Raw genomic sequence first — 288,358 nt, 5'->3', positions numbered from 1 at the left:
GACTCAATAATTACTAAAATAAGTTGTCAAGTAAACTGGATTTATTAAAATTGTGGGATAAATTTCCTTCTTATTTTGGTCGTCTATTAATAGTAATTTAGCCAGAATGAAATCAAACATTAAATGTCAAAGTAATACTTATCCATATGTGAAAAGGTTTTGATTTTTTTCTAAGATTTGTTATTGCTTTTTAGAGAGAAAGTAAGGGAGAAGGAGAGAGATAGCAAAAGAAACATCAATCTCCTTCATGACCCCTGCAACCTGGGCATGTAGCCTGACTGGGAATCGAACCAGCAACCTTTTGGTGCATGGGATAGCCCCCAAGCAACTGAGCTACAACGGCCAGGGCTGTGAAAACCTTTTGTGCATCTGGGGAGGCTTGGAGGCATTATGTTGGTCTTCTAATAGATGACATATGATTCCAAAATAAAGAAATAATCTAAATGAAAATGTAATTTTAAAGCAAGAATAACATTTTGAGATATGTTAAGAGTAATGAGAAAAGTGTTTAAACCATTATTTTTGTCATTGTTCCTTGCATAATTTTTGTTAAATACTGAACATTTTAAATGATAGAGTATGGCAACTCTGGAAATCAGATTCTCCCTCACCCCAAGAGGTTTATTTGTTTGTTTGTTTAGTGATTTTCCTGGACCAATTCTTTAAATTCTGTATTCATCATGTGTGTCCACTTAAGTCTCAGACTGGATAGCTGAGTAGTCAGCCAGGTAATAGTTGAAAAGTTAAATGCTTTGAACCAATAACTCTCCCACCTTTGCAGACATGCTCTGTGCATGTGTTGAGGCACACCTTCACTACTCAAGAAAGCAGTTTAAAGGTTGTGCCTTAGCCTTCACTTCCTGCTTGTATAGAGCTTGAAGGTCACATAAGTAAGAGCTTTGTACCTTCTTACATCTGTTTTTAGCAGTGATGGGTTAGCAATTCTGTAACTACTTTCAGAGTTTTATAGAATTAAGCAAATATACTGAGAATAATGGGAGCCAGATTTCTCACTGCAGGAGAAGGGAGTTCAAACATGGAAAAAAGTAGAATGAACTTATGGGGTTGGCTTGGAATTGGAGGTATCAGTACAAACTCAGTTTTAACAGACAGAGAAGAAATAAGTATATATTTCTAATTTTGTCCCCTGAGGAGGCCTAGAAACAATGTAACCCAGTAGCAATGACTGTATCTAGTGCACTGATCTTGTTTGGATATAATTTTCCACTAAATGGAAGTAGGGCTTCTTTAAGGAATGACTACTTCCAAGGTTGGGACGGGGCGGGGGGGGGGGGGGGGGGGGTAGGCAGGGGGAGGTGGGGAGGGAGGAGTGAGATGAACCTGAAATGTCTTACTATGCCAAAAGGTGAGGAAATGCTCAAAAAATTATGGAAATATGTCAAAAAAGATTCAAGAAGCAGTTTGAAAGGGCTCCCAAGGGTCAAATCTGAGGTAATTTAACCTCAAAATAAATAATGAACAATAAATTATAACCCTTTCAGTAAAACAGGAATTCTGAATCCATACTGATATAAATGAGAAAGAAGATAAAATTCTTCTTTACACAGTAAAGTGTCAAAAAATAAATGTGAAAAAGATGGAGTTAGAAAATCACCATTTGATAAACATCACAGTAAAACTAATTAAAGCCTCATCAAGGGAGGTTAAACTAGTGAGAGTTTGATGAAGAACATAATACATACTTATTCTTAGAGTAACTCCTCTAAAATAAATTTTTAAAAATAGTAACTACATTAAATAAAAATGGAAGACACCACTTTAAGTTAACATCATCAATTACAGGATAAATGACATCCTGTGCTTTTTATGTCATGCTTTGAGAAGCATACATCACTTCTATAGTATTCCTGCCAAAATATATTCTAATCATGAGAAAATATACACAAACCCAAAATTGAGACATAGTCTACAAAATAAATAGCCTGTACTCTTCAAAAAGTCAAGGTTGCAAAACACAAAGAAAGACTAAAGAGCTGTTCCAAATGAAAGGAATCTAAAGAGGCATGATGTACTACCAGATTGGCCTCTGGACCAAAAAAAATTTTTAAAAAGATCACTGAGGTAATTATCAATATTTTCAAAAAGATCTATAAATTAGATAATAGTATTTTATGAAAGTTTTGTATTTTGATAATTGTATTCTGGCTATAAAAAAGAATGTCTTGTTCTCTGAAAATTTACAGTGAAGTATTTAGGGGTAAAGGAGCATCATGCCTTAAACATACTCTCTAATTTCTTAATAAAAATAATAAATGTATAGGGATAAAAAATGGTATAGCAAATGTGATAAAGTATTAACTGCAGCATCTGAGTGAATGGCATATGAGAATTCTTTGTATTAATCTTGTAACTTTTCTATCAGTCTAATACTATTTCAAAATATAAATTATTTTTAAAAAAGAAATTAACTAGAAACAATGAATGAACTAAATCTAATACATATATATGGTTAAACCTAGAAAATATAACATTAAGTGAAAAAGCCACCTATATACCAGATGATATCATTTACTTATATGTTTTAAACCATATAAGTTATTCATGCATATAATAAAGATTTAGTGTTTACTTTCACAAAAGGAGAAGAATGAAGAGAGGGAAATTGGGTAGGTAAATAATTTTAATAATATATTTATTTTAAAATATATCTAATTCAAATGTGACAAAATTTTATGTTTTATGTGTTATGAAGTGTACATGGTATCTGTTATTGTTTGTACTATTAAATGTGTAATTATGTAAATTACATTAAAATATTTTAAGGCCGAAACCGGTTTGGCTCAGTGGATGGAGCGCCGCCTGCGAACTGAAGGGTCCCAGGTTCGATTCCGGTCAAGGGCGTGTACCTTGGTTACGGGCACATCCCCAGTGGGGGTTGTGCAGGAGGCAGCTGATCGATGTTTCTCTATCATCGATGTTTCTAACTCTCTATCCCTCTCTCTTCCTCTCTGTAAAAAATCAATAAAATATATTTTAAAAATAATAATAATAAAAAATAAAATAAAATAAAGTATTTTAAGAAAAAATTTTTAATAATTCAAAGAATCTAAGACCCAAAAATGCCTTAGTATACCTATTATCACAAATCAAATGGTTTCTGAAGGTGCTTGAGCCTAAGCCTAAAGTTGGAGACATAAACAAACAAAAAACTATTGGGGAAACGCCATACGGTTCTCCACAGTGGCTGCACCAGTCTGCATTCCCACCAGCAGTGAAGAAGGGTTCCTTTTTCTCTGCATCCTCGCCAGCTTGTCATTTGTTGATTTGTTGATGATCGCCATTATGACAGGTGTAAGAGGGTACCTCATTGTTGTTTTGATTTGCATCTCTTGGATGATTAGTGACTTTGAACATGTTTTCATATGTCTCTTGCCTTTCTGAATGTCCTCTTTCAAAAAGTGTCTATGTAGGTCCTTTGCCCATTTTTTGATTGGATTGTTTATCTTCCTTTTGTTAAGTTGTATAAGTTCCTTGTAAATGTTGGAGATAAAACCCTTATCGAAGATGACATTGGCAAATATGTTCTCCCATGCAGTGGGCTTTCTTGTTGTTTTGTTAATGGTTTCTTTTGCTGTGCAAGAAGCTTTTTATTTTGATGTAGTCCCATTTGCTTATTTTCTCTTTAGTTTCCATTGCCCTAGGAGCTGTATCGGTAAAGATATTGATAAGACAAATGTCTGCTATTTTGTTGCCTATGGCTTCTTCTAAGATTTTTATGGTTTCCCACCTTACGTTTAAGTCCTTAATCCATTTTGAGTTTCTTTTTGTGTATGGTGTAAGTTGCTGGTCTAGTTTCATTTTTTTGCAAGTATCTGTCCAGTTTTCCCAACACTATTTATTGAAGAGACTGTCTTGACTCCATTGTATGCTCTTGCCTCCTTTGTCAAATGTTAATTGAGCACAGTGGTTTGTGTCGATCTCTGGGTTCTCTGTTCTGTTCCACTGGTCTATATGTCTGTTCTTGTGCCAGTACCAGGCAGTTTTGAGAACAGTGGCTTTGTAATACAGCTTGAAATCTGGTATTGAGATCCTCCCTACTTTGTTCTTCTTTCTCAGGATAGCTGTGGCTATTCGGGGTCTTTTTTTATTCCAAATGAATTTTTGGAGAGTTGTTTCTAGGTGTGTGAAATATGCCGTTGGCATTTTAATGGGGATTGCATTGAATTTATAGATTGCCTACAAAATCTTTCCACTAGCAGTCCTCCATCCTCTTTTCCCTTCTGTTAGCTGGATGCAGAATACAACAAGGTCTCAGGAGATGACAGTAACACAAATGGAATAAACCTGTGTCTCTGAATCTCTACCTGGAGGAAAATCTCTTAACAAAGATTGACCTTATTATAGAGGGGGGAAAAGGGTTTCTGATGTATTAAGTCACTAGGGTTTGGGAATCTATTTGTGACTGCAATTAGTATTACATTAACTAGACATGCATAATTATAAGTAATTTCCCAATTGTCAATATTAAATGCTTTATACTTACAAATTGAGGTTTATAGTATGCTGGACCTAGTGTGATATCACTAGCAGGTGGAAGATGTTTTTTAATACTGCCATCCTCATTAATATGATAACCATTTGACCGTCCATAGGAAGGAATTGAAGGAACAATCATTCTGAAAACTGAAGGTAACCTTGAAATTTTCTGTAAAAAAAAAAATTATATTATTTACTCAAAGGCAAGAGGAGAAGAAAAGAAGGAATGAAGAATCAAATATTAGAATTTACTAAAAGGCAACTATTAAATATTGATTTAATAAATTTCATAATATAAACCAAAAATGTTGGTTCTATAAAAGTAACTTCAGCCAAAACCGGTTTGGCTCAGTGGATAGAGCGTCGGCCTGCGGACTAAAAGGTCCCAGGTTCGATTCCAGTCAAGGGCATGTACCTTGGTTGCGGGCACATCCCCAGTAGGGGTTGTGCAAGAGGCAGCTGATCGATGTTTCTCTCTCATCGATGTTTCTAACTCTCTATCCCTCTCTCTTCCTCTCTGTAAAAAATCAATAAAATATATTTTTTTTAAAAAAAAGTAACTTCAGGGGGTGAATTCAAGTCTCACTTCATCATATAAACCAAGATGATATATACCATTACTACTAAAACCACCTTCAGAGACAAGGTGTCTCTTTCTCACTTAGCTCATTTATCTTGCTTAGTAAAGCAAGTAATAAAAACAGGCATTCGTTCCTATAGTCACATCAACAATCAGCATTACTTGTGCCATGCTATCATAGAATCTGCTATGCAAAAACAAACAATATTTTCTGTAACATTTCCTGATTTCATTCCTTCCCAGCTCCTGACTTAGCTCCATATTATTGGTACCCTTTATTAATATCCTAATTGTGCAGATTGTGTAGTAAGAAAAATGTTTATGACATAATGCTAAAAGGCAATAAAAATATAAAATATGAAATTGAATCTGACTACAGCTATGTAAATTATGTGAAATTATATATGTGTATAAAGTGATATACGTACATTATTTAATACTGAAAGAAACTATGCAAAATTTAACAATACTAATATTAGAGTCAGGAGTTTTAGGATAATTTTGCTTCTTCCAAATGTTTCTTTAATAAAAAAATATCTTACATGCCCTGGCTGGTTTGGCTCAGTAGATAGAGCGTTGACCCATGGACTGAAGGGTCCTGGGTTAGATTTTGGTCAAGAGAACGTCCCTCAGTTGCAAGCTTGATCCCCAGCCCTGGTCAGGATGCATGCAGGAGGCAACCAATCGATGCATCCCTGATATTAATGGTTCTCTCTCTGTGTCTCTCCCTCTTCCTTCCACTCTCTCTAAAATCAGTGGAAAAATATCCTCAGAAGAGGACTAACAAGAAAAAAAAAGGAGAAATAAAAAAATACTACTATAAAATATATCAAAATACAGGCATTTAAGTCATTTAGCTATCTGGAAAATTCCTTATTAAGAATATATTAATCCTCTATAACAGTGGTCGGCAAACTGCGGCTTGCGAGACACATGCGGCTCTTTGGCCCCTTGAGTGTGGCTCTTTCACAAAATACCACAGCCTGGGCTAGTCTATTTTGAAGAAGTAGCGTTAGATGACGTTTAAGTTTCAAAAATTTGGCTCTCAAAAGAAATTTCAATCGTTGTACTGTTGATATTTGGCTCTGTTGACTAATGAGTTTGCTGACCACTGCTCTATAATAAATAAATAAAGTTATTAAGTTAATTAATTAATTAATTTTTATAGTTTGTGCGCACATGCCCAATATATAATTATGTTATAAAAATACTGTCACTGGCTGAATTTTTTTTTTATCATTAGAGACAACTATTAAGTATGCTGGACCTAGTATGATATCACTAGCAGGTGGAAGATGTTTTACTTAATGAGACTAATTACCAAATTAAAACAGGAAAGTACTAAATAGCTTCCTCTCTACTCACTACTTTCAAAACTTATTTGCATAATGTTAAGACTTTCCAAAATACAGCCCCTACCTCCTCCCCAGCTTCTACTCCTGCTACTCTCCTTTAGGTCCTGTACACCAAGTATTCCAAAGAACTTTGCTCTTCTCGGAACATAACATGTCATTAAATACCATAATGTCTTCTTTATTCATGTGTTTTTTCTCTGCCAGAGTGGGGTTTTTTTGCAATTCTTTTTAAATACTTAGTGAATTCTTCAAGATGCACTTCAACTGTGATATCCCTAATCCCTCCAAAACCTCTCTTCTTTGGGCTACTACTAAACATTTTATTATACTGGAGGCCCAGTGCACAAAATTTGTGCACAGGTAGGGTCCCTAGGCCTGGCCAGTGATCAGGGCCAATCAGGGCCTTCCAACTGCCAGCCAGGGCCTTCCTTCGATCTGGGCTGCCCTCTGGTGGTCAGCGCATGTCATAGCAAGAGAATTCCTAGTCTACCAAACTCCCGTGGGGATACTTTGCATATAAGCCTTTTATATATCCTACGAGAGGCCCAGTGCACGAAATTCATGGACGGGGGGGGGGGGGGGAGGGGGTGTCCCTCAGCCCAGCCTGCACTCTCTCCAATATGGGACCCCTCAATGGATGTTTAAACGGGCAGTCAGATATCCCTCTCACAATCCAGGATTGCTGGCTCCCAACTGCTCACTTGCCTGCCTGCCTGATTGCCCCTAACTGCTTCTGCCTGCCAGCCTGATCACCCCTAACCACTCCCCTGCCAGCCTAATCAATGCCTAACTGCTCCCCTGCCAGCCCAGTTGTCCCTAACTGCCCTCCCCTGCCTGCCTGGTCACCCCTAACTGCCCTCCCCAGCCAGCCTGGTCCCTCCAAACTGTTCTCCCCTGCAGGCCTGGTCGCTCCCAACTGCCCTCCTCTGCCAGCCCGGTCACCCCTAACTGCCTTTCCCTGCAGGCCTGATCACCCCTAACTGCCCTCCCTTGTAGGCCTGGTCCCTCCCAACTGCCCTCCCCTGCTGGCCTGATCACCCACAACTGCCCTCCCCTGCTGGCCATCTTGCAGCAACTATCTTGTGTCCACATGGGGGCAGCCATCTTTGACCACATGGGGGCAGCCATCTTGTGTGTTGGAGTGGCAGTCAATTTGCATATTACTCTTTTATTAGATAGGATTGTTAGATAGGACTAGAGGCCTGGTGCACAAAATTCATGCAAGAGTAGGACTTCACAGCCCCAGCTGCCTCAGCCCTCGCAGCCAGCCCTGGCTGCCTTGGCCCTTGTAGCCCCAACTTCATCTGGAAGGTTGTCTGGAAGGTCATCCGGACAGTTGTTCTGCTATTTGGCTGTTTAGTTGATTTGCATATTATGCTTTTATTATTATCCTATCTAATAAAAGAGTAATATGCAAATTGACCATACCTCCACTACACCCACAAGTCACACCCACCAGCCAATCAGGAGCAAGTATGCAAATTAACCCAACCAAGATGGCTGCAGCCATGGAGCGAGCAGGAGGCTTGGGTTTCCCCTGTAATGGAGGAAGCCAAGTTTTCAACATACCCTGGCCATCCTAGGCCTCCACTCAAAGCTACAAAGTTTCAATTACAGAAGATAAATAAATCCCAACAAAAATGGTGGCAGCCATGGAACTGAAGAGAGCAGGAGGCTTGAGTTGCCCCCGGAGATGGAGGAAGCCAAGCTTTCTGCACACCCTGGTCGGCCTAGGCCTCTACTCAATGCTACAAAGTTTCAATTATAGAAGATAAATAAATCCCAACAAAAATGGCTGTGACCACAGAGCAAGCAGGAGGCTTGGCTCCGCTCAAGGCTACAAAGTTGCAATTGTAGAAGATAAATAAATCCAAGATACCAGGGCCTCTGCTTGGGTTGCCGGGGGGGGAGGGGGGGAGGCGTAGCCAGCCTGCAAACCACCACAGGCCCCTCACCCAGGCCGCCCCATGCCCCAAGGGAATCCCCACTCTGATCCGGGACACCCTTAAGGGCAAACCAGCCAGCCCCCACCTGTGCACCAGGCCTCTATCCTATCTAATAAAAGAGTAATATGCAGATTGATCATCACTCCAACACACAAGATGGCTGCCCCCATGTGGTCAAAGATGGCTGCCCCCATGTGGACACAAGATGGCCATCACAAGATGGCCAGCAGGGGAGGGCAGTTGGGAGAAACCAGGCCTGCAAGGGAGGGCAGTTAGGGGTGACCAGGCCGGCAGAGGAGGGAAGTTGGGGCGACCAGACTTGCAGGGAAGTGCAGTTGGTGGGGACCCAGGCCTGCAGGAGAGGGCAGTTAGGGGCAAACCGGCTGGCAGGGGAGCAGTTAGGCACCAATCAGGCTGGCAGGGGATTGGTTAGAGGGTGATCAGGCTGGCAGGCAGAAGCAGTTAGGGGCAATCAGGAAGGCAGGCAGGTGAGCAGCTGGGAGCCAGCAGTCCTGGATTGTGAGAGGGATGTCCGACTGCCCGTTTAGGCCCGATCCTACCGGGATTGGGCCTAAATGGGCAGTCGGACATCCCTCTTGGGGTCCCAGATTGGAGAGGGTGTAGGCTGGGCTGAGGGACACACACACCCCGTGCACGAATTTCGTGCACCGGGCCTCTAGTAAATATAATAAAAGGCTAATATGCAAATCGACCAAATGGAAGAATGACCAGTCAGTATGACACACACTGACCACCAGGGGGCAGATGCTCAACGCAGGAGCTGCCTGCTGGTGGTCAATGTGCTTCCACAGGGGGAGTACCGCTCAGCCAGAAGCCAGACTCACAACTGGCTGGCAAGCGCAGCGGCGGTGGTGGGAGCATCTCCTACCTTCACAGTAGTGCTAAGGATGTCCGACTGCCAACTTATGCCTGGCCGGCAGTGGGACATCCCCCGAGGGCTACCGGACTGTGAGAGGGCACAGGCCAGGTTGAGGGATCCCCGAACGCACAAATTTCATACACTGGGCCTCTAGTATAGATATGTTTATTAAAATATCATTTCATCAACTTTTTTGTACTGAATTTCTTTCATTACTTTCATGTTAAAATTATAGATCCCAGGGAGCAGTGATTTGTATTCTATATATTATCAGTGCCCGGCTTTATGTCTGATACTCATAGTCACTCAAAAAATGTCTGGTAAATCCTTGCATGAGTAAGTAAACATTTACGTGTCTCCACACATGAAATAGAGGATATTTAAATCCTACGTAATAAAAGACTAATATGCAAATCAACTGAACAGCGGAACGACCAGTTGCTATGATGCGCACTGACCACCAGAGGGCAGACGCCAATTCAGGAGCTGCCTCCTGGTGGTCAGGGCACTCCCACAAGGGGAGCGCCACTCAGCCAGAAGCCGGGCTCATGGCTGGTAAGCATAGCAGCGGTGGCGGGAGCCTCTCCCACCTCCGCGGCAGTGCTAAGGATGTCCAACTGAGTTGGACATCCCCCAAGGGCTCCCGGACTGCGAGAGGGCACAGGCTGGGCTGAGGGCCCACCCCCCTGCCCGGAGTGCACAAATTTCATGCACCGGGCCTCTAGTATACTGTCATTGTCACTGCACTGACAGTATTCAACTGAGTACTGAACCCTAAAATATATTCTCCTAAACAAACAGGAAACTAATTCAAATTTAATTAATATGAGTTATGTGAAGAAGTTATGGCAAGAGAAGACAGAACCACTCAAAAGAAACCATGACCAAAATCTGAAAGATTATATTATTTATTTCAAAAAGGTAGGCCTTTGGTGTAAAAATTATTCATTTACATAACACCAACATACCTTTTCAAACATATTACCTGCTAGTCCCCTACACAAATTCCTCATTCTAGTCAAATAATCTTTTCATTATCTTCCGTAAGATCCCATTTCTCTATTTTCGCTCACTTAGCTCTCCATGCCTAAATGCATATTATTCAAAGCCAAACTCCTCTATAAATCCTCTATAAACTATACTTCCCCAAAATACAGTAGTCCTCCTTTAAATTCCTATGGCATTTAATTACACCGTCATTCACTTAGCACCTGTGCACATTTCACCTTGCATTAATAGCTCCCTATATATATCTTTACCATTTAAATGTTAAGATTTTTATTTCAGGAATCATGTTTTAAATTTCACTGATTTTATTAACCACTTGAACAGAGTTTCATATATAAACACATATACAGGTAAACCATTGAGATGGTTTCTAAAAAAAATCTTCCTTACCTTCTGTTCACCATGGATATAGAAGTGACAATAGATTTATTCAAAGCAAAAAAGAAGTCAGATGGCAATACAATTAAAAACTTAAGTATACAAAATCAAAGTGTTCATATAACTATAATGTGGATACTAATAAGCCTGCTAATTTTTGTAGTACTGATTTTTAAATGCACTTAATATCACAGAAAACACTGAACCTTTTCTACTTTAACTAAAAGAAATGTCATTAGAAGCATACTTTAAAATTGCAACCTACTGATTGAAGATGCTCTTTAGCCTCCAATACTTTTCTCTTCATGGTATCTAAGGTTCCAGGACAAGACTGACCATAGCTTGCCGGTCCTGGACTATGGGAAATAAACTTCTTAAAACGTTTCTCCCGGTTTTGTAGACTATGACCTCCTTTTATATTACACTAAATTGAAGAGAAAAAATGAAATAATTAAAAGAAGCACTTTATAATTAATACCTATTTGATAAGTACATGTTTATATGAACAAATAGTTTTTAAACCCAACCTGAGAAAGTTAAGGCCCTTGATTGAAGATATAGTCCTAGAAAAAGAGGATGAGAAATTGACAATGATAGCTGTCAGTTTTAACTCTAAACTCAAACTAAAATTTACTCAGAGCACTCTAAGAGTATGCAAAACTCAGTTTTAGAATAGGAATCAGAGACACAGGTGTCTCCAAAGCTGTGGAGTAAAAATAAAGAGTGTATAGCCAAGCCAATGTGGCTCAATGGTTGAGCATAAACTTATGAACTAGGAGGTCACAGTTGGATTCTGGGTCAGGGCACATACTAGGGTTTCGGGCTCAATTCCCAGTGTGGGGTTGTGCAGGAGGCAGCCGATCAACAATTCTCTCTCATCACTGATGTTTCTACCCCTCTCTTCCTCTCCCTTCCTTTCTGAAATCAATAAAAATATTTATTTTAAAAAGAGTGTATGCTTACAGGTTCATGGAGAATTTATACCTCTGAAATGAGCTAAAAAATTCTGTTCTTTATACTGCAAGGAAAAAGTAAATCTTCTAAGCTTGCTAGGATTATTTATTTTTGTGAATAACATTTTGGTCATCTCCAATGATATTTATTTAGCTGTACTGGCACCTGCTAGATTTTATGCTCAGATTAATTTTAAACTTTTTTTTTTTATTGCAGAGAAGGCACTAGGAAATGTCTTCCATGCCTAATATCTGTGTTCTCCAGAATCAGAATTATCAACTGGCTAATTCCAGTTTATTCAGATAAAATTCTATCGTACTAGTTTCTATAAACAGTTATAGTGCAGTCACTCCAAAGATGATTCATAATAGTGGTTGGCATTTGACTAATCAGATACGATTTTTTTTTAAGTCACTGATTTCCCAACAGATCTTTTCACATGGTATGTACATGTTAGTTGTTCACAATCACTATTAACTGAGCTTATCTCTAGTTTGCATATTATTTGCCTTATTTGGCTTTTAAGAAATACACAATAGAGGTCTTCTTTTAAAAAATGAACCAATTATATTCTTAAATAGCCAATTCACTATTAGATTATTGTTTTAATAAGGTCAGAATTCCTATGTTTAAAGAGACTAGATCTATAATAAACTTTAATGATTTTGCAAAAAACATTACAAGTTATATAAAAAGTTAAACCACACTAAAAAAGAAGGCCTCCTCAAATTTTGATTATTTGAAAGCCATTACTATGGTCTCCGTGATCTTAAAGCTCAAACTGCAATTTAAATTTACATTGAATACTTTTACATACAATTTAAAAAATGATCTAGAGTGGTTTTTTTAACTATGATACAAATTAGCCAGAATATTTTCAGGTTATTCTTATTTCATAATTACAATTCTACTGATTTTATAAGAGGTTACAAAAGGAACTGCCATAAGTCAGATAAATGACCCAAAAATATATTACCGATTATGCATTTTATATGAAAACCTCTGAGAAAATGGTCTTACTACTTTTTGAGTACTGACTTTTGTCTAAATACTATAGTTATTTGATGAATTGTTATATTGTCAGCAACTCCCCAACACTATAGGGGCAATTCTCATCTGAAGGATGAGAGCATGTACTGTATCATATGTGATATCCTATCACTCACTCTAGTGAGAGATATCTCTCAGATCAAAAATCAAACCTAATTTGACCATCTATTCCGAGGCCTACATAATAAAAATTATGAAAGAAACTATTTGTCTAGACCCAGAAAAGAGATCCCACATCTAGAACCATTCTCATGTAGAAAAAACAAGATGGTACCTATCAAGCAGAGATAGGTCAGAAACTGGAAAAGACCAGGACCAGAAAACGTAAGTGAAATTTGTACTGACACTTTGAAGTAAGAATCCTAGGAAACAGGATATGAACAGAACAAGGCAGGTAACTTAATGAGCTAATTATCTATTAAAGGATCAAAAGCCTGCACTTTGTAAACTTGATTCTTCTCTTTTTATTTTAATTCCTTTATTTTCTTTTCTACTAAACAAACTTCCTTTCAAAAAACTCAGCATGCTTCATTATATTCCACAAATGAGTAAGATCATGTGATATTTATCTTTCTCTGACTGGCTTATTTCACTTAGCATAATACTCTCCAGGGGTGGGGGGTGGAGGTAAGAGATGAACCAAAGGACTTGTATGCATGCATATAAGCATAACCAATGGACACAGACACTAGGGGGGTGAGGGCATGTGCTAGGGGATGGGGTGGCTGGGGGGAGGTCAATGGGGGAGAAAGAAGACATATATAATACTATATGTAATACTTTAAGCAATAAAATAAAACTTAAAAAAAAACTTAGCATGCTTTAGATATGCTAAAGGAAAAGTATTTTGCCATGACTGGGCAAGAGTTATAAAGGCAAAGGTATACCCAACCTCCCTCCACCACCACCCCCCCCCCGACTTTGGAATAGTGATGATAACCATAATCAAAGTGAAATAACTTTAAAGAGATACAGATAACCACAGAAGACCAAATTATGGCACACAGTTTCAACACCTAAATGTTCTACTTAATAAAGCTTGAGGTATTTTGTATTTTACACTGCAGGTAGGCCCTCACAACCACAACCCATATTTTAGGTTTTTCAAAATGTCATTTGAAGTCCCTAAATAATATTTACTAAGTATTACTGATAGAAAGCAACATTTCAACCTATGCTTCCAAAAGAAAAGTTTTAAAAAAAAGAAGTTAAATACCTGCATTAATTTCCAATAGTATTATCCCTTTAATTATGTTCCCTATACAGAATAATTATGTAAACTATGTCACATTACAATCATGTTTCCTAATTTATCCATTTAAAATGAAATAAACTTTATTTTTTAAACAGTGTGATAAATGCACACTTCTTAAACTTCTAAAAGTTCTGCAAGTATTTTGCCTAAAACTACCCCTCCCCCCAAAATCAACAGCAATAAGTAAATAAATTAGAAGTAATTTTACAAACCAAGGAAATGAATCTTCTTCTGGCATTTGTTTAAAATTTTAAGAAGAAAAATAGAGACTACTAGAACTTTTTTCTTGATCACTCATATAAAAAAAGGGAGAATTCCCAATTCCTTATTCTTTAAATCCAAGAAATTTACCCAATTTGAAATACAGTAAATTTTAATCTAGATTGTACTTTATATTATCTCACATGGAATTGACTAAAATCAGTATTAACATAAAATAATATTCCAACATCCTGACACGGCATTTTTAACAAGTTTAAAATCTACCTATTGTGTATTTTACTACATTTCCTTCTTAGAATACTGGGGTTATGTATCAGTTTTAATAAGGGAACTGTTAGTAGAACTAGAAAGCCCATACATCCATTAATATGCTAGTCTGTGGGCCATGGCATGGAAGTAGGAATGACACTTCTAATGATTACATTTAATGACCCACTATCGAATGTTTTGCTTTTTGTCCTCTAAGCTCTAGCATTCTCAAAGTTTTAAGACAGAGAGAAGCAACATATGTTCCACTGAATTGGAAGCTGAGACCACCAACTGACCATTCCAGGCTCTTTATGCTATAAAGCAAAAAGCAAAATAAGGACCTAGCCAGTTTGGCTAAGTGTTTAGAGCATTGCCCCAAGGACTGAAGGGCCCAGCATGTGATTCCAGTCAAGGGCATGTAGTTCAGTTGCAGGCTCAATCCCCAGGACTGGTTGGGGTGTGTATGAGAGACAACCAATTGATGTGTCTCTCACATCAATGTTTCTCTTTCTCTGTCTCTCCCTCTCCCTCTACTCTCTCTAAAAATCTATGGGGAAAAAATATCCTCTGGTGAGGATTAACAAAAAAAAAAAAGAAAAGAAAGAAAGAAAGAAAGAAGAGAAGAGAAGAGAAGAGAAGAGAAGAGAAGAGAAGAGAAGAGAAGAGAAGAGAAGAGAAGAGAAGAGAAGAGAAGGGAAGAAAAGAAAAGAAAAGAAAAGAAAAGAAAAGAAAAGAAAAGAAAAGAAAAGAAAAGAAAAGAAAAGGAAAGGAAAGGAAAGGAAAGGAAAGGAAAGGAAAGGAAAGGAAAGGAAAGAAAAGAAAAGAAAAGAAAAGAAAAGAAAAGAAAAGAAAAGAAAAGAAAAGAAAAGAAAAGAAAAGAAAAGAAAAATAAGAAGGTTAGTCCATTGACTAAGGTGTTAATCTGACCAGGTCTGAAAAATAAGACTAATGAAAGCCAAGGTGAGATGGAACACCAGGGACACCCTGCAGAGATTCCTCACAGTGTAATACAATGAAAATGCTAAAAACAAGTTTATTTAAAGGTGAAACAAGCCTGAGAATCAAGAGCTCAGGGTCGCCCAAACTGGTGTGGCTCAGTGGATAGAGCGTTGGCCTTTGGACTGAAGGGTCCCAGATTCGATTCTGGTCAAGGGCATGTACCTTGGTTGCAGGCACATTCCCAGTGGGGGGTGTGCAAGAGGCAGCTGATCGATGTTTGTTTCTGACTCTCTGTCCCTCTCCCTTCCTCTCTGTAAAAAATCAATAAAATATATATTTTTTTAAAAAGAGCTCAGGGTCCTTAGAACTGAAGATTCTGATCACCCCACCAAGCTAAAAACTCTACCAGATAAAGTGCTTATTGAAAAGATGGGGAAAGTGGAATGAGTAATGGAAAAATCTTTAACTACCTATAGCCTCATGATCAGTTACAGAAACAAAATAAGTTCCTACCAATATTTCCTTACTTCTTCCATCACTTTCCATCTTTCTTTCTTTCCCCCATCTATCATAAAATGGCAACACTAATAATGTTGAAGTGTATTGAATGCCAACTATAATCAGGCACTGTTCTAAATGCTTCCTGACATTTAGTCCTTAGAAAAAGCCTACAAAGTTGTTACTCCTATTTAAAGATGAGGAGGCCCAAAGAGCTTAAAGGTTAAGATTAAGTCTCACAGCTTAATCAGTAAGTGGCAGAGACAGATTTTGAATCTATGTAGTCTACCTCTAGAGCCTACAGTCCAAACCACTTCTTTATAATATCTCATGTTATACTTCCTATTTAATCTATAGGTTGCCGAATAATGAAATAGAAATGTGAAAGAACAAGAGAACTAATGGCTTTGATCTATAAATCCAGGATTCATTTAGCAGTGACACTGTAATATCATCTTTACATGCAGTAGCTGCTAGATAGTAATTTGGCTACTCCTGGGAAGATATACTTGAAAATTATATGTAAAATAATTGCTTTTTATAAATTACATATATATGGGAAGAATAACTCAGTGTGTGTGTATGAGTGTGTGTGTGTGTATGTGTGTTGTGTGTTGTATACATGAGAGAGAAGAGAACTGGGCAGTGAAGGGGTGAAATGTAATGGAAATCAATTGTTTTAATCTATCCAGCATCTCTTCTATTATCTACTCAACTAGAGGCCCAGTGCATGAATTTGTGCATGGGTGGGGTCCCTTGGTGTGGCCTGCGGAGATTGGGCCAAAACCAGCAGGCCAATGCTGCCTGCTGCTCCTGCCTGCCGCTCCCACTCATCCCGGCCCGCTGTGGGCTCATGCCCAATCAGTCCTGATCAGGAGAGGCTTGCGACAGCCCATCCCGAAGGGGATGGGGGGTGGGGGGGTCAGGACGCAATCGGTCCTCTGGGTGGGCAGTGGGACACCCCTGTCGGCCCAGGATCCAGATCCATTTTGCTAACATTCACGCTAGTTGTTGGGAACCACCTAGCGGCCACTTTTATATCATTTCTTCCTTGTGGAGTGTCTAGGGAGAGGAAGCGGCTGCGGTGCCTGAGGCTAATTTCCAGGAGGCCAGTGGTGCTGTTGGGATCATGCCAGCAGTGCCAGTCCATTGGTACCTGGCCCGTTCTCCAGAGATTGGACCTGTAGGACTACTGAGGGAGTGAGTGGCTGCTGCCGGGCTGGTGGGCCACCAGGATGGGTCAGTCAGCTGAGCAGCACTCTTGCTGTGGGAGCGCACTGACCACCAGGGGGCAGCTCCTACATTAAGCGTCTGCCCCCTGGTGATCAGTGCGCATCATAGCGACCAGTCTAACGATTGGTTGTTCGGTCATTCGGTCGCTTAGGCTTTTATATATATAGATAACAGCATATTCATTAGCCTTGAGATAATCAAATCCCACCCCCTTCCATAGTTTTGTGGGGGGGGTTAAATTTTTTTTAATTTTTTAATTTTATTGAATTTATTGGGGTGACATCCTAATAAAAGGGTAGTATGCAAATTAACCATCACTTTGTCACAAAGATGGCAACGCCCAGTCCCCTCAGCCCCGCCAGAGTCCCCCAGTCCTGGGGGGGATGGCCGCTGAGAGCGGGCAGCATGAGCGGCCTGGCAGAAAGCTTGCTTCATCGACACGGTGATAAAGCAAGCGTTCCGCCTCGGCCATGAAGGGCCTCTGGGCAGTGGTCGCGGAGCATCCAGGGTGGGACACGGAGGGCCTCTGGGTCACGGAGAGCCTATGGGCAGCAGGCATGGAGCAGCCAGGCCCCGCAGAGAGCAGAGAACCACGGGGAGTGGGCCTAAGACGTCAGGGCTCCCAGATTGGAGAGAGCTCCCCTGAGGGCTCCCAGACTGGAGAGAGTGCAGGTCGGGCTGAGGGACCCACCCACCGTGCATGAATTTCGTGCACCAGGCCCACGAAATTGGTTAATAAAATTCTATAGGTTTCAGGTGTACAATTCCATAATACATTATCTGCATATCATATTGTGTGTTCACCACCCAAAGCCAAGTCCCTTTCTGTCACCATTTATCCCCCCTTTATCCTCTTCTACCTCCCACCATCCCCCTTCCCCTTTGGTAATCACCACACTGTTATCTGTGTCTATGAATTTTGGGGGTTTTCTGGCTTAATCCTTTCAAATTTTTCACCCAGCCCAATAACCCCTCTTCCCTCTGATAGCTAAAATACTTTGTGGTTTTAAAGTAGCTTACAAACACGGGATCTCCTATCCCTGAAACCACAGGTGTTGTTCCATAATGAAACTGGACCAATCAGATTCTCCCTACTGAGAATTTTAATTTTCAGTGGAGCCACACATAAAAAAATGAAAGGAAGCAAAAAAAAATTTAAAAAAACACACAGAAGTAGTAGAAGGAGGAGAGAAGGAGGAGGAGGAGAAGGAAAAGGAGATGAAGATGAAGAAGAAGAAAGGTGGGGGGAAAGAGGAGGAGATTAGAAGAAGGAGGGGGAGGAAAAAAAGAAGGTGGAGAAGAAGGAGAAGGAGAAAGTAAAGAAGAAATGTAAGTATATCTAATGGCAGTTTCCTATTAAAAGGTGCAGAAGTTTCTACTACTGAAATACCTAGAATTATCTTAGTCCTATCCTGCCTTAAGACTTAACTATTCAATCTTCCTTTAAGTGTATGAGCTACTCAAGTTCCTTTCCTATAAATCTTTCATGGTAAACCTAGTATCTATCTTTAAAATCTATTTTATTGCTTGTAACCAAAGTCTACTAACTAACAGAATGGTTGCTATTATCAACTCAGGGAGACTAATGCAAAAGTTAAGGCCTCAGTGACTGCATCTGGGCCTCCAACAAGGGAGATAAGGTCTGGTGGGGTCAGCTAGGAGTCATTATTTATGAAGGCAAAGTGTGTGGAAAGAGTAGAAGGTGAAGTTCGTGAATATGAAGATACTAGTAGCCCTGCGCACGAATCCATGCACCAGTAGCTCTCTGCCCACTGCCCCACCCTCCTGTAGCTCCTCCCCCCCACATAGCTTGCTGCCCTGCCCCCTCCTGTAGCTCTCCGCCTCCTGCAGCTCTCCGCCACCCACTTGTAGTTTGCTGCCCCACCCTCCTGCAGATCCGTGATCCGGTCATTACACGGTCGGTCATTATGCCTCACGGCATAATGGATAATTAGCATATTCCTCTCTTATTATGTAGGATTGGAGTTACAGCTACTGTTTTTTAACATGAATGGAATATCAAAAATATTCTTGTCACACACTCTTGAGACTATATAAAATTAGGAGACATATGATTCAGTTTCAATAGCTCTGGCTTTACAGTATGTGTTCAACCAGCATTGAAACACATTTACTTTCTCTTATTCTAACTACAATATATAGATTGAAAGGAGAAATAAGATAATATGAAGGGGAAAAAATCAATTGACATGATAGTCTATTAAAGAAAGCAAGCATAATTTTAATTAACTTATATAATTATAATAATTATTATAAACTTACCTGTTTTTCAGAAACATTATAGTATGCTGGACCTGGAATAGCTTCCTCAATGTTAGGGGCAACAGTGTTTCTGGCAACCAAAGAAAGGAATGGTGCATAGCCACCTATAAAAGTAAAATCATATCAGCGGCAGATAATATTCCAATGATTTCAGAGAAAAAGCACTCAAAATGTATAAAAATCACTTATTAACTTCAACTGTTGATACTATACTATCAGAACTAACAGCTAGCTACAGAAATTGTTGCACTTTAAAGATTCTAATGTAAAAGCAGAATTTGTGTTAATATATATATTAAATATAAGAACCTGGATTTGCTAAACAACAGAAAAAATACCTAAAGAAAATAAAAAACCGAAGTCTGTTTCCTTCTAAGCATATTTGGTTGGGATAAAAATGGCAGTTATATTTAGCTGATAAAGTATTTTCATCCTCCAAAGACCACTGTTTTGTATTTTGGAACAGCATCTATTATTTGAAGAGAATAACATATATAAATTTATAGAGACAGCCTAAGTAGAAATAACTTAAAGTGAGTTTATAACAAGTAATTAATAATGGTCCTTGCTTTGATCTATAGTTGGATTGCCTCACCCCAAAGTTTTATAAATAAAAGTTACAAATTTCACTGTAAAAGCAATCATAAACTTAGACAAACTTAGTAGATAGACAGTAGACAGACTTAGCCTGCTAAAAGACTGATAAAATATTTCAAGAAAATTAGTATAGTTCAAGCAACATAGATATTAAAGAAGAGATGGGAGCCCTAGCCAGTTTGGCTCAGTGGATAGAGCATCAGGCCATAGACTGAAGGGTCCCAGGTTGGATTCCGATCAGGAGCACTTCCCTCAGCTGTGGGCTCAATCCCTGGTCCCGGACACATGTGGGAGGCAACCAAGCAATGTGTTTATCTCATGTGGATGTTGCTCTCTTTCTGTCTCTAAAAAAGGAAAAATATTGCCTCCCACTCTCTCTCTAAAAAGAAAAAAGGAAAAATATTGTTTGGTGAGGATTAACCAGAGAGAAGAGGGGAGGGAAGGGGAGGGGGGGACGGGAGGGGAGGGGACCTTACCCTTAAAAAGCAATAGTCTATCAAAGATCAAGAAAAGAACTAAAATGAGGGGAGGGAAGGAAAGGGAAGGGAAGGGGTGGGGAGGGGAGGGGAGGGGGGGGAGGGAAGGGGAGGGGAAAGGAAAGAGCAGCTATAGTCAACAGGTAATAAAAGAATGAAAGTGAGGACTCAAAATTGGTAAGAATCTTGTACACTAACAGAAATTGAAGGATAGTATGAAATTTTTTATGGTGATAATTAGAATAGTTTAAAATCTCACTAACTCAGACTAATAATAAAAGGTACTCATTTTAAAACTAGAAATAATGTTTCTTTTCAGGCCCATGTGTATTAAAATGTGACTGAAATAAAATATTATTTATTTGTGTTAGGTATTACAACATAAAAGGAGTAAAATATAGACCTTACCCTTAAAAAGCAATAGTCTATCAAAGATTAAGAAAAGAACTAAAATAATTTTAAATAAAGAAAAATATATCAAGTGCCAAAATGCTTAGAAGCTCAAAAGAGGGGAACTTTTCAACCATGCTTAGATGATTAGGAAAAGCTTCATGGATGATGTTAAAACTTTGATGGTTTGAATTGACTGTCCCAAAGCAAAGAGAAAAAAACACTTGGATAGTAACAAAGACCACAAGAACAGAAATCCTTATAAGGAAGCCAATGTTCATTTTGAAAAGGCAAGGGTTGTTCAGTAGAGCTGAGAAACAGAGGACATCAGAGAAATATTCCAACTCAGGGTAAGAAACTAGAGAACAATACACAGGTTTCATTCAAGACACACAGATAGCACACATAAATTAAGCTATAGATTATATAAAGTCAATAGTGCAAACTACCCAAAAAGTCTTCTTTCAAGTGGGAGGAAAATAAGTCATATAAACAGGAAAAGAGTCAATGAAAAGAAACAGATCTAGAAATGAGAAGATGGAGTTAGCACATACATTAAAGCAGTGGTTCTCAACCTTTTTAATGCTGCAACCCTTTAATACAGTTCCTCATGTTGTGGTGACCCCCAACCATAAAATTATTTTCGTTGCTACATCATAACTGAAATTTTGCTACTGTTAATGAATCATAATGTAAATATCTGTGTTTTCCGATGGTCTTAGCCGACTCTGCTAGCGGTTCTCAACCTGTGAGTCGCGATTGGACTGCCCCAATAGGTGCCAATAGGGCAGGGCCAGTGCGGGGAGGGGCCACGGGAGGTTGGCCAGCCCCCCGATCTGGTTGGTTGGCAAGCCGCAGTGCACATCATGGTGACCAGTCGTTCCAGTTGTTCTGGCCGGTTGGCTTTTATATATATAGACTAGAGGCCTGATGCATGAAATTTGTGCACGGTGGGGTCCCCTCAGCCCAGCCTGCACCCTCTCCAATCCAGGAAACCTCAGGGGATGTCTGACTGCCGGTTTAGGCCGACCCCCGCCGGCCTGGTCGCCCCTTACTGCCACCCCTGCCAGCCTAGTCACCCCCAACTGCCCCCCCCTCTGCCAGCCTTGTCACCCCTAACTGCCCCCCCTTCCAGCCTGGTCACCCCCAACTGCCCCCTACCAGCCTGGTTGCCCCCAACTGCACCCCCTGCCGGCCTGGTCGCCCCACGCAGCCTATGTTCGGTCATCCATCCATTTGTTTCGGTCATAACAGCCCCTGACTTTTTATATATGTGGATTATACCTAATGCTTACAGTTAGGGTGACACACTGTCCTAGTTTACCCAGGAAACAGGACTTTTAGGGCTAAAACCAGGACATGTCTAGATAAACCAAGATGATTGGTCATCCTATCATAGAGCCCTGCATATTAAACAATAAATATTGAATTAATAGGTGCTATTCTAAATTACACCTTTAATCATTTATTCAACAATACTGAATACTTTATTATATGTCAAAGAGAGGCAGTGAGAGTACAATAATGAATAAGCTAAAACCCTGGCCTCAAATAGTGGGAAAGCCAGACAAATAAGTAAATAATTACACTATAAATAGTGCTGCTAATAATTATGGTATAAAATTTAGGAGATGAGAGTTCTGGGGAATTAGTTGGTGAAGGGTAAGACAAGTTTTATTTGGGGCATATGGATCTATTGGCATGTAAAGTGCAAACTACAAATGATAAACTGTCAGGTAGGAAGAAATTAAGAATATAGAAGAGGAAAAGATTTCAAAAGAAATAAATTTAGTTTGGGATATATTGAGTTTGAGGTGCCAACAGCAGGAGATAAATCAAACTGGCATGAAGCAATAAAATCAGTCCATTCTGAGAAAGAAGGTGGGCAGCATGTGATTAAAAGTTCCATCCCCACAACTATAACCACAAAACAAAAACAAAGAGTATTCTCAACATAAAAGTAGACCTTTAAGTATAAAGAGCAGCAATTTTCAACCTTTTTCATCTCATGGCAACATGAAGTAATTACTAAAATTATGCAGCACGCCAAGAAATATATGTATATATTTTTGCAGATCTGACAAAAATAGGTATAATTTTGATTCATTCACTGGATGGCTATTGTGTTGGCTGCTGTCATTTTTTTATTTGACAATCTAAAGGAGAAGAGGTCAGTGCCCCTGACTAAATAGTCAGAAATAGCATGTTTTAAAAATTCTTGCAGCACAGGTTGAAAATCACTGATATTGAGCAATCACATTAATATTGTTTATTTAAACTTAATAAAGATAGACTGTACTTCCTGAGATGATCTCCCTAAATTCTGATTGACTAATAAAATAAAATCATTATTGTTGGCATAAGCACATGGGCATAAGTACAAGACCACAGACAGCTCATGCTTCTGTGGCAAATAAAGCTAACTGCTCTCCAATCAAAGAAAAAAAATGGGAAAGAATATATTTAGGGGCTGATGTCACCCAGTTTAGATAACTAATATAGAACCAATACAGATAAGTAATATACAGCTAATGTGAGGTGCCATTTATTATGTAAATCAAGCTCAAAAACCAATGAAATACTCCTTAGCACAATAATACCAGGAGCAGTCAGATTATTAAAGGGATTATGTTTTTAGCATATTTTACCAGCCCGGTTGTCTCTTGGGAAATTTTGCTTTGATGAGATAAGATAAGCTTGCTTCTCAGATAATTGTAAGAAAATCATAAATAGCTCTCATTACTCTGGAATTGGAATATCCATTATCTCTCCTACTCCTGAAATCAGAACAGCTAAATCCTCTCCCTTTCAGGCTGCAAATCTAGAAAAGTCTCCCTGACCAAATGGCCAAAAGCCAAGGCAATGAAGTTTGAAAATTAGGGTGGAAAGAATTTTCTGAGGAAAATCTTACAATACATTGCAGGATTGACAGCCACAGTAAAAAGAGAGCGGTAATTAGGAAAGAGAAATGCTAAAAACAAAGAGTATTTGCTTCTTTCTTTTGAAGATCTAAGACTCTAAAGCAGCAATTTTTAGCCTTTTTCAGCTCATGGCACATATAAACTAATTACTAAAATTCTACACACACCAAAAAATATATTTTTGCCAATCTGACAAGAAAAAGCGTATAATTATAATTTCAAGTCACTCAAACAGGGCAGCTATTGTGGTGATGGCACTTGTCACGTTTTTTACCTTGACAATCTAAGGGAGAAGAAGTCAGTGCCCATGACTAAATAGTAAGGTATTGCATGTTTTAAAAATTCTTGTGGCACACCGGTTGAAAATCACGGCTCTAAGGTCTTCTCCTCTTGTGTAATTCAAAGTAACAAGTTATATAAAGTCCCCACATCTGCTCTTCATACATCACACTCTATAAAATCTACCTGTCCCTTTATTAAATTATAGTTTACATTTAATATTATTTTTTACTAGAAGCCTGGTGCATGAATTCGTGGGGTCCCTCAACCTGGCTGGTGATCAGGGCCAATTGGGAAGGGGAGGAACTGCCGTGGGGAGGGACTGTGGGAGGTCGGCCCCAGCAGCAAGCTAACCAATGGCTGATTCTGTGAGGAATCGGGCTCCCACCTCCCTCCTGTCAGGGTCCGGGGTGCAGGTAAACCAGATTCTGGGCTGTCAGGGCACAGGCAGCAAGGTTTGGGTCAGTGCACTTCATAGTTACCAGCTGGTTGACTGGTGGTTCTGGTTGTTCAACTGTTCAGTTGCTAGGCTTTTATTATATAAGATTAGTTTAAGGTGTACAGTATAATGGTTAGATACTCATATACTTTACAAAGTGTTCCCCCTGATATTTCCTGTACTACCTGGCACCATATATAGTTATTACAATACTAGTGTCCTGGTGCATGGATTCATGCACATTGAAAGGAAATTAATTAGAAGAAATATTTTAATATTGCTATTCGCCCTTTCTCTATAATAGAAGTGTCAACCAAATTCACAATTGACAATGACAGATCAAAACACACATGTGCGATTTGCGCCAGCGAGAGCTTTATATGTAATGTGCATGCGCCAGTCAACTTAGCCTTTTAAAAATATAGAATAAACTTGCTTAATTAGACCTGTTTTCTGATTTAGCTAAACTTTTTCCAGCCCAGTGAAGCACCCCAACTTCTCTTTCAGCTAATTGTCAGCAACACAGCAGTAAACAGCAACACGAAGCAGATTATTATTGTAGATCATGCAAGGAGGAAAAAAGGGTAAAATATTTAACTGTAGCAGTGTTTGACTATATTCTGTGCAGTGAGAAAAACTAAAGTCATTTCAAGTGCCGACATTTCTTACTTCTTTTCAGTCGGGTCTAGTTTCTAAACTTTTTAAATCTCCGTTTTCCAGCTAATGAAAAGAAAACAGGATTCTACTGAGTCTCCTATCAACCTACTCCAGGACTTCTGTGAGGATCAAATGAGATGAGGCATGGGAAAATGCTTCACAGACATTTGGTTAAAGTATAAAATGTTTCCACCTGCTATAAAGCAAGTTGTGTTCCTGGGCTGAAGAAACTCCAAGGAGGCTAGTCGCTAGGGAGAGGAAGCTGGGCATTGCTATGTGACGTCATTATCCAGCACCCACAGTGACCATTTCTGGGCTGGGCTGGACTGTGGGCTGCATTTTGCGCCATGGGGTCTTAGCAGCATTGGCTGCGGTTTGGTGGGGTGTCGCTCTAGGGTGGTGGAGAGGCCTGTATCTCACTTGGGGGAAGCCAAGTGTTAGTTTGTCAGCACCAGGTCCGTGATGCCATTTATTTTAAAACTAGAGGCCCAGTGCACAAAATCTCATGCACTGGGGGGAGTCCCTCAGCCCAGCCTGCACCCTCTCACAGTCTGGGACCCCTCACTCCTTACCGCCCTCCTGCAGCAGAGGCAGGAGAGGCTCCCGCCACCACCACTGCACTTGCCAGCTGTGAGCCGAGCTTCTGGCTGAGCAGTGCTCCCCCTGTGAGAGTGCACTGACTACCAGGAGGCAGCTCGTGCATTGAGTTTCTGCCCCCTGGAGGTCAGTGCATGTCAGAGCAACAGATCAGACAGACACTTACCCTTTTAAATATATATACTAGAGGCCCGATGCACAAAATTCCTTCCCCCAGCTGCCAGCACCAGCTTCCCTTGCAGCTGTGGCAGCTTGCCTCAGCCCTCGCAGTCCCGGCTTCACCCGGAAGGTCATCCAAAAGGACGTCCAGTCTAATTAGCATATTACGCTTTTATTATTATAGAAGATTGCTGACTATATACTACCTGACCTTTAATTGAAATATCTGTATATGCCACTACATAGCCCAATGTATTACTGATGTTAAAGAAGGGTAAAGCAAAATATACCTAGGAAAGAAATTATAGTTCTTTTAAATTATCTTGCCAGGGACTTAAGTATAGAAATGACCAGAGACACCTGTACCTCCTATCAATTATCAGCATGTCATCAGTAAGTATTTCTGAACAGGATGTATAGAATGCAGCTGCTAAAAGTTGTCAAGCATGGAATTCTCTAGTTTCCTTCATATATCAACAAGGTGCAATTCTATAAAACAGTATAAGAAGGGCCTTGCAACATCCTATTTACTGCTCTCTACATAGAGTTCACGAAGGTCATATTATATGAGTTTTTATACTGCTATGTCACTCACTAATTTTTTTTATTTTATTTCAAGAATTACTGTAGGGTTTGTTGATTAAAGCACTTGTTTTGAGCTAAAATCTGAGAATAACAGAGTAAAAATCCTGGTATTGCCCTCAAGAAACTGACATTTTTGTGCAGAAGCCAGATTAACAGATACTTGCAAGATAGTATCAAAGTGCTATCAAAGGTCAATAAGGAGTCAAAGAAGAAAGACTTAAGAAAGAGTAGAGGCAGAGAATAACCTCACTTTACCTGAGTCTCAAAGAATAAGTAGGAATTAGCCAGGTGAGGAAGGAAGAGAGAGCATACCAGGCAAAGGTATCAGGAGGTACAAAATCATGGAGGTGATTAAGCATGAACTTCTAGAAAATGCAAAGTTGGAACTGCTGATATGTAGGTTAAGTCTTGGTGGAGGTGTGCCTGGAAAAATCAGTAAAGCAGGAGAGCAGATCAGGGATCATATCATGAAGACTCTTATGTACCATATTAAGGAATTCAGATTTTAATCTTAGTTTTAAAAACAAATAACATAACTATTATGATCATGTGAGCCATAAGACAGAAGTTGGATTGGAGACTAAAATAGAGAGAAACCAGTAATGTCTTATGGGTTTATTTCAGAAAAGAAATAATGATACCTGAACTAAAACAAGGATAGTTAAATGAAGAAAGGGGACTAACTTGAGAGATAATAAGAAGATAGAGTCAATAGGTCTTTAAGATCAATGGAATGGTCAGTCAGAGAAGAAGAAGGAGTCTAGAATAATTCTAAAGCTTCTATACTAATAAAAGGGTAATATGCTAATTAGACTGGGTTGATCGGCCATCTTCCAGACATCTGACTTTCTTCCAGACAAATCCATGTGGTGGGGGCCAAGGCAGAGGCAGTTAGGGGTGATCAGGCTGGCAGGGGAGAGCAGTTAGGGGCGAGATCAGGCTGGCACGGGGTTAGGGGTGATCAGGACGGCAGGAGAGGGCAGTTGGGGGTGACCAGGCCAGCAGAGGAGTGCCATTGGGGGCATTAGGCAGGTGAGTGGTTAGGAGCCAGTGGTCCTGGATTGCAAGAGAGATGTCTAAACAGGCAGTCGGACATCCCCCGAGGGGTCCTGGATTGGAGAGGGTGCAGGCCAGGCTGAGGGACAACTCCCCTCCCCAGTGCACGAATTCATGCACCAGGCCTCTAGTAAATTTTATAAATGACTGGTAGGTAATTTTTTTTTTTAAGGAGTCAGTAATGGTAGGGAAAATGATGAGTTCAGACACTTGGAATTTCAGAGGCCAGAAACCACCCAGGTGGAGATGTCCAAAACAGAAATTGGCAATGTGGAGAACTTAAGATAGGGAGAAAGCTCATCTTAGAGATATAAATCACCTATATCTCTAAAGACTTTCTTTTGGGAAGAATCAGAATGTGGATAGTGGTTGAAGCTATGGGTTTGAATGGGAAAGTACACATGAGAAAAGCAACAAGCAAATATTAGAAAGTACAGTATATAAACATTTAAAAGGTGTTTAGGAAAATGTAAACTTTTAAAGAAGACTATGAAGGGTTGGTTAGAAATAGAAAATGATTCCCTGACTCAGAACGTGTTAGGCACTGTTCCTAACTGGTGTGGCTCAGTGGTTGAGTGTCAACCATGAATCAAGAAGTCACCGGTTTGACTCCCTGTCAGGGCACATGCCTGAGTAGTGGGCTCAATCCCCAGTAAGGGGCATGCAAGGGGCAGCGAATGATGTTTCTATCTCTCCCTCTCCCTTCCTCCCTCTCTAAAAATCCATTTTAAAATATCCTACCTAATAATAGACAAATATGCAATTGACCGCACCTTCGCTATGCCAAAGCCACGCCCACCAGCCAAGCCACGCCCACCAACCAATCAAGATGAGTACGCAAATTACCCCAACCAAGATGGCGGTTAATTTGCATATCAAGACAGCGTAGAAAGAAGCCAAAAGCTGTAGAAGGGAGCAAAGCTGCGGAGAAGCAAGCAAGCCGGGGGAGGAGAAGGGAGGAGCGGAGGGGGTCCGGGGGAGAAGGAAGGAGAGCAGGCGGGCTGGCAGAGAAGGGAGAAAAGCAGGCAGGCTGGTGGAGAAGGCGGGGCAGGGGAGAAGGGAGGAGAGCAGGCGGGGTGGGGTAGAGTGCAGCAGGAAACCCTATTGCAGGATTCTTCCTGCAATGGGAATGCTAGTTTAAAATAAAAACAGAGTGGTCAGTTATGCCAAAATAAAACCATAAGTGTAATCATTGGTAGGTAGTAAATTGTTAGGGAGTCATTGTTTTAAACAACTCAACTGCATTAAAGACAGACATGGTAAGCTCCAAGGATATTGATATCAGATGCTGAAAACTACTAAAACTCAATATTAAAGCAAGGACAATTGACAAATCTGTACTCCACCCAGAGAAACCTAAATTAACCTCATATACTAATCTGATCAGTCATATCGACTGAGTCATGGATTCTGGCATTTGTTTAAAAATACAAACATAAAAAAATACATAGTGTAGGAATAGGGAAAATGCAGGTTAACAAGGAAAAAAAACTTTAATTTGAATGGTATTAAACTCCACAAAATCAGCAGATTAGGAAAAGCAGAAAGCAAATTGAAAGTATTTAATTTAATAAAAATCCCTCCTAAACTCACTAACTGCAAACAAATGAGGAGAGTGAATAATTACTTAAATTACCCATCCCCACTTCATCTCTCAAGAGTATAGCTTTGCTTTGCACAGAATGGGGGAGTAAAGGGACTCTCACTAAGGATGCTCAAAGAGAACATGGGTGTGTTCACACCAGAGGCATCAATCTGAAGAAATACATGGAACCATCTTCAAATGATATTGCAAAACAGAAATGCAAACGTTACATTTTAGTAAATAAATGTCTCTCTAGCTAATGGGAGGGCAGGCGTGTGAAGCAGACAGGGTCACAAGGGGAGAAGGCGGCAGGCGGTCAGCACAGTCTCACACCTCCCCGGCACGCCTGAAAGAATGACGTAGGCAGCATCGCGGAGTCAGAAGGCCTGGCCACGTGCCTGCGGGCCTTGTGACATGGGACAGACGATTTTACCAGTTACCGCCTGTAAAATAAGGCTGGTATTCCCCGCCTGCTTCGTGTTTTGTGACACGTGGGAAGGGGTAGGGTTACGTTGACCGCCCGGGCACACCCGGGCACACCCAGGCACACCCAGGCACACCAGGAGGCTTGCTTCTCCTCACGTCTTACCTGCGGCCTGCTGCTTCAGGAAAGGCACCTGGTAGGACCCGGGCCCCACATGGTCCTCAGTGCTGCCGCCGTCAGCATATCTGAGCACGCGGGGAGCCCGATCGTACATAGTGGCGGGAGGGCTTGGCAGGGGGCGGCCGGAAGGGGATAAAAACCAGGCGGCTAGAGGAGGTGCGGAGCGGAAGGAAGCCCTCACAGTCTGAGGAGCGGGCGGCACCTCCGGCAGAGGCTGTCTCCCCACCTGCTCAGGGTTCAGACGGGCCCGAGGAGATTCTAGCCCCGAGGTAACGTGGAAGGGAGCTGAACGGACTTAAGCCATCTCACACAATCACTTGTTCACCAGGTAAAAGCTGTGGCTCGCCTCCCCGGCAGGAGATTAAAGGACCGGTCTCCAGGCCTGTGCTTCCGGCGCTGGCTCCGCCCCGGAAGTTCCTGGAGAAAGGCTGAAGGCTCTTCCCCAGTGAAGTCCAGGGAGCATGCGCACAGCGCTGAGCCCGCCCACTTGCCCCACCCTGAGCTCTCTCTGTCAACTGCTGTGGGTCCCGGGTTCTCAGAAAAGCTCTGGGAAACGAGGCAGTAGTAGAGGAGTTAGGGCTAACTTGACTGATGCATTTTCCCAATAAATGAATTAGGGCGACATGGAAGGGACTAGCAAAAACTGTGAATGGAAAGCTAAGCCTTAGCGCAAAGCAGAGCCTGGGTTCTGCCAAGCTCACCGCCCAACCCCTACTAGACAGCCCCGCCCTCACAGAGAAGCACCAGGGACTTGATCCCATCGGTAATAGAAGCTGTGCTAGAGAGGAAATAAGCCAGTCAGAGGAAGATAAATATCACATGACCTCACTCATTTGTGGAATATAATGAACAACATAAACTGATGAGCAAATATAGAACCAGAGACAGAGAAGCATCAAACAGACTGTCCAACCTATGAGGGAAGGGGGGGAGGTTAGGGGTGAGGGGGTAAGAGATCAACCAAAGGACTTGTATGCATGCATATGAGCATAACCAATGGTTGGGGGTGGGGGCGGCATGGCCGGGGAGGTTAATAGGGGGGAAAGGAGACTTATGTAATACTTGAAACAATAAAGAATTTAAATTTTAAGAAAGAAGAAAGAAAGAAAGAAAGAAAGAAAGAAAGAAAGAAAGAAAGAAAGAAAGAAAGAAACTGTGCTAGAGAAACCCAGGGTGTCTGGTGACAAGAAACGGAGCGGGAAAAAAGAGAAGCTCAAACTCAAGTAATGCAAGTGCAGGTAACTGGACGCTGCTTCTGTTGTTAGATGCCAGGCAAAAGCAACATTGATTCATCGCTGTTTACAAAGCAAAACAAAGGCATTGAGAAAGCGCAGTCCACTCTCCTAAACCAGTAGGTCTCTTAACCTTATGCAAAAGGAACTTTAAAGGTCGTAAGAAGTCTATGTCAGAATCCACCTCAAAGTTGTCTCAAGTCGTTTTTTCAGCAAGAATCATCCAGATTCTACTCATCCTTTTAAGGATTTAAACAAATCCTGTCTTGACCATGCCTTGCCCAAAATGAGCTATAGTACTTTAATTTGTTCCTACTACAAATTTTTATAGTATTTATACTCTAGAACACGGTTTGATACTCAAGTCTGTGAGTCACTTATTGTGGCTTATTTCATATATATCAGAATATTCTCCATACAAGGCTATATGCTTCTCAAGAATATATTTGTAATATCTTTTACCCTTACTCAATAGGCAGCTGAACAATTATTTATTCACTTAAAAAACCTTATTGGCATATGCAATAGGGTCAGTACCCTGCTAGGTTGTGGGGATACAAAGATACAAGAAAGTCCCCCATCCTCAGGTGTTCTGTGTCTAATGAAGAGACATGTATAATCCAATACCAGAGGTGACAAGAGAGATGTATAAAATGATGAGAAAAGAAATAGTGCAGGACTTTGGAAACCTCCTTCTACTGAAACAGGAATTTTAGGGGAACATAGGCAGACTTAGGGAATTTTTAGAATTGGGGTCCATGGAAAAACACACACAGGGCTACAGACTGGGAGAATATACATTTCCATAACACAAGGAAGCCAGGTGCAGTTACATTTCCATAAGACAAGGGAGCAGCAACAGGTATATTTCCATAGGACAAGGGAACTGGAAATAGCCAAAAAGGTCTATATTTAAAAAATAAAAAAGGAGGAAGAAAGCCCAGAGAGAATAGGAGGACAATGAGGGAGGAGGGCTTCAGCAGTTACTATAGTAACCAATTCGAAAGGGAATATTGACCAATCAGAGGGATATCAGGGCACAGGAACTGCAGCCTTTATAAACCATGGAAACAGGAAGTCGGTGGGACTCTTTCCCCCTCCCCACGTGGGAGTCTGTACTTGTTCTTCAATAAATCTCCACCTTTGCTATACTACCCTCTGTCCACGGATTCATTATTTGACTCTGGCGGACAAAGAATCTGGGTTCCAGTCCAAAAATTCCGTTTCACTCCCAGGAAACTAGATATTGATCAGTGATCCTTTCTCACTGGCTTCAATCTTTGCGTTCTTGCAGAAACCCTTGTAGTTCTCTCGCGGTTATTTAAGCTTTATTTTCTCAAGCTGCTGTAGACACCCACCTTCACAAATTTTTAAATATAAAATTATGACAAAATACTAAGTATTTTATGTAGAAGTTCCCTCACTAAAAGAGGAGAATATTTTCTTAAATGTTGAGCTGTACAAGGTGAGTTTGTATCAAAGAGGAGGAAATATTAAAACAAGGTAAAAATTGTAATTTGACAAACTACCATAGCAAGGTGATCAAAATTAATATCATGATGTTATATCAGTTGTATGTACTCTTGATATGATATGGTAAAAGTAGCACTTTACTCCTAATGATCTTCCCTTCAAAAACTCATAACCTCAGTCTAATAGGAAAACAAATGCCAACTGAGGGGAATTCTAAGAATGCCTGACTAGTATTCCTCAAAACTCATTGTCATCCAAAGTAAGGGAAGTCTGAGAAACTGGCACAGCCAAAAGAAGCCAAAGGGCACTTACCCAACTGCAATGCTGTAACTTGGATGGGATTCTAGAATACAAAAAGGATACTAGGTAAAAACTAAAGAAATCCAAATGAATTTTGGGTTAGTACATAATGTATCAATATTGGCTGGTTAATTATAGTCAATATATCATGTTAATGTAAGATGTGAAGGAAAACTGCGTGAGGGGTATAGACGAGGTATCTCTGTACAATATAACTTTTCTGGAAGTCTAAAACTGTTCTAAAATTAAAAGCTTATTTTAAAAGGAGACATGAATACCAGATAAAAATCACAGCTAAGTCTTTTTTTTTATAGTTATTTTATGCTTTAACAGTATTAGCACAATTGTTTCTTTTTTTTAAATTTCTTTATTGATTAAGGTATCACATATTTGTTCTCATCTCCCCATTCCCATCCCACACCCCTACCCACACATGCCCCACCCCCTTGTTGTCCTTAACTGCTGGTTAGGCTCATATGCTTGCACACAAGTCCTTATGTAACCTAACAACAAAAGATAATTCCAATATTGTTTAAGATTTTCAATATCGCAGCTAAAGATAGAATCCCCTCATTTTATTGCTTGAAATCAGTATAACTTTAATACCAAATGATTATCAAGGTTCTACTTAAAAAAGAATAGTACAGCCAACCTCTATAGTAAATATATAGGCAAAAATTCTAATGAAATAATAGCAAACAGAATCTAGCGCTGCTTTCAAATGATAATATATTAAGACCGAATAGGTATCTCAGAGGGAAGGTGGGGGTGGGAAGAGGTCAAAGAACTTGTATGCATATATGCATAACCCATAGACACAGACAATAAGGTGGTGAAGGCCTGGGGTGGGAGGGAGTGGGTAGGCCAGAAGAGGTCAATGGGGGGAAAGGGGGACACCTGAAATACTTTCAACAATAAAGATTAAAAAGAAAAGAAGACCAAATACATCAATTCTATAATTGCAAGGATGATTTTTGTTTCAGAAACATAATCCCCTACATTAACAAATTATCAAATAAAGTAATATATGTTCATACCAATAGATGCAGGAAAAGCTTTTGATAACATTTAAGAGAAATTCCTAACAAAACTTCAACTCTTAATGGAAATCAAAGGACACTAATTTGAATATAATCAAGAGTACAAAAATTAGTAACAGAAAATACTATCCTAAAGAGCAAAACACTAGAGCTATTTCAATTAAAGTATAAGACAGATGCTTCTACCATAATTATTACTTAATATTGGTATGTTTATTTAATACAATGAAATAAAGTTAAATAACTGGTATTACATTGGAAAACAAGATATGAAAGTATCTTTTAACCTATAATGTGATTGGATACCTAAATAGCACTGGAAAATGTATTAAAATTAATAAGAAAAATAAGTGAAGTGACTATTCTCAAGTCAAATATGTAAATATGTTAAGTGAAATAAGCCAGTCACAAAAAACAAAATACAGTATAATATCACATATATGAAGCATCTAAAGTAGTCAAACTTATAGAAAGTAGAATGGTGGTTGCTAGGCACTGGCAGAAGGGGAAATGGAGAGTTGCTGTTTAATAGATTCAGAGTTTCAGTTTGGCAAGATGAAAAAGTTCCATTGCACAACAATATGGATGTACTTAAGGCTACTGAACTGAATGGTTAAAATGTTAAATTTTATGTTATGTATTTTTACAATGAAAAATTAAAAATAAAATAATTACCTTAAGTTACGTGAGTGTTTGTGAAATCTCAGACGTATGAAATATACTTTCTTTCAATGGATGTACTATATGTAAGATTTGTTGATAACATGTTTTTACTGGGGTAAAAGAAAATCCCTCTGAATCCAGAAAACAAGGTAACAAGTACTTATCAATTGCCTGCTATGAACAAAACATGAGAGGAATGCAAAACATTTTACACTTATGTAGATATGGACATACTGTATATATATAGTTGTTGACACAGGTCCTAAAAATATTAATAGCAATTCAAGATACAAACATTTTCAAGAAAATAATACAAGTCACAAGATGGTACGTGATTAATAGTTAAGTGAAGGTTACCAGATAAAAGAAATCTTTAGCCTAATTGAACAGGCATAATAACTAATACAAATGGTCTGTATATGTCCCAATATATAGGTAGGTAGTTATAGAAATTCTTCTTAAAGTTTTGTGGTGAAAGGAATTGATACTAGTTACATCATTATGTTTCTGCACACTGTTGTAAACTAACTATTTTAAAAGGTACCTGAATTTATCTGACTTTGCTTCCACCTCCATCTTTTTTTTTAACGTATGAAAATTAAGTTGTCAAAAGTAATCAGGTAATTCCAAAGTCACAAAAAACCAAACCTGTATAAAAGTAACTTCAAAGCTTTCTGTCAGTTAATCTCTGCTGCCAGCACACTGAACTATAATTTTTCATTTTCTCTACCTTCTCCCTCACATTTCCCATTTATCCTAATACAATTCACAATTCCTCTCTTCTTCCTCTTATGAAAACACGCATGCACACACATGCAAAAACCTCTACTTCCCCCAATTCTCAGGATAGGGCCTAGGGTGACAATATGGTAGACAGGGGAAAGGCAAGGTAGGGGACCACAATCTTGAAGCCAGAGTCTTCAAGATCCTGCCTTCCATGGCCCTTCTCAAAGCTGCAGCTGCTTCCATGTGCCTGCTGCAGGCAAAAAGAAGCCCAGAGTGACAGTTTTCCGTGATGTTCAACATTCTGTCTGCTGTAACTGGTCTGCAACATTTCAGGAAAAGACAGTTCCAAAAGGGGGAAAAAAAGATCTTCCCTTTATTTTATCACCAGCCACCAAGAATCGTATTAAAAATTTGTATTAAACTGTATTAATCGTATTAAAAATTTGTATTAAACCCAATTTTTAATACAGTTTAAAAATTTGTATTAAACCCATTATTTAGTGGGTTTTGGTCTCACACTCCTCTTATCTCTCCCCCCCATTAATACACACACTCCCTAGAAAACGTTATACTAGATATAGTAAACAAATGTTTGGAATGAACATGCTAATTTCTAGGGATTGGGTACAATTTTCTTCTGTTACACTCTTCCTGTAACATGTGCCCTAAATTTTTTTTGTAGGCATATTGCTTATCTTTCATACTTAGGAATTGGAAAAATAGTTTCCTGGACTCATTTTTAATCAGTAACATTTAAAATTTGGGGAACAGAAAAAAAGAAATTTTTAATACAGTTTTTTCACTAAAGGACACTAGATGGCACAATTTCACCAATTTTATGCTAATAAAGTCATTCATCCTCTTATCAATTCACAAATAAAATAATTTGTCTTTATAAATAGTTATATCTAAATAATTTAACAGGAAACCTATATAACTATAAAAAAATATTGAGAGTATAATATTTCCAATATAACATGCTTTATGTTCTTATTTATGAACAGAGTAACCAGAATTCCGGTGTTGGATGAATAATTTAAAGAACCCAAAGAAAATAGCACTCTCTACAGTGAAATACATCAAATACTTATAGATGATAGACATTAATATCTATCAAATGAACATTTTTTTAGTATTACTAACATATAATAAAACTCTGTAACATAATAAAGTTGGCTGGTGATTCCATTCATTATCCATATTTAAAATGGAGTAAGTAGACAAGCCAAAAATTCAACAGTATGAATTTTTCTTACTTTATTGCTTGCCTTAAGCAAATTATACACAATTAGGATCTTAGTTTTCTCATATGTAACAATGAAAAAAATTATCTAGAAACAATAGAAAATGATTAGAGTCTACCTGACTTAGCATCCAATTAGCCTTTTATTTGCTAAAAATACCATATTTACAGCAAAAGTACGAGATCTATCCAATGTTTTCACTATCACTTCATTTTCTGAAATTATTTACAGTTCAGAAAGTGTATTAGCTCTTGAGTTATATCTTGGCATATAAGACAGCACATCAGCCAGACAAACAGAATGTATGCCTCACCTGGATCATCTCCCAATCCCAATTATTCCCAACCCTGGCTGGGGTTCTTGGAGAACTCTTGCCTAGTTACAGAGTGCACACTCTGGCCAGATGGTGCAATCAACTGTGGTAGGTCTTTGCTTAAGAGATTCTAATAGTGTGAGTCTCCACTTACTAGTAAGTACTCTTACCTAATGAAAAGTTCTCTTTAGATAAATATTATCATTTTGGGCAAAAGGAACACCTCTGGAAGGCCACATACAAAGAGGGGAGTAAAAAAAAAAAAATGACATCTACATTGTTAGCTAGACTGTCCCAAGCTACACTAGATATTAATGTAGTGACATGTTGTATAGCCAAACTGCCCTTACATTTCAACAAACTAGAGTGGGATGGGGGATGGGCTGAGGAAGTGAGAGCAGTTAGACAATTCCTGGAAAAGAATTCTTAAAGCAATACTGTAGATCTTTGAAAGTTAATGAGTCTATAAATAGCTCATCAATGGTAATGCTAAATAGACAGTGATTTCTAATAGAGATTCCAAATTTGATCCATTAGCTCAAGTTACTCAGCTGTCTCTTTTTAAGATAGTTTACCATGATAGAGTAATAAAAACAGATTCTTTTTGTTCTCAAATACTAGGCTTCTCTTCAAAAAGCCTCTTTTTTTCTCCTCCAAAATAATGTTTAACCAATATCCGAGTCAACATGTATTACACATTATGGAAAATGAGGAGGAAAGTAGAGTACTAATAATATGATCGTATTCTTGGTAAGACAAACATGTGTAGTAAAGAAAGAATATATAAACCCATTTGGCAATTCTCAAAGAAGCATTGTAATGTGAGTACATAATATATATTGTGGTTTATTCCCTGGTCATTCCATCCCAGAAAACTTCATGAGAAAATTATGGAAATTCATCCCCCTTGACAATGATTCTTTCAGGAAAGAGCATGTGACCCAACTGTGGCTGTCGTAGGCATAATTCTAAAATGCTACCCCCCCCCCCAAAGATGTTCTACCCTAATCCCTGAACTATGAAAATGATGAGATATCACACTGATGATTACATCACATTATTTGCATGGTTGGTCTTTAAAAAAGGGTAGGCCTAATTTAATCACACAAGCCCTTATTAAAAGCAGAAAGGTTTCTTCAACTGTTGGGAGAAAGGAAAGTCAGAGAGATTTGAAGCACGAGAAGGATTCAAGTGAACTCCTTGACGAGCGTAGTCAGTCCCTAGGAGCTGAAATCAACCCCCAGTTAAGAGCCAGCAAAGAACCAGTGACCTCACTCTTACAACCACAGAGAACTGGATTTTTCAAACAACCTAAATGAGCTTGTTAGTGGGTTTTCCTCTCAAGTCCTCCAGTCAGAAGGCCAGCCCAGCCTTCACATTGCCTTTAGCTTTGTGAAGCCCTAAACAGAGGACTCGGTAGAGCCCACCTGGACTTCTGTCCTACAGAACTGTGAAGTAACAAATGAGTGTTTGCTATAAGCTACTAGGTTTGTGGTGATTTATCGTGATAGTATTAGAAAACTTGGTTCTGAGGAAATTTTATTACTTCTACAAAAGAGCCATGATGTTTAGCAGGTTGGGTGTATTAAAAGCATTTTTAATGTATGATATTTTCAACTTCTGATGGGTTTATTAGGACATAACCTCAATCTTAAAATGAGGAGCATCTGTAGTATAGTTATATCTAGAGATACATAAAAGACTATTAGACATTGAAATGAGAAACTTGAGATAACATATCTACCTACAGTTGTATATTTATTTAATTCCTCACACATTTTTTAAAAAGTATCTAATTTTCTTCCCTTTTTAATCCACATATCTAATGAAATAGAAAAAATTCAAAAGAGTAAGATTATGTGGCAGCTATCTTTAACATGAAAAAAATCTGCCTAATACATATGGTTGAGACATTTAAAGTTTGGTCAATAAAATGATTATTTCCATAGTATAAAATGCCAAAACATCACCAATATTTGAGAATTGGTATCTAGTTAGTTATATAAGTATGAATTCAGGAGAGATAATGGTTGATATAGAGATTTAAAAGTCAGCATACAAGAGGTAATTAAAGCCACTTTAATGTTTATACAGCATGAGGGACAAAGAGAGAAGCAGGGCCTGTAGACAGGAAGACACTCTGAAACAATCAAAATTAAAGATTTATAGGCAAAAGAGGAGGAGCCTGTGAAGGAAAAATAACAAAATTGGTTAGGCATATGTGATTAGAATCAGAATAAACAATGTCAAGATCACAGAGGATAGAGTTTTGAAAAGTGCCTGTGCAACAATCAGAAATAGATGAGAGATTCATTAAAATTAAAAAGAATTCACTGAATATCATAATTACAGTGCATTATTTTATTTCAGTATAGATAATTTCATTCATGGGGTGAAGGAAGTAGAGGATAGGCAGAGGCCAGATTGTTGTGGGTTGGGCAGTGGGAGGGACATTTTATCTTCTGAGACAGGAGAGAAAGAAAATAAAGATGAATGCAGATGTTTATCACAATGGAAATAATGCAAATGTGAGCACATAGAAATAATACAATAGCAGGATATCTAAGCTCAAGTGAAGAAGTTACAAGGAGTAGTAATGTTAAGAGATTTCCTAAAACACCATCTTACACAATCAGAATAGCTATTGATGCCACCAACCTCAAATGCAGCTATAAGAAAATATTAATTTACTTATTTACAATTGACAGTACAGGGTGTTGCAGTGAGTGATCTCATGAGAATTGGGTTGTTGGGTAAATAAGATTGTCCTTAAAGAGTTAAACTATGAACTTACTTATAATTGATTTTATTGGCAGTCACCAGAAAGACAGAATTCCTGCCAAGTCTATAAGATTTGACTATACTTTATTAAATATATTAATATTGATGGGGGGAAAAAGACATTTTGCGAGGGCTAGCAATCTGAATCTAGTCACTGCCCCTTTAATTGTCTGGTCCTGCAAGACCTGTTTACTTCCATTTTAGAGAGGCCATAAACCTTCCCCAGACTGAGTTATCAGTGCTGGTGCCAGGCCAGGCCTTTGGTTGAGGTTTCAAAGCCCCAGCACTTAGGGCTCTTTAAGAACTTGCAAAGGGGACCGGAAAACCCCATATTTGGGAGACAAAGGAATGAAAAAGATATAAAAAGGGACAACTTCCTCCATGTTGTGCTCAGGATTTGAAAGGCATTTTTCTCTGAGTTCGCTAGCGTATAATAAAGTGTAACTCCACCTCTCTAAGCATTGCTTGGTTTTCTCCTGTCTTCTGCAACAATATAGCTAAATAAAAAATATATCCATAAAAAAGGGGACATCAATTGGCTACAGAAGTAGAGTAAAAGGAGATTCATATAGGCAAACACAGGGATGAATATGTTTTTCCTGCTGGCAGAACTATCCCCATTGGGAAAATCAATATAGAAAATATATGCCCAGAAACTATTATAATTCAACCTATAGACAAAATAACATGGGAATTAAGAGAAAAAGAAGATGACTTCCAATTGATCAATGACAAATAAATCTTGAGGCAGGGAGAATAAACATAAAGGTTGTCAGGCACATGGAAGAATTTGTTAATGTTCTATAATTTTTTTCACTTCTGTCTGTTTTGTTTTCTCAACCATGTTATCAAGTTCTTTCTTGTCAGGAACTTATAATAAGATTTTAAAGGAAAAGAAACTCTCAAATCATTTGCTCTAGGGATTACAACTAAATTCCAACAGGGCTACCAGCAAAATGGCACAATATATTCTTTCCTATGGCCTCCTGGGAATTTCTGTCAATTTGGCCCTTTACTTGGAATAATATTAAAGCTCTTCTGATTTTCACAGCAAGCTTACAAAGTAGTCACAGCTGGTGTCATTATTAGTAATTAAGGGTAATAACTAAAAGGTTATGAACAGAAATAGCAAGTGATTTGATCAAGATCACAAGAGGTAATTAAAATCACTTTAATAGTTACCCAACATGAGGGGACAAAGAGAGAAAAGCAGTGCCTATAACAGGAAGACCCTCAGAAACAAAGGCCAAGAGCCAAGATAGGATAGGACCACCAGAAAAACAGACAAATAAGAAGACAACATCTTTAGTGTCAAGGATACGACAGTCTAATAGGTACAGGGGTAGGCAAACTATAGTCCCCCCAGGCAAAATCTAATCCACTGCCTGTTTTATAAATAAAGTTTTATTGTAACAGCCACATTCCTTCATTTCTAAATTGTTTATGACTGTTTTCCAGCTATAAGAGCAGAGTTGAGTAGTTGCAACAGATCATAAAGCCTGCAAAGCCTAAAATACTATTTGGCTCAGAAAAAGTCTGACAATCCCGAGCTTAATAACTTCTTGCATTCTTGCTCACTTCATGGAAATTACATCTGCTTTTTAAAACTTTTTAAGTTATTGATGTTATTAATTTTAGTGATACATTTTTATTTAAAAAAAAATAAATTCAAATCTCTAGAAAAGTTATAGGAATGTATAAAAAATCTTACATTTACCCTTTACTCAGATACAACAATTATTATTTTGCCACATTTGATTTATCTCCATAGAAATTAAAATTATTATATTATTCTGCATCTCTTGGTTTGCAATAACCTTTCACTTGAAATAATCCATGTGCTCAAAGGGGCAATATTTGGGGTTAGCATATTCTGGAACCCTGTCAGTATCTATAAGGTACTAAGGATTCTGGTTCTTGCAGCAGTGGGAACCAGAATCCATTTCAAGCTGCCAGAACCAAATATGGCAAACTAGAAACCCATTGCACGAAGTTTCGTGCAATAGACTTTCACCTGGCTGCCGGCAGCAGTTTTCCGCCAGCACCAGTTTTCCTCTGGCCACCCGCCGATCAGAGCGCCTCCCGCCAGCGCGATCAGCTACCCCGAGAGGAACTCCGATCCGGGAGGCGCTCCGATCGGCGGGTGGCCAGAGGAAAACTGGTGCTGGCGGAAAACTGCTGCCAGCAGCCACGCAATCGGCCACCACCAGCGTCTTCCGCCGGCCCCATGGGTCCTTCCGCAGCGTTGGCCTAACGGCCGGTGGGAGGAGCAGGAGTCGGGGACTCGCGAGTCCCCGCCCCCCGCTCCTACCGCCAGCCAATCGGCCACCCTGAGTCCCGCCCCCCGCGCCTCCAGCCGGCCCAATCGTGGGCGTAGCGGAGTGATGAAATTTGCATATTGCCTTTTTATTATGTAGGATAGTGTTGGATGTTCTTTATGCTTTCTCTCTATCAAAGAGCATGCCTGCAGGGCTTCTTCAGGTCATACCAACCATATTAGACAGTATGGTGCTAGGAAAAAACAAAACATGGTGACAGGATGGTACAAAAAAAGAAAACTTTGAGAAATTTTAGGAATAATTATTACTTAAAGTGGGTTTACTTTCAATTTTTTTATTGTGGTAAAATACACATAAAAAATGTATTATCTTAATATTTCTATGTACACAGTTCAATGGTATTAAACACCTTCATAACATTGTGCAACCATCACCACCATCCATCTCTATAAATTTTTTCTGAAATTGAATACCCATTAAACAATAATTCCCCATTTCCCTCTCTACACAGTCCCTGAAAATCAACATTCTACTTTCTGTTTCTATGATTTTTTTTTTAAATTCTCACCCAAGGATATTTTTTTCCATTGATTTTTAGACAGAGTAAAATGGAGGTCAGAGGGGAGAGAGAGAAACATCAACATGAGAGAGACACATCAATTGATTGCCTCCCACTCACGCCCCGACCAGGACCAGGATCAAACCTACAACCGAAGTATGTGCCCTTGACCAGGAATTGAACCCAAGACTCTTGGTCCAAAGGCCAACACTCTAACCACTGAGCAACCGGCCAGGGCCTATGATTTTTGACTACTCTAGGTACCTCGTATAAGTGGAATCATTCATTATTTGTACTTTTATGACTGGCTTATTTCATTTAGCATGGTCTGCAAGATTCATTGAGAATTTCCTTCCTTTTTAACATTTCATTGTATGTATATACTAAATTTTGCTTATTTATTCATCAGTTGATGGACACAGGTTGCTTCATGTTTTAGTTACTGTGAATAATGCTGCTATGAACATAGGTATACAAATATCTCTTTGAGACTCTGCTTTCCATTGTAGGGAGTATGTACCTTAAATCATATTGTAATTCTAATTTTTTTGAGGAACCACTATAATGTTGTCCACAGTGGCTGTTTTATTGATTCCCACCAATAGTAAACAAGGTTTCAAGTTCTCCAAATCCTAGTAACCCTTCATAATGGGTGTGAGATAGATCTCATTGTAGTTTTGATTTATATCTCTAACTAGAGGCCTGGTGCACGAAATTCGTGCACGGGGGGCGGGTGTCCCTCAGCCCAGTCTGCACCCTCTCCAATCTGGGACCCCTCGATGGATGTCCGAGCAGTCGGACATTCCTCTTACAATCCAGGACTTCTAGCTCCCAACTGCTCGCCTGCCTGCCTTCCCGATTGCCCCTAACCGCTTCTGCCTGCCAGCCTGATCACCCCCTAACCATTCCCCTGTTAGCCTGATTGATGCCTAACTGCTCCCCTGCCAGCCTGTTTGCCCCTAACTGCCCTCCCCTGCAGGCCTGTGTCCCCCCAACTGCCCTTCCCTGCAGGCCCGGTTGCCCCCAACTTCCCTCCTCTGCAGGCCTAGTCACCCCTAACTGCCCTCCCCTGCAAGCTTGGTCACCCCCAACTGCCCTCCCTTGCAGGCCTGGTCCCTCCCAACTACCCTCCCCTGCTGGTGGCCATCTTGTGTCCACATAGAGGCAACCATCTTGTGTATTGGAGTGATGGTCAATTTGCATATTACTCTTTTATTAGATAGGATTATTAGCAATGCTGAGGATCTTTTCATATGTTTATTGGTCTTATGTATTTTCCTTTTTTGTTTTTTCTTATATGGAACGCTTCATGAATTTGTGTGTCATTCTTGCACAGGATCATGCTAATCCTTTTTGTATCATTTCAATTTTAGTTCATGAGTTGCTGAGGCAAGCATTGTGTATTTTTCTTGGAGAAATGTTTATTCAAGTCCTTGCCCATTTTTTAATTAGGTTGTTTGGCTTTTTATTGTTTAGTTTTAGAATTTCTCTGATGTTCTGGATATTAATCTCTTATCAGATACATGATTTGCAAATATTTTTTTTCGATTCTGTGGATTGCCTTTTAACCCTGTTAATAGTGTCTTTGGATGCACAATTTTTTAAATTTTCATAAAATGCGTGTATCTATTACTTATTTTTATTTCCTCTGGCTTTGATGTCATATCCAAGAAATCAATACCAAATCCAATGTCACGAAACTTTTGTCATATGTTTTCTTTAAGATTTTTATTGTTTTAAGTCTTAAATTTAGGTCTTTGATCCAGTTTAGTTAAGTTTTGCATACTGTGTTAGATAGGGTCCAACTTTATTATTTTCCATGTGAATATTCTGTTTTCCCAGCACCATTTGTTTGAAAGACTGTTCTTTCCCTATTAAAGGTCTTGGTAATCTTGTCAAAAATCATTTGACCATATTAGAAAGGGTTTATTTCTGGGCTCTCTATTCTTTTCCATTGATCAATATGTCTGTCTTTATAACTGTACCACACTGTTTTGATTACTGCTACTTTATAATACGGTTTGAAATCAGAAACTGTGAGTCCTCCAGCTTTGTTCTTCTTTTTCAAAAGTATGTTGACTATTTGGAGTATCTTAATTATATAAATACTAGAGGCCCAGTGCATGAAATCTGTGCACTCGGGGGGGCGGGGGGTCCCTCAGCCCAGCCTGCGCCCTCTTGCAGTCCAGGAGCCCTCGGGGATGTCTGACTGATGGTTTAGGCCCGCTCCCCGCAGGCTTAAGCCATCAGTGGGACATCTTTAGTGCTGCTGCGGAGGTAGAAGAGGCTCCTGCCACCATGAGCCGGCTTCTTGGCTGAGTGGCGCTCCCCCTGTGAGATTAGGCAGAAACCGGCTCTCTGACATTCCCTGAGGCATATTGCTATAGGGCGCAGGCCAGGCCGAGGGACCTCACCAGTACACGACCAGGACTGGGGAGAGATGCAGGAGGTTGGCCAGCTAGGGATGGACTGTGGGAGGGCTCCAGTATGTGGCCAAACCCCAGCAGCAGCTAACCTACCGGTAAAAGCGTCTACCCCCTGGTGGTTAGTGCATGTCATAGTGACTGGTTGACCAGTTGACTGTCTGCCACCTGATAGTGCATATCATAGCAAGAAGTTGAGCAGCCTTAAAGTATCATTAGCATATTATCCTTTGATTGGTTGAATAGCTGACCAGTTGCCAGGACACTTAGCATATTAGGCTTTTATTATATTGGACTAGTGGCCCGGTACACGAAATTCGTGCACAGGGGTTGGGGGGTGTTCCTCAGCCTGGCTTGCACCCTCTCCAATCTGGGACCCCTTGAAGGATGTCCTACTGCCGGTTTACAGGGATCGGGCCTAAACCGGCAGTCGGACATCCCTCTCACAATCCGGTACTGCTGGCTCCAGCCGCTCACCTGCCTGCCTACCTGCCTGCTTGCCCCCAAATGCCCCCCTGCCAGCCAGATCACCCCCAACTGCCCCCCATGACAGCCTGCTCATCCCGAACTGCCCCCCTGCTGGCCTGCTCACTCCAAACTGCCCCCCTCCACTGTCCTGAACACCTCCAACTGACCCCCACTGATGGCCTGCTCACCCCCAACTGGCCCCCCTGCTGGTCTGCTTACCCCCAATGGCCCCTACTGTCCCATCCTGGCCTGATCACCCCCCAGCGACCCAAAGTCCCAGGCCCTCCTTTTTTTCTTTTTTCTTTTTTTTTTTTTTCAGTGCCTCCTTGAGCAGAGGCCAGGGCCAGCTGGAAGCAAGTATCTAGGCTGAAAGCAAGTATCTAGGATTTATTTATCTTCTATAATTGAAACTTTGTAGCCTTGAATGGAGGCCAGGGCTGGCCAGGGCGAGAAGCTTGGCTTCCTCCATCGCCAGGGGCAACCCAAGCCTCCTACTCAGCTCCAGCTCCATGGCTGCTGCCATTTTTGTTGGGATTTATTTATCTTCTATAATTGAAACTTTGTAGCCTTGAGCTGAGGCCGGGGCCGGCCAGGACGGGAAGCTTGGCTTCCTCCATTGCCAGGGCAACCCTAGCCTCCTGCTTGCTCCAGCTCTGTGGCCGGCCGCCATCTTGGTTGGGTTAATTTTCATACTCGCTCCTGATTGGCTGGTGGGTGTGGCTTGTGGATGTAGCAGAGGTATGGTCAATTTTCATGTTTCCCTTTTATTAGTGTAGATTAGAATGAGTTTTTCTAAACCTGCAAAAACATTGCTAGGAATTTGAAAGGGATTCGTTTGAGTCTATAAATTGCTTTGGGTAATATTAACATTTTAACAATAGACATACTAGTATAATCCATGAACATGAAATGTATTTCCATGTATTTATGTCTTCTCTAATTTCTTTCAGCAATGTTTTGGAGTTTTTATTGTACAAATCTCTCATCTTTTTAGTTAATTTCTAAGTATTTTATTCTTTTTTATGCTATTGAAAATGGAATTGTTCTTAAAATTTCATTTTCAGATTGTTCGTTATTAGTGTATAGAAATGCAACTGATTTTAGTGTTGACATTGTATCCCGCTACTTTGCTGAATTAATTTATTAGTTATAACAGGCTTGTGTGTGAAATGTTCAGAGTTTTCTACATACAAGATCATACAATCTATAAAAGGAGGTAATTTTACTTCTTTCTTTCCAATTTGGGTGTCTTTTCTTTCTTTTTTTCTTTCTTTTTTCTTTTTTCTTTTTTTTTTTTTTTTTTTTTTTTTTTTTTTTTTTTTGGCCTAATTGCTCTGGCTAGCACTTTCAGTACAATTAGTGATAGTTTAAAGAATTGTTGTAACTTCATAAATTTTGTGACTTCATAAATTTCCCATTGCTTGGTATAAGGCTTAAGTTGGATTTTGTTTCTTGTTTTGTTTTCAATTTTTGTAGTTTATCAAGCAATCTTAAATGTTAAAGCCAAATGATAAAGATATTTCAGATATTGATTACAGCCATTGATCAAATGTCACTCTCACATGTGCTCAGGAAAGCTCAACTAAGTGTGAATTTTTCTGCATTGATCTTTTGACCACACCCATGAAGTCTATTCATGATTCATTTTAAAGGAGCATCATATTTTAAAACAACTCATAGAATGAAAATTAACATTTCATTGAATGCACCATCTATTTCTTAGAAGAACTGTGTAATTTTTGTTATTTACACAAGAGAAAAGTAGAGTTCAAAATGATGGGTGATGAATGTGTGACTTGTAAGTTAGAGGGCTAAGATAAAAGCACAATTCTGATTCCAGAATTCTTTTCACATGCCATAGTGCTTGCATATTATTTTCATACCAACAAGTATTTGAGAGCAATGAAAGAGAAAGAAATGACTAAGTACAAAATAATTTGTAAAGTGATTTTTATATGCCATTTATATATCTTTCCAATTTGAGTTTGAAATGTAAGAACTTTGGGTCTATGGAAAGAAATTTTTCTGCACATCACTGCAATAATATCTAATAGTTATTAGATATTTCTAAAGTAATGTCTAGTTATTCTTCCTCTAGAAAACCCAGTAGCTTCTCTAAAGACATTTAAAAGGAAAGATATTCATTTCAGTGAATTCCCAAACACTATAGAAGTATTCAAACTCACATTAACTACATAGATACAAAAACTAAAGAAGAATAAAAATGTATATGATGTGTTGATGCATTTGTAGATTATTTTGCCTTCTTTTAACAAATAAAGGTATCCTTCCAGAGACACAGAAGCATGAACAGACTGTTGAACATCAGAGGGAGGGCAGGGGAGGATGGGTAGGAAGAGACCAACCAATGAACTTGTATGCATATATACATAACACGTGGACACAGACAATGGGGTGGTGAGGGTGTGGGGGGTGTGGGGCAGGAGCAGGCTGGAAGAGGTTAATGGGGGGAAAAGGAGGACCTATGTAATCCTTTCAACAATAAAGATTTTTTAAGTGTCTTTTATTGCTATTATCTTGGCTTATTTTACAATAAATAAACATCAGGAAGAAAAATACTACAGTAGAGTTTGCTTCTTGATTGCACCTTTCGCCTCATTTTAAAAATTACCTTCCTTACAGAAAACAGACTGATGGTTGTTAGAGGAAAGGGAGGGTGAGGTGGGGGGCTGGGTGAAAAGGGGATTAAGAACTAAAAAATAGTAGTCACAAAATAGTCCTGGGGATATAAAATACAGCTTAGGAAATCTATAATAATAAAAGCATAATATGCTAATTAGACCAGACGTCCTTCCGTCCTTCCAGATGAAGCCAGGGCTGCAAGGGAAGCCCAAGTCCTGGGTGCCAGAAGGAAGCCAGTGCCAGCAGACAGGGGAAGGAAGACCTACTCTTGCATGAATTTTGTGCATCGGGCCTCTAGCATAGTCAATAATATTGTAATAACTATGTACAATGCCAGGTGGGTACCTGAAGTATCAGGGGACCACTTTGTAAAATATACTATTGGCTAACAACTATGCTGTACACCTGAAACTAATATGAAATAACTAGAGGCCTAGTGCATGAATTCATGCATGGCGGGAGGTTGGCCGGCTGGCCTGCCCCTATTGGGGCCCAATCAGGGTGGGGCCAGCCTGGGAGGAGGGGCCGCAGGCGATTGGCAGGTGGGCCCCAGCCCTGATTGGGGTGGGGGGGCCTATTGGGGGTGGGACCAGCTGTGGGGAGGAGCTGTGGGTGGTGGGCCAGCTGGCCCCACCCCCGACTGGGGTCAGGGGGTGATTGGGGTAGGGCCAGCCATGGGGAAGGGCTGTGGGTGGTGGGCCAGCTGGTCCACCCCCAATTGGTGGGGGGCCTATCGGAGGTGGAGCCAGCTGGGGGGAGGGCCTGCAGGTGGTAGCCGCCGGCCTTGCCCCTGATCAGAGTAGGAGGGCTGATCAAGGGCAGAGCTGGCTGCAGGGAAGAGCCGAGGGCCAATCAGGGTGGTGGGGGCTGATCTGGGATGGGGCCAGCCAGAGAGAGGTGCTGTGGGCTGGCTGGCCCCTCCCTCAAATGGGGAGGAGGGGCCGATTGGGGGCCTGCAGCCAGGGGGAGGGGCCATGGGTGGTTGGCTAACTGGCCCTGCCCCTTATCGGGGTGGGGGGGGCGGATCTGGGGTGGGGCCAGGTGGGGGGATGGGCTGCAGGAGGTTGGCAGGCCAGCCCCACTCCCCACTGGGGTAAGGGGGCGATCGGGGGTGGGACCAGCTAGGGGGAGGGGCTGAGGGCCGATCAAGGTGGTGGGGGCCCATGGGGGGTGAGGCAGGCTGGGGGGAGGGGCTGCAGGAGGTTGGCCCTGCCCCCTATTCCATTATGGGGGGGGTGATCAGGGGTGGGGCCGGCTGGGGGGAGGGGCCATGGGGGGTTGGCTGGCCACTCCACCCTTGATTGGGGTGGGAGAGGCCGATTGGGAGCAGGGCCAGCTGGGGGGAGGGGCCACAGGAGGTTGGCCAGCCGGCCCCACCCCCAATCAGGCTAGTTCACTGGCCACAGTGGGTGTCGTAGTGACCGGTCATTCCAGTCATTACAGTGTCCCGGTCACTGGCTTTTTATATATATATATAGATATTGAGTGTAAACTGTAACTGAAAAGAGTTTTTTAAAAATTAATGAAAGAATGTACAGGTAAAAAACATTATTTTTGTGAACGGTGGAACTGATTGAATTCTGGATGAACTTATTTAGAATTAGCCTTTTGGACTCTTTTACAACACAAATCTTTTGGTCTATGCTGAGTCAGTTATTTCTATCCCCGGGCAACTTTGTGTAAATCAAAGCTGAAGGTCAGAACAAAGTGAATGCATTTATTTCATTAAAGTAAAATAGGTAAAATAGGATTGCTTTGCCTTTCAACTGGTGCTATTTGTTTTTGTATGTTTAAATGTCCCTATTACCATTGTTGGTTAATTCTGGGTAGTTTGAATCTTATACATTTAAAGTATAAAGCATTTTATGCAAGAAAAATTAAAATTTAAAAATTGAACAGTAGGTAAACAAAATAATTAATAAAGTGATAACTTTATCTTTATTAGTAATAAAAGACATTGAAATCTAAACTATGAGATAACATTGTTCTAATATCAAATGAGCAGATTTAGAAAATAATACCCAGTTCCAGTAAGGGTGCAGAGAAATGTTTCCTGTTTTGGCTTTGTTGTGGGTGGTGAAATGGCACCAGGTGTTAGACTTTTGGGGTCAGACAGGATCTGGGTTTAGCAACCTCTGCATTTGAGTTCTGGCTAGGAAAGAATTCAGAGCCAAGACTCAAATAATAGGAGAACATTTATTTGGAAAACCACAGAGGTATAATAAGTAATTTGTGGAAGAAATGGGCTTAGGAAACAAGTATAGTGGTAAAAGAAGGTCCCTTGAAGTTTAGAAGTGAGGAAGGTAAAGGTGACAGGTGCCGTGCCTGGGGGCGTGGGGAGGGGGAAGAGAAAGGCTAGGCATGCTCCTGCCACTGGGTCCCCTGTCTTAAGGGTTTTAAGAATGGAGATTTTAGGGGAGGTCCCAGGGGAAGATCTCAATAGAATATTCAGCAGCTTTCTAGGTGTTTCCTTTAAAGGTCTAGATCTCCACTGATTGCTTGGTTTCTCCAGGGGATCATTATCCAATGCAGCTGGTCCTGAGGTCAGCTGTGGGGTCACTGGTCTGGTTTTGTTGCTTTTCTGGGCCTGGAGCTGAAATACAATTGAGGCAATATGTTAACTCTAGGGAGGAAAGGTCAGGGGTTCAAACCACATGACCAGCATATGCTAGGGGAGGAAAGGTCACCCTGGGGGTGAGGTCCCACCTTACAGTCCTTTGCTAGGCATCTGGGGCTTTCTGCCCTGTGACCTTCGGTGCCCAGCCCATCATCCTTGCTCTGCTTATATTTGTCTAACTGCCTACCACAGCTTCACACGTCTACAGCCTTCTAGTTCAGATATTCATTATCTCCTGCCTAGAAAATCTCAATAACTCCCTTCTAACTTGTCTGCCTGATCCAGTCTTTTTTTTTTTTTTTAATATATTTTATTGATTTTTTACAGAGAGGAAGGGAGAGAGATAGAGAGTCAGAAACATCGATGTGAGAGAAACATCGATCAGCTGCCTCCTGCACAGATGTGCCCGCAACCAAGGTACATGCCCTTGACCGGAATCGAACCCGGGACCCTTCAGTCCGCAGGCCGACGCTCTATCCACTGAGCCAAACTGGTTTCGGCTGATCCAGTCTTGTATTTCTTAAATCCCACACTGCAGCCTGAGAAACCTATCTAAAATATCATTCTAACCATATTACCACATATGTTTCTCAGCCTCTCAGTTTCCAAGGTGGAAGAGTTACTAATATATCTGTAAAGAAAAAGTTAAATGCATGGCTGTGTTAGTGGTGAAAACAGCACCAGGTGTTAGACAGATGGAATCAGACGGACCTTGGTTCATCAGCCTTGGTACTTGAGGTCTGGCTAGGAAAGAATTCAGAGTCAAGACTCAAACTATAGGAGAAAGTTTATTTAGAAAGTCACGGAGGTAGAAGTGAGCTGTAGAAGAAATGGGCTCAGGAAACAAGTTACAGAGGCAACAGAAGAAACAGCGCCTAGGGGGCAGGGTACTCCGTAGAGAGAGCTGCACTGTCTTCAGGGTGTTTAGCTGGAGGTCTCAGGGGAGGCTCCCAATAAAATATTCAGCAGTTTTCCAGGTGTGTTCTTCCAGGGCTGTGATCTCCACTGACTGGCCAGCACCAGAGCTCCTTTTAACCTCTTGGAAGGAGTTAGCTGCTTTCTTCTTCAGGCTGACCAATCAGGGCCTGTCCCATGTCTCCTGCCCTTGTATGGAAATCAGATGGGGCTTTCTGCCATCCCCCTTGTTCTTCTCTAGGGGTACAGTATGTGTGTGTGGGGGGGGTGAGTTAAAGGTGACAGGTACCTCGCCTGGGGGGATGGCTCCAGCCACTGGGTCCCCTGTCCTGAGGGTTTTAAGAATGAAGATTTTAGGGGAGATCCCAGGGGAAGATCTCAATAGAATATTCAGCAGCTTTCCAGGGGTGTCCTTTCAATCTCCACTGATTGCTTGGTCTCACCAGGGTATCACCAAGTGTCTGTGTGTGGGGGGGGGGGGGGCGGGGGGAGGGGAGAGGAGGAAGGAGGTAGCAGGGGGATGGGAAGAATCCTACTGCCTGACTAGCTACACACCAGGAGAGAAAAAGGCAGGGGGAGGCCGAAACCGGTTTGGCTCAGTGGATAGAGCATCGGCCTTCGGACTGAAAGGTCCCAGGTTCGATTCTGGTCAAGGGCATGTACCTTGGTTGCGGGCACATCCCCAGTAGGGGGTGTGCAAGAGGCAGCTGATTGATGTTTCTCTCTCATCGATGTTTCTAACTCTCTATCCCTCTCTCTTCCTCTCTGTAAAAAAATCAATAAAATATATTTAAAAAAAAAAAAAAAGAAAGAAAAAGTCAGGGGGAGGATCTCATCCAAATGACCAGAGAGATGATCTAGGGGAGGAAAGGGTATCTCAGGGCAAGGTCCTAATTAACAATACTTATCTCCAAGTATTTGCTCTCCAAGATCTGCCCATTGCCACATAGCCGTTGGTAGATACTCATATTTCTGCCTAGGTGACATTTTGTACCTGGCCTATTGGGAAGCTTGTTAAAAACTTTAATCATTTTATAGATATCTATCACATATTGGCTTCTCTTAAAATGTAGCACTGAGGATGATCCTACTTTTCCATTCTCCTGAAATTTAACAGTAGATTATTTTAGGATAACACATAGAATAATCAGTTTTGTCTTTAATTCATGTTAAAGAGTTTGAATTATGGGCATGGAGTTTAGTAAAAAGTTGCCATTAATTGCTACATTTATGTATTTCTCTTATTCTTTTATCTGAGCTCTGTCTTTGAGCAGCAATGGTTAAGAAATCCTTGTAGCATTTTGTACTCCAGGAAATGGCTAACCAGAAAGCACAACCTGGCCCCTCACATTCCAAGATGCTTCCATCCTTCCTCCTAACTCCCCTATGACAGATGACTCCATTGTTTATCTGCCTCTATAAAATCCCAGGCCCTCCCTTTCCTTCAAGGATTCCTCTCCATTGCAATTGTTTAAAAAAAATAATCTCCTTAATTGTCCAGTTCACTCTGTCTTTCACCCCAAATCATAATGTTCAATGCTGTCTTAACACTAAGTTAAGTTTTAATGAGGATTAAATGAGTTAATATTTGTATACTAGAGGCCTGTTGCAGGAAGATTCCTGCAAGAATAGGGCTTCCTGCAGCCTGAGCGAAGCAGAGAAGGGAGCGAAGCCCGCCAAGGCAGGCTTCCTTCCTGCTGCCGCCGCCGCCACCCTGCGCTTTCCCTCCTGCTTTCCACTTTCCCTCCCTCTTCCTTCTAAGCTGTCTTCAGTCTTTGCTCCTGTGCCTGTGTATGCAAATTAACTACCATCTTTGTTGGGTTAATTTGCATACTCACTCTGATTGGCTGGTGGGCGTAGCTGCATGATGGTCAATTTGCATGTTTCTCTTTTATTAGTGTAGATTATTTTGAATGGTATCAGACATCTAGTACATTACAACTTCAATAATCTGTAATACCTAAATTATCTATAACTAGAGGCCTGGTGGATGACATTTGTCCTTCAGCCTGGCCTGCACCCTCTCACAGACCAGGACCCTTTAGGGGATGTCCGCTGAGGGGTCCTTAGTGCTGCCGCGGAGGCACGGGAGAGGCTCCCGTCACCACCGCCACTGTGCTCGCCAGCCATGAGCCCAGCTTCTGGCTGAGCGGTGCTCCCCCTGTGGGAGTGCACTGAGCACCAGGGGGCAGCTTCTGCATTGAGCGTCTGCCCCCTGGTGGTCAGTGTGCATCATAGCGACCAGTCATTCTGTAGTTTGGTCGATTTGCATATTAGCCTTTTATTATATAGGGTTATTATTATTATTTACTTGTTATTAATTCCTAATCAATGTGAGGGAATAAATATTATTCAAATTGTTAAAGAAAACATTATTTATCTCACTTGTTAAAGACAGTAGTGCAGACTTTTCAAGGGAGATCATGGCACTGGGTGTAGGGAAACTGCAGTGGGGCCTTGCAGCAGGGGAGAGAGTAGGCTCAACTTCAAATCCAGCACAGTCAAATGGGAATTTATAGCCAAGGGGCAGGATGGGGGTCATTACTAAGAGGAAACCAGAGGTGATTTTGGCCAAACCAACCTAACAGGATCCTTGCTAAAGGCAGGCCAGGATAATCAGATATCAGCTGGGGAATGATGGCAGATGAGAAACCCAATTAAATGATGAGAACGATCAGATATGGAAGATGAGAGATTCTAGTTAAACTGACTTATCAGGATTCTTGCTAAAATTGGGCAATGCTGAGAAGAACACCGAAGTGCAAAGGTCAGGCATAGTTGCAAAACAGTTCAGCAGAGCCTGAATAGTTTGGTCAAGGAGAAAATCTTTGTCATTGGGGAAGGAGGCTTAGAAAGATATGCTCATCTATATATTTTATCTGCAGTGCCACAACCTGACCTAAATTACCCAGAAGAAGGGAAAGGTTAAAGGGGGAGGTATAGGGGTACAGCAAGGCTATTCCCCTGAATTCCCAATGCTACTTCTTGACAATAAGTGAGGACCTTCTCTAACAATCTAATCATTTGAAGCATATAACCTCATTCTAAGTCCCCTCCCCACTTCACAGCGGTATAGCTCTCATTTAGCAGCCGTCTCTCCCTTCTCCTTCAATACATAAGCCTACAATACATTCCTCTACGTCAATATGTTCTGCATCCTGAGGCAACTTAGCTCCAGTTCTCTCAGATCCTATTTCCCTCCTGGACTTGCAGACCTCCATCTCCATTCCATCAGCCAGCCACCTGCAGAGCCTTTACTTTGATCTTCTCCTCATCCTATTGAGCAATCCTCAGATTCTTTACATCAAAAATCCCTCTCTTTTAACAGAATTTCTCTTTTACATGCCACACTTCCACTTTTACCATACAGAGGCCAACTTGCTTTTTACATTCATCACAAACTTGCAGTTACCTAAGCATTCCTCCTTGCTCTGGCTAGTGTGGCTCAGTGAATAAAGTGCCTCCTGTGGACTGAAGGGTCCCAGGTTTAATTCTGGTCAAGGGCAGGTACCTGGGTTGCATGGCATGTGGGGGAGGCAACCAATGGATGTGTCTCTCTCACACGGATGTTTCTCTATGTCTCTCCCCTTCCCTTCTACTCTTTCTAAAAATCAATGGAAAAATATCCTTGGGTGAGGCTCCCAAGACTTTTTTCAAACTTGACTGTCATGGATGTTTTCAGCTTCAGGGGAAGAAAAACCCCAACTAAAAGTGAGTTAAGTCCAAATTATCTGAGGGTTTCAAATGGTTAAAAGCTAAGATAGTGATCATTTAATATTTGGAGTAGGCATTTAAGGTGTGAGGGATTGTCTCCAGTACTGAGCAGCTTCGTCCATCTAACTACATGGGGCATATAAATGTTATCATTTCTGTGTGTGCCAGGATATGGAAAAGGATGAGCAGCTCTGGCTTAAAAGAATAGAAATTTACTGTCTAACTTCCAGGCTAGTGCTATGACTCAGAAATGCCAGTGGACACCCAGGCTCTTTCTACCTTTTTGGTCTGTCATTCTTATCTTGCTCTCATTATCCTCTTCCTTGCTGCCACACTGTACCAAATGGTGTCAATGCCTCCAGGCCTCGAAACCACAAGTCACATCCGCTTACTCTCATTGGCCAGAACCATGTCACATGGGCACTATAGTCTCAAGAGAGGCTGGGAAATTAAATTTTTAGTTTTTATAGCTGCTATAATAGAATTAGGTAAGAAAAAGACAGGGAATGAGTGTTATATGAGCCAATCTATAATATGTGACAAACTGAGATGACAATATTTAATATAGTCATACTAGAGGCCCAGTGCATGAAATTTGTGCCGGGGGGGTGGGGGTGGGAGTGTCCCTCAGCCCAGCCTGTACCCTCTATAATCTGGGACCCCTCAAGGGATGTCTGACTGCCCTTTTAGCCCATCAGACATCCCTCTCACAATCCAGCACTGCTGGCTCCCAACCACTCGCCTGCCTGCCTGATTGCCCCTAACCACTCCGCGGCCAGCCTGATCGACGCCTAACTGCTCCCCTGATGGCCCAATTGCAATTGCCCCTAACTGCCCCCCCCCTCAACCTTAACTGTCCTCCCCTGCAGGCCTGGTTGGCCCCAACTGCCCTCCCCTGCTGGCCCGGTCACCCCTAACTGCCCTCCCTTTCCAGCCTGGTCGCTCCTAACTGCCCTCCCCTGCCAGCCTGATTGCCCCTAACTGCCCTCCCATGATGACCTGGTCACCCCTAACTGCTCTCCCCTGCTGGCCTTGTCGCCCCTAACTGTCCTCACCTGCAAGTCTGGTTGCCCCCAACTGCCTTCCCCTGCAAGCCCGGTCACCCCTAACTGCCCTCCCCTGCAGGCCTTGTCACCCCCAACTTCCCCCCCTTGCAGGCCTGGTCTCTCCCAACTGCCCTCCCCTGCAGGCCATCTTGTGTGTTGGAGTGACAGTCAATTTGCATATTACCTCTTTATTATATAGGATCTAGCAGAATTCAGTACTCTAGACTAGACATTCCTAACCATGCGGGGGACCTATGATATCTCACTGAACCCCAGTGTCTGCTTCTAGCCTCTTCTTCAACAGCTGGATAACTATTAATTCTCACTCTCCAGTTGAAATTTCTTCCTATTGCAGCTCAGCTTTTCTAATACAATCCTACTTGTAGTTATCCTGGTCTTTCTTTTAAATGTCCATCTCTTCATAGGAATGAAAATAATACCAAAACTATCTTGTGTAATATCTAGTCATATATTAGATCAAACTCCCCTTTATGCTTTTAATGCCAAAAACAGAAAGAGGAGTGGGGCCCGGTCAAGGGAAGAGAGGGCTATTGTGAAAACTTATGTTGAACCGAGTTGATCAAGATTGCAGCTGTTGCTGAAACCAGTTTGGCTCGGTGGATGGAGCATCGGCCTGCGGACTGAAGGGTCCCGGGTTTTATTCCGGTCAAGGGCATGTACCTTGGTTGTGGGCACATCCCCAGTGGGGGGTGTGCAGGAGGCAGCTGATCGATGTTTCTCTCTCATCGATGTTTCTAACTCTCTATCCCTCTTCCTTCCTCTCTGTGGGAAATCAATAAAATATATATTTTTTTTAAAAAAATTGCAGCTGTTACTTGGCAGCAACGTGAATAGGCAGGGCAATAAATTCGAAGGGCTTACACTACACCAAAATAGAGTTATTTGGACGGCACTGGGTCCTAATCTGCATTTTACGTGAACCTGTTCTCCTTAGAAGGCTCTGATCCTGCCCCCAAGAATGTGCCACAATTATCAGTCACAGCACTCTGAACCCAATACATGACAGATTAATTCAATTCAATTTCTATTTCTTTCCTTGGTATTTTACTTTGTTTCAGTTCTACATTTTTAAGTCCTCACAGGACAACCCCAGTCAGTTGTTTCTGATCTGCACAGGAACAATAGTATGATACTGGAAGCAAAACGGAAAAGAAAGTCACCTGCATTACCACCCCTACGGGTTAGGTTCCAATTTGTGTTTTTTTGTTTTGTTTTTAATCTCTTTATTGATTAAGGTATTACATATATGTCCTTATCGCCCCCATTTGTAGCAGGTAAGCTGTGAAGAGCTTTTTGCACAGACTGCCAGGAGGAAGAAAGTTGCAGGGTACCTTGACCTAGAGCAAGGGCTGAATCTTGCTACCCTGGTTTAGAAGAATAGGAACTTTAAAAAAAAAATCAAAGCTACCAATGGTTTTTGGAAACAAATTTATGACAAACAGCTTCTTTTTCTGATTAACTCTCTTGCATTTTTTGTTACGTGACTATAAAGCAAATACAAATATAAAAAGAGTGGTTTTGTTTATGTAAAAGATTGTTCACTTGGTAGACAAGAGTTGAATTTCCACAGATTTGGTTCCCTTGAGTGAATGTCTCCCCTGAGAGTACACTCCTTTGTACCTGAAAAGAGTTGCTTTTCCTGGGAGATGTGAGCTGAGGACACTGCCAACAGACAATAAGGAGTGGGGGCCAGGGGTTGCAGGAACTGTTTACATAAGACACACTCTGAACCGTGCTGCTTTCCGCTCCAGATTGTGAGGTGTGATACCCAGCTGAGGAGGCAGACTCCCTGCCCAGAATCTTTCATCAACTAACACGCTGAGGAGTGTCAGCTTTTAGAACCTCAGACCTGGAAACAGCACTTGATGTCTCTCTCTCTCTCTCTGTCTCTCTCTCCCTATCTTTTTGTATTTCTAATCTCTGCTATCTCTCTGGGGGTTTCATTATCTCCTACTACAAACAAACATTCTCCACAAGATAAGAAACAGGCCCACTGGCTTCTATTTTCAAAACCTTCTAACTCAGTATTCCAAGGCAAGGCCTTCCTTGCTATCTCCATCTGGTGAAATAGTATGACTTGGATCACATGACTTACCTCACCAGAGGGAGAAGTGTTCTGACTGACCTGGGCTGAGCCACGTGCTCAGGGATATAAAGGCTTTTGCCACTAGAAAAAAGTGTAATGGAAACTGGCCTGTAATGTGACTGGTGTCCTTGGCAGCTAAAAACAATAGCTAGCACTTGCATTTTGTGAAAAGCTGAGTAAGAGTTATTTCTCAACTCTGGGCATATATCCACTGCTTCAGAGCCTCATCAGTGCTGCCTTATAGTCTCAGGTAAGTCCTTAAGGAAACAGAGAAAAGACATAACGATAAATTGTCCAAAGCTTGAACACTAGCACTAAGAATGAAGGAATAAATGAAAACCCAGACCTTTCCCACCACCTACTTTATTCATCCTGTTCCATTTTCTTCAGGTAATGACATCACCTATGGCGGGGGGGGGGGGGGGGGGAGGGCTAAGAGGAGTGGTCTTGTCTGTCTGATTCTTGACTGGATAATGGGGGGTGAGGTTTGAGGGATACAGTCTATTTTCAACAATGAATTTGAGCCATTTAATTCTCATAAGTCTGTGAAGTAGGAATCCAAGATGCTGGATTTTTAAGTGTGTTAATCAGCCCTGGCCAGTGTGACTCAGTTGGTTGGAGCTTTGTCCCATACACCAAAAGGTGGCAGGTTCCATTCCCAGTCAGAGCACATATCCAAGTTTGGGTTCAAGTTTTTGGTTCAGTTTCTGGTCAGGGCAAGCTCAGGAAGCAACCAATCTCTCTTCTCTGTTAGGTCTGATCAAATAATTGAATCAATACCCCCTCTCCTGGGAACTGACCTTTAGACCACTTCACAACTGACATTCCCTTTGGCTTACACCACATTCCACTTGCTGAGACTATTCTCTGGACTTTCCCAGGATCTAGACCTGTCCAGAGAGTTTTTCACTGAAAAGCCCGCCAAGGGTCCTTTAAAACCTCTGACTCCCAGTGCCTGGGTGCTGGCACCATTTTGGAGCTCAGCATCATCTGAGCCCCAAAATTTATACTTCCTTACCACTTCGGCCCCATGTGTTCCTCCTTCGGCAACCCTAACACCCTCTTTTTAAAATAAATAAATAAATAAATAAATAAATAAATAAATAAATAAATAAATAAATGTTTTAGTCAGTATGAGTGTAATTAAGTTTAAAACTGCATATAAGATCAGAATAGGCTTTTTGAAATTTATATTTATTGTTGCAAGTATTACAGATGTTCCCTTTGTGTTTCTTTTTACCATTGACCCCCTCCACACCATAACAAGTCAAATCTTGGCATCTCAAATGAGGAATTGTTTGAATACTGTAGTGAAGACAAGTAAACTTTGGGTTTGGCTGCCAATATTGTTGGGGCACATATTCATATTGTTGAGGAATGGTCTTCCCTTTAAGCTAGAATACTGGTAAAGAGCTTCAACCCTTACCAAAAAAAATTAGCATTTCAACTTGCTCATCTGATTGCCAAATTACATATACATTTACTATTGAGGACTTCGCAAGACATGTCCTCTATGACTTACACCTCAAAGTATAACTACAGAACCAGCTCAAACTGGTCCTATCCTATTTCTAACAAGACCCGGAACCAAAGTTTAAACCTTGGATATACCACTTAAGAGTAACACTGTGAACACCATTAACGGGTAACACTTGTGAACCCTTTACTCTTCCCTTCAGGGGAACCAAGGGGCCTGGAAATGACCAGAAACTCAACACCAGATCCTTTTCAGGAGGGAAGGATATATTGTCCAGGAAGATCGGAAGCTGAAACCCCTTAAACCTGCCCTGAACCCTGGATCGGGGAGACAGATTGGAGTCCTGCCTCCTGTCTCCCTGTCAGGAGGCAGGACTCCAATCTGTCAATAAAAGCCTTCTCTTTTCTCCAAAGCTGATGTCATAGTATTGGCTTCTATGCACACAGAGCGGCAAGTCCTTGTTCTTTAACAAAAGTAAATACGTCAATGCCCAGTCAGAGCATTTGGATGGCAAGTGGAGAAAGTAAAAGGTAGATGAATACTTAGGCAAGGATGATGACACAGGTTTTTACATGAAAACAACACACACATTCACAACAGGTAAGGTTATTAACTCTATAGAATGATGATTATTTACTCTTCATTGATTGGAAGTGGATCAACATAAAGGTCTTCATCCCCTCGTCATCACGCTGAGTAGGCTGAAGAGGAGGAGAAAGAGGAGCAGTTGTTCTTGCTGTCTTGGGGGTGGCAGAGGCAGAAAGTTGGAAAGGGAGACAGGAGGGGAAGGCACACTTGGTGTAACTTTACAGCAACACACTTAATTTCTGTCTGACTCTTACTTTTCATTTTTCAAAAGATGCTTCCATACAGTGTCAATCCTTCTTCCAAGGCTATCTTTAATTTCAGTGCCAGTTTCATAGACGGGCCCATGTCGTAAAAGAAGTCAAAAGCAACCTTAAATATCAGAAACCTTCTGCAAGATGTTAACCACCATGCTATGGTGACTCACCTGTCTGGGTTACCGTTATTTTTAAGATGTAGCTTTTATAGTTTCCCATTTTTTGTAGCTATCTCTTAATTGTACTATTGTTACACATTTTTTAAATATAGAAAATTTCCAGCTATCTACCACTGTACTACAAACTGCCCTCAAATGTAAGGGCTTAGAACATCAACAATCATTATCATCTCTCCTAGTTCTGGGTGTCAACTGGCTCAGCTAGTTGGTTCTTGGTTCTTGGCTACTCGGGTGGAGACAGTCATGTGGTGGCTGGAGCTGTAATCCTCTGAAGGTTGTTCACTCCCACATCTGGTGACTGGTTTGAGAAGACTCAAAACTGCTGGGGGGCTGGAACAACTGGGATTCCCAGGAACATTTTTGTAATCTCTCTACCACTTGGTCTTTTATCGTGATACTTCAGGTGTGACACAGGCTTCCAAAGTGAGTGGGTCCGAAGAGAGGGCGGGAAAGGGAGTGAGAGCGAGACAGAAAGAATATGTTGCCTTTTCTGTCGGAGCCTTGGAAGTTGTTGCATCAGTCCCACCGCATTATATATATATATATATATATATATATATATATATATATATATATATATATATATATTATTGATTTTTTACAGAGAGGAAGGGAGAGGGATAGAGAGTTAGAAACATTGATGAAAGACAAACATCAATTAGCTGCCTCCTGCACACCCCTTACTGGGGATGTGCCGGCAACCAAGGTACATGCCCTTGACCGGAATCGAACCTGGGACCTTTCAGTCCACAGGCCGACGCTCTATCCACTAAGCCGAACCAGCCAGGGCCACCGCATTCTTTTTGTTGAGACAGCTGCAAGGCCTTCTTCCAGAGTCCCAGGGGAGGAGATGCGATGGGAGTATTTATAGTCTTGTCTCAAAATCACTGCAAATACAACCTTTTCCCCCACCACTTATAAATTAGAAATGTACTTATTTATTTAAAATGTATTTTTGCGAGTATTGTAGATGTCCCCCATCTCCCCGCCGCTACCCCGCTCCACCCCACCCCAGGCCTCTCCCGCAGCATTGTCTGTGTACCTGGAAATATAACCTTTTGAAGTAAGCCAGCAGAGGTCACTAAGCTACTGTAAAATTCATGACATATTGACATGTGAAACACAGCAACATCATTAAGAATTGTGAGAGTTTAGATTTTCACATGTGCTGAATTAGGAGCCTGGCCTTCAGGCAGCTGCTTTTAAAATGTGCAAACAGGACAAGATGGAAGCTGGGCGTTTCTGTCTGCCAGTTCTGCACTGCGTCCGGGGGGCCAGCCACAGTGAGTCCTCTCCAGCCTGCCAAGAACTCACTCTGCTCTGGTTCTGTGGTTGTGTGGATACAAGCCCCACTGGCTTTCAGAACTAGGTCTTCTGGGGGTTTAGGGTGCTGTCCCTCAGGTGGAAGTTTTGCTAGATGTCGTGCTAGATGTTAGATTCAAACTCTTCACTCCTCAGGGATAATCTGGGAGTTGTGAATTCTTCCTGATCGTATGCTACTGTGCCAGCAGTGGGATTAATAGTGGGTTTAACTTGGGTATTTTCTCATTCACTCAATCTGTAGGAGTCATTCAGACAATTTCTGGATTTCTTTCAGAGGAAAATGCTTTGTGCATAGCTGTAGACTTGGTGCATCCATGGGAGGAGGTGAGATCAAAAGCTTCCATCTTGGACCAGAACCCTCTTGCAAACTCTATGTGCTTAAGATAGTTCAAAAATATTGGTTGTCGCCGAAACCGGTTTGGCTCAGTGGGTAGAGCGTCGGTCTGTGGACTGAAGGGTCCCAGGTTCGATTCCAGTCAAGGGCATGTACATTGGTTGTGGGCACATCCCCGGTGGGGGGTGTGCAGGAGGCAGCTGGTCGATGTATCTCTCTCATCGATGTCTCTAGCTCTCTATCCCTCTCCCTTTCTCTCTGTGAAAAATCAATAAAATATATATATATATTTTTTAAAATCTTGGTTGTCAACAGTTGTTGTTCATGTTAAATGGTCATCTGTACACAGTCTTAAAAACAAAACAAAACCAGAGAAAGCATTAGTCAGTATCTCATTATGAGTTCCTGACTGTTCTCTAATGTTTTATGTATTTGTTTTACCCCCTCCCCAGATAGATGGCAAATTCCTTAAGATAACATACATTTGTGATAAAGTAATCCTGGGTTGAGAATGGATATTAAGACTATTTAGAACTCTTGATGGAAGTAGGGGGAGAATGGATATTTAATAGGCAACAAGTACTGTCTGCTTTTTATATGTTCACCAAATATAATAACTAACAGTGGTTATACTTGAATTGTAAGAATATGAGTGAGTATACTTTTTTGTATTGCCTTATTTTCAACGTGTGTGTGTGTGTGTGTGTGTGTGTGTGTTTAATTGGAAAGGAGCCCAATAAAGCTATTTTCATTTGTGGGGAAAACAGAAATTTTAAAAATTTGTTTTTATAGGCTGTACCAAAATATCGCTGATATTAAATGTCTGCTTCAAATGATCATGACAAAATATTCTTACTAATATATAACTTTGGACATAACTCTCTGAGCCTCAGTTAACTTCTCTATGAAATAAGGACATATACTCAACTCTCAAAGTTATTATAAAATTTAAATTGGGTAATGTATACAAAATATTTAGCACAGTGCTCACTAAGTGGTAGCTTTAATATTAGTACTTAGATACATGGTAGATGATGTAAAATAGCCCATTTGATTAACTGTATGATTTATTGATTTTACTTAGCTATATCTTTGTATTAGCTCATTTTCATTGGACATTTACTATGTGGCAGGAACAATGCTAAATATCTTAAATATATTAAGTCATTTAAACCTCAAAATAATTTATTATTATCACCTGCATTTTACATATGAAAATAACTGTGCCTTAGGGGAGGTAAGGAAATTGCCCAGGATTATATACTTAGGATGTCCCAAAGCTTGACTTTAGATCCAGGCAGTTTGATTCGAAGTTTTCATCCTTAACTAGTCTATTACAACACCAATCTGAAATTCCTCCTTTTTGAAAGCCTGGTTATATAAATCAATTCATCTAAGAAAGTACTTTGGCTATTTTAATTTCTTAGTTTAGCAAAAATAACTGTAGAATCAGCTGAATAACATCCAAAAATTAAAACATTGCAGTTTTTTCTAACATTGCACTTTGTCGATAAGGCCACATTGAATAACTTCTAAAATTCTACTCTAAATTGTCAGAAAAATATTGATTCATACTTTTTATAAATATATGAAAACATGAGTTTTTCAAGTTAGTTCATGTGCTCATTACAATTTGACTAGGTCAGTCTAGAAAAATTAACAATGCTGTGAAAAAGAATCAAGGAATCTGTAAAAGAAGAACAATATAAATAGATGTTCTTTCTCAGACATTTTACTGGCATAACTAATTGTAGTAACTGCTCACATGACTCCATTTATAGGTATTAAAATTAATAAAATGACAAGGGAATAAATTTTTAGTTTAAAAATCCTAATTGAAATAATTATTTAAACAAATAACAAGTTATATTGTCTGAATCTAAAAGGGCTATATTAATTGGCAAAATATATTGGTAAAAATTTTAGATAACATTATAGCAAGTATCTCTCCAAGACTACTGCAGCTACCAACACAAATAAATTAAGTTCAGTAAAAGTTAATAAGAGCCTAATATCTTTCTGCTGGCTATCAGAAAAGGCAGAATAACATATGAAATGAATTTTATAGCTAGTGTTTAAGTGTTTACAAGATATAGAGGTACACAGAGGAAGGAAGGATTACATGTGGAGGTCAGTCAGAAAAGGTTTAGATGGAATATAACATAATACAGTTTTGAAAGATAATAGAATCTTTTCAGATGATTTTCATGAAGAAAAACATTCCAGGAAAAGGGACCAATGTGAGCAAAAGCACAGAGAGTATAAAACAATAGGGTAATTTTGAGTAATTGCATGCTCTTCAACACTCCTAAACATGAATTGTGAGGAAAGAAATTACTTGAGATGTTAGCAGTAAAACAGATGATTAATGAAGGCTCTTATCTGCCATAATTGTAGTTTGATCTTTATCCAAGGTCAATGGGAGACACTGAAAGATTTATATCAGTGAAATAATGTCATCTGGCATTTTAAATCAATCAGTTCTATCACTCTGATGGAAGACCCTTATATCATTATGAAATATCTTTCTTTGCTTCTAGTAATACACTTGCATTAAAACCTATTTTAATATTAGTATAGCTATACCAGTTTTATTTTGATTAGAGTTTGCATAGTCTAGACTTTTCAGCCATTTTTACCTTCAAGTTTTCTGCATCCTTATATGTAAAATGTTTCCTTTGCAACGTTTAGGTAGGGACTTTGTCCCCATCTGACAATCTTAGTCTTCAATTAGAATATTAATCCACTTATAATTCATGTTATTTTACTACTACAACTGTTTGCTTTCTACTTGTCCCATCCTTTCTCTATTTCTTTTTTTCTTTCATTTTTTTTGCTCTTTTAAATTAGTCAAGTAATTTTTTGTTCATTCTTTCCCTCCCCACCATTAGCTTATTAGTTATATATTTTTAAATTATTATTTTAAGGTATTACTCTAGAGCAGGGTCTCTCAACCAAGTTACAATTGACATTATGGACTAAATAATTCTTTATGGGAAGGGGGTGCTATTCTCTGTATAATATAGGGTGTATAGCAGCATGCATGGCTTCTACCCACAAGATAACAATAGCCACCCACCCTCCCACAATCATGCCAACTTCAGACATTATCAAATATACTCTGGGGGGAGGGGAATCTCTCCCTTAAAAACCACTGTATTCGAGCTGGGCTGTCTAGTAATCACATGTGAACATTTGAAATGTGGCTAGTCCAAATTGAAATGTGCTCCAAGGGTAAAATATTCGCCAGATTTTGAAGACTCAACATGATTTTTTAAAACCTCATTAATAATTTTTATATTGATTTATAAAATCTTAGATGTATTAGGTGAGAAAATATATTATTAACATTATTTCACTTGCTTCTTTTTACTTTTTAAAAATATAACCGCTGGAAATAGAAGAATTATTTATGTGGTTCTCCTTTGTGGTTTGCATTATATTTCTTAGATATCACTTCTCTAGAGTTTATGGCATACGTTGCTCACTTATTAGAGTCTACTATAAATTAATTAGTACTTTTACAAATTACAAGACAATGCAAGGATGCAAGAACTTTAGAACATTTTCACTCTGTTAACTGCTCTTTCCCTCCTTTTGTGCTATTGCTGCCAAGTATTTTAATTCTAGATATTATAAATATCACTTGACATTACTATTAGTGTTTTATACACTTAATATTAACCCACATTTGACCCTTTATGTTGCTATTTACTGCTTCCTGAATTTTCATGCTTCCATTTAGGATTATTTCTTGATTGATTGACTGATTTACTGGTTGATTGATTGATTGGAGAGAGGAAAACAGAGATTTATTGTTTCATTTATTTATGCGTTCATTGGTTAATTGTTGTATGTGACCCGACCAGGTATCAAACCTGAAACCGTAGCATATCAGAGTGATGCTCTAACCAACTGAACTACCCAGCCAGAGTCTAGGACTATTTATTTTATACTTAAGAACTCCCTTTTATTTATTCTCATGCATACCTACTATTGATTAATTCTCTAAATTTCTATTTTTTCTGAAAGTGTTTTTTATTACAAGTAAGTGAATTTTCACATATGTATTTACTCATGTAGCCACACCTACATCAAGCACTCTAGGAATATTTCCAGCAGTCTAGGAGGCTCCACAAGGCCTCTCCTAAGTATTTCCCCAAAGGTAATACCTTCCTGACCTAATAACCATAAATTAGTTTTGCCAGCTTTTAATCTTTATATAAATGTTCTTGTACGTAGTGTTTATTGCCTGATTTCTTTTTCACAATTTTGAATCTGTGATATTTATCCAATTTGTTGCATGGAGCAGTTTTCTGAATAATATTGCATTTTATAAATGTACTATAGTTGTTTTATCTATTATCATGTTGATGTAGATTTGGGTTGTTTCCAGAATATTGAGATTATGAGTAAAGCTGTTATGACCATTTTTGTACATCTACTTGGTGAACATAAGCACTCATCCTATATAATAAAGAGGTAATATGCAAATGGTCGTTACGCCTTGACGCGTAATGACCGATCAACAGGAGGGCGGGGCGGAGAGCTACAAGTGGAGGTGGGCAGGCGGCAGCTAGCTACTCCCACACGGATTCGTGCGCAGGACCACTAGTTATAAGTAAGGAACAAAATTGTTGGGTCATATGGTATACTGCTTCATAGATCAAACAAATTTCCAGTCCTTCCCCCCCCCCCCCCCCAATTATTTCATGAAAAAATAATTTTTTCCCAGTGTTAATTTCTTTATCATCTTTTCTCATTTAGTTCTAAATTAACAAAACTGTTAATTAAGGAAGCTGTTAATCATGTATTTCCATAAATATTTACATGTCTGGAACATAGATAGAACAAACACCAAAAGAATATAAATGAAACAAAAGTAGCATATTTAATTTTAAGTCAAAGTTGATCTGATATTATTGGTTTAGAGAGTAGACTCTGAAGTAAAACTGCAGGTTGTAGAATATGACTGTCTAATTTTTGTCCTGCCTTTTCCACTACCACTTGTGTGACATTGGGAAAGATGCTTAATCTCTGAACACTTCCTTTTTTTATTGATAAAATGAAAATAACAGCAATACCTATTCCATTGGGTTGCTATAACAATTAAATGAAATAATGTGTGCAAAGTGCTTAGCACAGTGTCAGGCATGTAACAAACTGTACTCAAATATGAAAAGGTATATAACATCAGACCAATTAAATTACATGAAGGTAATATTGGTATGAACATTCAAACTGCTATTGGATTCAAGTTAAAGACACCTTTTTCCTATGTCTAAATACCAGAAGGAATCCAGTTGCAACATTTTTCACCCCTTTGATTACCAAAACTGATTCAACTCTGAATGTTTTCTTTTTCCATGTGTCTTCCCCAAAATTAAAATAAGGATGAACTTTCCACATAGACTAACCATCACTTTGTCAGAGTATATAAGTAGCTATATTTCTTCTTTGCACATGTAACTGAAGTAATATATACTTTCCTAACCAGGGGGGAATTGTATTATCTAAAATGACTTAGGCAAAAGTGTATGCTATATTTCATCATGTGATGAGCTACAATCATACTGCCAAAAAATCTAGATATTGCTTCTTTTTAAGTTCCACATGACTATAATTCTGAGGAATTAATTCTCCTAAACCAAAAACTAAATGCGTATTTGGCCAGGATAACAACTTCACTCATTAAATCAATGACTTTTAATGATTCAAAAGCTAAATGCTTATTTAAAAAAAAAAGAATTATAATTTCTTTTTTTTAATTTAATAAATCTTTATTGTTCAGATTATTATAATTGTTTCTCCTTTTTCCCCCCATAGCTCCCCTCCACCCGGTTCCCACCCCACCCTCTGCCCTTACCTCCCCCGCATTGTCATCACCCATAGGTGTATGATTTTAGTCCAGTCTCTTCCTGTACCCCCCACACCCTTTCCCCCCTGATAATTATCAATCCACTCCCTTTCTTTGCCCCTGATTCTATTATATTCACCAGTTTATTCTGTTCGTCATATTTTTAATTCACTTGACTTTTAGGTTCACTTGTTGATAAATATGTATTTGTTGTTCATAATTTTTATCTTTACTTTTTTCTTCTTCCTCTTCTTAAAGAATACCTTTCAGCATGTCATATAATACTGGTTTGGTGGTGATGAACTCCTTTAGCTTTTTCTTATCTGTGAAGCTCTTTATCTGACCTTCCATTCTGAATGATAACTTTGCTGGGTAGAGTAATCTTGGTTGTAGGTTCTTGCTATTAATCACTTTGAATATTTCTTGCCACTCTCATCTGGCCTACATAGTTTCTGTTGAGAAATCAGCTGACAATCGTATGGGTGCTCCCTTGTAGGTAATTAACTGTTTTTCTCTTGCTGCTTTTAATATTCTCTCTTTGTCTTTTGCCCTTGGCATTTTAATTATGATGTGTCTTGGTGTGGCCCTTTTTGGATTCCTTTTGTTTGGGATTCTGTGTGCTTCCTATACTTGTAAGTCTATTTCTTTCACCAGGTGAGGGAAGTTTTCAGTCATTATTTCTTCAAATAGGTTTTCAGTATCTTGCTCTCTCTCTTCTTCTGGCACCTCCATAATTCTGATGTTGGTACGCTTGAAGTTGTCCCAGAGCCTTCTTACACTATCTTCAACTTTTTGGATTCTTTTCTCTTTTTGCTTTTCCAGAGGAGTGTTTTTTGCTTCTTTGTATTTCAAATCTTTGACTTGATTCTTGCGTTCTTCTAGTCTGCTGTTGGGTCTCTGTATAATATTTTTTATTTCAGTCAGTGTATGTTTAATTTCTAGTTGGTCCTTTTTCATATCCTCGAGGGTCTCGTTAAATTTATCGGCCTTTTCTAGGAAATTCTTGAAAAACCTTATAACCATGGTTTTGAATTCTATATCCAGTCGTCTGTTTTCCTCCATTTCTTTCATTTGTGGTCTGTTTCTTTGACTCCACATTTTTGCTGCTTCTCTGAGTTGGTAGGGTAGCTTTGTGTGCTAGATTTCCTATATGGCCTGGTGGGTCAGCCTCCCCAGTTACCTGAGGTGGACACTCTTGGTGCTCCCCTTAGTGGACTGTGTGTACAGCCTTGTTGTAGTTAAGTCTTGATTGTTGTTGGTATCACTGGGAGGAATTGACCTCCAGGCCAATTGGCTATGAGTATCAGCTGTGTCTATGCCGGGATACCTTCTGTATTGGAGACAGCCTTATAGGACCAGACTTGCAAAAATTGCAAAAGCCTCTGCGCTCAGCTTGGATGGGGCAGAGTCTCAGGGCTGAGAAGACAGTCTTGGCTTCCCGTCAGCCCTGCCCTTGCGCACACACCTCCAGACCTCTGGCTTCCACAGATCCCCTGAGTTTCCGCCTGACAGTCCAGATTCCCCCTGTAAGAGCATGGGTCCCCCAGGGGCTTGCCCGGAACTGGGGTTCAGTGCAGTCGGAACTGGGATTCAGTGCAATCAGGAGCTTCCGACTCCTTCCGCTAGGGAAAGCCTGTGGCAACCTCCGCAGTCAGACCTCTCTGTGCTCACCTCCAGACCCCTGCCCGCTGCGGCTCCCCCAAGTCTCCGAGTCTCCGTGTGCCTTTCTCTACAGTCCAGACTCTACCCGTATGAGCCTGGGTCCATGGGGTTTCGACCGGAGCTGGGGTTCAGTGCAGTCGGGGCTTCCTTTCCCCTCCCACCAGCCAGGCACTCAGCCGCCCTTCCTCTCTGCATGCACGTCTCCATACCTCAGCGCTTTGCAGCTCCTCTGATCCATGAGATTTTCTCTTTCCTTCTAGTTGTAGAATTTCCACTCAGCCAGCTTTCCTGTGGTTTTGGATGATGTCCGTTCTGTCTTTTAGTTGTTGTTTTGAAATTGTTGTGCGAGGCAGCAGTTTAGGTGCTTAGCTAGGCTGCCATCTTGGTTTCTCCTCTATAATTTATTTTTCAATTATGGTTGACATACAATATTATATTAGTTTCAGGTGTACAACATAGTGATTAGACATTTATATACCTTATGAAAAGATCACCCAATAAGTCTGGTACCCCTCTGATACCACACATAGTTATTTCAATATTATTGACTATATTCACTATGCTGTACCTTACATCTCTGTGAGTATTTTGGTTGTTATTGTTAATCCTCACTTGAGGATATTTTTTCCATTGATTTTTAGAGACAGTGGAAGGTAGAGTGGGAGGAGAAGGAGAGAGAAAATTTGGTGTAAGAAAGACACATCAATTGGTTGCCTCCTGCACACACCCTGATGGCGCTGGAGAAGGAACCTGCAACTGAGGTACATGCCCTTGACTGGGAATTGAACCCAGGACCCTTCCATGCAAGGACCAATGCTCTAACCACTTAGTAACACCAGCCTGGGCCCTGTGAGTATTTTTATAATTGGCATTAAATGCTTGCTATTTTATCCAAAAATAATAGGCAAGTTTATATTCAGTGCTGAATAAGTGGAACATTGACTTTACTTTCTTTAACATTTTTTTACCGTTAACCCTTTGCACTCGCTTGATTTTTTTCTCAATTCCTTTATTCTACTCGGGATTTAATTTTTTAAATACCCCAGATTTTACAAAGCATGGCAGTAGAATAAAAAACTGGAGTTTCTTTTCATACAAACTTATTTATTTGGATTTTTTTATATTTCAAATTATTGATACATTCAATAACCGTCACACTCGACATCCGAGTGCAAAAGGTTAATATTGTCTTCATATGAATGTGATAAGTTAATGTGCAGTAATGCATTCAGAAAACATCCTTCATTCTTCAAGAAATTTACTTTACCTGTGTGCATGGAAGAGAAGAAACTTGTTTGCCCTATGCTCACATTTCCCTTATATTCTACAAATTGAACATTTTGAAAATGAGGTAGATACATTGTGTTCTTAAGACTCTTTCAGTTGTAGGTGGTAGAAATACAATACAAATTATTTGGTACCCAAAGCAAATATGTGGGCCAAGTAGCTGCAATGCGCAGGAATGGGGCTGGCCTACACTCAAATGAATTAAGGTTTTCAAACTGCATCATCACAATTGGCACCTTTATCATCTTTATTGATCTCTCTGTGTCTCCTTCTCTGTTTCTCTCATCTTTCTTGGGGGGTGGGGAATTTGTATTGGTTTTCTTGTCACTGTTTTAACAAATTACCACAACCTTAAAGGCTTAATAAAACAACACAAATTTATTCTGTTAAAGGTGGAAGTCAGAATGCAAAATAAGTCCTGCAGGACTAAAATCAAAGTGTGGTCAGGACTAATTCCTTCTGGAGGTTCAAGGAGATAATTTGATTCTTGCTGTGATGACTAATTTTACGTGTCAACTTGACTAGGCCACAGAGTGCCCAGATATTTAATTAAATATTAATTCTGGGTGCTTGTGTATGGGTGTTTCTGCATGAGATTAACATATGAATCTGTAGACTAAATAAAGCACATTGTGCTCACCAATAGAGGTTAACCTCTTTCAATGCATTGAAGGCCTGGATAAAACAAAAAGGCAAAGTAAGAAAGAATCCCCTCTCTGCCTACCTTCAAGATGGACATCAGTCTCCTTCTGCCTTCAGACTTGAACTCAATCTGGAATTTATTCAATCTGTTCTCCTGGGTCTCTCTAGCTTGCCAACTAAGTATCTTGGGACTTCTTAGCCTCCATAACCACATGAGCCCATTCTTTATAATACAGTTCTTTATGTATTATTTTCTGTTTCTCTGGAGAACCCAGGCAAATGACCTTGCCTTCTCTAATGCTCTGTAAGACAGCAACACAGGGGGCAGTTTTCTCTTTGGCCAACTGTGCCACGTGGTTTTCAGAATTGTTCCTAGGACCTTAGCATCAAGTTTAGTTTTCTAGGCCTCCCAACAATTCTATTAGTCAACCAATATCCTATTAAGGAACTTCCTTTTTTGCTTAATCATGTTTCAGAATTAGTTTTTGAGGGAACCCGATGAAGACAGATCCTATGAATGGAAGTCCAATCTCAGGAAAATAGTTGCACATTGACTTTGAACATTTTACATACAAATAGGCATTTAAAACTAAAATTCCAAAGTAAATGCCCCTACCATTGTCTTCCTCAAGTTAAAATGCTAAAATACTGAATTTTATTTTTTAAAGTTTGATATAATTCCCACAACTTCTATGCCATCTGTTTATTTATTTTCCACAAAATATTTATTTTCCACAAAAGAGATGTTGGCAAAATTTCCTAGAGGGAACAGTCATCTTTATATATCAAGTCATCTTTTTGTTTATCCCAGAGGTAAAGGTTTAATATTTAGTGCTGAAATTTATAATGCATTTAAAAGAATAAGATTAACATTCTGTAATATTCTACTGATTGAAATGTAGTTTACAAGAAAAACCAATTACTTTTACAGAGAAGTTGAAAACCTTAGACCAATAATATGTGAATAATTTTCATTTGAACAAATTAAGAGAACTGATTCATCTTTGTTGCAAAGTGACCCTGTTACATTTAGTCAAGGAACATTCGTAACATTTGGGCTCAGTGTTTCTGGAAACTTAAAAAAAAAAAAAAATCACACACAAAAAAACTAGAGTACATTTTCCCTGCAGGCTTTAACTTGAAAATTCAATTAAGATTTACTGATAAAAGACTGCACCAGCTAAAATATATTACCCTAACTTAGGAATCAATAAGCGTTTCTGTGATTTTTATGTACCATGAATTATGTACTTTAATTTATGTCTACCTGATGTCCAAATGTGTTGGTAAATGAGAGGCCTAAAGCAATGTGGGGATAGACTATAATTCTGTTAATGTTGAAAAGAGGGGACACATATTCTAATCATAAGAGAGCTTATGTGAACTGTTTTAACAACTTGCATACTAGACTTAACCGTGGCCATTCTTTCTCTAGTCTTTTGCACCTGGCTGATCCACCCACATACCAAAAAGATACACTGTTTTAGGCAATTACCTCCTCGCTTTCCTATTTGTCTCTCCCAAAACTCATACATCCTTCTGTCTTGCTTGGTTCCTGATAGCCTGCATATGTAACAGGGTCCAGGTTAGGCTGAATGTAGAATACTGAGTGAGAAGTTGGCAGCATTTCTTGGTTTTGGTATCTATAGCCAGTTCCCTTGGAGATCTCTGTTTTGCTCTTTGTTATGTTAGATATTCAAGCACCTGTTCTCTTGGGGTAAGTCTCATAACCTGATGTTTTCTGTCAAGACTTCTTGGTATACATGGCCCTATCTGGTTTGGCTCAGTGGATAGAGCATTGGCCTGCAGACTGAAGGGTCCCGGGCTCAATTCCAGTCAAGGGCACATGTCTGGGTTGCAGGCTCGACCCCTAGTAGGGGGCATGCAGGAGGCAGCCGATCAATGATTCTCTCTCATCATTGATGTTTCTATCTCTCTCTCCCTCTCCCTTCCTCTCTGAAATCAATAAAAATATATTAAAAAAAAAGACTTCTTGGTATACAGAGCTTGCCTCTCAAGTAAGATATAGAGAGATTTACATTCTGAAGAAGCCACTTGGGAAAACATGAAGTAGGATCAGAACAACTTGCTTTTTGAGGCTAAACATTGCTAAAAATTTACTGACAGATTGAGGTGGTTCCGTCCAAGATTTTTCATTGGAAAATATCACTAAGGTCTTTGAAATAGAACTCTCTCAGTGATTTGTGTTTAAGACCTAGCAACTCAAGAACCTAGATATGCAAAATAAGGACCTTTGACCAAAGCACATGTGAGAAGCAGGAAGTTACCCCAGTAGATTTTAGTAATGGCCTAGCATGCTATCAGTGTGGGCGATGTATGGCTGGATGTGTGCAAGAATAAACTCAAAGACTAACTGTGCTAAAACCTTGCAGGACTGGAGAGCTCTGGATAGGAAAGGACATTATTGCAGCAGAAGATAGATGCTCCTCGGGCAATGCAGTTCAGGTACTCAGTAGAGACACCAAGTACAGTAACAAAAAAAAATCTCTGGTGCTAAAGGCCTTGAAAGACTTTTTTGGTTCTCTCTCCTCACTTCTTTTTGGAAGCTGAACTGACCATTTTGGACCGTTTGTTGTGGAAAGGTCACAAGAGGCAGACATTCCTGTTTCTGCTAATATGAGAATGAAGTATGCAAGCTGACAAATTAAGTTGTGTTTTCAGCTCTGCTCACTCCTAGAGTTTTGGAAGCTTCCCTGTACTCCCATGTCTCTGAGTATAAGCTACAGTATTGCAAATGTAAATCAAAGTTCTATTATTTTGTATGGAATGTAAAAATGGAGCAGAAAAGTTTGATGATAGTAGTTATTTTTTATGCCAGGCCGGTGTAGCTCAGTGGTCAAGTGTCAACCTATGCACCAGGAGGTCATGATTCAATTCCTGGTCAGGGCATATGGCCTGGTTACAGGCTCATCCCCAGTAAGGGGCATGCAGGAGGCAGCCAATCAGTGATTCTCTCTCATCATTGATGTCTCTATCTCTCTCTCCCTCTCCCTTTATCTCTGAAGTCAATAAAAAATATTTTTAAAGTAATTATTTTTAAATACCTGCATAACTCAAAATATAAGGGAAGATTTTTTAAAACGAAAGTAAACAATATATAGATTTATAACAACATCAAAGTGATTATGTGAACAGTAAGGATCTGGCTAACTGAGAAAGATCCTGAGACAAGATTGATTGAATGATAAGAGAAAGCCATTTTTCAGTTTGAGAAAAGATAGGTGGCAAGTAAGAGAAGACTTAGACAACAACAAGGCCAAATATAGCCCAGAAATTAAAATTGCTTGTCTTAACTCTGTGCTTTAAAAGAGGAGAAACACTTCCACTCCTTATGTGGCTGATACCCTATAAAAAAGAAGATTTGAACAAAAATAACTTTGAAAACAAAATGAAAGCAGTCCCTTTCAAAATCAGATTTTAAAAATAAAATACTTAGTAGTAAATTTAAAAACATTAAGATATATTTGGTGGAAAACTGGGGGATATAAAAATATAAATAAATGGAGATATACTTTGATCTGGTATAGAAAGATTCAATAAGATACACAAATAGCCCTGGCTGGTGTGGCTCAGTTGGTTGAGTATCATCCCATGCACCAAAAGTTCGCAGGTTCCTGGTCAGGGCACATGCTCAGTTTGAGTACTTGATCCCCAGTAGGGGGCGTGAAGGAGGCAACAGATCAATGTTTCTAACTCTCTCCCTCTCCCTTACATTTTCTCTAAAAAATAAATAAAAACATATTTTAAAATACACGCAAATATTCTCCCAAAATTTGCCCTAGCCAATTTGGTTCAGTAGATAGAGCATAGATCTGCGGACTGAAGGGTCTCTGGTTCCATTCTGGTCAAGGGCACATGCCTGGGTTGCAGGCTCAATCACTAGTAGGGAGTGGTGTGCAGGAGGCAGCCGATCAATTATTCTCTCTCATCACTGATGTTTATATCTCTCTCTCCTTCTCCTTTCCTCCCTAAATCAATAAAAATATATTTTAAAAAAGACTCTCCCAAAATTTAATAGGTTAATTCAATGTCATCGCTCAAAAAAATACAAAGAGGTTTCTTCTTTTCTTTTTGAATCTGCAAAAATAATACTAGAATTCACCTAAAAAATAAATGTATGAGCAGAGCCAGAAAAATTTTAACAAATGGTTTTAATATCATTTAATATCATTTCTGCTAGTAGAGGATTGACTAACAATAAACCAACAAAAATATATAGCAGAGTATCTCAACCTCTGCAGTATTGACATTTCGGAACATATAGTTAATTCTTTGGATTGGGAGCTGTCCAGTACATTGTATGATGTTTAACAGCGTCTCTGACAGCTAACCAGTAGATGGCGGTAGCAGCAGCTCGTCCTCTCCAGTTGTGATAATCAGAATTGTTTCTAAACATTGTCTAATGTCCCAAGCAGGTAAAGTGCTATACAATTGGATAGAGAGAGGCAGAACAGAGAGGAGACAAGTATACTTTCAGTAGGGTGGGAAGGTAAGAGCTCTGAAAAGATGCCATTTGAACAGCAACCCAAAGTAAGTGAGCCATGCTGCTATTGAGGGGAGATTCCAGGTAGAGAGAACAGCAAGAGCAAAGGCCCTGAAACATAAGTATGTCTAGCATGCTTGAGGAAAACCAAGAACACCACATTTGTTGGAGCAGAGTAGGAGGAGGAGGAGAAAAAGGATAGAGATATATATATTAGTATCAGTAATTAGTGCCTATTAGTAGGTCAGAGAGGAAGCTAGGAACCAGATTTTTACTTTGAAAATAAACACAGGAAGGTTTTGAGAGAAGACTGATATGATCTATCTCATGTTAACAGAAAAAAAAAAGGAACAAAAATAGCTAAGAATCTTATGAAAAAATAATCAACTTCAATTGTAATTAATTCAAAGGGCTTTTTAAAACTTGATATACCACTTTTTTCACCTAGGAAGTTGGCAAAGATTAAAAAGTTGAAACACCCAATGATGGTGAATATTTAAAGAAATAGACACACATTCCTCTGCTTTTAATTGATGTAAATTTCTTTGGAGGACAATTTGTCTATGCCTATTAAAATTTTTAAATTGATACAAAATTGCATTTAAAAGGAACTGAACATACAAATATATTTGTACAAATGTGAAAAAAAAACATAAAATTACTTTGTGTTACATTGTTTGAAATAGTAAAATCTCAGCATTCTGTTTAGGTTCACTAAATTGGACTGATTATATAAATTACAGCAAATCCCTATAATAGAAACTGTGCAGTACTCAAAAAGTTTAAGGTAAATCTATATAGGATGACATGGAAATAGCTCAAAAAAATATTTTTAGTTAAAAAAAATTAAGTACCAAAGCAGTTTATAGTATAACTAGAGGCCCGGTGCACAAAATTCGTGCACGGGGGTGTGGGGGGGGTGTCCCTCAGCCCAGCCTGCATCCTCTCCAATCTGGGACCCCTCGAGGGATGTCCAACTGCCCGTTTAGGCCCGATCTGGGATCGGGCCTAAACGGGCAGTTGGACATCCCTCTCATAATCCAGGACTGCTGGCTCCCAACTGCTCACCTGCCTGCCTTCCTGATTGCCCCTAACTGCTTCTGCCTGCCAGCCTGATCACCACCTAACCACTCGCCTGCCAGCCTGATTGCCCCTAACTGCTGTCCCCTGCAGGCTTGGTCACCCCTAACTGCCCTCCCCTGCAGGCCTGGTCCCCCCAACTGCTCTCCACTGTAGGCCTGGTCCCCCCCAACTGCTCTCCACTGCAGGCCTGGGTCCCCCCCCCCCCATCTGCCCTTCCCTGCATGCCCGGTCACCCCCAACTTCCCTCCTCTGCCGGCCTGGTTTCTCCCAAACTGCCCTCCCCTGCTAGCTATCTTGTGGTGGTCATCTTGTGTCCACATGGGGGCAGGATCTTTGACCACAGGGGGGCAGCCATCTTGTGTGTGGGAGTAATGGTCAATCTGCATATTACTCTTTTATTAGATAGGATAGAGTCCTGGTGCACGGGTGGGGGCCAGCTGGTTTGCCCTGAAGGATGCCCTGGATCAGGGTGGGGGTTCCCTTGGGTAATGGGGCGGCCTGAGCGAGGGGCCTGTGGTGGTTTGCAGGCTGGCCACGCCCCCTGGCGACCCAAGTGGAGGCCCTGGTATCTGGGGTTTATTTATCTTCTACAATTGAAACTTTGTAGCCTGGAGCGGAGCCAAGCCTTCTGCTTGCTCCGTGGCAGCAGCCATTTCTGTTGGGGTTTATGTATCTTGTATAATTGAAACTTTGTAGCCTTAAGCAGAGGCCTGGGACAGCCAGGGTGTGCGGAAAGCTTGGCTTCCTCCATTGTTGGGGGCAACCCTAGCCTCCCGCTCTTTCCAGCTCCATGGCTGCCGCCATTTCTGTTTGGATTTGTTTACCTTCTATAATTGAAACTTTGTAGCCTTGAGTGGAGGCCTACGCCGGCAAGGGCAGGTGGAAAGCTTGGCTTCCTCCATTGCCTGGGAAACCCAAGCCTCCCTCCTGCTCTCTGTGGCTGTAGCCATCTTGATTGGGTTTATTTGCATATTTGCTCCTGATTCGTGGTGGGCATGGCTTGTGGGCATGGCTTGTGGGTGTAGCTGAGTGATGGTAAATTTGCATATTACTTTTTTATTAGGTAGGATTCCATTGTTACTTACAAGAATTAGAAAGGCACATGTGTGTTTGCTTTAAGGATATTTATTTTCTTTATATTTGGTTCTAATTAACTGATTTGTTCCCTATAATTTTCACTGAACATAATAAAAAATGATTGCTAATGAATGATTCCTTTTACTTGGTGCTTAACTTTTAGAACTTTGCTAATCTTTTAGATTTACTTGGGGGAACTCTTCCTTTTAAAAATATTCCATTTCTTACATTTATATTTTAATATAATTGTATAATAAATATTATAATAATTCTAAAACGTAGAAACTCTGTACTAACATATGGCAGAAAATTCCTCAAAGGATCCATAGGAAACTGTTAACAATGGTTATCTCTGAGAATGAAAGCAGAAGTGGGGGGGGATATTTTATATTTCATTTTATATCTCTATGAAGTTATTAAATTTTTATTCATGAGGGTGTTTTCTATAATATTAATAATAACTTAAAGTAAAACAAGAAAATAAAGTCTTCTAGAATATCAATGCCATTCCATGTGCAGTCTCTACACCAGTGGCTTTGAACTCTTACCTCCTGGGCCAGTCTCCCATTCCTGGTCTAGGATTACTTCTTGGAAATTATAACAGATTTGTTTTTTGCTTCTTTTTTTAAATATACTTTGGTTGATTTCAGAGAACAAGGGAGAGGGAGAGAGATAAAAACATCAATGATGAGAGAGTATCATTGATCGGCTGCCTCCTGCATGCCCCACACTGGGGATCGAGCCTGTAACTCAGGCATATGTCCTTTACTGGGAATTGAACTGTGACCTCCTAGTTCATAGCTCAATGCTCAACCACTGAGCCACACCAGCTGGGAAGTTTTTCTGGATTTCATTCTCAATATTCTGACTCCATTTGCACTTGCTGTTCTTCTTAGCACTTCAGGTAGCCACCTCATGTGATTTAACCTGTGCCCATCAGCTTGCATAACTGGGATCCAAACCAGGCCTGTAAAATAGGCTCAGGCCAAAGTTCCAGAAACTTCCAAGTGCAAGAAGCAACATCATCACTTAGGAAATGCTATTGTGAAAAATATTGTAAAATTTAATAGAATTGACTTCATTAAGATGCTCAATAACTATATTGCATCTAAATTAGAGTTAAAAATTAAAAACTGCTTGCTGTTCCTGCTGTTACATTTTTTTAAATTCTTTATTGTTTAAGGTATTACATATGTCTCCTTGTTGTTATACTTTTACTGTGAAATTATAGATTACTATGAATTTTATGTTTTAGGGCTGTTTGAGCAGATTCATGAATTAGCAAGATTTGGTCCCTTCAAAATGTCCATGGAGACATTTGGTCCACGCCAAAAGGTCCTTGATATTTGGTTCTGTTCAAAACACCCATAGATATATTGGTCTGCAGAGTTAATATAAATCTTGCTCTTCTCCAGCATTTGAACCCTGACCACACCTACCTAATCTCGTGCCATTACATTAGGCTACAGAGGCAAGAAGGCTTATTATTGGCGATACAGACACAAAAAAATTATTGGACCAATAAAACATAATATATTTTTATGTGTTAATCCTGTAAACCAAAAGCATAAATAAATGTTATGGGCTATTTGAACCCTGGTACATATTCTAAGTGTGGACATTTTTGACAGAACCAAAATCAAGGACCATTTGACAAAGACCAAATGTGATCATGGACACTTAGAACAGGATCTAATTTAAAGGATCTTTTTGCATGGGCCAAATGTCTCTGTGGACATTTTGGACAGAACCAAATGTCCTGCAATGGATGCATGCCTTGCTTGTAAGATTTACTCACATCATACAACAGACATAACAATTACAAAAATAGTAGATGGTTTGGTAATTTTTTTCTTACTGGCCTTCATTAGACCTATTTTTGGTGCCACACAGTCCAGAGAATATATGGGAATACTGTTTCAGATTGACTTGGGGAAATATGTAGTTTGCAAATAAGAATTTCTTATCTTCCTGTTAACCACCCTTCTCCCCATGGTTGATTTCTTTTCACCATTCTTATTTATTTACTAGAGGCCCAGTGCATGAAAATTCATGCACTCGAGGGGGGCGTCCCTCAGCCTGGCCTGCCCCCTCTCAGGGATGGGAGGTGACCCGGTGATCAGGGGAAGACGACACCCCCATCACACCTCTGCTGCTGCCACTGCTGGCAACGCAAGCCTCGGCCGGCCCTGGGTACCTGAGCCTCAGGCGGCCCTGAGTGACTGGGCAGCCACCATCCAAGGCTTGCCTGCGCCTCGGGCCGGCCCTGGTTGGCTGGGGGGCTGAGGGGACTAGGTGCCACCATCTTGTGGCTGTGTGTGCCACCATCTTTGAGGGCGTGACAGTCAATTAGCATATTCCCTCCTCATTGGCTGTGGGCGCCACCATCTTTGTGATGGTGTGAGGCTCAATTAGCATATTCCCTCTTTATTAGATAGGATCTTTATTGTTGAAAGTGTTACAGATGCCCCCATTTTTCCCCATGGACCCCCCCCCCCTCCACCCCACACCTGTCCCCTCCCCAGGCCTTCACCACACTATTGTCTGTGTCCATGGGTTATGCATACATGCATATAAATTATTTGGTTAATCTCTCCCCACCCACCCACCCCCATTCTTAAACACCACTTTCATAGCCATTACTCCCACCTCTCAAATCTAGGTTGAGTACTTTTCATCTCTGCTACTATGATAGGTTACCCTGAGCTGTTAACAAATAGCCAATAATAAGTGATGACATTCTTGGCATTTTCACGAGGAATAAAACAATGTACACAGGTGTATGTGTCAATTTTTTGATGTCCAAACTCATTCATGCTTTTTCTAACCTTTATTTTTTTCCTTTACATATAACATCAATTTTTGAGCAGAGTTTTCTAGATTAAAATGTCCTGATTTGTTGACATCTTCTGGCTGCATAACTGTCAGATTCCCATTTGGCCTTTAAGCTCTCTTCCGCTCCAAGTGGGTAAACACTAAGGAGGGAAAAAAACAGATACTCAGAACCAGCCTAAATAGCATATGTTTTTGTCCTAAGCCATTGTCAGTGGCATTGCAACTCCAATTAACAAATGTGGTTTGCTGCAACAAAATGATAAACACAATTATTTTTTCAGTAATTATATTAAGACATATTAACATGATTATTCAGGTACCCTACTATTTAAGGACTGATGAGATTCTATAAAACTGTCTGAAAAGCTAATTTGATTAAATCGTATTTGATATTTTAATTACAGAATTGGAGATATTACCATGGAAAACAAATCCTCCAATTGCCTGAGTCAAAAGCTTTCAGGAAAGAAAAGATTGCTATGGTGATCATCCTTGCAGTTTGCTGTGCACTGTTAGATAATAGCGTTCCAGGCCGGCATTGCACCGAGAGATTAGCTCTTTTTGCCTTTAGGTATTGAACATTTGGACAAATTTTAGCAGTGCCTTCCCTATTTCATGCTCTACCCTTTCATCATCTCCTTCCACTATAAAACCTTAGGAATGTCTGTTTTGCCAGAATATTTCCAGATACTACATAGAATCCTCCTACCTCTTATGCTTTTAAAATGTGCTAATGGACCCGCATAGATAGGTGACTAACTGCCAGTGTATTTCTTGAGAAAATTTCTTAACTTGAAGTAATGTGCAAGTTTCTTATCTTATCAGTTTTGTAAGTTTGAAGTTTCATATATTAAGTAATAAATGATATACTATACTATGACTATTTCATATATAGTAAGCCTCACTATTAACATAGAAATACGAAATATTGACAATAGGTCTTTAATTAATATTCAACCAGTCTCAGAAGGACAGTTACCACTTTATAAGTGAAGATCTATTTTATCTGAGATGTAAAAGGAAAGACTAAAATTTTAGTTGCTGACATAGTAATTATTGGGAAGTGACAATAATGCAGTATGTCTTTCAGAAATATGATTACATGGGAAATTAAAATGTTTTTAACATTGTAAAAATAGGTTTTTAAATTTAAGATACATGCATTTGGACTATGGATTGTAAGTTTCTTTAAATCTAATTTTAATTGCCTATTGTTTATTTAATAGTTATCATGCCAGCTGGTGTGGCTCAGTGGTTGAGCATCAACCCATGAACCAAGAGGTCACCTGTTTGATTCCCAGTCAGGGCACATGCCTGGTTGCAGACTCCATCCCTAGTGTAATGTGTAATAGGCAGCCAATCAATGTTCCTCTCTTATTAATATTTCTGTCTCTCTATCCATCTCCCTTACTCTCTCTCTAAAAAAAAACAAAAACAAAAACAAAGCATACTGACAAAGAATACTTACAATTATTACATTGCATTTAATTTTTTTTCTTTTCAAGTACCTTTATAAAACAGAGTTTCTAAAGCTGAAAACATAATTTTGGGCCATATCTTTTTTCCTCTATATGCCTCATGTATGTTCTTCTTCCAGAACTTTCTTTTAAGTGTCAGTAAGTCAAAAGATGAAGAGGAAAGCAATAGAGAGAAATCAAATTTTCACTGCAGCTATTTATATCGTTATAAAATCATTTCATCAACCTTAAAAGAACAATGATATGAAGTGGTGAGAAAATAGATCAGATAGAATAAGTAAACCAAGGTTTGACATGAAAGGCTGACAAACTTGGATTTAATTTTACAAGTAAAAGAAAGTCAGTGAAATTTCCTAATCAAAGGATTGACATAATAAAAAATTACCTTTACAAAGATTAATCTGCAACTCTGTCATATATTAACAGGAGTCAAAGAGATGAAAAGAAGATGATAAAGGAATATGGTTATAGCCGAGCCCAGTGATGGCAAACCTATGACACGTGTGTCAGCACTGACACGCGTAGCCATTTCTGATGACACGCGGCCACTGAGGTGGCCGCATGCCGAGGATGAAACATTTGCTGCTCCTGAGGATGAAACATTTGCGAAATAATGTTTTTTCCTCAAAGTGACACACTACCCGAGTTACGCTCAGTTTTTTGGCGAAGTTTGACACACCAAGCTCAAAAGGTTGCCCATCACTGGCCTAGCCAGAACTTCTGACCAACTGAAGTAAAGTGGTTGTTAGGCAGAGGCAGAGAGCATTTAATAAATATTATGATGGTCCAGCCGGTGTGGCTCGGTGGTTGAGTGTTGACCTATGAACCAGAAGGCCATGGATTGATTCCCTGACAGGGCACATGCCCAGTTTGTAGGCTCAATCCCTAGTAGGGGGCATGCAGGAGGCAGACAATTGATTCTTTTTCATCATTGATGTTTCTCTCTTTCTCTCTCTCTCTTTCTCTCTCTCTCTCTCTCTTTCTCTCTCTCTCTCTCTCTCTCCTTCCCTCTCTGAAATCAATAAAAACATATTTAAATAATTTTAAAATCTACACTAATAAAAGAGAAACATGCAAATTGACTGTCCCTCTGCTATGCCCACCAGCCAATCAGAGCAAGTATGCAAATTAACCCAACAAAGATGGTGATTAATTTGTCTATGCAGGCGCTGCGGAGCGAAGACTGGAGACAGCGTAGAAGGAAGCCAAGTGCTGCAGAAGGGAGCGAAGCTGCAGAGAAGGGAGGGAGGTGAGGCGGTGGCGGAGATGGGAGGGAAGCCCGCCTCGGCGGGCTTCGCTCCCTTCTCTGCTCCGCTCCGGCCGCAGGAAGCCCTATTCTTGCAGGAATCTTCCTGCAACAGGCCTCTAGTATATTATAAAGAATAAACGGACAGTTTGGAAATTGATTGGTTTGGATAACAAATGAGAGGGAAAGATAAAAGAGACTCTCAGGCAATACAACGAAATTTAAAAATGATTTTTTTTATTTAAGGACATCTTTTTAAGAAAGTCATAGCTGCTTACAGGATAGTAGTTATAACTTAAATGTCCAATGATGGAGAAGAGTACATAATAATTCAATATTGCTTTTAGATAAAGTTGTATGTCATGAATCACAGCCACCTTATGCCTGCTCACATTGTGTACTGCTTGGGTCTTTTGTATGTTGACACTGATCTGAATGCTACCCTAGGAGTTGTGCAGTGAACAAGCTACCCTAGTGTACATAGTGAAGGTGACTATAGTTCCTACATATCTTTGAAAACTGTTTAGTAAAACTTGAGAAAACCCACTTATTCAGTTCTCAGATACTATCTAGTACAAAAGGGCTTCAGGGATGCTTTGCAAGGACTCCTTAATTCCCCAGGGGGCAGTCCTTCATAGATTGGCTACCAATAGGAGAAGAAATAGGAGGATTATGTTGTAGTGAACAGTGATAGGAAAGTTCAGAAAAGGAAGGACTCTTTTCTCCTGGTCTCTCTGCTTTCTAAGATAAAGTAAAGACTAAGGATCATCTACTATACAACATGAGTTTCCCAGAGCTACTGTAAAAAAAATAAAAATACCACAAATTTGGTGGCTTAAAACAACAGAATTTTTTTTCTCTCACCCAAAATCAAGGTGCCAGTAGTGTCATGCTCCCTCTCAATGCTCTAAGGAAGAACCCTTGCTTGCCCCTTCCAGCTTCTGGTGACTCCCAGCAATCCTGGATGTTACGAGGCTTGTAGCTGCATCACTCCAATCTCTGTCTTCATCTTCAGCTTCTAGGTGCATCTCTGTGTGTCCTCACCTCTTCTTCTGAGGACTCCTGTTATTAGGTTGAGAGCCCCCCTAATTCAATGCACCCTTACCTCAGGATCTTTAACTAACGCCTGCAATGACCTTGTTTCTAAAGAAGATTATATTCTAAGAAACTAGGTGGACATGAATTTGGGGGAATACTATTTAACCCATTGCATATACCTAAGTGAAAACCTCAATATGCCACCGACGTGCTCTCACATCTCTGAAAGAAAAATGTTACATTTTTTACAGTTGTTGAGCTTTACAAAGGTAGAGAAACATTATGTTCAGATTCTGAAGCTCAAATAGGAAAATAATAACCACAAGGGTACACTGAGAATGGTTAAAGCAAAAATGTTTTGGTTGAACAAAACAGCACAGGGCATTCAAGAAAAAGCAAGGTCTCTAAGCTCCTGCGTCACTCTCTGGAGAACATAGCCTTCCCTTGAGTGATGGCTTTTATACACATACCTTTTCCTAAGACAAGTCCTGCTCTTATTTCCGTATGAAGGACAGAAATGAAGGAAAGACGATAGGGTATAATTCTGCAAGCTTGGTATCTGACTTTCTTTTCATAAAACAAAAACCTTTTATTTTCTTGTTAATTGATGTTTAAGTTGTACAATTAACATTGTACAAAAAAACATCAATCAGGTTATTATCTTGATCTTTTCTCTCTCTAATTCAGCGTATTTATTCATTGAAACTTGATTAGAATATTTTACTTTATCTAAAACATTCTGATTGCTTGTTAATGTAGAATGTAATGTGTGGGATTTTTAAAATATTAGTTTATAATTCTTTTTGAAGTTTGAATAAAATTGTGGATTTTTTAAAAATTACCATTTTCCCCATAATATGAATTCTTTATCCTTTGCATAAAGAAATAGGAAAGTGATGATATGAGGAAAAAATTTGTATTTATAAAGCAATGGCCTTTCTTACTCAGTTGTTTTCACATTTTCATGTAGCAAATTAAAGGCAGAATTACTCACTGTAGGAATTTACTAACCGTTTCTTATATAAGACTAAATTTGTTCTCCTGCCTAAATTAACTCTGCCTCTGCTACTGAAGTATTGAACAATCTAGTGGTAAAGAAATAATTATAATATGATGCATGCTACAGTGGTGAAATTTACATATTGATATGACATTATGAAAGACAAGTTGGTCATAGAATCTTCACTGGGAGATGATATTTGAGCCAAATCTGGAAGGATAAGAGAGACTTTGCAAGGCAGAGAGTAAGTTGGAGAAGAATGTTCTAGGTAAAATAAACAGCTGTGCTAATTCATGGAGTATGCTGTGCTCAGAAAATGCTAAGAAATTTATTGTGCCTAAAGAATAGGATATGTGGGCCCTGGCTCAGTTGTTTAAACTCTAACCGTTAGAGCATTGTCCCAATACGCCAAGGTTTTGGGTTTAATCAACCAATGAGTGCATAAATAAGTGAAACAACAAACCAATGTTCTCTCAAAATCAACCAATGAATAAATAAAAAGAAGAGGATTTGTGTAGCAGATGGAGCCTGGTAGGGAATGAGGACAAAATGATAAAGCAGATCAGGATCAGGTTGTGATGTGCTCTTTTCATGTATTAGGGAACATATTTTACAAATACTAAATCTGCATTTTAATATCTCAATTAAAGCATATTCCTTTGCATTTTTGTACTTCCAAAATCAAGCAGTGAGGCTCACTCATCATGTGGGGGTAGGAGAAGTACTGTAAAATGAAGTGGCCTTTGATGAGCCATAAGTCTCAAAGCAGATTGTCTTGATCTCTTTAGGAAGAGAGTACTGAGAGAGCTAGGTTTTGCAAGAGACAAAAGGGTTTACTAAATTGCTTGATTTCTCCCCTTAATATTTCAAAAGCCATCCTATACAGCAGGCATCCTCAAACTACGGCCCACGGGCCACATGCGGGTGTTTTTGCCGTTTTGTTTTTTTACTTCAAAATAAGATATGTGCAGTGTGCATAGGAATTTGTTCATAGTTTTTTTAAAACTATAGTCCGGCCCTCCAATGGTCTGAGGGACAGTGAACTGGCCCCCTGTTTAAAAAGTTTGAGGACCCCTGCTATACAGTGTGTGTAGGAAGAACCAATCCAGTCAGGAGGGCTAAGTTGGCCGAGTCTGCCCCTTCCGGTCTTGTGGGTTTTAGTAGAAAGACAAGAGGTAGACCAGGAGCAGATTTTCTCTCTCCTTCTGGTTCCTACTTGGAGACAGCAAAGGAATCGCAGGTAGAGGTGGGGCATGAGAGAGAAGAGCATCTGCAATATGCTGCCTTACTATTACCACTGACAATTTAAAGAACAAACACAGGCATCTCTTTGCAGAGCAAACACGCTCAGTGGAACATCTACAGGAGAGTAATTTCTTGGTGCTGAGGTCTAATTAGAAAATTGTGAAAAGTTATGTACTAAAATACTCCAATCGTTTTAGTATATAACTAAAGAAAAAGAAATAATATAATGTATATATGATTGCATAGATAACCTCAAGTCAATATTATCATATTTTAATTACAGTTACAATGAAGATAGAATCAGTTACAATTCTGATATAATAGGTATGCCATTTTAAAAAATATTCTTTTTCTTTCAATTATGGAAAATGATAACTGTGGAAAATATTGAACTGTCCCAATAATTAGGATTAGCAAAAGGATAATGATAAAGAGATTCAAATCTTAGGCCATATATTAAATATATATATATATATAAAATAATGAGGTCTCACTTAGCAGTAATCTCTTTGGGAGCCTGTTTTCAAATTCAGATATGAGAACCTGGGAAACACAAGCTGATGCAATATTCTAAAACATCCTCCGGGGAAAGAACATCTACAAAACAAGCACATCAAATTAATTGTGTTCAAGAATTTAAGCCAAAATGCTAACACGAAAAAAAGCAATACAGGATCATGAAAGTAAAATTATTTGCATTATCATTTTAAAGCATTCTCTCTGTTGGGGGACTGCAGTAGTTACTTTCAAGAATATATCCCTTTATAAAATTTGACTACTGTAGTTATTTTGTTTATCTTGGTTTTGTTTTCTTTTTAAGTATTATTTTAATGATAGCATTTGACTTAATAAAAGTAATAAAACTAAAAGCTCCCTATTTGGCCATACCAACCTGAAAAATGTTAAGGCAAGTTTAATGTTCATAATAAATCCCATGGGGTTTGAGAATATCTTCATCACTATGTATATAAAAGTTCCCCTGAGAGACATTTGCAGTGTGCCACTGCATAAAAAACAAAGCACATTGCAAATGAGGAAGGGAGAACTTAATTAAAAACATTTCACCAAATTTTAATTCTTGAGTACCTACCAAACCACTATGGTAATATTCTCATTGACTAGTTAACATGGAAAAAATAATTTTTAATTTTAAGTAGTTTTCTAACAGTATAAACTGTCCTCGCTCTAATCTTGGTTTACAGTTTAAAATGTTAATATATGATAATTAGGCTACCTCCTGAATTACTAGTAGAATATAATCACTGTGATATTTGTTTTTATATTTTAATGTATCCAATGGAAAAGATAGTTCTGTGAATTTAGCAAGATATCAAAACTTGTGATGATCTCTGTAGTTAAAATTCTTATACATTATTCAATACTTATACTGGTATATTATCTTTTTGCATTGATACGAATAGCAATCTCACATAGTACTTATAAAATTTAGAATCCTTGCTAGAACAGGAAGGACTCTTACAAGTTACCTAGTATAAAACCTACATTAAAACTTTGCTTCTGAGTTATAAAATCAAACGTACTCAAAGTGAAAGAAAAAATTATATGCTTGGCATCCATTCATATTTCTGTTGACTATTCTGTGTCTTTGCCCACTTATATTTTTCTATTTGGTTGGTTGCCATTGTTTTGTTGATTTAAGAGTTCTTTGTGCCTTGGCCAAGTAGCTCAGTTGGTTAGAGCATCATCTTGAAATGCCAAGGTTTCAGGTTCGATACCCAGTCAGGGCACACACAAGAATCAACCAATGAATGCATAAATAAGTGGAACAGCAAATTGATGTTTCTCTCTTTCTCTCAAACCAATTTTAAAAAGAGTTCTTAGTATATTAGACACTGGCCTTTTGTTTAGCAAACATATCACAAAATTGTCCTCTATTTTGCAGCTTAATTATTGTCATTTACTGTATTTGAGATGATTTTTTCCATATAAATATTTACATGATAAGTTAATTGTTCATTTAGTGGCTTCTAATTTTTATGATATTTTTAAAATGTCTACCTCACTCATGTTTTCTGCTTATACATTTCTGATTTTGCTTAACAAAGATATTGAAATAACTGTTTAGCAATCATTTATGTAAATGAAGGTATAGTTTTCTTCAGAATTAGCACACTTAAACATAATATTGAGAAATTCACCCAAAAATAGAAATTAGGGACAAAAAGATTCATTTAAAAAGAAAGACATAAATGAGTTAAGAGTTAATATTTCTTTACTTAATTTTTTAATATATTTTTATTGATTTCAGAGAAGAGAGAGATAGAAACACCAATGATGAAAGAGAATCATTGATTGGCTGCTTCCTGCACGCCCCTTACTAGGGATCGAGCCCGCAACCGCGTCATGTGCCCTGACCAGGAATCGAACGTGACCTGCTCGTTCATAAATCAATGCTCAACCACTGAACCACACTGGCCAAGCAAGAGTTAATATTTCTTTAAAAAGAGAGAACAGGCAATAGCATGTGAAACTTTAATGTGTACCTAACAAGTATTCTAACATAATATAATGGAGAAAACAGCTCTTGAAAAAATAGTAGCTGAGAAATTTCCAATTTCAAGACAGATATAAATATTCAGATTAAGAACACTCTAAACACTATGTAGAAAAAATGAAGATAAATTCATACTAGGTATGTCCTCATGAATCTAGATCACAATAAGAATAAAGATTAAAATATATTTTTAATTGACTAAAGTACAAAGAACACCTAGAACTCTCCTACATTGTTGGTAGAAATGTAAAATTGGACAACCAATTTGGAAAATACCTTTGCAATTTTTTATAAAGTGAAACAAATGCTTCTCATATGAACCAGCAATCACATTCCTGAATATTAACCTAAAAGAAATAAAAGCATATGTCTACACAAATTTCTGCAGGAGAATGTTTATAAAAGATCTATTTATAATAGTCCCCAAATTGGAAACAATTCAAATATTCATCAACTCTGGAATAGTGAATGGATAAGCAAATTGTGGAGCATCTATACAATGTAATACAACTCGTCAATAAAAAGACACAAAGTACTAATACATCCAGCAACATAGTTAAACCTTCAAATGATCACATTGATGATAAAAATCAAATACAAAATTCTGTATGATCCCATTTATATATCATTCTGAAAAAGGCAAATCAATAGAGACAATAATCAGATCATTGTCAGAGATTGGAGATAAGGGAGAAATTGAATAACAAGGGTCATGAAAGAACTTTGTGGGTTAGTGGAAATGTTCTACATTATTGAGCTGTACACATAAAAGAGTAAGCTTTACTGTATGTAAAATATACCTCAATAAACCTGGATTTAAAAAAAAAAGAATAAAGAAAAATAAATATTGAAAGCTACCAGAGAGTAAAGGAACACATTTTAACATATAGTAGGCCTCTCCTCAATAATTGTCAACAGAAGACAATCAAGTAATAGCTTTAAAGCATTGAGGAAAAACAATTGTTAACCTGAAATTTTAGGTCCAGTTGAACAATCATTCAAGAGTGAGGCAAAATAATGACATTTTCAGATATACAGACTCATTGAATTTACTACTCATGGATTCTCATTAAAAGAACAAATAAAGGATGACTTTCAGCAATAAGTAAAGAAAAACCAGCAGGAATACCGGAGATGTTTTTAATGGTATGTTAACACTTAATTTAAAAATTTAATTAGTACTGCCTGTAAACAAACTCACTACTTTTGTGTTTTAAAAAATCAAACTATCAGCAGGGGAACCTTGTGCGCCTGCTGGGGGAGGAGGTGGGGACTGGCCCGCTGGGGAACAGCGCAGAGACACGGGCACAGCTGAAATGAGCTTCACCAAGTTGTCGTTGAGCACGATGCCAGCTTTAGCATCCAAGATGGACGAGTGGGTATCACCGACAAAGCCCGTAGAGGTAACATGGGTGTCAGAGTGTCTAAGGAAGCATGTATTGAGCATCTGCTGTGTGCCAGGCCCTGGGAAGGTGGCTGGAGCTATGGAAGTGAAAAGATAGTCCCCAGATCTTGCCTTCTTGGAGTCATGTGCTAGCAGGACCAACAGTGACTGAAATGGAATTTCAGGTGAAGAAAGGAGCCACAAAAAGAACATCTTGCTGAGGAGGGAGGCTGAAGTAAAGAACTGGAGGAGGTGAGGACAGATATATGGCCACTTGGGGGAAAAGCGTTCCAGACCAAAGGAGCAGCAAGTACAAAGATGCTGAGGCAGGAGATATGACTTTCCCAGCCCTGCAGTTCCTATCTTGATACGTTGTGAGCAGCTCCTTGGCAAGTGGGAAGTCACGCTCTCTCCCCAGAGGGTTCCTCCCAGGGTATCTTCTCCTCAGTCCCTACCTCATCCTCGGTGTAGGCAAGCATGCCAGCCATTGGCCCGTTGGCTGCTGCTTTTATGGCATCCTTGATGGCTGAGTATGTGTAGGCTGGCTAGGAGGCAGGTCAGGTCCATGACAGACACGCCTGGGGTTGGCACCCGGAACGCCATTCCTTTCAGCTTCTTGGACAGTCCCACGTGGAGGTGGAAGTCAGAACCCAAGGACTTCTCTGTCTATCCCCCTCACCTCCACCTTCCTCTCCTTAGATACCTCGAAGATTGGGGCCAGCCTGCTCTTCCCAGGGTTTGCCTCCCATCCTGGTTGCAGCTTCCCACACTCAGACCCTTCGAGGTCTAGGATGACTTTGCCCACAGCCTTGGCAGCCCCTGTAGAGGATGGGATGATGTTCTGGTACGTCTCGCCAGGCCTTCTTTGATGGCCCGTCCACTATCTTCTGGGTGGCCGCGTAGGAATGGACTGTGGTCTTGGGGAAGAAGAGGGCTGAGGTGAGGCCTTCCTGCTCCTAAGTTCCCATGCCTCTTTATTTTAGGCCTGAAGTGATGGCCCAGGTGTGGAGGTTGGTGGGGCCACCACAGACCACTGGAGGGGCACCTGCAAGCCAGGGTCCCTGTGTAAATAGAGTTACACAGTATTTTAAAAGACTCCACCACTGGCGGGTCTTTCCTCTTGAAACCAGTCGCTTCCTAGTAAAGTCACAGAAAGGTCAAGTCCTTTTTGGTTTCCTCTTTTATAAATTTATATTTTTACTTGATAGTTTATCTAACGTTTGCATTTGAAACATTAAATATTATTGCTGTTTTCTAAAAATAAATCAAACAATCATAAGATTGGAGAGCATAATAATGGATAATTAAAGCATGCTAAGATCATTTTTATGTTTGGAGAAGAATAGAAACACCAAATAACTTAAAATCTGTGAGAACAAATTATTGTTAAATATTATGTTGAAAAATAAGAATTACAACTAAAAGGCAGAATATATAATCAGTAATAAGTGACTCAGCAACAAAAAGTAATTAATATAAAACTGATGGATCAAGGGAAGGTAGAATAAAAATTTTAAAGCAACAAAATAAGAATGATAGGCATATAAAATATAAAATGAGATGGTAAAAATCAGTGGAGATTATTATACAGGTTAGATAAAAGAACAAAATCCTGCTCTATGCTGCTGACAATATGCTAAACTGAAAGACCAGATAAAATAGTAGAAAACAAAAGATAAAGATATCTGATATCTTATGCAAGTACTAGCCAAAAAAATGATATTTTAGCAATATAATATTTGAAAAAATCAAATTTAAAAATATTCAAGAGGATAAACCACAGACTGGGAGAAAATACTTACAAAAGACACATCTGATAAAGAAATGTTAATTCAAAATATATAAAAAATGTAAAACTATAATAAGTAAACAAACAACCTGATTAAAACATGGGCCAAAAAGCTGAACAGATACCTCACCAAAGAAAATATACATATGGAAAATATGCATAGATAAGAAAAAGCTAAAGGAGTTCATCACCACCAAACCAGAATTATATGAAATGCTGAAAGGTATTTTTTAAGAAGAGGAAGAAGAAGAGATAAAGATAAAAATTATGAATAACAAATACGTATGTATCAACAAGAGAATCTAAAAACCAATTGTCCTGAACTGACAATTCTCGGGGGGAAAGGGGAGTGGGGGGTGCGGGAAGAGACTGAACAAAAAGTGTACACCTATGGATGAGGACGGAGCGGGGCTAAGGGCAGAGGGTGGGGTATGAACCTGGTGGAGGGGAGCTATGGGGGGAGAAAAGAGGAACAATTGTAATAATATGAACAATAAAGATTTATTAAATAAAATAAAAAAAGAAACCTACAAAATTTTATTTTAAATAAATAAATAAAAGAAGAAATTTGCCCTAAAAAAAAAAAAAGTATCATATAATTAGGATACTCTTAGATTTGCTAAAGCATTTTGACATTTAGATAAGAAATTTGTGATAAATATGTCGAGGTACTTATCAAAGAAACATGTAGCAACTAAAATTTAGATTTTATTTTTTTGTAATTTAGCAGCTCCTTTTCACTCTGTAATCAGTAGGAGAGACTGTTGTGATGTTGGGGCAGCTCTATGATTGGGTCTGTGACATATAATAACTGAATTTAGTTCCCTCGTTTTATGTTAAGCTATTAGGATTTTCTGGATAAAAGTTATTCTCTGCCTACCAAGCTACCTATATTTCTCTTAATGTCTCCTGTAATCTGAGCTCCCTGTGCAGTCTGAAGAAGGTATTGCAGCCAGAACCAGCCATGTACTAATGATAAAAAGCCTCTGGTAACAATAAACGTTGTCCTAAAAAAAAAAAAAAAGTTCAGTGACATAGAAGTCAGAGGAGCAGAGCTGAACCTGTATGATTTTATAATAATGGATACATGCCATTATACACTATATTCCTAAATAATAGCAAGCAAAAGAAGGCAATAAAGTAATTGTGCTGAGTCAGCTCAGCCAGGTTCGGTGAGCCTGAGAGGGGGTAGTGAAGGATTGAGAAAAGACAGACAAGAGAAAAAAGCTGGGTCTGGGTGGGACGCTGTCCTCTCTGATGGAGAGCTAGCAACAGCACCACAGCCTGAAAGCCGTGTCTTTATTTTATAGCCAGATTCCATGAGGCAAAGTAAGGGTGTGGTTACAACATTCTCGTGAGTTTTGAATCTACTCAATTACATGCACCTGAACTCTATCAAGCCCACATCACTCAGCCATGTGGGGCCACAGGTTCTGACCATAGGTTCAAGCTTACAACTATAGCCTTTGGCTATAATTGTGCTGGGAGGGCTTTGCCCTCCAAGCTAGGTCTTGCATCTGGCTCTGCCATGAGAGGACTGTGCCCTCTCATTAGTCCGAGGCTTGGACCTGTCCAAATACTGTGGCCGCTCTCCACAGTAATAGCTTTAAAGTATTGAGAAAAAGTGATTATTAATCTGAAATTTTATTTCCAGTCAAACAATCATTCAAGAATGTGTATTACACATTTGTCCAAACCCACAGAATTTACAACACTAAGAGTAAACCCTAAATTAAAATATGGATTTTGAGTGATTATGCTGTTACAATGTAGGTTCATCCTTGGTTTAAAAATGTACTATTCTTTTCCTAGCTGGTTTGGCTCAGTGGATAGAGCATTGGCTAGCGGACTGAAGGGTTCTGGGTTCAATTCTGGTCAAGGGCATAGGCATATGCCCAGGTTGTGGGCTCAATCCCCATACAGGGTATGCAGGATGCAGCTGATCAGTGATTCTTTCTCATCATTGATGTTTCTATCTCCCTCTCCCTTCCTCTTTGAAATCAATAAAAAATATATATTTTTAAAAATGTACTATTCCAGTGAGTGATGTTGGTAATGAGCTATGCATGTGTGGGAAAGGGGTATATGAGAAGTTTCTGTACCTTCCTCTGAATTTTGTTATAAACCTAAAACTTCTGTCAAACAAAGTCTTAGAAAAAAATATGCAGTGTCTGGGCAGTGGTATAGTTATAGAATTAGCTTGGCTTCAGACTTGGTTTCTATTTGTATAGCTGCCAACACTGATTCTCCTTTCTTTCCAGAGATTTTGAGTGGTATCCAATATCCTTTACCAACATCCTTTTTTTTTTTTCTGCTGATGCCTAGCAGAGCTGCTTTTATTGTTTAAACTAAGAACTCCTACTGATACAGCTGTGAGGTCCAATCCACCTGGAAAGTTAAGAAATTTCATCGTATAACCTCTGTTGAGAAACAAAGATTCTGCCATTGAGCTGTATTGTTGGGCATCTGAGCATGCCAAGTGTTTGAAGAACCCACTGAAATTGCTCTCCGATTCTTTTACTGCTAAATTCAATGGCCTCTGTTCTCTTTTCAAGGTTGACCACTATGCCATATTTGACACTGTTGACTACTCCTTCCCTCTGGAAGCTCTATTATCCCTTGACAGTGAACATGTCAAGGGCAGAGTGTGAGCAGGATTATTTTTGTATTCCCAGCATATTGCATTCTGCTTGACACACAGCACTCAGGCACTTCATGAGATGTCAATGAATGAATGAATGAATGAATGAATGAATATCGAAATTTTAACTAGGACTAAAGGAAAGAGCATAATTGGATAAAGCACACACAAAATTTTGGTTGAAAACGTAACAGTAACTCATTTTGAGTGTTTTGAACCCATTTTAATTATAGTGATTAATGTGCATGTAAGCGAAATGTGGATTAATGCAACAAATAAGATGGATAATTGTCTTATAACTAAAACATACCAATGGGATTGGTCTACTTGCCAACATATGTTGATTTATCAATTAAATTGGAGAGTAAAAAAATAACAAAGGAACTACAAGAACTGCATAAAGTTATAAAGATGCTAAGGAACATCAAAAGTCCTGTGGATATTCAATTCATCATACATGTCTTTATCTAAAAAAAAACAACAACCCACAAAAGTTTTCTTGATAGGTTAACAATACTGTTTTATTTTTTGGAACTTGAATGATCACCAGATTGATTTTACCACACTTGGATTAAAATCTGAAGATAAAAGTGATTTTTATCTATGGCTACTTCAGCTCTACAATGGCAAATGTAAGTAGTTGGGACAGATCATATGGCCCACAAAAAGCCTAAAATATTTACTACCTGGTCCTTTACAGAAAAAGTTTGCTGACCCCAGATCGAGATTACATGGAGAAAGTTAAAGGGTCTAAATTTACATTTTTAGACTTGTACAAAAAAAGCCCCGAAAAGAAATTTCTTTCTATCCAAACCTCACAGCTGAAGTTTCTCCCTGAATCCACCTACTTATTACCATCCCCTAGCTCAGTGATCGGCAAACTCATTAGTCAACAGAGCCAAATATCAATAGTACAACGATTGAAATGTCTTTTGAGAGCCAAATTTTTTAAACTTAAACTTCTTCTAATGCCACTTCTTCAAAATAGACTCTCCCAGGCCGTGGTATTTTGTGGAAGAGCCACACTCAAGAGCAAATAGCCGCATGTGGCTCGCAAGCCGCAGTTTGCCAATCACGGCCCTAGCTCATCAGGGCTTATAACTGTGAACAGTTTATCATAATTAAACTTTATGATTAAAAAGCTATGTTATATCAGAATTCCACATCTACTTGTAAATTATCCTAATTCTTTTTCCTAAATTCTCACATTGTTCCCACTTTTTCAAAAAGAATAGTCTGATCTTTATCTACAGTCCTTCTATGTCTTACAACTCTAGATTAATCTGTTTCTCTGCTCCTATTTCCCACACACATCTTTAAAATAATACTTTTTTATGTACATGTTCTTAGCATTATTTTCTTCCAGCTCCACACTTGCTCATGCATCATTTATCTGCTTCCACAGCTTTCATCATCATTCAGTACAGCTACTTCCCCCTCGCTTTGACCTTTCCTTTAAACATCCTACCTGCATTTCCAAATGCTATACATCTTCATTTGGGTGTGCTGCTTTCCTGTTCACATTTGTCTGGTTAGACAAAATGAATTTCCTTTGACATCTAAATCATTACCTCTGCCCACAAAAAAGAAATCATAAAATGCATTCAAAAATAGCGATTATTCATTGTTTACATTCCCTAACTCAGTTAATTGCATCGCTTTCCAACTGGTTTCCAAAGCTAGACACAAAGGAAACCTCTCAACAATCTACTTCTCACATAATTTAAAATGCTTCCTGCTATCTGCGGCATTGGAGTTGAGTCATTCTCCCCACTCACACTCCTGTGCCCACCATCCTAAATGCAGGTGAGGAACAATAGGTGGTCATAGTTTGGCTCACAGTTAGATTTTGGTTTGACTCCTATGCACCCTGGCTAGAGAAGAAGGGGAGAAGAAAAAGAGGACTGAGCAAGGCCATTAAAAAGGCTGCCAAGGGGATTCTCAGGGAGGAATAAGATGATAATAAGGAAAGAGAAACTGCAGAAAGAGCAGCGTTTTAAGCTGCTTCCCTATAGGACTCCTTTAATGTTTTCTCATTAAATCTTTAGTAAGTCTATATTTCTAAGCAATAGAATGTTATTTAATTGGAGAAGGAGGTATATCCCCTCAGAAGTTGAATTTATTTAAGGGCTAAGACTGAGTGCCCTGGTCTGAATATGTGTATGAGGTGAGTCCAAGAAGACTTTGGATTTTATTGAACTGTGTACATATTTGCTTTCACTTTTATTTTTGTAAATTTCTTTGAAAGCATGAATCAATCATGTTTTATAGTAACTGATCTCTGTTTATGTTATTGATTTGGATTCTATCCATCTCTCACCTGTATTTCTCCTATACTTTCTTTTTTTTAATACTATCTCTGTGTCCTATTCTTCCAATCCTTCATATTATAATCAGCTAGACAAATGAGTTGGCACTCTTCCACAATCTTATCTCCTATATCTTATCACTGTCCTATATCCTTATCTCCTATATCCTATCACTGTCACCAGCAAAGCACACACTCAGAAAAATTCCTTGCGCCTATTTATTCATTAGTTGAACCAGAAATTTAAAGATAAGATTCTTTAGAAAACAGCTCTTCCATTAGACATCTTACCCATTATCAAACAACTGCTGTTGGATATACCCCCTTCTCCCATTAAATAACATTACATATGGGACACTTTTAATGAGGCTCATGATATTCTATCTTTAAAGCTCTCTCTTCCAGTGTACTAAATTGATGTTTAAAAGAAAAGTATGCCAGACACTGTTCTAACAGTGCCAGTGAACAAAAAAGACAAAATCCTTGTACTCATTCTTGTTACATTCTAGTATAGAGGAAACAAATAAATAAAATAAGAAAATATCAGATAATGATGTGATAGAATTCAATTACTTTAGATCTGTTTGCTTGTGTACATTGTAGAAAAAAAGGCAAACGAGTTTCTCTGAAATATTTGAGTGTGACCTGCATGACAAGGAGAAAGCAGCTATGGAAATATCTGAGGAAAGAGCATTCCTGGCTGAGGGGATAGCTTCAGTGACAGACCAGATCTATCATCAGAAGGTGCTGTCAAACACTACAGATTTTATTCTCTCTGATTCGGTGGTTAGAAATTTTGTGGGCAAAAAACGAACTACTAGTATCAATCCTTCTTTCTCCTGCCCAATTCCTGCCTTCCAGCATAAAAGTCAGTGTTATAACTATTGTCCGCTTACAGTTGGGACTTAATAATTGTACTACAGTGAGACTTTTCAGTGAAGCCTCTACGACACCAAGTGTTGCCAAGAGGAGCAGTCACCCCAAAGTCACTGTTTTACTGTTTAAATGGGACCAAGTGTCCTATTACTTCTTCATTCTACTGAAAGAATATGGTTTCCCGAGTAGGGTATGCAAAACGATGGGAAGTAAGAATAAAATATTAGACTTGACGCATATTATTTATGTCTATAAAGTATGAAGGGATGTATGTTTTCCACTACTGACTGTGCTGGCTGACACTGCTGTCCTCACTTGTCCTCGAGGCACTCATCAGTTGGTTTCCTTTCCATGAATTATACTGTACCACAGTTTATGTGCTACCCAGAATGTGATCAATATGGTTAATTTTTATAAAATAAGATCTTTAAAATAATAGTGGAGCCTTTCTAACACTTTGTAATAAGACAAGGGTTGACCATGAAAATCATTTTCACCACATGGCAACCCATTATAGGTTTTCTGTAAGAAGGATTGTCCAACTGAAAGCCGAGTAACACTTCTCTGTAAAAATGACCTGACAAGTGTTTCCAATTTGCTGACCTTTTCTACGAATACAAATCACTGTGAGGTTGTTTTATTTTCCTGGCTTTTTTTTATTGCTTAAAGTATTACATATGTCTCCTTTCTCCCCTCCCCCCGCATTGACCCTTCCACCCCCACCACTCCCACCCCCGAGGGCAAGCCCCCACGCCCCAGTGTCTGTGTCCATTGTTTATGCTAATATGCATGCATACAAGTCTTTTGGTTGATCTCTAAGCTCCCTCCCCCTGCCATTTGTCTCTGGATCTATTTTTGTTCATCAGTTTATGTTGATCATTATGAGTGAGATCATGTGATATTTATCTTTCTCCGAGTGGCTTATTTCACTTTGCATAATACTCTCCAGTTCCGTCCATGCTCTTACAAATGGTAAAAGTTCCTTCTTTTTTATAGTGGTGTGGTATTCCATTGTGTAGATATACCACTGGTATTGTGTGTGTGTGTGTGTGTGTGTGTGTGTGTGTGTGTGTATTTAATATATTTTATTGATTTTTTTACAAAGAGGAAGGGAGAGATATAGAGAGTTGAAATATAGATGAGAGAGAGAAACATCTATCAGCTGACTCCTGCACACCCCCTACTGGGGATTTGCTCACAACCAAGGTACATGCCCTTGACCTGAATCAAACCCAGGACCCTTCAGTCCGAAGGCCAACACTCTATCCACTGAGCCAAACCGGTTAGGGCTGTACCACTGTTTTTTAATCCACTCATCTGCTGATGGCACTTAGGCTGTTTCCAAATCTTAGCTATTGTAAATTGTGCTGCTATGAACGAACATAGGGGTGCATATATCCTTTCTGATTGGTGTTTCTGGTTTCTTGGTATATAGTCCTAGAAGTGGGATTACTGGGTCAAATAGAAGTCCCATTTTTAAATTATTGAGGAAACTCCATACTGTTTTCCACAGTGGCTACACCAGTCTGCATTCCCACCAGCAGTGCACAAGGGTTCCTTTCTCTCCACATCGTTGCCAGCACTTGTTGTTTGTTGATTTGTTGAAGATAGCCATTCTGACAAGAGTGAGTTGGTATCTCATTATTGTTTTGCTATCTCTCAGATGATTAGTGACTTTGAGCATGTTTTCATATGACCTTGGCTTTCTGTATGTCCTCTTTCAAAAAGTGTCTATTTAGGTCCTTTGCCCATTTTTTGATTGGATTGTTTATCTGCCTTTTGTTAAGTTGTCTGAGTTCTCTGTATATTTTGGGGATTAAACCCTTATCTGAAATAGCATTGGCAAATATGTTCTCCCATGCAGTGAGCTTTCTTGTTGTTTTGCTGATGGTTTCTTCTGCTGTACAGAAGCTTTTTATTTTGATGTATGTAGTCCCATTTGTTAATTTTCTCCTTTGTTTCCATTGTCCTAGGATCTGTATCAATAAAGATATTGCTACAACATACGTCTTCTATTTTGCTGCTTATGGAGTCTTCTAAGATTTTTATGGTTTCCCATCTTACATTTAAGTACTTTAGCTATATTGAGTTTCTTTCTGTGTATGGTGTAAGTTGGTGATCTAGTTCCATTTTTTTTTTTTTTTATGTATCTGACCAAATTTCCCAACATTATTTATTGAAGAGACTGTCTTGACTACATTGTATGCGCTTGCCTCCTTTGCCAAATACTAATTGAGCATAATGGCTTGGGTAGATTTCTGGGTTCTCTGTTCTCTTCCATTGGTCTATATGTCTGATCTTGTGCCAGTACCAAGCAGTTTTGAGAACCATGGCTTTGTAACATAGCTTGCTATCTGGTATTGTGATCCCTCCAACTTTGTTCTTCTTTCTCAGGATTACTGTGGCTATTTGGGGTCTTATTTTATTCCACATGAATTTTTGGAGAGTTTGTTCTAGGTCTTTGAAATATGCCATTGGTATTTTAATGGGGATTGCATTGAATCTGTAGATTGCTTTAGGTAGTATGGACATTTTAATTATGTTGATTGTACCAATTCATGAACAAGGTATGTTCTTCCATTTGTTTATGACTTCCTCTATCTCTTTTTTCAACGTCCTGTAATTTTCTGAGTACAGGTCTTTTACCTCCTTAGTTATGTTTCTTGGTATATAGTCCTAGAAGTGGGATTCCTAGGTATCTTAATTTTTCTGTTGCAATGGTAAATCGAATTTTTTTTTTAGTTTCTCTTTCTGTGAGTTTATTATCCTATATAATATACAAATCAACCAAACGGCGGAATGACCAGTCATTATGACACACACTGACCACCACGGGGCAGATGCTTAATGCAGGAGCTTCCCGCTGGTCAGAGCACCCACAGGGGGAGCACTGTTCAGCCAGAAGCCGCTAAGGGAGTGGGCCTAAGCAGTAAGTTGGACATCCCTCGAGGGCTCCCAGACTGCAAGAGGGTGCAGGCCAGGCTGAGGGACCTCCCCCGAGTGCACAAATCTTATGCACTGGGCCTCTAGTCCTATATAATAAAAAGTTATATGCAAATTGCCCACTGGACCAGGAGTTCGACTGGGAGTTCAACCAGGGGGCGGGGCCAGCCAGCCAACTGCCCATGGCCCCACCCAGAACGGGGTTGGGGCTGGCTGGCCAACCGTCTACATCCCCTTCACCCACCTGACCCATCTGTGCAAAAATTTGTGCACCGGGCCTCTAGTTGGTGTATAAACAGGCCATAGATTTCTGGGTGTTAATTTTATACCCTGCTACATTGCCAAATTCATTTATTAAGTCTAGTAGTTTTTTTATGGAGTTTTGGGGTTTTCTATATTATCATGTCATCTGCAAATAAGGACAGTTTTACTTCTTTTTTTTTCCAATTTGGATGCCTTTTATTTCTTCTTGTCTGATTGCTATGGCTAGCACTTCCAGTACTATATCAAACAGGAGTGGTGAAAGTGGGCATCCCTGTCTTGTTCCTGTTCTTAGGGGAAATGGTTTTAGTTTTTGGCTATTGAGTATGATGTTGGCTGTAAGTTTGTCATATAAGTCTTTTATTATGTTGAGGTACGATCCCTCTATTCCCACTTTGCTGAGAGTTTTTTATCAGAAAAGGGTGTTGGATTTTGTCAAATGCTTTTTCTGCATCGATTGATATGATTTTGTGATTTTTATCTCTCAATTTGTTTATGTGATGTATCACGTTGATGGATTTGCGGATATTGTACCATCCTTGCATCCCCAGAATAAATCCCACTTTGTCATGGTGTATGATCTTCCTAATGTAATGCTGGATCAGATTTGCTAGAATTTTGTTGAAGATTTTAACATCTATGTTCATCAAGGATATTGGCCTGTTCTCTTTTTTTTGTGGTGTCTTTATCGGGTTTTGGAATTAGGGTAATGCTGGCTTCATAGAAAGAGCTTGAAAGTATGGCTGCCTACAGAATTTTTTGGAATAGCCTGAGGAGAATAGGTTTTAGTTCTTCTTTGAATGCTTGGTAGAACTCCCATGTAAAGCTGTCTGGATCAGGGCTTTTGTTTGCTGGAAGATTTTTGATTACTGCTTTAATTTCTTCAGTAGTTATTGGCCTATTCAGGTTTTTTTTATTCTTCCTCATTGAATATTGGGAGCTTGTGTTTTTCTAAAAATATGTCCATTTTGTAGGTTGTCCAGTTTGTTGGAATAGAGTTGTTCAAAGTATTTTTTCATAATCCTTTGTATTTCTGTGGGATCGGTTGTTACTTCACCTCTGATTTTATTTATTTGGGTCCTCTCTCTTTGCTTCTTGGTGAGCCTAGCTAGAGGTTCATCAATCTTGTTTATCCTTTCAAAGAACCAGCTCTTGGTTTGGTTGATCTTTTGTATTTTTGTTTGTTTGTGTGTTTGTTTGTTTTGGTCTCTATGTCATTTATTTCCACTCTGATCTTTATTATTTCTTTCCTTCTGCTTACGCTGGGCTTTTCTTGTTGTTCTGTTTCTAATCCTTTGAGTTGTAGGATTAGATAATTGATTACCATTTTTTCTTGAGTTTTGAGGTAGGCTTGTAGAGCTATTATGAACTTCCCTTTCAAGACTGCTTTCACTGTGTCCCATAGATTTTGGATTGTTGTGTTTTCATTGACTTTTGTCACCAGGATGCTTTTTATTTCTTGTTTGATCTCTTTGGTAACCGAATCTTTGGTTAATAGCATGCTATTTAGCCTCCAAGTGTTTAGTTTTTTTCATTGTTTTTATTGTAGTTGATTTCTAATTTTATGCCATTGTGATCTGAGAAGATGCTTGATATGATTTCTATCTTCTTGAATTTGAAGAGACTTTGCCTGTGTCCCAATTGTTTTGTTTTGTTTTCTTTGAAAATATAAAAGAAAACTCTTAATCAGTCTCTTCAAGGTAAAGGTGACACTTTTAATAATGAAGGAGAAAGGAATTGCAGCACAAAAGACATTTGTGCTATGAAGAGAGCATTTCCATTTTTTAAATAAACACTTGGAAATGTTCCATTGTTATATAATTTTGTTGCTGAAAACAATTTCAATGTAAAACTTTTAATATTTAGTAGTTTCAATGGGTTTTGAATCCATTTCTTAAAAATTCCAAAGATGCAATAACTTCTGATTAGCTTTCAAGAAGAACTGACTGATATGGGGGATTATATATGTTTGCTAGCTGAATTTCAACAAAACCTTTTGCACAACTGGGGATGGGATTGAAAAATGAGTACCATGATTTAGCAAGCACAGCTAATGGTGCACTTCTTCCATCTGGCTGTACTTACTTTTGTGAGATAGCTCTTTCAGCTAAAACAGCCATTATAGCCAACATGGGAATAAACTGAACTTAGAACCAGACCTGTGAGCCACTATATCATAAGGTATTAAACCAAGATTTTTTAAATTGATGAGGCATCGTCAACCAAATTGCTCTCACTAGAAAGGCAAAGAGGTTATTGAACCATTGATAAATAGAATAAAATAATATGAAAACTACTATTTAGTTTTTCTTTCTAATCTAATCATTCTTAATATTTATTTTATGTTTGTTCTACAAAATACATATTACAGCAGAACCTTATTATATATAATTGATAATTATACAATTATAATGGATGAGGAATGTTTAATAATTTTTAGTTTGATGATGCACAAAATAGAAACATTGGCATGGATACATGGAACAGACTGACAAATGCCAGAGGGGTAGGGTTAAAGGGGCAGGGTGAAAGAAGGTGAAAGGATTAAAAATATATATATATCACATAGACAGACAACAGGGTGGTGATAGCCAGAGGGAAAGGGGGTATAGCTAGGTAGAGTTGGGCAAAGTGGTGGGGAATGGGGACTAAAAGTAGTTTTGCTTTGGGCAATGGGCTCATGATCAAGTATGCAGATTATGTTTTGTTGAGCTGTAAACTTAAAACCTGTATGGTTTTGTCACCCCAATAAATTCAATATTTTTTTTTTTTTAGTTTTAGGTGCATAATTTTAAAAAATCTGGAGATCACTGCTTTAGTAGAACTAATGTCATCATGTCTCAAATTTCTATACCTCATTCATCTTTAAAAGTACAAGTCTTCCCATCCTCTGTTACAACCTGATCTTCCATTTCCATACTGCTCTGTAATCTTATATTCTGACTGAATCCTTCTCCCATGTTAACCTTTTCATTCTGCCCTCTAAAAAGCCTGGGTCCAGATCAACACACTTCTTGTGGTAGCTAATCTCATTGATGACTCCCAGTGGATCTCATCTCCTAATGTGACATCATTGTGAGTCCCCTCCCTTGAATCTGAACTGGTCCTGTGACTCACTGTAATCAATAGGATGTGACAGAAGTGAGGCAAAGTCAGTCTGAGTCTAAGCCCCAAGAAGTTCTGGCAGCTTCCACTTCTGTGCTTTTGGAAGCCTTGAACTGTCATGTTAGAAGTCCAGTTACACTGCTGGAAAGTTCAGGTGGAGAGGGAGAAACCCTGAGATTAGAGAGAGCAAGACAGAGAGACAGATATGCAGGCCTAGGAATCCTGCTGAGCCCAATTTTTCTGTCACCTCCACTAGGACACCAGATATGTGAATGCCAACTTGGGTTTTCCAACCGAATCAAAGCCCCAGGTGACTTCAGTCCCATCCAACATCATGTGAATCAGAAAAACCACCCAGCTGGGCCCACTCAACCTACAGTACCTTGAGAGAGAATAAAAATGTTATTTTTAGCCACTAATTTGGTGTGGTTTACTAAGCAGCAATTGATAACAAAACTTTCTGTCACATTCTCAAGCTTCTGGAAAACTTCCTTTCAATTTTTGGACTGAAAACTGACTTTCCATTTGAGGACATGTTACCCTACAGCCTTCAAGTAACATATGCTTTTCCCCTCACACTCCACCTACCACAGAGCCAATAGATGGAGTAGGTAGTCTCCTTGCTCCCTGCTGTCCTCCTGCAGAGACCTCTGCTCCCTTGAAGCTGTTGCCATCTGCCTATATCCTCTCTAAATCATGTTGCTGCCACCTGCTGATCTCTTGGCTATTCCTCTTTATTCAAAGATAACCTAGTCCTTGGCTCCACTTTTACCTATGTTATTATGCTCTCTGATTTCAACATCTATGTGGATGACTCAACCTACAACCTTCCTCTCAATTCCTTGACTTCTTAATTTTGCCTCTACTCCTCTTCAGCCATCTGCTCCCACAGTCAGACCCTAGACCTTTTAAACTGAATCACTTCCATAATTTCAATTTCAAATATCTTTTTAGCTCACATGTGCTATTAACTATATTGCAACCATTTCTATCACATCAGAATCTCTAATAAGCAACATTGAAGAAAATAAAACAATCAGGCTGCCATATTTTTCATTGATAATTACAAACCTCATATGGACATTCAATACTCCCAGCAATACTACTTAATTTCTGCTTTTGGTTTGCATTCATCATTTTGGACACAACTAACATCATGCTGTCTCTTCTTTTTTTCAAATCACTTATCTCCCCTCCTTTGTACCTCATAAATAAAACAGAAGTAATTCAATGGACACTTTCAATTTTCCTGCCATCAAATCTACCAACCCACCTGTCTGTATCTTTACATCTGTTACAGAGGTTCACTTCAGGTATCTGTCTCTCAGGTCCATCACCCCACTAGAGCTCTGTGTCCCAACCCCTCTTGCTTTTCCAAATGTTTTATATCTTTCCATTGTTGTGTTTACTTTGCATCACCAATGATCATTCACTTCAGTGTAAAAACAAAAAATCTCTTAAAATACCATCTTACCTTTATTATGCCATTACTCTGCTCACTTTAGAGTAAAAATGCTTTTAAGAATGTATACTACAAAAACAATACAAAAGATCAATAAAACCAAGATTAGGTTCTTTGAAAGGATAAACAAGATTGATGAACCTCTAGCTAGGCTCACCAAGAAGCAAAGAGAGAGGACCCAAATAAATAAAATCAGAAATGAAAGAGATGAAGTAACAACAGACCCAACAGAAATACAAAGAATTGTTAAAAAAAATACTATGGACAACTTTATTCCAACAAACTGGTCAACCTAAATAAATGGACATATCCCTAGAAAAATATGACCTTCCAAAACTCAATCAGGGAGAATAAAAGAATTTGAATAGGCTGATAACTATGGAGGAAATTGAAGCAGTAATAAAAAAAAAATCTTCCAGCAAACCAAAGCCCTGGGCCAAATGGCTTCACAGGGGAGTTTTACCAAACATTCAAAGAAGAAGTAAAATCTATTCTCCTTCAACTATTCAAAAAAATTCAAAAGGAAGAAACACTTTCAAGCTCTTTCTATGAAGCCAGCATTACCCTAATTCCAAAACCAGATAAAGACACTACAAAGAAAGAGAATACAGGCTAATATCTCTGATGAACATAAATGCTAAAATCCTCAACAAAATTCTAGCAAATCAGATACAGCATTACATTAGAAAGATCATACACCATGACCAAGTAAGACTTACTCCGGAGATGCAAGGATGGTACAATATCCACAAATCAATAAACGTGATACATCACTAAACAAACTGAGAAATAAAAACTACATAATCATATCAATTGATGCAGAAAAGGCATTTGACAAAATCCAACACCCTTTTCTGATTAAAAAAACACACAACTCTTAGCAAAGTGGGAATAGAGGGATCATACCTCAACATAATAAAACCTACAGCCAACATCATACTCAATGGCCAAAAACTAAAACCATTTCCCCTAAGAACAGGAACAAGACAGGGATGCCCACTCTCACCACTTTGTTCAACATAGTACTGGAAGTGTGCTAGCCATAACAATCAGACAAGGAAAAGAAATAAAAGGCATCCAAATTGGAAAAGAAGAAATAAAACTGTCTTTATTTGCAGATGAAATTATATTGTACATAGAAAACCCTAAAGACTCCATCGAAAAACTACTGGACTTAATAAATGAAGTTGGCAATGTAGTGGGATACAAATTAACACCCAGAAATCTATGTTTTTTTTATACATCAATAATGAACTCACACAAAATACAAAAAAAACACAAAACTCACAGAAAGAGAAACTAAAAAAACAATCCGATTTACCATTGCAACAAAAAAACTAAGATACCTAGGAATAAATTTAACTAAGGAGGTAAAAGACCTGTAATCGGAAAACTATAGGACATTGAAAAAAGAGATAGAGGAAGACATAAACAAATGGAAGAACATACCATGTTCATGGATTGGTACAATCAACATCATTAAAATGTCCATACTACCCAAAGCAATCTACAGATTCAATGCAATCCCCGTTAAAATACCAATGGCATATTTCAAAGACCTAGAACAAACTCTCCAAAAATTCATGTGGAATAAAATAAGACCCCAAATAGCCACAGTAATTCTGAGAAAGAAGAACAAAGTTGGAGGGATCACAATACCAGATAGCAAGTTATATTACAAAGCCATGGTTCTCAAAACTGCCTGGTACTGGCACAAGATCAGACATATAGACCAATGGAAGAGAACAGAGAACCCAGAAATCTACCCAAGCCATTATGCTCAATTAATATTTGGCAAAGGAGGCAAGTGGATACAATGGAGTCAAGACAGTCTCTTCAATAAATAGTGTTGGGAAAATTGGACAGATATATGCAAAAAAATGAAACTAGACCACCAACTTACACCATAAACAAAAAGAAACTCAATATGGCTAAAGGACTTAAATGTAAGACGGGAAACCATAAAAATCTTAGAAGAATCCATAGGCAGCAAAATATCAGAAATATGTCATAGCAATATCTTTACTGATACAGCTCCTAGGACAATGGAAACAAAGGAGAAAATAAACAAATGGGACACTTCTGCACAGCAAAAGAAACCATCAACAAAACAACAAGAAAGCTCACTGCATGGGAGAACATATTTGCTACTGTTATATCCTATAATGGTCTAATCTCAAAAATTTATAGGTAACTCATACATCTTAACAAAAGCAAGATAAATAATCCAATCAAAAAATGGGCAAAGGACCTAAATAGACACTTTTCAAAAGTGGACATACAGAAGGCCAAGAGACATATGAAAACATGCTCAATCACTAATCATCAGAGAGATGCAAATCAAAACAACAATGAGGTACCATTTTACTCTTGTCAGAATGGCTATCATCAACAAATCAACAAACAACAAGTGCTGGCAACGATGTGGAGAGAAAGGAACCCTTATTCATTGCTGGTGGGAATGCAGACTGGTGCAGCCACTGTGGAAAACAGTATGGAGTTTCCTCAAAAAGTTAAAATGGAACTCCCATTTGACCCAGTGATCACACTTCTAGGACTATATCCCAAGAAATCAGAAACACCAATCAGAAAGGATATATGCACCCCTATGTTCATAGCAGCACAATTTACACTAGCTAAGATTTGGAACAGCCTAAGAGCCATCAGCAGATGAGTAGATTAAAAAACAGTGGTACACATGGATCTGTCTCTTGCCCAGTGGGGTGAGCTGGGCCCTCCCTGGAGAAGAAACCTGGGTTCCCCAAGATATGTGATCAGTGCCGGGGCCCCACCAGCAGGCGAGGGGATCCCAAGGCAGGTGCTGGGCGTGGAGGACACAGGGGCATAGGCTACCAAGGAGACAGAACTGAACCTCACATCACCCTGCTTGGCCCCGGAGGATGGCTGGTTAGCCAGAGATGGGTAAGATTCCTCAGGGAAGGAACAACCTAAGACATGCACAGTCACAGAGGGACCATCAGGAGAGAACTTGGGGGTCAACAGAGGTGGGGCACAGACCCTCACCCCCCCAACTTTGCAGGGGCCTGAACCCTCACCCCTTCTGAGGGAGGTCTCCTGCCCCCATGGCTGCTTCACTTCCCATGCCCAGCTCAAATTGGGACTCAGGTAACAGACAGAGACTTGGCCGACAGCAGCTGCCTTCTCACTGCAACAAGACTTGTTTGAGTTGTCTTGTACCCATGGTGTGGGGAAGTGGGTTTTTGATATCTAAATCGCGCCTAGCACCAGGAATGCTCAGGGCCTACTCAAGAAGGCAAATAATCCTTTCCACTAATATTTACAGGGTAAAATAAGATTGTTGTTAGAGTATTAAATTTGACAGTAAAGTAGTAGTCAAGTTTTCAGACTAATTTAAATTGGCTAATTGAAATAAGCGAATATTCTAGAAAAATTAATTGTACTGGACAAAAAGCTGTTCCTAAAGTGTTAGCTAAAATTTTTAGTGGTAGTTCATCTCATGGTAAAATTGTATAACATGTAATGAACCTAAAGCAGTCATATTTTAGTGCAAAAAATTAAAATTTAAAAGCTATCAAGACTACATTATAAAATTTCCAAAAGCCTCCTAATATTTAAATCAAAAAAAGGGGAATGGTAGAAGAATATCATGTAAGGAAAAATATCCTGTAAGTAAATTACATCTAGAAAATTTTTACTTTAGAAAATTAACTTTCATTTTTAATGCTAACAGCAAGACACCCATGAAAAACACACATGGTGTCAAAACAAGCCAAAGGAAAATCATTTGGGTAAAAAATGAAAAAGGATCCCAAGTCAAATTTATAGAAGAGTTTCCTTTTTTAACTTTTGGTCGAGAATATGTTTGTATATTTCTAGAAAACAACTCCAAGACAATGTGGATTCCTGCAACAGAGAGGAATTGACAGGACTGCTCCAGCCATGAAGACAGAAGAGAAACAGTCCACAGATGGAAGATGCTGAGGACACCTTGCCATGCTAGCAGTCAGCAGCTGTGTATCACTGCAGGTTGCCCAGGACCAAACCAGAGAGGGTCGGACCTGCATTACCACCATTTGTCCACCATCCAGAACTGAAATATCATTGCTGACATGTACACATAAGGAACTGTTTGACATTGAAATTGGGACTCAAAAGAACTGTTGGCCCAGAAAGAAACTCACTACAGACTGATTCATTTGCCTCTCAGCATAACCATTATTTCTTGTCTCATTTTCGGTTCTTATAAGTGTATTTCTAGTATCACATGATCTCACTTATCTAGGGGAAATAATGAACAACATAAACTGATGAACAAAAACAGACCTGGAGACAGGGAAGCATCGATCAGACTGTCAAACCTCAGAGGGAAGGTAGGGGAGGGTGGGAGTAAGGAGGAGAGATCAACCAAAGGACTTGTATGCATGCATATAAGCCTAACCAGTGGTCACGGACAACAGGGGGGTGGGGGCATGCGTGGGGAGGGGTTTGGGATGGGAATGGGGGGATGAGGACAAATATGTGATACCTTAATCAATAAATAAATTTTTAAAAATAAAATAAAATAAATAAAAGTAACTTGGACATGAAAAACAAAACAAAACAAAACAGTGGTACATCTACACAATGGACTACTACCCTTCTGTGAAAAAGAAGGAACTCTTACCATTTGCAACAGCATGGATGGACCTGGAGAGCATTATGCTAAGCGAAATAAGCCATTCAGAGAAAGATAAATATCGCATGATCTCACTCATTTGTGGAATATAATGAACAACATAAACTGATGAACAAAAATAGATCCAGAGACAGAGAAGCATGGAACAGATCATCAAACTTCACAGGGAAGGCAAGGGAGGATGGGGATGGGTGGGTAAGATATCAACCAAAGGACTTGTATGCATGCATATCAACATAACCAATGGACACAGACAGTAGGGGGGTGAGGGCATGTGCATGGGGGGATGCGGGTGGCCAGGGAGAGGTCAATAGGGGGAAAAGGAGACATATGTAATACTTTAAACAATAAAGAATAATAATAAAAAAGAATGTATATAAGCAATCACCTACTGGTCCTTCTTCAAACTCTAAATCTGACTTTGCTTGCTTCCCAATATTCCCAAATTTATTCTTGCAGAATCATCAATGTTCTCCTTGACAAATCCAAAGAATATAACTGCATTGCCATCTTATTTCTCTCCTAGTTTTTCTCATTTGAATCCATGACACCACCAATCATCCAGTCACTTAAACCAGAAATCTTAGCCTTAATTAGCCTTAATCACTTAACCTTAATTCCTCCTTGACTCTCTCCCCTAAATCTAATTCATCAGCAAGTCCAGCCTTTCAAGCTCTAGACCTCTAATCCTCTTATTTTCTCCTTCTCTGTTACAACTATTCTGGGGCAAGCCACATCATCTCTCACAGATCAGCTCACAGATCTCACAGTTCTCTCATCATCAGCTCTCTTTATTTCCACAGTCTCCATGGCAGCCAAGGTAATCTTTCCAAATTATAAATCAGTCTATGTAACTGCACTGCTGAAAACCTTTCACTGATTTTTATTTGTACTTAGAATGAAATTCAGACTCTGTACCATGGCCTATGAAAACCATCTGATGGGGGTATAAGGGTAATATTTATCCCTTCCTACACACATCCCACAGAAAGGAGAGAACTTTCTCTGTGCAGGAAGAAAATAATGGAAATATTCCTGTTTTTACTCAGCAGCTGCCCCCTCCACTCTCATACCTTAGTTCCCCTTTCTTCTCCTACAAGATAGGGAATTATCTCATTGGTCAGACAGGTAACAACAGGAACTGAATGTGTGGCTCAGAGACTTCTTGGATTCTTTCTTTCAGAATGGCTTCATTCCCCTTTGTTCTTCAGTAAATTGCTTCCCCTCAGGGAAAGTCTGCAGTTCAGTCTGCTTAGGGTAACAGAGGAAGTAAGTGGGAAGAGTACTAGGAAGCCAATTTTACTGTATTCTCCAATAACCAGAATCAGTGATAACAGCTGCTATTTTGATCTCCATGTAATCTAACTCCTGAGTCCTATATCTCACTTGGTTCTAAATTCTGGAATAACACAGAGGGCTTAAAGCCCCCAATTTCCCTTCATTGGACTTTTAGCTGCTTCTGCAACTTCATTTTTTGCCTCTCTCCCCTGTTTATTAGGCTTCAATTACTCTGGCCTTCTTTGATTTCCTAAAACATGGCCAGTTCTGCCTCAGGCTCTTTGCACTTCCAGCTCCCTCTGCCTGAAAAGTTCCTCCTCTGGGTTTTGCATGATTTGCTTCTTAGTTTTAGGTCTCACATTCGTTACCATGTCCCAAGAGTGGCCTTCCCACTCAATGTTACATAAAGTTACTTCCCCACCGCCATTTTTGTCTGCCCTAGCTCCTTATCTGCTTCCTTCACAGGACTTATCACATCTTTATGTTTGTTTAATTTGCTTGTTTGTCCACCTTACTCAAATGTGCTCAATGAATGAGCAAGTCTTTATTGTTTACCATTATATCCCCAAGGATTAGATCATAGCAGGCTAGTAATAAGTATTGGTTGAATAAACAAATGATTACATGAAAATAGCAACTTGGAATTAAGACCTGGTTTGTTGACATGATAATTACAAAGTGTTTATTCCAATTAACTTTTCATATTCGTGTAATTGTTTCCGATCCAGAAAACCAGGAATTGGTTTCTTTACCATACAAACCAGGTTCCAAAAGTTCAAAAGTCCAAATGCCTTAGAGAGATGATTATTTTAAGGATGCAGAGTCAAGTTAATGATAAGTGCCTTACCTTACACACATAGAACTATTACTAGGTTCTAGGAAGGAAAAAAGGTCATAAGCCCAACCCAAGGTAGCTCAGCGCTTGAGCAACAACCTATGAACCAGGATGTCAAGATTCAATTCCAGGTCAGGGCACATGCCCAGGTTTCAGGCTTGTGGGACATGCAGGAGGCAGCCAATCAATGAGTCTCTCTCATTATTAATGTTCCTATCTCTCTCTCTCTTTCTTCTCCCCCTCCCTCTCTGCAATCAATAATATATATATATATATATATATATATATATATATATATATATATATATATATATATTAGACATAAAAGGGGTCTGGATGGTGGTTCTGAAAAGATGAAAATGTATATCTATGAAATGATTAAAGTACGCCTATAAAATGAAAGGTCTGTTTTCCTGTCCAGCCTGTGTGCGTCAGTGGTTGAACGTAGACCAGGAGGTCCTGGTTTGATTCTTGGTCAGGGCACATGCCTGAGTTTCCAGCTCCATCCCCAGTAGGGGGCGTGCAGGAGGCAGCCAATCAATTATTGCTCTAATCATTGATGTTTCTCTCTTTCCCTCTCCCTTCCTTTCTGAAATCAATATATTTTTTTAAGAAAAGTCTGTTTTCCAGGATAGAGAATTAGTACATAAATTTATCAAGTATACTCATATATACATATTATATATGTAAATATATATATCATTGATACATATAGGTTTTTACTAATTTTTGTACATTTCAAAGAACAAAATAAACTTAAAATTGAGTACTGAGGTAAGTAGAATAATGCTCCTCCCCAACTTCCAAAATGTCCATGTCCAAGTGACTATGTTACCTTACATGGCAAAAGGAACTTTGCAGTTGTCATTAAATTAGCATCATGAGACGGGAAGATTATCCTGCATGGTCGTAGTGGGCCCCATATAATCATGAGGGTCCTTATGGGGGAAAGAAAGAGACAGGGGAGTAAGAGATGTGATTGCTGGCTAGAAGGGGCACACAAGCCAAGGATATTAGGAAAGGCAAGGAAACCGATGCTCTTCTAGAGCCTCCAGAGAAGGTTGCAGCCCTGCCAACTCCTTGAGTTTAGCCCAGTGAGCTCCATTTTGGACTTCTGACCTCCAAAACTGTAAGATATAAATCTGTGTTACTTTAAGCCAATAATTGTGTGGTAATTTGTTACAGCAGCCATAGGAAACTAATATATTAAGCAAACTTTTTTCAGTCCTTAATACTTCAGGATGTTACAGCACCTCAGGATCATCATTATAAGAATTAATTACTGGTGAACTGTAAGTAAATAGGCATGCTTTTCTGTTCAGAAGTCTGAATGAGCATTTTTATTACAAAACCTATATAAGCACTAATCAGGTTTGGAGGAGATTAAATTAGAATACATCTTAAAGAAGTCTTTCGGTGAATTTTTAAGTAAAAAGGAGACAGTAGGTCCTTCATGAGGATCTAGAAAAGTGCTAAGAGTAGGAAAAAGGACAATACTGGTGATTTGAGCTACACATACGATGCATATGTATATAAAGGAAGCAAGATAATCTAACCAGATTCCTCTTTTGAATTATTTGATTTTTATCTAACAGGTCATTCTTAGAAGGCTGATAATATGTTTCACAAGAGAAAGTATGGGTATAAGCCTATTAATATAGATTACTACATTAACATCCTGTCATCTGAAAAGAAAGGTACTTTTAGATGGAAACCAGATAGGTAACCTGGCTAATGTGGAGAAGTAGGTAAGATAAAATGTAGGTGTCTTTTCCTCATGCATAGTCATAGCGAAGGTGAGCTGAGGGATGAGGAAACATGCTTATACAAGGCAGGGTGATGAGACGAAAGGAGCAGCGACTTTGAAATCCAACAGATTTGGTTCAAATTCCAGCTTTACCTTTAATTGGTCATGTGACATTAGGCAAATTAATTAAAATAGTTTGACTCTCCATTTCTTATCTGTAAAATATCTAACTCACGTGGTTAGTATTAGATGTATTACATGAGAGTTTCTGACATGTAAATAATCCTAAGAGCACCAGGCTCATTTCAATTACTTCTCAGTTTTGCCTTGGGCCAGCCCAGCTTCGGAGGAATGGAATGTTTTAAGACTTAGAGTATTGCCCTAGCACCGTGGTCGGCAAACTGCGGCTCACGAGCCACATGCGGCTCTTTGGCCCCTTGAGTGTGGCTCTTCCACAAAATACCACGGCCTGGGCGAGTCTATTTTGAAGAAGTGGCGTTAGAAGAAGTTTAAGTTTAAGAAATTTGGCTCTCAAAAGAAATTTCAATCGTTGTACTGTTGATATTTGGCTCTGTTGACTAATGAGTTTGCCAACCACTGCTCTAGCAAGTCTGTGAGGATGTGCCTATGTAGGTAGATGGGGTGGAGAAGAGAGATAATTTCAGGTAGTAGAACTAAATGCCTCTATTAGAACCAAGCACACAAAAAAAAAATCCTTAATTTTGAAAAACAGTTCATAGTTTCTCCCCTTGACAGACATATCGGTCACAATTTTTACAAAGAAGAAATCTGAGAGATAGAAACAAAGTGAATTGGTCCCAAAGACAAATGAACTGCCAAAGAGGTAGCTAGAGGTGGAATAGACTCAGCATTCTTATGTCTTGAACTCTCTTTCCTTCTAAGATAATAGCCTAACCATTAGATCTCTTGTTATTCTCAAGCCACCTATGATTTTACTCTGGCATTATTTCCTCATTATAATGAAATGTGGGAGACACAATGAAGTGAGAAAACTCAGTAAGGTGCCTGTAAACTGAGATTTCATTTTTCTCTGAGCTGATATCTCACTAATGAACTCTTTAAGGACTGAGTTGAATATGAAATTTAGGGGAAAGGAAACCAAGTTTACTCTTACTTATCAAGTGTTCTAAAAACATACAAATATTACAGATTCCTACATACTGTGATTTAGAATCTTGGAAGCATAGCAAGCTTTTAAACCCCCCTTTAATGCAATAGAATGGCAAAGCCAACTGAGATTAAAATAGGCTGAATATTATTTAAAGAATTACTGAGCCAAAATTCTAATTAAAAGTAACTTTGTTAAATATTCACAAATACAATAGTATAGTAGTATAGAGATTTTGCCATTTACACTTGTAAAGTTCAGAGAGGCAGGAGAAAAAATACTTACACAAGAAACTCTTCAAACAAGTATTATTTTTTAGTCTGATGAGGTCACACAAAATATAAGATATTTTCCCTCAACAAGTTTATCTAAATATTATTGTAGTGAGGGTTTGAGTTAGAAAGTCTTAGATTTTGTTGCCTTTATTAATTAATTATAGATCCTAAGTTATTTAACCTCTCATAATTTGTATAGCTGAAATCATTGTATCTCCCACATAAACAATACCACACAACATCTAATCAATCACTAAGCCAATACTACTTTGTTAATATGTCTTAATACTGTCCATTGCTCTCTATGCCCATTGTTTCCATTTTAGTTCAACTCACGTCTGGAATATTACAACAGTATCCTAATAGCCTCCCAGTCTCATCTAGACCTCATTCTTAGCCACTTTCCACTTTGCAACTACTAAAATATCCTATATAATAGAGTAATATGCAAATTGACCATCACTCCAACACAAGATGGCTGCCCCCATGTGGTCAAAGGTCCTGCCCCCATGTGGACACAAGATGGCCAGCAGAGGAGGGCAGTTGGGAGGGTCCAGGCCTGCAAGGGAGGGCAGTTGTGGGCAATCAGGCCAGCAGGGGAGGGCAGTTGGGAGGGAATAGGCCTGCAAGGGATGGCAGTTGGGGGCAATCAAGCCTGCAGGGGAGGGCAGTTAGGGGTGACCAGACCAACAGAGCAGGGAAGTTGGGGGATGACTGGGCCTGCAGGGAAGGGCAGTTGGGGGGGACCCAGGCCTGCAGGGGAGAGCAGTTGGGGGGGACTAGGCCTGCAGGGAAGGGCAGTTAGGAGTGACCAGGCCTGCAGGGGAGGGCAGTTAGGGGTGACCAGGCCTGCAGGGGAGGGCAGTTAGGAGTAAACAGGCTGGCAGGGGAGTAGTTAGGCATCAATCAGGCTGGCAGGGGAGTGGTCAGGCTGGCAGGCAGAAGTGTTTAGGGGCAATCAGGAAGGCAGGCAGGCGAGCAGTTGGGAGCCAGCAGTCCCGGATTGTGAGAGGGATGTCTGACTGCCCATTTAGGCCCAATCCCAGTGGGGGGGGGGGGGGGTCCTAGATTGGAGAGGGTGCAGGCTGGGCTGAGGGATACCCCCCCATGCACGAATTTTGTGCACCAGGCCTCTAGTAAACTATATAATCTCCAAACTTAAAACCTCCAATAACTTGCTGCTGCCTTCAGGATAATGTCCAATACCTCACCTCAGTCACTGAGGCCCTACAGAATTTGATCTCTTACTTGTCTACTTTTGTTCCAGGACCTATTCCCTTTCCCCAGGAAGAATGGAATGTATATTTCACTCTATCCATGAATAAGCTGCTTGCAGGTTCTTATAAAGTGTTTGAGCCCATCTAAAAATATATGTAATCTAGGTATATATTTCTTTGAACTACGTAGACATTGATCAGCTTGAGGTGATAGACTCTGGAAAAAAATTTAGATTTCGTAAGATTTAGAAAATGGTTAATATAGTAAGTAAATGAGAGGTGGGGGAGGTAGGGTTACAGTGAGCCAGGGGTTAATACATTTCAGTTGTTCAGCCTGGACCAGTCTAACCTTACTGAAACCTTTTAAAAATAAAAAGTTTAAGCAGAAGACTGTTCACTGTGAAAAAATTTTTTATCACTGCAAATTTCAGTTAACTACTCCAGTGAGATTCCCTTAAATGATATTCAGAGGCAATCAGTTCCCTACTATTCTTTTAAAGAATAGTCTCTCTCTTCTTCTCCTTCCTTTCTCTCTGCCCCTCTCAATACATTTCCTTTAAAGAACTTAAATCACCTTCTAATCTCTGTAAGGTTACATGCATCAATGAGGTAAGTTATGTTATAAACCTTATCCTTCATAATAAAAAGGCAATATGCAAATAACCATCACTCCGCTACGCCCATGATTGGGCAGTGGGAGGCTGAGGGGCGGGACTCGGGGTGGCATATCCGGCCATTGAGAGGCGTGGGACTCCTGCCCCCCCCCCCCCCCCCCCGCCTCTCAATGGCTGGATTGGCGGCCGCTGAGGCGGGCTGCCTCAGACACCCTGGACACCCAGCTCCGCTGCCATCAGAGGCAGGGAGCCGGTTGTCCGCACCCGGATCCCCTGCCGTGCTCCCCTTCGTCAGCGCCTCAAGCCCCAGCAGCAGCGGCAGCGGCTGGGGATGAGCTGGTGATCCCAACAGCCTGGCAGCTCAGTGGCGGCGGCGGAGGCAGCATTGGGCCTGGGGACTGGCGAACAGGCAGAAGATGGCCCTGATCGCAGGAGGCTAGGCCTAGGGACCCTACCGGCACGATTGAATCGTGCGCTGGGCCTCTAGTCAAAATATAATGCTTCTGATCCTCTCTAGTAAACATTTTCCTTCATACTCTCTGCACCCCCAAAAGCTACTGGTTAGTCAAAAATCAATTTTCAACAATAACTTGTTATTCAAATAAATCTGAGATACTTGATAAATATATATTTTTAGATAGAATTTGAAAATGTCTGCATTAGGCCAGAATTTCCTCCTTTATTATGCAGAGGCCTAATCACATCCTGATCATCTACTGGAGCATAGGCACCAGAGTTATTTCTGGAAAACTCTTTTGATATCAGGTGAATATTTTCTAGCTTTATGTGATCAATGACTAGAACTATCATCAAAGCAATTTTTCTAACATGTAAGATTTTTGAGTTTATTTTTTATCTTTAGATTCTATTATCATGCCTGATACATAGTAGGCACTCAATAAATCTCTATTGAGTGAACAGGTGCATAAAAAGTACAAAGACTAGACTCTATCCAATGGAGGACTCATAGTCTAAGATAGAAACAACACAGCAGCTATCATCATCATCATCACTATAAGCTAACATTGAATAACTAATTTTACTTGATGAGGTACTAGAGTTTATAAATATGCTGCCGCAGCTGGTGGCTCAGTTGGTCGGAGTATTGTCCCATACACTAAAAAGGTTTAGGTTTTGATTCCTGGTCAGCGCACATACCTAGGTTTCAGGTTCAGGGCATTTATGGGAGGCAACTAATTAATGTTTCTCTCTCTCTCTCTCTCTCTCTCTCTCTCTCTCTCTCTCTCTCTCTCTCTCCCTTCCTTCTCTCTCTAAAATCAATAACATATTTTCCAGTAAGGATTAAAAAACATATTAACATTTTTATTAACAAAGAATAAAAAGACTTTCATTCATACAATAAATTTTTATTGACCACTTGCTATGTCCTAGTATTGTTCTGGCACTGGGGATATAAAGGCAGACAAAAATTTCTGCCCTTAGCTTAAATTTAATGGGAGTCACATTCAATAAATAAGATATATCTTAGTGATAAGTGCTAAGTAAAAAATAAAGTATGGAAGTGGGGATATGAAGTGGAAGAGAGTGTTGAAATTTTAGATAAAATGGCTAGATAAAGCCTCATGCAGGCAACTTTTGAATAAAAAAATGAAGAAAGTAAAGATATGAGAAAACAATGTTACCTTTCTAGAATAGGAGAAGAAAGGGAGGGGAACTAACGTATGTGACAAGGATAAGCATTCCACCAGTCCACTTCTGCATGTAGTCAGTGCAGTAGTCCTCCCTTATCTGAGGTTTCACTTTCCCAAGTTTCAATTATCCGCAGTCAACCAGGGTACAAAAATACTAAATGGGATATTACAGAATTATACAATTCACACATTTTAAATTGTGTTCTGAATATCGTGATGAAATCTCATCCATTCCCACCCAGGATGTGAATCATCTCTTTGTCCAGAATACCACACTGTGTACCCTCCCCACCATTAGTCAGGCACTTAGTGATCTTATCAGTTATCAGATTGGTTATCAGACAGAGACCACATGACATCCACATAACTTTTATTAGTATAGTGTTATAATTGTGCTATTTTTAGTGGTTAATCTCTTACTGTGCCTAATTTGTAAACTTTATCATAAGTATGTATGTAGAGGAAAAAAACAACATACTAGTGTACAGGGTTTGATACTATCAGTGTATCCCCTGTGGATAAGAGGGGACTACTGTATTAGATCTCACTACTGCTACACACCAGTATGTTGGGACTCACTGCATGCAGCAAGCCTGGACAAACCAGTGGTTTTAATGGTAGGAGGGCTGAGAGGGGATGGCTTGTGGATTCAAGCAGAATTTTAAAAAGGCACTTAAATTAGCATTGGGTGGGAGGTCACAAAGCTGAGTCAGCTGCTTTTGCTATTTTCAATTCATACATCCAAATGGAAGATAGAAGATGGTCTGAGAAAGTATTGTAATATCCTATCTAATAAAAGAGTAATATTCAAATTAACCATCACTCCACTACACCACAAGCCATACCCACCAGTCAATCAGGAGCGAATATGCAAATAAACCCAACCAAGATGGCTACCGGCCACAGAGAGCAGGAGGGAGGCTTGGGCTTCTCTGGCAATGGAGGAAGCCAAGCTTTCCACCTGCCCTTGCCAGCCTAGGCCTCCACTCAAGGCTACAAAGTTTCATTGATAGAAGATACATAAATCCAAACAGAAATGGCAGCAGACACGAAGCGGGAAGAGCAGGAGGCTAGGGTTGCCCCCGGCGATGGAGGAAGCCAAGCTTTCCGCACACCCTGGCTGGCCCATGCCTCCACTTAAGGCTACAAAGTCTCAATTATAGAAGATACATAAATCCCAACAGAAATGGCTGCTGCCATGGAGCAAGCAGAAGGCTTGGCTCAGCTCCAGGCTACAAAGTTTCAATTGTACAAGATAAATAAACCCCAGATACCAGGGCCTCTGCTTGGATCGCCAGGGGGCGTGGCCGGCCTGCAAACCACCTCAGGCCCCTCACCCAGGCCACCCCACGCCCCAAGGGAACCCCCAACCTGATCTGAGACATCCTTCAGGGCAAACCAGCCGGCCCCCACCCGTGCACCAGGCCTCTATCCTATCTAATAAAAGAGTAATATGCAGATTGACCATCACTCCAACACACAAGATGGCTGCCCCCATGTGGTCAAAGATCCTGCCCCCATGTGGACACAGGATGGCCGCCACAAGATGGCCAGCAGGGGAGGGTAGTTGGGAGGGACCAGGCATGAAAGGGAGGGCAGTTGGGGGCGATCAAGCTGCCAGAGGAGGGAAGTTGGGGGTGACCCAGGCCTGCAGTGGAGAGCAGTTGGGGGGGACCAGGCCTTCAGGGGAGGGCAGTTAGGGGTGACCAGGCCTGTAGGGGAGGGCAGTTAGGGGCAAACAGGCTGGCAGGGGAGCAGTTAGGCATCAATCAGGCTGGCAGGGGAGTGGTTAGGGGGTGATCAGGCTGGCAGGAAGAAGCGGTTTGGGGCAATCAGGAAGGCAGGCAGGCGAGCAGTTGGGAACCAGCAGTCCTGGATTGTGAGAGGGATGTCTGACTGCCCGATCCCACCAGGATCAGGCCTAAATGGGCATCCCTCGAGGGGTCCCGGATTGGAGAGGGTGCAGGCTGGGCTGAGGGACACACCCTCCCCCCCCATGCACGAATTTTGTGCACCGGGCCTCCAGTATAATTAGAAGAGGAAATAGCAGGAAAAGTGAAACAAGTGAACTAGAGAATCTGGAAGTGATTAATGAAGATTGAGGAAAGAGAAAGCAGGATAAAAAAAAAATTATCAGCAATACAAAGGCCCCAAATGGCCTTCTGAAAAAGTCCAAAATGAATGTGGAACAGGTAGGGTGTGTGTATGTTGGCAGTGGAGTGGAGCCTGCATTGGTGTGAGTTATGGATTGAATCATGTCCCCAGTAAATTCATATGCTGAGGTCCTAAGCACCTGTATCCCAGAATATGACTTTTTTGGAAATGGGGTCATTGGAGTATGAGTTAAAGATGAGGTCATTCTAGAGTAGTTGGGCCCCTAACCTGACTGGTGTCCTTGTGAAAAAGGGAAATTTGAACAGACATGCCCCAGGAAGGTTGGAGTTATGTTACCACAAGCCCAGGACCCCCCACAAGCTAGGAGGCCTGGAAGGGATCCTTCCTTGTGACTTCGGAGTGAGCCTGGCTCCGCCAACACTGATTTCAGCCACCTGGCCTCTCGCACCGGGAGGCAATCCAACCGCCTTGTCCTAAGCCACCCAGTTTGTGGTGCTTAGTTATAGCAGCAGCCCTAGGAAACGAACAACTTTGTAAGATTGTTTTGAGGCAAAAGAAAAGTATGTCCTAATATCACAGAAAGGAAAGGCTTGTAGCTCAAGAGGTGCCTGATTGTCTCGTCATGTGCATCAGAAAAGTTTTGCAGCTTTGACATCTGCAGGTCAGTTTTATTTTCTTGTTTTACCAAACCTCTTTTTAACGATTGCTTTGTTTTAGAAAAAAAAAAATCACATGAAACTTGCTCTGTGCTGAACAAATGACAAGGCCCATTCCGACTTGGGTGCTTGTAGTATGTCACACAAACGGAAACCCATCTTACTGTAAGAGGGAGCCACGGACGAAGAGGGTAAAAAGCGCCTTTTTTCAACATTGGATTGAAAAGTAAAAGTTGAAAAGGTGAAGAAACCTCGACTTAACTAGTCAGCATCTCCTTGTCACAGGTTGTGCGACTAACTGCTCCCCTCTCCGCTGCAAGACCTGACTCCTCACCCCGGCTATGGAGGAGCCAGGGCCAGACCCGGCGGCGGCGGCGGGAACGGGGCAGGTTCCCCGCCCTCAGGGCCGAGCGCCAGCGCCCGCCCCTCTCCGCGCATGCGCAATCGGAGGGCGCCCTGGGTAGGGAGCGCGCGGCTCAGGTTCTCCCCGCAGCTGGGAGGGGCCGGAGCCATCGGCGGCCCAGCGGACCCCGGAAACTGCGGCCAGTCCACCGGAGGGGGCCGCAGCCACCTCCGCCCGGCTTTTATTTCCCGGCCGCGTTAAAAGGGAGCGGGGCGGAGCTGGGCACATCCCGGTAGGGTGGAGCCCGACGCCGGAGGCACTTCACTCAACGGCTCCTCCCGTGTCCTCCGGGGCATGGAAGCCCGCGCCCCTCTAGGAGGGGGAACCACACTCTCCCCGAGGAAATCCTGGGCGGTCCCTCTTCCTGGCTGCCCGGACCGCTCGGTTCTCAGACCAGCCGTAGCCAGGACACCCTGAACGGTCACCGATATGCCCACTGATAACCAGCGCCCTCCCAGCGGGCCCCCGGGCTGCTCTGAAAACGGGCGTCCCTCAGTATCCGTCTCCCAGGGGCGCAGGTCTCGTCGCCTAGACAGTTCGGGACCTCCGCTTGGCTTCCCCCCGCCCGGCCCGGCGCCGCCGCCTCCGGGAAATTCCCTCTCCTGCAGCCAGCCGTCCCGTAACGAACGCGGGCCCGTTTTCCGGTGGTGGGCTGGCGGAGTCGGGGTAGTCAGCCTGGGGCGAGCCCACGGTACCAGCCCGGGGTTCAGAAGCGCCGTGCACCGTCTTCTCAGGGCCCGCCCTCCGTCCCTCCGGCGGCCACGACGGAGCCCCTCCACCTGCAAACACACGCCCGCCCGCCCGCTCAGACTCGCGGGCCGCCCGGGAGTTGCGGGGGGGAGGTGCTGCGCATGCGTGGTGGGGAGGGCGGGGCGCACGGGGCGCACGGGCTGCGCGTCGGGGCGGGCGCAGTTCAGGCCGCTCCGGCGCCTCCGCTGCCTGCCCGCCCGGAGCCGCGCCCGCTGCAGGCAGCGCCCGCCGCCCTGCCCCGCCCCGCCCCGCCCCCCATCGCTCGTCCCCGCCGCGGCCGCGCCGGTTGCAGCAGCAGCAGCAGCGGCGGCGACAGTACCAGCTGCTCCTTCCCGGCGGCCGACCCCCGCGGGTCCCTCCCGGGCTGCAGGAGAAGCCGAGGTAGAGGCGGCGGTTCCAGCTGTTCCTTCCCGGCGGCCGACCCCCGCGGGTCCCTCCCGGGCTGCAGGAGAAGCCGAGGTAGAGGCGGCGGTTCCAGCTGTTCCTTCCCGGCGGCCGACCCCCGCGGGTCCCTCCCGGGCTGCAGGAGAAGCCGAGGTAGAGGCGGCGGTTCCAGCTGTTCCTTCCCGGCGGCCGACCCCCGCGGGTCCCTCCCGGGCTGCAGGAGAAGCCGAGGTAGAGGCGGCGGTTCCAGCGGCTCCTTCCCGGCGGCCGACCCCCGCGGGTCCCTCCCGGGCTGCAGGAGAAGCCGAGGTAGAGGCGGCGGTTCCAGCGGCTCCTTCCCGGCGGCCGACCCCCGCGGGTCCCTCCCTGGCTGCAGGAGAAGCCGAGGTAGAGGCGGCGGTTCCAGCGGCTCCTTCCCGGCGGCCGACCCCCGCGGGTCCCTCCCTGGCTGCAGGAGAAGCCGAGTTAGAGGGAGGACACAGCGCCGCGCCGCCCGCCCCGGAGACCTCCGCCTCGCCCTCCCGGCGCGTCACCCGCGGGAGCAACATGGGTAAGTCACCCTTCCTCCCCCGTCATCGCCTGACATTTTTCTCTTCCTCGGCGTGTTGCAGGGTGAGGAGCATTTCTCGCGCAAAGTTGCCGAATTCTCAAATTCTCCGAGTGTGAGACGGCGGCTCTTGCTCCGGGGAGAGTGGGCGCGCGCGGAGCGCACGCCGGGCCCGCGGGGCCGGGAGGGTCCCGAGCGGAGCGCGGGGCGGCTTCGGACCGCCGCCCACCTCGGCACCTCGCCGCCTCGCTCCCCTCCTCCATTCTTCCAGCCCGAGCCGGGGCCCCGCGCCGCGGAGCCTGCCTCGGGGGCTCCAGCCTCCGCCCCACCCGCCGTTCTCCCGAGGCCGCCCGCTTCCTTTCCCCGGCGTCTGCGGAGCTGCGAGCTTGGGAGCGTGGGTCGGACCGCGAGCAAGACCACTTCACCTAACTTCCCTGGCCGGGCCACCTCCCCTCTCTCGGAGGCCGCTCGTTCCGAAGCGGGGAAGTGTGAGCTAGTCCTGTGTGAGGGCGATTTCACCACCTGCACGGAAATTATTTTCTTTGGGGGAGAGCGGACAGACAGACAGACAGACACAGAGGTTGAAGGGGATGACTTGTCAGAGGCCAGGAGAAACGTGAGGAAGGATGGATAGAGCCGCTAGCTGTGGTTGGGTGACCACAATGTGCAAATACTGCTGTGCTCAACCCATTTACTGGGTTCCTTCGCCTATCTACTGTAAGCAGGAAACTGCACCGTGACTGCACCGTGTAGCCTGTTACCAAACTTAAATTAGTTATTCGTTCCCAGCTCCCCCTGGCTAATCTACATAATCTGATGCCTTGGTATAGTAAATCTGAAGAGATTGGTTTTAATGAAATACTTCAGTGCAGATATGTTTTCTAAAACGACATATAATTTATCCTACGATTTTTCCTAATTTGTTGCTTAACTGTTAAATTCAGTGATTACGAAGCCTCTGATGAATTCCATCATGTAATTAAACGCCGAAAGTTTTTAAAAAATACAGTAGCAATTTGGGAGTACCATATTAATTTTTACATGTTCCCTGGCTGGCTTTCACTCCTGTCTTATCATAATTTCTTCTTTTTAAATGTGCTCCATAGGCATCTGTCAACCCAGACTTTCCCCACCCCTCTGTGCAAGTTATTTTAAGCTGAAATGAGTGTGGTCCTTTCATCTGTTGTACAGTGCTCAGCATTAGGTCATGGCAGCTCAGAATCTTCAAGGAAGTATCTAAATCTAGAAATGGTTGGTGTCCATGGAGCTTACTTGAAAAGCAAATGCTTCAAGGTCTGATTCAGACCTTTGACCATATATCTGGGAGAAGCCAATGTTGCAGGAAGTGGTATGAATGAAAAATGAATCTAGGGCCCTGAATTTTATTTTCATTTGTTCACTGTTTTCCGTTTTAATGTACCATTAAGTGTGCTGTAAAAATTGGGTGGCCCATTTATATGTACCTAGCCTTTCTCTGAAAGTATAGTTTTAAGTATTAATAGGTTATTGGACACATGTCTTTCTCTTGAACATACAAAAATTTTCTTCTCAATTATAACCCACAACTTCTGTCAGTAAAACACATTTCCCCATGTTTCAAGGTGAGCTAAAAAAAAATATCTGTTTAATGTAAATTTTAACTTACATGTTGCATCAGTACTTTTTCAATGGGAAAAAACCCAATTCTGTTGTAATATTAGTGAATAAAAATACTTAAAACAAATGAAATTATTTACTTAAATAATAATCTTGAAAATCGTGAATGTTATTGCTTTATTTTAAAAAGGCCAAAGAGAAACCCATTTCTCATTAGAAGGTTCTCAGATAACTCTTGATTAAATTCATCTTTCATAGAGCTCTGTTTGTACCTTATTGGAAGCTTTTTAGCACTTACATAATCTGCCTTATAATGGAGCTGTTTATATGTGTGTTGTGCATTTAGTCATGAGTTCCAGAAGATGAGAATTGTCATTAATTTTTGTGTCCTCAACAATGCTTTCCACAGAGTAGGTATTCGGTAAATCTTCGTTGAATTAACTACTTAACTTAAAATCTATCATTTTTAACTGGTGAACCTGAAAGTATGGCTCTAAACAAACATTTGGGTTGATAGATGTTCTGAAAGTGTGGAGGGAGCGAAACCGAGAAGTATAATTATACTATGACTGGCCCGCTCTAAAAAAAAGTTGGGTTATGTTAGTGATAAGGGTTTTGGGGCAGCCTCCAGGCAAGCCATTTCCTTCTACACTACTATTTTCAATGGTAAGGCGATTGAGTGTATGATCATTAGGTACATACGATAGTGTAAAATTGAAACCTTGGAAAGCAATTTTATATTCTGAGCCAAGGATGTTTTTATAATTATTCATGTACACATAAGAGGTGGAAGGTATACTGATTAATGTTGGAGGGTGGGGAATCACGTTTTAATCTGTCATTATAAAAAAATAAATAAGGTGACTTTTACAAAAAGATATTCTCATGGCAGTGATTTTTCTCCCTAAGAAAGTGAAGGAAACTTCTTATATAATTTTATGGACCATGATATTATTTTATGTATATATTTTATTTTAAATTCAATGTGTATTTAATATTTATTGAATGTCAGCCATGTGTAATATACTGTGGGAGGACAAAGATGAATAAGACATATTTCAAGTTGCTTATAATCTTAACAGGAAGGATGTAACATATATAGGTAAATATAGCAGGAATGAAGTAAAAGTTATATTAAAAATAACCTTTACATATATATTATAGAGTCAGGATGGAGGGATGATTTTTGAAAAATGATGTTATTTGAAACAAAGGTTGGGTAAGTTTCTGAAAGGTACAAATGAATGAAGACTGTTAAATCAGGTTGGGGGTGGGAGGAGAGAAATGACATAAAATGAAGATAGATAGGGAATATTCAAGGAATTTCCAAATAAGATTAAATAGCCATGTTGGCTGGAGCAAAAGGTAAGGAAATAGTGGATGGCAGAGATGAAAAAGTATCTACACTAATAAAAGAGAAACATGCAAATTGACCATCACTCCACTATGCCCACCAGCCAATCAGGAGGGAATATGCAAATTAGAAGGACAAAAATGGCAGCTGCCCAGCTGTTCCAGGCGAGGGGCAGGATGCCTGCTATGAGAGGGAGGGTGGGCAGGGTGCTCGAAGGGATCTACAGGAGCGGCACTCCGGCCGCAGCGAAGACGAAGATGGCAGTCTGCAGCAGAGCAGTGAAGACGTAGATGGCAGGCTCCGGCCTGAGTCTGCAGCGAAGACAGCAGACTCTGGCCTGAGTCTGCAGTGAAGACGAAGGAGGCAGACTATGGCTGGAGCCTGCAGCAAAGACGAAGAAGGCAGACTCCGGCCAGAGCGAAGGCCTGGGTCCCGGGTGCTGGAGGAAAACTGGTGCTGTAAGCCAAGGAAAGGAAGGCCTATTGCACGAATCTCTTCCTGCAATGGGCCTCTAGTTAATAGATAAAGACCAAGTAATGGAGGACTATAAATGCCAAGATGAAGAAGTTTTTGGATTTGAATTGTCTATTGAGGAACTATTAAACATTTTTATTTAGTGAAGTGATGGATCACATCTATTTGTGGTTTGGGAAAATTAATCTGTTAATTGAGTTCAGGATGAATTAGATGAGAAATTAAAGAATGCTTCAGAAGCAATGGTTGTTGCAGTTTGGGTGAAAGTACTTAATGGCTTGAACTAGGCTCAGGCAGTGGGAATAGAATATTGCAAATAAAGAACAGGATTTACTTGGTAACAGATCGAATATGGAATTGAGAAAGGAGTTACACATTATCGCCTTGGCAGTAATGAGAATGTGCAGTCTATTAATATGTTGAATCCATTGGAAGAGGAAACAGCAGTAATCCATTTTGGACCTTTAGAGTTGGACTTTTTGGTCTGCCATTTAGATTATCTGTTCCTTGATGACAGTGACTTTCACAGTAGGTTCTGAATACATTTCTAGCACTAGTGTCTGGCACATAGCAGCTATGCAGTAAAAATTTATTGACTGACTGAAACTAGGTACAAAGTATTTAACAGACAGTTATTTTAACTCTCAAGAGAAGATTCCAACTAGAGATCTGGAAGTTATCCACAAATATACTGCTATGATATTTTAAGTTTGGTGGGAGGATGAGAGTCAACAAAGAAAAAGGAAGAAAATTTGTCCAAGGTAAGAATCTTGAAGAAAACCCCTTAGAGGAAAGGAGTGAAATGATTTGACACTGAAAAAGACAGAACTAGGTGGGAGTGAGAGACTAGAATTGACCTATAGTTGGTTTCAAGAAAGAGTAAGTGGTCAAAAAGTTGTTTATTGCTTCAAAACAATTAGAGTAATAAGGACTGAGAAAAGGCTCTAAACTAATGTGGTTTAGTTAGTATACTACCCAGTGTGTGTGTGTGTGTGTGTGTACACCCGTACCCTTTTATGTAATAAAACACTTAATATGCGGTGTCCGATCAGCCGCTATGACGCGCCCTGACCATCAGGGGGCAGATGCTCCGACCTGTAGGTTAGCTTGCTGCTGGGATCCTGGGGATCAGGACTGGGTGAGAAGGGCCAGAAACACCCTGGAGCCCTGCCGCAGTTTCTCCCCGGCCCTTTTGTGTACTGGTGGGGTCCCTCAGCCTGGCCTGTGTCCTCTTGCAATCTGGGACACCTCGGGGGATGTCAGAGAGCCAGTTTTGGCCCGATCCCCGCAGACCAGGCCAGGCCGAGGGGACCCTGGGCCTCTAGAGAGAGAGAGAGAGAGAGAGAGAGAGAGAGAGAGAGAGAGAGAGAGAGAGAGAATTTAAAAGGCATCTTTAAGAGATGTGGTAAATGTGGAGGTTAGTTGTAAAAGCTAAGTGATAATGAGTAAGTGGAAATAGAGTTTACTGTGTATACTGGTAGTCATGCTATATTCCTTGACCAGTTTAAAGATGTGTAAATTAGCATGGATTTTTTTAACATTTAAAAAATATTGCACTTTACATGAAATGACACATGCTTTTTTTCTTGCCTGAGAATAATTTGTAATCTCACCATAGTGCCTCACATCTCTTTGACATACCTTTGAACTTTTAGAAACTTTTATTTTTGCAATATCTGTCATGCAGAATGAGTTTAGGAATGGTTTTATAATTTTACATGGCATATTGCATAAAAGTTATTCTTTTTTTTTCTTTCCTTTTTTTTTTTTTTGTTAATCCTCACCCAAGGATATTTTTTCCATTGATTTCTAGAGGGAAGAAGAAAGGGGGAGAGATAGACACATTGACTGGTTGCCTCCCGCACACATCCTGACCAGAGGCTGGGTATCAACCCTGCAACTGAGGTATGTGTCCTTGATCGCCCTTGACTGGAATCCAGCCTACCAATGCTATCACCATTGAGAAATACAGGCTAAGGCTATAAAGGTTATTCTTAATGATTAATGTATTTTATCCCTTTTTATTTTGTCTTTATGGATTTGGAATTTCTCTAGTTATATCTATGCTTCTAATTTTACTCTTAATTCCTGGAGTTTTGTTTTTCTCTTTAAATGTGTATTTAGCAATATAGATTTTTTTTTTATCTTTGTGTTTTAAGTCCAAGAATGGTTTCATGGATAAATAGTAAAAAATAGTACTTTACTTGCACTTTGCATGTCAGAGTAGAGTGATAAAATATTTTTGTAATCTAGTGACCACTAAAATTAATTTTTTAAAAAGAGCATAGATGATAGATTGACTGGTTCAATAATTTTTCTTATGTTGGTATTATATCTATTTTGTATATGTCCCTTTTTTTTTTTCATATGGGAGAAAGGCTAAATTCACTATCCTTGGGAGAGTCCTATTCTGAAATTGCTAGTATAGACATAAGAACCTCATGAGCATGGGTAATAGTATAATAGTAACATGTAATAAAGTAATTAGTAATGAGTTTTGAGTATTGCATCTTATAATAAGTTTGAATATAACATTTAATTTTAAGTTTATATAATTTAATAATAGCTATTTTAATAATTGCCTCACAAAGTTTCTGAAAATTTAGTAATCATATCTCATGGTCTGGTACAAGGGGGCTTGCCAGTACACCCTTGGATTAACACTTTGCACTTGCTTGCTTTTTTCTCGATTCCTTTATTCTACTTGGGATTTAAATTCTTAAATACCCCAGATTTTACAAAGCGCGGCAGTAGAATAAAAAACTGGAGTTTCTTTTCATACAAATTTATTTATTTGGATTTTTTAATATTTCAAATTATTGATACATTCAAAGAGTAATTTGCACTCGACATCCGAGTGCAAAAGTTTAATAATGACTATATATTAATAATGACTATATATTACCACTTATTACAAATTATTGATATCAGTTATATTTAGCTTTACTGTTTTTAACATTTTTTAAATTTTATTTTAATCCTGCCAACAATTCTATGAAGTGGGTGACACTATAATTTTGTTGGCTCAGAGGATTAAATAATTTATCCAAGGGACACAACTCAGTTTCTAAAATCCTGTTTAAGAGCAGTGGTTCTTAAACTTCAGGTTGCATTAAGAATCACCTGGAGTGTTTATTGGGAAAAAGAATTATTGGGCCCACCCTCAGACATTCTGATTCAGTAGGGGTGGGGTGGATCAGTAATTTGTATTGTCAAGACATTCCTCGGTGTTGCAGCATTTGGAATAGCACCACCCACTGTAGAGCATAAGTATCCAAACCTTTCATATAAGGACCAGATGATAAACATTTTAGGCCTTCTGAAGGCCAAAAGGCAAAATCAAAGATATTACATAGATAAAAAATCCTATCTAATAAAGAGGCAATATGCAAATTGACCATCACTCCAACACACAAGATGGCCACTCCCATTTGGTCAAAGATGGCCGGCAGGGGAAGGCAGTTGTGGGCGATCAGGACGGCAGAGGAGGGCAGTTGGGGGATGGGGGGACCAGGCCTACAGGGGAAGATAGTTGGGGGCCCAGGCCTGCAGGGGAGGGCAGTTGGGGGGACCAGCCCTGAAGGGGAGGACAGTTGTGGGGGGACCAGGCCTGTAGGGGAAGGCAGTTGGGGGGCACCAGGCCTGCAGGGGAGGGCAGTTTGGGGGGACCAGGCCTGCAGGGGAGGGCAGTTGGGGGGAACCAGGCCTGCAGGGGAGGGCAGTTGGGGGAGACCAGGCCAGCAGGGGAGAGCAGTTAGGGGCAACCAGGTTGGCAGGTGAGGGCAGTTAGGGGTGACCAGGCTGGCAGGGGAGGAAAGTTAGGGGTGACCGGGCTAGCAGGGGAGGGCAGTTGGGGGCAACCAGCTGGCAGGGGAGGGCAGTTGGGGGTGACCAGGCTGGCAGGGGAGGGCAGTTAGGTGTTGATCAGGCTGGCAGGGGAGGGCAGTTAGGTGTTGATCAGGGTGGCAGGCAAAAGCGGTTAGGGGCAATCAGCCAGGCAGGCAGGTGAGCGGTTGGGATCCAGCAGTCCTGGATTGTGAGAGGGTTGTCCCAGATTGGAGAGGGTTCAGGCTGGACTGAGGGACACACACACCCCCGTGCACAAATTTCGTACACCAGGCCTCTAGTATATATAATGAGAGAGAAAACAATTACCCACAAATTTTTTATTGCTGAAATTCAAAATATAACATTAATTGAACACTAAGAGTGTAATTCTTTTCTTGAGATAGCATTTTACTTCATTGGGATTCTGAGTTACGCTCTCATTAAAATTGATTGCAGATTTTATTTGTTAATGCAGATCTGTAATGTGACTTTATGGACTTTGTAATATTGCTATCAGTTCACAGGCATATGATTTTAATGAGCATATTCATTGTCTGAAAGGCATGTACAGAATTCTTTTAGATGTTTCTCTTAGTATTTGCCCTTTAGCTTGCTGTTACATTGCAGATTAAGTACTTCCAATAGAAAGTTAAGTAGAAGTTCCTTAATTGCATAGTTAAATGCATTTAGATATATGGACGTTTCTTTTGCACTGGAAATATGGTTTCTGTCTTTATTCAGCTGTCATAATTAATGTGGACACATATACTGTTAGACAATGCATGATTTAATTTTCACAATAATTTGTTAGGTTTAGAAAAATTTGTTACTTTTCAAAAAATAATATAAGTTCAATTTTACCACAATTTTTAATATAAACAACTCCTTAGTAATTCAAAAGCTATTAGAGAAATTTCAGATAGAGTATTAATAAGTGGTCATTGATCATCTTTACACTGAATTTTCAATTGACCAGAATGATATAAGAAATCAAAAGATAGAGAATAGCTCTGGCTGGTGTGGCTCAGTTGGTCGGGTGTCATCCCATGCACCGATAGGTTGCTGGTTCTATTCCCCTGTTGGGGCACATACCTGGGTTGTGGGCTAGATCCCCACTAGTGGGCCTGCAGGAGGCAACCAATTGATGTTCCGCTCTCACATTGATGTTTCTCTTTCTCCCTCTCCCTTCCTCTAGTTCCAAAAAAGTAATAAAAACATTTTGAAAATAGGATAGACTCTCTCTTCCATAATTTACTTGTGTAGTTTAGCCTTTGGCAAGTTACTTAAGCTCTTTAAATCTCCATTTCATGTATATCTTTAAAATATTATTATTATTGAATGAGAACCAAGGAATAGATTTCAAATCTGTTTCTTAGGGAATTAATATCAATTATAATATAGAAGCCTTGAAGATTAGTTACCTAATAAAGTCTTACCAGCCCTGAAACCAAGGTCTATATTTTTTCTTTCCTTTTAAAAATTTTGGTCCTTGAACATTAAATATACTTTTAAAGGAAAATGATGGCATGGCATTTTTAAAAAGTCATCAAAGCACAGGGCTGCTGGATAGTTTGAATAGAATATTATTTTCTTACATACTAGAAAACATTTTTAACATAAGAATTATATAAAATTATTTATATAAATATATAAAACCCTATGATTTTAAACTTAAAAATTTATTTAAAATTTTATATAAAAAGAATTAAGTAACATTATAATTTTAAATATCTAGGAAGTTCCGTAATTTATGGGTGTTTTCATAGCCAGAAAACACAAACCAGGAATAATTTTATTTTAACAAGAAATTTGTCATTTTATTAAAAACTATTTTCTTTAATTCTTCTGAAAAATATTCCCTTTTGATGTTTTATTAGGTAACTCCAGCATAAAAGGTGAGACTATTCATTAGAAAAAGCAAACATTGATATATTTATCCTCCATAGAAATACATGTTTGCCTATAGAGTTATAAGTTATTTGGCCTCAAAATTATTTAGAACAAAGATAGAAAATTTACATGATTTGATAAATTTCCTTTTGGTTGCAAAAATGCATTTTGGGGGAGGGTAGTGTTAAGCTCCAAGAGAATAACTGTCCACTGTGCCACATTTCTGGCTTTGATATAGGTTGTATATTGCACAGTCAAATCAGAAACACAAGACAGCCATATCAGGCATTATGGAAAGTGAAAAAATAAGTAGTGCAATGGAGCCACATTTTCTGCTTTTTAAAAGCTTCACTTCTAACTGGTAGATGAAGAATAATATAAGCAATGAATAATAGATACAGATAAGGCCCTAATTCCCAAGACACAAATGCCAAAGAATTTAAATGAGAGGTTAGATCATATTTAGCTTTTTAGCATCTAGTACAGCTTCTCTGAAATATGTAAGTGCTTATTACTTACAATGATCTGGAAATTTTTCCCTAGAATTCACTTACTTAATCAGTTACACAGTACTGAAAGCTAGAGTATGTACTCAGCACTGTACCACCCTTGAGACACTAGGGCAGAGAGTGCTCCCTGGTACATTTCATTGTGATTTTTTTAATTTAACATATTCAGATCTATAGACAGTTATTAGCTAGTACAACTATCTAACATGTTTGGGTTATAAATTCATTTTTAAGAGCTTACATTTATATGAATCAAGATACAGGTAGTCCTTGCTTTGCACAGCTCCGATATACATGGGATCTCTATGAATTTTATTTGAGAGGCCCAGTGCACGAATTTGTGCATGGGTGGGGTCTGGATGGCCCAGCCCCAATCAGGGTGGATCAGGGCTGGGCCTGTCAGGAGGAGGAGATAGCGGGAGGTTGGCCAGCCGGCCTGCCTGAATCAGGGCCCGATCGGGGGAAGGGGCCTTGGGCGATTGGCTGGCATGCCCTGCCCCCGATTGGGGTTGGGAGGCCAATTGGGGTATCGAGGGGCCAACTGGGGACATGACCGGCCATGGGGAGGGGTGGTGGGCCGGCAGCCTGCCCTTGAATGGGGTGGGTGGGGGGGTGCCAATCGGGGTCCAGTGGCCTGTGGGAGGGGCTATGGATAGTTGGCCAGCCAGCCCTGCCCATGATTGGGGTAGGGGTGCCCATCAGGGGCATGGCCAGCCAGGGGGAGGGGCTGCAGGAGGTTGGCTGCCCAGCCCTGCCCACTATTGGGATGGGGGGTGTGATAAGGGCGGGCCTATTGTGTTGGGCAGGCTGATGGGGGCGTGGCTGGCCAGGGGGGAATGGAGGGGCCGTTTGGCCAGCAGGCCTGGCTCTTGATCTGGGTGGGAGAGTCCGATCAGGGGCAGGCCGGCAGGGGGTAGGGCCTGTGAGGTTGGCTGCTGGCCCCACCCCCTGATCGGCCGGTTCTGCTGGCCACAGTGGGTGTCATAGCGACCGGTTGTTAGGTCGTTAATGGTCATTACGGTAGCTGCATTTTATACAGATGATGGTACTGTGCAAACTGCCTGTTCAGTGGAAAGATCCTGGACTTTGAAGACAAACGTCTGGATTTATCCCAATGTTGGCACTTACCTTTCTGGGCAAGTTACTCAGTTTCTGAATTCAACTTTCTCATCTTACTAAAATACAGGTAATAATAACATCTGTTTCACAAGGTAGTTATAAATATTACATAAAATAATATGTATGTAAGTGTTTAAAATTTATTTTAAAGAGAGAAGGGGGGAGAGAGAGAGACATTGATTTGTTGTTCCACTTATTTATACATTCATTGGTTGATTCTTGCGTGTGCCTTGATCAGAGATTGAACCTGCAACCTTGGCATATCAGGGCTATGCTTTAACCAGTTATGCTACCCTGTCAGAGCTATCCATATAAATTTTAATTTCTATTTCCAAGGCTGAAAATATAGTCATTTTGGGGAAATATTATTTTGTATTGTTGGTTAAAACCAAACAAAGGATATAGTGCTACTTGTGTTATTTTAATCAAATCATGTAGTGAGTACAAAGTTATTATAGCAGATTATATTTTCCAAAGATGACCACAAGCAATATCTTTTGCCCCACATATTCTTCTAGAACTTGCTACTACCCATTGAGAGTTGGGGAGTTCACTTCCTGTTGGATTTGCGCATGCCTTTTGGTAACCAGTAGATCGCTGCAGAAGTGATGCTGTGTGATTTCTTAGGCTCAGTCTTAAAAAGTAATGCTGCTTCCACCTTGTTTGTTGAAACACTGGCTTCTTGGAGCACTAAGTCAGACCCTGAAGCTGCCATGCTGTGAGGAAAGCCACGTGGAGAGGCCTAAGATTTCAGGTGGTCAGTCCCAGCCTTCAGGTCCTTCCAGACCAGTCCCTAGACATGTGAGTGAATGAACTATTAGATGATTCAGATGATGCCAGCCTCAGCCATGGAATCACTCCCAGAGATACCTCTAGACTTTGAGACTCTGCTCCAGACCTGGTGGAGCAGAGAGACAAGCCATCTTCAATGTGCCCTTTGTGAATTCCTGGTTCAGAGAATCTGAGCTCAATAAAATGGCTTTTGTTTTATGTCGGTAAGTTTGGGGTGGTTTGTTATGTAACAGTAATAATTGGAACAGTTATAAAACTTTAAAGATACATTGTCTCAGTAAGAAACAGATTAAAGTGGAAAGTCCATTCTCTCTTAGTTTTTTCCAGAAGGTTGTTCGAGAAGCAGTTTGGAAACCGAATCATTTTTTCCCATTAGAAATAATGTATATTGAATAAATCCATTCCAGACCCACAAATGATTCCCTGTTTTAACTTTTCTTATATACAGTACATGTCTAATATACTGTTTAATCTATAAATAAACACTTCTTAAGTTCATTGAACCACCCCTACTAGCCTTAACCAAATCATTTTCAGCACTGATTTTAGGGGTGTCTTTCAGGTCAGTATGCAGCATCTTTGCTTGTTCATATATGGCTGCCTCTGAATGCTGTCACTGGCTAACTGCTCTCTTCTGTTGCCTATGCCCTTGTTTCTTTCACACCCTTAGCAACATTAGCACTTGTGATGGCCTCCTTATGTTTTAAAATTGTGCATTCCCTCCTTTGTTGCCTGAGAGACTCTTTTTGTCATGTTGAGGTATCAGCGTGAAAGGGTTGTCAGGTCTAAAACTGAAGTTTGCTTTCACAACCCAGACATGTTTTCTGTGAACAACTTGGTCGAGAACTGAATTGTTCGAGATGGGAGACATTTGAGAACCGAGGTTTGACTGTACTATTAAAACTCACCAAAGTGGGAACGACTTGCTAAATAAATGTTTACTGAGTTTTTCTTTCATTTCAAATGAGAAATTCATTCCCTTATTTAGTTAATTTAACAAATGTTTACTGGATACCTCCTATGTGCCAAGTGATAGGTGTAGTGCAATGGCATATACACTATGCATTATACATCTCAGGAGGATATGTTCTAAGACCCCTGGTGGATACCTGAAACCGAGGATAGTAGTGAACCCTATATATACTATGTTTTTTCCCTATACATAAATATCTATTGTTAGGGTCGCTGAAGGAAGTACATATGAGGCCAAAAGTAGTAAAGAATTATGAATTTATTAGGTCATCTGGAAAACTAGATGGGCTGAGCCACAAAATAGTGCCAGCACCCGAAGACTGGGAGACATATTTTAAAGGACTCCAGGTAGGCTTTTTCTGGGTGGAGAATTCTCTGGGCAGGTCCAGAGGGGAAAGATTCTGGTCTTAGCAAATGGAATGCGGTGTAAGTGAAAGGGAATGTCAGTAGTGAAATGACCTAAAGGCCAGTTTCCCAGGGAAGGGGGTATCAGTTCGATTTTTTGATCAGACCTAACATCTATGATAAAATTTAATTTATAAATTAGGCACATCTAGCTAATAAAAGATTAACATGCTAATTGGCCGTACCTTCGAGATGCCCACCAGCCAATCAGGAGTGAGTATGCCAATTAACCCAACAAAGATGGTGGGTTAATTTGCATACACAGGCGCTGAGTGGCCTGTGGGCTGTATAAGGCCTGAGAAATCATTTGGTCTGGCTCTGCCAAGACCTTAGAGTGGGTTAAATTAAATGTTTGACTAATTATAGCAGGCTAGTTTTTAAGTTGATAAATGACATTGTAAATATCCAAATGGCCCTTGGCAGGAAAAAGGTTCCCCACCCCTAACTTAAAGAAAGTACTTACGGCTTCTCTTTGGCACATCTGAATTTCTAGCACCACTATTCTTGCACCTTGGGGCCATTAATAAGTAAAATAATGGTTCCTTGAAACAGCTTTGCAGTACCAGGGCAGTCTATCTGATAACCAGGATAGGTACCAAGTGACTAATGGACGGGTTGTGGGGGGAGCATACAGCATGGATAGCTGGACAAAGGGATGATTCACATCTGGGGTGGGACTGAGTAGGAAGGCACAAGATTTCATCATGCTGCTCAGAAGGGGACACACTTTAAAACTTATGAGTGGTGTATTTTTGGTATTGCTCGTTAAAATTTTTGGACTGCGGTTGACCACAGGTAACTGAAACTATGAAAAGTGAAACCACAGATAAGTGGGGGACTACTGGAACTAACAAGGTGCATAATATAGTGGGGGAGCATATAACTAAACAAAAAAAAAACTAAACAAAAGAATATTAGAAATTGTGCATAGTACGGTGAAGGTTGGATGCAGTGTTAGAGAATGACCCTGGAGGATTAATGAAGAGGAGACTTAGAGTGGGCAAAGATGGCCTCTGGGGTGGGGACATCTAGGTTGAGACTTGATGAGGAAGGGGTAGCAAGCAAGGAGCATTGGTGATGAGATAAAGGAAAGGAAAGAATTTTAAAAAGACGCATGTGCCAATATGGGTAGTATTAAATAAGTCCTAACTGCTTTCATTACTTACTGATAGTTTTGAAGAATTGCTATCCTCTCTAAAATCAATCAATTAAAAAATAATATGAACTTAGTTATTATACATTACTTATACTATATTTTAGAAAAATCAACTTAATATCCAGTTAATAAGATTAAAGAAAGTATATCTGAAATATGATATCCTTCAACTTCTTTTTAGTTTATAGAAGAGACTAGAGGCCCGGTGCATGAAAATTTATGCACTGGAGGGGGGGTCCCTCAGCCCGGCCTGCCCCCTCTCACAGTCCAGGAGCCCTCAAGGGTGGGAGGTGACGCCCCCATCACACCTCTGCTGCTGCCACTGCTGGCAGCGCAACCCTCGGGTTGGCCCTAGGCAGCTGGGCAGCCGCCATCCGAGGCTTGCCTGCTCCTCAGGCCAGTCCTGGGCGGCTAGGGGGCTGAGGGGACTGGGGGACTCCGGAGGCAGGTGTATGGAATGGCTGGGCCCTTGCTGTGCACCTGCCACCCTGGTGGGACTGGGGACTGGGAGCTGCCATCTTGTGGCTGTGGGCGCTGCCATCTTTGAGGGTGTGGCAGTCAATTAGCATATTCCCTCCTTATTGGCTGTGGGTGCTGCCATCTTTGAGGGTGTGGCAGTCAATTAGCATATTCCCTCCTTATTGGCTGTGGGCGCTGCCATCTTTGAGGGCGTGGCAGTCAATTAGCATATTACCTCCTTATTGGCTGTGGGTGCCACCATCTTTGCAACAGCATGAGGGTCAATTAGCATATTCCCTCTTTATTAGATAGGATACTTTTATATATCGTTTTCTTTTTCTTTAGAAAAAAATCAATTTTTCAAAACTATTTTTTTCTAAGGAAATAAATATTAACCTTGGTTGTGAATGATACCTTAGGATTTTTAATAAAGTATTGATTTAGATTTACTAGATTAATTACTAGTTAAACTAGGCATCAATAGAGATGTTAGCGTTATTTGATGTACTTTTTTTAGGCTACTTTTTCCTGGGTTGACATGGAAAATAAATTATTTCTCATTTTATAACAGAGGATTTTATAACAGAGTATTCCATTATATTTTTTGAATTGTCATGAGCTGGTAATGCACAAAAGTCTATCAAAATATATATCTTACTTTGAAGTAAGAAAATGCCTGAAATTCTAATATGAGAGTAGCATCCTAGGGGGTCCTCAGTATCCTATTAGGGTGCCCATGAGATCAAAACTCTTTGCATAATACAATCAAGACATCGTTTGTCTTTTTCACTGTATTGACATTTCACTGATGATGGTGCAAAAGCAGTTGTGGGTAAAAAATTGCTGATGCTTTAGTCTGTGTGAATCAGGGTAGTAGTAGCACCAAACTATATTAGTAGTTATGATATTCTTTTTTTTTTTTAATCCTCACTTGAGGATATTTTCCATTGATTTTTAGGGAGAGTGGAAGAGAAAGGGAAAGACAGAGAGAAACATGGATGTGAGAGAACCACATTGATTGGTTGCCTCCTGCACAGTCCCCGACCAGGGCCCCAGCTGGGGGGGAGCCTGCAAACGAGGTACATGCTCTTAACTGGAATCAAACCCAGGACCCTTTGATCTGCAGGCTGTCGCTCTATCCACTGAGCCAAATTGGCTAGGGCTAGTTATGATATTCTTCACCATCATATTCTTGAAGTGAAAAATATCCGTTTTATTTATGAATGTCCATAATGCAGCAGGAAAATAGTGTTTTTAAAAATCTCAGCCTTTGTATAAAATTAAAAATATTCTATTTGATAAAATGTGAAGTACATATAAACACTTTCATTATATTACAAAGTCTGGTGGTAATTTTGAAGAAAAACATGTGAGTAACTGTTTGAGCTGACCAAGGTATTTTTTTCATGTAATAACATTTTTTATTTGAAAGAAGCGACAAACTGGTTTTTCTTATTTGGCAGATATTTTCTCACAAATGAATGAGGTTAATTTGCCATTTAAGGAAACCAAGTGACCAACTGGCCATATTTTTTGCCAGTGATAAAGTTGGTGTTTTTAAGAAAAAATTAGAATTTTGGAAAACTTGTATCACCTTGGACTGGACAGGTTCTCGGTACTTAAAGAAGTCTTTTAATAAGATTAGTGATTTTAACAAATGTGGTATTTTAAAGTAGTACAGTGAAATGTGTCAATATTTGAAAGGTATGCATAACTCTCACCAAATTTTTTAATGACCAAATGCATTGATGGTAAATATCTTGTATGCATATATGATTCAAAGTGCAAGAAACCAATGGATTGTAATGTAAGAGTTGGAAACATTCATTAATATTGTTTCAGATTTCACATGGCAGCTAACCTCTAAAAAATTACCACTTGTTATGGTTTGGTGTGTATCAAAGAATATCCATGATTATCTGAAAAGGCTATTAGCATATTCTTGTTTTTCAACTGTATACTAGTATGTATGATGAGGCTAGATTTTCTTCATCTACTCAACCAAAATAACAAATTACAAAAGATTGAATACAGAAGCAGATATGAGAATCCACTATCTTCCATTATGACAGGCATTATGTAGATTTGTAGAAAAAAATGCCACTCCTTTCAGTGCGGTACACATATACATGGAATATTACTCAGCTATAAGAAAAGATGAGTACTGCCATTTGCAACATCATGGATGGATCTTGAGAATATCATGCTAAGGTAAATAAGTCAGACAGGAAAAGTCAATAAAAAAATGATTTCACTCATATCTTTTATATAATAAAAGCCTAAGCGACCATTATGGCGGAACGACCAGAACGACTAGTCGCTATGACACGCACTGACCACCAGGGGGCAGACGCTTAATGCAGGACCTGCCTCCTGGTGGTCAGTGCACTCCCACAGGGGGTGCGCTGCTCAACCAGAAGCTGGGTTCACGGCTGGTGAGTGCAGCGGCAGTGGTAGGAGCCTCTCCCACCTCCGCGGCAGTGCTAAGGAGCAACAAGCCAGGCGGTAAGGAATAGTGAGCAGGCGGGTGGTAAGGAGTGAGGGGGCCCGGACAGCAAGAAGAGTGTCTGACTGCCGGCTTAGGAACGCTCCTGCGGGGAGCAGGCCTAAGTCGGTAGGCGGACATCCCCCGAGGGGTCCCAGCCTGCGAGAGGGCACAGGCTGAGCTGAGCGCCCCTCCTCCTCCCAGTACACGAATTTTGTCCACTGGGCCTCTAGTGTTGGATATAAAACTGAAAGCAACAAATGAACAAAGGAGACAGACAAATAGAAACTCATAAACAGAGAGAATAGCGTGGTGGTTACCAGAGGGAAAGGGGAGTTGGGAAGGTAGATACAGGTAAAGGGGGTCAAATATATGGTGATGGAAGAAGGTGGTAAACACAATGCATTATACAGATGATGTGTTACAGAATTGTATACAGGAAACCTATATAATTTTATTAACCAAACCAGAGGCCTGATGCATGAAATTTGTGCAAGGGGCTCAGTCCTCGCAGCTGTGGCGGCTTGCCTCGGCCCTTGCATCCCCGGCTTCATCAGGAAAGTCGTCTGGAAGGACGTCCAGAAGGTCATTTAGCTGTCTGGTCTAATTAGCATATCACGCTTTTATTGTTATAGATAGAGGCCCCGTGCACAAATTTGTACATGGGTGGAGTCTCTCGGCATGGCCTGCGGGGATTGGGCCGAAAATGCAGTCCAACGCTGCCTGCCGCTCTCGCTCCCCCTGCCCCCGCTGTGCCTGCTGTGGGCTCGTGCCTGGTCAGTCCTGATTGGGAGAGGCTCATGGCTCTGCAGTGGCGCCAGCCGTGAGCCCTGGCTGCATCTGGCACCCAACCTGAGGGGCGTGGAGGGGCCAGGATGCAGTCGGCCCTCCGGTGGATGATGGGATGCCCTTGCCGGCCTGGGATCCAGATCTGTCCTGCCGATGTTCGTGCCACTTGTTGGGAGCCACCTGGCGGCCGCTTTTATATCATTCCTTGCGGAGCGTTTAGGGAGGGGAAGTGGCCACGGTGCCCAAGGTCGACTTCCAGGAGGCTGGCGGCACTGTTGGGATTGTGCCTGCAGCACAGATCTATTGGTGCCTGGCCCCTTCTCTAGAGATTGGACCTTTAGGACTACTGAGGGAGTGAGTTAGCTGCCGCTGGGCTGGGACGGATCTGTCAGCTGAGCGGCACTTCCGCTGAGGGAGTGCACTGACCACCAGGGGACAGCTCCTGCGTTGAGCATCTGCCTCCTGGTGGTCATTGTGCATCATAGCGACCGGTCGTTCGGTCACTTAGGCTTTTATATATATAGATGTCAGTCCAATGAATGGAATAAAATAATTTTAAAATATCATCTTTTTCAATAACTTTTGTTTTTCAAATAGTTACTTTTCATTAAATATTAATTATGTAATAGGTAATAGTTTCATAGTTGTTAGATTGAAATGCATTACTGGAATCTTAAAAAGTCTCAGTTTTAATTTTTAGTATGTTAAATATCAGTAGAAATAATTGATGTGAAAAAACAACAAACCACCTATTTGAGCTCTGTCCGGGTGGCTTCAGTTGGTTGGAGCATCACCCCATATTCCAAAAGGTTATGGGGTTTGATCCCTGGTCAAAGGGAGGCAACCAATCAGTGTTTCTCTCACATCAATGTTTCTCTGTGACCCTCACTAAAAAAAACATATCCCACATCCAGCTGGTGTGGCTAGGTGGTTGAGCTTCATCCTGTGAACCAGATTCCTGGTCAAGGTCATGCCCGGGTTGCGGACTCTATCCCCGGTGGGGATCATGCAGGAGGCAGCCAATCAATGATTCTTATCATTGACATTTCTATCGCTCCCTCTCCTTTCCTTTTATTTTCAATAAAAATATATTAAAAATATATGTATATCCTCGGTGATGATGGAAAAAAACACACAACAAAATCCTATGTGAGATTCTGAATAATTTTTAGTAGTGTAAAGAGATTTTGATAATCTTTGGTCTAGAGCAGTGGTTCTCAACCTTTCTAATGCCATGACCCTTTAATACAGTTCCTCATGTTGTGGTGACCCCCAACCATAAAATTATTTTCGTTGCTACTTCATAACTGTAATTTTGCTACTGTTATGAATCGTAATGTAAATATCTGTGTTTTCCAATGGTCTTAGGCGACACTGCTAGCGGTTCTCAATCTGTTGCGACCAACCTTTTTATTTTATATCTTTAAAATACAACAGAAGCAGCATGAAATGAAATAAAATATTCATAAAACTAAGTTTTTTTTATGAAACTTTACTGTGGTTTTTTTTTTCCGATTAACCATGGCTAGTTTCTTGAACAAGCTAAATAAGGTATAAGAATGCTGAAAAAGCCCTAGCTGGTTTTGCTCAGTGGATAGAGCATCAGCCTGAGGACTGAAGGGTCCCAGGTTCGATTTCAGTCAGGGGCACATGCTCGGGTTGTGGGCTCGATCCCCAGTGTGGGGCGTGCAGGAGGCAGCCGATCAATGATTCTCTTTCATCATTGATGTTTCTCTCTCTCTCTCCCTTTCCCTTTCTCTCTGAAATCAATAAAAATATATTTTAAAAAAAAAGAATGCTGAAAAAAATATGCTGCAACAGTTTGTGGACTATTCCTGATATTTTATATATTCAGAATGAATACTTCATATTTGACTTAGATAAAATTTTATTTAATAAATTTGTAGTAGTACAGTCCATTGCCATTTTGGTATGTATGTGGATGTTACTTCACTATAATGAGAGCCCTTTGCCTATTATTTTAACTGTTTGTTATGTAGCATATGATAGCCATATATATATAGTAAGGTTTCTGATTTCTTTTTTTTTTCTTTGATAAGCAGATAATCTCAGTGATACCTTGAAGAAGCTGAAGATAACAGCTGTTGACAGAACTGAGGATAGTTTAGAAGGATGCTTGGATTGTCTGCTTCAAGCCCTGACTCAAAATAGTAAGTTCCATTATGTTTATTCAAAATGCCAAACAAAAACATCAGCAGTCATTCAGAAATTGGTATGTAGTTTATCCATAACTTGCATTCACATAACTTGAATATTTTGAATCCTATCTCTGAATACTGAGGTTGTTTTACATGTTCCATCCTCCTACCCCATATCCCCACCCCCAAGGTACTGAAAGCCAAGTTGATAGTTAGAAGAAAGGAGGAATTGATTGGTGGTGATGATGACATTAATACCATTCCCAGAGAGAGGCCATTATTTCATTTTTAACAGATAGTTGTTTTTCTTAACACCTACATTTGTTCTTTAAAAAATGACTGTGTTTATATGTGCGGAGACGAGGGAGGAGAAACAGAGGGAGCTTGAAAGACCTAATATTTTAATCTGAGATCTTACGGCCACCTTTTAAATAATTTTACTTTAAACTAATGTGTATGCTTAGATTTAATTGAAAAGAACCATTAGGCACTAGCTGATTTGGCTCAGTGGAAAGAGTGTCGGCCTAGGGACTGAAGGGTCCTGGGTTCAATTCCAGTCAAGGGCATGTACCTAAGTTGCAGGCTTGATCCTGGCCCTGGTCGGGGCATGTGCGAAGGCAACCAACTGATGTGTCTCTTTCACATCAATTTTTCTCTCTCTCTGTCTCTCTCCCTTCCACTCTCTCTAAAAATCAATGGAAAAATATCCTCAGGTGAGGATTAACAAAAAAGAAAAGAACCATTAGTAGTCATCCAAAAGTCCCTTAAAATTGAGGTAAGACTTAATCTTTGGAGGTAAAGTAAATAGTACCACCCATAAAAATTATACAACTCTCCATTGACATACACATTGTATTGTTGCATTTGAGCTATCATATTTCTCTTAATTTCTGTATTCTCACAGTGAAGAGACAGGTACAGAATGATTTTCATTTTTCCCCTTAATTCTGCTTGATTGTGCTATGATTTGCACTGTACTTATTATAATTATGCCATTATCTTATCCTGGGACTAATTATGTAGCTGACAAAGAATTTAGGAGAAAGTATATATTGTTAAAAGTTGCCATTTCAAGCACTCAGAGATGTATGTGCTATTTATTTTTAATTTTATTTTTTAGTAAACTGATTAGAAAATCTAAAATTAATTTTAGTACTCTTCATCAAAAAGCACATTTTAAAGCTAGCTTTGAAAATTCTTTACAGTAATTCTCTTTCTTTTGATCTTAGAGATAACAGAGAAAGCATTTAACACAGGGACTTTAATAAGAGCATCTGGATAAGACTCAAAATGGTAAAGAATAAGAACAGGAGAGGAAAGGCTGTGTTATTCACTATCATAGTACATGTGACTATTTAAATCTAATAATTAAATTAAAAATTAGGCTCCTTAATCTTACTTTTCAGTAGCCATATTTAGCTAGTGACTACCTAATTGGGCATCACAGATACAAATCATTTTCCATCATCACAGAAAGTTCATTTGGATAACACTGGTCTAGAGGTAGAAATATCATGTGATGACCTGATTTTCACACATCCTATATAATAAAAGCCTAATATGCTAAGTGTCTGGTCAGCTGTTCAACCAATCAAAGAGTAATATGCTAATGATATGCTAAGGCCACTCAACTGCTTGCTATGACATGCACTTACTACCAGGGGGCAGACAGTCAACCGGTCGACCAGTTGATATGATGTGCACTGACCACCAGCGGGCAGATAGTCAAACAGTCGCTATGTCGTGCACTGACCACCAGGGGGCAGATGTTCAGACCAGTAGGTTAGTTTGCTGCTGGGGTCCGGCCGATCGGGTCTGAGTGAGACAGGCTGGACACAGCCCGGAGCCCTCCCGCGGTCCCTCCCTGCCCCTGATCGAGCACCTGTGGGGTCTCTTGGCCTGGCCTGCACCCTCTCACGATCCAGGACCCCTCGGGGGATGTTGGAGAGCCGGTTTTGGCCCGATCTCACAGGCCAGGCCAAGGGGCTCCACTGGTGCACCAATTTGTACACTGGGCCTCTAGTATCTAAATAAGCAGATTTATTTTATCATTTAGACTAGGTAAATTGAGTATTTCAAGTTCATTTTTTTAAAGAGTTATTCTATTATAATGTTCTGTTTTTAATGGCCCAGTTTTTTCTCTGTGTTAGAGAAAGTAGAATTACCTAAATGGATCATTGGTTCAGGAACTGAAGAGCATGGAGGTGATATCATTCGTTATGTGGGGAGGATTGCTCAGTCCCCTCCTGGAAATACTGATAGAAAGAGAGATGAATAAAAGGAAGCAAAAAATTATGACTTTTTAAAGAACCAATTCAAGAAATATTGAGAATTATATAATTGTTGGATTAAAATTCAGACCTATTACAGACTTATTCTTGGAACCCATTTTTGAAAATGGTCTTGAACTTGAATTTCATCAAATATTAAACCAAGTAGCCACAAGGTATTAGTAAAAACAATAAATTCTACCATTATAATATTGACTCCCCAGAAAGGGAACAAAAGGAATATGTCATTTTGAGAAACTATATAAAACTTATGTCCTCACATATAAGACTATTGACAGAAAAGAATTTAACATAGGAAGAGGGAGTACATGCAGATATCCAGTCTTTGACTTAAAAGTGATAGCTTTTGACTTAAGAGTGATAGCTGTCATTGATTGAGCACCTGTTATGTATTCAGCACTGAACTTGGCACTATATCTGTTATTTAATCTTTCCTATAGCTCTTGAGGATGTACTACCATCACCATTTAAAAGATAAGGAAACAGCCGAAACCGGTTTGGCTCAGTGGATAGAGCGTCGGCCTGCGGACTCAAGGGTCCCAGGTTCGATTCCGGTCAAGGGCATGTACCTTGGTTGCGGGTACCTCCCCAGTAGGGGATGTGCAAGAGGCAGCTGATCGATGTTTCTCTCTCATCGATGTTTCTAACTCTATCCCTCTCTCTTCCTCTCTGTAAAAAATCAATAAAATATATTTAAAAAAAAATAAAAAATAAAAGATAAGGAAACAGACTCTGTGATACTTGCTTTGTTCTGATAGAATCAGAGTTTGGATTAAAATTTTTAGTTTACAAAATTAAAAATTACATTTTGAGTAAAGTGAAGATTTTTATTGAATTTATAGAATGTAAAATTGTTTTCAGAAGCTAGATTTTAAAACATATTATGCCTTAAACATTTGCTTTTAAAAAAAAGTTTCAAATTGTTATTAAAGGGAAGGATGAGAGAAGGTTGATATATAAACCTTGTTTTTCCCTTGAGCTATAGACTAATATATTTATTTTATAAGTATTTATTGATATATTTTATAAAATTAGCATCTGGCTTTAAACAAGAAAGGGTAAAAATATCAGTAAGATGTTTATTTTCTACAGTTGTTCTTACTTCTCTGAATAAAGTGATTGTTTAATTGCTACTGTTCTCTTAAAGGTAAAATTATAAAACATCTAACTTATGTGACTCTGTACTGTTATTTTCTTTTAAACAGAGACCTTCTAGTTTCATAAATTTTTCCTTACTGTCAGGTGTTTTAACTAAAAATATTACTGTTTGCACCAGCATTGCACCTGATCAAGAAAGAATGATTTTTTTTTATCATTTTGTTCAAGTATACCAGTAAGATGTCAATGTATGTAAAAGGAATCTAAACTTTTATAATCTACTAACCTGCCATTAAAAAGGACAATTCTGTAAGGAAAGAAATTATGCTTTTAAAATTTACACTGTGGGAATTTAGTATATTTGAATTGTACATTACAAATGATTACAATCTGAAATTTTTACTTTGATGTGTGACTTCAGAGTGGTTGTCTGTCTTTTTTGCTTGGGTGACATTACTAGTAAATAGAGTATATGTGTCAGAATCGTAAGAGACAAGAGTTAGAAAATTTGAATACTTATTAGACTTAATGGAAAATATTTTGTTTAAATCTCTGATCTAATTTAATATAGAAGCATTCATTTTCTCATATAAATACTTCAGATCTCAGTTTTAAATGTTCTTAGTAAATATGTGAAGGCTACCAGCCAAGAAATCAGCTTTTGTTTATTCTGGTCTCTTGCTTCAGAGTCTAGTTAGGAGAGTCTCAATAAATGCTTGCTGAATTATAGTACAGTTACTCTATTTCATACTTACTTGAAAATTAAAACAATATGCCACCTATTTTTACCTCTAAACTTAACATAGGAATTGTCTTTATAGAAAGTATGACATCTGATCACCTTGCAAAGCAAAGTATCATAAGTCAAAGGCCCAAAGACAAGAGATATTAACAGTGCATTCATTATAGAAAATCTGTTTCATATTAAGAACATGGGGACCATGTTGCATTACTGGGGGACCAAAAAAACAATGCCATCCTGATAACCAACACAGCTTTAAGTTCTTTTCCTGCGGATTAGGCTGCTTACCTGTCTCATTGCTTCATTTACCTTTGTATTTTAACTTTGTTTAGTTAGTTGCCTGATAACAATTCCTATTTCATACAAGAGTCATATAATTGTTTATTTTCTATGGAACAACCCTGTGAGAGAATACATTTGTTTTGAAAGAAAAAAGTATTTGCTATCTAGTTCCGCATTCCTAACTTTATATCATAGTACTCATCTACCTGTTGAACTCGTAGGTTTTCTTAGTCCTTATATTGATTTTTTCTCCCTTCTAGGCTATAATTCTAAGTGTACCAAATTATGTACACAAGTTGCTAATGCAGATTACTGTATGAATTTTCTCTAACGATAAGAAGTTTCTTTTGTCATTTGCTTTTAGTCTGCTTTGTGACTTTAATATTTCTAAACAAATTTACTCTGATTTACCAAAATTATTTCTTAAGTAGGGGACTTTAAAACTTAATAATCAACTGTTTTTCAATAGCCATATTCAATCTGCAATCACTGAACATGAAAGATTGCTGCTGTTTTCATAGAAACGAAAAATTATTTTACTTAATTCTTTCATAGGAATACCTAGTTTATGCCTTATTATGCCTTTTTACCCTATGTTATCAAATACACCTCAGAAGTGATAATGTTTCCTTCGTAAACTAATTGACTATGCTCACTTCCTTCGCATATTTTTTTATCACGTGGCTCTTTTAGTTATTGTGTTTTTTTGTCCACAAGGGCTTATACTGGTGCTAAACATAAATTATCAAAGTATCAGTTTTTCCTAAATAAATACGGGGTGGGCAAAAGTAGGTTTATAGTTGATATGGCAAAGATATGCAGGTTATGAGTATTACAATAGCTTTATTCTCTGTTATATTCTGTTTCTCGTACTTAAAACTGTAAACCTACTTTTGCCAACCCTTGTTTATTATTTAAAGAATAGAGGAAACATCTCACACCTGTCAGAATGGCTAGTTCTTTTTTTTTAATGACTATTACAGTAGCTTTATTAACTCAAAAGAATATCACAAGTAATACAATAATTAATAAATGAATAATACAAGATTAAACTTCGTGTTTCATTACTCACAACGTGTATACCTACTATTTTGCCTACACTGTATTTTGAAATGCTTCCCTTGAGTACTTTTTGTTAGCTAGTTCTTTTGGGTTTTGAAATCAGAACATATAAAAGTGATATTTTTGTTTCCTCTTTCCCTTGTGTCTATAGCTGACTTACTACTGTGTTGCTTATTGTGTTGGTTTGAACTTCTGGTACAATAGTAAATAACATTGAACTGAATAGTATCTTATTTTAGTTTCTGATATTAATGGCAGCCCTTCTTCTGATTCTTTACATATTCAGTCTCAGACCTCTTGATTTAATGTAAAAGTCTTTTTTTCTGTTAAGAAAATAGTCTTAATTAAATAATGATTTTTTAAAAAAATCAAGAGTAGGTAACTTTAAACCACACATCCTTAGCCTAGTCAATTAATATTTCAAAAAGTAAATATCCACCTTTTATTATTTTATGGTTTATTTATAATAAAATTATTTGTTGGGAGCATTAATACTAGAGGAACTTTTTTTTTTTTAATATATTTTATTGATTTTTCAGAGAGGAAGGGAGAGAGATAGAGAGCCAGAAACATCGATCAGCTGCCTCCTGCACACCCCCCACTGGGGACGTGCCCGCAACCAAGGTACATGCCCTTGACCGAAATCGAACCTGGGACCCTTCAGTCCGCAGGCTGATGCTCTATTCACTGAGCCAAACGGCTTCGGCAAGGAGGAACTTTTAAGAATGGGAAGTATAATAGTTACGTGGTCTCAGAGTCAAGGTCATTGAGTGTATTAGTGAGGTTCAATATTATTTATATCTTCCTTTGTGTTATTCAGGGACATATATTTATGTAATGAAAATTAGTACCTAAAAGTGACTAAAATTAATAATATGGCACTAGCCGGTTTGGCTCAGTGGATAAAGCGTTGGCCTGTGGACTAAAGGGTCCCGGGTTCGATTCTGGTCAAGGGCACATGCCTGGGTTGTGGGCTCGATCCCCAGTAGGGGGTATGCTGGAGAAAGCTGATCAATGATTCTCTTTCATCATTGATGTTTCTATCTGTCTCCCTCTCCCTTACTCTCTGAAATCAATAAAAAGATATATAAAGTAATAATAAAAATAAAATTAATAATATGAATTACATATTTTAGAATGAATGATTATTAAATGGTCTCATAAACACCATAGAAAATTTCTTAATTTAGTAATGTATAGCCCCTGTAGGTTCAAAACTACAGTTAGTAAAGCATTTTTTCTACCAGAAAATTGTTTACAATTGCAAGGTCATACCATTATTAGCCTTTGAACTATGTCTATAGCTATAAATGTAGATATTCATTTTTTGTTAGTTTCTATTATTCAACCCTGAAAATGTGAACTTGATTGCTTACAGTTTTTCTTACTTTATTTTAATGTAGCTTTACATAGATTTCTCTTAGTGAATTTGTGATGCCATGTGAATTTTGTTATTTGAAGACTTAGTGAAATATGAATATAAATTATTTTATAAATTAAAATTGTTTTAAGTATTTCACATTAAAGAATATTTAAAAGTATGTAACTTTTGACTCAGAGGAAAGAAGAAATATTAGCTAGAAAAGTCAGTGATTAAAGTAAATTCTCCTTTTGGAGGTTTGATTTTGTATGAATCTTAATTCACACAAATCTATATTTTAAAACTAGAATGGATGTCCGTCGTATAATGGGAATGTTTTATACTGAGTTAATAAATACAAGCAAAATTATTTCATTTTTATTGTTACATATTTATTGTAATTTTCACTTTGAGTTATAAATGTATCTGAATATTAAGGACCATCTGCAAAATTGTTGAAATAGGAAAAAGAGTCATAATATTAAAGACAAAATACAGAGGAAAAGATTAATTCTTTGCTTGCAGCAGTCAAAATAAGGCAAAAATAGGTAGGAAATGGAAAAGGTCTCAAATTAAGAACCACTTGTTAGAAGCACATTAAAAAGAAGTTGAAGAGAGAGAAAAGACAGGTAAATGCAAGGTCACATTGAAGGTCACCAAACTCCTAAGCAAGACTCTGGGATGCAGCCACTGTACCTTGTTTTAACCTCCACTCCATTAAAAATGCTTTAATAGAAAAACCACAGTTTCTAGTTAAAGGCCACAAACACTTCATAGTGTGTTCTTATTACTCTGACAGAAACAAATGCCAAAGATGTTCTGGTCATCAACTAAGTGTCAAATACACTGGCTGGATTCAGTATGGACAGACCTTGGCACTATATCTCCTTGGATGAAATGAGAGAAATACCGATTCTCTAAATCAGGGGTCAGTGAACTACAGGCTAAATCTGGCCCATCGGTTGTTTTTTGTTGTTGTTGTTGTTGTTTTGTAAATAAAGTTTTATTGGAACACACACACACACACACAAAAAAAAAAGAAGTTGAAGAAATGTACGCTAAGTCAGAAATATATCTTCTTAATATAAGATACTACATTATTTTCTATTTCCTGTACAATAAGATCTTGATGAAAAATACTAAGGCCAAAAGTATTATATGTCATATTCTTTTTTTAAAAAAATATATTTTATTGATTTTTTTACAGAGAGGAAGGGAGAGGGATAGAGCGTTAGAAACATTGATGAGAGAGAAACATCGATCAGCTGCCTCCTGCACACCCCCTACTGGTGATGTGCCCACAAACAAGGTACATGCCCTTGACTGGAATCGAACCTGGGACCCTTCAGTCTGCAGGCCGACGCTCTATCCACTGAGCCAAACCAGTTAGGGCAATATATGTCATATTCTTAACCACATGCAGTTCATTGTCATTTTACTCTTTCATAAAAAAATCACTAATAATTGAGGAAATGTGAATATTTCATGTTTTTATTAAGGTAGAGTCTGTGAGTTTAATTTTTAGAGTAGTATTCATATAATTGGCTATATAACACAGAGAATCTTAATTCTCTATTTTTTTGTTAATAGTATTTAGTGCTTTTTGTTGTCAGATACATTCACTTGGAAATTTGGACTGTTTTACCACCACTTAAAAACAAAGTATTTGTATATTTCTCTGAAATTTAAGAAAGCTAGTACATTTAGGTAGAGTGGAAGTTTTTTTTTCTTTTCTGACTCTAGTTATACAGGGCTGTTGGAGCAGTAGTAGAGAATACTGTGTGACATTTCATGATCCTACACATTAATTATTCATCTCTAGAGTAAAAAAAAACGAAGTCCACTTACTAAGTGTAGATGGACCCACTAGAATATATGTATTCAGTTGAGTTCATACTGCCATGATATGTCATACTGCTTTAGTTAAATCTTAAATATCTAGTTTAAAGTTATATTTGGGACATTTTCTGCAGTGATGTCATACTTGGATGAGGTGTGAAGATTTAGACTGCACATCTTCCATCTTCAGGTCTCATTGATTCATATATTCAACACTGAGTATTTATTTAGTATGCTATCTCCTATTTATTTTGTGTGTAATCTCCTCATAATGGCAGAAATTTAGTCCCTGCCTTCAGAGCTCATTATTTTGTGTTGGAGACTGATAAGTAAATGTAAAGTTACAATTTATCATAGTAAGTACTGTAGTAGAGATATGTTCAGTGTCTGATAGGTGTGCTTGTATTTGATTTATTGTCATCAAAAAGGAATAATTCTAATATATAAAAAGCCAGGGTTGTCACGACCTAAACGACCAGATGGATGACCGAACAGCAGGCTGCGTGGGGTGACCAGGCCGACGGGGGTTAGTGAGGGATGACCAAACGACTGAACAATTGGTTGCGTGGGGTGACCAGGCTGGCCAGGGGGGCGTTTGGGGGTGACCAGGCCAGCAGGGGGGGGGCAGTTGGGGACAACCAGGCTGGCGGGGGGGTGGGCAGTTGGGGGCGACCAGGCTGGTGGGAGGGGGCAGTTGGGGGCAAACAGGCCGGCAGGCAGAGGCAGTTAGGAGCCAGCAGCCCCGGATTGTGAGAGGGATGTCTGACTGCCAGTTTAGGCCCAGTCCCGGATTGGAGAGGGTGAAGGCTGGGCTGAAAGGACCCCCTGCCCCCTGTGCACGAATTTCGTGCACCGGGTCTCTAGTAAAGGAATAAAAGGCAATAGGAAATGATCTGATTTTAATACTTAATTCAGCTTTTTAAAACTATCAACTCTTCAATTGTTGACTAGATTTTTAAAAATTTATAGTGACATACAATATTAGGTTTATGTGTATAAATGGTGATTTTACATTTATGAATCTTATGAAGTGATCACCATTAGTCTAGTGATCAGTACATAGTTATTACGATATTATTGACTATATTCCCTAGTCTATACATTACCATGACTTATAACTGGCAGTTTTTGCTTCTTAATCTCCTTCACCCTTTGTAAAACAAAAACTGTTTTAGAAAACACTAGAAGTAGTTAATTTACATATAACATACTGAGCTAATTTATACTCTGCCCTGAGTATCCTAATCATACGCATGCTGATGCTTTTGATTCACATACCACTCTGGTATGGTTCCAGACCTGTGCTAACCATGTGGCTATTGAACACCTGAAAGGTAACTAGTTGAAACTGAGATGAGCTATAACCTCAAAGGCTTAGTACTAAAAAAAAAAAAGAATGTAAGATGACTTGATTCTTTCATGTTGATTACATATTGAAATGATATTTTATAAGTAAAATATTTATTAAACTTAATTTCATTTGTTTACTTTTACATTTTTTTAACATGGCTGCTAGAAAATTTTAAACTATATATGTGGCTCACATATTTCCATTGAACATCACTGTCCCAGATCAATGCTTCTCAAATATTAGAGTGCATAAAAATTATTTAGAGAAATTGTTAAAACTCAGATACCTGGGCCCTATCCCCAGAGGTTTTATTCAATAGTTTTAGGTGGAGCCCAAGACTTTGCATTTCTAATAAGCTCCAGAGGATGCTGATGTGCTAAGCCATGGATCATACTTTAAGTAACAAGGTTCTAACGTAGGCAGTATCTTTTCTTCTGTGGCAGGTATGTATTCTTACTTGGAAATATTTATTAAAAAGGATAAGGGATACTCTTTTTTAGGAGTAGTGGTATATTAGGGTTCTCAAGAGAAAAAGAACCAATCTATCCTATCTAATAATAGACAAATATGCAAATTGACCATACCTCCGACACACCCACAAGCCACGCCCACCATCCAATCAGAGCGAGTATGCAAATTAACCCAAACCAAGATGGCTACAGCCACAGAGAGCAAGGTTTCCTAGGTAACAGAGCAAGCCAAGCTTTCCGCCTGCCCTTGCCAGGCCTAAGCCTCCACTCAAGCTACAAAGTTTCAATTATAGAAGGTAAACAAATTCAAACAAATGGCGGCAGAATGGAGCTTGAGAGAGCAGGCCAGGGTTGCCGCCGGCAACAGGGGAAGCAAAGCTTTCCGCACACCCTGGCCGGGCCCACCCGCTTAAGGCAACAAAGTTTCAATGATAACCCCAACAGAAATGGCTGCCAGCCGTGGAGGGAGCCCCAGGCTTGGCTCCGCTCCAGGCTACAAAGTTTCAATTGTAGAAGGAAAATAAATTCCAGATACCAGGGCCTTCGCTTGGGTTGCCAGGGGGCGTGGCCGGCCTGCAAACCACCACAGGCCCCTCGCTCAGGCCGCCCCACACCCCAAGGGAACCCCCACCTGATCCAGGATGCCCTTCAGGGCAAACCAGTTGGCCCCGACCCCTATACCAGGCCTCTATCCTATCTAATAAAAGAGTAATATGCAGATTGATCATCACTGCAACACACAATATAGCTGCCCCATGTGGTCAAAGATCCTGCCCCCATGTGGACACAAGATGGCCACTACAAAATGGCCTGCAAGGGAGGGCAGTTGTGAGGGACCAGGCCTGCAAGGGAGGGAAGTTGAGAGGGACCAGGCTTGCAAGGGAGGGCAGTTGGAGGTGATCAACCCTGCAGGAAAGGGCAGTTAGGGGTGACCAGGCTGGCAGAGGAGGGAAGTTGGGGGCAAACAGGCTGGCAGGGGAGCAGCTAAGCATCAACCAGGCTGGCAGTGGAGTGGTTAGGGGGTGATCAGGCTGGCAGGCAGAAGTGGTTAGGGGCAATCAGGAAGGCAGGTAAGCAAGCAGTTGGGAGCCAGCAGTCCTGGATTGTGAGACGGATGTCCGACTGCCCTCGAGGGGTCCCAGATTGGAGAGGGTACAGGCTGGGCTGAGGGACAACCCCCCTCCGTGCACGAATTTCGTGCACCGGGCCACTAGTATATATATAAAAAGTCAGCGACAGGAAAGCCATAATGACCAGAATGACTGGTTGCTATGATGTCCACTGTGGCCAGCGAACTGGCCTGATGGATCTGCAGCCCCTCCCCCCAGCCAGCCCCACCCCTGATTCACCCCCCCACCCCAATAGTGGGTGGGGCCGGCTGGCCAACCTCCTGCAGCCCCTTCCCCTGGACTGCCCTGCCCCCAATAGGCCCCCACCCCTATTGGCCCGCGGCCTCTCCCACCAGCCAACTCCAACTCCAGTTAGCCCCCCTACTCCTATCGGGCAGGGCCGGTCGGCCAACCACCCATGGCCCCTCCCCCAGGCCTCTGGCCCCTGATCGGCCACCCCATTCCATTTGGGGGCGGGGTTGGTTGGCCCACCACCCATAGCCCCTCCCCACAGCTGGCCCCACCCCCACTCAGCCCCCTCCACACCAGTCGGGTGGGGCTGGCCGGCCTACCTCCCACGGCCCCTCCTCTGTCCGCTGACCCCCAATTGGCCCCCGCATCCCCATCAGGGCCCCTCCCCTTAAGCCAGCCCAGCCCTGATTGAGCCCTGATCAGCCGGCCAACCTCCCACCATCTCCTCCTCCCAACAGGCCCAGCCCGATCCACCCCGATTGGGGCCGGGCTGGCCGGACCCCACCCGTGCATGAATTTGTGCACTGGGCCTCTAGTAGGATATATAAAGACAGATTGATATCTCTAGATCAGAAATTTTTAACCGTTTTTATCTCATGGAACACATAAACTAATTACTAAAATTCTTTGGCACACAAAATATATTTTGTCTTTTGCCAATATGACAGAAAGAAAAAAAGGTATTACTTTTATTCATTCACACCGGATGGCTGTGTTGTATTGGCTGTTGTCCTTTTTTTAAATTTGGCAATCTAAGGGAAAAGAAGGCAGTGCTCCTGACTAAATAGTCAGGTATTGGCATGTTTTAAAAAATTCTTGGGGAACACTGGTTGAAATTCTCTGCGATAGATAGGAAGAAATACGTGAGAGAGATTTTAAGGAATCTCACTCAGTTATAGAGCCTAGGAAGTCCAAAATCTTCAGGATGGGCCGGCAGGTTGGAAACCCAGGGAAGAGCTGATGTGCAGTCAGTTCTGAAGATGATATGCTAACAGAATTTTCTCTTGCTCTTGCACTGGGGGTGGGGTGTGTGGGTGGGTGTTGTTTGTTAATGAGATCAGTCTTTTGTTCTATTCAGGCCTTCAACTGACTGAATGAGGTCCACCTACATTATGGAGGGCAAACTGCGTCACTCAGAGTATACAGATTTAAATGTTAACCTCATGTAAAAACACCCTCACAGAAATACTCAGAATACTGTAGTGTTTGACCAAATATAAGGGTATCCTTGCCCAGCTGACTTGACACATACTAGTAAAAGTAACTAACCATCACAAATGGAATTTATATTCCACTAAAGTATCAAAATCGATTGTGTGGCATAATAATTATGTGTTGGGAAAACTGCTAGTGAGGAATGATGCCATTGGTACTAGAACTTTCTAGACAGGAATCTATAATTTATTTTACTGAGGTTTTTCATGACCTACTTTATAATATTCATTGTGATAAACCCCAAAACAAGGCTCCAAAAGGCACAGTAATGGTTGTCTAGTTTTTTTAAGGAGACGTATGTATTCAGAGTCTAGGTTGTAGCACACAATGTTCTATAAGATGAATTCATTTTAGATGCTTGTGATTTTCACTTCCCTGTGGTTATTACATACACGTCTTTTCTCCTCTTTGCTAAAGGAGCAAACAGAATGTTGTCATTTGGTTCATTATAACAGTTGTGGATTATTCATCTTTTCTTTCTGATGTGTGCATGTGGGAGGGATAATATAAAGACAAGGTAATTTTCTACAATGATTTCTTAAGGTTTAAAGAACATTTTTGCATATGTTTGCTTTCGAAAAATATAATCTAGGACTTGATTAGCTTAATGCAAAGTGAAAAGTTTAGTCTTTGCATGAGCTAGTGATTGGTAAGTAATTCTATAAGTCTTTCATTCTTGAGAGAATTCTTAAAATATAAGACAGTCTTAAAAAAGCTCAGTTCTTTTTTTTATGTTAGAAGTAATTACAACTACTACAACATCAATACATGTAACTCAGTTGCTCCATCTATAACTGTTTATCCATTCCTCTATTCCAATTTATTTCAGTGCATATTATTTGTATATTCCTTTTTCATTTGTTGAGTTGTAAATTCCTTCAGGGCAAGACAATTCTGTTGAACTAGCATTAATTGGGTACCACCATGTATTTTGTACCGTGCCCTGGAACGTTTGGTCAGACAAGTAATAGTTAAATTTTAATAGAGTGTAATACATTATATGGTAGAGCTGATTATAAAATGTTGGGGAAACAGAGAGCTGGATTCAACTCACAGTTGTAAGAGTCTTTCAAAATGTCACAAAGGGACTGACATTGCACCTGGGTTATGATGGGTAAATAGGTGTTTTGCAGCCATACTATTCTTCTCCTTCTACCTGCCTTTTCTTCAAACTTTGAATAATATCAACCATCTACCTTTTCACTTCCCAATGCTGATAGCCTTCAGCTGCTGGCAAAAGCAAACACACACACACACACACACACACACACACACACACACACACACACACTGAGTTAAAAAAAAAAATCACCCAATGGTATACAATGTTGCTATTACAAATTTAGGATCTCTGTCCTCAGCTAATAATGCTTTTTCTTTCTTGTAGACTATATGTTTTCTTCTTACTGCTTAGAATATGCTTTATTATCTTTTAAAATTCAGTTCAAATGTTACCTTATTTATGAAGATTTCCATGATCTTCACGGAGCTGTTGTATATAACCTCCATGGTAGTATCAGTCATCATTTATTAAAATATTTCTCTTAATAGATAGCTCTGTGAGGTTATGATTTGTGTCTTCTTTAGCTTATATCCCCAGTAGGGACTCAGTAAAAATACATTTTCCTTGAGTGATCGTATCCATTCTCAGGTCTTTAGACACTATAAATAGATTCTAACAGCTGGACACAATTACAGCATTGAGTATTGGGGAGGGGGATGATTTTGATGAGCAGGATCAGGGAATACTGGATTTTGAAAATATAGTGTACTTCACCCAGTTAATGTGAGGACCCAGGAATTATGGGAAGAACATTCAAGCATAGGAAGCAATGTATACAAAGTCATAGTGGTGGGGGAAAACCTAGTTCAGTTAGAAACTGAAAAGTTTGGTATGGCTAGCAAAAAAAACGTACATTCAGGGAAGATACTATCTGGAAAAGGGAGTAAGAGGTCAAATTATGAGAGACATGCCATGTGTCTTAGTCCACATGGGCTGCTATAACAAAATAGCCTAGATTGGATGGCACTTCTAACAGTTCTAGAGGCTGGGAAGTCCAAGATCAAGTTCAAGGTATCTGGTGAGGTATGTTTCCTGACTCATAGATAGCTGTCTTTTTGCTGGGACCTCACAAGGTACAAGAACTGAGGCATCTCTCTAGGATCTCTAGTTGTAAAGCCACTAATCCCACTCAGGAGGACTCTGCCCTTATGACCTAATCACTTCCCAAAGGCCCCACTTCCTAATACCATCACATTGGGGGCTAGATTTCAACGTAATGATTTGAGGGAGGAGGGTACAAACTCACTCTAGCACCATTCTAAGGGAAACCACTGAAAGCAAATAAAAATCAGATTTGTATTTTTAAAAGACCTCTATGGTGGCAGATTTTAAGAAGGTTAGAGGATAGCTAATAAGAGAAACAGAGGACATCTTTTTCTTCAAGACAGGAGTTAAGGGTAGTTTATTTCATGGTTAAGTATGAAGGAGTAAAATATTTGCACTCTGATACCAGCAAAGGTTATCTGGTTTCAGTATCTCTTATTTCTTTTTTCAGATATTATCTTCCCTGAATATACCTTTTTTTTTTTTTTGTATATAGAGAGAGTAGTAAATATTTAGAATTTTTGGCTTAGGAACTGTAACAGGGAAATAACTAGAGTTAACTAAAACATTACTGAACAATGGAGAAGGTCTAGTTAAGATTGTAAAATGTGAACTTATCTTGTGGTGCTAGTTAACATATTTAACAACATAACATTTTAAAATTAGAGAATAGGAAGACATACATGGCTGGATTTATCCACTGTCAGGGATTGAGTGGCAAGGTGAAATAGATAGGGTTTTAGGAAAATTGCTGAAGTCATTGATCATTTTTCAGAGTATGTAGGGATGAAATGAATCATGGAGAGGGCTGATAGATTGGGAAGGAAGAAGTTGAAGGAATAGAGGTTTCAGTGAAGTTAAAAATGTTCAGTAATCTACACTAATAGAGAAATATGCAAATTGACCATCACTTCGCAACACCCACCAACCAATCAGGAGTGAATATGCAAATTAACCTCATCGTCTCCATGGAGACTGACAGCAGGGAGGAGGCAGCTCCCAGCATGGCCTGCTTGACTGTCACCACGGCGACACGGGAGCAGGCAAGTGCGGCCCGCAGGCAGCACCCAGCACGGCCTGCTTGGCAGTTGCCATGGTGTGGAGCAGGCATGCCCCACAGAGAGCAGAGAACCACGGGCTGCGGGCCTAAGCCGTCAGTAGGACATCCCCTGAGGGCTCCCAGATTGGAGAGGGTACAGGTCAGGCTGAGGGACACACACCCTTCCCCCATGCATGAATTTTGTGCACCAGGCCTCTAGTAGAGAAATAAAATACATGATAGAAGACTGTGTTCAGAAAGTAACTTCCAAATTTAAGCTTTCAACCATTGAGCAGTTCTACATAATAATGGGGCCCTAGTGTGATTGCGTGTTGAATTGTTAAAGTGCAGTAGAGGATTTGGTCATGTATTAAAGTCAAGGAATGTGAGGCCAAGTCATTAACCACTTCATGTTAATTCATAGTTGTTCAGGATGATAGCAAGAATTGTAGGAGAGAGAAAACCTGAGAGTAAGCTCCATTGAATTTGAGGGTTATTAGAATGCTAGTGATGAGAATGGGGCAAATAGAATGTCACCAAATGGTAGAGAAATTATTTTTGCATGAAGCCAGCTGACAAATGGCTTTAAAAAGACATTTTTCAGCTAAGAAAATAATAACTCAAGCTTCAAGCTCTCAGTCTTTGGGTAGAAGGCGAGGAAAAGAGAGCTGAATTCTGCTGAAGAGCAGCGAAAGGAGGAAGGTAGTGTTTTGGGAGTGTCTGGCACTAGTTTAGAAAGTTTAGAGTCCTCAAAACAAAACAAAACAAAAAAATAACACAATAAACCCCACCCCCCAAAAAATAGTTTAGAAATCCAAAGGGCACAGGTAGGAGTGTTCAAAACTAGTTCTGAAGGAAAAATTCTGGTCTAGATCGGAAATTCTGTGAGATAGGAAAGTTCTTTAACTAACCGTCTTGCAATTATTCTTGTTCTAGTTATATGGCTTGGATGATTGTGATTTATTTTCTTACTAGTAGCCCTGTGCACAAATCCGTGTGCCAGTAGCTGTCTGCTGGACCTGGCCGCTCCGTGCCCGCTGCCTAGAGGCTCTCCGCAGCCCAGAGGCCCATCTGCGGCCAGGCGCAGAACACTTGCCTCGTCGCCGCGGCAACAAAGCAAGCATTTCGCCAGGCCTCTCATGCTGCCCGCTCTCAGTGGCCACTCCCCCGGGACTGGGGGACTCTGGTGGGGCTGAGAGGACTGGGCACCGCCATCTTGTGGCTATGGGTGCCGCCATCTTTGTGCCAGAGTGATGGTTAATTTGCATAGTACCCTTTTATTGGATAGGATTTATGATCTTTTCTCATCCTCTCTTCTTTAAGAGAGTGAATTCTTCTTTGACTAATATTATTTCCTCCTTTGTTCTCCTGAATTAGGCACCATTAACAGACCTCCTTCACACTTTTTCTCCTTATCATTTAAGTGGAGCCACCCTGTGAAACTCTGCTTTCTTTCCTATTTTAGGACATTTTGCCTTGACCTTTTCCCCCGCTGATTTTGTAGGATTTTCAATTTGATATTTGTCTTGGGCATTACACAGAGACCTAAGCAATTGCTGTAATGCCATTATATCTAGTAAATCCAGGGCCAATTTGAAAACCTTTCAGTACTCATTTTGGGTGCTATACATTACTATTCCCTACATTACTATTGCCCAGTCTGCAAAGGGCATTATTACATAAAGAGCACAAACATCTCCAAATCAGGGGTCAAGGTTATTTTGCCAGTTCTTTTAGATTTCTAGACCCAATTCCAATGTGTAGGAGAAGCAGGTGTCCCTCACACCAACCACAAGCAATGCTCTGGACACTAGTTGGGTGTCCTACAATTCAACTCAATTCCCACACTGTCTATCTGAAGGTAGTATCAGATTCCACAGGCTAAGGGTTCAGCCCTACAAGACTGCTTTCTGCCCCCACTTCTGATGCCATCACAAGCCCAGGCAACATGTTAACCTGTGCTTCTGACTGACCCTCTATAAATTAGTCTGGCGCTCTAGTAAGGTCGCATTGAGGTCATGTCATCTTCCTCTGAACTTGGGCTGAGAACCAGCTCTTTCCGAAACTGCCCACTGGAGGTCTGCTTCAGGAACTGTTGACTGCAAGGCCACCCGTAGAGAGGTGGCTGAAGGCAGTGTTGGTCTGGCCCCTGTCAGGACCCCAGGGCAGGCCCCACTCTAGCTGCTCGTGTCTAATTTCCTACCTAACACCTCTGTACATTATGTCTGTTGTGGGATTTTAAGAAAATATGTTTTTTATTGATTTCAGAGAAAGGAAAGGAGAGCGAGCGATAAAAACTCAATGAGAGAGAATCATTGATCTGCTGCCTCCTGCACACCCCTATCAAGCCTGCAACCCTGGGCTGGGCATGTACCCTGACCATGGCTTCCACACCAGCCGAACTGTTGTGGGATTTTTATCAAGATATTCAAACTATACTGGTCTCCCTCACTAAACTATAAACTCTTTGAGAGCAAATATTTATCTGGCTAGCCATTTACCTAGTACTTATTAAGTATTTAATGCTGAGTCAGTGCATTAAATGAATCCAGTAACTTTCATGATTTAATGTGTGTTGATTTACTGATAGCTTTTCAATATAGTGTGTATTTTAAGAGCCATTATTTAGTTTAGTTACTATTTTATCAGCGATAATTAAATTCAACACATATGCTTACTCTACTCTTGGTAGATTATTGTGGCCTGAAGTCTGCTTCTCTTTTCAGTTAGTGTTGATGGGTTTTGTTGTTATTGTTGTGGCTAAAGTATATTGAGAAGAGCTGTTTGAAAAGTTTATTTGATTCCCTCCTCTTTTCAGAATGAATCAGTGTAGTTGTAGTTCTAGACAAGATATTTAAAAATAAATTATCAGCTTTTTACCAACAGGTTCTTTAGTCATACTCTTGATGTCTTCACACAAATCCTCTCTAATAAAATGGTAATATGCAAATTAACCATCACTCCGCTACATAAGCCACGCCCACCAGCCAATCAGGCGAGTATGCAAATTAACCCCATCCAAGATGGCTACAGCCACAGAGAGCAAGGTTTCCCAGGTAACAGAGCAAGCCAAGCTTTCCATAGCCGTTGCAGGCCTAAGCCTCCACTCAAGCTACAAAGTTTCAATTATAGAAGGTAAACAAATTCAAACAAATGGCGGCAGAATGGAGCTTGAGAGAGCAGGCCAGGGTTGCCGCCGGCAACAGGGGAAGCAAAGCTTTCCGCACACTCTGGCCGGGCTCACCCGCTTAAGGCTACAAAGTTTCAATTGTAGAAGGTGAATTAACTGCCACAGAAATGGCTGCCATCCCGGAGGGAGCAGCAGGCTTGGCTCCGCTCCAGGCTACAAAGTTTCAATTGTAGAAGGAAAATAAATTCCAGATACCAGGGCCTCCGCTTGGGTTGCCAGGGGGCGTGGCCGGCCTGCAAACCACCACAGGCCCCTCGCTCAGGCCGCCACACACCCCAAGGGAACCCCACCCTGATCTGGGACACCCCTCAGGGCAAACCAGCTGGCCCCCACCCGTGCACCAGGCCTCTATCCTATCTAATAAAAGAGTAATATACAGATTGGTCATCACTGCAACACACAATATAGCTGCCCCCATGTGGTCAAAGATCCTGCCCCCATGTGGACACAAGATGGCCACCACAAGATGGCCAGCAGGGGAGGGCAGTTGGGAGGCACCCGTCCTGCAAGGGAGGGCAGTTGAGAAGGACCAGGCCTGCAAGGGAGGGCAGTTGGAGGTGATCAACCCTGCAGGAGAGGGCAGTTAGGGGTGACCAGGCCGGCAGAGGAGGGCAGTTGGAGGTGATCAACCCTGCAGGAGAGGGCAGTTAGGGGTGACCAGGCTGGCAGAGGAGGGAAGTTGGGGGCAAACAGGCTGGCAGGGGAGCAGTTAAGCATCAACCAGGCTGGCAGTGGAGTGGTTAGGGGGTGATCAGGCTGGCAGGCAGAAGCGGTTAGGGGCAATCAGGAAGGCAGGCAGGCAAGCACTTGGGAGCCAGCAGTCCTGGATTGTGAGAGGGATGTCCGACTGCCCGTTTAGGCCCAATCCCACCAGGATCGGGCCTAAACGGGCAGTCGGACATCCCTCCAGGAGTCCCAGATTGGAGAGGGTACAGGCTGGGCTGAGGGACAACCCCCCGCCGTGCACGAATTTCGTGCACCGGGCTTCTAGTATAAAATAATCATTTTTGTCTCATGACTTATTTTGTAACAATTACTATTTCATCTGACAATCTTGTATATTAATTTTCTTGAAGTGCATTGGTTTGCTCTTTCCTCCATTTATTTCTTTAGTCTTCTAAATCCACACTTTTTAAAATATTGATTTTCCTCAAAATGTCTTATAGTCAACAACTCCTATGTCACAACCTATAACCTAGACATTTTTCCTAATAATTAAAAACCTCTACCAAAAGCTTTCGTAAATTATTCTTTATCACTTCAGCATTAATTTCTCTCTTTTTTTTAACCTTTGGGAAATTAGCATCAAATTTGATTATTGGTTAATAACAATAATCTGTTTTTTGCTTCCCCATTCTCAGCCCTTTCTTGAGCTTCATTTGCCAACTTTGAATTTCAGCTCTCTAAGATTATACTTGAGAGGAAATTGAAATTTATATCCACAAACTTTCAAAACTTTTCAGGTTTACTTAAATCAACATGATTTTACTTGGATTTGCTTTCTCTTTCATTGAGTTTTTTAATAAAGCAAGTCACTACAGATCTTGATCAGTTCTTTGCTTCTTTTATACCCTGTATTTTTTTTTTAAGAGTTGCTGCTCTGCCCCTACCCACCTCCCTTGATCTTTTTTCCTCTCCTCTTTCGGAAAGTTCTGAGATTTGAGTGAGATGACCCTCATCTTTACTCCCTAAGTCACAGAGTCCTTTCACTGAGATTCATTTAGGCCTAAACTAATCAATACATGGTGTGGCATTTATCTGGCCAAATTAATTAAGTCATATTGGTTTAATTGCTGTGAACCATGGGACTTTGTTTTGTTGCTTGCCTGTTAAGACCGGGAACTTATAGCCATTTTTCTACTATGATATGAAATAGTCTGATAATGCTAACACAATGGTGAGTTGAGGAGACTTCAGAAAAATGGAGCAGGAGCCCTAAAAAAATCATTCAGGAAGCTCACTCTATTTCTAGATTTTACAGTTATGTGAACTGAGAGCTAATAAATTTCCCAATTGGAGTATAGTATGATAGTATGTAGTAGTATGCCCTGATTTATACAGATTTGAAATAGATTTTCTTCTTATAAAATAATGTGAGCATATTGTATATAATTTGGAAAATAGAAAAATTATAATTTTTTATTTTATAAAATTTGAATTATGCCATGTAAATGTAGGTTCCTTTTTTATAGCATTTTTTTTTTAGCATTTAACATGATAAACGTTTAAAATGGCATTTTAATGATTACATATGTTCTTTTGGATGGCTAGTCCACAGTAGTAGTCATCTATTGTTGGACATTTTTTAATTATATCTTAATTTAAGATGATACTATGAGCTATTTAACTGTTTCCTTTTGCCAGACTTATGGTAGTGCCCATTTTAAGTGACTCTTTACTCTTTTTCCTTGTATATGTAACTTTTTGTTATTTCTTTTTATTTTCCTGAAAAAGGTGGAGTAAATTTTGCATGCATCACATTGACTTGTTTACAAAGAGTAATATTTCCTTAAGTGGGTTCCTTGGATCACTCTTTTTTTTTTTTTTTTCCCAAATCCTCACCCGAGTATATTTTTCGATTGATTTTTAGAGAGAGGGAAAGATAGAAATATCGATGTGAGAGAAACACATCGATTGGTTACCTCCTGCACCAGAGCCTGGGCTTGGGGTGGGTAGGAGCCTGCAACCGAAGTATGTGCCCTCAATCGGAATCTAACCCAGGACCCTTTGTTCCACAGGCCGACGCTCTATCCACTGAGCCAAATCGGCTAAGGTGGATCATTCATTTTTTTAAGATGTTCCTTAGGAAATAATTTGTTTATTTCAGGAACGGTATATATTTCTGTAGGCTTTTGGTAAACATTAATAGATTAAGGTCTTCAAAAAATCCAATTGTGTATATGCCAGGTCTCTAGCTTTGTTTACTTCATATTTTCCACCAAGGTATTTCACAATAGGATGGAGATGGGTCTTTTACTGAAAATGTTCCTTTACTCTGTTTTACTGTATTCTCATTTTCTTAGTATAAAGTGAGGAAATCCACATTTACTATAGGAACTATATTTTCAGTAATTATTTTGAACTTCTAGGTGAACAATTCTAGTTATATACTCTGCTTTTACCCTAGTCATTAACACAATTCTTCCTGGTGTTTATTTTCTTAGTAAATATCTTTCATTTGTTTTCTAACCATACAGATCTTAATTTTTTAGCAACTACTCTATGACCTAGTTAGTGGTTATTTTAAAGAAAATAGTCAAACTAACAGATCTCCTTGCTTATTCTAGTGATGATTTCCACACACATAACTTCTTTGACTCCCACAGTTTACATTATCCTAGAATTGAAATGACTGCAAGACTACCAAAATCACTTGTAATTTTCTAAAATGACTCTCACAACTTAATGTTTTAGTAAGACCTGTTTCTGAGAGTGAGTCACTGTGTAAAATGTGTCTTTGTTCTGCCCTCTTTTCTTTTCATAACTACATACATCCTTTTACTTCCTGTATCTCATGTTCCTTTTATTTGCTTAAAATCCTTATTGGGGAAAAAAGGGTCTCATCAGTGAAAGAAATATCATTTTATTTATTTCCCCTTGCCCCACTTTATATACTCACATTTTCTCCTAGAAACATTGCCTTCTCATTTGTCATGCCCTAATTTTAATCTTCTTATACTCAGCATATTCCTCTTCTGTGTTTTAAATATTTTAAACTCGTTTCACTTTCTTATCACTCAGTTGCCTCACTGTAGTTCTTATTCCTGCAAAATATGTTAAGTAAATTTTTTTTCCACATAATAACTTGGCAAATCTGGTCAAGGTATTGTCATCACCATATGTCTTCTAAAATAACAGTTATGGTAGGAAAAGCAGTGAAATAGGAATCATGAAAACTGGATTCTTGTTCTTTTTCCAGTATAATCTTATTACAGAGCCTTATTTGTGATATGAAGAGAACATGACCTAGCATGCCTATCTCACTTGACCTGTTTTATTTTATTTTTAAAAAATATATTTTATTGATTTTTTTACAGAGAGGAAGGGAGAGTAATAGAGTGCTAGAAACATCGATGAGAGAGAAACATCGATCAGTTGCCTCTTGCACACCTCCTACTGGGGATGTGCCCGCAACCAAGGTACATGCCCTTGACCGGAATCGAACCTGGGACCTTTCAGTCCACAGGCCGACGCTCTATCCACTGAGCCAAACCAGTTAGGGCTCACTTGACCTGTTTTTAAAATAAGAGAATATGTTTGAAAATGCTTTCAGAATTAAAAAATAAATGTTTTGATATAAATTTAAGATAATGTATTAGTCAAGTACCTTTAAATGAGCACACTGAGTCTGAATAGGAATTAGCTAAAGTGATAGGGCGTGTGTGATGTTTCAGAGAGGGAACACGTGCAGTAAGGAAGTAATAAATAAGGTGATTGATTTGGTTTACTAGAAATAATTTAGGGTGGCTAGAGTGTAGATTGTCATGGAAGAGTATCGGGAGATAGGATTGGGAAATATTATGGATGTGCTTGAATACTGGAGCCCTGGCCATTGTTGCTCCATGGTTAGAGTATCAGCCCTTGAAACCAAGGGTCTCAGTTTTGATTCCTGGTCAAGAGCATGTACCTAGGTTTCGTGATCTGGGCTCATGCAGGAGGCAACTAGTCAATGTGTCTTCTCTCTCACATTTGTTTCTCTCCCTCCCTCCTTCCTATCCACTCTCTCTGGAAAGCAACGGGAAAAATATCATCAGGTGAGGATTAACAAAAACAAACAAAAAAGTTATGGAGAATCATTTAAAGATTTAAATTAGGGAGTGACATAAAATTTGCATTTCCAGAAGTTTATTCTGGTATCTTTGAGGATCGCAGATAGGAGCAGTGGGAGGAATGTGTGGCTGGAGTTAGGGAGACTCGTGAGGAGGCTGTTGCATTTAATGAAGGTCAGAACTAAGAACTTGATATAACATGAATGTATAAAGGAAAGGATAGATGCACAAGACGCTAGTGAGATGGAATCTGGAACTTACATTCTGATTGAATGTGGGTGGTAGAAAGGCATTTACTCAAAGAAAAATTTGCAATCATTCTAGGGTAGGCTTCTGGCTTAGATGGATTCTCTGCCTTTCACTGAGATAGAGACTAGAATGATTTTAAAGAAAAAGAGGGTAAGTTTGATTTGAAGAATGTTAAATTTGAGTTATTTATGGTATATCCAAGTGCAAATGCTTTGTTTTCAGTTGGAAAAAGGAGAGAGGATTTGGGACTTGTCTGTCTTGTAGTAAATGAAGCTTTGAATTTGGATCATATTGCCTGAGCACAGGGCAAGGTCACTTGTTACACACTATTCTAAAAATTTACCCCTTGAGAAATGAGTAGTTCTTCAGAGACAAGGATACACATGCCTCCTTTTTTAGTCATATTCCTGGTCCTTGCAGTCAATCCAAATCTGCGTCTCCTCTTCAAAATCTGTTATAAGGATTCCCTGGATATGTAATATAAAGATACTAGTTCTTTAAGTAAGACTTAAAATTTTTTTTTTACTTTGTGTTGTTTAATATTGTTTATACTGTTACAGATGTCCCCATTTTACACACCTCCCCTCACCACACTGTTGTCTGTGTCTGTGGATTATGCATATTTGTTCTTTGGCTAATCCCTTCACTTTCTATCATGCAGTTCCCCCCCACCCCCACCCTCGGACAGCTGTCAGTCTGTTCCATATATCCATGTCTGATTCTGTTTTGTTTGTCAGTTTATTTTGTTCATTAGATTTCACAAATAAGTGATATTATATGTTATTTGTCTTTCACGGACTGGATTACACTATTTCCCTTAGCATAATAACCTCTAGATTTGTCCATGCTGTTGCAAAGGTAAGAGTTTAATTTGCTAAATGCACGCATCACTCCCGAGAGGGGTTTTCCCCCTTTAATTTCTTTATTTGCACAGATCTTAAAAGGTATTTTTATTACTTTTAAAAAAGGTATTTTTTATTACTTGAAAAAATACAATTTATCCAAATACATTTTTAATCCAAGAGAGTTATAGTAATAACAGTCATTATTTTTGTTTTTCTAACTTGGACTTTACTGTAAATTGGTTATCAAATGCTTTTTATTAATTTATTCTCATGAAGCCTATATGCTAACATAACATCAAAAATTCAACTTATTGTAGTAGCATACCTGAAAAACCCATCTTGGTATTTAACTGTAAAGCCAATTCTTTATTGTATTTACTTGGCAGCTTTTTTGGGAACTTCAGCCTTTCTCAAGCTATATCTTAAATTATGAGTTATTCCCATTCCACTTGTTTCCTCTGTTCTACCAGGTGATTGACCTTGAGAAGTTCTGCAAGCGGTGCTTTACCTTCTCCTCCCCATAATGCCATTGTAGCCTAGCTTCTATTTTTTTTTAAATATATATTTTATTGATTTTTTTTTTTCAGAGAGGAAGGGAGAGGGATAGAGAGTTAGAAACATCGATGGGAGAGAAACATCGATCAGCTGCCTCCTGCACACCCCCCACTGGGGATGTGCCCACAACCAAGGTACATGCCCTTGACCGGAATCGAACCTGGGACCCTTGAGTCCGCAGGCCGACGCTCTACCCACTGAGCTAAACCAGTTAGGGCATAGCCTAGCTTCTTGATGTACTCTTCTTTAAAGTTTCCCTGACCTGATTGCTCAGTTTTCTTTTCCCTTTTGTCAGTGGCAGTTTCATAACTAAGCTGCTTATTGCCACCAGGAGGCCAGGTGGAGTGTGGACACAGGACTACAGGGACAGAATGAACACTTGCTGCACTACAAGGGCTGCTGTGATGGATATGACTCCTCAGTTGGACCTACAGATATTATTTTAGAGGAGCAATTGCCTATCATATATGGGTCCTTTAAGACTCAAGGACTGCCAGCGCCTGTAATTTGTAGGCATACTCAAACATTTTTTACGACCGCACCTAAATGTGAAGGGGGAGAAAGATAGTGAATTGATTCCTGAAAGCATTTAAAAGACATGTAGTTAAAATGTCTGTAGTAGCCCTAACCAGTTTGGCTGAGTGGATGGAGCGTCGGCCTGCGGACTGAAAGGTCCCAGGTTCGATTCTGGTCAAGAGCATGTACCTTGGTTGCGGGCACATCCCCCAGTAGGGTGTGTGCAGGAGGCAGCTGATTGGTGTTTCTCTCTCATCGATGTTTCTAACGCTCTATCCCTTTCCCTTCTTCTCTGTAAAAAATCATAAAATATATATATTTTAAAATGTCTATAGTAGACTGGCAAAAATAATGAAAAGCCTACCTTTTTATAGGCCTCTTGAGCTCAGTACATGATTTTTTTTTACAGGTACCCCTTCCTTTATTTAGACCTGCAAACACTAACTGCTGACTACTTCTTAATGCTCTTTTAAAATAATTTCAGGCTGTTCACAGATATCTGAGAACATCTTTTAGTTTCACAAGTCACTATGCATTTGAAATGCAGTGTAATGCCAGTGCAGAAAGATATATGAAATGAGGCTGAAACTTTGTAATTTTTTATTGAACAGTGACATTTTAGTGATAAGCAGTATTTGGTCCTTGGTGTATTTATGCCACAGGAAAGAAGGGTAATTCCCAACTGTTGAATTTAAATTCTAAACCTATATAGAAATCCAGATGCTAGCAAATAAGTAGAATTCCTGTTAGATTTTTTTTAATTATAAATCAGATTTACATGAGAGAGGATTATATTTATTCCTTTTATTTCTCTGACAATATTCCCAAATTCTTGATTCATCTTAGTATACCTTTTCTTCCAATTCCTTGGATTATAATCTGTGAAAAGTCTGTCTCATCGGAGTACAAGAATTTTGTATTGTTTTCATTTTTCCTCTTTCCCCATCAGCTCTGATGTTAAGCCTTTATTTCAGTTATAGTCAAAGGGAGACACGCATGGGTGATTTGCAGTTAAGTGCTTGCCTCCAAGCACATAAATGCCTCGACTTCACATTTAATCATGATCCATGCCTTATGCCATACTGCTGCTCTTTTGTCCTAGCACCAGCAGATGGTGGCACAAGACCCCTGGGGCAATCTAAGGTTGTACATCTTCTGGTCAGAAAAGGAAGGAGTTTACTATGGAAAATTGGGTTTTCTTTTTGGCTTCTTGCTTAAAAAAAAAATTAATGGAAATTTGGTGTGAGGTTTTCAGATGGTACCTTAAAAACTTATTTTAATCCATGAAACAAAACAAAAGCAAAAAGGCACATTATATTTTATAAATGGGCTTGCTAAAAAGACAACTGCTATGTTTATGTCCCCATCATGTGTACATGACATTTCGAATAATCTGAATTGTAAGAAATCTAGTAAGTGACAGCATACAAGAGGACAGGTTTCATCTATTTATGCTTAAGTTTTCTGTTGTAAAAAATAACACCAGTGGTTGCCAGGTGACATACATTTCAATTTGTTAGTTCAGTAGGATCTGAAGTTGATGTTTATGCTCTGTGATTAGTATGATGGGTGACTTTTAGACAAGTTTACTTCATTTTTCTGGGCATCTGTTTTTTGTGGGGTTTTTTTTCAACTAATAAATAAGGTTGTTTTAAGTACTACATATATCGTTTGTAGTACATAAAATGTTAGAAATTAAAATAGTACTAGCTGTGTGAAAATGCACTATGCTTATGCTAGGAAAAGAAAATGCATGGATGGAGTTTCAACATTGCATAATCTTGGTTACTTGATCTGTAGTACCAATGTCATGGACAAACACATATAAATGATTTGCAAATTACTTTTTCAAAGATAATAAATACATGGAAGTATAATTATCTATATTCTTTCCTATTGCTTTAGTCATTTGACAACTCGAGCGTCTCTTGATTTAAGAGAGTGTTATGGTTCTGTAACCCTGGGTAGTCAAGCAGTGCACAGCAAAGCGGTTCTTAACATTTTTACCAGAGCGTGTGGTTAGAAATATATTTTACATACAGTAGGCATACACATACAGTTAATTACGCATGTGCATATATATAATTCAAAGTTTCACTAACAGTGTTTTTACCTTACTCTGGGCAAAATTTGTCCTATTCTTTTGTTGTTTTTGCTGGTGTTGTTCATTCTGGTCTCTTTAAGAAATTGTTGGTCCTTGTTCACTAAATGCATTTCAGAGTTTCTAATGGATCGGGACCCACAGTTTGAAAAACACTGCACTAATCTGCACTTACTATAAAGAAATGCATTATTTTTGTAGAATTTCTCAAATTATTTTACTAAAACTATTTTTCCTACTCTATTGATCACATCAGCTACTAGTCTCTTAAGAAATCTTTAGAGTTCTCTCTTATTAGTGTGTATATCTAAAGTATGTAAAGGTAGAGGATCTATAGAAGCAATTTTAAACTGAATGTTTTAATGAGCTTACCACTCTGTCTTTAAACATATGCCATGCCTCTTTTTAAAAAAATATATTTTTATTGATTTTAGAGACAGGAAGGAGAGGGAGAGAGAGAGATTGAGATATCAATGATGAGAAAGAATTATTGATTGGCTGCCTCCTGCACGCCCCCTACTGGGGATTGAGCCCGCAACCTGGGCATGTGCCCTTGACTGGAATTGAACCCAGGACACTTCAGTCCACAAGCCAACGCTCTACCCATTGAGCCAGACCAGATAGGGCTGCTATGCTTCTTCATTGTTCAGCATCAAATAGCAATTTTAAGTTTTATTTCCTTGAGTTTTTCTTTATTTGCATCTTCATTCCAGGTGTTCTTGTTATCTTTTATTTTAATAGGTCATGCTTTTAATAACAGATACATGAAGTGACTTGGTTTCATTGAAAGGTTCTTTATATATTATCAAAGATAGAAGTAGAGGTCTCTTGACTTTCTATATCACTAAATCTGTTCACTACTTCTTTTCGTCATTAGTGGTGGTTTGAAGAGTTGAATGAAAAACATGGTAGTCATATAGAATTATAGTTTCCTCTATCTCTTCATATAAAATATGAGGTGATTTTTTTGCTCATTTAATTGCTATTTAAAAAATGTATGATAGCATATGGGAAACCATAAAATTTGTATATACAGGGTAAGGCAAAAGTAGGCAACTGTAAACCTACTTTTGCCCCACCATATATATAGTGTCCAAAAAAAAAATGTATACACACTTTAACAGCTGATAACTCACTTAATTTTCACTCCTTTTCAGGTTTAACTGATATGAAATAATGTGAAGTCAGACTAAGCTTTGAACAAAGAAAATTTATCCTAAAGTGCCACTAGACTTTTTTTTTTTAATGGAGATACATAACAGATAAAGTTTATGGTACAAAACCGGCAACAGTCGACAAATTGAGGATGCATAAAGACCAAGTGAAATGATTTTTGATGTTTGCAATTCCATTGCTTTGCATTATCAGCAGTGCTTGGACCAGAATGGTCATCAGTTTGAAAATAGGCATTTACACACACACACACAAAAATTATTCATTTCTGTAGATTCTTTTAAATCTTGAAAATGAACTATCTATAATAATAAAAGCATAATATGCAAATCGACTGAACAGCCAAATAGCAGAACAACTGTCCAGATGACCTTCCGGGCAAGGCTGAGGCAGCTGGGGCTGCAAGGGCCGAGGCAGCAAAGGCCTACTTTTGCACGAATTTCGTGCATTGGGCCTCTAGTATGTTAACAAACACTGATTTTATAATCATTCCAAGTGTGTAAATATATGTAAAAATAATACACTGTTACAGAATTCACAAGGGAAGTAGAAAAAAGACATTCCTACTCTGAACAGACAGGCTTGGAACTGACATTGAAAAGTAAGTTTAGTATACAAATGGTATATTAAGAAAGAATTCCTTTATAATCTGACTGTAGATAGACAAAAGATTGCATTATAAAGTGTTTTGTACAAAAACTCAAAAGCATGTTGTGGAAATGAAGGTAATCCTATATAATAAAAGGCTAATATGCAAATTGTCCCCTTGGGAATTTGACCGACCGGGAATTTGATCACCCGCTATGATGTGCACTGACCACCAGGGGTCATCATGGAACAAAGGAAGGCCCCAGCTGGCAGCTGGGGAAAGGAAGGCCCAGATCGGCCCTGATCGCGGCAAGGCCTAGGGACCCTACCCATGCATGAATTTCATGCACCGGGCCTCTAGTTTTATATAAATTGCATACATTTGAGTGTTTACTGAACAAATTTTTATTTGGATGGTGAGAATTCTTGAAGAATGTATTGTATATAAAATTGTCAGGTTATTGTTGAAGATTATTATTGAAGCTCTTTGTGTATATCTCTTTCAGATATGGAAACAAGTGAAAAAATCCAAGGAAGTGGAATACTTCAATTGTTTGCAAATCTGTTGATTCCACAGTCTTCCTGCACAGCCAAAGTAGCTAACATCATAGCTGAAGTAGCCAAAAATGGTGAGGTTTTCCTCAAGAACTTTTCTGCTGGGAACATCTTCAGTTTTACACCTTAATTGTCAGTATGTTTTATTAATTTATGTTTTAATTTTGTAGATTAGACATTTTTCATTTTTTATATTTCTCTTTTCTTTGCCTTTTTCATGTAATTGTTTAAAATGACTATACTTATAGTCATTTTATTTATACATTTCGCATCTGCTATTCCCTTCTTTTAGAGTAGAATTAAAGGAAAACACTGCTAGTCCTTGCTGTACCTATATCATTTATTACTTTGGTTATAGGATTCTTAAACTTGCCACTGAGTCATTTATCTTTATTGTCACAGAGAGCTTAGTTTATTCTTTTAAATGTATATATTGTTTGTGTTGTACCCAGGTTTGAACTATTTATTTTTAGTCTGGTCTATCCTCCTGACATTGGCACTTGACAGCAACAGAGCAGTTGGAATATATGATCTGTTTTCTGCATTCACCTTCATGGAAAACATTTATTTTTTTAATTTCCATTTAAGAATACTCTGGAAAAACAATAATGACAGCAAAGCTTAGATCATATAATAGCTAATCCATCCCATTACATATAGTTTATATCTAATAAGAGATTCTTTGCAAGAATTTATTGTAGCAGAAATATTTGCATATGATTTTTTAATTTGGTCAATTTGAGAAAACCCTGACTTAAAGCAATTTTTAACATTAAGGGAGGGCCATACTAAATGTAATACCTTTAGTTTGTCTCATTATATGATTTGATATTATTTTAGGCATTTTATTTTAGTAAGTTGCACTTTTAAGAAAAAAAAATTTAAATTCTGGCCTCATTTGTGTAATCACTATGGCAGGTGGCGTTGTACAATACCAATATATGTTGTTTTTGGCCCAGTAAAACAACTTGTTCATAAATGTATTACCAAAAAGAAAATTACCATGAAATTTTTTTCATTTGTTTAGAGGTTCTCTAAATGTCTTTCAGGCTTCAGTAAGGTTTTTATATTTAAATCACAAGTAGCTATTGTAATTATATTATCACTATACTGTGCTTTGGATTCAGCTGGTCATAAACGTTCAGGTCTTGAAATATTTCATGTACTTCAAGCAGATTTGAACTGCTGTGAATTGGTAGTGATTACCTCAGGACAACAAAGAACTTAGGAAGCAGATTTAGTTTGAAAATAGATCCCCCTCAGAAATGGTTTGTTAATCTAGACCAGTGGTCGGCAAACTCATTAGGCAACAGAGCCAAATATCAACAGTACAACGATTAAAATTTCTTTTGAGAGACAAATTTTTTAAACTTAAACTTCTAATGCCACTTCTTCAAAATAGACTCGCCCAGGCCGTGGTATTTCATGGAAGAGCCACACTCAAGGGGCCAAAGAGCCGCATGTGGCTCGTGAGCCACAGTTTGCTGACCACGGATATAGACCAACCACTATCTGACTCTTAGATGCAAAGCAGCTTTATTTTTCAGATCAAGTAGTTGATTTTTAATCTCATTAGAATAACAATATAGATTTCCAGAAACTAGGGATGTAGATAGTAGGTACCACTTTGAGAGAGGATGACCATCACAGTCATTCTGTAATAGTATCTGTATTTCTGTATGTAGATCAATTTATTTTAAACATATTTCTGAAAAATTACTGGTATGTTTTCACTTTTATCCATCTGAAGTAGGTAACTTCATGTTTTTAAAACTAGCTAACGAGGGCTTCACTCCTTGCTTTAAAAAGTAAATTGTTTGAAAAGAAAAGGTTCTGGAAGAAGTTTACTTTCTCCAGGGACTGGTAGTGTTTCTTTTACATTGACTGAAAAAGCTGAGGAATATACTAATTTTAACTTTTTATTCTTTTTTTAAAAATTGAGCTAATTGAAATATAACATTGTGTATATTTAAGGTATTCTTTTGCTTTTTTAAATTGGTTTCAGAGAGAGGAAGAGAGAGAGAGAGAAACATCAATGATGAGAGAGAATCATTGATTGATTGCCTCCTGTACACCCCTACTTGGAATTGAGCCCGCAACCCAGGCATGACCAGAATTGAACCATGACCTCCTGTTTCATGTGTCGATAATCAACCACTGAGCCACACTGGCTGGGTTAAAGTATTCTTTATATGCTTTGGAATAAAAAATTCAGTTCAGAACAGTTTTACTTGATCCACAATTTTCCTATAATTATTTACCCTTTATCATTTCAAGAATACTGAATATCAATTATAGCATCAAAAATTTAAAAGATAGGTTGATATAGACAATTAGAACATAAAAGCAAAGAAAAATAGTAATTCATCAATGCTGCCATTACCTAAAGAATACCAACAATAAAACAAACAAGCAGAACAATAAGATATAACCACAGATTCCATTTATGAAATGAATGCAAATCAGACTGTTCCTAAATCTTTTATTTTTGTAGTCATTTAAATATGCCCCTATTGGAAACTAGCCATTGGGAGAGATGAAAAGAATAATGAAGATCTGCCTTTAATTTGATTAATTTGAGTTGGTGACAAAGTTATTTTAAGGTTTGAAATCTATAGATTCTAAAGTAACCATTTAAGAGGTAGACAAGTAGACTGATGTGTCATCTTCTATAGTCATTGAAACCATGGAAGTACTATTATATAGTATAATTTTCAGTAGGTAATAGAATATCTCATAATACTGAGTTCAAAACAAAACATTGACAATATACTTAAAGGTTAGCTTTAGAAGTAAGAAAATATTCTTAATCTTTGAGTTTATAGAGGATTTTCAGTAGTTTAGAGGTAAGTAAGAGATATGATAGAAATGCAATTCTTTATTTAGGTAGAGAGGAATACCTCTAGACTTATAGCTATGTTAGGGGGAAAAGAAGCTGCTTCAGAGGTAACAGTTCACATAATAGCCCTATGTGATATGCTCTAAGAATTTGAAATGAAGGGAAGGAGGGATATTGTTTATGAGGGTACTTGTGGTACCATTTAAGGAGTTGACCCTCTCTGAAAGAGAATGAAAGGATTAAGTAGGATAAATTATAGTTTGAAGAACTAGATCTTTATTGACTAGAACATTCAGTAAGTCATGATATTCAAAAGGATGATTCTAATATTGGTTATTAGAGAACTTTCATCAATTAGGTATCTTTATATCCTTAAATTTTGTATTAGTCCCTCATGAGACATTGTATAAAACTTTGTCTAATCATGACTCTGATTGTATCATTGGGAGTTGTTGAATTTAGAATGGTATATTGTAAAGCCAAGGGAAAATAATGTTTGAAGTATAAGAATATGTTTGAGGCTTTAGATCAAATGTATGGGTACAACAGCAGATGTGAGTGATCCATAAAATGAATTTTAATAAAGAGTAGGAATGAAGATAAGGAATAGATGGTTCTTTTGAGTCTTATCAATGGAAAAGGTATATTTATAACTAGAGGCCCAGTGCATGAGATTCATGCTCTTGGGGGTGAGGGGGGTCCCTCAGCCCGGCCTGCTCCCTCTGGCAGCCTGGGAGCCCTTGGGGGATGTCTGACGATGGCTTAGCGCTGCTGCTGAGGCGGGAAAGGCTCCTGTCACCACCACGGCGCTCCCCCTGTAGGAGCGCACTGACCACCAGGGGCAGCTCCTGCATTGAGCATCTATCCCCTGGTGGTCATTGTGTTTCATGGCGACTGCTTGTTCTGCCATTTGGTCTATTTGCATATTAGCCTTTTATATAGAATTAGAGGCCCGGTGCACAAAATTCATGCACGGGCGGGGGGGAGGGTTGTCCCTCTGCCCAGCCTGCATCCTCTCCAATCTGGGACCCCCTCGAGGGATGTTTAAACGGGCAGTTGGACATCCCTCTCACAATCCAGAACTGCTGGCTCCCAACCGCTCACCTGCCTGTCTGCCTGATTGCCCCTAACCACTTCTGCCTGCCAGCCTGATCACCCCCTAACCACTCCCCTGCCAGCCTGATCAACGCCTATCTGCTCCCCTGCTGGCCTGATTACCCCTAACTTCCCTCCCCTGCAGGCCTGCCCTCCCCCCGCCCCAACTGCCCTCCCTTGCAGGCCTGGTCCCTCCCAAATGCCCTCCCCTGCTGGCCTGATCATTCACAACTGTCCTCCCATGCCGGCCATCTTATGGCAGCCATCTTGTGTCCACATGGGTGCGGCCATCTTTGACCACATGGGGTGGCCATCTTGTGTGTTGGAGTGATGGTCAATTTGCATATTGCCTCTTTATTATATAAGATGATCACTTGAACCTTTTAAAAATACTGTATTTTGAATTTCTAGAGAACATAGAGTGAAAATTATGCAATTTGATGGCTTAGTTTGTAACTGTAATACAGTAGTCCTCACTTAGTGTCATTAATAGGTTCATGGAATTCTGGTGAAACAATGGATGACAAAACTGATTTTACCATAGGCTTATTTGATATAAACAAAAGTTAGATTTCTACTGCATCTCATCAGCATTATAACAAAACAGCATTAAACAGAACAAGCTGTTTGAGGACCTGCTGTACTTTCATTATCAGGCTCATGGAAAGACCATTACCAATGTTTCCACCATCACATGCTGCTCTTAAGCACATACAATTATTATAAGAAAATGGTGATAAGTTAGGTATAAAGTAAGTTAATTAAAAATCCTTCTGGTTTATGGCAGACTATCAGCAAAGGAAAATGCAACTCCACTCATTTTTTGTGTACTTTTTTCATGAAGTATGTAGTAGAGTACCAATGGTAATTTTGAACAGAAATGTACTCTTCAAATAGTAAGCCACTTAAAACATTTTAATAGTATTTATTTTATTAGGGAACATAGTATGTAACTTGTGAATTTTTAGATTTTTAATTAAATATGTCTTTTATTTTCAGAGTTCATGCGAATTCCGTGTGTGGATGCTGGATTGATTTCACCACTGGTGCAGCTCCTAAATAGCAAAGACCAGGAAGTGCTGCTTCAAACGGGCAGGGCTCTAGGAAACATATGTTATGATAGCCGTAAGTGTTGAAATATCAGTGATACACTTATAAACTTTTGTTTAAAGATTATGATTTTCAGACTAATTTCCCTTTTAATGTTAGCATTGTCTTTTCTAGGCTAAGCCACTAACATGGGCCTGTATGACAGCTCTGCTCATTGTAGAACTGGTGGAAATTTGGGCCATACTAGTCTTAACTAAGAAATTATAGGAAATGATAGTGCTTTTCCTCTGCTATCACAAATTATATTTTCAGAGGAAAGTAAGTCAGTTTCTAAGAAATTGCGGCATTTAATTAAATATATATATGTATCTTTTTAACTAGTTTTTATTAAAGTACTATCTCTGAATGAGAATGTTTATGAACACAGTTTTTTAAAGTTTTGAAGTCTGTCCAAATACATTTTTATTTCATTTTTTTAAAAACATATTTTTATTGATTTCAGAGAGAAAGGGAGAGGGAGAGATAGAAACATCAATGTGAGAGAGAATCATTGATCGGGTGCCTCCTGCACGCCCTACACTGGGGATCAAGCCCACAACCTGGGCATGTGCCCTTGACTAGAATCAAACCTGGGACCCTTCAGTCCACAGATCAATGCTCTATCCACTGAGCCAAACCGGCCAGGGCAGTCCAAATACACTTTTAATTACTTGCAATTCAGTAAAACCATTCATAAAAACCATTACCTTCTCAAAAGCTAGATTGGTCTACTACATCTGCGTTGAGTCCATTCCTATTTGTCACAAAGCCATTGTCACCCTCACCATTTTCTGTAATACACTGTTATAGGCAAAAAAGGAAGCAAGAACTTGGATATGGATATATTGCAAAAATTTTGCACTTCCTACTTCTCCTTTGCCACATATATGTAAGCAAAATATAGAAAGATTTTGAGTATATTTAATTTAATTAGATTTATCTTGATTTTCCTTAGATTTATATTTTCTGAGCCCAAAACAAATATTTTAAATTTCACCTTTAAAGTCTCCTAGGAATTTAATTCTATTATATAACCAGGATAACTTTTATTGCTTATTTTCTCCATTGAGTTTATAATTCACCTTTTACATGAGCTCTATTTTGTTATAAACACACAAGACAAAGCATTTTTATAATAGGCAGTGTTTCCAATAGTGATTTGTGCATGTAAACCAGATATTACATAAGGTCATAAACATATTCATTTATGATAAAAGAAAGAAATTGAAAAAAGGATTAAAACTACAGCTTTCAGTCATAACTTGTCTGTAGCAGTGGTGGTAAGGTTAGCCTCATATATTCTCCTTTCCTTCCTTTTTCTGGAACATTAACTATTATGTCTGAAGAAATAGATGCTAGTTCTTTTTTGCTAGAATATTAACTTTATTTACAAAATTCTAGTGCTGTATATTTATAATTTGCATTTTCATATTTAATGTTTTTATTAAATACCATAGCTTACAATGTTAGTTTTCAAGAATGAACCACTTATTTATATTTTATATGATTAATTTTAACAATGTATATTATAAAGACTTCTACAGAGTAATTGTGAGTGATTGATGGCATGTACTTGGAGAGCATTGATCATTACTATCCTGTTTTATTTTTAGAATTTAAGGCTATCCAAAGTATTTTTTAATCTTTTTTAGTTTAGTTATTCTTGAATTACCCATTGTTTGAACATAGGAGATACCTGTTTAGTGTACTTTTGCCTTGAGTTTCAATTAGTATTGCTAAAATAGAAGAAACACCCATAGTGATTTATTGTTTCATATTGCTCTGGTTGTTATGGGCACAGTGTAATTTTATTTCCTGTGTACTAAAGAACCTTGAAGTTAGGGTAATAAATGTCTAGTTAATATGATTATTATTTTGATGAAACCGCAGTCCATTATTATAGTGTTTTTATCATATCCATTTACTCTGTTCTTACAAGGTATAAAATCTTTAGGCTATGATGTTCGTTTTTTAAATTTCATTTATCTGTAATATTTATAGCCACTTTATTCTCATTTAATTTAATGGAAATTAAAGTTCCATGGAAAATTGAGCATAGTGAATACAGGCTGTTTTTTATACTTTTAAATCTTTTTTTAAGAAAAATGAAGTTAGTAGTCTTAAAAATTAATATAAGAAGTAATTTATTACTACAAATCATGTGATGAAATGTGTTCATTGTGTCCTGCTTATGCATATAATTTTCATAAGAATGTATGTTTTCTTACCTTTTATTTGAAATTAATTTTCTGTGAGTTCTTATTGATTTTTCCAAATAATTGTAGGAAAAGCATAGTACCTATATTTGAATTACAAGAATAACATAAAAGTCTATAAATATGATGCTATGTAGTTGACTTGTGAATTTACTTGAAATGTATTTCTCATATTTTATGACAATTGGCAGTTTGAAAGAACCCAGAAATTAGATTTCTCTTTTTAAAAAGTTTTGAATGGCTTCTATTTTAATTAATTTTAACTTTCCATCTTGAGAATGTAGTTTTCTATTATCCTTCAAAGAATGAAGGATAATAGAAAACTACACATGGCAGTCTTATAAATACAAGAAGTCTTTTTCTTATAAATAACATGTTTTAAATTCACATTTGTGTTTTATTAAACTTACACATTAGAATAATCAGTTTACTTACATTTTATATACTCTAAATGAATAACTTTTTTTGTGTGGGTTTATTCAGAATAATTCTAGGTTTATGATAGTAAAGTACCATAATGAATTCACTGTTAGAGATATAAATTTGAGAAATGTGTGCCTATTTTACAGATTTTTATTTTAACACTTAAAAGGTAAAGTGTTTGCTAGCATATTTCAGTTAAATTTAAATCCATGGAAATCTTTTGAAAAAAGTAGGTTAGATTTCAGTTTTACTAGCTTTTACCAGATCTTAGGAAAGCTTCCTAATGGGAGGAAACAATCTTACATAATGATAACATCTGGTAACAGACGATAAAACTGCTCAATGGGACGTAGTGAGGCTTAGTTGTTGATGAACTTTTTAAATCCCAGGCTCTCTCTTGAATATAGAAATGAAAGAATCGCTTTGTGGAAACATTAAAATACCTGGTCTTTTTTTCTGTTTTTCCAGAAAGTATTCAAGGCACTTCAGTTATGGATTTCTCTTTAGAACTATCCAAGCAGACTTTTTATATAAGCAACATTTTAAAACTCTTTTGCTCTGGAACTTTGGCAAAATAACTTATGAGAAGTTTGACACCTTTTCTATCAAAGAAGAAAATTGTATTTCATTTTTAGAAATCAGCAAAGTTGTGATTGGAATATGCTAGGGAATGTGATTTTAAATAAACAGAAGTATTACCCCTAATATGGTGTGGCTCAGTTGGTTGAGCATTGTCCCATGCACCAAAAGATCGCCAGTTCGATTCCCAGTCAGAGCATGTACCCAGGTTGCAGGTTTGACCCCTGGTCAGGGTTAATGTTTCCCTCTCTCCCTCTCTCTCTAAAATAAATTAAAAAAAACAAACCATTTAAACATTTCAGAAATGAACATCTTTGGCCTGTAATTAAACATAATTTAAAAATGAGTTAATTTTATTCTCCTTATATGGCTGTCTTTGCCCTTTCTTTCAGTATTAGCTTTGTCTACATAGCTGTGCACATTTTAAATTGCTGATATATTTAAATAGCTTTATAGTATTGAAGAGCTCCATATTAAATTTACACCTTTTATAATTCATAGGGATAAATTGATGATGGAAGAAGTTTTTTTCTGTTTGTAGATGTTACTGCTTGAGGCTAGGAAATAATTGATATGGGATATACTGTTTAAATTTAGGTAGTAGAAGCTTGAAGAAAATGATTACATGAAATTAAATATCTGTGTTTAATACACCAGAGAACACATATAATTCAAATTAATATATGTTAAAATTAAATAACTGCCTTTTTTGCTGTTTAAATTGAATCTTTTTAATTTTTTATGCCTTATTTTCCACCTCTTAATAATTTACTTGATTATTTTCTGAATGCTCACAGTTTCATAAATTTTGAGTTCATAAGTTCTCTTAGTACTGAGTGAAGGCTTCAGGTCACTGTTGATCATTGGAAGAGGAGCTTTAGTGGTGGCAGATGAGGGAAAAAACACTATTTTTAATGAGCTCTTAGCAGTTTCTTCCCTAGAAGTCTGATGTAGTTCCTGCCCTAAGCGCCCTTCTGGAATTTTCTCTTACTCCACCTGCTGAAACTTTATACACCTTACTTGCTCTCTATATTTCTTGTTTCTTTTTTTAAATTCTTTATTATTTTAAGTATTACATATAGTATTACATATGTCTCCTTTTTCTCCCATTGACCTCTCCCCAGCCACTACCCCACCCCCGCACATTCCCTCACCCCCTTAGTGTCTGTGTCCATTGGTTATGCTTATATGCATGCATACAAGTCCTTTGGTTGCTCTCTTACCCCACCCCCTGCCTTCCCTCTGAAGTTTGACGGTCTGTTTGATGCTTCTCTGTCTCTGGATCTATTTTTGTTTATCAGTTTATGTTGTTCATTATATTCCACATGAGTGAGATCATGTGATATTTATCTTTTTCCGACTGGCTTATTTCGCTTAGCATAATGCTCTCCATGTCCATCCATGCTGTTGCAAATGGTAAGAGTTCAACTATGCCCTTTTACAGAAATAAAATTAATGCTTGTTATTATATAACTAGAGTCCCGGTGCACGAAATTCATGCACGTGGGGGGGGGTGTCCCTCAGCCCAGCCTGCACCCTCTCCAATCTGGGATCCCTCACACAATCCAGGACAGCAGGCTCCCAACCGCTCACCTGCCTGCCTGCTTGATTGCCCCTAACCACTTCTGCCTGCCAGCCTGATCACCCCCTAAGCACTACCCTGCCAGCCTGATGAATGCCTAACTGCTCCCCTGCTGGCCCGATTGCCCCTAACTGCCCTCTTCTGCAGGCCCGGTCCCCCCCCAACTGCCCTCCCCTCCAGGCCTGGTCGCTCCCAACTGCCCTTCCCTGCAGGCCTTGTCACCCCTATCTGCCCTCCCCTACAGGCCTGGTTCCTCCCAACTGCCCTCCCCTGCAGGCCTGGGTCCCCCCACAACTGCCCTCCCCTGCAGGCCTGGTTCCCCCCAACTGCCCTCTCTTGCGGGCCTGGCCCCTCCCAACAGCCCTCCCCTGCTGGCCATCTTGTGGCATCCATCTTGTTTCCACATGGGGGTGGCAGTCTTTGATCACATGGGGGTGGCCATCTTGTGTGTTGGAGTGATGGTCAATTTGCATATTACTTTTTTATTATATAGGATTAGTTCTGTTATTGGAAAGATGCATACTTAAGAATCTTATATGACATACTATCTTATATGATACTAGAGGCCGGTGCACAAATTTGTGCACCTGCGGGGTCTCTTGGCCTGGCCTGCATGATCGGGTCGAAACCGGCTCTCCAACATCCCCCGAGGGGTCCCAGATTGCGAGAGGGCGCAGGCCCGGCTGGGGGACCCCCTCCGGTGCATGATCGGGACTGGGCAGGGAAGCGGGAGGTTGGCCAGCCAGGAAGGAACCACAGGAAGGCTCCAGGGCATGTCCAACCTGTCTCACTCAGTCCCGATCGGCCAACCCCAGCAGCAAGCTAACGTACTGGTTGGAGCGTCTGCTCCCTAGTGGTCAGTGCAGGTCATAGGGACTGATTGACCAGTCAACTATCTGTCCCCTGGTGGTCAGTACGTGTCATAGCAAGTGGTTGAGTGGCTTTAGCATATCATTAGCATATTACGCTTTGATTGGTTGAGCAGATGACCAGACACTTAGCATATTAGGCTTTTATTATATAGGATTATATAGGATTATGTAGAATAAAGAAACTAGGATTCTTACTAATGAATAAATTATTATTCAAAATGATATGGAATTTCGGTTTGGCAAAGCCAGTGTTTATGAAGTGCAATTGATATTGTTTATTTCATTGACTTCAAGTATAAATGGAAAGGATGTCCAAATACATGCATGGACCTGTTTGTATATTAGTGATTCTAATTATGCCACACTATTTTTATGTAATGGATGAAGGAAGAATTCATTATTCTGATTATAAATGCTGAAAAAATTAGCAATAATTCTATAATATTTTGAAATGCAAATTGGGTAGTTAAGTATGTATTAATACCAGTACATATATGCTGTGAAATTGCGTCAGTAATCAAAGTGTATTTATAGTCAAGAGGGAACTATTCATGTCTGGCATTTAAAATAAATGTTTAGTTCAGTGATATAAATTAGGTTAAGCATTGATTAATAATATTAAAGGGTTTTTCAGGTCTTTGTTTTACCCTACATTTTTCAATATTGAGTTTTAAAATTATCAGCCAATAAGTATAAATAAGATTCTTCAACTCTCGTCACTTAATCTGTTGTACACGAGTATATAAGAATAAATGAAACTGCTGTTTTTAGAGACAGTAATTATGGCTGTTACATGAAAATACGCCTTTGTAAAGATGTCCTACATACATAGTTGAAAATAGATGTTATTGTGTAACACTATCATGAACTCTAAAAAAGATTCATGCCAGTAAAGAGCTTTTAATATGGTGGAGAAAATAGAATGCACAAAGGTACACAACTTGTGAACAATAATGGAGTACACAATAAATCAGAATAAAAATAAGTGGATAATGGGAGTAGTAATTGGAACCATTTTTTAGAAATTAAGCAAATAAGTGCATTGTTTATTGAAGAAATATAGTTCATTTTAAAATTAATATAAATAATGATATGTCCTGGAAATATTGCAGATTGGTAGGATTTCCACTTCTGCCATCTACTAAATAGTCATTTAATCTTTTTGAATTTTAGTTTTTATTTTTCTATTTTTATTCTTTGAAACCAAGCTTATTACTCAGAACTTTCTCTGTTTCTAATCAAAATTGTCCCTGATACAAGTTGGGGGTATTTCCCTTGGCTGGGAGGAAATTAAAAGATAAATACTATTTAAAGGTGAATAATTAACCTTTTTCCTGCTGAGTAGAATAATTGTACTTCTAGAGAAACTGTGCTGTTATCACTTCAAGTTGAATTTTAAATCAGAGCTGTATGGACATGTGCACATATACACACATACACATATACATAGGCTAGCATGATTTATTTTAAGCATGAAATAGTTTGATAGAAAAGCATCTTTTATTCCTAAAATAATTGGAATAAAATTTTATTTTGATCTTGAGCAGTTGGACTAAGAAATTGGAGCAATAAATTATTTCCATTGTTACCTGAATGCTCTTTAGAAGTCATTTAAGAAAATTTTATGGAAATAATTCAGTTCTTTTATATGTAACCACAATCCTCTGCTAATAAAATAAGTATATAAAAGTATAGGAAATAGAGTAACTTTAGTGATTTCTTTAGCAAATGTCTGGTGATTTATAGATGTTCCATTATTATATAAAGGCTTTTTGGAAAAAGTATAATTGTCAAAAAATTTTGACTGATGTAAGAAATCTATTGGATTACAGAAATTAATACCACTCTCAGCAGATACACATGAGCTGTGTCTTACCAACTGCCATGCCATGACCTAATTTTAAACTGCATCTGTGGGACTCGTGCTTTCCTGATCCTGCACTATCAATGTAAATATTTGGAATTTTCCTGCATGAAGGCAGACTAAACCTGAATATAATGTTCTGTCACAAGAAGCTTTATGCTTCTTTTTTGACATATGAATATTTAACAGTCATGGTGGTTGTTTCTTTCATGAGTCATTTTTATAATTTCACTGATGTAACATTTATAGCTTTTGCTTTTATATCTAGGCTTTCATGCATTTTATCTGCACCTGGATCATGAGTAAATTGCATTTTAAATTTTAGTAAAGATTTTTATGGGTTCTAATTTTTCAGGGAACCATAACTGTGTGGAAATCACAGGCAACTTTTTAAAAAGTAATTTGATGTTAAAGTTGATAAACTAATAGCCAAGCCTACAGGTGAAAATATTTCATGATTTCTGAGAGTAGGATCAATTGCATAAATCTTACATGAAGGTCTCGTGCCTTTTTCCTCTTTATTGTTCTGAATCGCTGTGACTTAATTTCTTCATAGTCTTTTCCAGATTTTACTTCTTATCACATCGTATTTCTTTTAGCTCTAATTTTTTTCTCATTTTGTGATTTGGGTGATTATTTATTGCAAGATTAATTAGAAAAGTTTTACATTAAAATCAGCTTCAGAAAAGGACTGGTGTATTTCTATAGTTGCTATATTCACAATAGCCCCCTACTAGAAACATACCAAATCTCTATAAATATGAATGGATTTAAAGTAAAAATAGTAATGTAGGCATACAATGGAATACTACTCAGTAGTAAAGAGGAGTAAGTCACTTAACATACCTGCCACTATTGATTGATCTCAAAATCATTAGGCTGAGTTAAAGAAGCTAGATATAAGAGATTACATACTGTATGAATCCACAGATATAAAATGCAAACTAATCTATAGTGACAGAAAACAGTGGGTTATCTAGGGCCAGAGGCAAGGGAGAGATGATCTGTAAGGGAACATGAGTAATCTTTTGATTGTGATGAAATGTTTGATATTTTTATTGTGTTGGTAATTTCTGGGTTGTTCAGAACTATTAAATCTCATCAATTACACATTTTCAAATTTATATAGTTTATGTTGCATAAGTTTTTTCTTAATAGAGTTGCTAAGGAAGAAAAAATCCATCAGAAATCTAAACAATAAAGTACGTACTGTTTTTTTCTTTGTTCATATAATAAATACAGAAAAGGACTTGAAGGACATTGTGGGAAATATGACCATGAATCTTTTTTTTCTAACCCCTCTAGGTAAAACTAATTTCTTTATTTGTGCTTCCATTGTACTCTGAAAACTTAATTGTGTTTATTGCTTAAATATTTTCCTTCATGCTTTTCTCTACTTAACAGTGAATAACTGTCTTTGTATTTCTCAAACCTAACTCAGTATGTGAAACATCATAGGTATCCTGCAAAAGATTGATAAAGGCAGGGGAATAAATGCTAATTTGATCGTAGGTCTTAAATAACTTGACTGATTATGCAATGTACCGTATGTCATTAATCAGTAATAGTTAATATTATTCCTAAAATATTTTAGTTTTGCTGGATAATCTACTTCGTATTATGGAATCATAATTTACAGATCTTACGTGAATATACTTATGAACATAATGAACATTTAATTTCTGTGAAGTTTTTTAATAAACTGCTTTTCCCTTTTCCTCCATGTGTTCTTCCTCCTAGTCTGTATCACAAAAGCATAACATTTCAAACAGATAAAGATATTAAACTACCGAATCTGAAAGGCAGGCTAAGAATATACTCATGAATAAACCTGCATCATGAATTTGTGTTTTAAATTTTTAGGAAGAATGTTGGTATTTTATTCTTTTTCAATTCATATAAATTTAAAGATCACAATTAACTTTTAAAAATCACATTTTAATAAAGACATTTGCTGTTTATTTGGAGCATTATTTACTTAGAATTCTGGTAAATTTAAGTAATTCAATCATTTCATTAACTCATCAATGGGATAGTTTGGGGATTCTCAGTAATATTTTTCATTTAGTTTTTTAAGGCATCTAAAATTCTTAATACCTGTGGCTGGAATACACTGAGAACTAATGGGCTCTTTGGTTGCCTTCTGCACACACCCTGACCAGGGCCCGGGGAACTTAAAACCAAGATATGTGCCCAGACTGGAATTGAAGCTGGGACCCCTCAGTCTGCGGGCTGACGTTCTATCCACTGAGCCAAACCGATTAGGACAAGTTATAATTGTTTTGACTTTAAGCATCTATTCTGAATCACCTTTTGTTCACTAAGAGTATATCAACGATTATTGCTTCTAGACAGTATCAATTTCAGAACTCAGCCGGAAAGTATTCATAACTCAGCTTTACAGCTTACTTTATAAAACGAATTTTTTACTTATTTGCCATTAGTCTTTTTAGGCTCTAGTAATAGTTACCTGGGGAAAATAAAAATGAGAGTCTGGTTTATAATGATTAATGATTGGAAAGCTTCAATGGCAAAATTCAAGGTTTTATTTTAATGTGTTAAAGGAAAAACCCACACACAGCATATTGCTTCCTCTGTCCACAAAAAGGACACAGTAGAACAGAAATAATAAGAGCATGTCATATCTAAAAGGGCATTCTGCAGTTGTTTCCTTCTCCTTTTTCTAGATCAGGAAACTGACATCAACAGAAATTAAGGGGCTATCTTATGGTCAAACTTAATAAAACTCAAAGCTTATATAATTCTTTTATGTCATTACCTCAATGATATTACAATTTTTCTAATATTAAAACTTCTAGCCCAGCCACTGTGGCTCAGTGATTGAGCATCGACCTATGAACCAGGAGGTCACAGTTTGATTCTCAGTCAGGACACATCCCAGGGTTACAGGCTTGATCCCCACTGTGGGGCATGCAGGAGGCAACCGATCAATGATTCTCTCTTGTCATTGATGTTTCTGCCTCTCTCTCCCTCTCCCTTCCTTTCTGAAATCCATAAAAAATATATATTTTTAAAAATTTGAAAAATAACTTCTACCTTTCTTCGGAATTCTTAAATTAACATTTAACATTTTAGGTAACAAAGAAATTATAATTCCCATTCTAACAACCAAGACTAGTCCTAGGATTTCATCATAAGATGTTCTTTCCATTCACGTCTTTAGAGACCTTAAGCTTATGACATATCTACAGTTTTCTTTACTTGAAAAAGTTTTACCTTCTATTGAAATAAATCTTCTTCCTTTCCTTTGCCCTTAATTAGCTATAACTGAACTTAATTTATGAGATACTGAAAGTGATTAGAAATAGTTACCTATAATTCTACATTTAATAGTGGAGAGGGTAAAAAAGGAAAGAAGATTTTATCTTTCGTAGATGTCTTCTGTTTCTCTCTGAAGTAGGAATCATTTCCTGTGAAGAATGCAGAGGTTGGGAAAGGGAGGAATTTTATAGAGTTGTGACTATTTGGATGGGTCATCATGGGCAATGTGACAGGGACCTGTGAAAAGATTGTGCAGTACAGTTTAAGGGCTTGTTCATACTTTACAAGGCCTGTAATTTTACAAAGTTAAACGGTTGTATAATTTGTTCATTCTTTACTGTGCTTGTAAATATTATTCTTTAAAGCACATCTCTTGGAGTTTTAGAAATTACTTGATTTCAAAATAGATCTCGATGAATGGATGTGTGACTCTCCATGAATTTTTATAATGATATAGGAATTGTGTTATTGCCTCTTTGCCTCTTCAAGTTCCTACCAATTATATGTGAAATAGATTTTGTCTACCGACTTCTATTTAGTTGCATTTTGACAACTATTATATAGATTGGTCTTAATATTTAAGTTCCTGGAGACTCTAAAAGGATTTTTTGAGAAAAGATACTAAAGAACTTTTCAGAGATGAATCTTTAAAAATTGATTCTCAATTAATACTAAGACTATGCTAGTATTGTCTTGCTGAACTGATAGGCAAAGGTATTTCAGTATACCATTTTTAGGATTTAATGAAGGAAGATTGAGTTAGAATTCATATTTTCCAAGTCTTAATTAAGAATGCTGGTATTTAATCATAATTTTTTAAAACAAAATCAGAGCTGAAATGTAAGAAGAAGTGTTTTTTATAAGTTATCTTAATCCACTTATCAGAGCATTGTGTCTAAAGTACATATACAATAAAAAAGTCATTTGTATTTGTCTGCTAAGTGCCTTAGCTTTCACTTGGGCTATCAAGTCATCTTTTCTTTTTTAAAAAAATAATAGATGATCTTTATTTTTATGGAATTAAACCCCTTGTTTTCAAATGTCCCATTTCCCTTTGTCCCGTCATGGAAAAAGTTCAATCTTGTCTTCAGCAGGGTTAAGGCCACTGACCAGAATTTTTGCTCCATATCAAAGCACAGTCCAGTCCAGCATCTGGCTAGCTTAACTTGTATTCCCAGTTGCAGTCTGTTGCCCGTGGGGTCCTCATGGCCATGGGCCATGCAGCTGCTTAAGACCACATGGCAGCTAGAGCATGGGCAAGTGCAGGTCATGGAGCAAGAGAGTGAGAGGGAACAAGGGGCACGATAGAGAGGGAACTCTTTGGAGATTTTTTAACCTTCCAAGATTACGCATGCTTGCAGTGGCTTCCTCCCAGCCGATCCATGGTTCCCTGGGCTAGACTGACAGGCAAGTACCTTCCTTACATCACCTTGACTTCACTGTGCAGGTGCCCACATCCCCCTTTGGTGGATCCCTTCCCTCGGTGATTGGCAGGGAATGGACAGGTGCTTTTAATTAAGTAATCTTAAAAATCAATCTTTATGCCCAACATTCCTAACCCTTTGCACTCGCTTTTTTCTCGATTCCTGCTACCAATGCTAACCGTGTCGAGTCACACTCGACATCTGAGTGCAAAAGGTTAAGCCTCACTGTAGTGTGTGCATGTGTGTGCAGCCTATGCACAGCCAACATCATTAATTAACACCTATCAAGTGTTATGTGCAAGCTGCTTTTATAGGAACAGAGAGAGAGGCAGAGCACAATCCACAACACTTTAGAATGTTAAAAGGGAACTCTTTTCATTTGCTAAAACTTATTTGAAAACACAAAAGATAATGAATTCAGCAGTATATCTACATACACATACTTTTTTCATGTTTCCAAATATTAATTTTAAAAAATTTTAGATGAAAGCTTATTAGTCTGACCAGCTCCTGCTTTTTATTTCTCTCATGGAGTCATAATATTCTGAGGTGCTGCATCATATTATTAGCACAGTAACTATTCCTGATGTCACAAAGGATTGTTACTTCTAGTAGTTTGACCAAATGGATACATAGGGAACCAAGAGCCTGTTATCATATAAATAATTAGGGGGTGGGAGGGAAACTAATATCAAATATGTATGTAGGCATAGTTTTAAAAATAGATTTTTAACATATTTCATACAGAGAATTTATAAGAAGAAATGAAGTAATATTAAACCACAAAAGTATAAAGTAGCATGAAATTTATAGACTTTTAAATTATAAAAATAAATCAATATTTAGAAAAATTAATTTTAGACAGAATTTACTATTATGGTGCACATTACCTAGTGTGAAGAAAGATCATAATTATGCTGAAACTTCTTTCACACCCAGTACCATGCTGCCTCCCAATTGTCCTCCTCAGTCTTTTCAAAGATTTGAGCCTTTTAACTTCTCATGTAGGAAAGTTGGTGATGATACAGATGATAACAAATATAAGGCTTTTCTGTAAACATGAATGTAAAAATGTTCCAGAATTTACTTCAGTCATACTATTACATAGGTTTTATAGTCAGTTTCTATTAGCTGTCTCTCTTTTTTCTTTCAAATTCTAATATCTATACGTGTATCCATTTACACCTCTCTCTCTCTCTCTCTCTCTCTCTCTCTCTCTCTCTCTCTCTCTCTCTCTTCCCCCCCCCCCTCCCTCCTTAACTTAAACTGTTCAGGGTTTCTTTTTTCATATGCTGTATACTCTTGATACAAAATTAACAGCCTTACTGAACATACATCAGAGTAACTGTCACAAAGACTTGCTCCTTTTATATTCTGGAATAGTTTCTACCTCATCCATTAAATTTCCTAAACTTTAAAAATCAAATAATACCGAAGTAGTAGTGAAGAGGTGAGCTCACACACTACTGGAGGAAATGTACACTGGCTTTGGAAACCTGTTTGTCATTATCAAGAAAGTGGAAGATGTACAGATTATATGAACCAACAATACTGTCTATGCATTATAAATAATAGCTCAAACCTAGGAACAACCCAAGTATTAATCAGCAAAAGAACAAATAAATGTGATGCGTTCATACAATGCATATAGTACAGCAAGGAAGCATAAAACTGGATGAATTTTACAAACATATTGTTGAGTGTAAGAAGGTAGGCATAGCACAATAAATACAACATGATTTCAGTGAAATAAAGTTCAAGAAAATGAAGCATAAACCATATGTGGTGATTAAAACATAAAAATGTGCACACACATTCATGCTCAAAGTGAATGCTAACTTACCAAATTCTAGCCAAAGATCCCAGTCATTCAATAAATATTGAGTGCTTATTATGTACTAGGCATTTGCTGCCCTTAAGGAGAAATATTTGCCGCCTATTTGGGGAAAAATGTAAGTAAAATCAGAAATTAGGATAGACTAATACATCACGATAGTTTTATTCAGTGGTGTTTTTAGATATTTTTTTTTCAGCCTTACTCTATAGTTTGTACCTGGTAATGAAATAAATTTAGTAGCAATATTTTTTGAGACATAATATTTTACTACTTCCTGCTTTTGGCTGCTTAACAGTACTGGAAGTGCAGTATTTCTTTAAATGTAAAGCCCTGCTCTTACCTAGTGTGAAGAAAGATCATAATTATGCTGAGAACTAGTTTGTGTGACAAGTCATCATTAAAAAAATATAGCAGGGCTTAAAGAGTTGCTGGGCTACACTTTATCCAGTGGTTGGATATCTTATAATTATGGAAAATTAAAATACAAATTTTAGGAGGAGCAGCAACTGCGTGAGCAGCCTGCTCCTTGCCAGCCAGAGGAGCCACCACTGCTGCAAACAGCACCTACCAGAGGAGCCACTGCCAACTGAGGAGCAGCCACCGCCCGAGGAGCTGCTACCACCCAAGGAGCCATTGCTGCCCAAAGAGCAGCCTCTGCACGACTCAACAACTAGATCCTTCGGTGAGAGCAAAAATGGTGAGACAAAGAAACCCCCCCTCAAAGGAAATAAAAGGAAGAATAGCCAGAAAGCAGCTAAGTGAAACAAGCATGCAGTACGTCAGAAAAAGAAATCAGAATAAGAGCAATACAATTCATAAACCAGATGGATGAAAAATATCAACTTATGTAAGAATCAAGAAGAAATAAAGAGTGATATAGCTGCAATAAAAAACACCATGGAAAGTTTCAATAGTAGACTAGGAGAAGCGGAGGACCAAATTAGCAAATTAGAAGACAGGGAAGCAAAACACAACCAAACTGAACTGCAGTTGGAGAAAAAAATTAAAAGACAGGAGGAGAGCCTAAGGGAGCTTTGAGACAACATGAAACGAACCAACATACAAATAATAGGAGTGCCAGAACGACAAGAAAAGGTACAAGGGTTAGAAAACCTATTTGAAGAAATGTCAGAAAACTTCCCTGATGTGGGGAAGAAAAAAAATCACACAATCACAGAGAGTCCCAAACAAAATGAACCCAAAAAGACCCACACCAAGACACATCGTAATTACGATGGCAAATGTTCAGGACAAAGAGAGTCTTAAAGGCTTCAAGAGAGAGAGACAGAAAGTTATGTACAAGGGATCTCCCATTAGATTACCAAATGATTTCTCAACAGAAACACATCAGGTTAGAAAGGAATGGAAGGAAATTTACAAAGGGATGTAAAGCAAGGGACTGAATCCAAGAATACTCTCTCCAGCAAGGCTATCTTTCAGAATTGAAGGGGAAATAAGGAGCTTCACAGACAAAAAAAAAAGGCTAAGGGAGTTTATCACTACAAAGCCAACAATGGAAGAAATGCTAAAGGGACTGGTATAAGCAGAAGAAATAAAAAGGTAAGAAGGAACACAGGCACAAAAAATAAAAATGGCTACAAACAAGTACCTATCAATAATAACTTTAAATGTAAATGGACTAAATGCTCCAATCAAAAGACATAGAGTGGCTGAATGGATTTAAAAAAATGACCCATATATATGCTGTCTACAAGAGACCCACCTCAGAACAAGGGATTCACACGGACTGAAAGTGAAGGGATGAAAAAATACTTTTCAGGCAAATGGAAATGAAAAAAAAGCCGGGGTAGCAATACCTATATCTTACAAAATAGACCTCGAAGTAAAGCCCATAACAAGAGATAAGGAAGGCCACTTCATAATACTAAAGTGATTGATACAAAAAGAGGGTATAACCCTGGTAAACATATATGCACCCAATGCAGGAGCACCCAAATTCATAAAAAAACTCCTGGAAGATATCAAGGGCGAGATTGACAACAATACAAACATAGTAGGGGACTTTAATACCCCACTGACATCACTGAATAAATCCTCTAGACAAAAAGTCAGCAAAGAAAGCAATCTTAAATGACCCACTAGATCAGATGGACTTAATTGACATCTTCAGAACATTTCACCCCAAAGCCACAGAATATACGTTCTTCTCAAGTGCACATGGGACATTTTCAAAGATAGATCACATATTGGGTCACAGGCAAAGTCTCTCCAAATTCAAGAAGATCGAAATCATACCAAGTATCTTCTCAGATCACAATGGCATAATAGTAGAAATAAACTACAATAAAAACAATCAAATCAAGTCAAACACTTGGAAGCTGAATAACATGCTACTAAACAAGGATTGGGTTATTACCAAAGAGATCAAAGAAGAAATTTCAAAACATCCTGGAAACGAATGACAATGCAAACACAACAATCCAAAATATGTGGGACACAGTGAAAGCAGTCCTGAAAGGGAATTATAGCTCTACAGGCCTACCTCAAAAAAATGCTAATACATCAACTAACTCTGCAACTTAAAGAATTATAAAGAGAGCAACAAGAAAACCCCAGAGTGAGCAGAAGAAGGAAATAATATGGATCAGAGCAGAAATAAATGACATAAGAGACAAAAAAAAACCAACAAAATATTAATGAAACCAAGAGCAGTTTCTCTGAAAGGATAAATAAGATTAATGGATCTCTAGCCAGGCTCACAAGAACCAAAGAGAGGGGAACCAAATAAAATCAGAAATGAAAGAGGTGAAATAACAAGAAATCCCACAGAAATACAAAGAATTGTTAAAAAATACTATGAACAACTCTGTTCCAATGAACTAGACAACCTAGAGAAAATGGACATATTCCTAGAAAAATACAACCTTCCAAAACTCAATCAGGAAGAACCTAAAAATCTCAATAGGCCGATAACTATGGAAGAAATTGAAGCAGTCATCAAAAAGCTTCCAGCAAACAAAAGCCTGGGGCCAGACGGCTTCACTGGGGAGTTTTCCAAACATTCAAAGAAGAACTAAACCTATCCTTAGACTATTCCAAAAAATTCAGGAGGAAGGCACACTTCCAAGCTCATTCTATGAAGCCAGCATTACCTGAATATCACAACCAGATAAAGACAACACAATGAAAGAGAACTACAGGCCAATATGCCTCATGAACACAGATGCCAGAATCCTCAACAAAATTATATCAAATTAGATCCAGTATTACATTAGAAAGATCATACACCATGACCAAGTAGGATTTATTCCGGGGATGCAAGGATGGTACAATATCCACAAATCAATAAAAGAGATACATCACTAACCAGATTGAGAGATAAAAATCACATAATTATATCAATTGGTGCAGAAAAAGCATTTGACAAAATCCAACACCCTTTCCTGATAAAAACCCTCCACAAAATGGAAATTGGGGGACTCATACCTCAACATAACAAAAGTCTTGTATGACAAACCTACAGCTAACATCATACTCAATTGGCAAAAACTAAAACCATTTCACCTAAGAACAGGAACGAGACAGGGATGCACACTTTCATCACTCTCGTTCAATATAGTACTGGAAGTGCTAGGGATAGTGATCAGACAAGAAGAAGAAATAAAAGGTGTCCAAATTGGAAAAGAAGATGTAAAACTGTCATTTGCAGACGACATGATAGTATACATAGAAAATCCTAAAGACTCCATCAAAAAATTATTAGACTTAATAAATAATTTGGCAGTGTAGCAGGATACAAAATTAATGCCAAGGAATCTGTGGCATTTTTATACACGAATAGTAAACTAACAGAAAGAGAGATTTAAAACACAATCCTATTTACCATCGAACCAAAGAAATTAAGATACCTAGGAATAAACTTAACTAAGGAGGTAAAAGACCTGTTCTCAGAAAACTACAGGACACTTAACCTTTTGCACTCAGATGTTGAGTGTGACTTGACACGGTTAGCATTAAATGCCTTTATTTACTAGAATAAAGGAATCGAGAAAAAAGCAAGCGAGTGCAAAGGGTTAAAAAAGAGACAGAGGAAGACATAAATAGATGGAAGAACATACCATGTTCATGGATTGGTAGAATCAACATCATTAAAATATCCATACTACCCAAAACAATCTATAGATTCAATGCATTCCCCATTAAAATACCAACAGTATATTTCACAGACCTAGAAGGAACTCTTCAAAAATTCATATGGAATAAAAAAAGACCCTGAATAGCTGCAGCAATCCTGAGAAAGAAGAACAAAGTAGGAGGGATCTCAATACCAGATTTCAAGCTGTATTACAAAGCCACTGTTCTCAAAACTGCCTGGTACTGGCACAAGAACAGACATGTAGACCAATGGAATAGAATAGAGAACCCAGAAATCGACCCAAACCAGTAGTGCTCAATTAATATTTGACAAAGGAGGCAAGAACATACAATGGAGTCAAGACATTCTCTTCAATAAATGGTGTTGGGAAAATTGGACAGATCCATGCAAAAAAAAATGAAATTAGACCACCAACTTATACCATATACAAAAATAAACTCAAAATGGATAGAGGATTTAAACATAAGACGGTAAGCCATAAAAATATTAGAGGAATCCACAGGCAGTTAAATCTCAGACATATGCCGAAGCAATATCTTCATATACAGCTCCTAGGGAGAAATGAAAGAGAAAATAAATGGGACTACATCAAAATAAAAAGCTTCTGTACAGTAATAGAAACCATCAACAAAACAAGAAAGCCCACTACATGGGAGAACATATTTGCCAATGTTATCACCATAAGGGTTTAAATGTCAACATTTACAGGGAACTCATACAATTTGACAAAATAAAGATAAACAACCCAATGGAAAAATGGGCAACAAACCTAAATAGATACTTTTAGAAAGAGCACATAAGGAAGGCCAAGAGACATATGAAAACATGCTCAAAGTCACTAATCATTCGAGAGATGCAAATCAAAACAACAATGTGGTACCATCTCACACGTGTCAGAATGGCTATCATCAACAAACGACAAGTGCTGGCGAGGATGCGGAGAAAAAAGAACCCTCGTGCACTGCTGGTGGGAATGCAGACTGGTGCAGCCACTGTGGAGAACAGTATGGAATTTCCTCAAAAAACTAAAAATGGAACTCCCATTTGACCCAGTGATCCCACTTCTAGGACTCTATCCCAAGAAACTAGAAACACCAATCAGAAAGGATATATGCACCCCTATGTTCATAGCAGCACAATTTACAATAGCTAAGATTTGGAAACAACCTAAGTGCCCATCAGCAGAGAAGTGAATTAGAAAACTATGGTAAATCTACATAATGGAATACTACACTGCAGTAAAAAAAAAAGGGAATTCTCACCCGTTGCAAAAGCATGGATGGAACTGGAGAGCATTTTGCTAAGCGAAATAAGCCAGTCAGAGAAAGATAAATATCACATGATCTCACTCATTTGTGGAATGTAATGATGAACAAAAATAGTTCCAGAGACAGAGAAGCATCGATCAGACCTCAGAGGGAAGGTAGGGGAGGGTGGGGGTAAGCAGGAGAGAGCAACCAAAGGACTTGTATGCATGCATATAAGCCTAACAAACGGACACAGACACCAGGGGGGTGAGGGCATGAGTGGGGGTGGGGCAAAGGGGGGATAAGGACACATATGTAATACCTTAATAAAGAAAAATAAAGAAAATGAACTTTATTGAGGTAACTACTCAGGATGCTTCACAATTACAAGTTACTTATGATACGAGTTAAAAGTGAACCTGCATCCAGAGATATGACATTTTTGTGTAAAGGACCTTTGGAAATTATTTTTAAGTGAATAATAATATTACTCATTTCAATATAATATAAATCTATAGAGCTATCTTGACTGGAAAAATAGTTTATATGGACTTGTGCATGACATATCCTAATATATATTTTAAATAATTTGTAAGATGCCTTTAAAGACTTTGCTCCTTTTAGTGCAGTAAAAGAATATAGAGTTATAATTTATTTCATTCTCTGAGTTTTAAAAATATGTTAATAAAATTCTCTTCAATTTTATTTCCCTGGTTCATTGGTTAAAAGAAGGGGGAAGGGAGGGAAGAAAGATGGGTATAAACATTCCTGTAGTGGAGGTTAATATTTTTTCAACTCAGATATCTATTATTATCTGTGCTTTGCTTTGCTATTCTTCTCAAATTTGGTAATAATGTTATTTCTAGTATAGAACTTGAGTTTATTCCCTGCAACCAACTCTTAATAATACATGAGTTAAGAGCAATGTTGTAGACAATCCAAACAGGGCAGGAGGGGGCAGGTAGGGAATGGGAAAAGGAAGCAAAGAACGGAAGAAACACACTGTGGCTCTGCAACACAAATATCTAATTTGTCTTCTAATTGTATTATTATATATTGCATTAATAAATTGGATGAACAAATTTGTTGAACAAATTTGTATTAAAATATATTGAGATGAATTTTTAAAGTATTGAATAGCTGAGTATTGAGAAGAAGTCAGCTTAGCTTTTACAGTTCACTGCAGATAGACTTCACATAGTTTCTAAGCCTTAGTTGTCTAGTACATGAAATTAATGCTAAGCTCTTCTCTAAGATTTCTAAATTCGAAGCATACACTATTTATATTTTGAAATCTCATATTTACTCAGCAATGAGAATCAAAATATATTTGAACTTTGCAATTTAGAGGGTAGTATATCCTGTATGTTCACATTATTAAAAGTCTGAACATTTATGTTTGTAATCCTAATGTTCAGTTTTCTCCAACATCATCCAATTACAAATTGTCCAGCAATTCAGATAATTTATATTATTAGAAAATAAAACTTTGGAAATTAAATTTCTAAATGAAATATAACTTTCTTCCTAGCTCATCTGACAAGTTACCCTGGCAATTAAGAATTTCCTGTGATCTTATTAAGTTGATTAGCATAGGGCCCTGTTCTTATCTATATAATAATACAATAAAGTGGACAAAAAACTCTTTTCATTTTAGTATGGATTTTCTTAAAATATATTGAAATTATGAAGCAAGTATTTATGACACAAAGCTATATAAGTTGTGTGTGTATATTATAAGAAATTATATATATTGTTTCACTATCAAATATTATTATTAGATAAACTAGAGGCCCGGTGCACACTTTTGTGCACAGGTGGGTTCCCTCGGCCTGGCTAGAGATAGGGGCCGATCCGGCCAGCCAGCCAGCCAGGGGGAGGGACCGCAGGAGGTTTGCCGGCCACAGGAGGTTGGCTTAGGGAGAGTACTGACCACCAGGGGCCAGCTGCTGCATTGAGTGTCTGCCCCCTGGTGGTCAGTGCGCATCATAGCAACCGGTTCGGTCGTAATGGTCTCTTAGGCTTTTATATATAGAGATAATATTATTAGACAGTGAATCAATATATAGGACCTTAGTTTCAGTTCTTTCATTAGAAAAATGAAAGTTTTTTATTTACTAACTTTATAGCTATATTTCCTTCGTGAGCGATTTCTTTTACTGATCCTTTCTTAATGCTTCTATAGCTGCATTATCCAGTGTGACAAGCCACTAGCCAGATTAGACTCTTTGAGCAATTAAAATGTGGCTAGTCTGAATTGACATGTAGCTGTAAGTGTAAAATACACTTGTATTTCAAAGATTTATTACAAAGAAGAGAATGTAAAATATTTCATTAATAATTTGTATGTTGACTGCATATTGGGATGATCATACTCAAGATATATTGAATTGAATAAAATATATTGCTAAAATGAATTTTTAACCTCTTTTTACATTTTTAATGTGGCTACTATTAAATTTATGTATGTGGCTTATATTTATGGCTGTCAAAACTGTTGGACAGAACTTTTCCTAGATTCTACCATATTTTATATAAGGAAGTCAGATTTAGAAAGACATTTTTTTCATCTCTTTCCATTCTTATGTTCAAGGGTTAGAAAGTATTCTAAAGCTATTTATATGTTCCAATAGTTAAATGACATCTGTTGTATATAATGTAATGTATGTTTGACTATTTGACCATTTGTTGTAATATTGAACTACTGGTATATTGGTGTGTTCTAGATTGGAGAGTAAAAGGAAAAGTGGCGCACAAAGTACCAAGAATTGAAAAAAAGAACATGCTTATGCACTATAGAAAATGTCATTTAAAACACCCCAGTCCTAACATTTAGGCATTATATATTGTGATCTAGAATTATACTATGCCATAGACAATTTCCTTTGATAATATCTAACTTTGAGAACCACTGATAGAAAGATATAGTTAGTGGTTTTCAAGGTGAGAAAAATTTTCCAAAAGAATATTAGTTCCTATTTTTTTACTCCTTATGGAGAATTGTCATTTGTGAAAGAGGAGGGGGAAATTTCATGTTATAGTCATAAACTCCTAAGACATAGAAAAGTTCTTTAAGCTCCTATATGATGCCAATGCAAATAATCTTTTCTTCTCTTAGAAAGTGATTATCTCTTTTCCCCATCCCACCCCATTTCCATGTTTATTTGTTTTGTTTTGTATTTCCAAAAAGACACTTAATGCCCTTCTTAGGTTTATTTTCTATTTACTCACTAAATAAGGAATAGCACTGTTATGTTTTATATTTGAAACTATAAGGTACATTTCTTTTTTCTTTTATTTTAAATTTAACTCTTTGTTTTACAGATGAGGGCAGAAGTGCAGTTGACCAAGCAGGTGGTGCACAGATTGTAATTGACCATTTAAGGTCACTGTGCAGTATAACAGATCCCGCCAATGAGAAGCTCTTGACTGTCTTTTGTGGCATGCTGATGAACTATAGCAATGAGAATGGTAAACAAAATTGAAAACTTGCTTTATCTCGGGGGGAGAAATTAAAAATCATCATTACTATAGCAAAAAACAAAAATATTTGGAAACATTATGAACAAAGAATTTGTGACATATAAAATTAGTAATTAGTTAACATAAAATTATGGTTTTTGAAAAACACAGAATGGTCCAATTTATTAAATGACACTAGTTATTGAAGGAACTAAAAAAAAAAACCCAATGGTATGGTTTAAGATTTCTTGCTATGAGCATTTTAAAAATAAATTATTTAAATAGTTTCTCCTGTCCAGGTGACTCATTTGGTGTATGAACATTGTCCCATACCGCAAAAGGTGGCAAGTTTGATTCCTGGTCAGGGCACATACCTAGGTTTTGGGTTTGATCCCTGGTCAGGGAGCATATGGGAGGCAACTGATGAATGTTTCTTTTTTTTTTCTCTCTCTTTCCCTCCCTCCTTCCTTCCTCTCTTCCTTCAAACTTAATAAAGCCATATCCTCAGGTGAGGATTTTTTTAAAAATACCTTCATGTTTATTACTTCATATTAATACCAGGAGTAGCTTTAAAACATAAACACCGTAAAAACAAAAAACTACCATAAACACTGTCTTTATAAGTAAAGTTATTTTATCTAGATACTAGATTTAGTTGTAAAAATAACAAAAATTTTTAATATAATCTAGCATTATAAAAATAAAGTTTAGAGCAATTCAGATGTCTAATTTGAGAAATTCAATAAGTACTTTATAGCCTATGTGGTTGTTAATCAAATGAACATAAAAGGAGTGGCATGATGGTTTCACTATACTTTTAAATGTCACAAAATTGATTTATTTATTATTTTATATGAATTACTTTATGGGTCAGATGTTAAAATTCTAGTAGTTTCCTAGAATAGAAATCAGTTCTTTCTGTGGTTTATTTCATAATGCCATTTTAAATTGGAGTCTGTGATAGAGACATTTTATTTGTATATTGACCATGCAATATTATTCTTAACTTTCATGTGTTTTAGAAACATAAGGCCTTTTTAGGCATATTCTTTTTTATTTTTTCACTTAGTAGTCATGGGTTCAAAGAAATATTCTCAATAATTGAAAAAAAAATATATGAACGTCAATAACACATGACTACTGACATTTGACCTGGTGGTGGAGATAATAGCAAATGGCATGGGCTGTGGCTCTTGTCCCATTGAAAGGGTAGAACCACTACCCTCTTCTCTAGCCAGTTGTTTCTATATGGCAATTTGGTCAAATGCTACCAAATTTTTTCATCTGGGGGAGGGAGGTAAGCTGAAAATCCAGCTTTGCACATGACACCTGAGTTTTAAATGTTCAATTACATTGGCCTTTTTAGCACTTATAAGTTAAACAGAATGTTTCCTGGGGTTACATTGTATCCAAGAGACACAAGTTTTAAACCTGAGTTAAAATTATCCATAATAATAATAGTTTTCTTTCATCAAATGGCTTGCCTATTAAATTCAAACTAATAACAAATGGTAGTCTTTTTATAAGGTCAATTACTTCTGTTTTCCTTGCACTGTCATGGAATCATTTTTGAAAAGAAAATGTCCTAACTATGAATAAGAGAAACAGAAACAACAGTCTGGGTAACCTACAAAATGAATAGCTAGTGCCTAAATAATTTAAATTAGACCATAAAACACGGGTATCTGAATTGCATTAAGAAATCATTGGTCAGTTGTTCATTTTGCTTCCTTTCTATTCAACTTCATTCAGGTTTGGACACCTGAGAAAGTGGGACAAATGCTAAGTGGGAGAATGATTTAGAAAGATAAATGAAAGAAACTAGTCATGGAGTGATAGCAGCTTTGGGTATAAAAGAGTTAGCCTTGTTATGCATCTAATCTGTTTGTTTGTCCTTTGAGAAAACTGTTGCTCAAAAGCCTGTACCAAAGCATATCACATGGCCAGATGGTCGTCAAGAACATCACTAATTCTAATCCAAAAGAGCCTGTGATTGAATCCACGTTCTAGAACAAGCATGTCAAACTCAAAGGCTAACACAGGCCAAATAAACAAGGTTTAAGTTTATGTGAGCCGCAAAAAAAACAAAAGCTTCAATTTTCATAGAAACATAGGTTTATTTCAATAGAGACATGCTGAATACAAAGGGCTGAAATAAATAATCGTTAACATAAAATAATAGAACATTTTAATAAAAATTAATATTTTTTCTTGAACATTAACTTATCAGACACTGAAAAATTGCACAAATTAATAAGCGTAATGCAAATAAACCTATCTTTCTTGTTCTCCAAAAGCGAAATATTTCCTGTTGTACACACCAAACAAGTGAGTCCAAGACTAATGACTGGCAATCGGCTGCTAAAATATTCGCTGCTAGTGTTAGTGGAGAGAAATGGTGCGCCTGTGCGTAAGGGAAATGAATGCAACACGATTATAGTAATCAGTCAACAGCAAACATTGTAGTTCATTATTAGTAATTATGGTATAACAGGATATTGTGAAAATTAAGTTAGGAAATTTTTATTAAACGCTTCTTACATACCATTATATTGGCTGGGCCACAAAAATATTCGTTGAGGGCCACGAGTTTGACATGCTTGTTATAGGATATCAATGTTTAGAGAAGTACACTGAGAACATAATGATTAAAAACATGATGCACAGTCAAAATGCATAATAATGTTTTTTCTGTAGGAGTAGTTTTTTTCCCTGGTGTGAAAGTATTCCCAAGAAATAACTTAGAGACTTTGAAAAACTCTATTAACTTTTCTTAGACCATTATTGGAGCAGTGGTGTTTTTGTACCATTATTCTAAGAGCTGCAATTTGAATGCAGCTTTTAAAACTTGTTAGGTAAAATAGAAGTAAAGTCATTTTTAGTATTTTAAAGGAACAAATGCCAAACTTATAACTATCCCCTTTCCTCTGCTTCCCTTTATGTTTGTCTTTCATGAGGATCATAGTTTAAGAAGTGGTTCTTTTTCTCCATGACACTATTTAACTTACATTTTATTCCTTTTTAAGTTTTCATTTGCATAATTATTAAGCATCTTTGTTTTGTGTGTCATTTATTTACTCTTTTCTTTAAAATATGCATTTAAAGAATTTCCAACTTAAATTCTAGCTCTTGTTGGCTAACTTTAAATCATTTGATCCTGTCCACCTAGATGAGTCACTGAAACAAAACAAAAAACAGCAGAACTTTATGAAACTCGGGAGCCACTTTTTATTAGCACTGGTAAAATAAATGAAGTTTTTTTTTAATCTGTATTGACTATTGAATTTCAGTATACAAGCCTCTGCTACTTTCTGAGTAGAATAGTAGTTGGGTGATAAATACCTCCTTGCTATTCTAGCAGAAAAATAAACTGTACCCATGGACCCAATAACTTAAGCCTTATTTATAGGGAGTTTTCTTTAGTTCCATAGATAAAAATTTTTAAACATAAAGATAAGTATTAGAAATGGTCACAAAGACTCGCCAACATAGTTTCTCTGATAAGAACATTTTCAAATTGTTTATTAGTCCCAAAAGTGGATTGACACCAGACTGAGATTTAGGATATGTTGATTTCTGTCCATATAGTGGATAACCTTGATCATACCCAATTTTTAAATCCACTAAATAGGGACTAAAACAAGTTTCCTACACACATGCAAGGCATATATTGTGAAAATGCTTACTCGGTAAAGGTATTTTTCTACCCATTTATAAATTTGCATACAATTCAAGGTCCCTGAGTTTTAAAACTTTTGAACTCTCTCAAAATGATATACTTATAAGCTATGAGCTGAATATATTCTTTTGTTTCCTTGTTGGTGAAGCAATTAAAACTTTTTATATTCAGGTAAGTGTGGAATACATGAACAGAAAAAGTTGTAATTACTTTGCCAGAAAAGTCATATCAGTAATATTGTATAAATAAAATCAGGTTTAAATAGAATAAGAAAAACCTTTTGTTTAGTAAAAATCACTTCAATTTATGCTTTTGGGGAAAATCATACCTGTTTTTCACATGTTAAACAAGCACTCTTCAATTCTGTAGCCCTTTAAAATAGAACTGACTACTTGACAATTGTGATTAAGAGGAAGAAGCATATTGACATTTTAACATCCAATTTCAGGAAATGTATTGAACTTCCTATATATTCTTCATCTAGTTACAACTTTACATTTTTAATTATTTTATAAACGAGGAACTCAAACCTATTATTGAAGATATTTTTGTCTCATTAATTTCTTGAACATCTTTGTTCCTAGCTTTTGTTACCCAGTGCCAAACATTGCAGTGAAGACTGAAAATTTTGTTCACATATAGCTGTTTTCAACTGTAGTGCCATTTTAGCATATAGTAGGAGTTTGGAAAATATTTAAATATTTATTAGTTGACTTTTCTGGATACTTAGTATTGTCTAAAAAAGTTTTATTAACAAAATTGAAACTTGGGAAGAAAAGTGATATTAGAATACATTTTTTCTTTAAGTAAGTTAGAAGCATTATTAACTCTTGTCCACTCTGTTAGCTGATATTCCATATTCATCTGCATGACAGGCAGTAGCAGAAAGTGGCATTGGAAACATGCTGATATTTACAGTGTTGAATCTGTGGTTAAAAATTTACTATAGGTGATTCACAAACTTGATAAATCTGCATGTGTATACTGGAAAGTTGATTGAAATTTGAATAGAAACAAACAGTAGTCTAAAGTAGCAATTTTTCAACCTTTTTCATCTCATGACACACATATACCAATTACTAAAATTCTCTGGCACACCAAAAGTACATTTTTTTGTGAATTGAGAAAAAAATATAATTTTGATTTATTCATGCTGGACAGCTATTGTTTTGTAGGCTGTTGTCATTTTTTTATTTGACAATCTAAGGCAGGGGAGGGGAACCTTTTTTCTGCCAAGGGTCATTTGGATATTTATAGTATCATTTGTGGGCCATACAAAATTATCAAATTAAAAATTATGTTGCTATAAAAAAAACACACCACAACTAGATTTATTGAACTTCGTGTCCCGCCTGTGGTTGCCTTGGCTGGGCCAGAACAAATGATATGATACTGCCGATGGGCCAGTCATTCCCCACACCTGATCTAAGGGAAAAGCGGTCAGTGCCCCTAACTAGTCAGGTATTGCATGTTTTAAAAATTCTAGTGGCACAGCCGTGTGCTCTGGCATACCAGTTGAAAATCGCTGATATTATAGCAAAGCACCAGCAAAATTTAACACCTTATTAGGGAGTCTATTAGTGTTTACCATTTTTATTATATTATAAGTAACCATTATTAGTCAATAAATATCTAAAGAACTCTATAACTAAGAGTTTAATGTATTTCCTAATACACCTACGTTAGGTAGAGACATAATACAGGGATAAGTATGTTATAATTCTAAAGCAAATTAATAATTAATAAACATTAAAGCAATGACTATAGTTATTTTACATAAACTATGCCGTAAGAGAAAACTAAGGGAATTAAACATTCCATAAAAAAAGGAAAAATTATTTTCCTTCTAAAATGAGTAATATAGTATACACAGTCTATGGACTGTCTTCTTCATGTGACCTATATCATATACAAGGTGTCCCAAAAATATGTATACACACTTAATAGCTGATAGCTCAATTGATGTTTCTTTCTTTTCAGATTTAACCCATTGGAATTCAAAGTGTGTGTACATTTTGGGTGAATACCCTATATATGATATATATATTTATGTGTGTATATACTAGTATATATGATTTTTACATATAGAGCTGATTTTTCTCTAATATCTTAACTCTCTATTGGTGAATTTATTTTCTGTGTGTGTGTGTGTGTGTGTGTGTGTGTGTGTGTGTGTGTGTGTATGGTTATTGAGATCTCTCCAGGATATTCTCATGATAATTCTCACATTTATTTGCTATGTGGACTTAATGATAACTGAACTATGGTTGAAATGAGGCCATCTGTGCAATTTATGAACTACAGCTCATGGGATATGTTATTGGAGCATAATAATTGAATTTAAATAAGTCTAATACTTAAATTCAGTTGTTGAAAATAGGCCTGTAAAGTATTTTCTCTCCTCTAATTTAAAGATCACTTAATATTTAATTCATTTCATTTCAACCAGTAGCAATAATTTCACAATTCTGCTCATACAATTATTCATTATCTCAGTGAACTCAGTTCAAAAACTTGGCTTACTTGTTTTTGCTTCATACTTAAAATAAGAAGAATATAAATTATATAGGAATAATTATATATAGGAATAGCTTTAATTAAAAAGCAGTTTGACCCTGAGTATATTATATTTTGGTATTACTTTATTACAGGTAAGCAAGAATCTTTCTCAGATGTTAGATGTTTAGGAAATGATTTGCTTTGAGGAACTATTCCCAAAGTGTATTTACTATGGGTACAAGCTAATTAATACTTCCATATATTTCCTAAGTACTAAAAACATTTTACCTAACATTAAGGAAAACAAAATTCAAAAATGTAAAATTTTATCTTTGCTATTCATTGTCTTCTTAAAATTATATACTATTTTTGTTGTTTTCTGTTTATAAAGGCATTGGAGATATACTTTTAAATTCACATCTTTTGAAGCCCAAGTTGTCAAAGTACTCAAAGTGTATAAATGACTTTTATTGTGAAGCTGAAAAGTTATAAAAAATATATCAACTCTTTACTAACTGTTATTTTCTTTGGAAAAACTCTCTGAATTTTTACTGTTTGTTCAATAGAACTTTCTAATCAATTTATTGTAGCAGGTTGCTTTCATGAAATTCTGTTATAAATGTTATTTTCAACAAATTGTTTTATGGAAGGTCAGAGCAATTAGTTGTTTTTGTACCTTCTGCTAGTTAGTTTTTCATCAGAATCCTCCTAAGCAATTATTATAATAATGCTGTTACTTAATGGACAGACTAAGATAAGAACTGAGTTTATAGTAGAGGTAAACCAAATGTACATTTTGGTTTGATTCCACATGGTCAAGTATTGATATTAATATTCAACTTTGGCCATTAAAGAATGAATTTCTGAATGAAAGAATCTTAAACTTTATTATAAAAATATGAAATGATTGTTATAGTTGTTTTGTTAATGATTTAAAGTTTGGCATTATATTACAGAAATAATACTTTCTCAGATTTGTCAGCTTTTGGATTGTTCCTGATCATTATAGTGCACTCAGCAATGTGATACTAAATAGATACCCAATTTTAAGTGAGAGCAGCAGAATAACAAAATATGTTTGTGGTTTGTCATTCCCTAACATGTTTTTCTTTTTTTAATTTTCTTTATGTCTGGACTAGAGATGATTAATCATAGATGTTAATGAATATTATTTTCAAGATTTTCCTCAGAGTGAATATTGGAGGTGACAGAGTTGGCTTTCTGATTTTAACTCATCCTCATAAGATATAGAGAATTCCCAAATTGGAATTTTTCTTGAAAAACTCATGGCTTTCTGAATGGAATTAAGTAACTAAAAATTAAAAACAGCTCCTAACATTTATTTTATGCTGTAAATTCTAAAGAGAATAAGTAATCTCTGTTATTCTGCCTTCATTTAACTTTTACATTTGTATATTTTCACTATTAGTTATTGTCACATTTTAATATTGTAATAGTATAAGTATACATTTATGTTTCAAATACTGGTAGGATTCCAAAATGTGAAGCACATAGAGAGATTTTCTCTGTATATGAAATGCTTATTTATATTTGAAAATTAATATTTAAATAGTAATAGTAAAACTGAGAGGCCAGGCCTTGTTTTTATTATTGATGTCACTACACCATTGAACTATGATGACATCAAGGCATATAAATATGGACCATGCGCAAGTTTTAAAGCTAGAGATAAATAATGGATTTTGGCCAAATATCAATGTATATTTAATTTAGATCATTTAAAATATCCAGAGAGAAATTCAAGGTAGAAAAATATCATTGGTAAATTAACTTGTATAAAAATTACTAATTCTGTTTTCTTTCTTTTTTTTAAGTAATTCTACTACAATTAAAATCCAGTTAACATCAAACTGCCTATATTTTATTTATGAAATTTTTTTAAATTAAATTCTGTTTGAAAAATGGGTATTAACTAGAAATCAGAAATTTTTGGTTATGAGCTGTGTCTTATTAATAGTTTGTGTGTTCCCAAATAACTTCTATGTAATTTTAAAGTATAAAACTTAATGATATAGACAACAGGGGGGTAAGGACATGAATGGGGGGGTTGGGGGAATAATAGGGGAATAAGGGCACATATGTAATACCATAATCAATAAAGAAATTTTAAAAAAACTTAATGATAGTAATGTTTCAGGGTAACTACTAATAATTGCTTTTTTATTTTTAAAAAGCCAGTTAATCCTTTTGTAAAACAGTTTGTAAGATATACATGTTGTAATGTTAATCTGGCATTTAGCTTCATTTAGGTGTAAAGTTATACTTTAGATAGCGCTTTTTTCTCAGCACTGCCATCTGAAAGCAGAGACTGGATTTATTTCTCTCAGAAAAAGATGCTTAAACAACAGCTGGCAGCAGTTCTCTTTAAAACAAACACAAATCCAGTTGTAACCTTTAAAAGGCCAATTTCTTTGTGAAATGGAAGTGCAGAGTTTTCTGTAATCAGAGTAGATATATTTGTAGAAATTTTCTTTGTAGCAGTATACATTATAAGAAGAGTTGATCTGTAGTAAATAATATACCCTAATGAGTCTAGGGGGAAAAAAAGATCTAGATTAAGACATAATCACTCTAGATGTCATTGGATTGAGAACAGTAAATGGATATGTCTCTTAAGAATAATAATTACATTTTTTCTTCCTCTTGTGATTTTTGCTTTGGAATCTTTTCTTGTTACTGTTGTTTTACATTACACTTACTCGTGTAATTTGGTCCTTTATCTCTAGAGCGCTTACAAGAGGGAAATTTTGCTCTGTAGAGACTCTTATTTTCAGAACCCAGGAAAAACTTCTCAATTCGCTTTTCCACATTTTTAGAAAGCAAAAAATGTGATGTGTAAATGTGTTGTTTTAAACCTCTGGTATTCTTAATACTAATGAATCTTGATTCTTTTTGTTTTTTCCTTTGAAATTTCTGTCATTAAAATGTATAACCTGGGACTTATATTACTGGGATAATCTTGGTGCAAAACCCATAATGCATCTTTTGTGTAAAGAGGGCTTTTAAAAGAATTGATTTTGAGGTTAATTTTAATCACATAAATATTTTTAGTTTTATATGCTCAACACTAGTTTAGAATAACAGCTCTTTACATTCCTTATCAATCAACAAAAAGGTACTCAGTAATAAGTAACTGAAAAGGAAGTTTTTACTTGTACCTGTACTTGTGTTTTTAGCTGTGAATCATCCTCTCAGTAGCTGTATTTAAGACAGTTTACTTTTTAGTGTTATAGTGGAGCTATAACTTGCTTAAACTCGTAAGTTTTACTTCACAGATATATAATTTCTAATTTATCTTTTCTTGGAAATAAAACTATGCCATTAGTTAAGGGCATTTTTACTCAGTCTTTATTATGCTGTAATGGTTTTTAGCCAATTTGTATTAGAACATCACATCAAGGTTTATATTTGCTTGTTTTTATTGTTTCAACTGTATATAATTCATTTAACTGTAGATGGGTTTTTATGTAAACCTGTAAATAGGATACTCTTTATACTATGAATAATATACATACCATATGTACATACTAATGTGGAAATTGTGTTTTGAATGGTGTGTCATTTTAAGTTTCATTATTCATTAAGTCATATTTACCAATAAACTTAAGTTTTATAACATTGTAAGAGCCTTTCCTTAGGAATGAGATAAACATGTGCTATAATCTTCTTAAGAAACTTTTTCTATTTAGTAACTGATCAACATCAACTGAATTACTTGGCATACTTTTCTGGTCCTGTAATCTGTCTATACCAATGTTTTTAAACATTAAACTTAAAACTTAGGGGAAAAAGGTTCTTCAACTTGAGATCTTCTCTCCAGATCTCCATTCTTTGGAGTTTCCATGAGTGTGACCTGAAGAACTTGGAACCATTGAAATTCAAATGTAGGTAGGTAAGTGTTCACACCAGCGCATGCATTGATTGCCTTATATCTCTTTGTATATGCATCTGTATTGCACCTTTTCAGTGCCTTTCTTCCTCTTCCTCCACATAGATCATGTAGGGCCTGTGTCATCCTGATCTTATGTAATTGTGTGATTCTGTATTTTGGTCAGTATTTGTCTGTGATGTGTGTCAGGAGCAATTTTAAAATGTCTTCAGATGTTTATGACATTGTGCTGTCTAAAGACTATCACACATAACTGTGTGCTGTGTATGGGCCTGGATTTCATTTTTGTGAATTGTGTTTATTGAGCTCTGAATAAACATTCCACTGGAGTTGCTGATATTCATTAAGGGAGGCAGAAAGTCTCAGTCGTGCATTATTTCACTTACTCTCTCAAATGTATCTAGAGATGTGAAGTGTTTCTGGTACTAAGAATTTCTTCCACTTAGTCTTTGACTTAAAAGTTATCCTGCTACCATTCATGATAGCATTAATGTCAGCTACTATCCTTTGAAGTCCATTCACAGCATCTCTGGGCCATTAAAAAAGTGATTAAACATAATCATTTGCTTCCAGTGAAAAGAATTAATACTAATTTATTCTACACATACAGGACTCTTATTTAGCCTTCTTCCCCCAAATATTTATTGCTAGCATACTAAGTTGTAACTGAAAGAGGCAAGCAGACTCAGTCATGGAATATTCTCCTAGGCTTAAGTAGAGTTTCTACTCAAGTAAGCAAAATGAGATGTTTAGGTGCTAATTAATTAAATGTAATTTTGCTCAAAATATCTGACCACCAATATCTAGAATTTCTAGTATGTTTTTTATTTTTTTATTATCACATATGCCAAACACGTCATTGAATTTCAGAATCTCATGGTTTTTGTTTGTTTGTCTGTTTTTGTTTTGAGTCTATCTTATGTAAAAATTAGAAAATTCGTTGGCAGTGGTTCTTAAACATTTGGTGTCAGGACTCTTTTAGACACTTAAAAATTACTTGAAGACTTCAAAGAATTTTTGGTTATATATACACATATACACTGAGTGGCCAGATTATTATGATCTCTGAACGCATAATAATCTGACCACTCAGTGTATATCCTATATAATAAAAGGCTAGTATGCAAATTGTCCCCTAGACCAGGAGTTCGACCAGCAGGCAGGCCAGCCAACTGCCTATGTCCCCTCCCCCTGGCCAGGCTGGCCGGATCCCACCCATGCATGAATTCATGCACCGGGCCTCTTATATATATATAAAATATTGATAGATATTACTCATATACACTGAGTGGCCAGATTATTATGATCTCTGAATGCATAATAATCTGGCCACTCAGTGTATATGAGTAATATCTATCAATATTTTACTGTATTAGAAATGAAAATTAGGACATTTTTAAAATCATTTAGTATTTTTAAAATAATAAAACCCCACTATACGTTAACATAAAAATACTTGTATGAAAAATAACTTCAAAATTTAAAAATGCTAAATAAGCATAGCATTTATTTTACTGTGCGATGGTGAAGAATATAATGACTACTAATACAATTGGGTGTCACTGACTGCGTTCATACTCAAGTCCCAGCAGTTTTACCTACCAATGTGTTTTCACCATCATTGCAAATGTCAATACAGTAAAAGGGCAAATAAAATATTGATAAATTTATGAAAGTAGTTTTGACTTTGTGATCCTTGAAGGGTTTTGGGGATTCTACTTTGAGAACCATGTTCTAGGATGCCTGCTTATCATGAGAAAATTTGTATCAACCTGTTAAGTTTTTTTCCTTCTTCTGGGCCTTTATTATCCAAGTCTCCTTGCTTGCGGCTGATATGAACAGACTTTAGAGTTATTTGAGCATAAATTTTGTTTTTGTTAGCATCATAGAATTAGATATTAAATAAAGCAGCCAAGTGTTCTAAAATGAGTCTCTCTATTGGATAACTATACAGTTTTCTCTTCATACTTGTGTGTGGTTTATTGTATGTGAGTATACAATTAATTTGCTCCTGGGTAGTAGTAAAATACGTTTTCATGAAGCAACGTGATTTTCTTGAATTATGGCGATTCACACCATGTGCCATTGTGATAAGCTACATTTTTTTCCTGATCTATCACAATTTCAGATATTACTGCTTCAATTTGTATGCCAAAGATTATATGAAACTCTGAAACATTTCTTAACTTTTTGTTCACTCTTTTCCCTGGAACCAAAATTCATAATATTGTAAAAGTGGTCCAAGAAAGTTGTAGAGATGCCAAGTTAGGAGACCATTAACATCACTTCTAACTGGCATTCTCCTGTTGAGATATCTCCTTTGCAAAATTTGTTATTCTTCTGATGTCCCTGAACTGTGGGATTTTTATAGTTTGTACCAACAGTACTGAGGAGGTGTGTGTGTGTGTGATGCTTCCATATATGCAGATATATAGTGGAGTTTGACTCACACTCAATGCATGCGCTAGTGCTCACGCTTACATACCTGAAATTTAATGATTCAACAGCTCTGCGGTATTTGAAGAGGTAGTAAAAATGAATAAATAAATAATTGAAAGTTTAAAATACTGCTAAAGAACAAGGATCTGCAGGTGACTCATTAATAAGGAACTCTATCTACTGGTAAGTAATCCACGTAATTTCTAACTTGGAAAGCTTCTCCATGCGCCGGGCCTCTAGTATAGGTATAATACTGTATCCTATAACATAAGTAATTTGCCTGTAATATGCATATTGTGAATCATTTATTAATTGCTGAATTGTATAATTAGGGAAAATATTGAACATCAAAAGCCTAAAAACAGATCATTTAGTTGAATATATTATTTTATTTCTGTCTCTTTTTAAAAAACAGTCTTCATAGTTTTATTGCAAAATTTGAAATTGCTTTAGACTATTTGAACTCAAAATGTAAACTTCCTTTTTTTTCTCAGGCCTGTTTTCTATTCTTGTTTTGGTTATAGGCCCCTTTCTAGTATAGATAGTCTCCCACAACTGAACGAGATAATATTTGTAATTATCCACTCATCAGTTTTCAGGGCCATCGGCCTCTGTTGGCTATCTCTTCATACTTTCTAAAGGCAGGAAAAATTAACTATAAAGACCACCAGGTGAATAATCAGCTGGCATGTGATACAACTCAACCCTGTCTTTATGTTCTTTTCTGGTAATCACTCAACCACCTCCTTATCTATAGGTTAAGAATTATAAAGAGATTAGTAGGCAAACTTTGTCAAGGGAAGCATGCTGTGAGGAAAATTTGTATTGTAAAAAACAGATTTTTATCTTTAGATTCCCAGTAGGTAACTTACTAGAATTTGGAGAAAATGATTAGCTTGAAAATGGCATATAATTTTTAAAGAAAAAAAATTGATAACATCCCTGTATCTTTGGATGAACCACTTATTAATAATAACTTTGTTTTGCATAGACATGTGAGTGTTTATGTCTTCTTATCTTATTCTAAGAAGCAGTACTTTGGGTTGGCATTTTGGTTTATTTACTTTCAACTTTGTTACAGGTATTCTATTGTTAATGAGGAAGCATTGTGGAAACCTAAGTCATATTAAGTACTTTAAATCCAGTTAGTTTCTTAGAATATGAAGACAAGCAGTGATGACAAAACCATACTGACCTCATTCTCATTCTCTTCACCTCTCAAGCCAAATTTTCCTTTCTTTGCTGATTGTTACTATTATTAAATACCAATTTGAGAAGAAAAAATATTTTAAGTAACCCTTTCTTTCCTTGTTGAAACTACTTTTCATCCTAGCAGTCATTGAAGAATGCTCTGCTGCAATTAAACAAAATTTTTTGTGAATTACATGTTTATACTTTTTATTCTTTATTAAGTGATTCTAATTGTCTTCTCTCTTGGTCTTTATTAAAACTTGCTTTTTAAAATGCTTTTTGTATACTCTGATTTCCTGTAATGCAGATGTTACTCAGTCTAACCTTTTTATTTAAAAACCAATGGTAATGTTTATTCATTTATACATCTTTAAAGCCTACTTTGCAAAGGTATAAGAGCCTCTTTTAAAAAACAAAATAAAACACACACTAATGTTTGACATATTTCAATTATTTTTATTTCTAAATTTCTTTTAATTGGAAAGATTCAAGACTCAACTCTTCTGAACTAATGTCTTTAAATTTTCAATACAATTATATGAATGGACTTAATCTTGTTTTACTGTCATTGAAATAGTATTGAGTTTGCAATAAAGAGAATAAGAGGTGTTTTTCTTTTTACTAATGTCTCTTTGGTACAAAAAAAAATTTTTTATTTGATTTTGCAGATTCCCTTCAGGCTCAGCTTATCAATATGGGTGTTATTCCTACCCTAGTGACATTACTGGGCATCCACTACCAAAATGCAGCTCTTACAGAAATGTGTCTCGTAGCATTTGGCAATTTAGCAGAACTTGGTAAGTCTTGGTCATGAACCACTAATGTAATCAACTTATTAATGTAATTAAATTTTTCTTTAGATATTAACAACATGGAAATCCATTTAGATTATATTAGTTTATTTCTTTGAAACATTATAGATATTTGCTTCAATGTTAAAGAAATGTAGATCCAAGTATATCTTGTATTATTTAAAATTGAGAGCTATTTTGCTTCCCTAATTGTTTCACATATTGAAGTTTAAGTGTTATATTTATATTATTTAATAGAGTTGAACATTTAAAATCATCTCCCTTGACTTTAGTATTTTTACATGAGTGATCATCTTAAAATCAAGTAGTTGTATTTCTAGGGCAAAAAGAAAGGACTTCATAATTTATTACATTTTCAGACGAAAAGGAATCTATCAAGACTATAGTCTTTCCTCCTCTTTTTACAAAGTACCTAAAAATGATAGGACACTTTTACATAAGGATATATTTATAATGGAAGAGAAAAATTATGAGAACTCCTTGAAAATCAGAAGACAGGCAAAAACAGACCAATGCTGGAAATAGTCCAGTTATAGCAGAGGACTAATGACCCCAGCACCCTGATCCCTTTTCTTTGTTTTATTTTTCTCTATATCATGTGTAGTACTCTTTCCTCTCTCCTTCCTTCCCATGATAAGAAGTTATAACTCCTAGTCTGAATTTACTGCACAACTATGTTCATAAATTATTTATTCTGGAGACAATGAAACCAAATGATGTTTTGTCATAGATAAATATAATAGCTACAACTAAAAATAAATCTATTATTTATCCCCATTTTATAAATAAACTAGAGGCCCAGTGCACGAAATTCATGCATGGAGGGGGGGTTGTCCCTCAGCCGAGCCTGCACCCTCTTGAAATCCGGGACCCCTTGGACATTCCTCTCGCAATCTAGGACTGCTGGCTCCTAAAAGATCGCCTTCCTGCCTGCCTGATTGCCCCTAACCACTCTGCCTGCCTGCCTCATCGTCCCTAACTGCCTCTGCCTGCCTGCCTCATCACCCCTAACTGCTCACCTGCCTGCCTCATCACCCCTAACCACTCTGCCTTCCTGCCTGATTGCCCCTAACTGCTCGCCTGCCTGCCTGATTGCTCCTAACTGCTCGCCTGCCTGCCTGATCGCCTCTAACTGCCTCTGCCTCGGCCCCTGCTGCCGCGGCTTCATCCGGAAGGATATCCAAAATGACATCCGGAAGGTCGTTCAGCTGTTCGGTCTAATTAGCATATTATGCTTTTATTATTATAGATAAACAGAAGCACCAGAACTCTAAACTTGGATATTCTAACTGAAAGTTTATGTCCTTACACACTACTTACTAAAACCTTGATTTCAGTACTTTACTTTTGCTTTGACTTCACGTTAAAAGAACAGATATTATCACAGTTAATTTTAAAAGTCATTCCTTTTCAGTGGGTCATCTGCTGGTATTTTTGAATCTTTTTTCTCCCCTATGTTTTTCTTCTTTCTCATACTGTCTCATTATTTCCATTATTAAGTAAGACTAAGAATGAAAGAACATTTATTTACTTTTCACAAGTTATTATTTTCCATTATTAAAATGGAATGTGAGAGTTTGTGTTCAGTATAGTTTATAGAAATAAAACAAATTGTGTTATAATCCCTTATACTGTAAAATCTGTAATGGAAACAAACAACATTTAATATGAATTGCTTGTGTTAAGATATCAGAAGGTGTTTGGGAGGTTATATAGACCACCTAAATTTCCCTGGTCTATAGTAAAAAATGGATATGCACCAATTTAGTTTAGCCCAGTTTCATACTCTGTTTCCAGCTGTTGCTGCTCTTACCCCATTTTTTCCCCTTTATTTTCTAAGGTTTTTAGAGTTTATATCATGAGTCTTGTGCCCATGTAATAGCTAGGTTGTATATCACCACCAAAGTAGAGCATGTATGCCCCAGAATACTTTTTCTCTTTTCAATGGGCTTACTGGGGCCCATGAATTAACCAATCACATAGTATTATTTTTATTGACACAACTAAGTATCAAGTTCATATCACATTCCTGGTAGTATGAGTATGGGATACTATTATCCTATATAACAATCCTATATAATAAAGAGGTAATATGCAAATTGACCATCACTCCAACACACAAGATGGCCGCCCCCATGTGGACACAAGATGGTCAAGGAAGGGCAGTTGGGAGGGACCAGGCCTGCAAGGGAGGGCATTGGGGGTGATCAGGCCTGCAGAGGAGGGCAGTTAGGGGTGACCGGGCTGGCAGAGGAGGGCAGTTGGGGGCAACCAGGCCTGCAGGGGGAGGACAGTTGGGGACAACCAGGCTGGCAGGAGGGGGCAGTTAGGGGCAATCGGGCCAGCAGGAGAGGGCAGTTAAGGGCGACCTGGCTGGCAAGGGAGGGAAGTTAGGGGTGACTGGGCTAGCAGGGGAGGGCAGTTGGGGGTGACTAGGCCTGCAGAGGTGGACAGTTAGGGGCAACCAGGCCTGCTGGGGAGGGCAGTTGGGGGCAACCAGGCCGGCAGGGGAGGGCAGTTAGGGGCAATCAGGTTGGCAAGGGAGGGCAGTTAGGGGTGACTGGGCTAGCAGGAGAGGGCAGTTGGGGGCAACCAGGCCTGCAGGGGAGGACAGTTAGGTGTGACCAGGCCGGCAGGGGAGCAGTTAGGCATCAATCAGGCTGGCAGGGGAGTGGTTAGGGGGTGATCAGGTTGGCAGGCAGAAGTGGTTAGGGGCAATCTGGCAGGCAGGCAGGCGAGCGGTTGGGAGCCAGCAGTCCTGGATTGTGAGAGGGATGTCCGACTGCCTGTTTAGGCCTGATCGCCCCTAACTGTTCTCCCCTGCTGGCCCGGTGGGATTGGGCCTATACGGGCAGTCAGGCATCCCTCGAGGGGTCCCAAATTGGAGAAGGTGCAGTCTGGGCTGAGGGACACCCCTCCCCCCACCCCCCACCCCCCATGCACAAATTTCGTGCACTGGGCCTCTAGTACTATCATAGAACTAAAGTACATAATTTTATAGATTGGAAGGGTCTGTCAGATGCCTTGCCTAATAGATGAAAATAGGCCCAGACCATGGCATATCAATGAGAAATTTTAGGATAATGAGGAAAAGAACATTTTACAGCCATTGTATACAAAAGACTGTGAATCAGTACCCATCAATTGTCTCAAAACAGCACTGGCAGCCAGAAGAAAATGGAGTTATAATAAAGACATTGTCAAACATGAACATCTCAGAAAATATATATACTTCATAAACTTTCCTCTGGAAACTGCTGTAAGATGTGTTCCACCATTCCAAGGTATTTAAGTTATGAAAGAAGACAACATAGGAATCTGGATACAAGAGATCCAACAGAAAACAGAAATTCCTGGTAGTATGGTGACATGAGAACCCCAAATGGTCAGTGTTCAAAGAGCAACCAGTCCAGATTGGAACAAATCAGAAGGCTGCTGGCATCAGGGTTGGGGAAATTCGTATAGGACATGAAATTGACCGAATGCTTGAAGTGAATGGGCTCAGTAAGAGATGATTAGACACTGATGGAGAGTTTTGAGTTAAATTGATGATAAGAACTTAGAAAAGTAAGCAAATGAGAAAACAATAATTGCAGGGGAAATGAAATAGTATATTATTAAAGCACTAGTAATTGATATAACCAAAATATATATATAAAAAATAGAGAAATATGCAAATTAGGTCAGGACGCCCAAGTCACAACCAGCTCCGGAGGAGGGACCGGACATGGCCCGGAGCCTGAGAGAACAACACACAGGCGCAGCCCGGAGCCTGAGAGAACACACGGGCACCTGCTCCGAGCCTCTGCAGCGAGGCTGGGAGCAGGCCCCCAGCGGGGACACACACACACACACACACACACACATACACACACAGCGCCTGCTCCAAGCCTCCACGGCACAGTCTGACATGCCCTCATCCTTCTCCCTATCTTATATACTGGAATTATTGTTCCTTATTTTGACAGTCACTTGAGTGAACCAAGTAGCACCATCACATCCCAGTTAAAAGATCATCAATTACAGTGAAACTACACTTTCACTTCATCTCAGCCACTATTTCTAAGGCTCTACTCTGAGCCTTATCACCACCTGCAACTGCTAACATCAGAAATCATAGCATGGCCCTGGCCAGCGTTGCTCAGTGGTTAGAGTGTCCACCTGCCCACTGAAGGATCTCAGGGTCAAGGGCACAAACCTGGGTTGCAGGTTTGATCCTCAGCCCTGTTCAGGGCAGATGCAGAAGACAACCAATTTATATGTGTCTCTTACATCGATGTCTGTCTCTCTCTCTCTCTCTCTCTCTCTCTCTCTCTCTCTCTCTCTCTCTCCATCATCATCATCATCATCATCATCATCATCATCAATGGAAAAGTAAATCATAGCATGTTGTCCCTGATGTCCTATTATATGATTTCTTTTTTTTTTTTCTGGCCTATGAATGATCTCCTCCTCCTCCTGCCCATTCATATTATTCTTTGCATAGGCTGGGCTGTGGGTTCACCTGCATCAGTGGAGAAATAGAGCCCCCACTAGGTATTTCAAACAGATAGAATTTAATATTGGGAATTGGTTACCAAAGGGTTGGAAAGGAAAGGCTAGAAGAGAAGGGAAAAAAAAGTGAAGTTAGAGATTAATAGCTACAGGAAGCCATTCTCACTCTCATGGATGAAGGAGCCAGACCATGCCCTGCTGAGGCTGCTGAGAACTTGCTGCTGCCATTGGAACTGTGCTGCCAAGGAAGACAGCAGCCTGCGGACTGCACTGTCTCTGCAGCTGCCCCTGCCCCTGCGTCCATGCTCCGCAGTGAGAAGTTAGCTGCCAGGGCATCTAGGAAACAGTTTCCCCTGAACTACAGGAAAGCACAGAAGGGCATAGATGGAGCTCTGAGCCAACAGACAAAACCTGCCCTTTGCCTATTCGGCATTTATTCTCACCCTTTACCCTATATTAAACTCCCAGGAACAACAGCAGGGTCACACAAATACCCCTTAAATAATTGAAGATGCTGTCATTTTCCCAAAAGAAAGGCACAGGGCCTCATCAGTCATTATTTCCATCTCTAGGTGACCTGCTCCCATTTGAATTTTCTTAGAATAAAGGTAATCATCAGTAAGACTTCTTATCCTATCTAATAAAAGAGTAATATGCAAACTGACCATCACACCAAGACACAAGATGACTGCCACAAGATGGCTGGCAGGGGAGGGCAGTTGTGGGCAATTGGGGGTGACCAGGCCAGCAAGGGAGAACAGTTGTGGGGGACCCAGGCCTGCAGGGGAGGGCATTTGTGGGCAATCAGGCCAGCAGGGAGGGCAGTTAGGGGTGACCAGGCCAGCAAGGGAGGGCAGTTGTGGGGGACCCAGGCCTGCAGAGGAGGGCAGTTGTGGGGGGGGGGGGGACCAAGCCTGCAGGGGAGGGCAGTTGAAGGGGACCAGGCCTGCAGAGGAGGACAGTTGGGGGGGACCAGGCCTGCAGGGGCGGGAAGTTGGGGGAGACCCAGGCCTGCACGGGAATGCAGTTGGAGGGGACCAGGCCAGCAGGGAGGGCAGTTAGGGGTGACCGGGCCAGTAGAAGAGGGCAGTTGGTGGAGACCGGGCCAGCAGGGGAGGACAGTTGGGGGGGACCAGGCCTGCAGGGGAGGGCAGTTGGGCATGCTAGGCCTGCAGGGGAGGGAAGTTAGGGGTGACCAGGCCAGCAGGGGAGGACTTTTAGGGGTAACTGGGCCAGCACAGAAGGGCAGTTGAGGGCAACCAGGCCTGCAGGGGAGGACAGGTAGGGGCGACCATTCTTGCAGGGGAGGGCAGTTAGAGGTGACCAGGCTGACAGGGGAGGGCAGTTAGGGGCAATCGGGCCGGCCAGGGAGCAGTTAGGTGTTGATCAGGCTGGCAGTGGAGTGGTTAGGGGGTGATCAGGCTGGCAGGCAGAAGCGGTTAGGGGCAATCAGGCAGAGGCAGGCAAGCGGTTGGGAGCCAGCAGTCCTGGATTGTGAGAGGGATGTCCAACCGCCCGTTTAGGCCCTATCTCAGTGCATTGGACATTCCTCAAGGGGTCCCAGATATGAGAGGGTGCAGGCTGGGCTGAGGTACACCCACCCCCCCATGCACGAATTTCATGCACCGGGCCTCTAGTCTATAATAATAAAAGCGTAATATGCTAATTAGACTGGATAGCTGACCGACCTTCCAGACATCATTCCGTATGTCCTTTTGGACGAAGCTGCAGCAGTGGGGGGCGAGGCAAAGGCAGTTAGGGGCAATCAGGCATGCAGGCAGAGGCAGTTAGGGGTGATCAGGCAGGCAGGCAAGTAGTGATTAGGGGTGATAAGCAGGCGAGCGGTTTGGGGCAATCAGGCAGGCAGGCACAGTGGTTAGGGGTGATCAGGCAGGCAGAGGGGTTAGGAGTGATCAGGGAGGCAGGCCAAATGGTTAGGGGAGATCAGGCAGGCAGGCGAGCGGTTAGGAGCTAGCGATCCTGGATTGCAAGAGGGTGCAGGCCAGGCTGAGGGACCCACCCCCCCTCCCTTGCATGAATTTCATGCAGCGGGCCTCTAGTTACATTATAATTACATTGAGAATATGGAGGTATATGGTTTAGACGTGGGGGGTGGAGGGGAGTATAAGAAAGCTGATGCTTTATCTTTCATAATAGAAACTCAATAAAAAATTCCAAGATGTTAGCTGTATCCCCCAAACAGAGAGCAACCAGTGTAGATTGAATTTGTTCAGAATTTTTTTGAGAGAAACTTATAGATAAATTAATAGGATATCTGATATAGTAAAAGAAATTGAGGAAAGAATTGGAAGGAAATGGACCCAATTATGTGCGGACCCAAAACTAGCCTGAAGTAAGTTTAGGAATTAATACATGTGATTGTTAAGAAAGTAGAGAGAGTGCATGTAAACAATGCTATTAAGAAACTTGTTTGTGAAAGTGAACAGAGATGGATGATATTTGAAGAAAAGTGGAGTAGAGGGAAGGTGTTTATTTTTTATATTGCTTTTTTATGTGAGGCTCTAGAATGGAGGAGAGTTTGGATATGTGAAAGAGGCAAGAATGAATGGGACCCCAAATATATGTGAAGAATTGATTGGCTTTTAACAGTAGGCATGTCAGGATCAGTGCAAACTCACACCACTTTAATGATATAAAGATAAGTCACCTTTAATTCAACCACATAAAGTTCAGTCTGTTCTGAGTAATTTTTCTTTGACAAAACCTTGAAACTGAATTTAAAACTTAGTAATTTTATTGTTGCTATGTCATGCTAATTAACATTTTTTATAGTCTTGACCATAATTGGGTTAGAACATTTTCTTTAAAGCCTTAGGACATTTTTTCTTTTCAGGGACATTAGAAAAAGGATTTGATTATTCCTGTATTTGAAGAGTGTTTATCAGTAATGGTATACATTGACCAACTATTGGAGGTAATAGGAAACAAACAATTTCTGGCTTTAATTTTATTTGCTTAACATAAATTTTCCTTTTTTTTTTTTTTAAACAGAGTCCAGTAAAGAACAGTTTGCCAGTACAAACATTGCTGAAGAGATGGTAAAACTCTTCAAAAAACAAATAGAACATGATAAGAGGGAAATGATTTTCGAAGTTCTTGCTCCATTGGCAGAAAATGGTGAGAAAATAAATGCATCTCGATTTTTTTTTTATCATGTAGGCCTTTTCCATTTTTTTCTAACATTATTTAATTGCTAGCTATTTAATTGTTTTATTAATGATGCAAGTTTGAATTTGGATATCTCTAATTTCAGCTACATTATCTACTTCATAACTATCTACATTGGCCAAAGCTACTGTTCAGGTTCATTCAACTTGGAAGTCTTGGCAAAGATAGTTCTGTAGCTTACACATTCTTATGCTGATTTGGAAAAGGCAGCTGAGAGCCTTTTGTACCCTTGCAGAGCAAAGAGGATGAAAGTTGGAGTTCTAGGCCTATCAATAGTGTAGACACTCTTAAACTACTCCTGTGTTTGGGGAAAAAAAAAAAATCTTAAGGGATACACCCTAGGCATAAGAGTGATCCAGAATAAATAAACCATTCCATATGAATAATTTTTCAAATACAGTGTCTAGCATATAATCAAAGAGGACCAGACACATGTGGAGACAAGACATTGTAAGCAAGAACTAGCACTAAGAACAGGCAACAGCAGCAAATCTCCAGATAATGGAATTGTTAGACATTGACTCAAAACAGGTATGCTTATTATATTCAAAGCAAGCTTGAAAATTTTAGAAGGAAACTGAAAACTCTAAAACATGACATGACAAATTTGGAGAAAAAAAAATTGGAAATTCCGGTATTGAAAAATACAACCCAAATTAATGGATGGAAATGACAGATTAAATGTAGTTGATTTGGGGAACTAGTGAACTGGAAGATAGATTGAAAGGACGTCCAAAAAGAAAAGAACCAATGTGCATAAAACAGAATAAGAGTACAGAGGGTAGATGAACAGCTCTCATATACATTTCTGGGAATTCCCAAAAGGGTGGGAGGAGGGTAGAGAGCAGAGGATGTATTTAAAGAAATTTTGGTAGAGAATTTCAAAAAATTCAAGAAGCCAAATGAATCTAAAACATGATAAAATAAATCTACATCATATTGAAATTATAGAAAAACCACTGACAAAAATCTAAAAGTAGCCAGGAAAAAAATAGCTTATTTTAAAAGGGCAACTGTTCAACTGACGGCTAACTTCTCAATAGCAACAATGAAAACCAGATGACAGTGAAACATCTATGCACTGAAAAAGAATGTCAACTTGGAATTCTAAATTCAGTGAAATACCCTTCAAAATTGAAGGCAAAATAAAGTTATTTTCAGATGAAAAACAGAAAGTTCACCACCACTATATAGTCACTAAAGGAAATTGTAATGGGTGTTTGTGAGAGGAAAATGCTTCCAGAAGGAAGGTTCTAGATGCACAGGAGAATAAAGAGCAAAAAACTAGTAAGTAGATGAATTTCATGAACATTGATTTTATAAAATAATAAAAATAATTTATGGTGAGGTTTAAAATATATAAGTATATAATTTAATATATATCAGAAAATAAACATAAATCTTGAAGGAGGTGAAAGGTATTAAAGACCCTTGTATTAATTAAAGGACGGTGTGGTATTGGTGCAAGGATGGGCAAAAAGACCAGTAGAACAGGATAGAAAGTACCAGTAGACTCTGGTTATTCAAAGATTTCAACTTTTAATGTGACTGCTAAAATAATTTTTAAAACCATTTGTAATTATCAAATTAATGGAAGAATTTATGGAAAGATTTTAGCAAACTGAAAGATAAACCAAAAGGAAGTCCAGAAAGAAAATAAAAACAATAAGGATGTAGAATATGTGAACAACATGATTAAGAAGTTGGCTTAATAGACATATTTCAGAACACTGTACCCAACTACAGAGCCATTTCTTTTCAACTACACATGAAACGTTTTAAAACATAGTCATGAAACAAGTTTCAACAAATTCAAAGGATTGCAGTCTTGCAGAGTATGTTCTCTGACTTAAGTGGGTTGTCTAATAATAAAAATATAACTAGGAATTCCTGTTTAGGTATTTAAAAATACACTGCTAATATTTAGAAGGTCAAAGAAGAATCATGATGGAAATTAGGAAATTTTCTGTAATGAAAATGAAAATACTGTCTCAAATCTTAATGTGATGTAGGTAAAGCCATACTTAGAGGGAATTTTTTTGCTTTAAATGAATATACTAGAAAAGGAAAAAGGAAAAGCAATGAGCTTAGTATTCATCTCAGAAATTTAGGGGGAAGGAAACCAATGAAGCCAGATAACAGAAAGAAGGAAACAAAGAGCTGAAATTGGTAAGACAGAAAATACATAATGAATACAAGCATATTAGTCACCAAAGTTGAGTCTGAAGTAAATTAATAAAACTTGTAAATCCCTCGTAAGTTAAACAGAAAAAAAAGAGAGAGAGAAGACATATAATGAAAATCAAGAATGTAAAAAGAGATCCTACTACTGATCTTACAGAAATTATTAAGAGGATATATGAACAAGTTGATGCCAATATGTTTTAAAGTATGATGACACAAGAAGAAATAGAAAAGCTGAGTAATCTTAAATTTTTCCAGAGATTAATAAAAGCAGATATACTCACCAATTTATTTTATGAGACTACTGTAATCTTTATACCAAATAGAAAGATAATACAAGAATGAAAATTAAAGGCCAGTTTCACCGTGAAATTAGATCCAAATTTCCCCTTAAAATTTTAGTAAATGAAGCCCAGTAATATATTTAAAATTTATCCTCAAAGCAAATGGGACTTATTCTGAAAATGCAAAACAGTTTAATAGTGAAAATATAATCAATATATTTTATTACATTAAGAATTACTAAAGGAGAGAAATTATATGATCTTCTTAGATTAAGAAAAGCATTTGATACAATTAATTGTGCATTCATGATTTATAAAAACTTTGCAAATTAGCACTAGAAGAGAATGAAAAGGATATATACCAGAAGCCTACAGAAAACAATATAATGATGAAATAAAAAGCATTTCCTTTCAGATTGGGAATAAAAAGGATCATTACTATTTCTAGTTATTGTAGGAACTGTCCAGTACAGTAGAATAAGAAAGAAAATATATAGGAGAGAAATAAATAAAACAATATTTATTTCTAAATTATATGGTTTATGTCAGAAATCCAAAAGAATCCATAGATCAATTTTTAAAAATTAATCAAAATTAGTTAGATTGTTAGCCAAAACAAACCAACAAAAAAATTAAAAAATGATATTATTGTGTACCAGCAAAGAAAATAGTTAGGAAATGCATTTTTAAAAATATGTTTTTACCATAGTATAAAAATATTAAATGCTTTAATAATAGACTAATAAATATTTAAGATCTCTGGCAGAAAACTTATAGGAAATCATCAAGAGAAATTAGAGAAGATCTAAATAAATGGGAAGCTATATCACTTTCATAGATTGGAAACCTCAGTGCTCTAATGAAGTTATAGCTACCCATCGTGGTCAGTAGACTCAATGAAGTTTTAACCAAAACCCCAAAGACCAGGAATAGCCAAGATACTGTGAAAGAGAACAAGGTAGCAGAACTGTTTCACTGCATAACAATATTTAAAGATTTATTCTGATAAAACTCTAATAATTAAAGGACATTGTGGTACTGGTGCAAGAATGGGCAAAAAGACCAGTAGTACAGGGTAGCCCAAAGACAAATGGATATATTAATAGATGTTTATTTATTAGGGGGTAAAAAGAATTCACTGTAAAACAGTATGGAAAGTACAATCATTTCAATCAGCAGTGCTGGGAATATGAAAAAAAATACAATAGGAGAGACACATACCCCCACTTTATACTATATTAAAAAATTATACTATGTTAAAAATTAATTTCAGATAGATTATTGACCTATATGTGAAAGTTAAACCAGAAAGTTTATCTTAAAATATAAGGTAGGAGAATATCATCAAGATCTTGGAGTATGGATAATTTTCTTAGGTCACAAAAAATTCTGCTGAAACCGGTTTGGCTCAGTGGATAGAGCGTCGGCCTGTGGACTCAGGGGTCCCAGGTTCAATTCCGGTCAGGGGCATGTACCTTGGTTGCGGGCACATCCCCAGTGGGGGGTGTGCAGGGGGCAGCTGATTGATGTTTCTCTCTCATCGATGTTTCTAACTCTCTATCCCTCTCTCTTCCTCTCTGTAAAGAATCAATAGAATATATTTTTAAAAAAAATTCTAACCATAAAGGAAAAAATGATCAATTTGGACATTGTTAAGAATACAAAGGAAGACAGTGGGGGAGAGAAAATATTTATAACATATAACCAAGAGAATGTGTACAATATGTTAAAACTTCCACAAATCATTAAGAAAATCGTAGAAAACCCAGTGGGGAAAATGTATAAAAGATTAGAGTAAGTAGTTGACAAAGATAAAGTCCAAATGGCTATTAAACACATAAAAATATGCTCAACTGGTCATCTCATATACCAATTCTTGGTCAGGGCACATACCAAGATTGCTGGCTCTATCTCTCTCTCCTTTTCCCTCTCCCTCTCTTTAAAATCAATACGCATATCGTCGGGTGAGGATTAATGCTCAACTCCTTAATAATCAGGGAATGCAAAATACAATACTACATACCCACTGAGAAGTCTGATTATACCAAGAATTGATGAAGGTTTGTAGCAGTAGGAATTGTCATCAAGTGCTGGTGGGGTGTAAATTGGTACATTTTAGAAAACAGTATCTACTGAGTTGGAATTATGCATTCCCTATGATCCAGAAATATGTGCACCAGGAACCATTACAGGAATGTTCATAGCAGCATCCTATATAATAAAAGCCTAATATGCAAATCGACCGAACGGCCGAACAACCGGTCGCTGTGACACGCTCAACGCAGGAGCTTACCCCTGGTGGTCAGTGTGCTCCCACAGGGGAAGCGCCGCTCAGCCAGAAGCCGGGCTTATGTCTGGTGAGCACAGCGGCAGTGGCGGGAGTCTCTCCCGCTGCCTCCACTGCAGGTGGGCGGTAAGGAGCGAGGGTCCCGGACTGCGAGAGCCCCAGACTGCAAGAGGGATGTCTGCTGGCTTAGGTATGGCAGGTGGACATCCCCTGAGGGGTCCCGGACTGTGAGAGGGTGCAGGCCGGACTAAAGGACCTTCCCCTATCCTCAGTGCACACATCTCGTACACCAGGCCTCTAGTTATTTATAATGATGAATATTGTAAGCAGTTCATTTCCATTATGTAAGCAACTCATATCCGTTAACAGTAGAATACATAAATCATGGTATCTATACTAATAATAGCCTAGGGCCATCATGATCCAAATGACCAGATGGACGACGACCGGTCACCAGGAAATGCATGGAGCACCTCTTGGTCCCTCCCCCACAGCCCACAGGATCCTATCACAGCAAGGGTGGTGGCAGGCAGGCGGGGTGGTGAGGGGTGGGGTGGGGTGGGCGGGGCAAGGCGGGCATGGTGAGGTCATTAGCCTCCGGCCCAGATCAGGCCTGGAGAGAGGTCTGGAGAGAGAGGCAGGGCCTGATCTGCAGCTGCCATGGCTGCTGGTGAGGCCCAGAGACAGAGAGAGGGGGGCCTGATCCGCAGCTGCCATGGAGGCTGTGGATCAGGCCCAAAGATAGGCCCAGAGAGAAAGGTAGCTGTTAGCAGGGCCATTCTGGATTTCCCAGAAGAGCCCATGGCTGCCTAGGAGGCGGAGCTTTTGAGGCTGACTGGCATAGAAACCGGCCAGTCAGAACCAAATCTCGGTGAACTGCGAGGAGCCAATGGCTGCCTAGGAGGCAGAGCTTTTGACACTGATTGGCATAAAAACCAACCAATCAGAACCTAATCTGGGTAAACTGCAAAGGCAGAACCTAAGGTGGAGGCTGAGGAGGGGTTTTAAGGGCAACAGCTGTTTGGTGTAAGGTGTAAGAAAGTGGTTCAGTTTTTTAATAACCAGTTTGGCAGTATAGTGCATATGGCTGGCTATCAGTCTAGATATAGGGATTTGTATTTTTGTCTGAAAAGAGCATCTCCTCCTGCTGAAAAAGGTCCCCCCACCCCCATTTAAGCAGTCCTATGCTATGTGATCTATACTAATAAAAGGGTAATATGCTAATTAGACTGGGTCAACCAGCCATCTTCCAGACATCCGATTTCCTTCCAGACAAAGCCATGGTAGTGGGGGCCAAGGCAGAGGCAGTTAGGAGCAATCAGGCCGGCAAGGGAGGGCAGTTGGGGGTAACCAGGCTGGCAGGGGAGGGAAGTTAGGGCCATCAGGCAGGCTGGGGAGAGCAGGCAGTAAGGAGAGAGCAGTTAGGGGCGATCAGGCTGGCAGGGGAGAGCAGTTAGGGGCGATCAGGCTGGCAGGGGAGAGCAGTTGGGGGCAATCAGGCCAGCAGGGGAGCAGTTAGGGGTGATCAGGCAGGCATGCAGAGGCGGTTAGGAGCCAGCAGTTTCAGATCGCAAGAGGGATATCCGATTGTCGGTTTAGGCCCGATCCCACAGGGGGTCCCTGATTGGAGAGGGTGTAGGCTGAGCTGGGGGAACCTGCCCCCTCCAGCCCCCCATGCATGAATTTCGTGCACTGGGCCTCTAGTATTTATATAATAGAAAAATATATAGTTAAGAAACGAAATGAAGATATTTAAAACCAATAATGTAACCCGGCTGGTATGGATCAATGGTTGAGTGTCAATCTAACCAGGATGTCACAGTTTGATTCCCAGTCAGGGCACATGCCCAGGTTTTAGACTTGATCCCCAGTGTGGGGTGTGCAGGAGGCAGCAGATCAATGATTACTCTCTCATCATTGATGTTTTTATCTTTCTCTCCCTCTCCCTTCCTCTGAAATCAATAAAAATATATTTGAAAAATAAAACAAATCTTATAAACATATGAAAAGGAAAAAGCCAACACTAGAAAATACATACTGTAATATTTCATGTATGTAAAATTCAAAACAAGATAAAATTATTGTAGTTTTTAGAAGTGATTATTTGGTGAAACAATAAAGAGAAGTATGGTTGTGATTGCCATAAAACTTGGGGAAGTAATTTGAGAGAGATGGAGGGGAGCAATTTGTGACAGGAATGCCCAGTGGGACTTCCTGGATTGTTGGCAATTAATTTTTTTTTCAAACCTTTTTTCCTTTATTGATTTTTAGAGAGAGAGAAAAGGAGATGGATAGCATCTATGAGACAGAAACTTCATTAATTGACTGTCTCCTGCACGCCCCCTATTGGGGATGGGGCCCATAACCTGGGCATGTGCCCTAACCAGGAATTGAACCCATGACCTCTTGGTTCCTGGGTTGCTCAATCACTGAGCCAAACCAGCCGGACTGAATTTCTTGATTTAGGTTGTAGTTACATGGTTATTGGTTATTTAAATGCATATTTTTATGCACTTCTCTGCATTTGTGGGATTTTTTTTAACCACTTAGAAATGATTTTTAAATACTTACGTGTGTGTGTGTGTGTGTGTGTGTGTGTGTGTGTGTGTGTGTGTGATGCATACAGACATGCATGGATACATAAATGCATATATATGCAAAGGGTGGTGATAAAGGTAGATGTCCTTGGACAGAATGATGTTGATAGGTGTGTGATGGGCTATCTGCTGTAGCATATGCCTTGCTAATCCTCCTTAATAAGGCTATTTAAATCTCCCAGGTGTGTATGTGTGAATGTGTGTCTGTGTGACAGAGTGATTACAGTCAAACTGTGAGAGGAGAGATCTGTAAACTTTAATCATGACAAATTTTTAATTTTCTAAATGCCTTAGCTCTTATTGTCTAGGGAGAAATTTGTTTTTCATCTCTGCTAGTTTGGCCAAAGGAAATTTTTATTATGACCTTCAGTCAGTTTTTATGCCAGAGAATTACCTGTAACCTGCCTTGCAGTGTTTCAAAATAACAACATTTTTATTTGTTTCTCCTCTACCACCTTTACTTTTCTTTTATAACTGTGCAGTAGATTGGATGATACCTTTGAAAACTTATTTCTGGACTATCCTTAGCATACCATCCTTGGTTTTCCTTATATGCAAAGGAAAGTGATTCCAACATTTCAGTTGGGATTTTGTATGATTCAAGAGTTGTTGTTTGTTTGTTTGTTTGTTTTGTTTTTGTATGTTTAAGGCTTTTTCATCATGGCTTTCTAGTCACTGCACATTTCAAGCCCTAGCATTCTGTAACCAAGGAAACGCCCTACTTTCAGCGTGGCACAGTGCAAATGTACCTTTTAAAAAAAGATTCCAGGTTGAATATTCTATGTATTTGGAAATAATATAAAGATCTACTGTCCTGGTAGTTTAAAAAACAACAAAACAAAATCCTCAAGTTTCACACATTAAAATTACCTGAAAGAAAAAGTCTTAGTTATAAAAATAAATATTTGTTTCTCCCAAATAATAACCATTGCTGTAGAACCTATATGTAACATAAAATCCAACTGAGAAATAAAACATATATAAGTTTAAAGATTTCTGTGTAGCAAATGTATTTCTAACTAGTATTAGGTATACCCAAAGCATTTAGGTAGGCCAGTTTAGGTTAAAATACGAAGATAAATGAGGTGTAAATAATATCTACTCTGATGGAAAAGGCACATATGAATGTGAATGTAAAATCTTTAGTGATGTAAATTTTATAATGAAAAAGTATTTGTTATTAGGGAGATACAAACAAAATTGATTTGATATGGGAGTAGAATTTGCTATGAAGATAATTTTTAAAAATACAACTGGAATGTAAATTCTCTAAAATTTCTTATTTGTTGGTTATTCATCAGAAAGCTTGAAAGTTATTGTTTTCTTTAACCTGTCATGGAAATTTTAAAATCTCTTCAGATATACAGAGAACGTAGTATAATGAACTACCATATATATCCATCACCCAAAAACATTTCAAATTAATAAAACCTGAAGCTTTTTTTCTTAAAAAAATATGACTTAAAATTCAGAAAGTTATAGATCTTTTAACTGCCCTGGAAAGATAACATTTATACAAATATGAATCCAAATATACTTGTGATATAGCTTAAAATTTACTAATAGCTCTTTACTTTTAAATAATTTATATTTCAACTTCATTAATGGATATATCTTAACTTTATGTAACAGGTATGTGTGTTTTAATTTAAAAAGTGTGGGATATCTTATTTATTGACTTTTAAACATGAGCATAATATCTAGAATAACAGTGGCGTGATAGTACTTACCTTCAGAGCTGAGAATTAGTTTGGTTAGGAGCTGCCAGACATTGTGAAAGGTAACAATTTCAATTAGAAATATTAAATAAAGCTTCTCTGTATTTAGGCCGCACTGTCAGACACTTCCTTTTGAAACTCAAATCTTCTAAGGTGTGTTATCTAAATTATGCGTTTTCTTGGTTTCTTGTAATTCTTCATAATGGATTGCTTATCCCAGAACTCCTATTTTCATCTCAAGTTTTGGTTATTTTGTTCATATTATGTTTTTAGATGCTATTAAACTACAGCTGGTTGAAGCAGGCTTGGTAGAATGTCTACTACAGATTGTTCAACAGAAAGTGGATAGTGACAAAGAGGATGATATTGCTGAGCTCAAAACTGCTTCAGATCTAATGGTTTTATTACTTCTTGGAGGTGAGTTGTAATTTATACCAACCAAAGAACATGGGTGTCAGATTCTGAAAAATTTATTGTCTCTTTTGTAAACACTATGTAAAGCATTTTTTCATTTTCCTATCTCATTTAATCCTGTTGATGTGATTGTTTTGAAATCTTAAATATATGGAGAGGACTAGAGATAATAAGCCTGGAAAAGAGGAGGCTTCACTATATATTTGTGTATGTATGTATGTATGTATTTATTTTTAATATATTTTTATTGATTTCAGAGAGGAAGGGAGAGGGAGAGAAAGATAGAAACATCAATGATGAGAAGGAATCATTGATCTGCTGCCTCTTGCACACCCCACACTGAGGATTGAGCCTGCAACCCGGGCATGTGTCCTGACCAGGAATTGAACCATGACCTCCTGGTTCATAGGTCAATGCTCAACCACTGAGCCTTGCTGGCTGGGCTTCACTATCTCTCACTATTGAAAGAGCTGTCATTTAGAAGAGACAGCTGTGGTACCAAAAGACTAAAAGCCAGATAGTTACTTGGGACTTAGACTAGAAGAACTCTAAAGTTTCTTGTCCAGTCTCTACTAAAATGATGCTTATTGTAAAAAGAAGCATTACTTTTCCCCTTATAAATTCTATCATTTTTGAAGTATATAGTTTCCCCATTGGCTATTTGCTTAGAAATATGGATTTTTTACTCATCATTATTTTCCTCTTATATGTTTGTTTCATTTACCTCCAGATGAATCCATGCAGAAATTATTTGAAGGAGGAAAAGGTAATGTGTTTCAAAGGGTGCTGTCCTGGATTCCATCAAATAACCACCAGCTGCAGCTTGCTGGAGCGTTGGCGATTGCAAATTTTGCCAGAAATGGTAAGCATATTGCTGCATTTTTAAAAATTTTCTTTGACATTTCATGTACTAAAACCAAACAGTTTAAAATTACACGTAGTATGTATATGTATTGCTACCTTAATTTTTCAGAAATATGGAATATTTATAATGACTTTCTAACTAATTATATATTTTATGGAATTAAACTAAGTTCTAGTAGTTTAAAGATCTTGAACAGCCCTAGCCAGCATGATTCAGTTGGTTGGGCATCGTCCTGTGCACCAAAAGGTTGCCAGTTCAATTCCCTGTCAGGGCACATGCCAGGATTGCAGGCTCCATCCCTGGTAGGGGGTGTGCAGGAGGCAGATGATAGATGTTCCACTCTCACTTCCATGTTCCTCTCTTTCCTTTCCTCTCTCTAAAAATCAATTTTTAAAAGTTTTGTTGTTGTTTTTAAGAAAGAAAGATCATGAATGTTGATTATGAAGTCATTTGAATACTCTGCACTTCAGAGATTGATAAACTTGAGTCCCATTCTAATTCACATCTGATTGAGAAGGATAGTCTCTCTTGCCTGGTGACTTTATTTTGGATTTAATAATCTGATTTTCATTGTAGGGTTATTGTACCTCAATTTATACTTTTATATCTATAAAACTTAAGTGTGGCTAATTCTCTGGTTTAGGGTAGAATAATTTAGCTTAATATTTTGGAGACACCAGACTTCCATATTTATTTCTGAAGTCTGGTCTAGGACTATAAGTTACTTTTGTGTTTAGTTTGATTTTATTGCAGAATGAACTGTTGTTATATTATAGTGGATGACTTATTTCATTTTCATTTCCTTCTTTTGGGGAACCATCATTAACTCCTTAATGATAGAATTAAGACTGGCAAAGATTAATAATTGTTGAAGCTAAATATGGGATATAAATAGTGGTTTATTTTAACATTCTCTTTTTTAATAATGTTTCAAAAATTCTATCATTGAAAAATAATTTAAGTAACAGCAATGATAACAAAATATAGAATACTGTCTGTCACATTGGCAGAACTCAGGCATGCTTCACTATTGGTGGACATTTTAAGCATGAGGTTTCTACTTATCTTCCGATATGTTTAAGCTAGAGAGTTTTCTTATTTTTGAAATTCTCTCTATTTTAAGAATCTTTTCATCGGACTTCTCATTCAGTTAAAAAAAAATTATAACTCTGAGGGAGAGTTAGATTTTCCTATGGTTCCATTTTCACTAATGTAGATAATGGGTAGACATCGACATTACAAAATATTTATAGATGTTTGTGCAGAGGAAGAAAAAAATGCTTTTTTTTTCCTTCAGATGGAAATTGTATCCATATGGTAGACAATGGAATTGTAGAGAAACTTATGGATTTACTGGACAGACATGTAGAAGACGGAAATGTAACAGTACAGCATGCAGCACTAAGTGCCCTCAGAAACCTGGCCATTCCAGGTAAGACTGAAGGATGAAAGGCAACGATGTAAGAAATAAAATCTATCGTTTTGGTAAGATTTTTACTTTATGTGATTTGTAGATCTGCCCTGACCAAGGAAAAAAATCTTCAAATTGTTTACATTTTTTTTAACTGATAAATGAAGATAAAGTAGTTTTCTGAGACTGTACAAGTATAATCTTGGCTTTGTTCAGATCATTCAAATAATTCTATTACCTTCTGTGAACTAAGATTTTCATTATATTGTACTAGAGGCCCAGTGCATGATTAAATCATGCACGTGTAGGCTGTCTGTCCGCTGGTCGGGACCGGTATGGCCGGCAGCTCCGAAGTCCCTGGGCCCCTAGGGCGAGGAGGGGCAGGGGCGTGGTCCTCCGGCGGCCGGAGCCCAGGCCAGGGTCTTGCCTTCGCCTCCTGCCCAGGAAGGCTGGGGCCGCAGCCACCTCCTCTGCCTTCCGACTCTCTCATGAGCCCTCCCTCGGCCGGCCCGGGCTGCGCGGAAACCCACGTCCTCTGCGGAAACCCACTCCTGCGGCCCAACCACCGCCAGACTCCTCCCCGGGGAGCCGCGCCGCCTAGTCAGCCGGGGCCCAGAGGCCCCTTCTGTGCCGCAGCACAGCCATGGCGCAGACGACGCGAGCTCAGCGTCCTGCTGGCCCAGTCACCACCCCGGCCACCCCGAGTCCCGCCCCCTGCGCCTCCCACTGGCCCAATCGTGGGCATAGCGGAGTGATGGTAATTTACATATTACCCTTTTATTATGTAGGATGGTTAAGCTTTTTAAAGCATCTTCAGTTTAGGTAAGATAATGGCATCAATTAACAGAGCCCCCTAAAGAATGACTTTTAAAGTTTGTATTTTCCTGCAAGCATACAATTTTTTAAAAATAGCCCTAATGTGTCCTTTTGGATTAAAGACTTAAGCCATGGAATCACATTATCATTGGAAATAATATAGGAGATGATTTAAAATGTTCTTTTATTCTACTTTCTAAAAATAAATTTCTAGTTAGGTAAAATAATATAATTGTATGAAGATATAATCTATATGAAATTAGTTTGTTTCATATAGCAGATGATGTTTATTAATGACTGTGACATCTATATTAACACAGCTGGTCAAGAACAGAGGTAAAAAGAAACAAAGTTGAGGAATTGTGCTTTTTGTAAATAGAAGGCAACATTATCAGGTTTCCTTTACGAACTATTTAGGTAAGTGTTTTGAGGTTAGGTTTGATTTTGTATATTATGCTCCTGTAGACAAACGGGATACAAGATTTTTTTTAAATATAAAAATATATAACATAGGGCCTTAGAGATAATAAGACCCTCAATAAATGTTTATTGAATTTAATGGTTATCATCAATAATGCTAACACCATTTTAATCATGGTCTTTTTTTTTTTTTTCCCTCTCTCTCTCTAGTTGTAAATAAAGCAAAGATGTTAGCAGCTGGGGTCACAGAGGCAGTTTTGAAATTCCTTAAATCAGAAATGCCCCCGGTTCAGTTCAAACTTCTGGGGACATTAAGAATGTTAATAGATGCACAAGGTAAAAGAAATGCTTTCCCAAGATGTATTTTTGCTTTCATAGTCTCAATGTGCCTCTAGTTGAAAAAGGACTTGTTTTCAGCTTTCAGAATTATGTAATGATAAAGATAAATAGCAAATGAAGACAAAAAGAGATTGGTTTTAGAACCCATTTATTAATTCTCATGCTTGTTTTAATTAGCTTTAAGTGGAAACTACATGGCTTCTATTAGTACATGTGATCCTTTTAGGTTGATTTATTAGCAGTTACTAAGGGTGTGTTTTTTTAGCATTCCATACCCATTTTTACCTCATTTTCAAAATCATCATGTTTTAATATAATGACAAATGTTTTAAAAATTTGCTTTGCAAACAGGGAGATCATTTTTCTGTGTACAGAGACAGCAGTGAAAACTTGGAATGAATTATGTTTATTTATGTCTAAATTTCAAAACTTTTCTCTATATTGATTCCTTAGAGTCGTCCTAAAAATGCTTTATTATAGTTTGACAGAGTACTAACAGACTACCAGGCTGACCTGGAAGCATATGAAATTACTTATTTTTATATTTTTTACTGAAGTCCACAACTTTATAGGAAAGGCCAAATAGTCCTTCAGATATAGAGTACTGTATTTGCAGTTCCTGCTTTAATAAAATTGTGTTGTTTTTTAAGCATGTAATTTTCTTGCACACTCTTTATTTCAGTTGATTGCCTACCAGTGATTCATTCCTTTGTGGTTTGCCTTCTTTCCTATAGCAGAAGCTGCTGAACAACTGGGAAAGAATATTAAGTTAGTGGAGCGTTTGGTGGAATGGTGTGAAGCCAAAGACCACGCTGGTGTGATGGGAGAGTCAAACAGACTGCTCTCTGCCCTCATACGACACAGTAAATCAAAAGTAAGTTCCAGAAGAAACCATTCACTAAGAACATTTGAGTGGCCTTTTTGCAAAACCGATATTGTAGATCCTACATTATAAGCTTGTGTTTTTTATGAATTTATGTGTAAATACATTGATCAAAAGTTCTGAAAATATAATTGAAGATGGAGCTTTTTTATTTTGTTATATTCATAAAGGTAAGAGTAAGGCTTTGGAGTTAAACAGAAATGAGTTCATAATTTATCTGCTCTATTTACTTGGTCAAGTGTCTTCACCTCTAAGTAAAAACTGGGCTGTTACCTACCTGAGAGTGTTGTGAGGATGATTCAGTGAGATCACGTATAGAATGCTCAGTTGGTACCTGGGAGACAGCAGGCACTCAGTAAATGGAGGTTGCTGCTGTTACTATTTTTACCGCCACCACTACCACCATTACCAGCATCAGTGTCAAACATCTGTGTGCTAGGCACTGACCAAGGTAGCTACTGATATTTAGAAATTAAATGATGTCTGGATAGTATTTGCTGCCCAGAACCACAGAGTTGTACAAAATCCATTCTCATGGCAGTGTCCAGCTTATCAGGTGTTTGGCTCATGGTTGATAACCTATAAGTATTTGTTGAGTGAATCATTAAATTAACAAGTAAGTATTTTAAAGAACACAATGGTGAAAACCTGGGCCAGCATTTAGCAGCTGATTTAGTGTCTAGATTATATATCTTTTATTTTTTATAACCTCTTTTCTAAGGTAAGCCTTTTTGCCATTTCACCTGTGTACATCTGCAGAGAGACCAACTTTGTCTGGGTGTCACAGAAGGGCTGATGTTTTAAAGGTTAACTTGGAGTCACTCAGGAGGAGGAGAAGATTGACTGTGATGAGTTCAATATATAAACTTTTATGTATTTCAAGTACAATATATAAACTTGTATTTGACTTTGGTAGCTTCTGGGACTCTATTTCTTGATATGAACTACTATGATCTTTTTCACCTAGGTAGTTTAAGTTATCATCTGTTGATGAATTTATTTAAAGCTAAAAGCTTTTTTCTTCATAGAAGAAAAAATTATTAAATGTAATGATTCATACAGGACACTCAAGTTACAATGAATTGACTGATTATAATGCAGCTTCTTTGTATTGAAAATTGAAGTTTATAATTCTGTGATATTTATTTGTTATAGGATGTAATTAAAACCATTGTACAGAGTGGTGGCATCAAGCATCTAGTTACCATGGCAACTAGTGAACATGTAATAATGCAGAATGAGGCCCTTGTTGCTTTGGCACTAATAGCAGCTTTAGAATTGGGTAAGTACCCTAGTGACAAACTTATTTTCTCCTATTTTTATCTTGGATGAAAGGAAGCACATGAGAGGAATAGAAGTCAGACAGAACCTTGACTAGAAGCATTTTGCCAGTGTGTGTCTGTATCTATATCTGAGTATATGGAAAATCATATTCTACAGATTGTCACCACTGCTGTCCCTTTTGGTTGTGTTTTTTGGCAACACTTTGCTTTAAGGTTAGTTTGATTCTTAAGTGTTATCTCAAGTTGTAAGCAATTAGGGAACATAGAACTCATTTTTAGCAGGCCTCAGAGAAATGAAACCATTTTTATAATGCAACAGGTTTAGGGTTTGCTACTTTTCCAGCGATCCAGACCTTTTCTTTCATCTCTACTGCTAAATTTTCTGTTGCTAATCTTCTATCATCTTGGTTTCTATTGCTTTGTGGGAGTGGGGAACCTTTCTTATGCCAAGGGCCTATTTGGATATTTGTAACATTATTCGAGGGGCCATACAAAATTATCAACTTAAAAATTAGCCTGCTATATTTGGTCAATTAACTCACCCCTAATGCCTTGGCCAGGCCAGACCAAACCAAATGATTTTGTGGGCCTTGGCCTGGACTGGACATTTCCCACTCTTGCTTTATAGCATTGCCTTCATTTTAATTCTCACCTTCTATGTCATTCTTCTGTGTGTTTTGCATTCAGAATTCTCCAAATACAGAGTTTAAATAATGCAGTTAGTGTCTGTCTTGTAGCATATAGCATCCTTGTTGGTCAGAATTCTTCATGAGAAGCTAGTTCATACACATGTAGCTTATGGGTAGTCACCTTTGCTTTAGGAACCAGTCTTTAATGTAGTCAGCTGGGGACAGTGTCACATGGCCTGTGGGTAACACCTTAGGCTGCCTTATACAAAGGAAGACTCTACTTAGTGTCCTGTCCAGTTCAAAGCATTGCAGGTAAATACTGTTAACTGATCATCTCTTAATTTCCATTGATGATTTATGTCCCTAATCCTCACACTCGGGAAAGTGGACCCACCAACCCCTATCTCAGGAAGGAGAAGCCAAAAGATACACATGGTATATCTTCCTCCAGTGTCAGATTTACTCATATGTGGGGTATAGGAAATTTGTATTTTTGTCTTCTTACAGGGTTGTGGGTTTTTAAAAAATCATAAGTAGGATGTAAATTTTTTTGAATTTTGAAGATAAAAGACTTCAAGACAATGTATGCTTACTCTCAGTAATTGTGGAGAGGCTGTGGAGGTCAGTTTGAGTTCTAGCCAAGCCTGTGATTTCCACATGGTTTGGGTAGACTATGTGAGTTAGTCTACAAGTCCAGACACCTTTAAAGGGCGGAAGCTATGATGGAGGGGTAGGAGTTGGTGAGGATATCACCTTCCATACCGGGTTCATAGACTGGCTTTAAATGGCTTAAAATAATGGAGCATTTTCAGAATATGCTTGACCTTCCAGCCTGGGATAAATCTGGTTTTGTGCCAGTATCTTCCAAACAAGCTGTAATTTTGTCAGCTTCTTGATAACTTAGCATTTGCTTGGATCTGGTCACCTTCCCATAGAACTATATAAAACGACAATACATACATTTTTAAAAATTGTTTTCTAGGTTCATTTAGCTTAAGATATAAAAATAAGCTTATACTATCTTTTAATACACAACCTACTTTGAAAACTATATTTTCCAAGCTATAAAGAGTTCTTATATTTTTTAAATAAATAATTATAGATTCACATGCAGTTTTTAGAAATACTACAAAGATATTCCTTGGTCCACTTTCTCTCAGGAGAAACATTTTAAATACTACAAAGATATTCCTTGTATAGTTGGTCCACTTTTTCTCAGGGGAAACAAAACTAAATAGTATAATATTCTAACCATTGATATAATTCACCTACCTTATTTAAATTTCCCCAGTTTTACTTATACTCCTTTATATGTGTGTTAAGTTTTTTACAGGTGTTGTTTTTTTGGTTTTGTTTTTTTGCATGTGTGGGTCTGTATATCTACCACCACAGTCAAGATACTGAATAGTTCTAAGACCACAAGGATCCCTTCATTTATAACTACACTCACCTGCCTCCTACCCCTACCTCCCATGGTGCTCCTAACCCCTGGAAACCACTAATCTGCCCTTCATTTCTAAATGTTTTCATTTTTTAAATGTTATGTAAGTAAAATCATATGTGACCTTTTGGAATTGGCTTCTTTTGCTCAGCATAATTTCTTAAAGAGTCATCAGATTTGTCTTGTGTCTCAGTTTTTTATTGCAAAATAGTATTCCACAATTTGTTTAGCCGTTCACCTGTTGAAGGCCATATGGGCTGATTCCAGTTTGAGGCTTCAAAAAATAAAGTTACTGTGAACATCCACATATAGGTTTTAATGTGAACACAAATTTGTTTCTCTAAATGCCTAGGAATGCAATTGATGGGTTCTATGATAACTGCATGTTTAATTTTTAAAGAAACTCAAATTGTCTTTCAGAGTAGCTATAGCATTTTACACTCATACTGCCACTGTATAAGTGATTAATTTTCTCTGCATTCTCATCAGCATTTGGTGTTGTCACTTCTTTTTTATTTTAGCCATTCTGATAGCTACAAGAGATATCACATTGTGGTTTTAATTTACATTTTTTACATTTTTTCAAATGTAATGATGTTGTCCATCTTTCCATGTCCTTATTTTCAATCATATATTCTTTGGTAAAATGCCTATTTGTCTTTTGCTTATTTTCTAATGTTTTAAGGTTTCTTTATATATTCTAAAAGTTAACACTTAAGTTTGTGATCCCCTTTGAGTTAATATGTGTATAAGGTATGGTTTAGGTCAGGGTTCCTTTCTTTGTAGCTGTCTAATTTGCAGCAACATTTGTTGAAAAGGTTCCCTTTACTCCATTGAAATGATTTGAACATTTGTCAGAGATAAGTTGAGCATATTTGTGTGGGACTATTTCTGGAGTCCTATATTCAGTTCCTATGATCTATGTATCAATAAATACTGCACTATCTTGATAACTATATAGTGAGCCTTAATATCAGGTAGAAGAATTTCTCCCACTTTATTATTTTTAATCAAGATTGTTTGCCTCTTCTAGGACCTGTAGCTTTTCATATAAATTTTAGTATAAGCTCATCTATTTTTATAGAAAATCCTGCTGGGATTTTAATAGGAATGAACATCCTTTATCTCTTAAATATAGATACAACCTAAAGTACATATGGAAAAAATTATGTAATTTATAAGATTTGCTTCAAAATAATTTGAGATGTGTGAGAGTAGGTAGATGAAACTAGAGTTAGATGAAATAAGATTGACCATGATTATGAAGATGATAGTGCATATGGTATCATTATACAATCTTTTCTGCTTTTGTATATGTTTAACAAAAGATTTTTAATTACTTTATTTAAAAGGAATGTTTTAATTCTAAATATTAGTTTAAACTTAAAATGTTTGCTGAAATTTAGCTCTCTCTACTTTTTTTTATAAGGTCTGAATTTAGTATCATATGTCTAGATCATGATTATTTATCAGTCCCTTTTGGAAAGTTTCACATGATCAGTTTCTAGAAAAGGAAGCAATGTTTACCCAGATTGTACTGGTTCATAAACAATGGGTATAACTGGTACTTTAATTATTTCCTGTTCTAGACACTGCTGAGAAAGATCTAGAAAGTGCTAAACTTGTACAGATTTTACACAAACTGCTAGCAGATGAGAGAAGTGCTCCTGAAATAAAATATAATTCCATGGTTCTGATCTGTGCTCTCATGGGATCCGGTAAGTATTTCTTCTATCATTTGATTTCTATTCATCAACATATGTTTGACATTATTAAATATAAAATAATAGTAAATGGTTGTTTTGGGTTTAAAAAACATTAGAAATTCGTTTATGGAGGTTATAGCATTACTTTTACATTGAAAATATTCCTAAAAGGTTCTTACTATAATTAAAAAAAACACTATGTAGCAAATATAAGCTAAATCAGTATTAAAAATCAATACCTGTAAGTTTTATCAACCTTAAAATATTATTTTATATAAAGAACAAGTTCTGATTTTTATGCCATGATATTAGCTAAGAAATTTTTTAAAGAAATCATTGGCATGTCTTGTGGTATATGTTCCATGGACAATTGAAAAGAATGTGTCTTCTGCTGTTATTGGGTGGAGTGTTCTTTAAATGTCAATTAGATCCTTTTGGTTGGTAGTGGTGTTGAGTTTCTGTATTTCTGACTAATCATTGTTGAGAGAAGAGTGGTGAAGTCTTCAACTATAATGATGGATTTATCCATTTCTCCTCTCAGTTCTATCAATTTTTGCTTCCCATGTTTTGTAGCTCTGTTGCTAGGTATATTCAACTTTAAGGATTGGTATGCCTTCCTGATGGATTGATCTTTCTACCATTATGTAATGTTTCTCTCTGTCTCTGGTGATTTTCTTTACTTGAAGTCTACTTTATCTAATATTAAAATAACTACTCCTATCTTCTTTTGAATAACAAACACCCTTTTAGTTTCAGTCTGCTGTATCATTATATTTGAAGTTTAAGACAGCATATTGTTGGATCATATATTTTCTGTTTTGTTGGTATATAGTATTATGTTAGTTACATTAGTTTCAGGTGTATAATATAGTGATTGACATTTTTATACTTTATGATGTGATCATCTGTCACCATGTAAAATATCAATGATTATACTCTCCTTCATCTTTGTTATACACCCTTCCTCCTGGCTAACCATCCTTTTGATCTCTGTTTCTGTAAGTATATTTTTGTTTTGTTTTTAGATTCAACATATAAGTAAAGTCATACATTATTTATCATTCTCTGTCTGACATTTCTTTTTTCACTTAGCATAGTCGCATCTAGGTCCATCCATATTGTCACATAATATTTCATTGTATATAATTATATCTTTATCCATTTATCTATCAGTGAACACCTAAATTGCTTTCATATTTTGTCTATTGTAAATAATGCTGCAGTGAACATAGGGGTACATTTTTTACATCATTTCTAATTTTACAATTACAGTTGACATACAATAGTTTATTAGTTTCAGGTGGTCATCCCAATAAATCTCATACCCATTTTACACCATATATAGTTATTAAGATATTATCAACTATATTCCCTATACTGTACTTTACATCCCCATGACTATTCTTTTACTACCAATTTGTTCTTAATCCCTTCAACTTTTTCATCCAACTCCCCTCCCATCTGACAACCACCAAAATGTTCTCTGTATCTATGTTCATTTATTTTGTACTTTAGATTCAATTGTTGATAGATATGTATTCACTGCCATTTTACTCATATCTTTTATCTTATTTTTTTCATTTTCTTCTTAAAAAAAGACCCTTTAACATTTCATGTAATACCGGTTTGGTGTTGAACTCCTTTAGCTTTTTCTTGTCTGGGGAGCTCTTTATCTGTTCTTTGATTCTAAATGATAGCTTTACTGGTTAGAGTGAGCTTGGTTATAGGTACTTGCTTTTCATCACTTTGAATATTTCTTGCTAATACCTTCTGGCCTGCAAAGTTTCTGTTGAAATCAGCTAACAGTCTTGTGGGAGCTCCCTTGTAGGTAACTAGCTGCTTTTAAGATTTTCTGTCTTTAACCTTTGACATTTAAATTATGATATGTCTTTGGGTTCATCTTGTTTGGTGCTCTCTGCACTTCCTGGACTTGTATGTCTATTTACTTCACCAGTTAGGGAAATTTTCTCTTGTTATTTTTTATAACCCATTGTATGACATAAGTGTCTGTAGATGCAAGCAGCAGACCTTCCCCACCTGCCACGTGCGCCTATTAAAAAAAAAAAATGTTTTCCCTAAATGGCTGCCCTGACCAACTTTAAAATAATTTTTCGTCAGAATTTTCAGCTGAAAATATTCAAGAACACACAAATTGTGAGTAATATATTTATTTTTATAATATTCATTGCAAATTGATTTTTTTAATTAAATTGAAAATATCATGGTGTGTGGGGATGGTTTTCATTTTGGATGCGTGGCAGTTAACTGGTTCAAGTAGGTTTTCCATTTCTTGCTCTCTTTCTTCTCCTTCTGGCACCCCCATGATCTGAATGTTGTCCCAGAGGCTCCTTACACTCTTCTCTTATTTTTGTATTCTTTTTTGCTGTTCAGATTGGGTGTTTTTTGCTTCCTTATATTCCAAATTTTGATTCTTGACTTCATCTACATTACTTTTGATTCCCTGTAAATTATTCTTCCTTTCAGGTAGTGTATCCTTTATTTCTGACTGGTTCTTTTTTATAGTGTTGAAGTTTTAACTTCATCTACTCTTCCTCTAAGTTTGTTGAGCATCCTTATAACCAGTGTTTTGAACTCTGCACCTAGTAGATTGCTTGTCTCCATTTTGTTTATTTCTTTTTCTGGAGTTTTGTTCTTTTCTTTCATTTGGGACATGTTTCTTTGTCTCTTCATTTAGACAGCCTCCCTATATTTGTTTCTATGTATTAGGTAGAGCTGCTATGTCTCATGGGCTTGATATAATGGCCTGTATAGTAGGTGTCCTGTAGGGTCCAGTGGCACAGCCTCTCAGTTCACCAGTTCTGGACACTCCAAGTGTGCCCTCCTGTGTGAGCTGTGTACACTCTCCTGTTGTAGTTGAGCCATGATTGCTGTTGGCATGTCAGTGGGAGGATTTACCACTAGACTGGTCACCTGCAAGGACTGGCTGCAACCACCATAGAGAATTAGCTGTGCAGGAGCCCACCCCACAGAGCAGGGCTTACATTAGTAGGGCTCTGGTGCCCTCTGAGTGTGTCACTTGTGGAGGTGATTGGTTGGTGATGCTTCAATGTTGTCTGAAGCTGTCCACCGGGTGTGTTGTCTCTGGGGCCTCCCAGGGGGTTCAGGCCAAGGTCAGCCACTGCCTGTGTTCTTCCCGGGGCCACTCAACATGAGGTACAAAGCGATCTGAAGATGATTGCTACTTGTGCTGGGCTTAGAGCTGTCCAGGAGAGGCCAAGCTGCAAACCAAGATTGGCTGCTGGGCCTGGGCCCACTTAGTGAGATGTATGGGGTATTTTGAGGCCAGATACTGCTTGTTTGGGAGATTTTAGGAAAGTCTGAAACAAGACTTTTTTATGTGGAAAAGCCACTGGAACGAGGTTGGGTGGGCCCTCAAGTCAGTGTGGCAGGGTCTCAGGGAATCACCAAGGCAAACCAAATAGTGATAGCCAGGTTGACAGAGACTTAGCTTTGGGGCTCACCTGCCAGCTCAGTGTATTTGTGGCTTCTTTATATCCTTGTTTATAGGACTTCCATTTAGCTAGATTTCAGGCAGTTCTGAATGATGGTTGTTCTGTAGTTGAGTTCTATATTTGTTGTGATTATGGGAAGATTTGAGTAGCACAATTACCTACACCACCATCTTGACCAGAAGCCCCATCTGGAGGAAGGGAAGAGCTAGCAAGGTGTTGAGATACAGACTCTGTTCTGCCAGTGGACAATTAAAGCAACAGGGCATGCAAGCAGAGTTTGAGTGCATGAGGATTTTCATTGCCTGGAGAGGGGATGGACTGGTGGGGTGTTAAGATGCATGCAAAGAAGCCTGCACAGACTCTGTTTTGATCAGATAGTTAAAGGAACAGGGCACATCAAGAGTGACCCAACCAGCCCCATTTACATCAGGCTGCCCCACCTGCAACCCACACACCCCTCCCAGTGACAATCAGCCTGCCAAAACTATCCAATACAGTCTACACAGAGACCACTCTTCCAAGGCTGAGAGATACAGCTCTTCTGTCAAACTCATAGGAAGAAACAGAAAGTCAAAACAAAATGGGGAGACAGAAGAACATGCCCCAAATGGAGGAACAAGAAAAAACTCCAGAGGAAAACCCTTAGTGAAATTGAGATAAGTAAGTAATTTGCTTAATGAACAATTCAAAGAAACAGTCATGAGGATGCTCAACAAACTTGAAAGTACAATTAAAAAAAACCTCAGAGAGCACTTCAGAAGAGAGAGATAAAATGTAATAAAGAACCAATCAGAGATGAAGAATACAAAAACTGAAATGAAGAATACATTAGAAGGAATTGACAGAAGATTAGTTAATAAAGAAGAACAGGTTAGTGACGTGGAAATCACCCATCAGAACAATAAAATGAAAAAAATAACTTTAAAAATATCTATATATATATAAAAGGCTAGTATGCAAAGTGTCCCCTCAGAAGTTCAGCAGTACGATCACTCGCTATGATGTGCGCTGACCACCAGGGGGGCAGCGCGGAATGAAGGAAGGCCCTGGTTGCCGGCCAGGCCTAATATAGTATAGTATTTCATGCACCTGGCCTCTAGTATAGTATAAGAGATTGCTAGGATAACATCAAGCATCCTAACATTCACATTGGAGAGATTCCAGAAGGAAAAAAAGAGAAAGAAAGGGGCAGAAAGAGTATTTGAAGAAATAATTTCTAAAAACTTTCCTAACCTGGGGAAGGAAACAGACATCCAGGAACCACAGAGAGTTGCAAACAAGATCAGTCAGACTCAGATTAAGACATTGTAATTAAAATGGCAAAAGTTAAGAATAGAGAGATAATCTTAAAGACAGCAAGAATTAAACAAGTCACATACAAGGGGAACCACATAAGGCTGTCAGCTGATTTCTCAGAAACACCTACAGGCCAGAAGGGAGTGGCAGGAGATATTCAGAATACTAAAAGAAGTACTAAAAGAAAAGAATCTACAACCTAAAATATTATATCCAGCAAGGTTATCATTCAGAATAAAAGGAGACATAAAGAGTTTCCAGACAAACAAAAAGTAAAGGAGTTCACAGCCACTAACCTAGCTTTACAGGAAATGTTAAGGGGTCTTCTTTATGCAGAAAAGGCCATAACCAGAAATAAGGAAAGAAAAAAAAAGAAAAACACACAACTCAATGATAAAGGCAAATCTATATATATAAAAGGCTAATATGCAAAGTATCCTATTGGGAATTTGACCAGGAGACCGGGAGTTTGATCGCTCACTATGACGTGTGCTGACGACCAGCCCCCAGCTGGCAGCCAGGAGGCCCAATCGGCCCTGATCACTGGCCAGGCCTAGGGACCCTACCCGTGCATGAATTTTGTGCACTGGGCCTCTAATATAAAATAAACATAGTTAACCACTTAAAAAACTAATCGGAAGGTTTGAAGATAATAGTAAACATAAAAAGAAGTATAATAATCAGGAGTTACATAAAACACAAAGATAGAAAACATGTTGTCAAAACAGAGTTGTGGGGGGCATAAAAAGGTAGTACTTTTCAAATTTAATTGAACTTAAATGCCTATCAGCTGAAAGTAGACTGCTATGGATATGGGTGGATATATATGGAACTCCTGGTAACCACAAACCTAAAACATACACAAAAAAGGAAGAGAAAGGAATTCAATCAAAACACTAAAGAAAATCAAAAGGAAAAAAATGAGGAAGAAAGGAACACTGGAGAACAACAAAAGTAATGAACAAATTGGCAATAAGCACATACCTATTAATAATTACTCTAAGTGTAAATGGATTAACTGATCCAATCAAAAGACACAGAGTGGCAGAATGAATTAAAAAACATGACTCCGAATGCTGCTTACAAGAGACTCACTTTAGATAAAAGATACACAGACTGCTTGTGAAGGCAAGGAAAAAGATGTTCAATGAATACACAGAAGTTTTAAATTTTGATAAAGTCCAGTTTACCCATTGAATGGTATTGACACCCATGTCAAAAACATCATTTGACCACCTATATGAGGTTTTATTTCTTGGCTCTGTGTTCTATTCCGTTGGTCTCTATATCTGTCTTTATACCAGTGCTATACTGTTCAATAATTGTAGCTTTTAGTAAGTTTTGAAATTAGGAAGTGTGAGACCTTCAACTCTTTTTTTTTTTTTTAACTTGTTCTGGATATTCAGTCTCTTGAGATTCTGTGTGAATTTTATAATGGGTTTTTCTATTTTAACTAAAAACATTGGTTCTAGTTTTATACCTCAATCTCATTAAAGTAAATAATCAATTTGAGGAATGCTGATTGCTTTATACTTACTGAATCTCAGTCTTTCCATGAAGTAGTTCTCAGAGTCTTACAAGTCCTGTATTTTCCTGTAATTGAGGTTAAATAGAACAAGAAAAGCCAGAAAGAGGAAATCGAAAAGGGATCCTAGTGTCACAGAATTTGTTGAATGGATGTAAAGTATAACCTTTTTTATTTGCCACAAAATTAAGTTGAAACAGATCTAAGTCACTAACCTTCATATTTGAACTATATAACTAAAACCTTGAGATCACACAGTGAGCTCTGTTTAATTATAACTCATTACCCTAATCACCCTTAGACCATAAAATTTGACATCTGATTTATCTTTATATTAATGTGGCAAGTAAAGGTCCTTTGATTTTATTTATTTATTATTATAACACATCTCTAAAGATGATCTTTCTAGGCTACTATGGTGTCTTTTTTCTAGTTTTATCTATTATCCAAATAAACATTTTGGGTATATGTGTCTGTTATATTGATTTTTGTCTTCCAGAATCTCTACACAAGGAAGTACAGGATTTGGCCTTTCTAGATGTTGTATCCAAACTTCGCAGTCATGAGAACAAAAGTGTTGCCCAACAGGCCTCTCTCACAGAGCAGAGACTTACTGTAGAGAGCTGAGAACTGCCCCTCCCTGATACATGGCATCATCCTATCTCTGGTTTCCCCTTTGTCCTCCATCCAGGTGCCTCTTCTGCTTCATTCTCTTCCATATCACTTGTGCATGCGTGTAATGTTGCAATACCAATTGAAGAACTCTGTAGGTACCTGCCTAATAAGATTTCTAAACCCATAGTTAGTGTGAACATGAATTTGTCAAAAACAAGTCTCCACCCATAACTGTTCTTTTGTATTCCTGTTGCTTGAGCTACATTAAGTAGAATGTGCATGTTGTAGTCCTATGATGATGTTAACTTGGTACTACATAATGACTTGCTCCTCACACTTGGTAAACTACATAATAATGTACTGGTAAATTAGCAAGAAACAAGAATGCAGCAGGATCTGTCTAGCTTATTAAAGATGATATTGAATAGTAAATATAGCTCCATTTTTTTGGTGCTTGGTAAGCACAGTGACCAAAAAACTGTATGGCTGTTCATTCATAAGTCTAACCTACTAATGTCAAACTCATGGTACCTAGAGTTAAATAAAATCCAGTGCTCTCACTCTTTACCCTATGGTTTCTCCTTCTTCCTAACTATGTAGACTCTTGAAACTGCCACAATCTTGGCAGAACTTCCTGGGGTTTTTAATTTCATGTTTAATTGGCTGTCATCAGTAACCGGATGTTGAAAACATTTGTAGTTTTCAGTATGAAACTACGGGGTTGAAGAATCCCTTTTACTCTAGTACATCTTGGATTTTTGGCTATATTTTAGATTCTTATATATATATATACAGTTTCACCTTAGAACTTTTTCATCAACTAATCAGGGTTGTCCAACACTTGTCTGTAAAAGTCACTTTGGCATTTGTTTTCAACTAAGGAAACAAATATAGCTTATTGGAGACTGGATTTTTTTTCCCCCTGTTTTTCATCATTCAGCTCAAAAGCAAGAGGTTTCCTCTCATAGTCCTTTTAAATCATATTAGAACTAGGAGGACATAGGAAAACATTCAGAAATCTTTGTCTAGATTAAAGAAAGGAAGCAGGTTATAAAGCCATAGTAGCCAGTCCAGTTCATTCTGCAGGTGGCCTCCTACCAGTAGCTGTTAGAGTCCCCACCTCCACTTCCCACAGGGAACTGCAGATCTTAAAGGCTCTCAGAAAAGGTGACAGCGCCAGGACCCGGGAGAGGAGAAGACCTCCTTGGAGAACCATAATGTACTCTTCACTGCCACTACCACCACCAAATGGATTTTTAGAGCTTTGAAACACAGTCTTTGTAAATTAATCAAAGCGTCCCTGTACATACCTGCCTTCTCCCTGTGCCCAAGTTTGACAAATAATGACTGAGAGGTAGAATAGGCTGCAGTGTGGAAGGACTGCAGGACAGAGTGGGCAGCAGGGGTAGCGGCTCCTTCCTCTCCACATGAGATGGTGTACATCTCTGGGCGAGCAAAGTTGGACTTTGGACTCTAAAACAGCTATAATTCAAGAAAGTTAAAACCCCAGTGGAGGTAAAGAACCCTTTGACTGATTATTCCCTTGATGCCCAAGAAAGGGACTGCTATATGCTACACTTACTGCAAGAAGGATCTTGTTTATTATCTTCTCCTGGACTGGATAGTGGACTATATTTTATTATAGTTTTGAAAGACATCTGTAATGTAAAGACTGTCCATATTAATAACTAAATAAATAAATTGTATATCAAACCATAATGGTGGCATCATTTGGTTTGTTTGTATATTTCTATTCCCATCTCCTAGAACAGTGCTTTACTCATTGTTGGTGCTCAGTAAATATGTGTTGAGTGAATTCCGATTTCCATGAACTTCCATACTGCCCAAAAAAATTCTAGATAGATTGCTAGAGAAACTGAGATTTAGATAATTGTCTGACTTCAGAGATTTTTTTTTTTTTGAAGGTAGGATCCTTCCCCATTATACAGAAAACCTCAGAACAGAGGCATCCACAAATCATAGATTTGAGAGGCGCCATTCTCTGTCTACTACCAGCAATCAGTTTGCTGATATGCTAGAAACTCCTCTCCAGCAAAACAACGTGCAATTCAAATCAGCAGCTGTTCTACAAGAGACCAGAAGCCTGCGCCCTTATGGTGACAGAGGTCCACCATACTGGGTGTTGTGCTGCTGTGCCATGACAGTGGGTAGGAGCCCACAGACAGTATACCTTTACTTCCTGTATCTAATGGAGGCCTCCTTTAGCTTGCTACCCACTAAGAGTGCTTTCTAAGGGAGAGAATGGGAGGTGCAGCACCACAAAGCTTGATTTATCACCTTGTGCCAGGACTAGAGCACAGATGAAGAGCAAAACCAGAAATGAGAGGGAAGAAGATGAGTGAGTGAAATGCACTAGAATGTGTTCCCATCCTCTCTCTCCCGCGACATTAGCTCCTTGGAATCCTGTTAACCCTCACCCAAACAGAAATCCCACTATACTCAAAGTAAAATTGACTAAATACTGGCCCACAATCCAGTGTTGCCCTTGCTAAAACACGTTTTGAGCATACTGATAGCAATGGCGATGTGGAACAAAATTCTTCAGTTCTAAAACGATTTCCTCTTGAATAGAATGCAGCTCTCAGATATAAGCATTTGTGTGAAGTGTTCTGAGAAACCCTACATGTGAACATGTGAAAAAGAAACACTCTTTGGTATCATTAGAAGGTTTATTATCTGATTCTGCTGAACATAAGGGGTGAAGATGTGTATTACCTTGGTGAGCATTACCCTTTATATCCAACTGTTAATAGAATCAGTAAGTTTAAAAGCCACTTCTTAACTCTAAGAAGACATAACATTTGAATTATACAAGTGTCTATTAAAAAGCACCTAGTGATTTTAGGGATGAATCTTCATAGCTGTAGCAGGAAAACTGAGAATTTTTTTTTTCCAAAGATGAGATCTCTTATTTTACATACATACATGCGTAATTATATATTGTGAAGCTTCATAGATACGTGTTTTATAGGTGTGTCTAAGATGTGCTAAACATTTTTAAAGTGTGATAAGTACAAAGAGTAAGGTCTTTGGATAATGTCTGATGTGTATCACATCCTGGTTCTGTTCATCACCAAATACCTTACTCTCTGGGCCTGTAAGGAATTAATATGATGAGTTTAATGTTCCCTACTTATTAAGATGAGTTTAATGATCCCATCATTAATATGATAAGTATAATGATCCCTACTTCTCAGGGTTTTTGTGACAATTGAAACCTAGAGGTTGAAGGTAAAGTTGGATGGAATTGTGATACCTTATGGCCTAACCTACACTCCCCTGTCCCCGCCGCAGGATTCCCAGCTAAAGGAACTCAGAGAACAGCCAAGTGGGAGGCAGAGTGTCTATTAATAGTTTGAGGAGCACCCAGTTGTCAATGCAGCATGTAACCCTTTGTTTCCTTCCCCCAGAGCCTAAGGCGGCCAGGTCTACAGAGCAGGCCTTGAATGTAGGTCCCCAATAGTACTTCCTTTTCCTGTCTCTTCATATGTCAAGTGGGAAGAACAGTAAGTAGCTCAGTAATCTTAGATTTTATTGTTACTAAGTCAATATAAATGAGGCTATAATACTATGAGGTTTTTTTCTCAATATAGAAACAAAATCCTCCTTCCCGGTTTCCATGCCGCCCAATTACTTACCAGTATATATAAAATATACCTTTTTATATACATACCTGTTCATGTATATGTCTTTTTCTTAAATATAAATGGCATGTGTTTTGCATGAAGGCAGATGGTAGTGAATCCACTTGTGACGGCCTACTTGTCATTATGGTTCTTGACTAGACAGGCGAGATCCCTTTGATGTTGGAGGTTCCCACGGGTAACTGCTCTTTATATGCTATGAATGGCCAGCTACAGTATTTGAAGGGGGAAAAAATGAGTCTTGAATAGAATTTATGCTTTTTTTCTAAATTTAACTAATTTTTTAAATTATTTGCTTCTTAGTTGACTTTTAAAAGTTTGTTATTTCCTTATCCACACTTTGTTTCTGCCTAGAAAACAAATAAAAACATTTTACCAAAACTTTTTAGCTACGGCTACAGAGATTCTAATCTAATGGCATGTCAAAAATGGACCATATACTCCTATTTATAACACTAGATAGGATCTTAGTATAATGACAATTCACTCATTATAATTAGACCAAACTTGGACCATGTAAGGTATTGATACCCACAATTCTCCTGATGTCCCCTCAGTCCCTTGCTTTCCTGCTGCCTGGTGTCACATTTGTCCAGTAAAAAGTGTAGAGTCTCCCACTTCCCAAAGCATCCAGAGGATTCAAGTGATGCATGAGCAGCCCTGTTCTCACAGCGACTTCCCTGGTTTCTCTGGTCCTCAGCCTCATCGATGCAGCCTTCAAGGAATCAAAATGGAGCAAGTTGGGGGGTTAAGGCACGGAAATAGGGACTCAGGTGAGAAGTGATTTATCCCAGACCTCAGAACACATTTTTAGAATTTGTCCATGCTCAGAGGTCCGTGGTTTTTCTGGTAGGCATGTGTGCAATGTTAATCTGCTTAGCCATAGAGTTAAAGCCATGTTCAGTGGCGTGTAGCACTTCATAATATCCAATTGGTTTTGGTCACATATATAGAGAATTTTCCATTTCAGGGTTAGGTTGTAAGAAAATTAGCTAGATTTTTTTATCCTCAAGAAAGTATAAAGCCTAACTTGGTCATACTTCGAAGTATCTTACTTTGGAGTTTGGGGTTTTAAAAAAAATCTTTATTGTTGAAAGTATTACCTATGTCTCCTTTTCCCCTCATTGATCTCTTCTAGCCCATCCTCCCCTCCCACCCCAGACCGTCACCACACTGTTGTCTGTGTCCATGGGTTATGCATACATGCATTCAAATTCTTTGGTTTATCTCTTCCCATCCACCCACCCTCCCCTGCCTTCCCTCTGAGGTTTGACAGTCTGTTCCATGCTTCTGTGTCTCTGAATCTATTTTGTTCATCAGCTTATTTTTTCATTAGATTCCACATATGGTGATTTTTTTAATTAAATAACTTTAAAGATATTTATTATACTTCTGTTATCTTAAGATAAAAATTTTTAAAGCTTTAACCAGACTTCCAGTATATAAACTTTATTTATTTATTTTTTCAGAGAGGAAGGGAGAGGGGGGAAGAGAGAGAGAGAGGGAGGGAGGGAGGGAGAGAGAGAGAGAGAGAGAGAGAGAGAGAGAGAGAGAGAGAGAGAGAGAAACATCAATGATGAGAGAGAATCATTGATTGGCATGACCCCCACTGGGGACCCAGTCCACAACTGGGGCATGTGCCCTTGACCGGAATCGAACCCGGGACCCTTCAGTCCACAGGCTGATGCTCTATCCACTGAGCCACACCAGCCAGGGCATCAGTATATAAACTTTAAATGTAACAATAGATCTCTTAAATATATATATATAATCTATTTTTAAGTAAAATTGAGAGATAGCACTTACTCTTGTAGTAGTTACTTTGTCACTTCCTGACTCCCAGGAATCCTGAAGAATTCTAAGGGGAAGAAATTCTGGGTGTACCCTCAGATTACTGTAAAAAATATATCCTTCTATGAGTGCTCACTTTGAATTTTATAACCATACCTCCTTTAAAAATAGGCCTCCCTTCTAGTCAGATGGTGTTTTTGTTTATTGGTTTGTTTTTAAGTACTGCCATTTACAGAACAGAGCCACGCCTGCTGCTATGTCCCTGCCCTCGTGGTGGCCATGCACTCAGATGCAAACCCCTTCTCCCAAGGCTCTCCCAAGGTCAGCATTGCCCCGCTAGGACCAGAGCAGGTTGGCCACCGTCTTCTGACCTTGTCCTCCATCCATCTCTGTTCGGCTCAGCCTCACCGTGCTCAGCCCTGCCATGTCCAGCACGGGCACATCAGACGAGTACCTATAATTAGAACTTGTGAAGGAGTGAAGGTTGAATTGTACTTTGAGATACACAAAGCCATGTAGATTGCAACTCAACCCAAGAATACCAAGAGCCGGCCTAATCAAGGTAAACAATGGGGAGGGAATATTAACCTGAGTAACTGATTTCAGACCCATCTCTGCAGGAATCCAAAATAGTCCCTGATTTCAATGGAGCCAACTATCACTAGACGATTCCTTCACCTCGCACTCCCTTTTTTAAGGTTCTAGAATGCAACCTATTCCCCACCATGCTTCTCCTACAATGATTTTCTTCTTCGTGCAGGTAAGAAAAGTAGAGGAGGAGTTATTAATGACTCACATTTCACTCTTCTCATCCATCCTTTCCACCTCCTAGTGCCCAGCAGAAGTTAGGGGAAGTGACACAGCAGAGTGACCATTGAGCTTCAAAATATCACAGTCTAGTACCTGATAACCCCTGCTTCCCCTCTCCTACACCTTGCCCTCGCCTCCCCGCACCAGGATAACCGAGGCAGTGCCTTCCCTGAGCCACAGGAGTCAGCAGGACGTGCAGCAACCAGAAGCGCAGCTGCTGACGGGACAGTTACCTGAACAAATGGGTGCTCGTAACCCGATCTGACAGTCCCTTCCTCTGTGAAGCACAGGCCTGGTAATCCTGGGGGTGACGTGTGATGCAGGGTTTCAGAATGCTGTCCTGGCGGGCTCCCCACGGCTGCTGCCCTGTGTGTGCATGTTTTAGGGGTTGAAGTATTATGCCACATGTAGCTACATCCTTTACACACACACACACATACACTTAAAACAAGCATTTTTTCCACATTACCAAAAACTCTATTTCACAACCCCCCTTTTATTAGTCACATATTCTTCAAGTATATGGATGTTCTATAATTTACTTGGCCATTTTCCCACATATGGACATTAAGACATGTTTCCAGTTTTGAAAAACAAACCTCAAGTACTAAGTTGTGAGCATTTAGTGCCGATGCGAGGGTAGTTCCTAGACTGAAAACTGTCAGTGCCTCCACTTCCTGACCCTGACCCTAAATCAGCAGCCACATTCCTTTCTTTGTCAGGACCCCTCTTTGCACCTGCCAGATCCACTCGTCCCTTTGTCACCTCCTGGACACTCAGTGCTCCTGCCAAGCCCTCCCTCGTCTCCTAAGCCTTAAGTACTCACGAGCCGCAGTTTGCTGCTCTGTTGACTAATGAGTTTGCCGACCACTGCGAAGCATTACCCTTACCCAGAAGTTTTGACTTCAGGTTAAAGACATTAATTAGTACATTATTAAAATGTTTGTTAAGTGTTTTTCCCTAAGGCAGTGGTTGGCAAACTTATTAGTCAACAGAGCGGCAAACCGCGGCAGATTGCCGACCACCGTCTTAAGGTAACAATTTTCAACCTTTGTCATATCTCGCACACATAAACCAATCACTAAAATTCTGCACCACACCCAAAAGTATATTTTTTGCCGAGCTGGCAAAAAAAAAAAAAAAGTGTAATTTTGATTCATTCACATGTTGACAATCCAATCGAAGGGAAAAGAGGTCAGAGCCCCTGACTAGGGAGTGAAGTATTGCATGTTTTAAAAATTCTCGAGGCACACCGGCTGAGAATGGCTGTCCTAAGGGACCCACCACAAGGGAGGAGGGGCATAAGGGCAGAGTGGCAGCACTTTCCTGCTGGGCATCTAGGCATTGCACCCACTCACCGTTCACCACCCCCTCACAGTGTGTCAGAGTGGCCTCCTAAGAGGAGGAGGCACAGAACCCACCTCCAGGCACCCACTGGAGCTGGTGTTCAGCTCATTGGAGCCTAATTGCCTGCCAACACTGTCATCAACCACAGCCCGCACCCGTGCAGCTCTTACAAGCCCGGGGGCCACCGCTCTGATCTGTAACTGTCTCCCCGCACCACGAGCAGGGGGAGGGGAGGCATGGGGTGAGAGCCGCCTCTTCCAGGAGGATCCTCATGTAGCACTCCCAGGATGCTAGGCCCGGCTAACCCATTTCTTCCTACAGACCACAGACAGCGAACGGGCAGGGGGCACATACATCTTTGGTATTGTAAAAAAAAGAAGTGGAGGAAAATGAACAGCTGTCAACATTTAAAATTTGGATGGCCCTGTCAGCTGTTACTCAGTTGGGTTGGAGCATCGTCCCATGCACCAAAAGGTGGAGGGTTTGATTCCCAGTTAGGGCACATGCGTGCAGCAACCGATTGATATCTCTCTCTCTCTCTCTCTCTCTCTCTCTCTCCCCCCCCTCCCCCCCTTTCTCCCTCCCTTCCCTTTCTCTCCCCCTTCCTCTAAAACAAATTTTTAGAAATTTATATAAATAAATTAAAATTGGGATGATTTTGCATAAAACTCTATCTTTCTGACTTTTAAAATGGTGAGGCCTGGCAACCTGGGGTGCTATATTTCAGGAGAGCAGCCTGTGGCTGTGGCTGTGGCCGCCTTTGGACAGGGCCTATGCCTCTAGCCTGTTAGAATCCCCCCTGACCCACCTTCCCCAGCCCCTTTAACTCTATGGCCACCAGAAGCCTGTGTCTGTGACCCCGTAGAGAGCTCCTGTGCAGGCAGCAGGCAGGGGCACGGGTCCTTAGGGGAGAGACGCAGCCCTACGGGAAAGGCCGTGGCTCACAGCGGTCCAAATGTTTGACCCAAGAGCATTGTTATGACTTGTGCGAGCTTGCATGGCTTTACCCCTCCGAGGAAAGACGTCATGTTCCGAGGGCCAGTGACAGCTGCAGTCTGGCCAGTGTCAGGAGCACAGACAGCTGCAAGCCGTGCCCCAGCCTCACCCACCCCGTCCTGCTAGTAGGAGGGAGCTGGTGCTGACCTTCCTGTGCCCTCACAGGGCTGACAGCCCCTGTGGTGACTGCGGGAATTTAGCAAGCCCTTGCTTAGCTGAGTCAGGCCTTCTCCTGAGGCCAAAAGTGTCCTCACATCCCCTGCATCCCATGAGTCAGGAGCGCTTATGCAATAGGGGCCCTGCTAACTCAAGCTGATTACACTCGGCTCTTTGAGAAGGTGTCCCTTTGGAGAATTCCAACACCTGCCAGTGTCCGAGGATATCCAACCCCCCACTTAAAAAGGCCCATACAAGTAGAAGTTTCCATCCACAGTCCACCAAGACCCGTGGGGAGAAAAACAGCCTGCCCCTAGATGTTCCATTGGGAGTGTGGTACCCTTGTGGTAAGCCTCTGGGACAGCTGATGCTCCAGGCCTCGGGCCACAAGAATGGCACCGACCACAAGCTAAAACGTGGCAACGGCTCCGAAACAGCTGTCAGACCTTGTTTTCTCTAAATGTCCCTAACCAGGACCCCAGAAATGCCACAGCTCCCCACATCGTTGCCATATTTGAAGAGGAATATAGCATCAGCAAAAGACCTGAGCAAATAAACACACCTTCAATTTGAGAAAATGAGGCAGAGCATGGAACAGGAAGGAGAACTCGGACACAGACATTTGGCGCAAATGTCTACAAAGCCAGTGCACATAGGAACTGTGGGTCAATAAATAAAGAATAATAAGATCAAAACATTTAAAAAGGCATTTGTGACAGATATACAAGTTAGTTGTCAATTATCCTGCTCCCACTTATTGATAGAAAACTTTTCTAATTAACAGAGCTTAAGATGCTCCGATTCCCGAGCTTTCTAGGCTGGCGTGACGGTTCTGTGGAAGTCCCTGCAAAGAGCATCCTTAGGGAATAAAAGGGCAAAGACCTACACAAAGGCCTTGGCCCCTTCACCTCTTCCTCTCCTTCCTTTTCCCTCCCCCAACTGTTGACATGGGCCCCAGAAGTACAGCAGCCCTCTTGCACCATGAAGTGCAAACCTGAGGATAAGAGCCTACACCTTAGGGACAGGGGGGCAGAAAGGTGAGGAGAGCCCGTCCGTCAGTAGCATCCGTGAACTTGAGAACCAGCCTTGTATTGAGGACCCTCAGACTTGACACATAAGACACACACGTGCTGTTCAAAGCCCCAGAGCAAGGTTTCCTGTTACTTGGAGCAGAATAAAATCTTGATTCACAAGGCTAGTCATTACAGCACCAACATCTCCTAGGACAGTGGTCGGCAAACTCATTAGTCAACAGAGCCAAATATCAACAGTACAACGACTGAAATTTCTTTTGAGAGCCAAATTTTTTAAACTTAAACTTCTTCTAACGCCACTTCTTCAAAATAGACTCGCCCAGGCCGTGGTATTTTGTGGAAGAGCCACACTCAAGGGGCCAAAGAGCCGCATGTGGCTCGCGAGCCGCCGTTTGCCGACCACGGTCCTAGGACAACTTGTTCTGCTTACGAGCCTGGGAAACAGAACGCATGAAAACAAAGCCCAAAGGATTAAAACAATTGGGGCCACCAGCTTTCATCCTCAAACTTCAGAAAAACCCCAAACAGCCCGACTCACTGACCCAGCAGACTTCCTCACCACAGAGAGATGAACTGAGCACTTACTGTGTACATCGCACACCATGGATAGAAGAGAGGGTAGACGTGGTCCCTTGAGGGAGGGGATGAGAAACACATTCATCTTACTAGTATATTAAACAAACAAGTTAACAGAGGTATAAACAGAGCTAAAGGGGTTCTGTAGAAAGAGGACTCAGCTCTCCAGGGGGCAGAGGACACATACAAGAGAGGGTGGAAGCAAGAAGGTGGGAAATATAAAGCAGACCAGATGGAGGGTGGGCCTTAGACATTTCAACTTTTTATTATGCAATGGAAAACAAAAGTTTGCAAGCCGAGGGTTGGAATGTTTGCTTTATGTTTTGTTCTGGAACCAGAACTGCTGCTAACAGAAGAGAGAAAGACAGGGAGAGACGGACAGCAAAGAGATTAAAAGCTCAGTGCGATGAGTTCCTATTGTTGGGAGACAATTCTCCATGGGTGTCGTGTTGTTACATTTCTGTGAAGAGACCCCTTTTGTCTCAAACTCTCTCTCCCGGGACGTTTATATAACAAATGCCCTTGTGGGCAGAGGATGAAGCCAAGGTGGGCCAGGATTACATACACATCCCTTTATAAGATCGGGGTTTCCTAAGCTGAGTGTCCCTCGTGGGGGTGCAAACCCGCTGTATGTGCAGCAGCTGCCTGAATTACTGTTCCTGTGGGGCTAGCGGACACGAGGAACTACTGCAAACATGGAACTCGTGCCCTGCAGGGTGTGAGTAATAAAGTCCTCTGAGTCTCATGCCTCCTCTCGGCACTGGTGAAACAGGCAGGGAACTCGTTAGCTTGGAGGAAGGGGAAGGCCTCGGAGCCCCACAGTTCTTCATGCTTCAACTAGGCTTAGACAGACAGGGAAAGGTGGAGACTGGAAGCCAAGATGAGCTGGAGTGCCCGGGTCGGCGACAGGGCAGAGGACAGCAGTGGGGTGAACTGAGAGGAGGAGCACAGGGGGTTCCTGTAAAACAGTAGCTGGCTTGGGTGTGTTGGAGTTGCGGTGCTGAGGGGATCTGGAGGCGGAGACGTCCCACGGGCAGGTCCTCGTTCCAGTGGAGCCTTGACGACAGGAAGTGCTCCCTAAACAGCTGGAGCCCGCCACCTGCAGTGCTCCCCGAATTCTGCTCTTCCTAAACCCCACGCATCATTGTGTCACCTCAGGGTCCTCAGGAGACACCAAAACAGATCCCTTAAAAAAAAAAAAAAAAAGTGTGCTTTACCCAAAACTTAGGGCATCAAATCTCTGGCGCTGGGGCCTGGGTATCTGAATTGAAGCTCCATCGGTGATTCGGATCTGCAGCCAGAGTGGGAAGTGTTGGCCTGTTGGAACCAAGGCAATCACACTTTCCTTAAGTCCTGAGTGCCTATTTGCACAAGCAGGTGGCCACTTCCTGCACCTGTCACCCAGGGTGATGATTCATCCTTTCTGAGGCCACTGATTTCCGACCCAGGGACCATCATCACTGCACTTGGATGGAGCAGGCAGACTCCTGAGCTGCTCAACCACCACGGTCTAAGGCAGACATCTCCCAGAGCCGTCGACCTTTCTGACTCCCTAAACTGCTTGGACTAATGACTCAGCTTGTCAGAACCTCCGCAGAGGTCATCTGGAGAGCCCCATGCTTGCCCGGTCCGACTGGGCACAGCCCCAGACACAGCCGCCCCTCTGCGCATCCTGTCCCCATCACCCTGGGCTCTGAGCTTCCAGAGACGGCAAAGGGCGTGGCTGTGCCCTCGTAAGCACAGAGCCTTCCTTCCTCTTCAGCTTTCCCTGTGTCCGTGTGTGCCTTTCAGCCTCGCCATGGGGTGCCTTAGCACTTCCTCTTATTTGAGGAAGGTTCGTCTCCCTCTCCCCTTCAGGATAGCTGAAGGGTAGCCCTCTAGTCCAGAAAGTATCCTCTTACTACTCTTTGAAACTAAACTCATGATATGAGAATTTCAATGTTATCTTGCAATCCCACAAGTTTTTCTCACAGTTTAACTCGATCCTACCTCCTGCCAACATAGCTATTTCAAAAAAATAATTGTCTCAGAAATCCTTCAAGCCCGGGAGAAACGCAGAATTTCTTAGCAAAATAATTTCTTCCAAGGCTTAATCCGCACCCCCGTTTGCCCTCCCAGTTGGATGCTTAACCAGAACTGGGGGCCAGAGGGAGATGCCCTTGGGGGGTTAGGCACCTGCTGTCAATCCTCAGGCTGAGCTCACCCCTGGCTGGCAGGCAGTAGCCAGGATCAGTTCATTTTTGAGAAAGAAAAAAAACCATCTTACAAGAAAGTAGAGATAGATCCATTTTTCAGAATAAAAGTCCATCCTTTGGGTGAATGTATACTCTCTACCCAGAAACAAAGTTCCCCTCATCCTCTGTGACACTCTCAGAGCAGTGGCCTGGCAAACGTCTGAGAGGTTGACAATACAGGCCAATTCCGTGGAGCAAAGATGCTGCTCAAGGTAGTTCAAGTACAAGTTCCTCCAAGGGAGTCCCAATGGGCCCTCCGTGGGAAAGCTGGCTTAGGTGAGGTCTGAGGCATGAGCAGGGTTTGGGGAAGGAGCACTTCGACCCTTTTCATCCCATGGTGTAGGCATTACTGTCTCCATTTTATAAGGGGGCACTGACGATGGGAGAGAGGGTGATGTGTGCAAGGCCACGCCGTGAGCAGTGGCCACGCTCTAAGCGGCACTTGGGTCTAATGGGCACAGTCACAATCCGCGGCTTTCTTCCTTTACCACAAATGGGTGTCCTTCCTTCCAGAAGGAACCCGAAGAGCTTTTTCACAGTGTATAGATTGCTCAGTGTTAAAAACAAGACAGCAGGCCCACAATGGAGTCACTTATGCGAAGGCCCATGTCACCAAACCAGCCAGGCAGGCGTCTCCTGCTCAGCACCAGGGAGCTGATCTTCCCATAGACCCCTGCCACCCCCGAAAGCGATCCTGACACTACAAATCCACTTTTTGCCCAGTATGACTTCCTTGTTTGTTCCCTCCTGCCCGTAAGATGGGGGCACGAGTCTCACGCCGTACAGCTACTCGGAGCTCCTGTCATCTGCCCGATGGGATGCTCTGCGATTCATGAATTGTTGAAACGAGCCAATAAGATCTTTAAAATTGACTCCGCTGAATTTTGTATTTTTAACAACAATATCCTTCAGGCTTAGCAAGTGACCCGCCTCCGAGAGTCTCCCTAGAGACCGAGTCATTGAGGCATGGGCTCCACTGTCCAGTTTGATGCCACTTCTTTCCACGACCGTCCGTCCTGGACCTCAAGACTCTCCTCTGCTCCTGGTGGACTAAGCCCGGCCTTATCCTTTGTATGCCTTCATACTGCCCTCTCACCCTGTTCCTGAGTCGAACGTGTGAAATACACGAGACTTGAAAACCGTGTGTTGAGAGAGTCAGCGCAGCACTTGTTGGAGGAGGCCGTGTAGTGACGGCATCAGGCGAAGTTAGGACTTGAGGCCAGAGTGCTGAGATGCTCCTTCCTAAAAGGGGCGGGGCATGCCCTGAAGCGCCAGTTTCTGACTCCTGCTCTCACCCTCAGTGATGGAGGGGAGGGCAGCTCCCTGTGGACTGCCCTTGCCTTTCACAGTGCGGTCTGCAGATGGCACAGTGTCACCTGGGAGCCTGCCAGCCCCACTCCGGACCTGCTAAGCCAGACCTCGGTGATGTATAGTGAGTGAAGATGACCCAGGATTCATGAACATTGAAAGTCTGAAACCGTGGTGGCATTAGAATGATCTGGGCACTTTAAAAGGGGTGAGGAAGGGCTGCGTGTGGGTGTTCTGTTTTGCTTTGATGCTCCTGGGTGGTTCTGATGTGCCTCTACTATTGCTGAGGATGCTGCTCTACTGCAGGGGCCTGTCTTCAACCGGAGAAAGAACAAGAGGGTCCCCTCTGACCTCTGCCTGCTTTAATGCGACGTCCCCTGCTGTGACATGTTGGGGCTCTCCCTGCCAGCTCCCAGGTGCCCTAGGGACAGTGGCACTGCGGGGAGGAAGCTGTGTCCCGAACATGAAGAGAACAGTTGCCGCTGCCCTGCAGAGCTGTAAGGCCATGTGATTTGCAAGTTTGTGAAGTTACAGTGACTTCTTGAGAGGAGGGAGCGTTGCAACTGTTCCTTTATTTGCCTTCCACAAAATGCTTTCTGAAATGACTTTTTAAAAATATCCCCATCCAAGGCAGGGTTGTACCTGCTGATAGTGTCCTGCTTTACCCAAAATTCTACTTTGCATCAGTCACCTCTTCATTCCAGAATGAGGTGGCTCTCATTCACCTCCATTACTAGCCCTTATCACCCAGCAGGTTTTTGAGGGCCTGGCACAGGTCTAGGCACTGGGCGGCAATTCCAGGGCTTTCTGTCCTTGACCTCCTCACTGCTGCTCAGCACTTTTCTGCACCCCACAGCCTGGGAGTCCTGGGGCTCCCCCTCCCCAGAGCACTCACCTATTCACTCCCGCCCTGGAATGACTTCATCTGTGTTTGGAAGGGAGGGACAGGGCAGGCCTTCGCCCTCATAGAGGCCTTCTTCCAGTGCCCCTGTCCCTCCATCTCCCTCAGCGCCACCTGGAGGATGTCCGTGTAGCTCTTGATGAAGTCAATTTCCCACTTGGGCTACTCCTTCAGCTTACATTTCCTCAAACGCTTATGCAGAGTGCTTACAGCCAGGCTCTGGAACACAGCCAACTTTCAGTAAATGTGACCTGTTAGAATAGGGTTAGGGTTGGGGTTGGGTTAGGGTTAGGGTTGGGTTGTGGTTAGTTTAGGGTTAGGGTTGGGTTAAGGTTAGGGTTAAGTTAGGGTTAGTGTTGGGTTAGGGTTATGTTAGGGTTGGGGTTAGGATTACAGTATAGGGTTAGGGTTAGGGTTAGGTTTAGTGGTTAACATTTGGGTTTAAGGTTAGGGTTAGGGTTTCGGGTTAAAGTTAGGGGTAGGGTTAGGCTTTAGGGTTAGAGTTAGGTTTTAGTGGTTCTGGTTAGGGTTAGTGTTAGGGTTTAGAGTTAGGGTTAAGGGTTAGGGTTAGGATTACGGTTTATGGTTAGGGTTGGGTTTAGGTTTAGGGTCAGGGTTAGGGCTAGGGTTAGAGTTAGGGTTTAGGTTTTGAGTTAGGGTTAGGATTTAGGGTTTAGGGGTAGGGTTAGGTTAGGGTTAGGGTTTAGGGTTAGAGTTAGTGTTTAGGGTTAGTGTAGGGTTAGGGTTAAGGTTAGGGTTAGGGTTAGCGTTAGGATTACGATTAGGGTTTAGTGCCGGAATCCAATTCCAGCATGTCAGCAGGGTTAGGGTTAGGGTTAGGTTTTAGGGTTAGGGTTAGGGTTTAGGGCTAGGGTTAGGCTTATGGTTAGGGTTTAGGGTTAGGGTTTTGTTAGCATTAGGGTTATAGTTCGGGTTGGGGTTAAGGTTAGTGTTAGGCTTAGGGTTGCAGTTCGCGTTATGGTTATGGTTAGGTTTGCGTTAGGTTAGGTTTAGGGTTTAGGGTTAGGGTTAGTGTAAGGATTAGGGTTATAGTTATGGTTAGAGTTGGATTATAGTTAGGGTTTTGTTAGCATTAGGGTCATGGTTCGGGTTGGGGTATGGTTATGTTCGGGTTAGGTTAGGGTTTGTTTGTGGTTAGCAGTTAGGATTCACCCCTGCTAGCTGGAGTACAGCAGGGCGTCAGGGAGCTAGTGGGCTGATTGGGTCATGGAGTAACAAGGCTGAAGGAAGCACACATCCCGGGAAAATAGCTCTTTTATTTATTAGGCTTTAATCACTCCAGCAAGTTGCATTTAAGACCACTGAGTCCCAATAAACACAGTCTGCAGCACCGCCATATTACACCAGATGGAACAAAGCACTGCTTATGTTTAAAATGTCCCACAAAAGGTGTTAAGACTGTTTCCAGGAGCTCAGGGCAGAAGCGGAGAGTGCGCCCCACGCCATGTGCCGCTGCACCCATTCGGATAATAAGGAGCCCAAGCACACTCAGCATCCTTCTAGTGAAAAAGTAGCTCTGAGCAGCCCTCCCATCTCCAGCCTGAAAATTTGCAACAGGGCACCAAACCCTGTCTCGGCTTCCTCGGACGCCATGGCAGTACCACAGAGCGGGAGGGAGGCTGAAACCACGGGCATGGATTGTCTCACAGTCGGAGGGTGAAGGCCAAATCCAGGTGTCAGCAGGGTTGGCTCCCGCAGGCCGAGGCAGAACAGGCTCCAAGGCTCGCTGGTGATCTTAGTGGTCCATGGCTTACGGACATATCCCTGGATCTCTGCCTGTGTGTTCACCTGGCGATCTCCCTGTGTGTGCCTCTGTGCCCACGTTTCCCTTTTTACAGGAACGCTGCCTAGACAGGATATCACTTCATCTTACCTAATTTCATGTGCAACAACCCTATTTCCAAATACAGTAACATTCTGAGGTATCTGGGTTAGGACTTCAACACATAGATTTTTGGAAGATGCAATCCCACCCATACCAAACTCCTAAGACACAAGTTACGGTCGGTGATCCAGACCAGCCCAACACCCTCCCCATCCTCACCACCGTCACAACCAAGATTGCAACTTCTCAGATAGAAGCAACCTCCAGGTGATCGGCACGGGTGCTTTGAGAGGAACTAGATGGAATGTTCTATGCATTGTTTCCAAAGAGTTATCTGCTTCGCAAATGAGCCGTTTTAGGTCATCCCCACCTCTTCCGTAAACGGTGAGTCTCGGCTGGAGGGCCGTGCCCTTTAAAGTCCTAGCAGCGAGATCAGGATGTAGATGTGAAGGGGGTTAAACGCCCAGCTCCCTAACTAAGGCAGACTAGGCCACTTAGCCTTCGAGTTCCTGGAAAGTGCGAGCACCTCTCAACGGACCTGTTTCAGCCCTGCAGCACCTCTTCCAGCTCGCCCGGTGTCCTACGGGATCACCACTAGAGGGCAGGCCATTAAAACGTTCCTGTTCAAACCAGTTCTGCAAAAGCAAAATCGAATACATGATAAACCCCCGATTTAAAGGGTTGTCTTTCTCCCACATATGACGCAACTCCGCACTAAATACAGGGCAACAACCTGAGAAGCGCTGTCCTGTGTGCACTCTGCTGTGTCCCGCTACGTGAACGAAGCGTAAAGCCCAGGAGCTCACCCTCTCTTCCCACAGGCGTTCCCCCGCCGGAGGGTTCCTGGCAGCGGAGTCATCAGCTGCACCAGCCCGTGCAGGTCCTGAGGCGTTTGCTTTGGGTTCATGGATCCCAGGGGTGGGCTAACCCAGGCATCCTCTCCGGGAGAACTCCTCAGCAGGAACAGGCCAAAGGAAGCGTCTTTAATCCCTCCAATTAAAGAAGTCCTCAAAACTGCAATCTGATAAACTTTACTTCGTCACCAACTCTTCCAAAAAGAAAGGCTCAAGTCAGCCTGAAGATGGCTTTGTCCTTCTCCTCGGAGTTCGGCTTCTCTTCTCTGCCCCCTACCCCCACCCAGGTACCTCTGCCCGGTCTGCTGTCACATACAGATTCCTGTAGATTTTATCATGTCACCACGAAGGGGCCTAGCGGGGCCCTACTTCCAGGCAAACCCTACATCCTCCTTCTCACCCTCCTTCTCACTCCAAGACCAGGCTTCCCACCCTGAGAGGGCAGCACCTAGATGGTTAGCTCTCATGGAGAGCTTCACCCTCTTCCCCGGAGTCGGAACAAGGGTTCCCCAGAGACGCGGGGCTTCGTGGAATCAAGGACCAAGAGAGCCGGGAGGGCCAGCCAGGTCCTGGCTCCGGCTCCTCATGGTCCAACCCAGGGGTCCTCAAACTTTTTAAACTGGGGGCCAGTTCACTGTCCCTCAGACTGTTGGAGGGCCGGACTATAGTTTAAAAAAAACTATGAACAAATTCCTATGCACACTGCACATATCTTATTTTGAAGTAAAAAAACAAAATGGCAAAAACACCCGCATGTGGCCCGCGGGCCGTAGTTTGAGGACGCCTGGTCCAGCCACTTCCCAGGGCTCCCGTCCCAGTGGCGGGAAGCAGACCTGAGAGGAGCTCCAGAAACTCTGCAGAGCCATGCATTTTGAAAGCACAATTTGAGAACCCCCGCACAGGGCACGGCGAGAATAAGAAAGAGCAAAATAAGAAAGAGCCCAGAGACACTTCTCAGAACCCCCGAGAGAAGGAGGGGCCTGCAGCAGGAAGAAAGCCGAAACACACGTTAGAGGTTAATTCCTGGGTAGAGAGAAGAAAACACAGATTTTTTTTCCCCAAGTGTTTCATGATGCAAAATTCTACTTTTAAATTCCTGTGTTCATTTTTTAAAACACTATTAGATATTTTTAAATCATGGAAGCAATGATGTTTGTGGTAGCTGGTCAAACAACAGAGATAGAAACTGAATAATCCTCCTCCAAGCCTGCCTGCGCAGAGGAAACTTCCTATAAGTTCTGAGCTTTGGAGAAAAAGCATCCCTTTACTTCTTTTTGTTCAAATATATTTTTATTGATTTCAGAGAGGAAGAGAGAGACAGAAACATCAATGAGGAGAGAACCACTGATCGGCTGCCTCCTGCACGCCCCACACGGGATCGAGCCTGCAACTGGGGCATATGCCCGGATGGGGAATCGAACCATGACCTCCTGGTTCATAGGTCGACGCTCAAGAACGGAGCCACACCAGCCGGGCTGAATCCCTTTACTTCTGAGCTGTAATATTTCTCCTTTCTGGGCCTAGAGTTTGCCGAGATCAAGGAGGACAAACAGCCTCCTGTACATAAGATGATCCCTCCTGCACAGCTAAGAAAACACAAGAAATCGGGATTGGTGACCTCCCATTACCACGGATACACTCCCCTAAAGTCAAAATAACATTTGTGCTCTCAAGTATCCAGGGGTATGAAGCAAAACATTTTCCAAACCAGTCTTGGCACAGTGTCAGGGTCTGAAAATACTGTGCGAACCTTAAAATTTTGTTTTCATTTAATATTTGAAGAAAATACCTGACCATTCTAAAGACAGGAGTCTCCTTCTGCAGTAATAATTCAAAATAAAAGATGTCAGCATTTCTCCAACGGGCTAAGATTCCTGCTCTAAGAGACTACTAGAAATTATTTTCTTAGAAAAAGGTTGTGGATATTATCAAGATTTACCTAGGCCCACATGAGTCCTAATTCTCACTGTGCATTACATTTTCAATGGGACTTTCTTAAAAATATAGGCTCTATGAAAAAAAAGAAAGAAAGAAAAATAAACTATATATAGGCTCTGGCTCCCCCACCACAGAACTGCTGGGGGCAAGGCCTGATGATCTGCATACCACGTGGTCTCTGGGAGACGGACCAGCAATGGCCTTAGGAACAGAGATTTCCTACACACCCCGCTCGGCCCGACTCCCATCAGACGGCAGCCGGTAGCACCGAGACCTTTCCCTCCCCATCACAACATGTTCCCTGTCCCTTCCCCTGAGAGAACCTGACCCGGGCAGGGGTTCTCAACTTGTGCTTTCAAAATACATGGCAACAGCATCACCAGCAAACCATCACCCGAGAACCAGTCAGAACAGCACCTTCTCAACCCCCCTCCCCACCACCACCACCTCCCCAGGATGACTGCGTCAGGAATTCTGGGAACGGGGCAGGCACAGTCATCTGTGTTTCAACAAGCCATCGGGGGATCCTGGCCCTGGCTGCTGAAGTTTGGGAATCGCTGCGTTCGAGACTGGTGCCATTTCAAGAGCGAAGCAACGAAGACAGACATAGCTCCATGTAAGGTAGAACCAAGTTTATTAATGACAGCCTTTATTACAACCACTCTCAAGTGTAAAAAATAAAGGGCGATTCCTTAAAATTTAAAACTCACTTGGACTTCCGTTTGGCCTTTCGCTGGATGTGCTGAAGGGTGGGACTCTTGCCCGGTTCTGAGTCAGCTGGTCAGAGGGGGTTCCCTGGAGGATGAGGTAATGAACAGAAAAGACAAGCGCGCCCGCCGGGGAGCCGAGCCTCCGTGTGGGAATGACGTCACAGGAGGACAACCGTGGTGGGGCCGAGGCGGGAGAAAATCCTCTCACAGCTGGAGCATGGGATGGACATCGCTAACGATAGACACACACACACATGCAGATCAGACACACCCAAACCCCAGAGACCAGATTTTTTCAGAGAACTGCTGTCCTTTCTCGGAGCAGACCGACCGACACATCCGTCGGCCGCAGTGATGCACCGGGGGCGGAGGCGGAAAGCCTTGCTCAAGTTTCACCAAGTGTGCTCGCCCGCGGCCCAGCGAGGCGTTGGCAAATGTGTCATCACCGTGACACACGCCTGTGGTTTCCCCAGCGTCCCACAGACTAACCCCTGCTCCCCCAGGAGAGTAATATCCCGGCAGATGAGGCTGGATTAAAATCTGGGGGCAAAATGGGTCCCTCCCACCGGGAGGCAGGCCAGAGGTGGGTGGCAGCACCTGGAGGTGGTTTTCCACCTCAGACTCGGAACACCTGCCCGTCAATGGCCCCCCTCGGAGTATTTGTGCTTTGTGGCCATCCTGATGGTTAATCTGCACCACGAGAACAGAAAGAGCTCTGCCCATGCACTCTTCTCTTTATAAAAAAAAAAAATTAAAAAAAAAAAACCAGATGAGGGGAAAACCCCACCAGAAGCTTTTTGATTGTGTCAACGTTGTTTTGGAAAGGGCTTTACTTCCATTCCAGGAGAGAGAGGGGCAGGATGCAGCAGAGCCATGACGACCCATATGGCTGAGGGATTGTTGAGTCCATGGCCGCATCTGCGCGGGCCCAGCGGGTCCCTTCCCGGCCAGGCGCCCCCGCCACGCCTCTCCCGCCATCCGGTGCTGACCACACCACACCTATAGACGTTGTCGGAAAGAGGGCGGGAAGAGAAACTGGTGGGTTCAGATCCACAGGTCATGCGGGGAGATTACACACACAAAATTAATATTCAGGTTTGTAAGAAGACACTTTAAAACTTAACAGAAACGGAAGCTTTTGGGGAGACTAAAACCAAAATGGCAAAAAAAAAAAAAAAAAAAAAAGCCAAAGCCCCAGAGTTTCTGAAGAATCCGACACCGACTTGAGTGGCTGGGGTGAGGGTGTCTTCAACTAATACCTCGTCACGAGCCTCACTTCCGCCTTGGATGTCACTGGCAAATAAAGCGCAGGCCCGCTTAGGAAAAAGGTCTGTCCTGCTGAAATCCAGCATCACGGAGCGCTCCCATGGGCTCCTCACTCAGTGCACGCGAAATACACAACTTCTCCTGTCAGGAGGCCCCATGGGCCGGGCGCGTCACTTGCTGAATGCCATCTCAAAGTCCGACCCCGGGACAAGCTGTTTTCTCCGTGGGACGCGAGCTGTCGCAGCTCCTTGGAGTGTCCAGTGAAGGGACGCCAACGGCCCAGCCCAGAGGGAAGGGGCTGGGCTTTAGGGAAGATGCACGTGAGGAAGGGCAAGGCTGCCTCCCGCAGCCCGCCGATCGCTCCCGGGGACAACAAGGCCTTTCCCACACCTTCGAGCACGTACGGGCTCCCCGCCCTCCCTTTCTTTCTTTTTTTGGTGAAGTATCCAACCATCCATAAATTCATGGCGACAGTAGAGATTCACGGCGCAACGACTTTCATACTGGGTATTTTTTCTTTAATTCTGTCGGTAAGCAGCATTTCTCAGTTTTCCCCCTCGAAACAAGTTCTTGGCAGCTCTGGCAGGTGGGACGCGGTCGGGCCGCTGGAGGGTGCGGAAGGCTGGGTGTCCAGTGTTCTGCGGCGGTGGCAGGCGCCCTGCTCTACCAGCTAGCCCTGACAGCTTCGATGTCGCTAACCAAGTTCTGGGCCAGGCATATCCCAAAAATCTGAGGAAGGAAGAAAAAGAGTCCAACAGTGAAACTCTGAACATCATTAGGCTTTTCCTTGGCCAATGAATCCTGTTTTTCTTTTTTAAATATATTTTTATGGATTTCAGAGAGAGGAAGGGAGAAGGAGAGGGAAATAGAAACATCAATGATGAGAGAGAATCATTGATCAGCTGCCTCCTGCACGCCCCCTACTGGAGATCGAGCCCACAACCCGGGCATATGCCCTGACTGGGAATCAAACCTCAACCTTCTGGTTCATGGGTCAATGCTCAACCACTGAGCCACGTTGGCCGGGCTGAATCCGATTTTTCTTATCTTTGATCTTTTAAATTGAGATGTAACTCATATACTGTAAAATCCATTCCTTTAAAGTGCATAATTTAGTGGTTTTTAGTGTATTCACAGGGATATGCATCTATGACCACTATCTGTTTCCAACACATTTCATCACCCCAAAAAGAAACTGTACCCATTAGCAGTCATTCCCATGCCCCCCCACCTCCACAGTCCTGCCAACCACTAATCTACTTTCTTTGAAATTGCTCATTCTGGACATTTCATATAAATGGAATCATATAACATCTGGCCTTTTGTGTCAGTCTGCTTTCACACAGCAAAGTGTTTTCAAGGTCCACCCATGTTGTAGTATGTACCAGTAGTTAATCCTTTTGATGGTTTGGATAATATTCCATTATATGGATAAACCATATTTTGTTTTTCCATTCATCAGGTGATGGGCATCAGCAGTGTTTCCTTTTTGGGGCTCTTATGAATAATATCACTATGAACATCTGTATATATGTTTTTGGGTGAACACGTTTTTAATTCTCTTGGGTATATACCTCAGAATAGAATTGCGGGGTCATATGGTAACTGTAATTTTCTGAGGAATTGCCAATTGTTTCCCATAGAGGCGGCATCATTTTCATTCCCTTCAGTGATGTGTGAGGGTTCCAATTTCTTCACATCCTCGACAACTCGTTATTATCTTCCTTTATCATTACAGTTCACCCCTGAGCAACATGGGGGTTACGGGTGCTGTAATCCCATGCAGTTGAAAATCCGCACATAACTAGTCAGTTTTCTGCATACTCAGATTCCCAACCTAAGTCTGTCGAACTACATAGATCAACTGAACTGTGGTCAGTTAAAAAAAAAATGAGCTTATGAGTGGACCCACACAGCTGAAACCCAAGTTGCTCCAGGATCAAGTGTATGTCCATCCTACTGTGTGTGAAGTGGTGGGTATCTCACTGTGGTTTTTATTCGCGTTTCCCTAACAATTAACGGTGACGGGCATCTCTTCACGTGCTTACTAGCTATCTGTGTCTTCTCTGGAGACATGGCTATTCAAATTCTTTGCCCATCTTTAAATTGGGTTTGTCTTTTTAATTGTTGAGTTGTTCTTTGTATAGTCCAGATACTTGATCCTTATCAGATATAATGCTCTGCAAATATTTTCTTCCATTTTGTGGGTTGTCATTCCATTTTCTTAGTATTTATAGCACAGAAGTTTTTAATTTTGGCGAAGTCCAATTGATCTACTATTTCTTTGGTTGCTTGTGCTTGTCGTGTCGCGTCTAAGAAAACCGCCTACTCCTGGGTCGCAAAGAGCTACACCTGTACTTTCTCCTAAGAGTGTTATAGTTTTAGCTCTAATATTTTGGTCTTTGGTCTAGTTTGAGTGAATTTTCATGTATGGTGTGAGGTAGGAGTTCAAATTTATTCTTTTGCATATGGATAGTCAGTTGGTCCGGCACCATTTATTGAAGAGACTATTTTTGCCCCAGTGAACGGTCTTGGTTCCCTTGTCAAAAATCTGCTGACCATCGTTCATGGGTTTACTTCTGGACTTTCTATTCTGTTCCACTGACCTATATGCCGACCTTATGCCAGGAGGCACCAATCTTGATGACTGCACCTTTGAAGTAAGTCTGGAATTGGGAAGTGTGAATTCTCCAAAGTCGTTCTTTTTCAAGTTTGTTTTGCTATTCTGGGTCCCTTGCATTTCCATATGAATTTTAGGATCAACGTGTCCATTTTGGGGGAAAAAAATTAAAAATGCAGTTTGAATTCAGAGATTGCACTGAATCTGTAGATGGATTTGAGGAGTACTGCCACATTAGCGATAGTAAGCCTTTCAACCCATGAGTATGGGAAGGCTTTCCGTTATTTAGGTCTTCTTTCGTTCCTTTCAACCACCGTGCCACATTTGGGCTCCAAGAAAAGTATCACATCTCCATCTCCACAGGATGCAAAAGCTACACTCGGGACTGCCCAGGAGGAAAAGTGGGCACTCCTATCCCTCACTAGCACTTTGGGAAGGCGGGCCATGTTTGTAAAAATCCAAAAAAACCTTAACCTCACCACTTGGATCTGCTTTTGACCATGCCTGTCTGCCCAGCTGGCACACAGAGAATTAGTGAGCCCATGGAAATGCACTGACCCAATCAACGTCTCCATCTTCAGAAGGAAAAAAACAGTTTCCTAATGTATTTTAGGATAGAGTTGCATCTAAAACCAGAGCTTTAATAAAAACCACATAATTTGGGTCTGTTTCCCAGCCCCTCCACTTGTGTCTTAAATACTGGGCCGTTCACGTGATCGGGCAAAGTGCCCGGCCTGGTGAGGATTCTCCCGGGCATCGCTTCCCTGTGCCGTCCAGGAAGGAGCCCGGCCTTACCTGTAGCAATGCAATGCCTATGAACACACCGGCCACGATGGTTAAATTGTCCTGCAGCCACTTCTCAAACTGGGGCACGCAGCCTTTCGTGTAGATTACGATCTGCTGGTCGACCTCCTTCACAAGGGAAGAGGAGAACACAGCGTCACCACGGAGGTTCATAAGCTCCTCCAGCACCCTGGGCGCTAAGCGACAAGATGAGGTTCCACTTACTGGTTTCTGCCTGGCATCGTAGCCACACTGAGTGTTGATGACATCCTCCTGGGGGGAGAAGAGAGGAGAGCGACAGTCACGCCGGGTGGAAAGCCCCGGAGGAATCAGCAGAAGAGGCCCCCTCAGAGGAATAAATGTGCACCGGGGCACGCAGGTGGACCGGCGCCTCGGTGAGCCCTTAGATATGTTATCCCATGTAATCATTGTAACAACCCTCAGAAGCAGGCATTAAAATATGCCCTTTCCAATGAGGAAAACAGAGGCTCAGGAAATACCAGGAAGGAGAGCAAGTCCATTATGTGGGAAGTACAGGATTCAGAGCTGGCAGCCTCAATAAGTTTAAGGTGTTTAGGGATCTGGAGACAGATAAAAACCATGCTTGCCCTAACCCCAGTGGTCGGCAAACTCATTAGTCAACAGAGCCAAATATCAACAGTACAACGACTGAAATTTCTTTTGAGAGCCAAATTTTTTAAACTTAAAACTTCTTCTAACGCCACTTCTTCAAAATAGACTCGCCCAGGCTGTGGTATTTTGTGGAAGAGCCACACTCAAGGGGCCAAAGAGCTGCATGTGGCTCGCGAGCCGCAGTTTGCCGACCACGGCCCTAACCGGTTTGGCTCAGTGGATAGAGCGTCGGCCTGCAGACTGAAGGGTCCCAGGTTCGATTCCGGTCAAGAGCATGTACCTTGGTTGCAGGCACATCCCCATTAGGAGGTGTGCAGGAGGCAGCTGATCGATGTTTCTAACTCTCTATCCCTCTCCCTTCCTCTCTGTAAAAAGTCAATAAAATATATTTTTAAAAAAACATGCTGAATGGGTACAATGACTGGCTTCATATTTGCTCTCTTTGGTGGGGGAGGACTTCTGCTTTTTAATGTGTATATTTCTGTATTATTTAAATGAGTTTTCAATGAGAACACGTGACTTCATTAAAAACAAAACAACACCCTAGCCACATATCACATGTTCTGACATCCGACAGCCCTGACCGGAAATGCGGGTTCCCCTCTTTTAGGCTTGTTTCTTTTTTCCCCTCTGCAGGGGGTGGGCGGAATTTGTCAGCTTGGCATTTATGGAATGAGATACCTCTACCCAGAGGATCTGTCGCCGAAAGGGGAGACATGATGCCTTCGAGAACCTCAGAGTTCGTCTGATGGAGTGTTAACACAGGCAGAACTGGAGACAGAGCAGCTGGCATCTGCCGGCCGGCGCGAGGCTGCCTGCGCGGGCACCCTGGGCTCTGCCGGGCACTCTTGCCTTTGGGCCTCCTCAGAGGAAAGGGAGAAACAAACCAGTGGGGAAGGTCAGCTGTCCTGGCGAGACCCCAGAGCAGCGAGCACAGGCCTTCCTGATTCTCAGTCTCTTCAGACCAAGAGTAACAGCCCAGGCTGACCCCCACCATGGGTGATGGGCGATGGGCGATGGGCGATGGGCGATGAGCAGGCTGCAGGGAACTTCTGCTTCCCCACCCCAGGGCCACGCCCCTTTTGAAGAGCTGCACACCCTCTACCTTCCAGGGGGAAATGGCCATGAACTCATCGGTGCCCACTCGGAGCTGCTTGATGGGGGCAAGGGCAGCCCTGAGGGTGCACACTTGGGGACTGACAGGCTACTCTTCCCGCATAGCATTCTTGTCTCAGACTCTTCTGTTCCAGTATGTCCCCCACAACTACGTCGGGAAGGAAAGGCTGACTAACCGCAACCCAATGAGAGAGCTCCCAGGCGAGCCTTTAAAGGAGCAACAGCAGGCTGCCTGGGTCTGACGCTCAGCGCCAACACTTGCTGGCGATGTGAGCTTGGGCAGGGACTTAAAATCCAGGGGCCTCGATTTCACCTAAAAAGGGAAGACAATGTTGGTGTCTGCTGGCAGGAACGTTCCGGACTTAAACGAGCCAAGGCACACAGAGGCTCAGGACAGGAGCCGGCGTGCACTGGTGAATTAGCGCCCGCGACGACCCCTCCTACTGGGAAGAACTAGCCCTGCAGCCCGTGCAGGACAATCAGGACTCAGCAGGAGGAGGGTCCGAGAAGAACACCACTCTGCCCGTCCCACACACCGTCCGTCCGGCGATGCGGGCGCAGGGGGCGAGTTGCGGCCTCCACTTACCGCGGGATCTTTAGTACAGCAGGAGAATGGCACGCCGCACCTCTCCCGACTTGCATTGGAATCTGTGCAATTGAAGTAAATATTTAGGTTCCAATCATCAGCTCCAAAAGCCCCACAGCACTGCCACTAGAGCAAACAGGAGAGAATTAGAACACCTCGACCTGGAGGCCACCGGGCGCTGCCCCCACACCCGCCCCCACGGCCACACCCAGTCCTGCCGGCTCCAACCCTCCCTTCCGTCTCAGAACTTATTTTCATACCAGACTGAACCTAACAGCCCCCGCAAAGCCTCCCAATAACGCAGGCGGAAGGTCTGTAAGGGTGCGTGGGCATGTGATTGGGCAGGTGGATGAGACCCATGGTGTTAGGTGGGGGAAGGGGGGGGGCAGGAGGTTATAGCAGGTCTCCCTTAGAACAGGATGGGTTTAGTTTGGTGCACGTGGGAACATTCTAGAAGGATAAACAAGACACTGAACAGCAGTGTCTGAAGGAGGAGACTGGGGCCGTGGGTGGGATATCTAGAGATTTCCTTTTTTACAATCTTGATCTCTACACCTTAATGGTTTTTAAAAAATCTGTTTTATTGCTGTATCACTAACATGCCATAAACTGCACATAAAGTGTGCAATTTGGTCATTTTTGACATATGTAAACATCATGAAACCATCACCACAATCAAAATCGTGAACACACCCATTACCCCCCGAAGTTCTAGAGGCTGACTTTTCATTACATATCTGTTAGTGCTCAGAATCTGTTCAAACAAGAGCAGGTATTTACATTTTCAGAAAATTACTTAAAAATACAGTCATCTAATTAAAATATAATGATGTTAAATTCCATGGGTCTTCCGAGGGGTCTGACTCAGAGGCTGGGCCCCTTGGCTCCCCCCCCCCCCTTCCCCCTTCCCTCTCCGCCCCTCCCCCCAAATGAACATCCAGCCGTGACCCCTGGACGGCTTTCCAGACCAGCAGCTACTTCAGAACATTCAGCTCCACGACAGAAAAAGAAAAATCACATGAAACGACAGCATTTCCCCGTAAAGCAGACAGCATTTCAAGAGAACGTGTATCCGCATGTTCGTCTGCCTCATCGGGTTCTCTGAGGGCTTGAGCTGCGCATCCCAAAGTTTGCTGCAAAGCTCCATCAGATTTGTCATGCAAACGAGGCAGCAGTAATACTTGGCAAGGCGTGAGCTTGCATCCATTATGACCTAACAAAGCAGTGAAGTCTGCTGAGGAGATGAAAGGGGGCTTAATTTCACACCCCAGTGCAGCTCACTCCAGGGCAGTCCTTGCTGCCTTGGAACAAAATCAACACAGCTTGCTCCGTTCTAAGGGCCTGATGTGTGTGTGTGTGTGGGGGGGGGGCGGGTAGGTCGCCCCCAGGACGAGTGCTGAGCAGCCCTCTCCTCCCTCTCTCAAAGGGACCCCAGCTCCTCCTGCCATATACATTAGCATCATGGACACCACTGTCCAGGTCTGCGCAGCTTATCCGGTTGTTTGAGTGTCTGCAAACAAGCACCTGCCAGTGTGTAGGACCACAACACCTTAAGCCTGCTGTGAAACAAACCACCAAGCACATCTTACTCGAGTGTCACCAAACCTCCACGAGTTAAACTGTAGCTTTTATTATTTCCACGTTACTGTGGGGAAACAGGCCAAGGTCCTATGACCCAAAGTCGCTGAGCTGATCAGGTTTGGGCACCAGATCTGTATGCTGTATGTTCTGAGCCCTGTTTATATGCCATTTTGGCATTCTGAGTGGAACGGGGGTTCCGCTGCTTCGTTTGCCTTGCAGGGGCCGCCACAGAGAAATGTTCGGAAACCGGGTGGCAGGGGCTCTCCGCACCGGCCCTCCCCTTGGTAGAGGCCACAAGGGGGTAAAACTTGCTCAACTTTCGGTTTAACCCGCGTGTGCTGTAATAATACTGAATGGGTATACGCCAGGGAATTTTGAACAAATACCCTCCTGATGAGGATATTATTCTGAGCTGTGAAGAGTGGGCAAGGAACAAGACAGAAACCACATTTAACGCCAAATAAAATGTTAAACCTATAGCAAAGCAATCTTCTTCCAATGTCGGCAGCAAAAGGCAACTGTGATTAGAACCTTCTTGCTCAAGAGTTTTCTTCTTTGTTGCTCTGGGCAGAAATGAAGATTAAGTAAAAACAGGGCATTTCCATGTACAGCACATATCATGTAGGTCACAGAACAAGTCAGAAAAGAATAAACAGACAAGCAAACAAACCAAAAGCCGTGCAGACCAGTCAGAGGGCCGTCCCAGCTGGCAGATGTGGAGCCAGGAGGATGCTCTCTGGGGCCATCCTTCCCAGAAGGCTTTCAACTTGAAAAGAAACCAAATTTAAACTTACATATTCCTGGGTGAAGTCTATGAGGTTTTGCAAATCAATGTCATCCCTGTACGCTCTGATGTTGTTGTTTATAAAGAAATACAGCTGGTCTTTGATCCAGTCTTTGAAAACAAATGCCAGAACCCCGGCAGTGAGCTCCAGGAAGAAAATGATGCCCAGGAACACAGAAAACTAAGACAAAAGACACAGACATGGAGAACAGTTACACGGGCTATTTTGATCATATGCAGTTCAATGGTTCCTTCTAAAAAGGTTTGTAATTACACTGGGTTGTGACACATGTCCAAAGCAGATCACCTTCCGTTTCTTAAGATTCATTAATAAAATATTACACTCCAAGAAAGGACTTCCAAAAAATCATTTCGTAATCACATTTTGGGGCTCTGGTGGCTCCATTTGGCAATTAACCAACAAAGCTCATAAGCAAACACAGATAATAGGAATTTCTCATTAGCGTTACATTAAGGCCTAACGAATTTCTCCTGATTAATGTGCTGCCTGCCAGGCGCTGAACAATGGCCCGGCCCTACCTCTAGTAAGCTTTTGCAACACTGAGAAATAAATTACCCCAATATTTTAAGATCACCTGTCATTTGTTACTGTGGCCTGGATCCTGTATGCAATATATTCCTTTTTATGGATTCAGACACTGCCCTAATTCCCCTTTGCACCTGCTCCACAGGGTAAGACAGCACACATGTGTATCTTAGATGAAGAGAACAGAGGGGAAGTGGGGGGTGACTGTGACATGAAAATAATTTCCCACCAAGAAAATAAAACAAAGCCACTTTTGTTTGTGAAGCACCAGCCTCAGAATGTTTTAAATAACATCAACGTGCCGCCGCTGGGAGACTCCTGGCTCATGCAGACGACAGGAGTTTAAGAAGGCCGGTGAGAGGCCACGGGTAACGTGGGGATGGCCCATGAACTGGAGAAAATTCCCTTCCGTCTAGAACACTCAGCAGAGCCTCGCCTTAGTCATATCACGTACCTTCACACCTCCAGTTCTTTCCACTTCCTCCAACCTCCACATTCTTACCCTTTTCCATTTTAATTTGTTCAAAGAGTTTCTGAGAAATGAGGCTGTGAAGGAGCGGCGTATAAACTGCAAGCAAACTTCTGGTGACGAGGACAGAAAGGCGACACCCCTGCCAGCCGAGCTCCGGAGGCTGCAGGGCAGGGGTGGCCGAGGGAGGAGGCAGGGGCCAAAGCTGCTGCCGTGTCTCCATTCCGAAGGCAGCCCTCAAGCGGCCGACCAGGAGCGCACCGCGTGGGGGCGGGCACGGAGGAAACGACACGGTTACTTAAAATTTAACAAGACTAAAAACGGCCCTGGCCTGTGTGGCTCAGTGCTTGGAGCATCAGCCCGAGCCCCGAAGGGTCTTGGGTTCCATTCCCAGTCAAGGGCATGTACCAGGGTTTCGGGTTCGATCCCAGGCCCCTGTGATCGGGGCTTGTGCGGGAGGCAACCAACAGATGTATCTGTCTCACATAGATGATTCTCTCACCACCCTCCTCCTTTTTACTCTCTCTAAAAAAAAAAAAATCAATGGAAAAAATATCCTCTGGTAAAAATTAACAAAAACCAAATAAACAAATAAATAAAAAGACTAAAAATGTGTATTCATCCAACAAACATCTACTGAATGACCTAGAAGAGGTCAGGCCCTGAGCTGGGTGGGCTTTGCAGAAGCAAGGATGGGTGGGCCCATACCCTGCCTCCAAAGAGCCCCTTACAGTAAGGGACGGGGGGGGGGGGCTGTGAGGGGGGCCATATCACAGTGTGTGTCGGACAGTGTTTGCCCAGGGTGCCAGGTGCTGCTCTGAGAGGGTGGGCATAAGGGGAGGGGGGGAGGAAGAAATAAGCGCCCGGCAAAGTCTAGGATCCCAAGGTTCAGGCCCCCATTCTAGGCCCTCCAGCTCAGCCCTCAGGGTCAGAGCTCCTGCATATCTGCCCTTGAGCTCACTAGCAATAGAATCTGAAGAGTTCATTATCATCACTGGTACCAGTAATTTCAAAGGGAGCTTTCCTCCATCTAGACAAAGGACAAGAAAATGGTCACTTTTGCTCTTGCATCTCAGGCACCGGCTGCCATCATGACTGAGGAAGACCCGGAAGCTTCAGGGCCACGGCCGCATCGGCAAGCACAGGAAGCACGGGGGGGGGGGGGGGGGGGGGGGGAGGGGGGGGGGGAGGGGGGGGTGGGGGCGGGGGGGGTCGACTCGAGTGATGGTGGCTTGCATCATCACAGGATCAGCTTCGACAACGATGGCCCAGGGCCCTTAGGGAAAGGTGGTATGAGGATTACCACTTAAAGGGGAACCAGAGCTCGGCCCAACTGCTGGCCATGATGAACTGTGGACTTGGGTCAGCGGACAGTCCCAGAGGTGCTCCTATCTCTGACGTGGTGCGATCGGGCCGCTACAAAGTTCTAGGGCAGGGAAAGCTCCCCAGACAGCCTATCATCATGAAGGCCAAGTTCGTCAGCAGAAGAGCTGAGGAGAAGATGAAGGGTGTTGGGGGAGAGGGGGGTCTGTGTCCTGGTGGCTTGAAGCCACACAGAGGAAGTTCATTAAATGCTCACACGTGGGCGGGGGGGGGGGGGAATCCTATCACTTTTATGAAATGGCCACCCTATAGCTTAGCACAGTGGTCGGCAAACCGCGGCCCTCAAGCCACATGCGGCTCTTTGGCCCCTTGAGTGTGGCTCTTCCACAAAATACCACGTGCGGGTGCAGACGTACAGTGTGAGTGAAACTTCGTGGCCCATGCGCAGAAGTCGGTTTTCGGCCTGGGAGAGTCTATTTTGAAGAAGTGGCATTAGAACACTCAAGGGGCCAAAGAGCCACATGTGGCTCATGAGCCGAGGTTTGCCGACCACTGGCTTAGCATAAAACAACTCCCCTCCCTTTATTGGGTACCTCTCTACATGACAGTCATGACACTACAGAAATGAGAACATCATAGCTACCTCATGTGTGTGCACACGCAAACAATAAGACATAAGTCATGCAAAGGTTATAATTAGATTTTCGTCTTCACCTTTACAAAGGCTAGGCCAGTTCATTTTCTCGTTACCCTGGTAAATTTTCACATAATAACATACAATATGCATACCAAAAATTGAGTCCAAATTAAATTCTTATGAAATATTTGGCAGAAACATGCATGCCTGGGGCCCTGTGAGCAAATTTCCCCATTTCCTAAGGGGAAGAGATGGACTCACAGGCTTCATTCTAGGGCCTCAGTCCACGAGAAAGCTCCATTTCTATGTCACGGTAACTCAGCTCTTGGATTTCCCCAGCAATTCTCCTGGCCTTACAGCCTCAGATGGTCGAGGCTGTTTGGAATGATGATGCCATTGACTTCCTACTTATTTCAAAGACTATTCTAGGCCAGTTTTTACTGCATGTACTAAATGGAGAAAGGGACAATTTAAAATATTCCCCAAAACTTAAGAAAGCCAGGAAACAACACAATTCTCTTTATTTGCAACATGGGACTTTATAAATTAAGGTGATGACTTAGAGAAAAGTATGCTGCGCAAAAAAGGGAAGACGTTGCCTTTCACTGTTCCTCCATATTCACCAAAACCTACTGCTTAGCAGATTTAATCTGCACAGGCCACAGCCACCGGGCTTACGTCTGGTTTCTCTAAACCAACCCGCTGAACAGCTTCCTTCTGATTATGTGTTTAAAAGGGAAAGCACGAATCACTTAAAAGAAGAAAACTATGTCTACAGAACCACCTTAGTCCCAAAGGTAATTTAGGGATTGGAATGCAGTCGTGACTACGTGTGCAAAACCATGGGGTGGGGGTGGTATATATATAATTAGGGAGGCCCAGGCAGGGGCGGAACTGGAGGGTTCTCCTAAAGAAAAGCATGGCCCAGGCTGTCTTTCTGCCAGCGCTTTGGGGACAGCGCCCTCTCGCCTAAAGACAGAGCCCTCCTGATGGGGGCGAGCTTGGCTTTCACCCGCGAGCAGAGTGGGATACTTACAAACTTGAGGAGGAAAGTGTTTTCCCGTAGCGCTCCAATGCACCCTGCAAATCCCAAAATGAACATCACTCCTCCCACCACAAGGAAGAGCCAGACAGGGTCGAAGCCGCCGAGGTCGGTGATGGAAGAGATGTTGGACAGAACTCCCTGGGGGCAGAGAAGAACACACAACAGGGCACCGGGTGCGGGGTCAGTTCTCCACCGTGAAAAGGTTACTGCAACTGCCTTTTCCCCCCGCCGAAGAAAAACGGCCGCAGCCACACAGAAAACTACTTTCTTTCCAAGTCTAGACGGGTTCATATTGTAAGTAAAACTATAGGAAGCGAAGAAATGACCCCAAGAAACCACTGTTAGACCGTGCATGGAGATGTGGAAATTACCTCTGCTTTCGCTGTCCCCACACATCAGTGGTCTGTGGTAAGAAACAGGTGTGTGAGAAAAACACGCCCCCTGCACACCTGAAACTAATACAAAATAATACTGAATGTAAACTATGATTTAAAGATAACACTTTTTAAAGGGGGAGGAAAAAGAAAAACACCTCCTAATACCCAGGAAGAGGAGCCGTCCTTCAGTCCCAGGACATGCGGATCGGACAAGTGCCTGCTTTGAGCCCTTGGCATTTCTCAGGAAACAGGGACTCTTCACGCTCACACCGTGGCCAGGCCCAGACACGAGCCCCTAGAAGTTTCCCAGGGAAACACTGCACCTCAGGATCCACCCTGGAGCTTCACAGGAGACCCTGTCAGGCTCAGATCCTCAAAGCTGAGAATGGGATTTAAACGATTTACAAATCAACAGCCACTCCCTGGGTTTCAACCCTTTTATTCTCCGATCACAGGAACCCCGAGTGATTTCATTTCTCCCCAAACAATGCCACTTCCTTCCTGAAAGCCTTTCTCCCTTAATGGGACCACGTCACATATCACCCAAAACTATGTTAGGAATTATGAGATTATTTTTCCTCTAAAATACAAGGTACAAATGTACTATTCCTTCCTATAGACACCAACTACTGTTATTTTGAAACTGGATGTATGTGAGTGCTAAATACCCCGTCTCATCATCCATATTTTCTTTTAAGTTATTTTTGAACTCTCAAAATCCCCACAGTATGTCATGGTATAGTTTGCTATACAGTCTTAATATTAAATAACTTGTTTTCACAGCGCTCGCAATAACCCGGAAGAATACAAAGTATTCATCTGATTTTATACTTTGAGGAAAATGGAACCTAGAGAGGTTTGGCGACCATACAGCTAAGGTCATACAGCTATTGTTTTGGACCCGGAAAAGATTGTCTACTTCACTGCTCTTATTCTATCAAGTGGGAGCCAGGTACTTGCATCCAAGCACGTCCCAGTCAGCACTGATCAATGCCCGCCTCTGGGAGCCGTGTTAGCCCCTTTAAAGGTAGTAGGAACATTTGGACAAGGGTATGGTGTGTGTTAGGGGCGAGGGGAGCAACACCTTAAGAACAATAATAGGCTATTAATCTAGAACAGATGAGGAATTAAGAAGTCTTAGAATGTACAACTTAAACCTTATGAAAAAGGCCAATGCTTTAAATCAGGGGTCCTCAAACTTTTTAAACAGGGGGCCAGTTCACTGTCCCTCAGACCGTTGGAGGGCCAGACTATAGTTTAAAAAAAACTATGAACAAATTCCTATGCACACTGCACATATATTATTTTGAAGTAAAAAAACAAAACGGCAAAAACACCCACATGTGGCCCGCGGGCCGTTGTTTGAGGACGCCTGCTTTAAATAAATCACAGATGAAGGGTTGAGAGATTATGAAAGCACATAGGAATGTAGGGTGGATTCACTAACTTCTGGGATGACATCACAAAAGACAACCACACCCTTCACCAGGATGCAGAGACCAGTGTTTTAATACAATCTTGTGTTCTTAGAATTTCCTAGCTCTGAACTCTGAATGCTGGAGGTGGAGGCGGCGGGGGGGTGGGGGGGGTGGTAAGATACAAAAATACACCACCACCAGCTAGAAATTCCACCACCAGAGGCTAGAAATACCAGCACGTCCCAGCAACGGTGAGAGAGGCCGCCTGTGAGCCATGGCTTCCCCTCAGGACCGAGCTGGGAACGTCTGTCGGAGGGGCTCCAGGACCGGTTCCCACCCTGGATCGGAAGCTGGAACTTACTGACTTCTATGTTCCTTCCAACTTTAAGACTATTCTATGATTTCATCCATTTTTAACAGGCTTTTAAGTTGGGATTCACACTCAAGTATGCACCTGGACAGCGTGGCTCAGGGGTTGAGCGTTGACCTATGAACCAGGAGGTCACGGTTCAATTCCCGATCAGGGCACATGCCTGGGTTTCGGGCTCAAACCCTAGTGCGGGACATGCAGGAGGCAGCAATCAATGATTCTCTCATTGTTGATGTTTCTATCTCTCCCTTTCTCTCTAAAATCAATAAAAAATTTAAAATAAAATAAAAAGAGATCAGATTGTTCCTACTCCTCTGTGACCCACGGCTGCACACACAGAGCTCTCTGAATCACAAGGACAGTTATCCGGGCAACTCTGGCAAACCGAGCAAGCTGGCAAACACACCTGTGCCCGAAACGCCAAGACACGCCCGCCCCACAGGCAAGACGGTCGGATCCCAGCTGGCAGCAGACTCCGGGATCACCTGTCCTCTTCGGGTTTCATCTGGAGGATGAGAATTTGGCTTCTCACATGAACTCATTTTCGTACTTCTACTCTCCCCAGCCTGCAGGTTCAGTTTTAATTGCCAGGACTTCCGCTGTTTCCATGGAAATGACAATCCTTGGGGGGCCTGTCTGGACTGCAGATCTCCTCACTTAATCCTAAATTCTGGCAAAAGGCAGGGCTGGAGACAGAT

The 288,358-nt window shown here is 39.8% G+C and overlaps 3 protein-coding genes across 8 annotated transcripts in view; 1 reads left to right on the top strand and 2 right to left on the bottom strand.

Moving 5' to 3' along the window:
- Positions 1-30,023, bottom strand: part of STPG2 (sperm tail PG-rich repeat containing 2) — a gene marked incomplete at its 3' end in the record, with an annotated part of 161,879 nt that extends 131,856 nt beyond the window's left edge. The window contains exons 1-4 of the mRNA XM_079799368.1: positions 29,658-30,023; positions 19,328-19,431; positions 10,910-11,068; positions 4,505-4,666 (exon numbers count right to left, since the gene is read on the bottom strand). Coding sequence (XP_079655494.1) covers positions 4,505-4,666; positions 10,910-11,068; positions 19,328-19,431; positions 29,658-29,766 — 534 coding nt within the window. The 5' untranslated portion in view covers positions 29,767-30,023. The remainder of the gene's footprint in view (positions 1-4,504; positions 4,667-10,909; positions 11,069-19,327; positions 19,432-29,657) is intronic.
- A 93,187-nt stretch (positions 30,024-123,210) lies between these two features.
- Positions 123,211-253,658, top strand: RAP1GDS1 (Rap1 GTPase-GDP dissociation stimulator 1). 5 transcript variants are annotated; one of them, XM_079766483.1, is made up of 15 exons: positions 123,213-124,870; positions 144,756-144,866; positions 175,564-175,686; positions 180,546-180,671; positions 203,403-203,549; positions 217,927-218,055; positions 225,577-225,702; positions 235,097-235,240; positions 235,968-236,099; positions 237,400-237,534; positions 238,960-239,085; positions 239,826-239,962; positions 241,127-241,253; positions 244,914-245,042; positions 251,824-253,658. In XM_079766483.1, the coding sequence occupies exons 1-15, from the start codon at positions 123,616-123,618 to the stop codon at positions 251,949-251,951; spliced, it is 3,075 nt and encodes a 1,024-aa protein (XP_079622609.1). In that variant the 5' UTR covers positions 123,213-123,615; the 3' UTR covers positions 251,952-253,658. The 5 variants fall into 5 exon arrangements, with proteins under 5 accessions (XP_079622611.1, XP_079622609.1, XP_079622610.1 ...); XM_079766481.1 differs by having other exon boundaries at positions 123,215-124,870; positions 239,823-239,962; XM_079766482.1 differs by having other exon boundaries at positions 123,219-124,870; positions 144,759-144,866; positions 239,823-239,962.
- Positions 253,659-271,928: 18,270 nt separating this feature from the next.
- The window catches only part of TSPAN5 (tetraspanin 5), a 160,123-nt gene continuing 143,693 nt past the window's right edge, over positions 271,929-288,358 (bottom strand). Inside the window, exons 3-8 of one of the 2 annotated variants that reach the window (XM_079767388.1) lie at positions 285,487-285,633; positions 281,485-281,655; positions 279,110-279,235; positions 277,000-277,047; positions 276,787-276,903; positions 271,935-274,100 (exon numbers count right to left, since the gene is read on the bottom strand). In XM_079767388.1, coding sequence (XP_079623514.1) covers positions 274,035-274,100; positions 276,787-276,903; positions 277,000-277,047; positions 279,110-279,235; positions 281,485-281,655; positions 285,487-285,633 — 675 coding nt within the window. In that variant the 3' untranslated portion in view covers positions 271,935-274,034. Of the gene's footprint in view, positions 274,101-276,786; positions 277,048-279,109; positions 279,236-281,484; positions 281,656-285,486; positions 285,634-288,358 lie in introns of both variants that reach the window. The other variant, XM_079767387.1, reaches the window with a different exon arrangement.

This window comes from Cnephaeus nilssonii (genome assembly GCF_951640355.1).
Source record: "Cnephaeus nilssonii genome assembly, chromosome: 1".
Classification (NCBI taxonomy): Eukaryota; Metazoa; Chordata; class Mammalia; order Chiroptera; family Vespertilionidae; genus Cnephaeus; species Cnephaeus nilssonii.
The sequence above is the reverse complement of the archived record's forward strand: the minus strand, read 5'-3'. Positions and strand labels throughout refer to the sequence as shown.

Coding starts and splice junctions, on each gene's coding strand:
- RAP1GDS1 (XM_079766481.1), top strand. CDS start 123,616: ATGCCCACTGATAACCAGCGCCCTCCCAGCGGGCCCCCGGGCTGCTCT. Junction 124,871..144,755: donor CACCCGCGGGAGCAACATGG/GTAAGTCACCCT, acceptor TTCTTTGATAAG/CAGATAATCTCAGTGATACC. Junction 218,056..225,576: donor TGGCAATTTAGCAGAACTTG/GTAAGTCTTGGT, acceptor TTTTTTAAACAG/AGTCCAGTAAAGAACAGTTT.